A 263,040-nucleotide genomic window follows, 5' to 3' on the forward strand; every position below is an offset into this window, starting at 1 on the left:
GAAAACCTCTACCCGTAGTTAAGTGTCCAGTTTTCAAGGATTTTGCTCCTTTTCCCACTAATGTGCTGGCTTGTTATATTTGTGAGCTAACACTTAATAGGATGAGATTAATAGATAACAGCCCAGTGCCATAAGGAAGACAACCCCACGTTTTAGTTTCCTTTAACGAGTCCTGCCGACTTTTGGTTTTCTCCCAGAACATTCAAAAGGTGTCAACAATTTAAATGACGAGGACAAGAATACTCTGCGACAACAGAATACTTCCCATCAGAAGCCCTGACTCTGACAAAAGGCCTGACCCAGGAGGCTATTTCCTCACCGACCTATCGGGCCCGAGCTCAGCGCCAGTGTCCTTCCAAAGTCGTGCTCCGTGAATAAACAGGCAGCCGGCGAGCATGAAGCAGGAAAAAGCAGATGACAGCAAGTGTGAATACCAGACCATGCCCGAGAGGTGGTGACGCGCGCCTTTAATCCCAGCACTCAGGAGGCAAGACCTCTGAGTTCTAGGCCAGCCTGGTCTACAGAGTGAGTTCCAGGACAGCCAAGGCTATACAGAGAAACCCTGTCTCAAAACAACAAAACAAACAAACAACAATAATAATAATTAATAGATAATAAATAATCAGACCATAAACGGGGCTGTGTTGAGACAGAACTATCCTCCTTTGGTTGTATTACCTTGGTTTGTTTGAGTGTCATTTAAATTGGTTCTCTCCTCTTTCAGGTGTCAAGGTAAGTTCTAAGAGTCTAATAAAGTATCAATGGGTTTGAATAGAAGGAGAGCGGGTGATGGGACGGTTGGTCAATCCCTGTGACCTCACTAGGATTTGCGGAGAACTGCAGCAAGCGCTTAAACCATCACCTGATTCCTAGGAAGTGCGGTATAAACTTACCCGTGTGTGCTTCCCAGTGTGTATAGCTGCTCAAGTTACTTTTCCTTAATTCTCTGGGTGACTATGGAGAAACTGACTCACCCAAGCATCAGCTTACAAGGGCAGAAGGGGCTGTGCATTCGTTCAGGGAAGTAAAAACATACCCATTCTAAATCTATAGCTTAATGCAGAATCAAAAGACCAATGAGCGTGTAGGCCAACAGTAAAAGTTAAGTCCTGGAAATTGCCGCCACATGCACACATAAGCATCAATAATCTAAACATGTTTATGCCGGTGATTGTCAGTCAACTCTCATCTGTATCTCAGTTAACCATCAAATAATGGACTTCCCCACAGTCTTTATCCCCTGCCTCTGCCCACTGTGCGTTCAACATTCAGCATAGACGGTATCCTAACGCAAAGCGCTAGCCAGATTCTCTCGGGATTCATTTCCAGATAGATGCGCACATCTGTACAAACTTGTGCTGGAAAAACCACAAGCTTGCTTTCCTGACACCAGGACATAATTTCATTTCTCCCGGGGAAGAAAATCACGGAGAGCTGAGCACAAAAGCCTTCTCGGGCAAGATCTTCGTGAACACGCCCACAGCGGGAAGAATCTCTCACTTCGTAGTACTTAGCTGTGGTCAGCGGTTGACCACCGGCAATGACATGGACATCCATCCCCATGAGGCCACATAATGACCTATAGAGAAACCTTCTTAAATCACCGTTTAGGACCCAACACCGCAGTTATCTCTTTGACCTTAAGTCTGAGTGGGTTCTGCCTCTCAGCCCCTTGACAGAAGGTAGTGTTTAACACAACACCTGTTGGTTCCTGACATGAACTTTGGGGGCCCTCTAAAGATGACCGTTCCCAGTCTAATTAGAAGGAAAGCCACCTGGGAACTGGGATGGGCTTCGTTCCCCAAAGTGGGGGGGGGGGGTCACACACTGTGTTGCCTGGACAAACAGTATTTCTTATCTCCAATCCTCAAACACTTCCTTCAAGTGACATTTCTGGTCTCCCCTATATTTAAGATGTAAGATTGTCTACTAATCCTCTACTACGATACCAAACAAAATAATATGAGGATTTTTTCTATCCACGATTGTCTTCTACAAGAGCCCTAGGATAACACTGTATACCTGTTCTACATACATTAATTTATAATCTTTTCTACCGTGAAGAGCCTCTGTAAGCGTGAGTGAGATTCTTTGAAAACCTTGACTGTCCCAGGTCACGGTGCCGCTGCGTGTGAAAGAATGTTCCCACCGGTGTCTGCGGATCTCAAGTGTCTCTCAGCATGGCTCTCTAAGAGGTGGAAAAGAGAAAGAAATCACTCGGTTGCAAGGATTACGTTAGTCTCCAAAGACCTAACAAATTCCAAGCCAAGGCTAACAAAGAAAGAAACAGCGGGGGAATGGCTCATCGGTTAATCATTGCTTAGTCGGTAATGGGAAGTCTCTGACTTGGACCCTGTGTGAATTCCGTCAGAGCCCAGGTCAGGATGTGTGCAGAGCAGAAACTGCAGAGCCACAGGCCGCTGCCCTGAAGTACTCAGTGCCCATCTCAACATCCTGGAGAACAAGGATTCTACGACCCTATCCTCCAAAATGCTACTGCGATCATTGGGGGGAAATGGTCCCCATTGAAGAGATAGCAACAACTGAGTATAATGAACCCTGGGCAGACTGGGCAGGGTTTTCGAGAGAGAAGAGGGCTGGTCAGCTTCTACACTAAAGTGTTCTATCCCATTTATAGAAATATTTTTGTACAATAAGGAGTAAGTGTAGCTAGAAATTATAGCATTGTACCACCTCATGCCACCGTTTGAGGGACTTGGTGTGTCCCATATCAGAGAAACAGAAGACATTAGCAAGTAAGATGTCTTTGTTTGGGTTTTATTTTTATTTCTATGCTTTCCTCTCCTCTCCTCTTCTCTCCTCTCCTCTTCTTTCCTCTCCTCTCCTCCCTTCCTATCTCCTTCCCCCTCCTCCTCTCCTCTTCCCTTCATTTCTATTTCTACCCCCTTCCCTTCTCTCTCTCCTGACTCATTCATATTCCTGCTCCATCCCTCCCCTCCCTCTCCTTCCCTCCCTTTCTCTCTGCTTTCCTCCATCCCTCCCCTCCCTTTTCCTCCCTCCCTGTCATATCTCTCTCCCTCCCTCCCTCCCTCCCTCTATTTCCCTCCCCACCCCTCCCCACCCCACACCATAAGAAATACAAGGATAAAAGCATAAATGTAGAGAATTCGTTTTTATTCTCCGGGTTGGTAATTCTTTCCTGCATCTCTTCCCAGAATTGGCACGGGTTGCATAATGGTTTCATTAACAGGCTCTTATTAGATTTCGGGGGTGCCCCACCCAGAATGTGTAACTGGGGTCTGTGTATCTAAACCAATCCACACAAAGGAGTCTGAAGATTAGGAAATTTTTAATGCGATTAATCAATCTTTGACAATGGCAAGTCGTTTATTAGGGCCCAGTTAAGCGATGACGCAAGAGCGTAATTTGTAAATGAGGAGCAACAGGGGCTGATTCACTAGTTTAAGGCTTAAACCCTGCTCTTTACCTGCTTTCCCTCAACGCCGGTGCTCCCTAAAATCGGCCCCGTCATTTAAACAGTTCCACGGTCTCCTTCTGTGTATGTCCATCATGTGGCTCACAGTTCCAGAAATAATTACGACTGATTTCGTCTCTCCTAAACAAGTTTCCCTGTCTCATATAAACCATATTAAACTAAGGCTCCCACCATTCATGAGCATAGTTGATTTTATTAATTGCACTTAAGACTACCAGCTTAAGACCACTACTACCTTTGTTTGGTGAATGAAGCTCCATTCATACAGTTTCTCTTATGCTCTGATACGTTTTGTTTAGCTATAAACTACACACCTTGAGTCATTGAAGCCTGGGCGAGCTCAATTTGTAAACTCCACAGTCTCTGGAAGACAGGCTGACATAGAGTCCAAGGGAGGAGAAAGACTGAAGGCTATGAACAGACAATTCGAAGAAGATAGAAAAATTGCAGTCAGTAGCAATAGGAAAGATGACCAACCAAATATCATCAGAGCTACACAGTGACAATTGCCCACTCACCCGTTTGGTGTGGACACGCAGAAATCAGGATGCCCGTCTTCTCTTGGGATGAGAATAAACAAGAATATTCCTTAACCATCCTAGGTAGCACCTGTGAAGCCGTGCGTGCCAGCCTTGCCCTTTGACCTGCAAGGCCAGGTGTATGTCCCGCTCGAATCAATAAAGATGATTACTGAAGGACATGGACAGGAATGTCCCGAACAACAGTTTGCAACACCCCGAAACTAGAAACCACTGCACCATCTGTTTATAGGAGAAGGGATGTTGTAGTCTGTGCATATAACGGTGTGCTACTCACTAAGGAAACTGAATCAACTCCAACCAAGCACATCATTGCTCTAACCAACAATTCTGAACTTGCTACCTGCTCCCAAGCACATAAACCAATACAAATAATCCTCTCTATTAAAAACCACCGTGCTAAGGATACAAACATAAAGATCATAAAGATTTGGAAGACAGTTTGACACAACATCGATCTAGCCATATAACAAAATAACTGACCGCTCGGGCCCTGTCATCTCCACAGATGTAGGTTATTAACCAGGCTTGCAGTCTCAGACATGGGTTCCCTCCCATGGAGCAAGTCCCAGATACATATATGGTTATTCCTATAACACTATTGCACAGGTGAATAAATCTTGCCCAGCAAGTTGGGGTTTTATGTCTTTGTTTGATTGTTTGTTTATCTCTTTGTGGGCTTATAGGGTTATTACTGGGGCTGGACCATTTATGCCTTTTGTCTCCCCGGAAACCTTACAACACCTGCTGATGTTTTGGAAGCTCTGCAGCTGGGAGGAAACTTGCAGTCCAGCTTCAACTCTGTCTTGCAACAAGGGTATGTAATGCCTTCTCCTCTGGGTCTGGAAGGCAACCAAGAAGACTGACAAGAATCTCTACTGGCTTAGGGGCCTCTGGGGCCACCCTGACAAGCTCCTAAAGAGGTATCCCACACTCAGAACTAAGTTTTGTTTAGTAACATCCTATTTATGGAGGGAGGCCACATTAACTAGTCATGTAAGGTAAGTCCCTTCCAATCTCTCATATGTTTTATTCGGGTTATAAGTATGTCTCTATATAGATTTTTGCGACTGGGTTTCTCTGTGACTTTGGAGATTCTCCTGGCTGGAACTAGCTCTTGCAGACCAGGCTGGGTCTTTGATTTCAGTATGGCGATGTCTCAGAAACTGGGAAATAACCTACGTCAAGACCCAGTATTACCACTTTTGGATACACACACACACATACACACATACACACACACACACACACACACACATATCCAAAGGATACTCAATCATACCACAAGAAAATGTGTTCAATCATGTTCATTATTTGTAATAGCCAGAACCTGGAAACAACCGAGATGCCCTTTACTCAATGAATAGGTAAAGAAAATGTGGTACATTTACATAATGAAGTACTACACAGCTGAAAAAAAGACATCTTAAAATTTTCAGGCAAATGGATGGATCTAGAAAACATCACATTGAGCAAAGTAACCTAGACCCAGAAATACAAATATCATATGTCCTGACTCATAAGTGACTTTTAGACATAAAGCAAAGAAAACCAGCCGACAATTCACAATCCCAGAGCACCTAGACAACAAAGGGGACCCGAAGAGAGACATACATGGATCTAATCTACATGGGAAGTAGAAAAAGACAAGATCTCCTGAGTAAATTGGGAGCGTGGGGAACATGGGAGAGGGCTGAAGGGGAGGGGAGAGGCAGGGAGATCATGGGAAAGGGTTGAAGAGGAGGGGGAGAAAGGGAGGGGAATGAAGAAAAATAATATCGCTCAATAAAACAAAAAAAAAAACAATAAAAATTTTAAAAAGAAATCTCTAGTTATTTCTTTTAATCAGGAAAGCTTCTCTCTGCAGTGAGTAGTTGTGAATTTAGAGATTCATGGCTTCCCTGTATGCCGTGAATACGTGATGGTTGAGGACTTAGCCACGAACAAGACACCTATGTTATTGCTCAGGGAACATTGCAAGAGACAGAATGAGTATTTAAGACTCAGAAGACAGAGTGAAAGGCTGAGAGACACCATTCTCCAAACGTGATGCAGCCATTGCAAATCAAGAACTCACAAGAGCTGCTTCGGCTTCACTGAGCCTAGCAAGACTGTCCCTGACAACGAGCGGTCGTGGAAAGAGGAGGTCCCTGTTCATGGGGCTCAACCCTTTCCTGAGGAACTATTAACTACAGATAGATTCTGGGAGACGGAAGCCACGGTCCTCAGTTGTGTGCTGCTGAACACTACCAGGCTCCAAGAGATAGCTCCAACCCCATAGGAGAACAAAGCGCAAAAGCCAAAGGCCAGGAAGGTGAGGGAAGGGAGACGCAAGCGGGTAAGGGTGATGGCGGTCATTATATATCTCGTCTATGTGTGAAATTGTCAAGGAACAAATTGAATGAATACAATTTGTTTTTCATTCTTCTTCCTCATAAGCTCTTCTGTATGCACTGGTAAATGTTGGCGCTTCCAATGCGCTGTTCCCAACCACTCAGCTCTTCCTGGGATCTCGTCCTGTTCATTGATATTAATTACTACATACGCACTGCTGAATGGCTCCTCCGGGTCTGGTGTCCTCCAAACAGTACAGCTGGGGAAAGGTTTCTTCTCAGATCTCCCTCACACACCTTAAAGCCGTCTGGCATCTTCCCTCAAGAAGCCTCTTCATGTTACTTACTCCTCCTTTCTCATCACCTAGCCACTCAGACCAGGTTCTTCATGTCACCCTGGGCACTGCCCTCTGGCTCAGAGCTACGCCAGCAGGCTATGCAGTCTGTGTTGGTTAAGCAGAATTCCCACTCTCCATCCAACTGACTGTTGTCTCACCCCCTGGACCTCAGCTTCTGCACGTCTCTTCCCTGGCAGTAAGTTCCTTAAACAGCTGAACACGATCCACCTCGTTTGCTTCAAACACAGTGAATCCTCCTCCCTTCGGAGTAAAGTCCAAACTTCCCATCTACCGCTGTCTCATGGGTAAAGCTGGGGTCACATGGCCTGGGGAACTCTGGAGTCCCACTGTCTGCAACGTCCAAGTCTGTTTGCAGAAAGGTAGTCTAATAAATATGTTGTTGACACACAGATCTGGAATGAGTCATACTAACTCAGGACGGGAGATACGCTCAGGAAGCTAGGAACCGAGAGTCCATCACCAGTCCTTGTGCCTGGATCCTCCATGTAAACTTTATCATTATCTTTCTGGAACTATCTGTGTTCTGATCATATCAGTGCATTGGGTCTGACACACATCACCCTGAAGAGAGAAAGAAGGCATGAATCTTTGTCGGCTGTGTGTGCTGTCTTCTTCCTCCTAGTCAACACAAGAAAGTCATTCTACCCCAAGACCTTCATGACAAGGGTCAGAGCATCCTCCCTGAGTGACTGGATGCTTCCTCTCTGGAGGTTTCTGTTGTTTTGTAAAGTAAGCAGGTCTTCCTCCTCAGCATCCTCACCTACCTCCATTCGCTGCACGGACTTTGTGGTCTTTCATGTCCCGTTAAACATTCTGAATGAGGAAGATAAAGATGGATTTTCGTCAGGCTGATAGGATCTCTTTCCCACTCTAACAACTGGCCCTCAGCCCTCTGTTCCCCACTAGGAAAAGTGTCCAGAAGGATGAGTGACGTTGATATTAGAAAAGGTGATGATCTAAGAGCGTTTATCACGGCCTCAAAGAAGACACGTGTGGGCAGTGGGCTTGCATTTCACATGACTGGATCACGATTCGCCATTCACATCTTTCTAAAACGTTGGTAAGATTTGACTTTCTGGTCGTCATTGCTGAATCCCAGAAATTACCTTTGACAAGTGAGTACTTACCAATGGCCAAAGGGATGAGATGGCCTGGTAAGATATTCCATACCCATCATTAAAGGCATGGGGGGAGGAAACTGTGGAACACAAATGCATATATTGATTCCACTTGGGAAGGTTCCAGAAGGCCATGACAGTGGCCATTCTAACAATGCAGGTACATTTGCCTTGTGATGGGATCATCAGATCAACCAGATACAGCAGCACTCTTGACCATAAAGAACGCGAACGAACAGGTTGTGCACTCTGAAAAGGGGAACTCTAAATACTTCTTCCCTTCAACGCTCTGCTCTTTTATCGGCAAGTCAAAACACTTCAAATGGGACTGTGAGCCTACAGTACCTATTTTAATCAAATTGTTGATCTGTAGCTAGGCTCCTTGAATAAATGTTTTTCTGGGATCCTGAGCTTCCTGGAATGGCCATAACCAGCAACACTCGACTAGGGATCTCTGCCAGGCAGGTACTACGACGCACTGGCATCTACCAGTCCCTCGCTCCAAACGACAGGCTCTGAGTGCCCAGAGGCAAAAGCTTGTCTGCTTCGCCAATCCCAGCACCGACACAATGTCTTGAGCATAAGAAGGGTTCACATAAGGCTCGCATGACCCTGAAAAGTATGCCTGCCAGCCGCGTCTTAAAAGCGATTGAGAACGATCCCTAGACACTTAAATTACGCCAACATTCTTATTCTCCCTGATTGCTTTGCAAAGGGCAGGTTTGCAGACGTGGGCCGTCACCAATCAGCTAAGCAGAGAGGACAAGTCATGTCCTCTTGTTGGTGTTTACAGACACTAGATTCACCTAGAGCAGACAATCAGTACAATGAAACCCCAGATGTTACAAAGGAAAAGACAGACGGTGGCACGGAGAGAGAGAGAGAAGGAAGGGAGATAGAGAGGGAGGAAGGGAGGGAAGGAGGGAGGGAGAGAGGGAGGGAGGAAGGGAAGGAAGGAAGGAAGGAAGGAAGGAAGGAAGGAAGGAAGGAAGGAAGGAAAGAGAGGTGAAAACGACATTTCCTCCTTTGTCAGCGTGCGAACACTGGCTCCTTTATTTAGACAGAACAAAGTGCTGACAAGGGCTCTTGTCAGAAGTAAAATGGCTGACTTGGGTAAGGCCCACAAGAAGGCCATTGACTCTCTGTGTTGGAAATACCCCCTCGGCTTCCCTGCACATTGCCAGCAGAAAGGATCTTCACACTTTCTCTTCTACAAGATTCGTGGATGCACAAAGCATCAAATGGGCAAAGACTCCAGCAGGAGCCCCACAGCCACACTTAAAGGCAAGAAGAATTAGTTACTGAGCCAACTCAAGACCAGGAAATATATGGTGGATGGGAGCCCGCTGGCCTTTCGTCCTTGGTGGCTGTCCACATGTTTGATTTTTCTGAGTTGATGTTCACGGCAAATTTGATTTAGTGATTTTATGTACTCTCACCCACTAAAGTGATGCATATTTTAAATCAGCTGTCAGTAACCTTCAAAGAGTCTTCGGAGCACATAAATGAGAGAGACTTAATGAAATGCTATAATATGTATGTGCTGCTCCTAAACAAAGCCATTCCACCAGGTTTTCTTTCCTCTTTGTTTGGAACACAGAATAAGGAATTACCTTCAAATAATCACTTTATGTGTTTTGCCATTAAGTGCTTCTGACCAAGAAAAGATAAAACAGGACTTGGCACCAGGAAAGGGGGCTCCCCTGCTGACTTTCAGATAAACATTTTATGTTCTAAAAAGCCGAGATAGGAATGAGCCCGAGAATAGAAACTGCCCTCGTTTTGATTGATGCGGAAAAAGCTTCCTGAATTTACTATAGGGTCAGCTGGGAGCGTGTGCATGGCCATCCACCCTTGTCTTTGCGGAATAATTGCCTGTAGCAATGCTGTTCTGACTGAGTTCCAGGGAGTCTGTGGATGTTGCCAAGCCAACCTCTGGTCCATACCAGGAAGCTCAAACGAGAATTCAGTACATCCTCAAAGGTCATCTTACCTGCTCCCCAGACCCACCTCCCATCCACGCCTTCCGCTTGCTACCAGCGCCCTGGTTTTTCCTGTTTACAGACCAAAGTGATATTTTCTTTCTAAAAGGCTTTTTAGTCTTAAACACAAAGTTTATAAACAACTCTAGTTTAACTAGAGAATTATTCACTAATTACTATTAAAGCCATAGGCAAAGACCTCCGTTCACTGGGGGCGGGGAGATCCAGGAAGAGAGGACAGGAGGAAAAAGAAAAAAGAATGAATGGAACATGGTAGGCTTAACAGGTGGCATGGGACACGGTTCTACAGCAAGAGGGAGGTCACTTGATGTTTAAGGTGCAAAGACCGCGCAACACATCAAAAGCCAAATAATAACAAACAACACTAAGGAAGTAAGAGATGAGTCGATAGTAGGGGCAATGTGAACCGAGTTCAGCCCTTGCCGTCCTTCACTGAACTCATGAACTGGTGCTGGCGATATTTTGAGTGTATGGTGTCAAACGTCATGCTAAAAAAAAAATGTATTCGTTATTCTGTAGACAGAGGGAAACATCTAGGGATGTCAAATAGTATTAGCGAAGGTAAGGCGAGGTTGAGGCGGTGGTCCCGTGGGTGGGAGGTCTGAGATCACGTGACTATTTTGACACAGGACAAGGAACAAGCCCTAGGTATCAGAGTAAGCCGTGCCAGGCTTTGGTAATCACGCAGCCTCTATGGCAGCGTGGAGAATGTAAGAGACAAATTGGAGCTAGAAACCTCAGTTAAGAAGCCATGACAAATGGAAGAAAAATGTTGGGTTGTTTTTTTTTTTTTTAGTCCTCTCAGTGATAATAAAAAGAAGTCCCCAGGATTATTGCTGACAGCTATTTAAATCACAATACTGTTTTAGAGACTACATAGTAATTTGTGTGAAAAGTGGTCATTCTGAACCGAAAATGATCTTCCGGGAATTATTATAGACTCTCCTAGTCCAATAGACAGTAATTAATAATGAAAACTTGAGGTTTGTTATTCTCACCATGGCTATTTTGAAGTCAGACAGAAACTGACCCAGCAAACCATTTCCATTTGGTATTTTCGGCTACTTTATGCTCATTGTAAACATAACACCCTGGCTGACAAACTGTCAAAGCAGGGTGAAGCTTTAGAACCAGGACACCTGGCAACCGAGAAGAGCTGGGGGCCTGGTCTCCGGCACAGCCGCTTTGGGAGGATGACCTGAAAGGCACCCTGAGCAAGAGATGGTGACCAGCTCTGGGGCTGAACCAGAGGTGATGCAGGGCAGATACAAAGAAAACTTAAAAAGGTGAAATTGTTATAGTAGAGAGAAGCATTGCCATGACATAATGGCCATGACAAGGAAGATTCTAGAATAGCGAGCGGAATGACGTGACGAGCAGAAACGTGGAGCTGAGACAACCGTCGGAGACGTAGAGCATCCAGGGGAGCTGCAGTTGGAGGTGCCAGGAGGCCGTCTGGAAACACAAGCCCAGAAACAGCTGATCTGGAGGTGGAAACGGGGCTGCCCATGACATCATCTAGAAACACATTCGTCACCCCATAGTTAGTGGTAGAATGCACGCCTTGATTAGACATGCTAGACACTGGAGATAGAAATGCAGACTTAACTATCTTCTCAAGAAATCCTCCTCAATCCTCTTGCTAGCTCACTGATAGAAATGTCTTCCTTTGAGGAGGACAGCCACAAAGCATGCAGAGCAAAGAAACGTGACGACAGAGAGGAAAAAGAAAGGGCTGCAAAGACAGAGGGATCCGAAAGCCGAGCAGGGATAGCAGTGCGGACTTGGGAGGATAAGCCGTCCACATGAAGAAAACAGCTCTTATGAAAGGATGGGGTGGAGAAGGGGACAATCTAGACCGACCTCGGGTGGCAGAGGGGCTGTGAAGATGGATAAAGAATCAGCAGGGCAAACAGAAGTCATTCAGTGAAATGTGACAACCCGAAAGATATTCTTTTCATCACGTAATACCTAAAACAGACAGACTGAGGAAGCCTTCCGACCGCCACTTGTAATGAAGAAGGCTGGAATTCCATAGGCGTTGAAGGTGTAGAAGCCCTGGAAACCACAGGGGGTTTGCTTGTGCTTCTTCATGACCATCGCTATGTACTGACTAGAAAGTCTGGGGTGGGATGGGAGGTTCCAGAAAACTTCTCTTGCCCTGGGCGCTCAGGTTGGGGGTAGAGAGTCTCTTGGGAAAGGTAGCGGCTCCATCTGCAGCCTCTACTGCCCTTGCCTAATAAATGCCCCAGCAAGGAATGGGCTCCATGAGTTTTTAAGAGTCCCTGAGAGCCCAGAGTACAAGCGAAACCTCAGCCCAGCTAGGAGACCAGGCCACAAAGCAGAAGAGTGTCCTCTACCCCTGGGAAGAAGGAGAAACCATACTGAACCCAGAAACGTCAAGATCTCATGCAAATGAGGGACAGAAAGACCTGCGACGTCACACAATACGTCAGAGATAAAAGGCAGCCTATCAGCAACATAGGTGGGAAGGTGAGCTCATTGGGGAAGTTCTACTCTTGAGATCCGATGACGCAGGGCCGACTTAATGGAGCAGGGAAGTAAATATCTTAATTAAGGGAGCCATTTTAGGGTTTGCAAGAGACTTGACTCTAGAGGGGTTCCCAGGTCCAAGGAGAGGTCCCCAGATTGTTCCTTGGGCAGCAGAGGAGAGGGTGCCTAAACTGGCCTTGTCCCATAGCCACACTGATGAATATCTTGCATATCACCATAGAACCTTCATCCGACGATGGATGGAGATAGAGACAGAGACCCACATTGGAGCACTGGACTGAGCTCCCAAGGTCCTAATGAGGAGCAGAAGGAGGGAGAATATGAGCATCGAAGTCAAGACCGTGAGGGGTGCGTCCACCCACTGAGACGGTGGGACTGATCTAATGGGAGCTCACCAAGAACAGCTGGACTGGGAGTGATGGAGCATGTGATCAAACTGGATTCTCTGAATGTGGCTGACAATGGGGGCTGACTGAGAAGCCAAGGACAATGGCACTGGGTTTTGATTCCACTGCATGGACTGGCTTTGTGGGAGACTGGTTTGTTTGGATGCTCACCTTTATAGACCTGGATGGAGCGGGGAGGACCTTGGACTTCCCACAGGGCAGGGAACCCTGACTGCTCTTAGGACTAGAGAGAGAGGTGGAGGTGGAAAGGGGGAGGGAAAAGGGAGGCAGGGAGGAGGTGGAAATTTTTAATAAATAATTTTTTAAAAAAAAAGACGGGCACTGGAAAGGAATAATAGGAAACAGTTCATTACCTTGGCCTGAATCAGGCCAGGCAATGAATTAATTATTAACAATCAACAATTATTATCAACCATTAATAGTGATGATAAATTAATAAACTCTAATTAAGTGGTGGTTATAGAGGATTGCTTAATTGATAAACAATTAATTAATTAAGTAGTAATTAAAAGAAGCCCACCACAGAGGGAGGCGCTGAGCACGGAGAGAGACTTGTGGAAGGATAAATTTGTGAAACCTGAGAAAAAGCCAAACAGTGAAGGAAAATGGTTGCGATCCATCCTCAGCTCAACCGCTAGCCCCGCGGAGGAAAAGTGAGACTCAACCACAGACAGGATAGCCAGTCCGCTCTGACAGATAGATGAAATCTTCCCAAGCCAACAACAGAGACTTGACAGGAGAAATTACAAACGCAGTTTTGAGGTGTAAATACTTTTGGACTGTCGCTAGCATCCTGTGCATGTTGGGGATTGCGGACCACCAGACCCTGAATTTCTTGCCGACAGCTTGGTTTCCTCTGCTCTGAGCAGGCTGAGAAGCTAGGTAGCAAGCAGAACCCTGTGAGAGACATCCACAGTCCCCCTGGGGAGGGGAAATAGGCAAGAACTCCTGAGAAAACTGGGAGTGGGGGATGGGTGGGGAAGGGGAGATGGGGAGTGGGGGAGGAGAACAACATGAGGGAACAGGAACAGGGTGGCCAAGAATGACAGAGGGAGAGCCAAGGAAAGAAAGGTCTTGATTGAGGAAGCCAGTATGGGATATCAAGAAACCTGGCAACAGGGAAATTCCCAGGAATCCACAAGCTAAGATGGCCCTAGCTCAGATCCTAGGCAATAGTGGAGAGGGTGCCTGAACTGACCTTACCCTATAATCAGATTGATGAATGTCTTCAGTGTCATTCTAGAACCTTCATCCAGCCACTGATGGAAGCAGATGCAGAGATCCACAGCTAGCACTGGACCAAGTTCCCAGAATCCAGTCAAGGAGAGGAAAGAATAATAATATGAGCAAAGGGGTCAAGACCATGATGGGGATACTCACAGAAACACCTGACCTGAGGTAGGGGGAGCTCACTGATTCCAGACTGACAACGAGGGAACCAGCATAGGACCAAACTAGGCCCTCCAAATGTGGGTGACAGTTGTGTGTCTGGGGCAGTCTGTAGGGCCACTGACAGTGGGACCAGGATTTATCTCTAATGTTTGAACCGGCTTTCTGGAGTCCATTCTCTTTGGAGGGACACCTTGCTCAGCCTGGAGATAGTGGAGAGGGATTTGGTCCTGCCTCAGAGTGATGAGCCAGACTTTGTTGACTCCCTATGGGAAGCCTTATCCTCCATGAATATTGGATGGGGGTAGGAGGGTGTGAAAGGTGGGAGAAACGGGAGGAGGGGAGGGAGATGAAAGTGGGATTGGTATGGAAAATGAGAAAGATTATCTAAAAAGTAAATCATAATAGAAAACAAAAAAAGACTTTATCAAAACTCAAAATTGGAGCTGATGCTATAGCTCAACGGTAGAGTACTGGGCTAGCATGTGTGAAGCCCTACATTCAATCTCAACGCCTGAAAAAAAATTAACTAAAAAATGTTCTACTTAAAATATAAAAGCTAGGCATGCTTGCTCCCAACTGTAATCCCAGTGCCCAGGAAGCCTGAAGCTTGGACTAAAGAACAAGACTGTGAAAATCAAATATATGTGTTAGAAAGGGCATGATACCCTCAACGATTCTGAACATATTTTCAATGAAACTGTAAAGCCACACCCATGGAGGTTACTCCTACATAATAGATATAGGGAAAAAAACTAAAAAAGAAAGAATGTGACCACCAGTAAAATGAATAGCGTTATATTAAATCAGTCATAGCACACGGATTCATGCACAATTGTATATAGAAATCGTTGTAGCATTTCTGTAAACCAGTGAAAAGTGGGCAATCAAGTAAAAACAATAAGGGAAAAGATACTTGGTGGAAAAAGTCAAGGTAAATCTCAGGAAAAAATGAGGAAATTAATAAAACAGTATTTTGATGGGGGAGTGCGTGTCACTCAAAGTCAAGGTTCTAACCTCACATGGAGGCACACCTGTACGCCCAGCACTGGTACTGTGTGCAAGACGGGGTGCAGAGATGGGAAGATTCTGCTGCTAGTCGATTCGAGTCGTGAAAGTTAGAGGGAGGAAGGAGGGAGGGAGAGAGAAGAAAGACCAAGCAAGAGAAGAAGGGAAGAAAGAAAGGAAATAAGGGAAAGAGAAAGAGAGAGAAAGAAAGGAGAGAAGGAGGGAGGGAGGAAGGAAGGAAAGCAGGAAGGAAGGAGAGAGGGAAGAAGGAAAGAAGGAAGGAAGGAGAGAGGGAGGATGAATAGTGGTGATTGAAAGCCCATCTCAATATCACAAAGTCAACTTTTGCACTCCACATGCACATACAGGAAAGAGTGTGTGCCCCCCCCCACACATAATAATAATAATTCTGCTTTTTCCATCAAGGATATATTTATGTTTTTATATTCCATGTTATATGTGTTGAGCACTTGTGATGATTAATGTGGACTCGCCCAATGAACCAAAGGAAACAGGTACAACGTTATGTCTAGGTGTCTGTTGACACGTGACCTCAGATCATCAAATACGTTTATAGCCAGAGGATGCAGGGAGGAGGGCCAGATTCCGACACAGAGAAGTTAAATGGAGAAAAGGACATTGCATTCTTTCTTCTCCTGCTGCTAGGACACTGATACTCCTTCCCTCTGTTTCTCAGCCCTTCAGTATCGAAATGAATGAAAAACCACATCCGCTTCCCTGTTTCTGAGCCATCAGCACGCCAGGGTGCCCAGCTTCAACCAGCCTGATGTACAACTCCTCAGTGACTATTGGCAGACACGTGGGCCGTTTCTTCTAATGAATCTTTCCACATCTGTTCATCACCTACCTACCCAGCTACCATCTATCTGTTACCTATAGATCACCTATTAACCCTGTCTCTCCGGTTGCCTCTACCTTGACAGAGTAGAAACACTAAAATAGTTGCTTCATTTAATGCTCAAAAAGATCTGAACCCGACATGATTTCTTCTAACTGGGTTTGACCAATCCAAGGAACCAATTAACCCATATATTCGTGGGCGTGTGTAAAGCTGGGTTTATTTGCATATCCCCTCCCCCTTCTGGGGGGTAAAGAAGAGGACATGAAAAGATTCTTTTCTGCTTGGAAGGTCTTGTAAGAAGAACTTGTGGGTTTCACACAGAGGTGCCCCGTTCGCAATTACCACACCTAACAATGAACTGGCTGTGCCTGGCTGCTTTAAATTCAGATGAGGAGATTAGCACACAGCTCCAAAGCAGTCCTAGCCCCTTAATCTCTTTTTAAAAATCATTGTTTCCAAAGCGACTCCTTCTGTTTCTCAAGCAAACAGCTGCACACGATAAACAACTTGAGTCATACTGCAGTATAGACGCTCAGTGCGGAGACTGCATCAGTAAAGCTACAGACTTGAAGAGTTCCTTTACAAACAGTTCCTAACGCATAATGCGCAAGCATGTCATGGGAATTCAAGTCTCATCCCATCTCATTCCGACTTCCACTACAGGCATTTCACAACCACGACAGTCCTGCCACCATCTTCCCGTCATATACATTCCTACACCACGTCATCTCTGACTGCTCATCCAAAGTAGAGCATAACAGGTTGGAGAGACGCGATGAAAGTTGAGCATCATTGATACACAATGTCTTAATAAGCTCAAAGGAAGAGAAAGCTCCCTAATAAATCTCTTCTTTGGAATTAGGCAGTCAGAGAAACTAATACCTTCCAAATGAGGCATGTTATCACAGCTGGATTCTTACCCACGGCCACTTTGCGTGTAGTCATGCTGGCTTGGAGCAGCATGAAGTCTTTAGCTTCCTAAGAAGGGTGTGGCAGTCACACGTTTTCTTGTTCATTCGATGACTTCTCAGATTATTTAAAAAGTGTCCTCTATGCTTAGAAGGTGCTGTCGTGAATGGTTGATGCGTATATGGTAACTTACAGGGGATGAGGTAGCTAAGAAATGCAGAAAGTGGGAATCATATCTCAGTTTTAACCTTTAGAGTCCTGGAACACATAAAAATGCCACAAAACCCAACATTCTCTACTTCTGTCAAAGCCTTTCCCTGTCACCAGAGAGTTCTCCTTTTCTCTTTCTTTTCTTATTATTTGTTTGTTTATTGATTTTTTTTAGCTTCTTCTTGGTTTGTTTAGGGTTTTTCATAACTCATTTTTTCTCGCTGTGTGCCTATGTTTAAGGTTGCCTACCAGAGACTTCTCAAGAATTACATTCATCCATGTGGCCATCTGCAAACTGAAAATACCTTGAACCTCTTCATCTTGCTTCATTTATCCATCATATCCTTTGAGAAGTACGCCATTAGACAACCACATAAAATGCAAGTACAATTATTCCAATGATCCAATGGAACTTCAGCTGGCTGGCTAAAAGGCACAGTCTAGGTGCTTAATTAAAATATCACAACCTTTGTTCCAGGTACATTAATAAAGAAGGTGGTCATTCCTTGCATATAAAAAGAAGTGGGGATAGAATAGAGAATCACTTGTGGGAGGGTCAGCGTGAGTTCTGCTGGGTGGAAGTGGGTACTATGGATCTGCGGTGAAGGATGCTCAGGGGAATGACTCACACCAGAAGCTGGGCTGATCTTGATGCATAGGAGAAGCTTGTGGAAGCTCTGGGGGCAAGGCATAGTGGATAATGGGACCAGTAGGGTGGGAAAAGATCCTCTGACATGATCATACTTTACGGGAATTCTGTGGACGTAGTCTGTGTCTTACAGAATGACATTAGAAGACCCCGAGAAAGGAAGTCTTAAAAATATTCACAACTCTGTGAACAGTGTAGCTGTAAGAGTGTAAGATGCAGATAAGAAAGTTGCAAAAGATCATATCCTGGATAGATCCATTTATATAGATGATCTTGGTGTATCTACAACACTGACATAAATTAGTAGGTAGAGTATGGGATGAGAAGTAAGGGTACCAGGAAGAAATTGGGAAGGACCATTAGTAAATGAGGTGAATTTCCATTTGTATTTGTGGGCATTTATTAAGGTTCTTTATAGAAAGAGAACTAATAGACTCTTTCTATATAGTCATACACACACACACACACACACACACACACACATATATATATATATATATATAACATATATATAAGATTTATTAGAATAGTTTATTTATTAGAGGCTTTGGTCTGGGCAGTCCAATAACGGCTTTTTTCTAAAGGAAAGGCCAAACAAGAAACCAGCCGTTGGTTGGTTCATGAGGTTGACTATCCCAGGTGGTTTTCAGTCCATGTTGAAATCCCAAAGAAGGAGGTTCTAACATCAACGAAGGAAACCTCCACAACAGGATCATGAACTCATCCGTGAGAACAAGGGTAAGCAGACAGAAAGCAAAACCTTCTTTCTTCCAAGTCATTGTATGTGGGCTGCCACCAGAAAGTGTGGCCTAGGGTTACTTAGGGTGGGTCTTCCCATCTCAGTGATCCACTTAAGAAACCGTCTAGCAGGTGTGCCCAGCTGTTTGGGTTTTAGTTGATTCCAGATGGATGTAGTCAAGTTAACAACGAAAATCAAGTATTACAAGTTCACTCCTTGTCAACTGGACACACAACCACGTCTACTTACGACATGATTAATTTCCAAATGAAAGCAATATCCAGGTCATAACCTTACATAATATGGCATAATTATCCCACATACAACCGAAAATATTATATATTTTAAAAAAGTTGGCAATGTCCCTTGAGCAATGCTTCGTCTTTTGGGGTCTCATAACTTAAAGGTTATAACTGTAATGGTCTGTCCTGTCCCTTTAAGAAACAAGCCCTGCCCACCCCCTCCCCATCCCTCCACTGCTGAGGTAGGCAGATCTTCCTTCCTGTTTGCAGCCCAACCCACTTTTCCTTCCCCTCCCCCCCCTCTCTCTGCTCTTCTCCCTTCTCCTCTTTCCCCCTTTCCCTTCCATAACCCACTAAATAAATATCAAACCTCACCCTGCATGGCATTCCTATCTGCCTCTGTCTCTCACCCAACACACGGCTTCCTGCCTAGGACCCGCTGACCCTCATGGCCCATGGGCCACTGGGGGCTCCCTGCCTGGGACTGGCTGCCTTCGTGGTCCACCACGGTCTTGTGCCTGCTGTTCACTGCTGCCACTTGGGGCACCATTTTACTTTTATCATTGCATCTCTTGGTTCCTGGACCCTTGAATCCTGGCTATGGGAGAAATCATCCGTACCATATGTAGCTGATTCAAAGCATTTATTACCTCCTGGAAAACTCTTCCCCAACCCTTCAAGCCAGGGAGTGGGCTATTGCTGCTGACAAACCTGATCGTGTTGATTTTTTTTGTAGGAACGTGGAAGATTTTAGGACTTCGGACTAGGAAAGTGATTGAACACTGTAAGCAGAGGTTAACAGACATCCTAATAGGACCTCGGAAGATACTAAGACTGAGAACAATACAGACTATGGACGCCCAGTTTAAGAAGGGAACAATGTTAGCAACTGGGCTAGTGATTGTTCTTGTGAGATTTGGGCAAAAACTGTGGTTGCTTTATGCCTTTGTCATAAGATTTGACCTGAGGCTAAACTGAAAAGTAATGGACTAACTTCTTTGACATAGGAAGTTTCAAGACAGCGTAATATGAACAGCCACAAGGTTGCTAGTAATCATTTTTATGCAGGTCAACACTGAAACAGAGCAAAATACACAGTTTGCAGAGAGGAAGAGCAGCAGGAAATTGAACATCAGCGTCAAGGCTTGTGTTGAAAGAGAGAAGAAAATCAATATAATCTCAATATAAGAGAAGCCTAATCTAAACTGTAGCAAAGAGTGGTTCCCTCAGGACAAAAGCCCCACCCAGCTAAGGCCTGAGGACAAAACCCCTTCCAATTTGTGAAAATAAAAGTCCTGAGGAATCTGCTCCTTAAAAGCCACAATAAATCTAAGCTGCTAGGGATGTTTTTCAAGGATACCAGGCTTCGTGCCAAGTTGGTGGCAGAACTTGGCAGTGTCGGCCACATGGTACTGACTTAAGAATCATGACGGATACAGTAGTGAAAGGAGAAGAGAGTCTTCCTCCGTGGTTACGGAGAACTGCTGAAGCCAAGCACCTGGCAGGGAAGTCCCCATGTGGAGGCCTTGAGGGGCTACTTCCTGAAGCTGGGAAAGTGGAGCCTGGATTGTACTGGAGACCTTAAAATGGTTGAAGTGCCAGAGGTGCGGAACATCTGCCGCAGAGAACTGCACACAGGTTGTGGAAGCAGCCCAAGAGAAAGAGCTACATCACAGGCAGCAAAGCCACGAGGATGGAGACATCCAAGCCCTCGGGTATCAGACGCGGAACTCTAATATTTGGAGTTTGCACTTCAGGTCTTTCTTTGGTCCAGTATTTCTTCCTTATGTCTCCATTCCTCCCTTTTGGAATGATAGTGTATCTTCTGTTCCACCGTGTCTTGAAAGTATCTGATTTGATCTTTAATTTCATGGGGAGTTGCAACTATGAAATTCCTTTAGTCTCAGAAAAGATTTTGAAGTTTGGACTTTGTAACGGTGTGAAGACTGCAAAAGACTACGGGCATTTTTGAGGCTGGACTAAAGGCATTTTGCGTTATTATATGGCCTAAAGCTTATGGGGGGCGGGGAGTGGACTGTGGTGGTTTGAATAAGAATGGCCCCCAGAGACTCGCAGGTTGTCTGAATACTTGGTCACTCCTTGTTTGAGCTGTTTGGGGAAGATTAGGTGATGGGGCCTTGTTGAAGGAGGTGTGTCACTGGGGGTGAGCTTTGGGGTTCCAAAAGGCTAGTGTCACTCCCCTGGGATCTTTGCCTGGTATTTGTGGATCAAGATGTGAGCTCCCAGCTGTACCTGTCACTGTGCTTTCGCTCTGTGCTCTGGAACCAAAGCCCAATTAAACACTTTCCTTTTTTTTAAATTGATTTTTATTGAGCTCTACATTTTTCTCTGCTCCCCTCCATGCCTCTCCCTTCCCCCTCTCACCCTCCCCCAAGGTCCCCGTGCTCCCAGTTTACTCAGAAGATCTTGTCTTTTTCTACTTCCCATGCAGATTAGATCTATATAAGTCTCTCTTAGGGTCCTCGTTGTTTAAGTTCTCTGGGATTGTGAATTGTAGGCTGGCTTTCTTTGCTTAATGTTTAAAAACCACCTATGAGTAAGTGCAATGTGATCATTGTCTTTCTGGGTCTGGGTTACCTTACTCAATATGATGTTTTCTAGCTCCATCCATTTGTTTGCAAATTTCGAGATGTTATTTTTTTCTGCTGTGTATTTTTTTTTCTCCATTGTGTGAATGTACAACATTTTCCTCATCCATTCTTTGATCAAGGGGCATTTAGGTTGTTTCCAGGTTCTGGCTATGACAAACAAAGCTGCTATGAACATAGTTGAGCACATGTCCTTGTGGCACGATTGAGCATCCTGTGGATATATACCCAAAAATGGTATTGCTAGGTCTTGAGGAAGGTGGTTTCTGAATTTTCTGAGAAATCACCACATTAACATCCAAAGGGGTTGTACCAGCTTGCATTCCCACCAGCAATGCAGAAGTGTTCCCTTTATCCCACAACCTCTCCAGCATAAGTTGTCATCAGTGTTTTTGATCTTGCCCATTCTTACAGGTATAAGATGGAATCTCAGAATTTAAACACTTTCTTTTAAAAGTTGCCTTGGTCAATGTATTCTGTCCTAGCAATGGAGAAGTAACTAAGACAGGGTGATAAGAATGATATAAAGTTACTTAAAGTAGTATTATGAGGATTGCAATTCTGGAACTATACTAGAAATTATTAATCAAATACTTTTAATGAGTCAATTGAATCCTAGGTCAATAGCATATTATTAAAGCTGTGAGAACGTGGGATGGAGGGAAGGAGGGTGAGAGACAGAGACAGAAATAAAAACAGACAGACCAGAAATATAAAGAGAAAGAGACGGAGAGAGAGGGAGAGAGAAGGGCCATTCGGAAGTAACTTCTCGTAAACAAACACTCTTGGAGATGGGAGCAGAACCGTTGTTGAATGTCTTCCTGGTTTTCATCATATAGCTTCATGGATGATTTTCAATCTGGTCCCTGCTTTCCATGCTATTTTAGAGAAGCCCCTGCATTAGGATTCTAGGACTGTCCTAGCGAAGCACCCCAGATGGGGTGGCCAACATGTGAGATGAAAAGAGTCAGCAGAACTGACACCTTCTGAGACCTCGCTCCTTGGCTTACAGGTAGCCAACTTCTTCCTGTGTTCCTGCATAATCATACTGACATCTTCTGAGACCTCTGTCTTTGGCCCTTAGATAGCCAACTTCTCCCTGTATTCCTCCATAATAGCGCATTTCTCTGTTTATCCTGATGCCCTCTTCTTATAAGAACATCCAGTATATTAGATCTGGGCCTCTTTCCGATTTAATTGTCTCTTTAAGTCTCCAAAGAGAGTAGTCTTTACTTAACCATAGCTTTATTCCACAGCTTCAGTTGCCCTCAGGTAACCACAGTCTAGAAGTGTCAAGTAAAAAATTCTAGAAATTAAACAGAGAGACTAAGTGCATATAGCTCTCGTTATTATCATGATCATTAATCTCTCACCACATCTAGTTTGCAAATTAAATTTTATTTGTTATCCTATTATTATTAGTTGTCTATTAGTGTCCGAATTATGGTTGCTATTGCTGTGATGGAATACCATGCCCAAAAGCAAGTTGCGGGGGATAGGGTTTACTTGCTTACAATTCCACATCCTAGTACACCAATGAAGGAAGGCAAGACAGGAACTCAAGCCGGCCTGGGACCTAGAGGCAAGAAGCTGAACAGAGGCTCTGGAGGGATGTTGCTTACTAGCTTGCTCTTTATGACTTGGCTAGAGGTTTTCCTGTAGAAGTCAGGACCACCAAGCCAGGGATGGAAAACACCCACGATGGGTTGGGAGCTCCCACATCAATCATTAATTAGAAGAAATGCCCTAAAGGGTTTCACATAGTCCAATCTTACGGGGGGCATTTTCTCAACTGAGACTCCCTCCTCTCTGATGACCTAGCTTGTGTCAAGCTGACACAAAACTGGCCATCACACAGGTATGTGTATGCGTGTGTGCTTGTGTGCACACGTCTGTATGCATACACTGTTAGTGTCAGCAATTTCAGGCATCCATCAGATATCTTAGACACTGAAGACTAGGATTTCAGCATGAATAGTAGGGAATACTCAGCCTAAAGCACCATCTAACTTCTCTTGATAAAGAACTGCTAACTCAGACTGTGTCCGCTCATTCTGGTCCCTAGTAGTTCTTTCTAGATTCTCAGCTAGCAGTAACTGGAGTCATTCACCAACTTCATCCTAGTCATGAGTCTCATACCCCCATCTTTCCTACACATCCTGGAAGACTTTCCCAGCATTTTTAGAATTTGCAAAGTAAATTTCTTCAATCATTCAATATATATTCATTGTCTTTTGCTCTACCATCCCTGAGCTAGACGTGAGGGAAATAAATAGACTTGTGATTTTATTTTGTCTAGTCAGACAGAAGTGATTGGTTGTCATTTGGGGGACTTTTTTTTTTTTTGTAAAACGGGTATCAATTTTGAAGAGAAATTTGAACAATTAGAGCCAGAACTAATGGCTGAACGAGCCAGGCTGTTTCTCCGGGTAGCACAGACCGCTTACTTACTCCTCCCACTACCCATTCCCCTTCTTCTGCCATAAAACCAACACTGCCGGCTGCTTACGTGACTAACCAAAGAAAAGCTATCCCCCAGAGTCCCTTTGGATGACCAAATGTCACATTGCCCGAGAAGTCACTAGAAGAATCACAACACCGGCGACCCGTAGCTGGAAAACGCTGTTCTTAATGTTTCGCATGCTGCACCATTTTAGTATATGACTTAAAGAAAGAAATACATTCTTCACCTAGCTGTCCGGTAGAAAGCGGTCTGCGGCTACTTCGGTGGTCTTACTCCACAGGGGAAGACAGGGATTCAGGCTCATTTCATCTTGCAATTCTTCCCTTGGAAGGACGCGGTTGCTAACCTACTACGCAGCCTTCAATGGTTGTGACAAGTCAAAGCAGGGTTACTATCCAATTATATGCAAAAATCGAGGATACAGAAAAGTTAACTGCCCAAGTGGTAGACTGAACCACCAACACAGGCCTCCATGCCATCCCTCCTGCCAGCCCACATGATTGTCTGCTTCCAAGGAACTGTACTCTCATGCAATGAATGGTTCCTTGTGATTCATAATTCACTTTTTAATACACTAGTTTTGAATAGTTTAGCAAAATAAGCTGTCATCTTCCTTAGGAGACGTTGTATGTATGGTTCCTCTCTGCCTTCGCTACCTCTCCAAGCCGTGCCCCACATTCTGTAATGTCAGACAAAGGTGGAAATGAATGGATTTATACTTGCCCTGAACGCTTTTAATATAGCAATCTCATTGAAGCCGCTGCTTATTGTACTTTCCTTTTGAGATTGTTTTGTTTTTAATAAAAGAATGTTTAATTTTTCCATTATTTTCCGTTATAATTGTTAGCTTGAACGTCTTTCCTATCCATTACTGGCAAAATAGTGTCCATATCTTGCAAAGTTTAATAATTTTTAAAAGCCTTTCATTTTTTATTGTTTGAAAAAATAGTTAAAATTCTGGTCCATTTCTATTGTTGTGTTTTAATGAGAACTATTTTTTTTTAATTTTTTTGTCCCCAAAAATGTATACTTAAGATCAGAATAAATACACAAATCCTTCTTTTCTGCATATATTATGAATGTTTGGCAGACTAACCCAATTGAAATGCTAACACCAATTCAATAGCTAGTGACCGTTATTATGCCAGGGAAATAGTATTGTTCTATGTGGCAAGCTGCTAGAAAGGGCCCGAGAGAAGAAAGGGGCCAGGGACATTGCTATGCGTCTGTCTGTTTAACCTTGATTCAGGCAATAAGAGCATTGTAAGCATTTCTATGGAAGCTCAACCACCCACCATAAAGCCTGGGAAGAAAATAATAAAAAATCCTCATCCACCTCTACAGGCCTCTTAACACCTGCCACCGCGGAGATTCCTGAGGTACCCAGCTCCCGGCTCCCTCCTCACACGCCTATTGTTGCCTATAACAAGGTCCATGAACCACGCTGAAGATGCTACCCACCCTTTAATAACCTGCGCAACCCGAGATTGTGCACAGCTGAGCCAGCAGCCGCTAAGGAAACAGGTTCAGAGAATAGCCATTCACGGAACCGCCACAAGACGCAGCGCGAAGACCAAAGGGCATCAGGAGAACGAAGCCTCAGAGAGCGCGACGCTGGAGAGACCAGAGAAGCTCTTGAGAAAAAAAGAAACTTCAAGAAGACACTTTTACACGGAACTGAGGCAAGTGACCCCGCGTCCCTCCACGGAGGAGGATGCCTGGCTTTAATTAGTGGTCGCTGCGAGAGAATGTATGATGTTGGAGATGAGAAAGCACAGGCAATATCCTGGCGACCCTCTTAAGTATTCTGGAGACCTTGGAGCATCCAACCAAAGAAACAACTTTTAAGAGAGAGAGAGAGAGAGAGAGAGAGAGAGAGAGAGAGAGAGAGAGAGAGAGCTGTAACAGATATCTGAATTGACACAGAGGGAGTTTGTGTGTCTAGGGCAAATTTTATGCTAATCTTTTGAGTTCCATATAAAATTGTTTTTCTAAGGAACTTAGCATAGTTGTTAAGCAATAATAATATGAGAATCACACTTCTATCCAAAAAGTGTGTGCGCCACAGCACAGGCTGGGTGGACGTCAAGGCCAGACTTAACTCCTGTGGCTTTGCAAGTGTCCCACCAAGTTCAAGTGCTAATAATAGTAACTTCTTGGGTTTTTTGCAGTGTGCCAAGTGCTTTGAACAGAAGGTAAGTCTCCTTTATGAAATAATTTCTTAGAGCATTCCACGAAATTTTATAACGATTATATCTGCTCATGAAAACACGTGTTTCTTATAAGCAGTAACATGGACAAATCCAAGGAATATAATTAAAAACACTTCAGCACACAAATATTCAAAAGGGAAACTGATAAAATTTTTGCTAACTTTCTTTTCAGGAATGTCTTAGGTAATTTATTTATACCTTGTCTGGGTCCTGAAAGGCTTTTCAGTAGTTTACAATGAAACACAAGAATAGCAGAGAAAACAAGAACTCTTGAGGAGAAACAAGGCCCCAAAGGGATGCTGAAGTGTCGTATTAAATACACAGAAGACAATAATGTTGGTTCCTGTGGCTGCCTATGTGGACCCAACGGCTCTGTAGCCTTGAAACCGTCAACCAAACATAGAGTTTACTGAGAAGATCATGCTATAGGCGTTGAAGGGTCGCATTTCTCTAACAAAGCCGTTTTCATCCTTATGTTCCTTACCTTGTCTTCAGAGAGCCATTACAAAGGTGGCCATGAGGGACAGCTGCTCCAGCCTGTGACGGGTGTGACCACGTGTCTCAGAAAACTGTTTCTTAGAGGACCCTTCCATATAGGATAGCAGTACCATCCCTCAGTTAAGCCTACACACAAGAACAAAGCTCTTGATTTTAAAAAAAAAAAAAACACAAACCTGTTATACTGGGCATTTGAATTCTTTATAATTCTTCACTATTTTAAACAATGCTGATGATCTGGAGAGAGGGTTCTGCGGTTAAGAACCACCTATAGTTCTTCCAGGGGACCAAGTTCAATCCCCAGCACCCATCAAGCAGCTTACAACTTCCTGTAAGTCCACCTCCAGGCGCTCTGACAACCTCTTCTGGCTTCTGCAGGCACTGAACTGATGTGTGAGTTCACACACAAAAACCCACACACGAACACACGGAATTTGAAACTATAAAGGAGTATCAACTTAATAGTTTTTCTCGGTTTTGCGCTTTAAAATGATCCTGCAAGGTTAAGATCAAAGGGAGAGAAAATGCAGATTGGGCTCCTCCTGGGCACGCCTCCTAAAGCGTGTGGTCCCGTCGTTTTTCTGTTTCAGGTCGCTCTGGTCCGGCTTGCTGAGAGAGGCTTCTCAGCTCTCTGAGTTCGGGCACAAGACCACGCAGAACCCAATTCAGTGCCTGCTATATATAAGAGATGATCAGAACAAGCACTGGCTGAGCAAATGACTCTAGAAACTTCTGCTTGCATCACCATTGTTATGTGAAGATTTGCGTCTGACTTAAAGCGACAAAGGTTCTTCTCCTGACCAAACCCTAGCCAGGTTCCTTGGGACCTTAACCTTGGACCTGAAATCTATCGCCACAGCACAAATGGCTTCACCCATCTTCTTCTGCCCACATTAAATGACTTAAGCAAACACCAGCTTAGTTTCTAAGGGCCCAAGGGCATCTCTAGCAAGACTCCAATTTCCCTTTAAAGTGTCTGCAGGAGAGAATCTAAGGAGACAAAATAACATCCTCTTTGTCCTAGGGACACCAACTGTGGGGGTCATTCCACCTTCTTAGTTCATTTAGTTAAGGGGTTTACAAATGCAAACTTACACACACACACACACACACACACACACTACTGAGCTGCCTGTGTACCTTCGCAACCGAAGAACGTCTTTCTCAAGAACATAAAACCATTCCTTTACACTGTAATCATGAAGAAGGACAAGGCTTCTTTTCCCAGTCTCTGTGGAAGGATAGCATCAGACAATTGATTTAGTCAACTCTGTTAACTGCCCACTCATGGAGGTAGCTGTTGTCACTGCCTCTGCGCTGGCCAACGTCTTGTGATTCTTCTCTCTCCCGACTCTACAGAGTCCATACATATCCCCCAGCCCCCTCTTTCCTCACTTCCTCATTCTCCGACTCTCTGATCACCTCTACAAAAATCCACACTGAGGTTGAGTCCCGTTCACTCCTGACCTATGTCCTAATTCAAAGTGCACTGAGATTGAATGTTTCCCATGGACCTGGCAGACGTCAAGGGAGGGAGGGATAGAAAGCAGGTGGTTTGAATGGGGAAAGGGTGATAATGGAACAGGAAGCGTTAGATGCGGTAATGTATGGGACGGCAGAGTAGAAGACAGGGTACTAAAGGGGACACTGGGCACTGGTGACTTTTGAAGAAGTCATCGCAAAACCTGCTGCTTTAAAAGCTTCCTGAATCATATATACACATGCACATATATATACATATATATGTATATATGATTCATGTGTATGATTATATATACATATATAAAAGGAGTTACCCTATGATGGAAAGACAATTCCTCTTTCATTAACCATGGGCTATCAAATAAAAATCTCAAGGCTAGATATAGGTTGCCCCATTCCAAACTAATAGCCAGTGGAAGCCCAGAAATTTCCCTCCAAAAATGACCGACTGTTGCCACCGCTGTCGGCTACCCTCCAGGACTTGGTGGTAGGTAAGAACTCACTGAAGACACCACATACTTAAGTCATGGGACGTGGAGAAGTCAAACTGGTACCCACCTGGAAGCGCCGTCCCTTCGGGCTAGTTTTCATAGCGCTAGAAGGTTCTGTGCACAGTAGAGGGTCATGGAAGAGGAGATGGAAAAGCTGCCAGAGTCAAGGCAGTGAACATCTAGAGGGAGACAGTGTTTGCTGAATGTCACGGGGACGCTGCACACCTGAACTCCTAGAGGTTATGACTGTATGCCTAAGACCACACAAGAGCAAAGCAACCAAAATCCCAGCACATGATAGGGTAGGAGCTCATGAAGTCCCTCCCTCAACTGAAGAGCTATTGACAAGGGATGCCTGCAGTGAATAGGGGTTCCTGGCCTGGCCCCAGAGAGGCTTCCCACAGCCCTCTAGACAGTCTTACACACATGCACTGACTGGCAACACTAAGTGTACTCGGCGAATTCAGAACAAGAGCATATGAAACTGGGAGGAAACAGAGGTGGGGAAATCGAGGGATCGGAGCGGTTGGAATGGAAGGTATTTGATCACAACACATACCCAGGGTTTTATTTTTTTTCTGGGGGCTGGGGAGGCAAACTCGGTTCCTCCTCTTCCTACCATTTCCCCAGCCTTGCAACAGACATTGTCTGTGGGGTTGGATGTGTGTTTTCAGCATCTACTTGATTATTTATTCTCTATTCATTGGGGCCCCAAAGAATATCATTGATTCCAGTTGTCACAAATTTAACGACCACCCTTTAAAGGGATTTTCATGCTGGCTGGCCCATCATTTTCTGCATCTCGCTCCATGTTTTAATATTCCACAGGCAACCGTCACAACGGATGTCAGAGGAACCAACAGTATGTGGCCCTGGGATGCTGTCCCATGTCCCGTACATTTCCTTTGAAAGTGAACAGCATCACAGAGAACGTGGTAATCTTCAACGTACCAAGACTGAGGCTCAAGGAGAGAAAAATCCCCCCAGATCACCAAACCTGTCAGCCGCCTTACTTGGTTTGAACGATGGACCGACTTCCTATTGGAAGAGTCATGTAGATTACTGGACTCCTTTATAATTCTCACCCCTGGCAAGCACCTACAGTCACAACACAAGTGGCCAGGGTGGGGGAGGGGACCACTTGGACAAAATGATGTGGTTGTTAAAGGTGAGAGGGAAAAGGAGGAGGACAGCTGAGCTAGGGCCAAGCACAGCGCTGAGCAACCTAGAGGCTTCTGAACTCGCCGTTTTCTCCAGAGAGGCTGTGCCTCTTCCCCTAAAATCTCTGGCTCTGGAAGGAAGGCGGCGTACTGCGGGAAGACCAAGGAAATTCAACGTCTCTCGTCTTATTGATTCCTATTTCTTTCGTTCCATCTGTCTCCTTGGCATGAGGTAGGGGTAACGAGCAGCGCGGCGTAAGCCGGCTCTGTCACTCAGAAGATCGGAGCTGACAAACGAGACACGGGCTTGGGAAGGCCTCCGATGAGGGAGAGCGATCCGTGCCAGATGACAGGACTCACAGAGACTTTGACAAAATGTTACAATCAGGAAGCATGGGCTCCAGCTTCCATGGATAATAAGCAGTTTCCTTCCTGGGTGCATGCGCATAGATTTGAATATTTCTGATCAAGTGTTTCTTTCTTTTCTTTTTTTTTTACACATAACAGGAAGTACATCACAGTAAAATATAAAATCAGAGGGGACAGAAGGAGAGTATAATGTAAAAGCGACATCCAAGTTGATATACTACAGAAAACTTGAGTCTCTTGCGTACATAATATGATGGCAGGAGGAAAGAATGCTTTAGAAGTTAAGACTGCAAATCTCTTTTCAAGGGTGCATTTACATAAGAGTTTCAAAACTCCCGCTTGCTATAGGTTCACACTTTCTTAAGAACCCTGTGGCATCCCATCTCTGGTCTATCCTTAAGCGCAGTTTGCGATTTCCATGGGGTCATCTCCCGCCAAAACTCTAAATAGCCACAGAAAACACGGTACTTGTGTCGGAAGGCAGAAGCAGAGGAACAGACCGTCTTGTAACTCCGCTCCATTCAGAGATACAAATGCTCGGTCCTTGCAAAGAGAGCGTCGTGCAGAAGAGGGGCAGAGAAAAGACTAAAATGGAAAAATAAAATAAAATAAACGTAGTTCATCAAAGAAAGCTCTCGTTGTTGGAAGCCACGAGACCCATATATGGTGAGTCTGGAAAGTGAATCTATCCGTTTGCCATTCCGCTGCCCCCAACACCAAAGGAAGCTACTAGCAACAACGAGATGCACAATGCGATTTCCTTGCCTGTTCTCGTCTGGACTTGAAAGCTCCCGTGGGTGGGGGGGGGGGGGGGGAAGACAGATATCAAAACCTGTGGTTCCCTGAAAGCAGGAGGCTGAGTCTTAAATCTACACGTGAAAATCTTGGTAGTAAGACCCTTTCAAACATCGTGATTGGTTGAATTAGAGAGACAGAGAGAGAAACACACACAGTGGGGTGGGGGACTTACCGACCCCTAACTTCTCAGAATGTGACCCTTATTTGGAGAGGGGGTTTTAAGACAGGTGATGACATTAAGAGAGGACCGTTAGGGTGGGTCCTGATCCAGCATGTTCAGCAACGTTATAGAGAGGGAACTTTTGGACACAGAGAAAGTACACACACACACACAGAGGGTGTCATATGAAAAGATACCAGGAGAATGTAGCCATCTATGAACCAAAGGAAGACTGTAACCACTTTCCCATGGTCCTCAGAAGAAGCCAGCTCTGCCAATGTCTCCATGTCAGATTTCAACCTAATAGGGAAGCGATAAGTGTTTGTTGCTCAAGCTAGCCCCTTTGTGGGACTTTTGTAAGACTGTTGTGCTAACTTAATGTGGATGTGTGCGTCAGACAGTGTGAATGCAACTTTGAAATTGTGAGAAAGTCCAAGAGTTTTGAGGCACATGACCCAAAGGGTGTCCTATAATGCCTTGAAGAGAAAGTGTCAAGGAATGAGTGTTAAGGGATCTTTGGAGTACATGGAGGAAAATCGAAGTAGCCAGGTTTCTTCTTCTGCCATTCTGCCCTGTCTTCCCTGCCATTATGGCCCCTAGCCTTCTGAAACAGAGTCACAAACCAACTCTGCCCTCCATTGATTTTAGACACGGCATTTATCTCAGCGCCAGAAAAGGGACCAACACAGGGGCAAGTACTCTGTGTCCAAGATCGTACAGGCGGAGTGGCCAAAGCCAGCAACCAGACCAACTCTTCCTGCTCCTTGAACGACAACCATAGCTAGGACTCTGCCTCCTTCCCATTCCCAGTGTCGTCGATCTGGAGTTGATGCTCTGTCACCCTTTGTATGACTAAAAGAAAGACTGTTTAATCTCTCCTTAAGCTTGGACTTTCTTCCTTTCAACCTCTCCATGTTTCAGCTGATGGAAAATGCATCCGTCTCAAAGTGATTTCTAAGTCAGTGTCTCTCTGTGAATCTCACAGCCTTCAAGACAGCCCAAGTCCCCTTAGCTCGACATTCCACCTGATGCATCACACGCCTGCTTCCTTTTGAATTTTAGCCTGACCTGAAACAAACCAAGTGGCATTTCCTACCACCAGCCTTCATTATTCTTGTTTATATTAGGGAACAAATTGAGCTGGCTTTTAAAAAAGTGTTCTCATGAAAAATTGTGACTTCTTTATTATACGGGAAGGATCCGCGAAAGAGCATGGAGCATCTGAACTTGAAGATATCTTGAGGTCCAGACCAAAGAAAGAGACAAATTTAAAGTTGTACAAGCCAGCGGTGGGAGGGCCATCTATACTTAGAACCTGGTCTGTCGGGGTGGAAAACCTCAAGTGGGTTGTAAATACAGGGTTGATCCTTTGGGGGATTTTTTTCTTGTCTTTGCTGACTCAGCTCCTACAATCAAGAGATCACTGTTGTTCTGTTTTACTTAAGGCAAACTAAATCAACTGATCTCGTGTTTACTCCTGATTTTTGTTTTCCTGACGCTGCTTAGACGCTGTATTGTGCAGTACTCTCCTAGCTTTAGTGACCAGAAATGGGCTGGGATCCTTTTTAAGACATCTACTTCACGTGTGTTTGCTATGAAAATCCAACGTGTGTGTGTGTGTGTGTGTGTGTGCGTGCATGTGTGTGTGTGTGTGTGTGTGTGTGAGTGTGTGTGTGTATTTTTTTAAATTACTTTTAGGAATTTCCTGGACTTCTTGGTTCTCATATCCTGGACTTTTGGATTCTCACATAATTATGATTTGTTCTATTCCCAGAATTCAGTAGGACTCTATAAACACACATCTCTACAAATACAGTGAATGGTTGGGGTGCCACGGTTGTTCTGACATTTTGAACTCTCAGATGCACTAGTGTAAGGCCTCCCTCGATGATTCCTTAGACATGGAAGAAAAGATTGCCCATGTGTCTTTGGAGGATGGCTCGTTTCATGAAAGTCCGTGTATTTGGTGTTTACTTGTGTGTGATGACTTTAAATGGGGGGAGAAGCGGAACAACAGTGATTAAAGGTCTCTGCCCTTGATTGGATAGGTCTTTAAAAGGGTTTTCTCCTGGAGCCACGTAACGTGGGCACCAAGTACTTAGAAGAATAAGTAGAGGACCAGACAGAGCAGACAGCACTACCTCTCCCCTGCCCCAAGGTAGGAGGGAAAAAATAGAGTTGGAAGGGAAGGGAAGGGAAGGGGAGGGAAGAGGAGGAGAAGAGAAGGGAAGGAAGGGAAAGGAATTTATCTGTTTTCCACAAGAAAATTGTTCACACCCATCTATCTACATTACAAGTTTTCAAGCCTAAAGTTCTGGGATTTGACAATTTATCCCCATTTGCAGACACCACTGTATGCACACAGACAGACAGGCAGACAGAAACACACACACACACACACACACACACACACACACACACACACTTTTAGCTTTATATTTAAATTTATAGACGGTCGGGGGAAAGGAGAGGAAAAACATCTTTTTTAAAGAAAAGGAAAGGAAAAAAGAAAGGAAAAAAGAAAGAATTGAAGGAAAGGAGAGAAAGGGAGGAAAGACAGAAAAAGGAAGAAAGAAATAAAGAAAGAAAAATGAAGAAATAAAGAAGAAGAAGAGAGAGAGAGAAAGAAACCCCAGTAGGTTTGATCTGAACAAAATGGTTATTCAAATGGGTCCCGTACTAATTTCACAAAGATGCGTGATAATATCCAACATATGGCTTTAACTATGTTTTTTAATATTAGAAATTGAATGCACATTTTAAGACATAAGTTTTGCTGATACGACGTCGATAATACAGGAGAACTATTTTCCATTTGTTTCTGATTATCCTAAAGACAGCCTGGGGATCATTTACCCATGGTGTAAGAGCACTCCGATAAGTCCCCAGATGTGACAGGCAGGGCATGTGTCAGCTACTGCAGGGAGACTGCGGGAGGGTAGCTTTACCAGAGACCCCCCTCCTATCTGTAACCGCAGAATACAGTCGCTAAGGTCCAGGCGAACTGAAAGAGAAATCCCGTCTTTGTCAACATCCTTACCGGGCGGCTTCTGGAGGTAGACTGGCCCAGAACCCTGGGCGACCAGAAGCAAGTTAGTTAACTCTCTTTGCCTTGGTTTATTCATTTGAAAAATAGGAACGTGCTCACACCGATCGTCTGTTGTTGGGGAAGCAAAAGGCCCGGATGTGGTGCCCTAACAAAGCCCTTAGTCTCTGCTCCCCAGAATCCACAGGCAAGGTTGTCTCCAGTTTTCCCATCAGGCTCTGTTCTGCTTCTCCTGGGACGCTGCAGTCCCTTCCCGTGTCCACACTCTTCCTCTGGTCTCCGTGAAGATGGCCCTCGTCGATCTTCCTAGCTTTGGGATTTCTCTTCCCATGAGTGCCACCTGCCATTTGAGTACAGGTTGGTCTCTTCCACACACCCAGGGTCACAGACAGAGCATGGCTGTGCCTGGCTCACCGCGACAGTGCATCTTCTAAATGCTTCCCACTGGGACTAACTATACCTGTGAATTCAGTGTGTATGTAGGCACGCATGTGTGTGTTTCTTGAGAAGCCAGGAAAAAAAATCTTCCTTTTTAGGTATGCACATCTAAGACAATGAAGAGTGTTGTTTTGTTTTCATTTTAATTTATTTTCACACATGTATACACACAGGCACACTGTCACATATGCGCATGTATGCACTCTTCATATACATCCAGGCACACTTAAACATACGTGCATGTATGCACTCTTCATATAATCCAGGCTCACTGTCACATATGTGCAAGTATGTACTCTTTATATACATCCATGCACTCTGTCACATATGTGCATGTATGCACTCTTTATATACATCCATGCACTCTGTCACATATGTGCATGTATGTACTCTTCATATACATCCAGGCACACTTAAACATACGTGCATGTATGCGCTCTTCATATAATCCAGGCTCACTGTCACATATGTGCAAGTATGTACTCTTCACATACATCCATGTACTCTGTCACATATGTGCATGTATGTATTCTTCATATACATCCAGACACACTTAAACATATGTGCATGTATGCACTCTTCATATAATCCAGGCTCACTGTCACATATGTACAAGTATGTACTCTTCATATACATCCATGCACTCTGTCACATATGTGCATGTATGCACTCTTTATATACATCTATGCACTCTATCACATATGCGCATGTATGCACTCTTCCTATACATCCAGGCACATGTATACACTCTTCTGGCCATCATTTCCTGTCTCTGTTTCCCTCTCTGTCCTTGGGCAAGGGTGGTTAGATTTCCTGCCTTTAGCCTTTCCCATTAATTCTGCCTTTTCACTTACCCCTTCCATCTCTCACCTTGTCTTTCTCTGCTCCGAGTCTGAAATCCTTCTGCCATTTGCCCCTATGCACCATCCACTGTGTTTCCAGTCACGTGGGAATCTCTGTTTGTCCCTCCGTCGGCCGTTTTAGGGATTGTCGTTTCACTAACTTCACCTTTCCCAGAAGTTCTGATAGGGCATTGTGATTTCCCGCTTGGTTTGTCTTTGTGTCTTCACTTCCCTTCATTTCTGACATCTTCCAGATACAGGCGCTTTAGATCACGTTTTTGCTCCTGTAAGATCCCGTCATGACCTGAGTCCCTTGGCTCCATCCTCCTGGAGCTTGGGACCTGCAAGGCTGGTCGTGAGGCGCTGGGAGAGGGACCCGGTCCACCAGCTCTGGGTTTTGAGCTTTCTTCATGGCCTGTAGCTTTGACACCATCCTTCTTCCTCAAAGTCCCGAGTTTCTTAAGGATCCAGACCTGGGAGACTGAACTCCACTCAAACTGTATCCACCCTTGCAGAGCCAACTGGTAGTTGTGGGTGTGTCTCAAGACTGCCATTTTCCATTTAATTTCAAAATTATTTGAGGGGATGAGAGGAGACAAGGACTAAAACAAGCTCTTTTATATTAAAGAAAAAAATTTTTTATATGAAAGCAAAGTTGGAATGAGCAGAGTTAAAGCAACCAATTAGGAGCAATTTCCAATTTTTAAGAGAAAATTACAAATTAAAACGTCTCTGAAGTTCAGTAAGACACCCTGTAAGACACTCAGATTCATATGGGAAAAATTAGCCTCAAAGTTTGATGTGTTCTTTGAAATCCATCATGGCCAGCCTTAAACACCCCCCGGAGAGGACGTGGGGGAGTATTAAGAAGCTGGACTCCAGAACGTGTCATTCTGCCTCTCTCTGCCTCAGTTTCCCTACCTGTAAAAAAGAGCTGCTAATGGCACCTACTTTGTAGAAGGTTAAATGAGACAATACCTGAAAAAAATGTTCAGAACAGTGCCTGGAGCCTGAAAAAGCTACAAATGTGTTTGTCTAGCAAAATCGAGACAGGTAACAAACAGACAAAACCAGGACTTGGGGCATTGCAGGGGAGGCTGAGGTTCTTGTTATTTATAAAAAATACTTTTGCCATCAAAATGAGTTTGTTACCCCCCATTGAAAACAGTTCTTTAGCTGATGTATAAAAGAACTGAGGATATAGGCAGAGCTGGAAGGAAGCAAATTTCTAGTTAGGAAAACAGATGAGAAAAAACTGAGATTCGTCTTTGTTTACTTGGGGCATTTGCTTATTTCTCTGTCTGATGAAGCCTGGCTCTACAGTGAGGCTGGCCTTGAACTCACTCTGTCTCAGAGTGGCCTGAAATTTGTGATCCTCCTGCCTCAACCTCCCAGTGCCAGGATTCCAGGTATATACCACCTCACCTAGCAGAGGAACACGTTTTCATTTTAATATAATTTCAAGGGAATGGGAGAAGAGAAACGGGATTTGTCAAGATAGTGTCATTTTAAATGACCTGAAAGTTGCCGTGGTTTGGAAATTTGCAGACTTGCAAGATGGCTCATTCCCATCTTTTAGGATACTCACAAATCCACACACTGGCTCCATCATTTTCTAACAGAGAGGTATGTGCAAACAAGCCAAAATTTAAAAATGGTATTTTTAAAATGATAAAAAAGATTACCAGCATCTAAACATTGATAGGAATGCCAAAATGAAATGGTTTAGAATGCTTGAGTATAGAGCAAGCATTTATTGGGGCGTTGTGAGGGGCAAGCATATGCATTATCTCACCTGAGTTTCTGGCAAGAAGGGTTATATATTTGAAGGCAGCTGTATCTTTTTTCATCCCCAAAGTCCAGGAAGCAAAGCAACGAAGTACATTTAATTCAAATTAAATCATTGTGACAGTTAATTCTGCTCTCCAACGTGCATGGATCAGGTCAGCTAGGAAAACAGATCCCTGAGTGAGGCTATTTTGTGGAGGGGTTAGCTGAGGGGCGGAGTCTTCAATAGAGTACTTCCCCTGGAGTCTGCAGTAGATAGAGGTCTGTGGGCAAAACTGTGTTCCTCTGCCTGCCTTTGCTCCTCACTGGTGAGGGCCACCGCTCTCTCTCTCTCTCTCTCTCTCTCTCTCTCTCTCTCTCTCTCTCTCTTTCTCTCTCTGCTGCAGCTGTACTCCGCTGACATCAGGACTCAGCTTCTTCAGTCTAGCAACAGGGACCTAAGCCCAGTAACTCTGCAGGAGTCCTCCAGGCCATCAGCACTAGCCCAGGAATGCTGAGGCATCCAGCCTTGTGAAGCCAGCGGGTACCAGGTTCTCAGCCTCACCAGAGTGCAGAAAGCACTTGTTGGACTTCCCAGCCCGTCACAGAAGACTGTCTGATAAATCCCCTTTGTTATATACGCTCCACCTATCGGTTCCATTCTCTAGAGAACCCTGGCCACATTAGTAACTGGGATAAGCCAAATGATCCTGACAGAGGTTCGGGGTAAAAATGGATTCCGCTATGTACAGAGGAGGGACGTTAAACAGGGTGGTAACTAGGAACCTCTGATTAAGTGTCAGTCAACTGTATAATTAATCCAAGCAAAATACTCATGCTGACCCAGGCAGGAAAGAGCAGTGTGGGGTTTTCTATTCTTGACCCACCGTGGAAGCATGAGGTCATCACATCTTTGCCAGCCTTCTGGGCACTTAACGGCATAGAGACTTCAGTTCAAAGATAATCTTTTGGTCCATTTTTTTTTTAAGAACAGCAGAAGCTCATGCATTTGAGAAAGCAGGCAAACGTCCGTGACACAGGCAAAGATGAGGTCAAGCCACCTGCGAATTTGGACTTTCACATCTATCCAATTGCCCAGGTCCTGGCCCTCACCTTCTGTCTTCGCTGCCGGAGAGAGCCAGGGTGTTCTGCCTGCTGGGACACAGGAAACCACTCTCCTGTGTCAAATCTACCATCAATTTTACAGTGGTGCTCTGCCATTAACACACCCCAGGTAGGTAGTTGTCACGACGCATTAGCTCTGAAAGGCGCTGACAGCGTCACCGCAGGCAAGCTCAGGGCGCCGTGCGGGCCAGCACCTGCCACCTGCTCGGGCAGGAGCCACCTCTGTCAAGACCCAGGCTGGCGAGGAGCTTCAGGGATCCCTGGGTGCCCGTTGCCCTCCGTGGACAGCCGGCTGCAGGGCAGCCTGTCGAGTAAAAGCAGGACAGACACCTTTGCCAACCACCTGCCTGCCCCCATATGGTGGCCATTTAAAAACCCGTCACTTTCACAAAGAAACCCTCGAATTATTCATTCATCAAAAGCAGTTTTGACTGGCCCAACTGCCTCGACGCAGCCGACCGATGGTGATTAGCCCAGTCGCGCTCCGTAGGCTTGCTGTTGGGATGTCAGCGAGGAAGACGCTGCCTGCGTCTAGCTAAGCCAGCCAATCGGGCTCCCTCCCTTTTGCACCCTCCGTATTCCAAGAAAGCCATGGTGGAGGAGGAGAGCTTTCAGCCACCCCAGCAACCTGCTTGATCTCACAGACTATGGAAAATGGCGCTGTCCATCCAATCTTGCAGTGAGATAACCTGTTCTCTCATTCTCCCGGTCCAAAGGTAGTATGTTCCCAGGGAAGATGGGGAATCCTTCCAGAAAAGAGAGTGAAACATTGAAAGCAAAACCTGAAGGTTCACTAAATAAATGATGGACAGGGGTCCGTGTCAAAAACTGCCTAATTTTGTTTTATTTTCACAGGACAGTCTAAATGTTTGGCAGGACTTAAATAATAGATACATTCGTATTTTCTTTCTCACTTGTTGTGGTTCTTTCTGGATGCTTGCTCACCTCATACCATACAACCTTCGCGAGAGCAGGGGATGGGACTTGTCGTGACCACGATGCTCAGTGAAAGTTGCGGACAAGCAGAAGCCAAGGAGAAAGAGCGGTGGCCTATGTGGCAAGGAACCGAATGCCTTGTGGCTTTTCCAAATGCCATGCAAAGCTTGTGAGAGGGTGAGCCCAGCGAACGCAAACGGCAGAAACAATACAGCGGCTTCAGAGGCAGTTGGGAACACACTGAAGATTCAGAACACGGGTTCGGATCTCGGCGATGTCTCACTACACAAAGCCTGGTTGTCAGTCCCACACCAAAATTAACTGCAATGAAACTAAACAAATGTTTGTGTGTTTGGACTGTATCTTGGATATCTTGACCATGACAATTCTTACAAAGGAAGACGTTTAAGACACCCTTGTCTGCCACCTTAACTGGGAGAAGGGGGCAGTTTAAAACATGGTTCCTTAGTTTAGGTATAAGAAAATTTCCTTTAGCCCCTTCTTGCTCGGTCAGAAGAACTCGTTTGTTAATATCTGACCTTCATTCCTCCTAATACCTTCTGTACAGAACCGTCAATCAACTTCCCACATCACATACTGTTTCTCATCAAAGCCCCTCCTAAAAGTCCTAAGAAGGCCCCAGTCTACAGGATCGTGAAAAGCATTTCCACTCTTTCCGTGGACTCTTGGCATCTCAGGAACTTCCTGGTGAATGTAGTTACAGCAGCAACTTGTACACTGGTCCAACTATATATTTTTCTTTCCAAGTGAAAAATATAACAATGGGTATAAAACAGCAGCCACAAACATCAGACGAGACTATGAAAAATATCACCATGGCAACACATGGTGAGGCCTGTGGCTGGGGCTGAAACGGGTGCCCTTCACCTTTCCTGAATTTAATAGGCAGGGCATGCTGGAAAGCATGAACTTTGAAAGACTTAGAGTTTAATCTAACTGTTGGCTCGCCCACCTGTAGTTGGTCATGTAAAAATTCGACTATCAAAGTAATGGTGATGGTCAGTGGGAGGTGTGCCCATTTTACAAAGAGACCTAGTTACTCTCCAGTAACACAACCAGCCCATCAATCCTGATCACCTATATAAACTTAAAGGAATTGTGAGGGCAAGAGAGATGATCCAATGGCTAAGTGGGCTTGCTGCTCTTGCAGAGGATCTGGGTTCCCAGCACCCAGATAGAGACTTACAACCATCCACATGGTAAACATTTATACACATAAAATAAATTACAGATTTGAAAGCAGTAAATATTGTTTGTTTTCTACTTAGAGCTATCGTTTAAATGATATAAAAGAATAATAACAACAACAAAATGCCCATCCCATAGAAGTAAGATTTCGAGACATTGAAAAATGAGCTAGCGATTCCTTGTGTTGAGCAGACGTTATGCTATGAGAGATTCACCAAAGCCATGTCATAAATAAATGGCCTGACAGAAGGAATGGATACTAAGGGAAGGGAAACTGCCTTAAATCCTTACAAGTCCTTATGGTCAAATACAAACAGGGAGTTGGGGTATTGTAGTCAAATTGATGGAGACTAGGAAGTGACTCCGACCAGGCAGGATATCACGTACTAACAATGTCACGTGACTGTCACTGCAGCACCAAGAAAGCTCCAGGCTTGTGTACCTGCTGCTGACAGCACCAGGAATGGGGTCTCCTGTGGACAGAGGATCCACTTTGTCCCCCCAGAGGTCAGCTCCAGCTCAGGACCTGGGCTCGGATAAGTGAGTCATTCCTCGGGTTGTAGTTTATACAGGAGAAGCTGAGGCTGTGTTTGTGGGCCTGAAATCCCTAATTCCTGTAACTTTTCTTCCATAAAGTACACACATAATGCTACTGAGATATTTCCAGTCATAAGGTGTCTGGTTTAGTGTGGAAGAGATGCAGCGTTTGGTATTCTGAACCAGAGTGTCGAAATTGATTTACTCTGTTTGAAACTAAACCAAACTCCTAGCGCTTTGGCCAAGGCCCATGTCTGAGAGGCATCGACGAGAGCAGTGGCTTCTCAGAATGACACAGTTTTCAGGACAAGTCAGGGCCACACTGAGAAATCTGTTGGAGGTCGGAGGATGGACCAGACGCCAGGAACTCTGGGCTAGCAATTTGATATGTCACTGCTGTGGGACAACGCTTTTGTAAACCGCAAAGACTTGTCACTTGTGTTGCTTTAGTAAAACTCTGATTGGCCAGTAGCCAGGAAGGAAGTATAGGCGGGGCGACCAGCCCAGGAGAATTCTGGGAAGAGGAAAGGCAGAGACACAGCCGCAAACCAGACACAGCGGAAGCAAGATAAGAATACCTTACTGAGAAAGGTACCAAACCATGTGGCTAAAGATAGACAGGAATTAGAGGTTAATTTTAGTTGTGAGAGGTAGTTAGCAATAAGCCTAAACAATAGATCAATCAGTTTATAATTAGTATAAACCTCTGTGTGTTTATTTGGGACTGAATGGCAGTGGAATAAAAACTCAGGGCAGGACAGAAACTTGTTTATAGATGGTACCCAAATGTTTGGCAAGAATTTCCACATAAAGCCTGAGAAGTTTTGTTTTGTTTTGTTTTGTTTTTGTAAGGATTCAAAACAGAAAAAAAAAACAGAGTCAAGTACAGCTTTTTGGTAGCAGGCATTGTCTCAGATGGGCTCAGTTTGCTAGAGGCAAACAAAGGCACGGCTCCTTTAAGAGAGACTTCCTTGCTCAGCGTTAGTGGTCAAAGCCTCGCGCAGTTCTTTTAAAAGGCTCTGCCACCAAACATTTAAATGGTATTGATGAGCAGTCAGTGACAGGCTTCTTGGTGCTGGCATGAACCTTGTAACTCCACAGAGTTTTGACAATAAACCTGACTCTCACCAGTACAAATGGCTGTAGATAGACGTTTCTGTGCCACCCGGTCCCACAGCTGTTCAGTCCCAAAGAAACACACAGAGGCTTATATTAATTATAAACTGGCCTCTTAGCTCAGGCTTATTACTAACTAGCTCTTACAACTTAAAGTAACCCATAATTCTTATCTATGTTTGGCCATGTGGCTTGACACCTTTTCTCAGTGAGGCATTCTCATCTTGCTTTCTCTGTGTCTGGTTGGCGACTGCGTCTTTGCCTCTCCTCTTTCCAGAAGTCTCCTCATCTGGTCACCCCACTTATAGTTCCTGCCTGGTTGTTGACCAATCAGCGTTTTGTTAAGCCAATAGGAGTGACAAATCTTTACAGGGTGCAAGAGCGTTCTCCCACAGCAACAAAATACATTCTTGAGAGAAGCAACTTAGGGAAGAAAGGGTCCGTCCCGACTCACAGCAAAAGGGAGTCCAAGCAGGAGAAGCACAAGACAGCTAGGGGTACTGCCTCCACAATCAGAGAAGGATCAATGCTGATGTTCTCCCCACTCTCCCCCTTTACAGAGTCCAGGACAACAGCCCATGGAATTGTGCTATTCATTCCCAGGATGGGTCTTTCCACTTCCAACCTGTCATGGACAACCCTGGAGGCTTGTCCAATACGTAATTCTCAAGTTGACTATCTGAAGCCAAGCCTCACAAGCGCCACAGAAAATTGGCTAGCCCTTCAGAATGCCTAGGAGGCCTCGAGTCACGTGTTCACAGCAATTTCATCACCAGGCGAGGAGACTAAAGCCTAGGGGGAAAAATGCAAAACCACAGCCTGAGGATTGGGCTGTCTGCTCACAAAGCCACGCCCTTCACATACCCCAAGGGGAATCAAAGCTGATACTGAACAAAGAAGTACCTGCTATCAGACCATCATGCTTCAAATACCTGAGCAGCAGTGACCATCCCTGAGACCCAGGGAAGGGCATAAAATCATTCTGTCCTTCATTTTCTCACAACAAAATGGGAAGTAATAGCACCATCCAGCCGAACAATGCTACTGGCATTAGCTCTACCTGTGGAATAAGAAAGGATCCAGCCTCCTCTTCTCATGTGCTGACGGCCATCCTTCCCAGCACCACTTCCTGAAGAGACTGTGCTCTTCTTGCTGTGTATTCTTAACCTTAATCTCAAGCATCAGTTGATCACACACGGCTAAGCTTCTATCGGGCTTCCTGTTCCGTCCGGTTAGTCAATGTGTCTATTTTTATACAGATGCCGTTCCGGTTTGATGTCTGAGGCTTTATACTATGTTTTGAGGACAGAAAGTGTGACTTTTCCTGAGTTATTCTTACATAAAATGCTCTGGCGGTTCAGAGGAGCAAGGCTTAGAGCCTCTCTGACCACTCTGTGTCATAGTTTAACAACGACCTACTGAGCTCTAAAAGCCTGTAAGAGAGTGGGTCCGAAGTTACATGTCTACATAAGATCACAGTCACGATAATAGTAACAATACAGAAAGAAACATGGGAAGTGGCAAATGAGTTCCTAGCACAGATCGTGGTGGCCGTTATGAGGGCCACGAGATCCAGATTTGTCGAGTTTCACATATGAAACTCATACAGTTTTTTTGGACCAACTGCATCTCAATAAACTGACTTAATTTTTTAAAAAAAGTGCCACAGGTTGAACAAACAGAGCAACATAAAAAATAAAGCAAAATAAAAGATTTAGTGTCGAAACTTTAGCACTGGGTAGAGTCCCGATGTCCACACTGGTATTTTCCTCCAGCCCCACATGGTAGAAAGAAACCCCGCCCCTGCTCCCAGTTAGTCCAGCAACCAGTTCTCTGAGTTCCTATAAAGGACTCACACCTCTCTCTAAATTCCCTACAGATCACCATGACCAACGGCCAAGTACTTCATCCACGACAGTTGGTCATGAGGCGTCACATAGACTTGCCCACTTGCTTGTGTCCTGATGAATATTTCTCTTGAAAACTCGCGGTTTTTTCACTCTTTTACATGTTCCTCAAGTCCACCTGAAGAGATTTACTGGGGCACACGTGGAAATGATTAATTATTGCATAGATTTAGGAAAAAGTAGTTGGTACCCAAATAAGTTTGACTCATACTTTATCTAACAGTCACGAAAGCAGAGACTGAATTTAGCATCCTCTGTCTATGGGCAACTCTTAGCAGAAGGGAATCAAGTCACTTGGCTAAAGAGTAAGTCCTGTTCTTGGTTTAGTAACAATAGCTACTGTTATTAGCTAGCTGACAATAGGGGTGTATTAGTGTTGGAAAGCTTCTTCTCTTGTATGGGATATAACAGATAAAATACACAGAAATTATATGGAATTATGGAAAATAGGCAATAGGATAAAAAAGTCTCCCTTCTTTCAAGTTAGTTACTATCATTTCTACAGAAAGCAAACAACTTAGACTATTGTCTTCTTTGCAGAGGTTGCCCAAGGGCGAGTAAGACAGTTAATTTCATTAACCAAAATACATAATCTAGAGGTGGACATGCACATATATTTTCTTTGCAGAGTTATATTTTAAACAATAAAAGATATAATACTCTATGCCATTTGCAATTAAGAAGCTTAAACATTCAGCACATAGTGGGAAAGGCACATAGGTTTCTTTGGATGACATGGTCCTCCTTCATTTGTCAGAACTGTATATCAAGCCTTGGAATTATATCATAAATTTCCCAGAATGTGAACTTATTTGGAAATAAATGCTTCATAGAGAGTAATGAGGTAAAGTGAAGTCTTTGGGATGGGCCCTGATTCCACAGACAGAGGGAAGACCACAAACTAGACAGGATTTGAGAGAGGCCTACAAAAGTCAAGAAGTAGACAAGACACAGACTCTAAGGTGAGTAGAGGAAAGATTCCTTACTGGGCTAGAGGGAACACTACCTGCAAACACTCAGTTTCCTGCTAACTTCCAGACTGGGAATGCCAAAGATATCTTCTAACTCTTCCTTCAGGCCTTCCTGAAGAGGGACCCTTCCTAGACAATGTCAACCGTTATACTGGCTAGTAAACAATCCTGTGAGACATTTTTCTTGGTTCATAATTGATGTAGAAAGACCCAGCTCATTGTGAACAGCGTCCCCCTAAATTGGTGACCCTTGGTGCTATAAGAAGTCTGGCTGAACAAGCTAAAAGCAGCAAGCCAGTAAGCAACCCTCCTCCGAGGACTCTGCTTCAATTCCTGCCTCCAGGTTCCTGCCTCGAGTTCCTGCCCTAACTTCCTTCGTGATGGACTGTAAGCTATAAGATGAAGTAAACCCTTTCCTTCCCAAGTTGCCTTTGATGGTGGCATCTAACATAGCAATGGAAAGCAAATTAGGATATTTGGAAATGGGTAAGTTTTCGAGCAGCTTAGCTCCTGGCCTCTGTTTTATTTCTTCGCATAGGGCCCTCTCCCTAGACAGGGGAGGCAGCGGGTCAGTACCCAAGCCCAGCTTCGGCAATTGACTGGAATTTGTCTGCATTGTGATCGTCAGCTCCCTGAGTGGGCCAAGCTCATGAATGCATCGCATATATTACCAAAACGGAATAGCAAAATACAGAGCCATCTGCCACTGTGTGCTTGCTTTAGTGGCAGGGTTATTCATTAGGTGGTCTTGGATCTTCCTTGACTGATTATGAAATAATGCAAGGATAAGATGACATAAAAACAGTATAGTGAAAACGCAGGGAAAGTGTTCAAAGACACAAATTCACGCCTGGTCTATGTCACGCCCGTTTCCCTCCCCTCGGAAGTTCATCGTTTCTTTTCTACCCCAGCTAACCTCTGCCCTGGACCATGCGCTGGGAATCTGCAGTCGTGACTGTCACGGCAATGGTAACAGTCTCTGTTGGGTAGCCACGCTCCCCTGCATCCAATCTCGCGTATCTTTGATCTGAGCTTTAGAATTATCTATTGATTTTCTTGTAGTGGAGAAATTAAATCTGAAGGTGTATCTTGCCAAAAGAGCAGATCATGAACCCCAGTCTCTGACACCAGAGACTCACACTTTTGAACGCTGTGCCCCATGGTTCCACCTGGGGTGTCATTAGGGCAAGAGTAAATACTAGCAAGATATGTTGATGCTCTCTGTTTGGATTGACAGCTCTTGTTCTCACCCAGTCCTTCTTGAGCTCTGTGATACGGCTGACTACCCTACATATACCGAGATTATCAGCAATAATTTCAACAATTAGGAGATAGCGAGACAGCCCAGTGGTTCAAAGAACTGACTACTTCTCCAGAAGACCAGGGTTCAATTCCCAGCACTCACAGAAAGGCTCACAACTGTCTATAACTCAAATGTCAGGGGTCACGACACCCTCTTCTGATCTCCACAGGCACTGCAGGCATTTGGCATACAGACATACAGACGGACAAAGTGCTAAGAGCATAAAATAAAAAGAAGTAAATTTCAAAAAAACATAAAAAGAATTCTTGAAAATGATTGCAAAATTTGTTTGAGATGTTTGTTTTTTCCATTGATTTGGAGCACTTCACTTTTAAACTCTTGGTGAGTCAGTCAGGAGTGATTTCTCTAAGTAATGTGATAATTTATATATACTTAAAGGTACTCAGAGAGTTGAATTTGGCTTCAGGCCAGCTACTGATATTAAACTACTATTTTCCCATGTGATCAAAAGGCTCAAATAACATTCACCACAAATGCACAGCTGTACAACAAAAATTACATTTCCGTTTCTCTTCTGATCCAACAAACCGGGCCAATTTAGGTCTACTAAGCTCCGCCCCACAGAAATGTCATTCCGATCGCTACTCAGACCTCATGAGATACTCTTCAAGTAAGAACAACTTGCCAAAACAATAGGAGCTCAGCCAGGCGGTGGTGGCGCACGCCTTTAATCCCAGCACTCGGGAGGCAGAGGCAGGCAGATCCCTGTGAGTTTGAGACCAGCCTGGTCTACAAGAGCTAGTTCCAGAACAGGCTCCAAAGCTACAGAGAAACGTCTCTAAAAACCAACCAACCAAACAAACAAACAAAAAAAATCATGCTGTTGGATGAGGGCCAGCTCGGAGCTCATGGCAGTTGCTAGATGCCTCACCTGAAGATGAACTCCTGACTTCACGGACGAAGAGGTCGAGGGCCAGAGGACGTCAGAACTCAGAGGATTATGGGGCTCTGCCAGGATTCCAAGAAGGACAATCTGACCCTTAGTTGAGTCACCACCCAGGTGCTCTGTCCGTTCTGTCTCCGTCATAGCCCTGACCTGGGGACAGATGAACGCATCTAGTGACTCAGGCACCGTGTGGAGCCGGTCACCAGTGTCACTTACTCTGCCTGGGGCTTGTTTTGTCAGGTGAGAAAAATGAGGAGAATGTCACCATTAATTACAGCTTTAATTCTGATTAAATCTTCCTGCCTCTCGAGAATCTGATTTTTTTTTTTTTTCAGATTATCTACGACGGTCAAAAACACTACTTGGGTCTCCAAATTCCTTATTTCCATTCACAGAATGGACACGTCCCTTTGAAGCAGACAGTCCCGTTTCATCAGTTACAAGCCTGTATTTGTATAACCATGCTGCTCTGGAGGCTCTGGTCTCATTTTAAAGGGGTGTGTCAAAAAGAACACGTTTGTTTGTCAAGAAGACATCTACTTCAGTATGGCCCATGGTGCAGGTCTTCCATTTGCCCTATCCTTTAAGAAAGATCTACTTTGAAATATGGTTAAAACAAACAAAGAAAGAAAGAAAGAGACTTTCTGAAATTGCCTGATAAAATGGTCTCCATGCCAATCTCAGCAGAAGAAACACGGCTGAGTATTACTTCTTACTGAACTGCTGCTTCAAAACGGCTGGTCAAGGAAGGGAAACATCAGGTCAACAAGAGTGCTCATTGGTAACAGCATACATCAGAGTGACCGTTTTTAATCCTGAATGATTCGGCCTCGGTTTGTAACTTCTTTCATCTTTTCCTTCTCGGGAGTATAAGCCCAGCGCCATGCGGTTGTTTTGTGTCCTTCCTGTTATTTTCCTTACTGCTGTTCAGGGCTCCGAACAACACGAAATGTGCCTTCTTCACACGGAGAGTGAATTCAGTGACAACTCAAGCGCGTAATTCTTCTCTGCGTGGAGGGAGATGCTGGACAGCTGCTCACTATGGCGCACAGACCAGCGCAGCACATGACCACGGGGTAGCTGTGTGTGGTGTGTGGGGACCCGCTGCCTCGCACAGTACAGCTTTATTAGAAGGAAACGACCAAATTCGCTCCCTAAAGCTCTCCTTGTATGTTTGTCTGACTCCTTGAGAATGAAGGACTCTACATTTTTTTTTTCCACGCTGAATCCCCTAACCCCACACAAAGGCTGGCATACCGTAGTCAATACTCAATAAACTATTAAATAAGCCTGCAATTCTCAACCTGTGGGTCACAATCCCTTTGGAGAGTTAAGTGAGTGAACCTTTCATAGAGGTCAAATATCAAATATCCTGCATATCAGATATTTACAATAGAAATCATAATAGTAGAAAATTACAGTTGTGAGGTAGGAATGTAAATAATTTTATGGCGGGGGAGGAGGGTCACCAAAACATGAGGAGTGTGTCAAAGGGTCAGAGTTTTAGGAAGATCGAGAGACCCTGAAATAAATGAAAGACTTCTATTTTTAAATATTCTATCATAAAGTGAATAATCTTTTGCCGTTCCACTCACACTGCAAAGGAAAAGATTAAAATGAGTCTTCCTCTCCTAATCTTCATTAACACTATTTTGTTTTAGGAAGGATCTCTGAGTTGGTACATCCCATCCTGAAAGAATCCCCTAAATCCTTAAAGACTTCGGGTGGGTCTTGAAAACTCAGGAAGTAAACAACACAGAGGCTTCAGGAAGTCCCTGAAACCTACTGGATGCAGACTTCCCCTCCCAAAGCTGATATAAGCAGTGAAGACAGGGAGGAGACACTCTGAGCCAGTTTCCAGGGAGGAAACTTCCTGGAAGAGCCAGACTAGGGGAACTGTCTTCAAGACGCACCAGCTGAGTAACCTGGGAGACATAACCCTCATTCTGGACTTGTGTTTTGTGATAGAACTCCCTGCCATTTCTGCTTCTGTCTGTATGCAACCCCAGTGAAACTCCCTGGTTCAGCAGGTGGGATTTTAGTTGTGTCCTGACTTTGATTGTCACTGTCTTATCTGAAGTGAGGTGTCTGTTCACACCTCCCCAGCCACACTATCATACAACCCCCCAATTTCCAACCCAAATAAGCGACTGCTGCGGTGTCTAGCTTCTTGAATCCCCAAGAGTACACCTAGGCTAGGAAAACTAGTTCTACCTTCAAGCTTCGGTCCTGCACAATTTTCCTCAATGGCCTCCCATTTCTCTCACAACCACTCCACAGAGATTTTCGCCACTGTGCTTAACTGTTGGAACGCCAAACCTCATTTATCACTTATGAGGTAGACACCTTTCTTTGGAAAACATCAATAAGCTTTGTTTTTCTAGAATACTTTTCTATTTACTGGGAAAATGGACAAATAACATCATGTTCCCATGTGGCGTCTTCCTGTGCCTTGGTTCCCCCGTGAGTAACATCTTGTAGTTGTGTAGTGCATTTCTTTAAGTTAATGAACCAACACGATATATAATATGAACTGAAATCTGGTGTTTACATTAGATGTCAATCTTTATATCACACAGCTCTGGAAATTATAGATGCATAATGTCACATTTCCATCACGTCAATGTTTTTATCGTATACAGAGCAGCATCACCAAGCTGAAAAATCTCCTGTCTTTGCCTACTTTTTTTCCCCAGCATTTCTTCCTCTGAACCCCTGGAAAAATACTGATCTTTTCATTCGCTTTATAGTTGTGCCTTTTCCACAGCATCCCTAGTTGGGCTCACACAGGATACAGGATTTTAGTTGAGTTCTTTCATTTAGTAATGTAATTTGGAGCTCTTCCATGGAACTGGAGATATGGCTTAATGGTAGAGCACCTGCCTGGCCTGTGTAGGTCCTGACTTTACCCCCCCAGCACCACAGACATAATGTTTCTCCATGTCTCTTTGTACTTCGATTCCTCATTTCTTGTTCTCACTGAGCACATTACTGCTGCGTGCCTTTACCACCGTTTATTTATTTATTTATTTTGTTTGGCCAGTGGACATCTTTGCTGATTACATGTTTGGGCAGTTATGAATAAAGCTGTTTGTCCTATTGTTGGAATAAAATATAAGACCAAAGCAACTGACGGAAGGAAAAATTTGTCTTGGGGGTATAGTCCATCACGGTGGGGAAGTTATGGAGGTTTGAGGCAGCTGGCCAATGTATCGGGAATCCAAAGAAGCATACAGCAATGAGTACCACTTAGCTCTTGTCTTCATATGGGGTCTCTATTGCTGTGAAGAGTCACCATGACCACAGCAGCTCTTAAAAAGAAAACCATTTAATTGGGGCTGGCTTACAGTGTCAGAGATTTAGTGTGTCATGGTGGGAAGCATGAAGGTAAACATGGTGCTGGGGAGGCAGCAGAGAAGTCTACATCTGGACCAACAGCCATCAGGAAGGGAAAGAGAGGAGGAGACACTGGGCCTGGCTGGTGCATTTGAAATCTTAAAGTTCACCCCCAGCAACCCCCTTCCTCCAACAAGGCCACACCTACTTCAACAAGGCCACACCTACTCCAAGGCCACACCTACTCTAACAAAGCCACTCCTCCTCCAACAAGGCCACGCCTACTCCAAGGCCACACCTACTCCAAGGTCACACCTACTCTAACAAAGCCACTCCTCCTCCAACAAGGCCACGCCCACTCCAACAAGGCCACACCTCCTAATAGTGCCACTCTCTGGTTACTAAGCATTCAAATCTACAGGCCTATCGAGGTCATTCGTATTGAAACTACCTCAGCTCCTTTTTCGCCATTTTTGTTGAGTTCTGGAACTCAACCTCTAGAACAGTGTCACCTACATTGGGATGGGTATTCCCACCTCATTAATCTAGTCTAGACATGCTAAGAGATTTGTTTCTATGGTGATTATGAAATCACATCAAATTGACCATTAAGATTAAGTATTCCAACTGCTATAAAATATGGGTGCCCAAGGTCTGAATATATATATTCAACTCAGTTATGTCAATAGCTATAAGCAAGCATGTGGTAAGATGTCAAGAGCTGCCAACTTAGCTGGGTGTGATGTACATACATGTTATTCCAGTGCTCAGAGAGAAGAGGCAGAGGCTGAGGAGTTCCAAACAGCCTCACATATATCATTAGTTTGAGGTCAGCCTAAGATGGGAGGGCATGATGACATGTCTTTTAACGTCATTCTACCATTGTACATTGTAACTAGCAATGAACAGAGTTCCTGTTGCTCCTCATCTTTGTCAACATTTATTATTGCCAGTGTCTCAGATTTATCCATCCTAATAAGTGAATAATAGCATCCTGCTGTCATGCTAACTTACATTTCCTTAATCACATATGAGGTGGAGTATATTTTCGTCTGTTTGTTAGCTGTCTGTTGTTGTAGGGAAGCTGTTTGTTTGTTCTTGGCTACTCAGTCACAGAATAACCACATAGAATCTGTATTAATTAAATCACTGCTTGGTCCATTAGTTCTAGCTTCTTATTGGCCAACTCTTACATCTTAATTTAACCCATTTCTATTCATCTGTGTATCACCGTGGGGCTGTGGCTTACCAGCAAGGTTCCAGCATGTCTGTTCCTGGCAGCTACATGGCGTCTTACTTGACTCTGCCTTCTTTCTCCCAGCATTCAGTTTAGTTTTCCCTGCCTACCTAAGTTCTGCCTTGCACAGGCTTAAGACAGCTTCTTTATTATCCAGTGGTATTCAGAGCATACAGAGGGGAATCCCACATCGGTCTGTCTTTTCCTACCTATTTCTGATGCATCATCCATTTCTTATTATTGAGGTGTAAGAGCTAGTCTAATGTTTTAAACACTAGTCACTATCGGTCCTGTTTTCTCCAGTTGGAGACTTACCTTCATCTTTCAACAGAGTATATAGTAGAGAAGCTAACACTAAGTCCAACTTGTAAATTGTCCCTTCTTTCATCACCAAATCTAAGGTCTCCTAGATTTTCCTCCTATGTCGTCTTGCAGAAAGAAGTCTTGGTTTGCATTTTATACATAGTTCTTTGATCTACTTAGACTTCATTTCTCAGAAAGCTGAGAGGCCTGTGCCTAGGCTGACTTATGGTTTGTTGTGTCCAATTGTGCCAGCATTACTGGTTGAAATCACCTTCTATTGACTTGGCTTTGGTCTGTTGTTTAACACCAGCTGACTACATGTGTGGACATATTTCTGAGCCCTCTGTCCTGTGTTATTGATCATTGTATCTAGAACCTTCTGCTGCCACCCACACTGTCCACTTTGCTATGTGTGTGTTGTGAATATTGGGGTTGAGGAATAGCAGTCATCTGGCTTTGTTCGTCTCCGGCTCTTACAGGGCTTTTGTTTCCTTCTACATAAATCTGAGAACTTACCTTTTTGTATCTACAAAGTAATTTGCTAGAATTTTGGGTTGGGTCAAATATAATCTGTCGATCTTCTGGGAAGAACTTGGATCTTCACAGTGTCCTCCATATAGCGCATGATAAGTTCCCACTCAATCAGCTCTCATTCCCTGCTCTCGTCAGTTTTACAGTTTTTCCATAAAACGTCTGTTAATAGTTAGTCAATTTTAGCTACAGATTTCACTTTAGAGGATTAAAGCATGATTAGTACCATGTTTTAATGTTCAATTCTAGTTATTTATCATTGTTTGAAAGGTGACTCCTTTCAAACAATGATAAGTGAATCACTGGATCTCCAGAGTTCCAGGATAACCAGAACTGTTACTCAGAGAAGCCTTATCTCTGACTTTTTAAGTTTCTTTTTAATATTTTTTGATTACCTATGGGTGAGCAGGAATGTGAGTGCAGGTGACTACAGAGGCCAGAAGGGGGAGTCGGAGCCCCCAGAGCTGAAAGAACAACACACTAAACCTCTGAGTGGTCTCTTCAGCCCACAATGGACTTTTCAGGAAAAACTTTCAATCCTACAACTTTGCTAGAGCGGTTGAGTCATTCTAGGAGATCAAGATATTGTTGTGCTTGGGGCCATGGGGCCTTATACAACATTATAGTGAACAAAGGAGACTTAATTCTTTTCCCCAAACTCTGTTATTATTGTATTAGTGTCTTACAGTAAATAAATACTAAATTGGATCTGTTGAACATCTTTTCTGCCACTGACACGGCGTGATTTTTTATTAGCCTGTTTATAAGGTAGACTGCAATAATGTATTCAAGTGTTGAGCTATCCTTGCACACTCAGAATAGATCTCAATTAACGCTACATCGCTGGGTTTGATTTGGGTGTATTTTGTGAGTAGTGTTGCATGTATGTTCATCTGAGATACTGGTCTGCTGTTTTCCTCCCCTAAAATATCTGTATCTGATTTTAACCCCAGGCTGACACTGTCCTCAAAGGATGAGATAGAACGTGTTTTCTCTGCTTTTATTTTCTTTAATAAATAAAGGTCAACTCAGACTATCTATTCTTCTGTGAGTTTGAGGAGTCTGTGCCTTTCAAGGAATTGGTCCATCAGGCAGGAGTGGCTCATACCTTTGACTCCAGCACTTGGGAGGCAGAGGCAGGTGGATCTCAGTGAGAAGTGACGATTGTTGGAGACTCCATCTGTGGCCATTCCCAACCTATCTTGTCTTTTCTTGATGTCTTCTACTTTGCTGCGAGTAGGGGAGCGGGAGAGGTGAGGGAAGGAGGAGGAGGAAGGAAAGGGAAGGAGGAAGGGAGGGAGGGCAAGAAAGAGGAGGAAAGAAAATATAGGAAGAGTTTTCCATCTGTGTCTCCCCCACTCATCCACATAACCCTTTCTACAGAATCAATTGACACCAGGAGATCAGCATTCTGGGGTGGCTGCTCATTAGAACTCATTAGGGGCTGAAATCAATTTCCCATCCTTTATATTTCGCTGCCCTGAAATCACCCACCCAGCGTAGCTCTCTGACAATATTGGTTCAATTTAATACCTAATATCTCACTTTTGTACTAGCAGACAAGGATCAATGTCTAAGCCAGTGGGGTAATGGGGGCTTCACAACTGCCTCTTCCCCGAATAAGGTAGAGGAGGCAGGGGTCGCTTTGAAGAATTTACCGATATTGATGGCATACTGCTTCCATCATGCCCAGCTCTGGGCCACAGATAGAATATCACAAAACACAGGGCCGGGAATGTGTAAAACGTAAAGCTACATCCTCTAATTTCTCATGAGGTTGTCCGTAGCATTTAGACCACAGCGTCACTAAATATTGGGTGGGCTGCAAGATGCCCTGCGAGGGCTCTGGTGGGGTGGCCAAGGTGTGGGTGGGCACGGAGACCAAGCACAGGGTGGGCACGGAGGCCAAGGTATGGGGTGGGCACGGAAGGCAAGGCACGGGGTGGGCACTGAGGCCAAGGCACAGGGTGGGCACTGCATTAAAAAAAAAAGGCCCCAGATTTTAATTTCTATCTTCTGGCCTCATTGGTCAGAGTATATAATCTACTCTAATCCCTGATTCATTCCATTCACCTTTTGGGGATTCTGAGCCTTCACTCTCTACGACTCCACCAGCCTCAAGAAGCTCCTTCTGCCCGATACATGAGCTTTAAGCTTGCAGAGTCCTTTCTATTCAGATCCAACTAGGGTAAGCCGATGATAATCTTTAATAGCAATCATAGCGGATGGTAAATTTCTTGAACTACCTCAGGGTTTTAAAAGGTTGACAATCTGGACGCATGCCCCCTTCCTTGCCCCCCCCCCCCCCCGGTATCTACAGCCGTCCCTGACAGGGGAAAAGCTGTCTTAATTTTTAGAAGTACCTCTTTACGACCGTCCGAGAAAGATGGCGGTATAGAGTAACACCATCCGTCATAAACAAATTAGATATTCCCTTATCCCCCAATAAGATCGTATAAGAAACCACCAATTACTGTGAGGATTATCTTCATTTCAACCATCTGGTTCCTCTGACTAGAGAGAGCCTGTGCGCATGAGCCCGAGACATCAGACAGAGAACTGCTGTTATCTTGATGCGTGGCAACATGTGAAAAGAATTGCTTTCCGTGTGGTCAATGCTCATATCACACACACTACAACTTTAGGGCAAAATTCTTGTCTGGGTTCCATATAAATAATTTGACTCCAATATTCGGCTTTCCTTATATGCACATAACTGACGAGACCTTGTAAGACTGACTTAATTTTGCATAAAATTTTTCCAGGCTGACCCAGCATTGAAAACTCATACACTGGGAGAATAAGGAGCTAGTTTGTGATTTCCAGAATGGACACAGACGTGTGATTTGAGTTGTTGGATGACGATGCTGTAGACGGCCCCGAGTGCTGCTCAGGCAGGCCTGAGTTAAGACTGATGCTCAAATGTTTTCCCTACCCTTGGTGAGCCTGCTCCACATCCGGAGAGACAACCTGCCTAGTTTCCCTCACTTTGTCTTCTGCTTTCAGGGCACGGAGTAGGGCAGAACGGGCAAATTGGAACATGAGGGTTGGAGAGAGGAGGAGCGCAGGTTGACAGTCCTGTCTGGATTCTGAGACCACGTGGCATATGCCCTCTCCTCCTCTTCCCCGTATGGTCCTTTTCCAGATTTTATGGGGACAGCGGCCTATTTTGCTGACTTTCTGAGTGCCAGATGCCCCTGGCTGATTGTCTTAAAGCTAAATAGAGCTCTAGAAAGAGACCGTTTGGTTAAATGATGTGTACACCCTCTCTCTCTTCCAAGATAACCACCGCAATACTATACTTTAAAGAAATTAAACAGAGACACCAAAATGTTTTAAGGACCATAAACTTGTTATATATGATAACTTATCATTAATGTGTGCATATGTCAGGGCTGGGGGTGCAGGTTGGTGGCTGGAACACTTGCCTGGCATACTCAAAGCGCTGGCTCTGAGTCCCATCACCACATAAACTGTGTGTGTGTGTGGTGGCGCATACCTGTACCCCCAGCACTTGGGTGGTAGAGGCAGGAGGCTAAGGATGTCGATATTAACCTCAGCTATGTGTATATGTACATGCCTATGTGTGTGCCTCTGTATATATGTTCATGTTCAAATAATTTCCTCTTATTATTCTTTTTAACAAGAGTGTACCCTAAATTATCTAGTCCAAATGAAACCGAATTCAGGCAAGATTTCAGAAACACACTGGGATTAGTTACTCTTTTCGCGGCGGAACTAAAATAACCGAGGGCACACCTTAAAAGACAGGCCTTGGCTTGGCTCACGGTCTCAGAGGGCTCACTCTGGGCTTGAACAGAGAGGCACAACATCAGAGTGTGTGACGGGGAAGATCCCTCACCTCACCAGAATCAGGGCCCAAGGGGAGAGAAGTAGGGATGGAGGCAAAATAGCTTTCTAAGGCACAACTCCAGTGACCTACTTCACCCAAATAGGCTCCACTTACCGATGTTTTCAGAACTTTCATAAATGACACCATCATTGGAGGACCAAGTGTTGGATATTTGAGCCTATGGGAGCTTAATATTCAACTTTTAGCCCTCGGCTCCTGGTCCCCACTGCTCATGACCAAATGTGTTTGTTTAGGCCATCTCCAAGAGTTCTCAAAGTCCGATGGTTCTAACGTTGCTCAGAATTCTCACTTCATCTCGGAGATACAAGTTAAACCGTTAGTCTGTATAAAGGACAGTTAGATACTCCCAAGATATAAGAGTCGGTGGCACAGAGTAACCAACCCTATCCCTGTAGGGAGGAGTATGTGTACAGCAAGGAATGATTGAACCAAAGCGAGACGAAAATGCAGTAGGACAAAGAATAACATCTTCCATGCCTGGCATCTGGGACATTGGTAACATTGTGCAGGCTTGAGCAAAGGCACCCTGGTGGCTCTGTCACCTGCGGGCTGTCAGGGTGAGCCGGGTCAGTTGGACTGGCTCAGGGTGTGCCCCGTCAGTGGTACTCACTCAGGGTGTGTCCTGTCAGTAGGACTCGCTCCGAGTGTGCCAGGTCAGTCAGACTGGCTCAGGGTGTCCCCTGTCAATCGGACTCGCTAGGGGCACGCTGGGTCAGTCGGACTGGCTCAGGGTGTGCCGGGTCAGTCTCGCTCAGGGCACGCCCGGGCAGTTGGACTCTCTCACTCCCTGCATCATGTCTCTGCAGATGACAGGTTTCTCAACTTCCACAACATCCCGAGGGCTCCAGCTGCAGCTCTGCTTTGGCTTCCCTCGAAGGGGCTGTGCTCCTGGAGACTGCCTGATTCTCTGAGATCCTGGTGTGATTACTGTGGGGGACCTACCTGACAGAAACAGCTCTGGCTGCACCAACTCTGTCTGACGCTCAGCAAGAGAAGAATTAAAAGACATGACTTGGTCGCTAACTGTGGCTTTGGCAACGAAACAGTGGGAGCTGACAGAGGTAGAAGAAAATGCTACCCATCCTATTCCATGTTTTAAGACTCTGGTTTTCACAGTGTCTGTTAGCAGTGCAAAGACCGCCGCTCTGCCGCTCCTTCCCACTTAACAACCCGAGTCCTTTCCATGCCCAAAAGAAAGGAACTGAGATCATTTTCTAGCAGAGCAACAATAATAGCGTTTACTGAGTTGTAAGGGGGTATATGCGCAAGAAAAAAAAAACAGTGCTTGTTTGTCAAAACTTCAGACTTAACCGGGTCGTCTTCAAATCGTTCTTGGTTCTAGTTTTTGCTCGCTCTAGCGCCCCTGCCCATGTGACTGGCTGCCATGTTGGACGGCATGGGTATAAAATATTTTCATCACGTCCGGAAAAAAATATAATGGACAGCTCTGCCCTGTATTATTATGAGTTCACTTTTATATGAATTTCAAAATATGCTAAATGGCTCATCTAAAAAAAAAAAAAAAGCCAGCGTCAGAGCACTGGGGAGATGGTTTGCCGTGCAAGCGTGGAGATCTGAGTTCAGATCTCCAGAACCCGTATTTTAGAAATGCACCTGTCATCCCGATTGGGGTGGTAGGAACAAGGCGACTCTTGGGGCTCACGGTCAGCCGGTCTTGCCTCACTGGCGAATTCCAGGCCACAGACAGACCCCGTCTCTAAGAAGGTAGAAGGCATTTCAGAGAGTGACCTCCAAGACTGGCCTCTGGCCTCTGCTCTCACACACGCCACACGGACCTGCCCCTGCCCCACGTGCATGAAATAAAGCAACAATATCAACAATAAAATGGTAAAAAAAAAATCATATCTCTGTACCTAAAGAGCTACATAGTTTGACAAAGCTTGCGTTTTGTAGTGTGCCCCATCCACTTTGCAGAGATCCAGCCTGGGGCTCTGCCTCCTCTGTGGTCTGACAAAGGTTGGTAGTTACTCTTAGAGTCTGTGGATTTCATCCCTTCCTATTCTCTTGATCTAGCCAGAAATGTGTTTTCTTCTGCCTAATCTTCCCTTCAAACAGCCCCTGGCAAACATACAGCCAGAGTCCTCATGACCTTGCTCAGAAAAGAAAGCAATGGATTGTGTTTAGGGAAGGTATTAAGACAATTGACCTCTGCTTCTCGAATGAAAACGGGAGAGAGGGGGGCCGGCCCGGCCCAATCAATGGCATTAATTGGTTATTGGAGCAAACAAACGCCGGCCTATGCTTGTCCACCTCCACGGTTAGGAGACGCTAATGGAGCCCATTAACCATAGCATCGTGGGTTTGAAGCAATTTGGGAGAGGCCGCTCTTTTATTTCCCTGGGTTGGCCTTTTCTATGCACTTGAAGAGGAAACTCCATCCAAAACATCCCCATCATTCCAGAAAGAAAGATCTCAGATTCCCCCAGGACTTGGGAAGTGAGAATGACAGGCAGGCGGTGGGCTTTCGTCTCTAGAGGGAGACAGCTGGAGAAAGGCTCTCTTTGAGGGGCTAGCGGCATCTTGTTCTTTATTCAGCTCCTCTGATGAGGCCTTTCGCTGCGCGTCAGTTTACCCATTGGTAAACGGAGGGGAATAATATAGACTTACCACTCCGTCGTAAATGAATATTGAAGATCTTTGGCTAAAGGGGGCTATGAATATGCAGGAGCCCTGTGAATACAAATCAAGAATTCATGACTTAGTAAAAGCTCAATATGTTGATAAATCTTGAAGTTTTTTTTTCAAATGCTGAGATGTTTCGCTTTTATTCAGAATATATAATAGTCAGGGATTGAGGTTTAGCCAGAGCGGCTTTATGCAAAGGACACATATGTAATCATGTACAGTAAAAGGCTGTGCATCTGGCATGTTGGGGGAAATTGGAGGCACCAGTCAGTCAAAAGTTCTGACTAACAATTTCATCGCTTTTCATATTTCTCGTTTTCTGCCTTGGCCTCTGTGCTAAATGCCTAGGTGGGGGGAGGAGGAGTTGATGGCTTTTTTTTTTTTTTCATTGTTGCCCAAAGTCTACTGCAGCAAAGGTAGAGAGAGCTTGGCCACGCTCCTCACGCAAGGCTCGGAACAGCTAAAGAGAGCACGGCTGTCACACCGTGACAAGAGAGAAACAAGTGCTGATGTGACATACGTGCAACATACGTGCAACATACGTGCAAATAGGCGTGTGCCAGAATACCAACAGAGCTGTTCCCGGCCTGTTCTCACACCAGTACAAAGGACAAGACCTGACTTCCTTTGAGTTGCCTGATTTTCCACTTACGATTGTAGAAACTAATGCACAGTCAAAAGAATCCATACCTCAAATTTTGGACTGTGATCTTTGCCCAGCATAGTTATGTACTCATGATGCTGGCCAGAGGCAGTGAGGTACAGCTCCCAAGGGTCATGTGACCAGCAGGAAACCTCTCCAGTACTCCAAGGGGGTCATCTTGCTATGCTAGAATGTCCAGGAGGCTAAGGAGCATGCGCAGTAGGGGGCACATCAGACAGAAGCAGCACACCAAGTCTGCGCTTTGTGGAGTCTTGGCTTGTCGCTTTACGTGGGCACCTATACCCGCAACAACCTGCAGCGCCTTATGAGATGGTCGGAATACAAACTTCAAGGAAGCCTTTGGATCTCTCTAGAAAGATCGATCCGTCTATGGGAGGAACTTATTGGACTTGATTTTGTAATTATATACTAATAAAAAAAATCCTATATTATCCAACGTTAACTTTCTGGTTAACTTGAGCTTGCCACCTTTTTTTCCTATTTAGAAATACAGAATTAATCCAGTCGTCGCCACTGAGTCTAAATCACAAGCCTCCTAGGGGCAAAGTGTGCCAGCTCAAGACGTAGCGTGCCCATTCCTACGGAGGAACAGTGACTTTCGGTTAGTTTCGGGGCTGGGGCGATAACTCAGCTCAAGGACGTTTGCTCAGATCCCCAGCATTCACATAAAAGCTGGTAACATGTGTGTCATCCTTGGGTTAGGGAAGTGGAGATAGGAGGATCCCCTTTCCTGGCCCCCTGGTCTCACACATCCGGGAGCTTCAGGTTCAGCGAGAATCTCTGTTTCAGAACCTAAAGTGGAGAGAGATGGAGGAAGGCAGCCGACATCGTCCTCTGACCCCTACTGCGTGGGTGAGAGCGTGCACACATGTGTAATGCACACATGTGTAATACACACACGTGTAATGCACACATGCCCACCCCTCTCGCACACATATTTCCTTGTGTAGAATTTCGCTTGGGAGCCACTGAAAGGCTCTGGCAACGGCTGTACCCACAATTTAACAGCAAATTCACTGGTGAGGAATACGTGGCGGGGCTTTCTCGCTGAGAAGCCTAAATGAATCTGGGATTCGGTGCAGGTTCCCCTGGTGGCTGCCTCAAAGGATGGGTTTCAGGGACAGTGGATAGTCCAGCATGGCCTCAGAACAGCTGTTCCAAAGTGTCATCTGTTGTCACCTCTAGGGGTTTACCAGTTTCACTGCTCCCCAACAGGAAGAGGTTGATAAAAGCAAGACATGGACATTTCCAAGCACTTGGTTCAATTTTTCCACCTACACAGGCCATGCTTGGTTATAAGATTATACCCCCGTTTACCAAGGGCATTTGGTCTTCTGCGTGTCGTGATGGTTTTGGATCAGACGGTAGCACAATAGTTTGCATTGCCATTTGAACGTGTTTATTTGCTAGTGTGAAATTGAACAGTCTCTGTTGGCGGTCAAGTCCACCCCTTATGGTTCTGTGACACCCCAGTGTTTAGAAGTGACCGCCACAGACTGTCTTCACGGAGTAGATCTCCCCAGGAGTCAGGTAGTTGAGAGACCTTGTTGTTGGTGTGACTTGGTGTGTACACCCCTGTCCCGAGTTGACTGTAGACTGCACACTTCCCCATTCCCAGAAGAGCAGATCTCTTCATTGCCACTGACCTGAGACTCAGGGTTCCTCCTGGGGGACAGCTTTGGAGATGTGTGATCTCGTACACATAACTGCCTCAACAGCCTGTTAGTTGACTCTCTCACTGCGGAAGTGTTTAAAGCAGGCCACCTGCGGCTCGTCTCTAAGGCACAGAAGAGTCTTGTATGCTTTAGTGGTCCTTCGCCGCCCAAAGCAATGCTTGCCCACAGTAGAATTGGCTACAACATGGGTTTTCCTAGATGAGCAGTTCTCAACCTGTGGGTCACAACCCCCACAGGGGTCAAATGACCCTTTCACAGGGGTCACCTAAAACCAATGGAAAACACAGATACTTGTTGGGGCATTTTATTTGTATTTTAGTAACTACAACTTGCCTAAAAAAGCAAAACGGTCATGCCAGAGGGCTACGCAGGTCATTGCAGGCACCCTGTTCAACCCTCAAAGTTTGACAGCGTAACCGTGGCCCATGCACTGGGAACTACTCCTGCAACTCAAGTGTGAGGGAAAGGTGCTCAATTTACCACCCAGGTAAGGAGGTTCAGGAGGCAAGCAGACCTAACTGCTTCAGGCTAGAAAGGTCTGAGTGACAGATAGAACCCGAATTTGGGCATCGCATGTGTTCGTGATTGTCACAGTGCCGAGCAGAAAGGAAGTATGGTTCAGCGTAAAGGAGAATCAAGGAAGAGACCCAGGGACACCCAGAGGATTTCAGGCTGGAGAGAAGAGGGGATTTGTCCAAGACAGCAAGAGCAGGGTGGGCGGCTACAGGGCTGTTAGTGTCTAAACGTTCTGAAGATTTCAAAAGACTGCCAGGACATTACAGTCATTTTGGTTTTAATTAAGAAGGGAAACCGTATAGCTTCTGAAAGGAACAAAGAGCAAGGAAGGGGGAGAAGAAACGGGGGTGAAGGGAGAAGGAGAAGGGACAGAGGAGAAAGTATGGATGGGTCGATGTCACTGCGAATCAGTTTGGATTCTTTACCGTGGCAGAAATCAGGCACCAGGGTTGTTGTCTTTCCTTTTAAGTCTGAACATCAGGTCTTATCCTAACTCAAAGCTCACCTGAATCCCTAAGTCATTGAGAACATTTGCGTGCTCCCTGATCTCTTTCTCCTTGAAAAAGAAGGAAGAAGGAAGGAAATAGTCTAGCTATTTCTGTAGCTATTTGATTATTAGAACTTGAAACTTAAACAGCCAGTCTGGGTTTATGGATGAGGGAACCGGGGATCTGAAAAGTTACTTTATCAAACCGCAAATTTGGTAAGAGATGGACAGACTGGAGGAACAGCCTCCTCCTGCATTTTTCCATGATCAACTTGAGAGAGATAGGATTTCAAAAAAAAAAAATGTTTCCTTGCTTTTTGCTTCAGGGTGGGCTCTTAGAACTGTTCAGTCAAAGTTGCTACCAAATCTCCCAGGATACATATAGTCTGTACTATAGAGTTATCTTTGTTGATGGATAGTGATAAAATCACAGCTACCTCTTCAGTTTATTACTGCTCTGTACTCTTCCCTGCAATATTAATGGAATAATTTCATAATTATTTCTCCATATGGAATTTCCCAAGCTTTTGTTATCCTTTAAAAAAAAAGTCACAAAATAACTGTTTCAGATTCTTCTGGGATAGGTCAGAAATGCCAGTCAGACAAAACTGTGAAAGTGTGTTAAAAGAAGTGCAATGATCAGCTCGTGTAAGCACAATCACGAGTGTAATGATCAGCTCGTGTAAGCACAATCACGAGTGTAATGATCAGCTCGTGTAAGCACAATCACGAGTGTAATGATCAGCTCGTGTAAGCACAATCACGAGTGTAATGATCAGCTCGTGTAAGCACAATCACGAGTGTAATGATCAGCTCGTGTAAGCACAATCACGAGTGTAATGATCAGCTCGTGTAAGCACAATCACGAGTGTAATGATCAGCTCGTGTAAGCACAATCACGAGTGTAATGATCAGCTCGTGTAAGCACAATCACGAGTGTAATGATCAGCTCGTGTAAGCACAATCACGAGTGTAATGATCAGCTCCTATAAACATAATCACAAGTCACAGTGGCCAATGCCCTGACCCTCTATCACCCAGTCTGGGACAATCGCGGACACTGAACACAGAGGTAGGATGAAACTGGGGAGAAAATGGAAGGTTCTGGAGTCTTGGAGCCCTGGCTTTACTGATATTTACTCCCTTGGAAGGCTCACTTTCCACCTCTCCAACCCCGTCTCTCACTGCATCCGAGCCAGTATAGCAGCCTTGAACGTCCCTCCATCACTCTGAGGACACATTACAGGTTACGGTCCATCACCGAGGGAAGCCAAGACAGGAACTCCTGTCAGGAATATAGAGACAGGAATTGAAACAGGAACCGTAGAGGAATGCTGTTTCAATGGCCTGATTCCGGCTTATGTTCAATTACTCTTCTTAAACAGCCCTGGCCCACGTGCCTAGGGACGCTGCTGCCCACAGTGTGCTAGACCCTCCCACATCAACCAGCAACAAAGAAAACGCTCCGCAAACAAACCCACAAGACAGTACAATCTAGTGGGGACAGTTTCTCAACCAAGGGTCCCTCTTTCCAGATGTGTCGAGTTGACCACCAAGATTTGGTACCATACCACCTTCCATGTATGCCTAGGTGGGCATGCTCTTTATTAAAATCAGGTAGGTTACGGGGAAGGACGTGTGCAAGGAACAAAGAATTATGTCATCCAAGCTGGCCAACCAAACCAGAGAGCCACCTGTGGTTTGGTCAAGCGTCATATGCACCATAAAAAGAAAGCCCCAAACAACAAGGGGGCCTTTACGGACTGTCACTTATGTGGTTTTCTGCCCCTGTTGGCGGTGTATTTCTTTCCAGGCTGTACGATTGCATGGCTTTATATAAAGTTCCCTTGCTACTTTGCAATCCGCGTACACCTTTATTATTTCATTCTTGAATGAGACACCGAGACACTGGTTCAGACCCTGACTACCAGGAACATGTTTCGCATATGCTCATTTCTAGTGAGCTCCGTAGACATGGACGTCTACATCCAGCCATTCTCAGAGTTCCCTGAACAGTAATCTTCGAATGTTATAAGGACGAAAATCTTTTACACTAATTTTGAGACAGGTTTCACTCCATGGCTTAGGCAAGCCTAAAGCATACTGCCTTGGTTTCCAACTGACAGTAATCCTCCTGCCTGTTTAACTGAGCGTAGGGATCACAGGTGTGAGTCATTGTGCCTTGATTGCAGTAATGAACATAAAGGAATTCAGAGATGTCTTGATTCTGCGTTAAAAATCGAGAACGCTGCCTAGGCTTCGTAGATCCTTCCAGACCATTTGAATTGATCACGACATTCCTATCCTCAAGTCTTAAGCGTGTGTCACATATTCTACGGAAGTCTACACGTCACCTTGTTTCACTGGAGTTCCTAAAGGTCCCAAATAAGACGAATTAAGGGGAGTGTTGGAGTAGTATCTGGCAAGCTCTGCTTGTACCACGTATTTCTACAAGCCTTCCAGGTTTCAAACATCGTCCCAACCGTTGGAGCATCCATAATGCAACCGGTTGGGTAAGGTGCATCATTCCTGATTTGGGTTTGGCTCCGGGGGGTAAACCTAGGGCTCTGCCCATGCTAAGTACGTGCTCAGTGTCTGAGCTTCACTCTCAGTCCATCCTTTGGTTTCAGATGATGATAGTAGGTCAAAGACAACTTAACCAATGTTACATCCCTTGGCAATGGTGGTGCCACTGTGGGAACTCAGCTATTTCGATTCCAAACCCCCTTGGGTCTTCAGGGCTTTTCGTTACAAACACCAGCCTGGGAGGTGTGAACTAGCCACAAAGGCTGGCTCTGACTGCCCAGTGGGTAGCCTAGATGGGAGCTGTGAGATGAGGAAGGAATACCCCATGGGCCAGGATCAATTTAGTAGCTTTGTTTCTTTTCTTGACAAGATCTCACGACAGACAAGAACTGACCTTGAACTTGCAACATCCTCTTTTGTCTGCAAATCCTCCTGGGTGCTGGGTTTAAGACGTGTGCTGCCGCTGCCGTGCCTAGCTCTTGCCCTTTATTGTAGTGATGCAGGAAGTCCTTCTGTATGTGTTGATTTTATTGGTTAATGAATAAAGAAACTGCTTTGGCCTATAATAGGGCAGAACAGAGCTAAGGGGGGGGAGGGGGGTGGAGGGAACTAAACTGAATGCTGGGAGAAAGAAGGCAGAGTCAGGCAGAAGCCATGTAGCCCCACCGGAAACAGACACTGGGGACTGAACTTTACCCAGTAAGCCACAGCCATGTGGCAATACACAGATTAATGGAGATGGGCTAGTTTAGGATGTAAGAGCTAGCCAATAAGAAGCTAGAGCTAAGCAGTGATTTAATTAATACAATTTCTGTGTGGTTATTTCTGGAGTCTGGGGCGGGGAAATGAACAAGAGGCTTCCCCCAATATTGTAGAGTGTATTAAAAACAACATGAAAATGCAGGGGGAAAAGTGGATGAATATTCTCAACTTGAACAAAATGTATCATCCTCACCCTAGTTTTCCAACTTTAACCTTTGGAAAGATCCAGAAAGAATGAAAAATTAGAGGAGTCCCAATATATATATATATATCTTGAATAATTCTCTAAATGCCAGAGAAAACAAAACCCACTTTGAAATCAGTTTATTCACCTTCTCCCATCCCACCCCAGGCTAGTTGAAAATACACCACTTGAGGAACCCAAAGGACAAAGGCCTGGGAAAGGCCCCATCAAGCGAGGCCCTTCTTGATATTCTGCGGTCACTTTTTTTCCTTTTAATTACCTATTTTTGTGTGTGAGATTATACCATTGTCCCTTCTCCCTTTCCTCTCTGAAAACCCTCCATATACGTCTCCTGGCTCTTTCAAGTTCACAGCCTCTTTTTTTCATAATTGTTGTTGTTGTTGTGTGTGTGTGTGCGTGCGTGTTCCTCCTCACTGTTGGGCAGTATGCTATCTCTAATTTTGAATACCTTGTTCTAAAGCATGTTTCTCTTTTTTGTAGCTCAGGCTGGCCTCGAACTCATGACGTAGCCACAGAGCTTCTGGTCCTCTTATCTGGATCCCCTGAGCACTAGGATCGTAGGCTTGTTCCACCACACCATATCCAATTTATTTGATGCTAGGACCAAAACTAGGTCTTCAGGGCTACTTTACATCCCTAGTCTTTATCAAATATTTAATAAGCCTTATATTATTATTATTATTATTATTATTATTATTATTATTATTATATAAACGCATCTCTTCTGTTGGCCACATACTGGCACTGTCCTAGGGGGTGGGTAACCCAATGACTAGAACTAGCTGCAAGGCTTGGGGCTCAAGAGGGACACATTTAGCATAGAAACCACAACAGGCTGCTAGATCCATGATGCTGGGATGCCCTGAGAGCTACATGGCCGTCGGATTTGCAGGACATGGCAGAGGAGTGCAGAAAGGACTTCACGATGAGGAACCTAGATAAACCCAAGAAGGGGCATAATTAATAAATGCAGGGGGAGCAGGAGAAAAAAGACCTGAGAAGATTTCCAGGGAGAAGGTGCCTCTTTCTCTTTTGCTTCTCTGTCACCTTCGGCATCCTTTTGGGATGTCGTCTGGGGCAGAAGATTCAGCTGTCTCCCCGAATCCGCTCTTCCTCCTGGAATTAGGGGCCCAGCTAGAAACACCTCCCTCCTGTGGATCCAGACGCGGGGCTTGTGAAGGATCTCCAGTAGGAGTCTACTATTGTTGACCGCTCTCTCTGCCCTGTCTGTGGAACCTGGGCATGATGGCCAGCGCTGTGAGAGTTATTTGGGAACATAAAAAGGAAACAGAGCAACAAGCGTGGGGGGAAACGGAGCTGCATGCTCAAGACGTGAGGATAATCCTGTCAACTCTGCGGAGTCAACTTACCTTAGCTACTTCCTGCATTTGTGAGGTGATAAAGTCTTAGTCGGAGTCCCTAATTTCTCGCCCCAGTCCTCCCTTGTATAGGCAGCCAAGCCTGCCAAAACCGTTCTAGAGCACAGTTCTTGTTTTCTCATGTAACTATAGTTCAGCCCAGGAAGGAGCGGCTCTTTTGGTAGTGTTTTCTTCAAAACAGGAGCAGACAGTACGAGATCTGTCCCCTAGGCAAAGCAGTTCAGTGGACTGCTGGGCAGTTCTCACTTTACAGGTTGGTCTCTGGTGAGCCCCAGCCTCTAAGCAGATGGAAAGAACATAGGATTGGGGAAGCAACTTGTGTTCAAAGTCAAAAAGTCAAGTTATCCCTCCTGTGTTCTCCTTCCTGGTCTCTGTTTCCCCAGACCAGAGCTCATTTACATTTGCACTGAGAATATGGGTCACCCCTCTTTGGACTCTAGTTATTCTTAAAAGCCTTTAAGTTGTCTGCATTTCTGCAAATACCTGGTCTTAACTGACTGTCCTGAAGACGGAGCTACCAGCATGTGGACTGCAAAGCCTCATGGGAAAAGGGAAGAAAGTCCATCTGTCCACCCACCGAAGCAGAGAGGTGGGAGAAGCAGAAAGGCAGGGAAAAAAAAATCAACAGTATCTAAACACCCAAATCACTTTTTAATTGACTTCCTCTGCAGCCAAACACTTGCTCCTTCTCTATTAACTTTAGTCTTTGGAGTAATTTTTTCCGTCGTAAGCACTTTCTAAAAAATCATTTTTTGCACATTTCTCAGATGCATCAATCCTCTGGCATTCCTCTGCGCACACATTATGGTCCTCGAGCTCTAAATAGAAAAGACTTTTATTATGTCCATTAACCATGGACATATGTGCTCCAAAAGTTTCCTGACACGCAGTCATTTGTGGTTTTTTTTAATTATAAACAGAAAATAGTCAGTAGAAAAATAAAGGAGGGAGCCCCTAAATATATCTTTATCCATTCGAATTGTGCTTATGTACGACAAGAAGATGGGAGACATGACTCTCGGGGCTGCCCACGCCAGCGTGGGAGCATGCATGTGTTTATACATGCAGAGGGACACACACAATTCCCATGTGCAATCAAAGCCATGCACTCAACAGAACTCAAGACATCTGCAATTGTGGGTACCGCGGGCGTCCTTCTAAAAGAAGGGTACAGATTTTTCTTAGATTCTCCAGGTCCCGTTCCAGTGAAGAATAAAAATGGGAAGGAAGGGTGACGCCCAGGAAAGCATGTGACCAACAAAGTCGGGTTTATTGAATGCGTTTTATTTTAACAACCAACCAAAAAACTCTAACAGCCTAACAATGCACATAAGTTAAAAATTAATTATCACTTAGTGATAACAAAGATAGTTGATTTACATGGAAAAAAAGAACATTTACAATATCTTAATCCTTATTCACATTATTGATACTGCAATAAAACACAATTTGTTTTTTTTTTCTTCATTTCACAAAAAAAAAAAGGCGGGAAATTGTGCTTTGTCAAGAGGCACTACAAGAGAAGGTTTCTTTTTCCAAATAGATATTATATGACAGATATTGAATAAATAGACATATATGCATTGTAATTCGCAAAGATCTGGCAAGACCACAGGCTAAAATGCCCACAGATTCACTTAGAACCACTGCACACCTGGCAGTGAAATTAAAAAATAAAAGGCAAGACTTAGCATTGAAAAATACCTAATAAATTTTTGGTTGAAGTGTAAAAGATACCAAATGCGGATGCCATCGGTCGATGAACCACCTGTAAGAGCTTGGCAAGAAAAAAAAAAAAAATCGGTGCCTAGGACGTGTACAGGGTGACGTCAGCAACGGTGTCAGAAGACAATTTGGAGGGAGTAACTCGGAGATCGGGAAGCAGCAACTGTGGACTTTTCTGATTAAAGCTGCAGCATCTACAGAAACGGGAAGGGTGGGCCCAGGCCTCAACTGCAAACACAGCCGTCCTTTTGCAAAGACACATGACGCTCTTGTCAAGGTAACCGTTTTTGTTTTTTGAACATCATTATTTGAAAACGTACAGGAAAATGTCCCTTTGAGAACTCCAGAGGTTACTAAGCGGCCAGAGTTAGTTTGTATTGCAACGTGTCTTCTCCCTGTAGAGTGTAAGTTCTGAGTTAATATCTACACATAGAGGTTTTTATTTTTTTTAAACTCCTACCTCTTATACCTTTTCAAATATATAAATAGTATTAACAGTTATATTACAATGTTTGTGTAGTAAACAGAAAATAAATTTCAAAGTGATATTGCATGAGGTCTTTGACAAGGTTGCATGAGGAGTCAACTCAAAAACAAAACAAAACAAGACAAGATCCAACCACGTGGGACCGCTGGGCGGCCATCGCGAGCCTGAAGTAGGTTCCGGAGGCCAGCCCCAAAGCGGGAGGTCCCCGCCGGCCATCGCTGTCAGTGGAACTGGAAGGTAATGCTACTGTTTCTAATAGGAAACTGAAGGAGATCTGGCGAACTGTAGTAGATCGCAGCTTTAACGCTCATTCCACAAGACAGCCCGGTCGGCGTTAGTTCCGCTTTACGTCACGTAAGCGCAATGTGGGGCACGGGGGTGGTGTTATTTCCTTTTCCGAGGACTGGGTGACTCTGCTGAGATCGCTTCACTGACTCTATTGCCTGGAGGTGCAGAGAGGTTCTGGAAAGCAGGTTCCTGTTAGGGCTGCCGTGGCAGGGGGAAAGGCGTGGAGGCAGCGTGTGAGAGCTCAGGGGGGCTGCAGAGGCTTGGCTAAAGTGGATGGGAAGTGTACGGAGAAGAGGAAGGTCCGAAATGGGGAGGAAGAAACACTTGGGGGAGAGGCCGGGTAGAGATTTATTGGAGTGGAAGCCCCTCCAACTGGGCAGAAACGTCTTTCTCTAACTTAACATTACATTGAACTATGTTCTATTTTTTTTAAAACAAAAACAAAAAATCCAGAAACAATAAAAAGGAAAAAAAACCAGTAACAACCAACAATTTAAAATGAACAGGCTTAAAAGTTTTAAAATTTGAAGCCACAAGCAGGTAAATAAACTTCATGATAAAATGTGGCTCATAGCATGAACTCCATAAGTCCCATGTCAAAATGTCATCTTTCGAGACTGCACTGATTAAAGGTCAAGTTTCCTCTGCACGGGACTTGGCTCGGAATGAATTCCACAGAACGCATCTGCTCGCTACAGCGCTGTCGCGCTGGATAACGGAAAGCGGCGGCTCACGTCCTGGAGTCTACGCAAGTGTGCATCACTCTCCCGGAGAAATGTGTACTGCGTCGTTACTAATGGGCCCTGATTCCCTCTGGCTCACTCTCTTGCCTTTCTCTCGCTTCTTTACTTTTTTTTGTTTTTGTTTTGGCAGTGTTATTTTGTTAAATACATACCTCAAAAATTACCCATTAAGCTGCCAGATAGGAAGCCATAGAATTAAAAAAAATATATCAGGGACAAACACACAAAATAAATAGGAATTCAAAAATAGTCACCCCACCCTGAGAGCAGGCCGCAGTTTCTCAAAAAGCCAGAACAACTCACTGTGAAGTGGTATTTTTTTTTTTATACATAAACAAGTCTTTTCTTTAGAACTCATTTCACAGTCTATTCTTTCGGAAAGTTCTCTGTCCCATGCAATTTTTAATATATATATGTAAATATAGAGATATATACATATACATATACACACACTCGTAGCTCCTTCATTTATCTCGTGGGTCTTGCCGTCCTGGAAGTTGCCTGGTGTCTCTTCCATAAGAGCGAGGGGAATGAAGGCGGAGTCTCCCATGACTGGCATCACTACGGCCCAGTCAATGGCCAGAGTTTGACACTTGGTGTCTTTGCCAAGGTGGCACCTGACTCAGAACCACTGAGTTTACTCAGTCTACAGGCGATCCTGTGCGACAGAGGAATGCCATTACGGGTAAGAAAAATAAAACAGACGATAAAAACAAAACCAAATAAAAACAAAGCCAAGAGGATTTTTTTTTTAAAGAAACGAAAACAGAAAAGTCCTTGGACCCATATATTGCTTCGCCTGGTGGAGTTCACATTATCTCTGGTCGGTTTCAGCGGGCGCCGCCTTGCTCTTCTCCGCGTTCTCCTCCTCCCCCTCCACCTTGTACATCTCCTCCGAGCCCTCCTCGCTGTCGTTCTCCTCCGACTCGGTCAGCAGCTCCTCGTCCTTGTACTCCGCCACGTCCACGGCGGAACCCAGGTGCTCCTTCAGCTTCCCGTGATGCTTCACGTGGTACCTCTGGTTCTGGAAGAACTTGATGATCGTGTGCTTGGGGAGATCCAGCTGGGCCGAGAGGGTGTGGATGGCTTCCTGGTCCGGGTAGAGGCCCACGTCGTGGATGAAGCTCTGCAGGATGCCCAGGGCTTCCAGGGAGATCTTGGTGCGAGAGCGGGGTTTTTTGGCGCAACTGTCTTCGGCGGGAGGGGGCGGTGGGGGCGCTTCTTCTCTAGGAGGAGTGCTCTCCTTGGTCGGCTGGGACTGCTGCCGATGGAGGACCTGATGATCAGAAGGGGGAGAACATTAGTGTGACTGGGCCCTTAGGTCTGCGAAGCCACCAAACCTCTGCAGCAGGTGCTGCCTCGCACATGCCGCGCGCACACACACGCCGCGTGCACAGGGCCGCACTTCTATTGGAGTCGCCTGTGAGGAAGTAGAAATCACATATCTACATGTGTGGTTCATGACAGTCATTTGAGCTGGGTAAGGTGGGAAGCCCGGGCGGGGATGTGTCCATGAATCTGTGTTCAGTTTGGGCTACGCTTCAAGTTTGATGCCAGCCTAGACTAGCAAGATCTTGTTTCAAAAACAACAAAAGAGAAAGAAAAAAAAATCAAATGAATTGCATACAGCAGCGTTTAGACAGTAAGGCACTAAGGCATTAAGCCACTTGGCTGAGGTCATCCGGAGCATCGAAGGGCTTGGCTCTGGACCATCTGCACCTCTAACCATATCTGAACAGTACACTCACGACAGAGGCTCCCCAGTTCCATGTTACACTCCTCTGCTTAGCCGGGCAAGCTAGACACGTCTTTCAGCCACCGTCTCAACACGTGGCAGAGAGATCAAGAAAGTGGCCGCTTTAGATGTCAGATGTACGGCGGGCACACAGGACAGGGTTCAGAAGGGAGGATGGACCTTGACAGCAGGGGCCACAGTCACTGCTCCTGCCACTCAAGAACTGAATGAGCTCAGCTGTACCCGCCCAAGACTGGATTTGACCCAGGGGCTCCCGGTCAGCCTATCCATAGCTTGGTGCAAACTGACGGTCCGGGGTCATCATTGCTACTCTTGCCCTTACCACTCTGTGAGACACAGATGGCACATTGGGACAGAAAATACAACCTCTGCAGAATCAGGAAGAACTTTACCTTCTCTTAGTTGTTGCTCTTTAAATATAATTGTTTCAAATAATATACATGAAAATCTCCAAAGTAATTTAAAGATATAACTTCTGTATGCTGTAACTTTTAATTGACTCTGTTAAACACATTTAGATGGGCGCTTTTCTATTGCTATAAGCTAATTAACCCTCTATTTTGAGCTTCCCTCCAAATTTCTCTCTTTTTTTTAAAAAATGTTTAATTGCAAGGTTTACTAGCTTGCTGTTAAATTTCAAATCACTCTTTTTCTTTTGTCACAAATATCCCTCTTTTCTATCTCTACCTACACCACACGTTCATTTAACCATAAAAGAAAACCTTAAGGGGGCGACTGGACTCTGACCCTGCCCGTCATCATCCTCACTGTACGAAACAACTTCCTATCCCAGCACAAACTTATTAATACATCGGTATGTCTACAGAAAGACAGCGATACACGGAGGCTGTCTGAAGACACCTCCTCAGTACCCATCACAGGCTTGGGGCAGGACTTGATGAAGACCTAAAGGGAGAATGTCATTCAGTGAGGAGCCCCGGGCATCACCAGCAGCTGGTCTAAGCTGGCCTGCCTCTGCAGTCATCCCTGCTGAGATGGGTGAGACCTTGTACAGAGCTGAGGCCTGTACTTCCCATCCCCAGAGAGTGCCCGACCTCCTGTACCCTCTCAAGAGCCTCTACAGTAACACATTCACTCAAACAATAACACACATTTATCATTTTCTATTGTTTTATAAAATGTTTTCCCAAATTAGGGTTCCAAATTATCTATTTTCCAGAATCCAAAGAGAATCAAGCCCAAGATATCTATCTATCTATCTATCTATATATCTATATATATATATATATATATATATATATATATAGAGAGAGAGAGAGAGAGAGAGAGAGAGAGAGAGAGAGAGAGAGAGAGAGTTACATTAAAAAAAAACATGGTATCTTCCAATCACCATTCCTCCCGCCACAGGGACTAGCCGCATGGTCCACTATTAGGACCAACATTCACCTCCATCCGAGCAGTTAGAGAGAAAAAAAAAACTGTGGTCTTTGCTCCAGTCCCAGAGGCCTAGGAGGAAAAGCATACTTTCTCACAAATATGAAAACGTCAGCTTTTTTTAAAATGGAGTTGAATGAATAGTAGAGGAGATAAAATATGGGCGCCACAGAAAAGGTTTAAGCCTTTTGGAAGAACTAGCACTAGCTGCCAAAGCCAGCAAAGACGCCACCCATGGGGGCCCACAGTTGTATCAGCTCTCGGGAGGCTTTGAGAATAAGGGTCACAAACTCAAGGCCAGCCTGGGCTACATCATGAGGCTCCCGACTGGAATAAGCGGGTGGCTGGTTGCAGAAAGAAACCGAAAACAAAGGGCTATAAAACAGTGGACTAGCATCCAAAGAGCGCTGACCAATTAAGGGCACTGTTCTTAGCGTTTTCTTTACCACTTTCAACTAAGAGCAAACTCATGTGGTCTGATGTGGTAAGCTGGCATCAGCAAAAAAAAGAAAGTGAGAGTTCTCTTACTCCAAAGTCCTAATTATTCCCGCCAGGGAAAGCGAGGCCGCTTTGCGGGCTCCCACAGCTCTCGGAGGTGGCTTTGATGGCCGGAAGATATGTGCTCAGGGCCCACGACGTGGGCAGCGTGAGCGTGGCAGTTAAGCGAGCCTCTGTGCCAACAGGTGAGGGCGCAGCTTTTGGTGAGGAGGACCGGAATGAGGGACAGAATGTGCTCGGGCAGGCCATGTGCTCAAGCAGGAGTGGTCCCTATTAGGGCCGCTGTGCTAATTGGAAAACAAAAGAGAATTAAAATGCCCCATTTTCTAAATTACGCTCGCCTTCTGTAGTAAAAGTCAGCAGAACGGTTCCATTTAATTGAATAATTAGATTGGTTCTTAAGGGGCTTTCCATTGTGCGCTGAGTAGATTTAAAGAGATTTTTCCAAAACTGTACTTTGAAGTTACTATAATCTTTCTGCATGAGGGCATTTGCTCTCCTTAGGCCCTACCAGTAGGAGTATACTCCCCCTCATTTCTTAGACCACAGCACAGTCACACACATGTACAGAGAAGACAGACATGAAAAACTCAACAACGATGGTAACAGAAAGCACCCATTTGGTTGCAGGCAGCTCTAAGATGGATAACGCAACCCTACAACTCCTCGCGAAGGTGTGATCTGGGCCAGGAACCAACCGGAAACAGACTGCATCGTAGGATGCGCCTTTAAACTGGAAGTCAGGAGAGCAGGGGCATGCCAGGTTGAAAAAAGTTGGATTCTGAGGTACTTCGCCGATCATAGACCAGAAAGATGTTTCTAAGAGAAAATATTAGCACTGAAAATTCCCCATGGAGTGAAACGCAGTTTCTGATCAAGTCAAACAGAAGAGTGGGTTGGTGGGTATGACGGTACAGGCATGCAGTCAGTTACATACCAATGCTAGCATCTTCTAACAGATATGGAAAGAACAGTCAAAAATACAGGTGAGAGATGTGTTTGTTCCCAGATACATACAATCTGACTCAACCTATACACTACTACTTGTGTCCCCGGTTTTTGGGGGCTGACCATTTAACACTGGTATTCTGTTCTCCTAGGGAAGACGCGTTCTCTCTCACTCCCATGCCTTGGTGGCCTTTAGTTCTTTATGTAGGCGTGAGGCCCCAGGAGCTTCCCTTCTTCTGAGTTGGCCTGACAGTGTCATCCTTGTCCTGGCTAGTTGGTAACATCTACTGTCACTTAAAACCTACAATCACACACACACACACACACACACACACACACACACACACACACACACACACACTGTTTAAAGCCAGAAAGAATATAGTGCCCTCTAGAAGGCATGCCATAGGACCTTCAGTCATAAAACCCCCAAACTAGAAAGAAGCAAGTGTCCCCAGTATAAGACGGCATAAAGCAAACTCCCACCACAGAGACGCCGGGCTAACTCTCCCGCCATGGGGAACCACCACAGACTTCCTGTTGGGTGAAAGGAGTCAGAGGAGAAAGACAGATTTCAAGATTCGACTTATGGGAGGGTCATGAAAAAAAAGCAAAGGACACACAGAGTAAGAAAGCCTGCAGCAGCTTCGCACACTGGTCATCCCAGCAGACAGGAGGCAGAGGCAGGCGGCACCTCCACACTCCCAGAAGATACTGGTGGGCAGCCCTGTGCTGACAAAGCAGTGACAACAGGGCGAGATGGAGCCAGGGCTGGAGCGTGGTGTCATTCTATCACCGGGGTGATGCCACACCCTCGAGAGACCTGCGATCATACAATCGACTCTAGCCAAATGCAGAGCTCCAGCCGTAAGGGCTACCGCTGAAAGACAGAAGGGCAAATACCTGTACGCCTGTATGCCAAATCCAAAATACTCAGCTTATAATGTGTTACTGGATCCCCACCAAAGGATCCCAAACAGGAATATTAATATAAAATGGCCAGCAATGTCCTCAGAGGAATAGTATTTACGTTGAACGGATGGCTGCCTTCTTTAGCTAGGGCATTTGCCATACCTAAAAGGAATTGTGTTTGAAACAACTGGCCTTGAGGTGACAGAGAAAAAAGCCCATTCCTTCATCAAATACTTTTGGGGTTATCTGCTAAATGACTGGCCCTATTAATTCAGGTGGGCTTTCAATAAGGAGGTCTAGATCCAGCTATTAAGGGTTGGTAAATAAATAAGGTGTGGGCAGGACACAAATGAATTGGAAGTGCCAACCCTGATGAATTCTTTTTTTACTTATTTTCTGAAAGCTCTCTGGGCGGAAACATGACCCAAGCATACACGGATGGACACGAAGATCACAATGTAGGAAGAAATGCCCTAAATAACGTTGAAAAGGAAGGCCAACTCCTCAATAAAGCCAGAAAGTTCCTTGACCAGTTCCAAAGCAGAGTTACAATACGGACGACGCATGTTGCCTCTCTGCCTCAAAGCTAAAAGCGTGGAAAACAGAAGGAGCTCACGGTACCATGACAAAAGCCGGCCAAGAGAGATAAAGCGCTCCTCTTAAAGCTCTCTGCGCTCAACTAGATTCTGAAGGCCTCAATGAAAACCAGCTGGGAGCCATGTGTAAAATATAATGGTCCTGGCCTGCAGGGAAGGAAGTTAGATCTTGAATGATTAAGTTTAGGAAAGTATATAATTCACTGTATCATTATGGGGGTGAGCTGGATTACGTATAATAAGCCAAGCCTTTGCGGTCGTTTTTATATAGAGAAGATGAGAAATTATTAAGGAGGTGGTGGGAGGGGAATGATGGGAGCATGGGAGCGTGGTAGCCGGTTAAGCAGCTCCCCAGGTGGCCGCGTGTGGCTCTCTAGGGCGAGATGCACCCACAGAAGTGGGGCCTTGCTCAGAGCAGAAAACACAGAAGCAGGCGAAGACGACACGGAGAAAGTACTTTTGTCCATATCCATTTGGTATTAGAGTCAAGATATCTTTTACTCCCTTTGCCCCATCTCCGCCAAGGAAACATGAGCTACTTGGTCAGAAAAGGACAGCATCCCTGCATCAGAAACTCCAAGAGACGTCCATTTACCAATAAGAACAATTGGTTGCAAGGCCTCTGGCATCAACCCACTGACGCATACCCAACAGAAGAATGATTGTATGCTATTATTTTTAACCGTTACTATATATAAAACGTCATGGAATTGAGGTTTCGATAAACTTGGTGGCAAGTTTCCCTCCACCCCCTCAAAACCAGTAGTAGAGACTATTCGTTTTAGCTCAAAAGTTCAGCAGGGAAAACACCTAACGTTGATCATAAAAAAAGGGAGTCGATGATTACTTTTGTAGCTCACCTATTGGGCCGCAGCCTCTGGACTGAGCATCTCACGCCTAGATCCCGGTGGGTGCTCTGAGCCAGTCCCACATCCTCTGGTCTCCACTTCTGGCTTTGCCACTGTCTCTGCTGTGCACCAGTGACTCTCTGCTTGCTATAAATCCCTTTTTAGCAAAGCTACATGGAGTAAATAAAGACTCCGGCACCACGTGTTTGGGATTTGCTTCTGGTACCCATCTGAGCCCAGAATGTTAATGACTTAATAAACATTAATGAACTAATTCTGTGACTATTTCTCTTTTCTCAAAAAAGTTCCAGGACACCTGATAACCCCTAAAATCCAGCTGTGCAGAAGCTTCAAACAGAAATTTTGGGGGTTAATGAAGTTCTGGTTTCAAGTCAGTGCCTACTCCAACAAGTTCCACTGGTTAGTAGCCTTGAAACTCTGAAGCAAGCTATTCTCTGAGCCTCCGTGTTCGACGTCCCAGAAGATCTTTTCTCGCAGTATTAAGAAGAAAAGACTAAGTAAGATCATACGTATGAAGTACCTGGCAGCGATCTGATCATAAATAAAGCGTTTATTATGAGCAGTTTTCATTTCAAAGGGTTTGTTATTTTTATTCACTTTGCGCATATGCATAGTGAAGATGTGCATGTGAATGCAGGTGCCCAGAGAGGGCAGAGGCGACCCCTGGAGCTGGACTTACAGGCAGCTATGCGCTGGCCAGTGTGGGTGCTGGACATCAAATCTGGGTCACCTGGAAGAGCAGTATCTGCTCACAACTGCTGAGTCATCTCTCTAGCTCCAAGCAATTCCCTTTTAAAATGTGAAGAAGACTTTAAGATCAAAACGAAATGCCTCGTGCATTTTTTTCTAGCAATGTGTTTATTATTTTAAAAACATCAATTTCTGTAGCTGGCCCTTTCACCTGAAGGCTACAGATGGACAGGAGACAACATGCTGGTAACTTCTCTTCTTTTATCACAGACTTCACATTCTTACCATGGCACCTGGCACATGGACATTCCCTCTGGAGTGTTTGCCACACAGAATGTAACCTTGGAACCCCATCTGAATCAGTATCTTCCTGTCTCCCACTTACACAAGTCACGTGGACTGTCGGGGCAACAGTCCTCATTAATGGTTCTCAAAGCCATATCCACAGGCCTCTTGCAAAAGCCCTGTGCTGCATTAAGACACCCATGGCGTCAAAACTACCTTGCAGCCAAAAGCTGAGACGTCACTCACGTGTTCCGATGGTGCTGAACTTTCCACCAATGGCATGAAAGCAGAGAGGGGGCAATGTGGCCCGTGGTAGTCAGGGTGGTGACATCAGACTGAACTCACAGCGGCTTCCAGCTCACGTCTGCAAGCGCACCGCTCTGTGTGAGAATCGTCTTGACTGAGCCATGAAACTCTACTCAGTATTAAATCTCAACGCTTGAGCATATATTTCTCTTTAGTGTTCTGTGCAGGGGAATGAGAACGCTGGCAAGAAACTCTTCAGCGACAACGACGTCATATGGTCGTCTTGAAGAAGACTTTGCCCACATTATTCTCAGAAGGGAACGCTTGCATTGGGACTCAGAAGCTCTCTGCCATGGAATACCATGAAGGAACAACTAACAGCGAACCTGTGATGAGTCAGATTCGGATACATAGCTCCTTAAAAATTGAAGTGGGGGGGCTCGGGAAATGGCTTGGTGGGTATACTGTTTGCTGGATAAGTTGAGGACTGAGTTCGGATCCCCAGCGCCCATGTAAAAGCCAGGTGTGGTGGCGCCCAGCAGGAGACCCAGCTGTACTAGGCGAGGGGGCGGGTCCCAGGAGCTTGCCAACCAGCTACTCTAGCAGAAACAGTGGTTTCAGTGAGAAACTCTGTCTCACAAAACTGAAGTAGACCCAGCTTCAGGCCTTTAAATCCCAGCACTTGGAAAGGAGAAGCAGGCAGGTCTCTGTGAGTTCAAGGCCAGCCTGGTCTTGGATGTAGAGAGACTATCTGAGGGGCAGGGAGGTATCCAATGTTAACTAACCTTTCCTTGTGCACACATAAACACAGAATGAAGCTAAACCTGTCGCTTTAAAATAAAGTCTCTGTCAGTCTTTACCTCTGATGGTAAGACTGGACCTTTTAGGTAAAAATTAGAATTTTGAAGAGCGACAGTGAGTTTATCAACATCCTAATACATCAACACCTTCCTCGTGATAATTGGTAGTGGTTTAAAAGGTGCTTTTTAAAAATATATATATAAAGAAGATTCAACATTTATAAGATCTACATAAATGGGCCAACACATATTTTCAAACTCATACATAATGCTACAAAGTTATCAAATGGTAAAAGATCCATTCAAAGTTAAGTGGAGACCAATGAATTAAGTTAAGAAAATGAAATAGTCACCAATATGTTGAGTCAATTCCATTTTGCCAATAACCTTCAAAATACCGTCACTTTCAAAGCCTTGCTAAAGCATCAAAGAATTTCACAATTATCTGTAATGCTTGTTGAAATGTCTCTTGCTAGCCTAATCACACATCTTCCTAAAGCACGATTTTCTTTACCAGACTTCAAACACATACTGCATTAATCGCAGAGGCAATTATGACAACCTAATTGCCTTGCATTAAAATAGACACTGAAATATCTTTAAGTGTATATAAAAGGCTGGTATGTTAGGTTTTAGCAAGGTATTTTCCACAGAACATATCCTTTACATATCTCCATATATCATGTATAATTATTTAACACTCAGCAAACAGTTAGGTCTAAAAATCAATCACTAATAGGGTAATACTGATATACATTATATTATTACTGAGATCATCAGTTACAAAAATGACAACAGATCACAGGGACAAAAACGTTTGAAAACTTCCAAACTATTTGGATCACATTGGAAAGAGAGCCCTGCCCCTCCCTAATGATCGCCAAGCTCTTTGCTAGAAAATTCAAAATAGATGCTACAGTTGGAAGCCTCCTTGCTTGAGTCAAATGATCTAAGGCCCCAGAGCAGGGATGTAGGGAAATTACACGCACTTCGTGATTTGCCTCTTGACTTTATCACTCAGAGACATTTTCACAGGCAAAACATAGTCTTCACAACTCAGCCCTATTTCTAACTTCACATGATGTTACTTGAGTTGGCTCTTACGGCTATAATTTCACAGCCTAACATTATAAAGGCTTCTTTAAAACTATGGTTTAGTTCTGCTATTTTTGGGGGGGGGCGGGGGTTGTTCTACAGTATCCTAAGGTCAAAACTCCGGAAATACGTTATTAAAAAAGCACATCTGTGAGGCGGAAGACAAATTGCGGGCTACAGGTGCTGGATTACATTTTGACTCCAGGCAGGTTTAATATAAGCTGGTTTTCTTTTTACAATTGCGCTTAGCACATACGGCTATAGGAAGGGGATTTAAAAATAAAAAAAATAAGAAAAAAAAACCAGAGCGAAGCTCAATAAAAGAAGACCATGTCAAAAGAAATCAATACGAACGAGCAAAATGATAGGGCATCCGACATGGAAATCCATGTTCAATATCCTCGAGTCTTAGCCAGGGATTCCTGTAATATTGTAACCAAGACACTATGGGAAGGCTGTGTATGTTTTTAATGCAGCTTAATAATTGTTTCTCAAAATAAACACTTGGGTCAAAGATAAAAGCATAACAATGCCATGACACAATAATCCGCTAAAATAAACTCGGGTGCTGGAGGAAGCACGGATCTTAAAAGTAAAGCCTTGGGCTTGTAGCCTTTCCTCTTCGGTAATAAATTGAGAACAACGATACCGACAGCGTGGTATAGCTGGGGGTAAAACAAATATGTTGCAGTTATTAATAATGATTTTAGGAAGGGCCAGAATCTGTGACTACCTAAGAGGGGGTCTAGGGACTACTTCCTTCATGCAGTTGGTGAGCTGATACAGTAAAAGCGGCAGGGTTGAGATGAATAACCATATCTCAGTGAAAAGGCCACCAAGCGTTGAGATTAGGCCAAGACTTCTTCTAGAAGACTCCAGGTTGCATAAAACAGTGGGTTCTATTTTTCAGGTTCTGCCTTGTCCTTGGAGATTCCAGTTTGCAAATAGTTTTTTTTTTTATTCCATTGAGTCAGTGAAGCCTCTTTGATTTGGATTCATTTTGCAAATGCAAATAGGCCTATAGATGCACTTGCTATGCATCCTGTGCCACAGAACGCAAGTTAATATGGATAATTACAATTGGAACAACAATTTTTAAAAACCTGCATTCACCCCAGCCGGGATAGGAGAGTCAACAGGACAGTATGACAAACTGGCATTGTTAAAATGGTTACACTTGATGTAGTTATTGCCATTCAATACATTCTGATGTTGTGGAAAGACAGAGATGTGTTTGTCTATGTCTCTGGCATAGTGATACCAAGAAAAAAAAATCAGAACAAACAGGCAAAGGGGTCTAGAGAGATGAATGGCTCAGGCAGTTAAGGGCACTGGCTCTCCTCTTCTAGAGTAGATGGCTCAGTTCCTCGCACCAATGTGAAGAGTCGCGACTATCTGTACCCAGCTCCAGGGGATCTGAGGCCTCTTTTCCTGACCTCTGCCGGTACCAGGTGTGCACAGGATGCACATATGTACATGGAGGGAAACATCCATACACATAAAGTCAAATAGGGCAGAGAGGATCCTTTTCCCAGTTAGATATAAAGAAGCACAAAGCACGGGCCACACGTGGTATCTAATGGAAGCTCTTTTCCCCTTATCAGCATCATCTGAGATTCAAGTTTGCTCATTGTTTAGGGATACTATAACTAAGGATTCTCCCCTGAACACGGCAAATAGAATCTGACAAGGATTAAGCAAAATGAGATTTTTTAGGATGTTCTAGACCACGACAGTGTATCCTTACACCTAAGAGGAAGACAGACCACTTAGCAGTCTCCGATGCCCACCAAGTGACCTCTTTCCCTTTCTCTCTATTCTCACATACCTCCATCGTGTCTTCTTAGAGGACAGAGCTTGGCCTACACAGTCATGGGAAAAAGAAGCCTGTCTTTTGAAGACCAGGTGCAAGACACAGGCAGTGTTAGTACACTACACAGATCTCACATTTGTGTTAAAACAGGAAAGAGAATCACGGGAATGACTGACAGTTACTCTGTGAACATGGTTGTTAAGTCAACATGTCTTGCTTCACTGGTGTAACTGGGCAAGGGTGGTTTTCGTCCCAGCCCACAGGAGAGAAGTTCTTGGGTTAAAGATAACCAGAGTCACAGACTAGAAGGGTGAAAGGTTAGGATGAGTTGAGTAGCAGGAATTCAAACAGCATTCAAAGAAACAGCCTGGAAACCATAATGTCTCCCGGATGGTCAAAGGCCAAGAGAAAAGCCCGCGCTAAGGTTCCAGGTTAAAACGGTCACCGGAACCCTGAAGCAGTTAATCCAGCTGGCTCAATAATTCTCAAGAAGTCAAAGTGTGATGGGAATGAAAACAACCTCATCCACGCCCGGGATCTGCCAACTCTGAACTCGGGTTTTACTAAATAACGAAACAGCGGTGGCACCGGCCAACGTCAGTGACGTGGTTAAGGCAGAGGGCGTGAATTATCTGAGAAGAGTTCTGAGTGCATTTGGTTCCTTTTTGGGGGGGTAAGGGGCCGAGGTGGGTTATCTATGCGACTGAGGCCTGGGCAGGACCTGGAATGCGCCAGATTTTCTGTATAGTTTTTTTTTTTTTTTTTTTACAGTCCAGCCGCTCTGAAGGCAGCACCATCTGAAAGTTATGGTTACTGAAAGTATTAGATGTTCACCAACAATATATGACCTCAGCATATTTCTGCTTTCTGGATGTAACCACTTAATAACAGGACTCGGGGGAACGGCACTGTGTGGATCAAACACATGAAAGCAGGACCATGCCTTTTATAGAAAGCAAAGGGAAGGCATCTGGCTGTAACCAGCGGCTCCGTTGAGGGACAAAGCTCTAGCACTGCCACACCACCGAGATATCACCGCTTATTAGACTCTGAAGACCGGGCTGAGTAGAGAATCAAATGTTCTGAGCAGGGCTGTTCCTCGGACCATGAGGAAGAGGTCCCTGAGCCAAGATTCCTGGTGGCTTAGTGCTTAAAGGGGGTCCAAAGAGCACTCATCAAACACGGGTTACTTCTCAGCATTCATCTTTCTCATTTCATCAAGGCAGAGCTCCTTGCTTTTTCCTTTCAAAAGAAGAGTATGAGGAGATTAAACAGTGTGGGGTAAGGCTTCCCACAGGTTCATGGGCTGTCAGTTCTGGGGTACCCTTTCTCAATGCTAAACAGCTTCACGATAGGGATATTCACTTTGCCATCCTCCATGTTAATGATTACACTAACTGAAGCTAGTTAAGAGGAGATTCTTGCCTAGCAACTTTGTGCCAGAACACCTAGTGAAAGATGGAGATCTGGAAGGACTGGGCACTCCTACTTGGCCATGAAAAATGAGACAAGAAAGCCAATCTCCTTCTCCCGGAATGGTGACCGGCAAGAAAATCCTCAGTCTCTTAATTCCCTAGGGCAAAGTAACCGGATTAGAGGTTCTTTTTCCCACAAGAAAGACTCTAGTCTCTAAGCTGTGGAGGACTATGCTGTTCCCATGAGGCCAGTAAGTCAGCATCCTTATCTCCTCGAATCCACACAAGTCCACTTTGTCTACCCGCCACGCGGCCTTGGCTCTCTGGAGCCTATTGGCTTACCCCACGCCCCCAGTCATCCCTATAAGCGGCAACTGTCGAGTGATTATACTTTCAAATGCGAATTTGCTTAAGGGTGGATTTAATTGAATAGCTGAGAACTCGGTACAAAACAACTATACTTACAAGTGGCCTTAGTGGGGAATTAATCATTAACACTCAGGATTGGTGTCCCAAGACCAACCCCCATGTTGGCTCCAGCCAAGAGCATAGAGTTCTCAGCGACGGATTCCCTCATCTAGAGTCGACATCTTGCTCTTCCCACGTGCTGAAGGGGATTCCCTCTTAGGGAGCTCTTGGAGGAAGGTCTCCTCTCTCTAGATACTCTTATTGATGTCACTTAGAGCTTTATACCCTCTTGCCTGAATGAGCTCCAGCGTACAGAACATCTTGCCAAAGGCCTTCAGCGGCCTTCAGTCAGGTCAAAGTCTCCTGAGTGGCCAAGAAAACCGTCACCTGACTGTCGTTTGTCCCTCCACCCTATTCTTGCTCCTCAGTCCCTGCCTTGTCGATTATATACCAATCAGACTCCTGCGGGCAGAACCTCCTACTCTTCAGTCTTAGCTTCGTTGTGACTCCCTGGGAAGCTCCTGAGAGAGACCCCGCGTGGTTCCTTTTTGGGATCCTCTGGGTCCTCTCCCCACAGTTTTAGGACATTGACTGACACTGTCTGCTGTGTGGTTTTCTCTGTATTTATCTGCTGTGGTGCAGTCACCTGTTGTTGACTACTAATGACTTCACAGGACAAGGCAGTGCCTTCGGTAAATAGTTGAAACGTAAAATTTATCATAAAAATGCCCAGAGTGCTTCTGTGGCAGGAACTGTCACATTCAATAAACTGAAATTCTTATTAAAATTTAAAAGACATCCAATAGCTTCAAGATAAAAATAATAGGAAGACCACGACCTTAGCGAAAGAGTGTATGCTTCCTCAAGGGAGCTGAATCAGAATAGTTGGGAGTGACTTACCGCATGCATGCAATACTGGATCGCTATCTTTGGTAGTGACTTACTACATGCACGCAATACTACATAGGTATCTATGGTAGTGACTTACTGCATGCACGCAATAATAGATAGCTATCTATGGTAGTGACTTATTGCATGCATGCAATACTAGATCGCTATCTATGGTAGTGACTTACTACATGCACGCAATACTACATAGGTATCTATGGTAGTGACTTACTGCAAGCACGCAATACTAAATAGTTATCTACGATAGTGACTTACTGCGTGTACAAATATTACATAGCTGTCTATGGCTGTAACTTGCTGCATGAACGCAATATTAGATGGCTGTCTATGGTAGTGACTTACTCATGCATGCAATGCTAGATAGCTGGCTATGTCGCACACATCCTTTGATTGGAAGTGACTGACACCCAGGAGACAAACACTTAGGTTGTTACTGTTGTTGGGCACTAAAACTGACATGTTTACTTGCTTTTTTTTGTCTCTCTATCCCTCTTCATACTGCAAAAACATTTGTATTTTCAGCAGATCTCAAAAGGCCTGCAGCAGGCAGCTGCGATGACCAGAAAAGTTGCTGCAGGCAAAACAGCAGGCGGCAGATGAAACCTGGAGAATCCATGGAAGACAGAGAAAGGGAATCTTGGACCCAGAGAGAACCCACGAATGCTTACAAATGTTTCTAATGAAGCCTCTGTGTCCTGGCAGCCTCCTGAGATGGCGCTGGCCCCTGACTTAGATTTAGGAGAATGCTATCTGCCTAGAAGATGCTGTGGAGAAACACCTAGTGTCTTCTTCAAAGCAAATACAAAATGTCAGCGTGGTTTTCCTTAGAGTAGAAATGAATGAAGTTCATCTGAATGAAGAATAAAGAGGAAAAGTAACAGAATCAATCCCAAGTATGTGTATTTTTTTTTTGCCTCCCTTTCACTCGGTCTCTCTAGCTTCAATAGCACAGGCTTCAGAGAGAGCAAATGGTTCAAAGTCAACTCCTTACTGCTTTGCAGCTTATTTATTTTTTATCAAAATCTGAGTTTTTTTTAATATTCAACTGGAGCTAAATAAATAAATCACAGAAGCTAAACATAGAAGGTCTAGAAACCAAATAAGAACCACCTCACATATCCATAGAGACCATAAGGCATTGGGGCGGCATCAAAGAATAACCATAACCTTAAGGTGCCATACCTGCAAGGTGTTGTGCGGTACCTTCACCGAGAAAACAGTTCTTAGCCTCATCAGGGTCTCTACCAGAATTACGATTCCAAATGTCATCAAAATGCTATCATCATATTAACACGCTTGATCATGTGTGACTTCAGGTACCCCAACTTCCTAGTTCTGAGAACAAATTTAGTGAAATATTTTAAAAGTGGAGCTGGCAGAGAGAATGTCGGCCCAGAGCATGGCCAAGAGGCGAGTCAGGTGGCAGCCGCAGGGGAAGCACAATTTACCATGTGTACTCAGCAATGGGCATTAAATAATCATCTCTGAATAAAACCGCACAAATCAATACGGCCCTGTCGCGCTGGACTAAGAACGGCATGGCCTAAAGGAAATCTCTAAGGTCAACCAGCAATTAACTGAAAGGTTTTGATTGAAAATACTATTGACTGCTTTCATATCACACAGCTTCCTGGTTATTATACTTCATGGGCTAAGTAGGTGCCAAGACATTAAATTGTCAATAATCTATTAATACTGGACAGCTACGCCCGCTCTCCCCGAATCTGCGGGCAAATCTACCCAAGCCGAGCGCCTTGTTTAGAACCAGTGCAAATTCCTCAACCCCAGCGTGGACACTGTAACTTCCTTATCCTACCTTAAATGCCTGGAAGTGTCCCTCAGCCTGGGAGAAATACATAGACGCTTATCCCCATGCATTAAACTAACATTCGTTTTCTGAGAGATTGCTGGAGGGACAGAGACTGTGTCCTGGAGCCCGCCTTCCTATCTAAGTCCTATTTAAGAGTTCCTAAAGAGAGCATAATAAACAATTTACAAAGAGAAACGAGAAGTTCTTCAAAAGGAGCCTGACAGCCCTTGTGCCTCTCAGCATCTGGAAAGCAGTCCTATATTGGGGGGGATGAGGGGGCTTTTAATGAACTTAATAGGGAAAAGCACTTTAATTAAATGCTGTCACAGTGGATTGTATTAATGACTGTACACAGAGGAATTTAAAGCCGGCCAAGTTTATTTAGCAAAGAGAAGCCGGGCTTTGAAAGCCTGCGAGTATTTATGCTTCTGCAGTTGGGCGCACGTCTGGAGGACGGAGGCGTCAACTGGGAGCCTTGAGTTATTAGATATGATTTTATTTATTGGGCATTATTAAAGTTTCAATGGCCTCGGGGGAGTCCGTTTCATTTGCAAAGTGAAACACTGTGCCTGATCAGAAGGGGTTAAGGAAAGAGGACGAACTGCCCCCCCTTCCCCGCCCCGTCTTTTTCTGCCCCCTAGAACTTCATTGCAGGTAACGGGGGTCAGCGGAGCAGGAAGGAAGTCCACTTGCCTTTGGGACTGGCTGGTCCAAATTCTCTTCGCCGGAGAGCAGGGGCAAAGAAATCAATGGGCAGTATTTCTCCTCTGGTTCTTTCCCCTATTTTTTAATTATTATTGTTATTATTGTTAATTTTCAGTGACTTCCCCAAACACGATTTATTCTATTAACTACCGCAATAAACTTAAAAAAAAAAAAAAGAACGACCAAAGCTTTTAGAGATCTGCATGAAAATTTGGTTGCCATAAAAACCATGAGGACGGCCACGTTCTGCAAAGGCAGCAGATGTTTGACTTGGGGCACTAGGGAAGCGGGTCTTCTTTGGTGTCTTCCACTTGGAGACCGATCATAGAGCAAACCTATTATTAATGATAGTATTTTTAAAACAAAACAAAGCCAACAACAACAACAAAAGGAAGCCTTAATGCATGAAAGCTGTAAAAGATTGAGAAGCTGGTCCGGCTGGAAACTACTACGTGTGTGTCAAAATGATTTTCTCTACTGGGTGTAAAAGTGTAATTACCCACGATAAGCTGTTCTCCAAGCTGATACTACAAGGGTGAGGGATTTCAAGGAAGCCCATTGGAAGCCGAGGGCTCGCCTTTGGTCTTCCGTCTCTGACACCGCCATGTCTGAGATCGCAAACCACGCTGTGATTTACCACATCCTTGCCGCTATATACACAGCCTTGCAGGCTGACTTTAGACTTTAATTCGAACCATGAGAAAGGGGCTGAGGGGGAAATGTGAGGATGAGAAGGAGAAAGAAGCAAAACCCTAACCCCAGCACCTACTTCCTTTCCAGAACAGAAGAATCATCACAAATGCAGACTTTCAACTTTCTAAATAAATAATCTGATGTCTAATCCCCCCCACACACCCAAGCTATTTATTAATATCAGATGTCTGGTCTGTGTCTCTGTAGCTCTGGAACTTCGAAGGGGACTGTGCATTTCCATCTGGGCCGAGATGCTTCAGAGGAGGCTTTGAAAGGCTTCAAGAGCAGATGAATATGCCATAGAGCAAGAACTGATTACAGACACGTTCTGTATGTGGGCAAGGCAGAGTACCGAGGGCAATGCGTGTTCATGTGGTGCAATGCATTCCTCTGCCCCACTTGGGCAAGCACACAGAGACAGCGGGAGTTCGGGCCACCGCTAGCCCAGTTCCAGCTCTGCTCCAGGAAGGCGGAACGCATAGACCGCCATCTTGCCAATCAAGGAACCCGAAAACTCCTGGCCTGGCTCATCAGTCCATCTGATACCAAGACACATCAAAGAATCGTCAGCTAATAGGACAGGATGGGACGTTTGATTTGGATTATGTTTCACAAGCCAAAGAAGCAGTGAATCCCGCATCTCTTTTCATTCCAAAGGGAATGAGCATGTTAACCACACTCAGCTGTTCACTAATGTAGCCTCCCTCTCATTGGAGGCTTTGGATCCCAAAGTACTCAGATGTAGATTTCTCTCACACATGTATCTTGAAACTGTACCTATGCTGGAAGGCTCAGATGGGCACACCCCACTCCTCCCACTCTCTTTAAGTGTGTGCTATACTTTAAGTATAATAACTGCTCCACCACCCCACCAAAAAAAAAAAAATAGTGTTCAGGAAAGTGTTGTATTGAAAAAATTACCGGGAGTCACGCATGGCGATGCACACATGTAGCCCAGCACCTGGGCGGTAGAGGCAGGGGACACAGACTACAAGGTAAGCCTCAGCTACACGGTGAGCGTGAGGTCAGCCTCAGCTCCATGTGGCCCATCTCACACGACGGGGGGGGGGGGGCCCGACACCCAGTTTGGGTTGTGGATGCTGTGTGTGTATGACCCACGCTCACTGTCATGATTCATTCACTCAACTCACAACAGAAGCAAGAAGGCCTCTCCAGGGCCACAGTGTTTGTCTGCCTGAGTTCTGAGTGCTTTCAGCTTCAGGTGTGCGCGGGACTTTAAAACAAATAGCCTACGCCTCGTTTTGAAGTACACAGTCTGAGCTCAGTTTGTCTTATCTAAAAGAGCATTTGTGCTTGGATAATTTGCTCCCGTTTTCTACGTTTCTGGATGCTTGGAACTGGCAGGCTATGGGCTCCTTGTGTGGCGTGATTCTGCGCAATGAACACAAGTAGAAACGCAGGTAAGACTTTTACACTGCATCAGACAGACACAGAGAAACCCTGAAAATGAGAAATAAGTAAAAACCACTGCTATTTACATCAGCGGCCTCTGAAATCCTGGTTTCTGATGTCACTCGGTTTCAGAAACAATTGACTTTAAAAAAATACATCAACATGGTGTTTGACAAATTTAAATTTGCAGGCAAATGGATGGATCTAGAAAACAACATATTGAGTGAGGTAACCCAGACCCAGAAAGGCAAGTATAATGTACTCACTCAGAAGTGGCTTTTAGACATAAAGCAAAGAAAACCAAGCCTATAATTCACAATCCCAGAGAACCTAGACAACGAAGAGGACCCTAAGAGAGACATACATGGATCTAATCTACACGGGTAGTAGAAAAAGACAAGATCTCCTGAGTGAACTAGGAGCATGGGGACCATGGGAGAGAGTAGAAGGGGAGGGGAGAGGAAGGTAGGGGAGCAGAGAAAAATGTAGAGCTCAATAAAAAATAATAACACTATTAAAAATAAAGGCACGAATGACCAAAAGATTGTATTCTTTTTAAAAGTTGACTGGCATTTATTCAGTTTCGTACTGGTGAGTGTTTAAAGATTGGTTCTTTGGGATTCACAGTCCCAATTGCCTTGCTGGCAAATTCTCAGAGGAAAGCCACTGTGGTGGGCTTCACACTCTCAACGGTGTGCCAACAAGCCTCTCAAGCTTCCCAAAATGTAACAGGCTGGCATAGACTTCCTCCAGGATACCTTGACTCTGCCGTAGAACATGATACTGCATCCCTCCTTTGCCAGGCCACACACTGCTTCCCAACCTTTCTGGAATCCCTCCACTTGACCAGGCTTACATGTCCTTTTCCCAGTACCCACATGATCGGGATGACCCCACACAGCAGACAATTCCACAAAAAGTTGTACCTCGAAAGATGAAGAGCAGTATGGTTTGCAATGAATTTGATCGAGGAACAACTTGTGGGGAAATTGAACCTGTGGCCTTGGGGACTGTTAGCTAAGCCAGTTTGTTCGATCCCCCCATTTCTAGGGTCAAGCCAAGTAATAATAAAATAAATGAAAGTCAGAACTCTGGCTGTGTTCCTTTAATTGGAAGTGAGCTTTTCTATCATTACAAGAGGAACTTCCAGACTTCCATTTAATAAAAATCAGCAGCAGTTTTCAGCCACATTAGATCTCCGTACTAAGCGGAACCAGCTGAGAGGCCACTGGATACCGGCAGGTTTGGCTCTAGAGCTGGCTTTCTCCTGCCGTAGGTCCAATTACAGTCACGAGTAAACCAATGGGGTCAAAGTCAAACGTAAACCATTCGAAGTCTGCTACGTTCTTGCTAATATTCTTTCCCCGATGTACTTTGCTCTCCGCAGAGATGTGGGCTTTCGCTTTATTTTTGTTTTGGTTCTGATACTCATTGAAATGAAATAGACGAAACCAACCAAAGAGACCGTGTTTCCAGTAAAGAGTCCGGAAACCACCCAGCTTGTACCACAACAGTTGACAGAAACGGTACTTGGCTCTTTGTTTTCTTCTTCCATTGGGCCAAACGCTCATTGACACAGAGGATAATTTTTCTTCTTTTCATAAGACACATAGGTTCCAAAAATCATGCATGAACGTCCTAAGGTGTCAACAAGCATGCAGAAAATAGCAAATGTTTGGGAAGTGCTATGACTTGGATCAGGGAACCCCAAAGAGCCCTGTGGTAAAGGTTAGGTACCCAGGGCGACACTAATAGGAAGCAGTAGAACCTGATGGACACAGGGCCTCTTGAGGGATCCTCAGGTCACTGGAGGTGTCTGCTCCAGAGGAGCTGTGGGAAACCCCAGGCTCTCTTTCTGCTTCCTGGTTTATGGAGTAAGAAATGCCCCTCTCAACCTCCCTTTGCTCCTGTGTGTTGCTCCAGAGAGATAGCGTAAGTAATTGGTTCAACTTCTTCTTAGCTGGGAACCAGTAGAACTGTGAGGCAAACTAACCCTTTGGAAATGCACTTCTTTCCTCAAGACCAGTTAATATTTTCCCGTCAGTCCACAAAGAATACCACAGAGCTGTTACAGATGCTTGTTTAACACTGGGCCAAAGATATTCGAGCGCAATCACTGCACGGGCTCCCGGTGCCACGGGCCCAAACCAGCCAAGTTCTTAGTGGTTTCCAAGAAGTTGATGCATCTTTTTTGCATTTTAAGAGTAGAAGCGTGATAGAGGAGGAGAAGGAGCAAGAGAAGAAGGAGAAAGAGAAGAGGAGGAGAAAGAGAAAAGAGGTGGAGGAACCAGCTGGAACTACAAACGGTTTTTCCTCATCCACCATTCCATTTAATTCTTCCGCACAGTAGGTATTCACTCAGAGCAAGAAGGCTTACAGAAACTTCTAGAAACTTCTAAAGGGCTTTGAAGTATAGAAAGGTCAAGAGAAAGCAGACTGATGAGTCTTTCCAACTGTCTCAAAATAATCGTGTGCCAAGCAGACCACGGAGCTCAGATCCCAACTGTGTAACAAGCAGACCACGGAGCTCGGGTCCCAACTGTGTAACAAGCAGACCACGGAGCTCGGGTCACTCTCCGACCATAAGAAAAGCTTGCATTGATACCACTCTCAACTCAGTTCTGAATTCTCTTGAGTAGAAAATGTTTCCTTCATCTTAAAGTTAACAAGAATACCACTCAGAGGACTGGAGAGATGGCTTAGGGGCTAGAAGCACTTGTTGCTTTTTCAGAGGACCTGGGCTTGGTTCCCAGCATCCACATGGTATTTTACAACTGTGTACACTCCAGTTCCGTGGGTTGACAAGTCTTCTAATCTCTAATGGCACTAGGCATGCACGCCAGGCACAGACACACATGCATAGACACACATGCACAGACACACACACATGCAAAATAGTCATATACATAAAATAATTTTTTTCAGAGACTACTCCGAGCAGTAGTGCTCGGAGTTTATGAACATTTCTCAAGTATCTCCAACCAAACACTGAATGATTTAAGTTCCACTGAATCTCAAGATTAGGATGATAATCACTCTCTCCAAAACATCTTCAGCAGTCACTGTAATCTCGGAATTCACAGGGGTGACCTTAGACTTCAGACTCTCCTCTTAACCTGTGTGTTCTCTATGATGAGGCAGTGCCACGGCTTCATGGTCTACTTAGATAAAAAGCCCTTGATGGCTTATAGCTCTTTAAAAGTGTGGGCAGACAAGCATAATGACCCCCTTCATTTGGCTGAATTTGTAAATATTTCAATATTTAAATTGATGGACCAGGTTTGTTGATTCCATCAGGTTCCCAGGATACACTTCCTAAAGTGGGCTATATCTCCCAGTCTGTGTCTACGTCACTTCAGTGGCAATTATCTTCCAGGACACATGACCTTATTTGAGTAATGAGACCTAAACCAAAACTTGTACAATCACCACCCTGTGCCTCAACAGCTGCGATTGGTGGGCACCTTCCCTGAGGGAAAGCCCCTAATGGCAGACTGCCCTGTGTTTCTTCTCTGAAGAGGAAGACCCCTCTCACAACAATCGCCAAGGAGTGAAAAGCACACTGGCAGGGATGAGAAGGGGAAAACATGAAATGGGGTTCTAAACAGTGCTTTTCTATGCAACAGCTCAGTAGAAAGAGGGACTCGGACACGCCACGAACCTCCTAAGGGCCACAGATCCAGTCAAGGCATGCCGGATGAGCCAGGTGGTTGGGCTGGTGCCCTGACACGGAATGAGCCCTCAGAGAAGTCAGTCTGGGTGGTAAAGAATGAATGCAGCCAGGCCAGAGACACAGAAAAAGTGTCTGTGCGGTCAGGGGTAACTTCAGGGCGGAGTGGACATACTTGCTTCTCATCTGTTTTCCATCCAAACTATTTTTAAAAAGACCATTTGATTACGAATCAGCAGATGTGATTCTTTCGCGGAACTATGCAAATCACTCTGGACTCCAGAAGCGACACGGCCCGTCTGCTTGCTTCACACCTCTAAACAGTGTGTGTGTGTGTGTGTGTGTGTGTGTGTGTGTGTGTGTGTGTGTGTTAAGGTAATGTCATTCCTGAGGGGCTCAGTATATTTCAGAGTTGTTACTAGATTCTTTCTGAAGACAGGAAAAGAAATCAAACAAAACAAAACCGACCGACCAAACAATAACAACAATGATGAAAACCTGAAAGCGAAGAGACACCTTTCTGTCTCAGAATGAACCTCTAAACAGGACCTGTACCGCCATCACTGGCCTGAGCCTTGGATTCAGAGAAAGGGGCACAGAGGAAGATGGAGGTCTGTAGGCAATGCGCCCTGGGCACAGGGAAATCCTCCCCTGGGTGGGAAATCCTGCCGCAATCGCTTTTATAAACAAGGAACCTAGAAGGACGCCTGCCTCTCTGAGGGGGTCAATACTTGTTGGATGAAGAAATCAAAATGCAAGAATAAAACAACTGGTCTCTGGAATCCCTCAACAACGTGCACTTTGGAAACAAGTTTACTGGTCAGTTTTCATCGGCTTTCCCAAGAGTTACATTTTGGTCTCCATCCTGGGAAGCAGGAACGAATGCCCTTTCCTCTTCTCAGGTGGAACCACCGTAAGCAGGTCTGGGATAGACCAATGAGCAGTCAGCATCTGCGAGAGCCCTCATTTCAGATTGGGTTATCTTTGCTCGTTTATAGGAGGGAGACAAGGAGGGACTGCGCGCCCACACCTCCCACCTGGTCCCTACCGCAGGCCTCTCTCACCGCTGGGCCATTCACATCTGACCAGCCCGGCTCCCCTCTGTTTGCAACCATTGCCCTCTGTGCCCTAGGGTTGAGAAGGAAAACAATGCAAGCAATCCTCATTATCGCAAAGAAGGAGGGAAGGGCAGAAAGCGGGCAACCCTGAACTGACTTTAACCGATTCCACAGTAATTCCTAGAAGGAAAGATAATATGCTTCATGCTTAGTCTTTCTTTTTAAGTGTATTTTATGTATATGGATATTTTCAGGTGAAGCACATGTTCCAATTATTATAGCAATGAGCCCAGGGTGGGGTTGAACCCACTCTAAAGAAAGCAAATAGCAGATCCAGAGAGAAATTAAGAGTAACTTCTATCAGTATCTATCGCACACTGACAGAACATCAGTGAATAAACAGAAAATGCCAGGAATACTGCAATAAAAAGGGGCTAAGAGCATGGATATACAAAACTTAGTCTCCCTCAATCACTGGTTTCCCAGTACTTATTTGTAAACCTTTACATCTAAAAACAGGTAATAGAGCTCTCGGTATGATTCTATTAAACGTGTGCATCTCAGTTGCAAACCATCTATCCTGATTAAAAAAACAAAAAGAGTCCTGCTTTCCTAAATGGGACTCTAGTTTCCCGGCTAAAGTGTGGCCTGTTTACAGGTTAATCATAAGTAGTCCACCTTTTTCTACATTGCTTTTCTACTTCCCATGATTCCTTAACTGTTCTGACACTTGCCCAACAAGGCTCTTCCAAATGCATTCTAATGCAGTATCCTTCTAACCAAGCTTCGGTGGGACTGGTTGGAAATTCATCCGAGAACGCCTGCCTTCGCAGGGACCAAGTGGACAGTTCAGCGTCTCTTTGAGAGTAACCTGCAGTAGTGAACATGGAGTGAACACAAAAAGCCGACTTGAGAGACCATGAAGGGCAAATCGGGGGGGGGGGGCGCGTTGGAAGAAAAACTTGTGAGTGAAAGAAGCTGGCACGGGGGTTGGGTTGTGCTAAAGATGAGAAGTGGGGGGGGGATCCCTAAGCTGTGCCCGCCTGACACCCCTCCTCCCTCTACACCGCGAATTACACTGTCTTCCACCTAGATTTCCACAAGGTTTCACCTTCTGTTTCTTCTACTGTGTTTCCAAAACCAGCAAATACAGATGTCTATATCTCATAAGAAAAGACTTTAACGAAACATTAGATTTAACCAAAGCGAGCAGGCCTCCTTTCTAAAATGTCTACTGAGAACCAACTGCATCGCAAATGTCCATGCCTCTGACTATAGACCCCAAGGAGCTGCCCTAGCTCTGGCATTTCCCGGGGGAGAGCTTCTTAGCACAGTTAGGGGTGACACCGGTTTCCTAGAACCAAAAGAACTGGTGGCAGAAGAATGCCCAATTTCTCTATACTCCCGAGTAAAATCTTTTTAAAATTAGACATATTGAGATCCTCGCCGGTAACACAGAAATCAGGACTCCTCCTGGGGACTGAGCTTTTTGCACTCACCTGCCCCAGGAAACAGGGCAAGAATTCACCGCCATCCCTTTGGAAACGGGAATGACAGTCAAACAGCAGGTTTTGCATAGGAGCTTGGAATGAATCCAAGGTGGGGGGAAAATCGTAGTAACCTGGTTAGAGAATTTGCAAACATCCTTAACTAATTAATTGGCTTATCTATTTATTTCCCTAGAAGCTGTTCTTTTGGAGGCAAATTCATAAATCAAGATAGTCTCTCCAGTTAGAGAGGGAAGGCGGGATACTCTGCTCAGGGCTGACAGGACCTTAAACCCCAGAAACAGAGTCACATTTCAAGGTGTCTCAGATGCAGCTGATGACCCGGGAAAGGGGCCCTGATCTCAGGTCTGTGACATCACACCAGTCAGTGAGTTATAATTTTCATGGCAAAGAAGAGAGCCCAAGAATCTAAATCTTTGAGCTGAATAATTAAAGATAAAATACATATAAGAAAGCCGTGACCAATACAAGACAGCGGACAGCAGGCTTGCAGGGATTACTGCCCTGAAACCAGTGAAAGTCAGACGCAGAAGGCAGATGGATGTGAATTCAAGTTCTCACTTGGAGCAAGTTACTCGACTTCTTTAAGCCTAATTTCTTACCTTCCCAACTAGATCAAAACCAACCACTCTCTTGGTTTGGTTTTTCACAATGAGTAAAGATGATAAAATTGTAAAATCTCACATTTGGAAAGGCTGGCTTTCAAAAAGACTACTTGCTGCCAGAGAAGAAAGAAGAAGGATGGGGTGAGGAGGAGGAAGAGAGAAAAGTGTGGGGGGGTAAGGAAGAGGGGAGGAGAAGGAACAGGAGAAAGAGGGGGATGGAGATGAGAAGGGGCGGAGGAGAGAAGGGGGAAGGAGGGGAGGAGGAGGCAGAAGTACCACTGTTATTACTAATACCGGATTTCACAGAGGGAAGAATTCAGAACCAGCCGGGAGACACATGGTTCTGTTTCACAGGTATGGCCCCGATGGTGAGTCTCAGAGCAGGGATGCCAACTAAGACACTCCTAACAGGTCACCAAATCTTGTTTGGGGGATGGCCTAACACACTGGCTGTTTGGCAGCGCTCACTTAGACACTGGTAGCATTCTCAAGCTGTTATAATCAAAAATGTTTCCAGACACTATCAAATATCCCATGGAGGGGGGGAGCGGGGACACATCATTGCCCTGGTGGCAAGCCATTGGTGGCTACCGGCAGCAGGAAGGCTATGGCTCAGGAGATGCTAAGAACTCCTTGAACCTCAGGTCAGATAACCAAAGGCTCAGTGACGGTGCACAGCCACCAACAGCAGATCTCATGTTCTTAATCAATGAACAGTATAGAATTTTAAAACCGGCACTTGTTTTAAAAGTACCGAGCTAGCTCCTAAGGCCTGAACTTAGGGAACAGCCCACAGAAACACTCGTGGAAATACACCACAGAAACACTCGTGGAAATACAATAAAACGGTAAACACATGGACTCCCGCCAACACAAACGATCTGACTGATGTCCTCAGTCAGCCCTGCTCAGGGACCAGTTATAGAAGGAGCAACGTCCTTTCTTCTTCAGAGCAGAAGGTGGTGACAGCCAAGCGTGGACGTCAAAGCCACGCGTGTTTTCACCAAGCTGGTGACCCCGGCTTCAGCCGAGGCTCGGTGGCTACTCTGGTTTTCCCAACTGTAAAGTGCAGTTGGTGCTAAGGAACACCGGAATATGACTAGCTTCTGATTCTAAGCTGAGGCTATCCATTTGCTCTAGAGCACAGCGGTTTGCAACCTGTGGGTCTCAACCCCTTTGGTGGTCAAATGACCCCGTCACGGCGGTCACCTAAGGCCATTGGGAAGCACAGATATTTACATTACGATTCACAACAGCAAAATTACCATTATGAATTAGCAACAAAATTAATGTTATAGTTGGAGGCAGCCCACAGCACGAGGAGCTGTATTAAAATAAAAGGCTGCAGCATTAGGAAGGTTGAGAAGCACTGCTCTAGGGTCTTGGGTTGTAATAACCAGGTGGGAGAAGTACTATATTCACAAGAAGTAACTTGGTCTCAACTTGCTGGAGTGAAAAAATGGAATTTATTTCATTTTTTTGCCGTTGTTATAGGATGCTTTCGTTTGGCTTGGTTTGCCTTGTCATGTGCCCTGCCCTCTGATTCACTTACATATTTTGTGTGTATGAGTGCTGGGCTTCCATGCATGTGTGTGCACCATGTGTGTGCCTGGTACCCACGGACAGTTCCAGGATATCCTGGAACTGGAGTCATGGCCGCTATAAACCACCATGCGGATGCTGGGAATCGAACCAGGGTTCTCTCCCAGAACAAGTGCTCTTGACTGAGGAGCCATTTCTGCGGCTTCCTGATCTCACCTCTCACGATCTTCTCTAGGTATCTAGATTTGAGCTAGAGGTATTATGTAGACTGGTTATGTCCCAATGCTTCTCCCAATTATAAACTCGCCAATGAGGTGCAAAACAACAAAAACAATGTTGTTTTTGTCCCTAAAATATCCCCCTCTTCATAAAATGTTAATGGCAGGGATGCTTACTGCCCCTTTATATGCTGCATTGCGGCAGAGGACCACACACTACTGTGAAGCTAGGATTTTTCATCTTCCCAAGATCCAGTGTTCCTTTCCCTTGGGACAATATTACATGTGGATATGGATATATATATATATATATATATATATATATATATATATATATATATATCTTTAGAAAGTGTGTTCAGAGCTGAAGCCAGTTTCTACTCAGCAGGCTTAAAACAAACCCAGGAAACTCATCACAACCTGAAAACTACACATTCCCTGGAGAAATACAAGTTTCCAAAGAGGAGACACATCATTCTTCCACCTGACTAAGTCTTACATGGCCCTAAAGTCAGTGTAGTCTCAACTATGACCTTGACTCATCTCTGGTGGGAAATTCCATCAAAGGTGCACTTATAAGTCAAGATGACCAAACCGTACTGGGTGATGTTCTCAAAGAACTAACAAATGTAGGTGGCGTGTAGGAAAAAAAAAAATCAAAGCTGTAATTAAAGGCACTGTGGCTTTGGCACTGTGGGTACAGAAGTAGAGACGAGCCCACCAGGGTCAGGTGACCTCACTGTGGCAAAGGACCATCACAATGCAGAGTTGACATTGAGAGAGGGGAACGGATGTGTGTATAAACGCACAGCATGTGATGATGTGGACGGAGTGGCATGGTGGGAGTGGGTCCCCATGGAAATGCTGTAGACTTCTTGTGGACCCAGGTGGGTCAAATCTTCCAACTCTTTGAATTTTATATAGACTCTTCCAATTTCTCATCATAGGTTAATGTTTGAAACCTTTATGATTCTAAAAGAAGTATATTTTCAATGCACATAAGACTGTGGACTTTAAACTGTCTGCAAACAACAGGTGAGAAACAGTAGGCTGTGGTCAGAAGGGCGTCTCAGCAAACTCCAGATGCAGAGGGACACAGAGAGCCCTTCTCTGACCCAGGGTATCCCCAGAAGCCAGGTCGGCAGACCAGTCTAGGGAGTGATTATATCCAGAGATCACTGTCTCTGATCTTCATCATTTAAGAAAAACCGAGAATAGTATACCCAATTATCTAATGAAATTAAATGGTACTCTTCCATGACCATGGAGAGGAGACCTCTCTGCATTTTATTATGCTGTATATATGAGAAGCCCCTATCCATCGCTAATTTCATTCATCCTTAATGATTTAGTGATGGCACATTTCCTACCCAATTACACAAAATGCAACATCGCTAAACCAATGGATAGCTTATGGAGGAGTTTCTAAATTCCTAAAGCATGCAAACACACCTGCCTTTCTAACAGCTGTGGTCGACAGAAGGACACAGGTTAAATCTCAGCTCTTAAGTCCAGTGGCCTAGCCCCACGGACGTTGTCTTAGAGGCTTGGTATATCTCAGAACATCCTCTACCCGGCACCGCGGCTGTCAGCTGCATTCGCTAGCCTTTAGAGGATTACCAACTGTTTCCAGTTGTTTCCCTCATTTTTATATTATGATTGTAATAAATAATTAACCCCTGCCTTTGTCTTTCTCTGATGAACGTAAATTCAGAAAAGCAGTGCCCTTTTTGCAGGGAGGCTCAGGTTTTCTAGTAGCGATAGGATCAGGATCACCAGGATGCAAGGCCAATTCAGTGCGGAGGAAGTCACCTCGCATAAATCCCTTAGCTGAGATCTTTACGATATTAATGAACTTTCACAGGGTAAGTGAGTTTATCTTCACAGTTCCGGAAGTCAACACAAATTGGCACAACGTGCTGAGAACCGCCAAGGCTGCTTTTTGCTCACCCAGTAACTACAGCCAGCATGCTCTGGCTTGGACACATGAAACACAAGAGAAGTACTAAATCAACTGAGTTTGCGTCAACTGGTCAACCCCATGGATGCTACACTGCATTTTCTCTCATCTACCTAAACACAGAGCCACACGCATGATCATTTCTGCAAAGGAAGCCAGACGAGTCAGATATGGGAGCAGTTATCAAAGTGAAAGGTTCCTTCCCTATAACAAATGATAGGTCTTCACAGTACTCTACCAAATTTCTTTTCTTAGGCATGATAGCACCTGTCTACAATCCTACCACCTGAGAGGCTGAGGCAGGAGGATCTCAAATTTGAGATTGACTTGGGCTACACAGGGAAACCCTGCCTCCAAAAGCCAACAAACAAACAAACAACAACATAGCAAAAACAAAAACCTGTGAGTGTTTTCACTGTCAAAATGGGCTCCACCTGCCACTACAATCAAGAAGAAAACCTAAAAAAAAAAAATTTTTTTTTCTATTGTATAGAACTAAGATAGATCTTGAATAAAAGTCCATGCAAAGTGACTGGCCTCTGACATAATCATAAGGGGGACTGGTAGTGAGTTTCTCATGGGGATGGATTTCTACGGTTGGTGTGGCTTCTCATCTGACACGATTTCACGGCTACACTTAGTATTCTACAGTACTAAGTGTTATGAAATAACCCTGTGAATGACTAGGAGCTTCTCTGGAAGTATTCGAATCTATTTATTTTCTAAAATAAAGGGTTGGGAAACTATATCAGGCCCTCTTTAATTTGAAGAAATTAAAAATCTCAAAGCCACCGCTCTATGTGACTCAGTATACTGGTCTAATTATCCATAGGGAGGTTCCTTGGTGTTTGGATGAAGCCCCGGCCAGGAAAAGATCAGGACGAGGAGAAAGGAGATGTGCCTTGTGGCTCAGCCTCCCACAGTGAGTGGCTCTGCCATTTATTCCTGCCCACAGCCCTGGGTTCACCGAGAACTTTGCAAGACACTGCCTCAAGAAACCCAAGAGTTACAGCATGACTCTAACCAGAGAAACTGAAAAATCAAAGCCTGAGGGACGGCTTTGGCTGAGATGTCGGTGTTTGACAAAATGTAATTGGGTAGGCCCCTTCACTTCTGGCTGCTCCCCAGACATAGAAGGGTGGAGTAACAGGAAAGGAGACACCCTTCACCATCTCTTCTAGGGCATCTGTGACATAAAGTGTGCATTATCATCATCTGATGTGGGAGTCCCCTCTGTGTGCTGTGATTACCATTAATGAATAAAGAAACTGCTTTGTACCTATAGCAAGGCAGAACTTAGGTAGGCAGGGAAAGCTAGGCTGAATGCTGGGAGGAGGAAGGCAAAGTTAGGAGATACCATGGAGCCGCTGCCAGGGTCAGGCATGCCGAAACTTTGCTGATAAGCCACTGCCACATGGCGATACACAGATTAATGGAGACGGGTTAAATTAAAATGCAAGAGTTAGCCAATAAAAAATTAGAGCTAATGGGCCAAGCAGTGATTTAAATAATACAGTTTCTGTGTGGTTATTTTGGGGCTAAGCTAGCTGGGCTGCCAGGAACCAACAAGCGGCCCTCTTTCTCCAATGATCGTCTGTTCTGTTTTCCACACACCTGTGCACACTCATGCACACTCATTCACTCTGGCCTCAGCTCTTCCTGTCCACATGAAAGCTAAGGCGGAGAGAGGGCTGGAGAGGTCTGCTTTGCTATTGTCAAGATTCCTGCTATTGGGCCACAGGGCCAAACCAATTCATGTGCAAAACTCTACGGACACACAGGTTAACAGTTCCTGAAGGCCTCTGGCTTTAGATCCAGAAAAAAGATAGTAAACTCAGCTACTTCAGAAAGAGACATTTGTTGACCTGATTGGAAAACTAAGCCCCCAAAGTGCTCTATCCAAACAAGATAGACCTGTAGAAGGGGGGGGGGGGTCTTAAAATTCTGAGAATCTCTCATGATTTCTCCTAAGGCTTCAGTCAAAGATAATTCTCAGGTCAAGAGGCTATTTCTTCAACTTTGACTCATCAAATACAACCTAAAGAACTTTGGATCAAAATGTCCTTCAATTTTTCTTTAGCGCACAAACTGATGGGCCAGGGACTCAGGGGATAAAGGTATTTGATGCCAAACCTAATGACCCCAGCTGGATCCTCAGGACCCACATGGAGGAAGGCAAGAACTGATCTCTGCAAGTTGCCCTTCAGTCTCCACGGCGCTGTCACGCGCACACAAACAAATAAAAGTTAAAATGCCACGAAACACGGATGGAGCCGGGATTTAGCATCGGAGAGCTCCAGACTCCCAACCTCAAAGATGCCAGGAGAGCCTTGGCTGTTGGCATTGGCTTGCCCGGTCATTTTCTTCCGGGGTAAGCACGCGCCCAGTTCTCAGGGAAAGGACACCAGTCCTCCGCTCATAGGAGGCAGTCTGCCCCCCTGACCCGGGCAGCTGCAGCCAGCAGGAAGCTCTGCTGGCGCTGGGAAGACACTGACCTGTACGGGCTCGGGCGGGAGCTGGACCACGTGCTGCATGCGTTCGCTGTGGTGATGTCGCGATTCCTCCTCGTAGATCACGTCCCGCTCGTGCTGGGGGAGATTCAGGAAGCGGCGAATGGTGCAGAGATTCTCCCAGAGGGTGCGGTTTTCTGGGCTGGGGTTTTCCTTCCAGCGAAGCAGTTCACAGAGCCATCCCTGGAGAGAAGGGGATCGTGTGAGTTAGAGCTGCCGGGTGCTGAGCGACTGGGTCGGCCTGGACTTCAGATTGACTGCCATCCCTCAAACAACCATGTTTTTAGGTCAGAATTATTTCCACCAACTCTAGTAGTGACTGAAATGGTCCAGCTCTTAAATCTGACCGGTGACCACGCGGATTGTTACGCCAAGTGTTCGAGAGGCTTCACACTTCTTGTTTGGTAAGTCCAGGCTAGCCTCTGTGTAGCCAAGGATGACCTTCAATTCCCGACCCTCTGCCTACCACTGCAAAGTACCAGGATTACAAGCTTGTGCCACAATGGGCTACATCCTAGGCCCAAGAATCTTTATTCAACATTTCTAACACCTTCCTAAAGGGCATATTTTCAATGAGTTTCTATCTTTTTTTTTGTTCTTCAGATACAGGGTTTTTCTGCACAGCCCTGGCTATTCTGGAACTTGCTTGGTAGACCAGGCTGGCTGGCCTTGATCTCTAGAGATTTTCCTGCCTTTGCGTCCCAAATGCTGGGATTAAAGGCATGCGCCATCACTGCCCAGCTCTCAGTGAGTTTCTTCTTTTCTTTTTTTTTTTAATCATTATTTATATTTTCTGTACATTTATATTTTGTCTGCATGTATGTCTGTGTGAGGGTGTTGGATCCCCTGGAACTGGAGTTACAGACCGTTGTGAGCCGCCGTGTGGGTGCTGGGAATTGAACCTGGGTCCCCTCGAAGAGCAGCCAATGCTCTTAACCACTGAGTCATGTCTCCCACCCCATAATGAGTTTCTTAGTAAACACTACAACAGAATCTTCTAGGTGGACACATGGGATTACAGTTACCCACTTTCCTAAAGAGGTAATTTTAATTTTTCAGACATAATTTTTTAGGAATTACCCAACTGGTTGGTGTTTTATTCGATAGAGAGGAAGGATAAACACGCATATATTATGAAATGGCAACAGGAATGGGGAAAATAACGTCTTGGTGTCAACAGCACTGAGTCTTGGGGGGGGGGGGGGTAACCATCCTTCCAATCACCAGCAACCCTGCAGACAGAGACAAGAGCCTCGGCTAGAATAGAAAGCAGAGGTATATCTGCTTCGTCTCTGAGTGCCGCCCTGGGCTCGCCAGCCCTGCACAGCCACACCTGCAGGAAGGTGTGCAGTGGATCAGGACAGCACCTGCAAGGGTCTCGCCCCATCCTTGCCATCCGGATGTTCTCTCTCTCTCTCTCTCTCTCTCTCTCTCTCTCTCTCTCTCTCTTGCCGCTGCACCAGAAAGAAAATGCGATGCAAATGATGGCTTCTATGAAAATAGTACAGAGGCTGTCAACATCGCTCGCTGACTCATGTCAAAATATTTTGCCCGGTAGCTTTCTAACCCATCATCTCCAAGCTACGTCGCTAATTTAAAAAAAAAAAAAAAAAAAAAAAAAAAAAACAAGAACTGTCCCGCATTACTTCTCTCTCTGTGTTTTTTTTTTCCCATAAAAGGTGCATAAACATAACTGACTTTGTGAGAAACAAACCCCAAACCCTCACCATATTCTCCGGCTTCACTTGCAAGCCAGCGCGAGCTCCTGACACGCATCCTAAAAAGCCCATATAATATCATAAGCTGTTGTTTGTCTAACTCTCCGCTGTGTCTTCTGCCTTTCCCCGAAAAGAGGCGAGATTTGATTATCTCCGCTGCACCGGCCAAGACAGCAACACCAGCTGTTCTCTTCCCTTTGTGCAGCCTCCTCCTCGCGGCCTCCATGTTAATAACCTGATCGTTCCATTTTCCCCTTCAACTCCCGGCTGCAGCACCGAGGAGAGACAAAAACCCGGGGCCCGCGTGCAGCAGCTGTAGGCGCTGAACTGTGAAGCCACCAGGGATTTATAAACTAATCTGTAACACAACACTGCCTTGTTTTTACAAGTGAGAGGCCACATTTGCACAGACCCGATCCTTTGCTTGCGATGAACTGGGAGCTGGGGAGAGTTAGAGGGTTAGGAAGAGTGAAAAACCACGCATCTTATCCTTCGCCTGGAAATGTTTTCCCAAGCGGTTTTTTTTCTTTTTTCATGGTCCCTCCCCCCGACTCAAGAGACAGGTAATGGTTAATTTTCAGGTGCCCTGCCCACGAAAAATGAAGATAAATTTTTATCGCTACCGGGAAATAAATTATATTTTAATAAAAATCTCCCAGTCCCAAAGTGTTTTCTCAGGGGTTTCTTCATACAAAGGAAGGAATCCTTGAGATGGAAAATAAACCATCTGTGGCAAAATTAAGGTCCCATTTCTGTGTCTTTTCACAGATCTGAATAAGTATCTAGTGAACTCTTTCGACCGCCTCAAACAGGTATGTTTAACATCCCCCCGGGGGAGGCGATCGCATGGAGATCAGCCACTGAATGGAAAAATCGAAACAAAAACCTACATCTGTTCAAAGATGAAGTTCTGAGCTAGCCAGGCCTTAAGGAAGACAGCACCTGCCGCTCTGCGTGTGTGTGTGTGTGTGTGTGTGTGTGTGTGTGTGTGTGTGTGTGTGTGTCGGGGGGGGGGGGTGAACTGCATTGTGGGAAACCGCGGCGTGGAAGGGGGCAGGTGACAGCTGAGTGACCTCTCCACGTATGACACTCGGAATGTCTCACACGACATCCAGGGCCGCGTTTGATTTATATGCGCTGTGATCATCGGCCCTCATTATGACCACTTAGAACCACACTGTAGGCTTGCTATGGCCCGTGTGCGGTCTGCCATGGCTCTTTCAGGAGTGCGGGTGCTCAATTTGCCCACGGACATGCAAGGTCTTGACCTTGAAGCTATTAGGGAGTGGCTTAGCGACAAATGTGACCATGTGTGCGGACAGAAGCAAACCAAATTAATTCCTGGCACCGGGAAGACGCCAACAAGACCCCCGTTCTTAGGAGAGCAGAGAACTTCCTCAGATCCCGGAAGGGCTGAGCGGGTGGAACATTTAAGGGAACCCGGTTTTGAAGATGGAGCACACTCTGTGGTGTTTAGGGGGTTATTAATCTGGTTTCCCCACAACGTGTTTGCTTGGCTGATCGGATTAAGGGATGGAGCCTTCAACGGCGCACCCCCACCGCAGCAGGCCCCAAGAAATCTGTGATACTTCACAGCCTTGGCCATATTGCACTGTGTGTGCCCAGCTGCTTCAATAATTAGCTTATGAATGTATCAGCTGGTTCTGTGATTTTTATAAATAATAACTAACCCGTGGAGCAAAAAGCTTGTGGAGAGCCTCCTACCCGCCCAAAGTGGTGAGGTGCTTCCTAAACTCAAATCTGCTCTTACAGAATGAGGACATTCCCACTAGCAGGACTCCTGTGATGCCATTTATAAATATTTATTTCTTCTCTGCAATGGCGATGCGTTTGGGGCCAGTTCTCTTCTCGTGGGCCGTGACTTGCAAGCTCGTCCCTTTGGCTCACTGGCTGGCTGTCCATCTGCGTGCCACCCCCCCCACCGCCACCCCGCCAGTCGTGGCCTTTGCCATGCCACCCCTCCACCAGGCCATTCGGACACGGATCTCTGTCTTCTCAGTAGGGCCTCAGATTTGCTTGCCTGGTGGCTAATGACTGTGCAGAGAAGTGCCGGGCTGGTGCAGAGAACGTACCTGTGTAACTGTGAGTGAACCCATCACAGGGGAAATAAATGGTCCCTACGTTAGGATCTTTTTTTCATTTATATAATTTTTGCATGCCATCCAAGAAAGTTTTGCAGTATCGGGCAAAAAGAAAAAAGTGTAAATGTCAAATAAAACAGTGACAGATGACTGTATTCTCTATTGAATAGCACTGTTTCTACCGTGCATGTTCAATGGGAACTCATGAATTATTAATAAACAAATCTCCTTTTTCTGTTAAAAATCTCAAGTAGGTTTTTTTTGTTGTTGTTGCTCGCTGTGTGTTCTGGGGAGCATTCCTGAAGTAGTTTCATTTTGGAAGCACTACCGTGGGCCATGTGATCTCCAGCCCCAGCGGCTCCTGCCTATGTCCCCCTCTGGGACTTCCCTCTTGGGCTGATGGGTGGTTCTGACTGGGGGTGGGCTAGTCCAGTTAGCTTTTCGAGTTGAATAAGCAGAGATTCTGTGGGGTTCAGGGTCTGGGCTCAGCTCAGAATGGCCAACAGCATCCACATTTACAGCCCTGAGACTTGAGGTCTAGGTCCTTGTCCTGTCATGAAGCAACTCGGTGACCTTTGAGGAAGTGGCTGCTCCATTGGAGCTTCTGGGAATTAAAGGGGAACCTTACAAAAATGATTGGGTCCCCTGGTTCTGCTCTCCATGACCTGTTACCTGATCCTGTCACGAGGAGCAGAAAGTAATTAACTGTTGGTGTTTTGAAATACAAGGGAGAAATGACCTTGGCCAATTGACTAATCATTGTGGGAGGAAGTACCAACCGGTCAAGGTCAGCTTTACTAGGGAACTGTACCAACACCATGAACACTGTTTTATGATATGATGCATCACAAAGGGAAGACTGTCATGTGCAAGGTAGTTTTGCCCCCAACGTCATAATCTCAGCTCAATGAGGACAAAGCAGCCACAAATCCAGACCCCGAGAGCTTGAGGCAATGACCAAACAGCAGCCTTCAGAGATGGCATGGCCACCAGAGGAAGGAGCTAGGAGGAGTCACAGGCTAATCAAAACCATCGATTAGCTCTGGGCATTCAAGAGGAAGGCACTGGTAGAAGAACTAAGGCAACAGAGCCAAGTTTTTGATACAGAAATTGCTGATTCCCTGGCTTTCTCAGCTGCACTATTATCAACAATTTCCCTACAGTGATGTACAGTGTCAACATTAAGGAAATCAAATTCAGACAGGGGTGATACGCAACACAATACAATTAGTTCAAAATTGCTATATCTAAAATGAGTTCAAAAGGAGAAGTTAAAAAATTGCAGAGACCATTAGAACTAACTTACAGTGAAAATAGACATGGAGTCCATGTATGTGACTCCAGAGAATTCATTACAGTTGGAACCCAGAGAAGGGGCATCCGATCGAAGACTGGAACATTCAGAGCATAAGCAAATAGTACTCGTTAACATTATATTCCGGCCCTCTCTTCAGCTTCGTAAACAAAGTTTCTTCTGTAGAGAAACCAAGCCTGAGCACCTTCCCTAACCCCGCAGAGGAGGCAACGCTCGTATCCCTAATATCATCTGCTTACAATCCACGCGTCCCTGAGAGCCGCACGCCCATCTAAATTCACAAAGCCAATCCCGATCACGCTGTAAATGTGGTAGGATTCTGTACTACTTGAAGAGATGTCCCTCCGGGTACTTTTGGAAGACGGACAGATCAGTGTCTGCCTTTGGAAAGCAGAGCTGTATTGACGAGGCGCAGGAAGGAAACGCCAGCGGCTCACAGTTTGAGACGGCTGGAGGAGGCGATAATAAGAACCCCGAGTCGCTCCTGTTTGCTCAGTCCCTCAACAGGTCTCCTGGTGACCTAACTCTCCAGGCACAATGAATTGTTCAGTCCCCTGAGACAGGTGTTACATTCGAATTCCCACCTCCATTCTTGGCCATGCTATCCTCCTGACTGTAAGGCTTCCCGTCCAGATCTCTGATCCCTGGAGATATTGTTCTTCAAGGCTCTCAAGACAAGGCTTCACCTAATCTCCCGTGAGGATTTTTTTACTCACTCCAACCTGAGCCCCAAGCGCTCAGCAGACTTATGCGCTATGTGATTAGGGGTGGGTGTGTCTGCTGTACCTTCATCGGAATGGTTGGCCCCTTCCTGACAAAGAACAAGGCCAGGCGTCTTGATCTAGGTGCTTCGGAGCAGAATACTCTTCCTTGCACGTGGCCGATGTTGTGCAGGTGCTAACTGGATTGAAATGGCACTACTGGGCTATATAGAAATTATCACACGGCGACTATTTCACCATCTCAAAGTCAGTTCTCGTTGAAGGGCACCAGTTTCAGGCACGAACCCTAACAGGGCCGATTTGTACATCTCTAATATGAAAACATCCCATCTTGACTCTATAGGCTCTGGGAGCAACTGAAAGTGTTTTTAACTGCTATGTCAGGAAATTTATTCTTCTTTGCTTTCCTGTAACATTTTTTTTCTTTCTATTTAGCAAAGGGTCCTTTGGGGGTGAGGTGACACATGGCAAAGTCAAGAAGGCCATTTAGCCTAGGCACCATATTGAGTTAGTCACATTGGGGACCATGCTAGGAGATCCTCAACCAAACACGCACGGCCTGCAGTGAAGCCCAACCTTCGTCACTTGGGAGTTCTCACTCTGAAAAGGATAGCACACGGTGGTAACCCCAAACCAACCATTTAACCAGCTGCTCCCACAGTTCTGAGTGCTTGGTCTGTATGCATGCACCTGGACGGACTTACTATTACCGCCCATGTGGAGAACAGCTATGCCTATTCCTGGTGTTAGTCACCACAGGCTGAGAATGCTTAAGGGACCACAGAGGTCACTTACAGAACGTTAATAAGGCCCAGCTTGAGTCGCAACTCATGAGGCAAGAATTGAAATGTCATCTCTAAACCTTGGGTGGAAGAAATATGGGAAATGGCGGGCGACCCAGCAGAGTAAAAGCCGTGTGTCCTGTCCATGGTACTGAAATGCCTGTGTCCTGCAGGAAGCGGCAAAGTTTCCCAACATCAAGATACCTGGTCAGGACTCTCACCTTTACCATTCCTTACCTCCTCTTCTTTGCAAGAGCAGCAACAATATTCCAGCATTAGGGAGGCAGAGGGAGATGTGTGGCAAGGCTTAGACCAGCCTGGGATCTGGGCTTATGACTTATTTCCCAGGTATTTTTTCTTAATTACTTTTTAGTGTGTGTGTGTGTGTGTGTGTGTGTGTGTGTGTGTGTGTGTGTATACATGCGTGAAGGTCAGAGGTTGATAAATCATGGGACTTGGTTTTCTCCTTCTACTATGTGGGTCCTGGGGTTCTCAGTGCCCCTACCCCCTGAGCCTCATCGACAGCTCCAAATTTTCCAGTTTCTACATTATCTCTGAATAAATACAAACTGGTACTAAACACAAGCTCGTGGCTTGCTCCGTTCTCCCGCAATAGAAACCAATGCTGCCCCTGGCGAGGGAGGCTGGGTGACCCTGAAGGCAGGGCCTCATCGTGGTGACGACCCTTCTTTCCGATGAACCCCAGCCACTAAACGGGAAGTCCCACCCTTCCGCCCCTCTAGGAACTCTAATGAATGGGAGAATGAGCAAATGAACAGCTCCTCGGAATGACTCAAGCGTCTTGCTGCAGGAACGCAACAGGCCATTTCCCCACCCACATCTCCAATACAGAAAATGTCAGCATATGTAACCGAGAGGAAATGTTTTCTGAGAGTCTTCAGAGGAGATTTCATATTATTAACCACAGACAGTTCGCTTTCTAAGGGAAGCACAGACAGTCCCCAAACAAACTTTTGTCACCATGAGAGGGTTTCTCTTCAGCTGGTTGAGACTCTTCTGAAGTGTGAAATGAGCCAGGCAATATTCTGCTCTTGTTTCCTCGTCGCTGAATTCTCTTTTCATGAATCCAATAAGTGTCGATTAAAATAAATAACCCCCCTAATGATTCAAGATAACCTAATCAAGAAAAGCCGAAATAGATAAGAGGCTAGATACAGGGAAGACCTGTCAAGGGCTTTTGAATCTCTGATGAGGAAGTCATCTGAACCCGAAAAGAAGAAATGTACGGAGCGTTTGGTTACAGTTCAAGGTTAATTGTGTTTTACCTTCCGTCAGGTAAGTGCGAGCGATCTATCCGCTGCTTTTTCTGGTTTCCAAAATTGTATACTAAGTCCTACCCTGAATTTTCCCAGGGACCAATTTCCAGCTTTCTCTGGGCTGCCTAAAGTGGCTCTCTCGCCTTCCTGCAGATGTGTTTACAAAGATTGAGTCTGTAATTGAGAGTAATGAAAATTTTGTTTCAGAACAATTCTTTCACCTCCGCTGTGCAGGGCTCAAATCAAGAGGGGATTACATAAGAGTGTGTTGCCTTTATTGCCACAAATATGGAGGAATATGCTCAATTACACAAGTCTGTGGAGAGTCACTCTGCTGTTGTGTGTAAATGTTTACACACACATGCATATATGGGCACACATAGCCGAAAAGGTCATTCATTCATATATGTGCAAAGGATCAATGTGAAATCTTGTCGTCTCCATTCAAGCTAGAAATATATTAATAGCAAAGTATGCCATACTACAATATCAAACAGAAAATAGCCATAAGACTTCTGGTCCCTTACTTTAGGTCCAAACTGTGGCAGACCTGTTATATTTCACTTTCTGCTAGGCAAACTTCCTCCAGACCTTAGGAAAGCAGAAATGTGTATAAAGGACTGGAAGGTGATACTTCAAGGGGAAAAAAAAAGATGGGTAAAACTTGTGCTAGATCAGGGTAGGGACTACCCGGAGACAAGCTAACAAAAGATGCATGGGTTAGAGGAGTATATGACCGCCGGTGAATATACTACCTCACATGGTGCATCATAGGTCCTTAGTTTGCTTCCTCCTTGCCCTGACCCTATAAAAATAACACAATAAAAGTTTCCATAGCAACATGGCTGGAAACATGCCTAGGCACCCACATTCTTCTCTGGAAGAATCATGGCATATCTCATGTCTTTTCCCACTGGGCTGCTGAGGTTTCAGAGAAGGGCCTGTAAACAGGAAGCCGAATTTGCTTCACATCACTCCTGCAGTCTTCGTTGCTGACATGAGCGCCTAAGTGGTGTGGAACCCGCTCTGGGATGGGCCGTCTCAAAGACCCTAGGATGCAGGCAAAAATACCCTCACCGCTTTAACCTGCTTCTGCTGAGTGTACGCAGCCCAACAGAAGGAGGAGCCTGAGACAGATGAGTCAACTTATCACGGGCATAGCACCCTCTGGCCCGTGTTTCCTAGCTATCCCCATAATGGTACCATAAAATAAGATCCAATCATTTCTCTTAAATGTATACAAAATGGCAACAGTTTGATCACATGCAACATACGCAATGAAGGCTAAGAAACTACACTAATGAAACTAAGGGAAACATCTTATACTTTATAAATTTACTTTCTCACTTGCAAATGTTGCCTTTGTTAGATGAATTATAACATAGTTTCCTAATACCTGCACTACTCAAAGTAATGAAGACATCCCATCTGATAAATTCCATCAATAAATATGATCCCTATCAAAACTCCAGTGGCTGATTCTATGTGGCTCAGTGGCAGAGCACCCCTTTGGCATGCATGAGAGCTCGATGTGTCTCTGGCACCAGGAAACAAACAAACAAACAAACAGACATCAATTACATCCTTTACAGAGACAGAGAAAGAAATTCTAAAATTCATAAGGAACTATAAAAGTCCCCAAAGAGCCAGAGGCATCATACTTCCTGAATTACAAGCCAAGATATATATATATATATATATATATATATATATATATATATATATGTATGTATATCGGTGATGAAGTACCTGCCTGTCACACAGGGCCCTGGGGTTGCCCTCCAGCACCTTCAATCAGTGAATAAACACTTGTTACAAACCTATAGTCGTCAAAGCTGAAGAGTGTTGGTGTGCATGCAAACACATGGGCGGGGGAAGCGAACAGAGGGCCGGGAAGTGACCCAAGCCTGCACAACTGATCTTTAACTAGGAGGGCGGAAGACACAAGCGAGGATACAGCTGCTGGCAGCTTAGTGCACTGAGGACCATAGTTCAAGACTAGCTCTGTACTGAAACCCTCTTAATCATCCAACCCATCAACCACTAGAAAACAGTCTGAGAAAACTAGACTTCCATATCTAAAAGAAAGAAATTGGACTATCACGCCATATGGAAAAATCAGCTCACATTGGTGGTGGTGTGGGAACGAGAAATGGGAAAACCAAACTACAGTTTGTTGAGTTGTTAGTTGAAAACTCAAAACATGTATTCTTTTCGAAATGAATGATGTAGTAATGTAGTTGAAATGTAGTAATGAGGCGTAAAGATCTATATAGAGGATCTATTTAATTCTAGTGCATATGAAGCATGAACACACTATAACCGCTCACATGCAGCATGAACAGACTGTGACCTTCTCACATGCAGCATGAACACACGTGACCCGCTCACATGCAGCATGAATACACGGGAACCCGCACACGTGCAGCATGAACACACTATAACCTGCTCACATGCAGCATGAACACACAGGAACCCGCTCACATGTAGCATGAACACACTATAACCTGCAAACATGCAGCATGAACACACTGTGACCCTCTCACATGCAGCATGAACACACGTGACCCACTCACATGCAGCATGAACACACTGCGACTCTCTCACATGCAGCACAAACACACTGCAACCTGCTCACATGCAGCACGAACATGCTGCAACCCGCTCACATGCAGCATGAACATGCTACAACCCACACACACACACAGCATGAACATGCCACAACCCACTCACATGCAGCATGAACATGCCACAACCCACTCACATGCAGCATGAACACACTAAACTCCTCTCCTCTCTCTGACTTTGGAGGGCTCGCCATTCTGCCTGCTCCTCTGCTCTTGCATGAGGGAGAAGATCTTCCCACCCTCCCTCTGGTTATAGCTGCAGAAGCTCCCAGGCCTAGGGTGTCCAGGACCCCTGGACATCTGCAAACCTGGGTGGACAGGACATCCTACCAGTGACATCCTCTGGGTCCCTGTGGGTTTCCAGTCACCTCCCTTGCTCTGTGCTAGCAGCCCGTGGGACTGATCTTTCTATCACCATCATTGCCGGGACACTGTTGCTCAGCTTCTCTGATACAGAAAGCAAGGGCATCTCTCCAGCGTTTTTGTCCATCACTTTGTTTAATTGAGGAAAGGAGAAACGGGAATTAAGATAAGACCTGTCCCAACCTTCTCCTCACCCAAGCTTACTAGGAAACTTAGGTTTGGGTTATACAAATGGAGAATCACACTTCTCTCAAGAAGACACCAACCTCAAATGATTCTCAGCCCTCTACCAGCTAGCATGCTAAGATGGCAAAGAGCAGGGTAGGGGCCAACGACAGTCTACTAAGCAGACAACTAGAGGACCACGGGAGGAGACAGCCCACTAATTTCTCTCCTCTGAATCTCACTTCGGAGATGACAGCTAATAAGAAGCTCCTGGAAGAAGCAGATGTCAGAGTTCCACAAACCCCAGGATGAGGTGGATGGAGAGGGATGGAGGCCGCTGAGGAGGGAGAGGATCTCCTGGGTCCACTTGTACCCCTGTTGCACATCGGCCTTGTGGTCTTGTGGACACAGAAAATGTCCCACATCCATTTGACTCCCGCTAAGGACCCCTTCACCATGTTTCGGCAGCAGCATTCACTGGCCATTGTTGTATCCTAGCAACTAAACTGACCCGCGGCTGGAAATGAAGAGGACCAGGTAAAGCATGCATGCACGGGTCAGGCTTTCTGCCTGCCTTTATGCGCTTTGACTTTTCTCCCCGGGAAGAGAGGGGCGAGAGTCAGAAGAAGCTGCTTACGAGACCTGACGAGGGTCCACCTGGCCGTGACACAACCTGAGGCAACTCACCCCAGATGAAACACTCAAGGTAAGATTTCCACAGCCAGCTTGTCACCCTGCCACTCCGTCCCGAATGCCTCCCACCCCCGAGCCTTCAAAGAGCAACTTGACCTGCCACCCCTGAACTTTTACTTCCGCAACCTAAAGGGCGGTGTTCACTACAATCCTTAATAACTCATTTCAGCAATTGACACCATGGAGTGAAGAGATCTACTAGATGATTCAGTTCGATTTAGAAGTTAATTTCTAATGAAGGGGAGGATCGCCACCTGTACCTAAACGCCTCTGGTTCTTAAGAGTTCCTAACCAAAGATTTCACTCATTTGACCTGTATATGAGTGGAGAGTCCCAGAGGGCCATTTACCTCCTCAGTTTCCCTGAGAACTCCCAATCCCTCAGAGGGAAAAATGCCAGAAGTCGAGAAGGTCACGGAGGAGAGAAGGAAAGCATCGTTTGTTCTCTTCTCACCACCTATACTGAGGTATGCATGCATTGTGGGGAGCGGATATCTGGCTGACGGTGATATTCACATGGTAAACGTGCATGAAATACGTGAACCACACCATCGGTGGGTCTGCCGTGGGGGGAATGCCGGCGTTTCTCAGGAGATTATCTATTTCTGCTGAGCTGCCTTTGAAGCTTTCTTGTTTGGCAGTCTCGTTATTTTAGAAATATCATGCCTGAAATACTTATTTGGTCAGCTATTTGAAGTACGGTGCTCTGTCCAAAAATCAGAAAGAGACCGTTCTTCTGAAGAGAAAGGAGGAACATCCAAGAGTCTCATCCCTACTTCTGCTCAGTTTTATCCTTTGGAATGTAACTCTCAGGACTGCTTTTCCAGAGTTTATGGAATCAGAACTACCGAATTCTCAGGGAGATCTCAAAACTGCTAACTGCCAGCTGACAAACTCGGCTTTCAATCAGGCCCCTGACTTAACTGGGGGAGGCTGGATGGAGGCCTCACTGATTCCAACAGCCACGGACAGTCCTAGGTCAACAGGAACCTGTGGGCCCGCCAACCAAGCTCCCGGACTCTGGTCTTTGGTTTATCTCGAAAGCCATTTCTAAAAGAAGGACCAGGTGAAAGTACGACATTTGCATCCAGGACGCAAGTAAGGGTCGGGTTTGCAAAATCGATTGTGCAGCTTTTCACACCCACGGTGCACGCGCACATATGTCCCTTATTACCCAGTGGAAAACCGTTAAAGGCACCGTAGTTCTGCCAAGTGGTGCTAGCATTTAACAGCTTCTTCACTTAAGCAGCTCTCATTATAGTGGGCCATGTGCTACAGGGGATTTTATGTGTTCGGCAGTATAGGGAGCTCCAGCGGACTCTCTTTCTGGGCCTGCTCATCCCACGGTTGGACAGACTCTTAGCAAAGTCAGTTCACTAGCTTTGTGGATGGAGGGAGTCGGAGTCATTTGGAAAGCCAAAAGGGAGGTGAACACTTCAATCCTCTTCAAACCCCTTCGGGATTCTCTCACTTATTAAACACTGAAAGTAAGTTACTGAAAAAACTGTAGGTCCAAAAAAAAAAAAAGGTTAACCTGCAAACAATCAGTCTAAATATAACATTTATCATTTTAGGAACAATTTTTATTGAACTTTTCCTTGCTTAATAGGAATGTGACAGCCAGTAACAGTAAGGTAGCACACAGTAGGAACTCGGTACTATAGCACACAGCAGGAACTCAGTACTATAGCACACAGCAGGAACTCGGTACTATAGCACACAGTAGGAACTCAGTACTATAGCACACAGTAGGAACTCCGTATTATAGCACACAGTAGGAACTCGGTACTATAGCACACAGTAGGAACTCGGTACTAAGCACACAGTAGGAGCTTAGTACTATAGCACATGGTAGGAACTCAGTACTATAGCACACAGTAGGGGCTCTATACTATAGCACGTGGTAGGAACTTAGTACTATAGCACATGGTAGGAACTCGGTACTACAGCACATGGTAGGAACTCAGTACTACAGCACACAGTAGGAGCTACAGAACACAGCAGATCTGCTGGGGAGAAGGTAAGGGCCATCTTACCATTTGCATATGTAGGAACGAAAACATCAGCCATGCAAAGCACAGTGGAAATCAAGTTCAAAAAAAACAAAACCAAAGGGCTCTCAGAGTTCCACTGCAGCTAGCCTCCATTTCTGCACCCTGCATGAACTATTTATCTACTGGCTAGAGTAGGGGGCCCTCAAGCAGACCCCACCTCGAACAAGCTAAAGTGGGGTGGCTACGTCAACTGTTGCTGCTCTCAGAGGCAAAGCCGAGCATCTGTGTGCTGCTCCCCTGGGCCTGCGCTCCCCTCCATCCTGTTGCTGAACGCTGTCGCTGGGGAAGCAGCTCTGTCTGCCTGCTGGAAGATTTTAGCACTTTATTCTGGAAGCCCCACATCTGCTTCCTCCTGGAAAAAACAACTGTATTCCACACGCGAACGAAACACCTGACAATGGCCAGGTGTCTCTGGGGCTGGGCAAGAGTAGTGATTAGAGCAAAATCGGCCCTTGCCCTGGTGGGAATAGGAAGGTGACGAGTCCCGGTTAAATGGGGTCTCTAGGAAGGGAGTGGTATGCACAGGCCAAATTGCCTTTAAATTAAAAAATAAATAAATAAAGATCTGCTTCGCAAAAAACATTTTTTTTTCAATGAGTGGAGCAGACTTTGAATGAGGGGGAAATATTTCAACCCTGATTTTTTTTATTATAAAATTGTTATTTATTGAAGAGACTGAAGCCAGGTTCTGGCATTGTATCTGCTCCGAGCAGTTACAGCAAAGCCCTGGGGCAGAAGGCAGAGAATGATGGGCTCCCCGGGGGTTATTACTGGTATTATTATTATAAAAACAGATGTGTTTTTATTGGAGGGGAAGGAGAGCAGTCCCAACCCTCTGTTTTGCTCTTTTTTAAAAAAAAAAATCACTCACCTGACTTTTGTTCGCAGCCACTTTGGCAAACAGGGCTTGAGACACCTTGGCTCTTTTCATCTCTTGTTGGATCTCATCATAAATAGCAGCTGTGATGTTGACGCTGGCGCCGTCCACCTTAATAGGGAGGTCTGCTGTCGGTGTCGACGTTTTGGCCTACCGAGAGACCATGCAAATAGTAATTTAAAAAGTGCTGCATTCAGAGCAACCATCTGTGCAGAAATTATCAGAGGGCTTCAGTCAGCTGATGCCAAACCACATTAGCTACAGAGGGACACTTCCTGTCCATTATTCTAATCAGGTTAATTGTGATTGGAAATAATTGCAATGCATTCCTATAGGACAGACAGAGGCCTGTCAGTGCTTGCCTCCCCTCACAGTATCCTGGAGCCTCGCAGGTAGGAAGGCAGCCCCGGGCACCCAAACATGGCATTGAGCTGCAAGCAAGCGCACACAACGTGCTCACCTTTCTCTTTGTAAAAAAAAAAAAAAAAAAAAAAAAAGTACACCTTATAGCAAGAATCAACTCTTTAAGAAAAAAAACAATGAGTAAATGGGTAGAGGTCTCTAAATAATAAATTATTACTCGATTTAATGCACTCCCGCGAGTACCTCTCGTTCTTTATTAAGGCTTCATGTATGTTATTTGAGCATGTGCGGTTCTCATCATTACCGGCATTATTCTACCCAGACAGTCACCTGATTTCACCTAGGAAATCACTGGAAATGAAACAGAATTTCATTTCATAACACCGGGCTTCGGATGCCTTCCGTCCCCAGTTTTCATTTCCCTTAAACTCATATTGTGGTTTTTATGCGCTCTGCCACGCTCGTTTTAATCCAATGATTTCCCATTAGCCTCAGAGACAAATGAAGGGCAACGCGGAAGGTGTTGGGCTTCCTGGGGTAGGAATACCCTAAAACATCCCAGGCAGCTTGGTCCGGAAGACTGCCAGGGAGGCATCGCTTGCTTGGTCAGATCCTCGGGCTGCCTACCGGGAAGACCCAAGCAGGTTTCTTAACGCTGACAGTCCATCCTTGTGTGCATGGCACTGCTGACTAAGTGGGTCGAAGTTCGGGTTTTACTTTGCCCTCACCCACCCTACAATGCCGCAAGAATGATCACGTTTTTCCCTCCGCTGCTGCCCTCCCCTCGGCTGGCACTGTGCAGGTCTGGTAGAAGACAGCCTGCAGTCGGGATACAGCCGTCCCGTGCAAGGATTGTCCGGGGCCTGGACTTGTTGCTCTGAGTTCCCACAGAGGTTTGGCTCCCCGAGAGAGCACAGCGGCATTGGCCATCTTCCTTTCTTTCCTCCGTCTTCCTCCCATCTTCCCTCCCCACCACATCTTCTCTGCTCGTTACTTCCAAGTCACAGTGTGTGATTTCCGGGCTTCTGTGGGCCAAGCCCTCTAGGAAGACCGGTGATGTCTTTTCTCACGCCAACTCTTGTAAAAATCCAGTGAGTGAGGTATCAGAGCTGAAAGGGCAGAGGTCTTAACTTGGTCTAACAGTCCTGGAACAGTAAGGGAAGGCACCCTGAGTCCATGCAATACAGCACCAGAGACTTGGTGCAACTCTGTTGCTCTGTTTCCACACAGGGCAGGTATCCGCTTCCCGTAACAACTCAGTCTTTGAGTTTCTTCAAGAACTTTCTTCTTCGCAACATCTCTAGCAGACAGGCCATGCTCTCGTCGTTAAGTGAACAGTATTAGATTTATCAACTGTTTGCATTACCTCTGCTAACCTGGCTGCTTACATTGTCACGTGAACACTAAGGGCTAGGACAAAGTGGTGACCGCAGTCTGTGGCCAGTGGAGTCCGGCATCAGGATAACAATATACAGTTCGAATGCTGACTCTACCCTCAACCATGGAACTCAGTTCTAGCAGTCATTTAGCCCATCTGAACCCGCTTTCTCACCGGTCACACAAGAAGAACATCACCACAAAACAGTGGTGGCGGAACTGGTACAGACCGCTCACAGCCCTCGCTGTGCGCTGTGCAGAAGCTGGGTGCGAATGACGGCCACTCTCTTCCTGTGTCGCTTTGTGACCAAGGACACCGAAGAACACTGGCCACTGAAGAAGTGTGAGAAGATACTGGAGGTTTAATTTCGAATCTGAAATGTCTCCGGTGTGTTGTTAAACTGATAATAAAGCGTTGAAGGAGTCTGGAAAATAGTTTGTGCAAAGTTGCCTTTGTGTACGAAGTTGCTGGCTCCAAATAAGGGCTGTCCGGTCCCTACTCTCTTCCATTCTCAAGCAAACGCTCTACAGAGCCTTGGACTTGTTACGTCACTGATGACCTCGCTGAGATTACAGGCAGGTATCGCCATGTGTGGTTTTCTGCGTCACTGTTTGTACAAGGCACCTTTACTGCTGAGATAGGCCAGAAAGAATTTCAAACACATAGGGACATAGGTATGCATGAAATGTTTGAAAGATTCAGACAACTTTCTCTTTCCCAATCTCCAGTCACAAATATAGAATAAAATGGCAATGAAGGTACAATCATGGTCCTAGGATTATACTCCTCAAAAGCATATGTCATATGTACTTTCGGAAATCAAAAAAGCTGTAAAAATTAAATGTTCAACTTCCTGTACTTATCCCTAAGGAAACCTTTATCGAGGAACTTTCAAATTCTGATCCTGATTCAAACAAAGAAAATGTTGTCTGACTTGGGAAGCCATAGTAAGCTGGCCAGGTTCTGGAAGTGATCAGGTCTCTGGAAGACTGCCGAAGATACAATCTCGTTAGAAAAATATTGCAAAGACACTGACAGCAAAGCCAACTGACCTGTGTGGCTTTCCAACAAGTACTGGTGGCCTTGTTCCAGGAGAACGGCCTGGCTGGAGGGACGTGGAGCAGGAAGTATGGCTGCACAGCCCTTAACAGTGGCAAGCGATATTAGTGCAAACTAGCAAGGTCCTAACAATCGTTCACTATTTACTCACTGATATTGAAAGAAAAATAAATTAAAAGGCTTGATTGCACATGTCCAAAGTAAGCGGTCAGAATTTAAGAGTAAGTATGGCTCATGATTTACTAAAACCTGAAGTATCAGTAATGCAATTCAGCAGGGCATGAGGGGGCGGGACCTGTAGTCACAAATCTACTGCAGGATGCAAAAATATAGAGTCAGGTACATGGGGGAATGATGATATACCTGCGAAGGGTCTAATATTCCCACCAGAATACAGTTCTGGTTCTGCATTTCATCAGCTTCTTGGAACTTCTCCGAAAACCAACAAGTAAGAACAAAACTATAGTATCTAAGCAAAGCCACTTTCTATTTTGATGCACTCACTTTTCCGTTTTGCACACAGAGGTATCTACCAATTAACTGTAGGCTTTGAGAACCGTCGGAATCTATACAACCCAGAGAATGGAATGGTTTGACCGTAAGTCAACCAAGTAGGGAAAGTTGAGGGGAAACCGGAAGTAACTGAGAAATGAGTGACTTACATCTGACTTGGAAATGTGCCCTGTCTACCTCATGTTCTGAACACTTTAGAAGTGAGCACACAGGAAGGCCAGACATTCCCAAATCCAACCAAGAGGGGCAAACCGAGGCCTCCGATTGCCAGGACCCATCCCCCCACCCAGCTTTTCCACTGTCTCTAAAAAGTTCTTATTTTAGCAAGGCGTTGGTGGCGCACACCTTTAATCCTAGCACTTGGGAAGCTGAGGCAGGCGGATCTTTGACATCGAGGCCAGCCTGGTCTACGGATCAAGTGCCAGGACAGGCCCCAAAGCTGCACACAGACACATAGAAAGCCTGTCTCGAAAAGCCAAATTGGGGGGGGGGGGTTCTTATTTCTTTTTACTGAGGGGAGGTGTGTGTGTACAGGAGTGTAGGTGCCAAGGAGGCCAGAAGTGTTGGATTCCCCTGGAGCTGGAGTCGACCTTAACTGCTGCCCCATCTCCCCGGCCCTCCGCTTTGTTTTGCTGGACTGCTTATAGCGGCGTTTGAACTGCTGTTTCTTGCCCACAAAACTTTGTCCTCCCCATTGCACTAACCAAGCAATTTAAGGAAAATAAAGTGCTTGTTTTTTTTTTGTTTTTTGTTGGTTTGTTTGTTGGTTTTTCGAGACAGGGTTTCTGTGTTGCTATACAAACACAGCTTCCACCCCACCCCCATCCCTTTCTTCCGAAACTGCAAAGTGGGTAGTAGGTCACCCCACTACTCTTGCCTAGGCCCCTTCCCTGCTCATGGGAAGAGTGGGACATCCCCAAAGGGGAAGGAATAACATACCACAGTATGGGATTACCACATGACAGGGCTACAGGCCATACCCTTTGACCCGTTCCTTGGATTAAGAATCCCTTGAGTCATGTCTCTTGGTTTTCAGGGGAAAACAGAGTATCCATGGCACAAGAGGTTTGTAAGTGACGCGTGGGGCAGGCGGCTCACCTGTGGGGTTCGGGAGGAGCTGGGGCTGCTAGAGGCGGAGGAGACCATGCTCACATTGGGGTTCATGCTCCGTTCCCTCTCATCCTGGTAAATGCGATCGCGCTCCACTTCGGGCAGGTTGAGGAAGTTCTGCATGGCCCTCAGGTTTACAAGCAGAGACTGAGAGGCAGTCCTGGGGTCTTCCTCCTTACGCAGAATCTCTGACAGTAAACCCTGGTAGAGCCGAGGAGAGAAACAGGCAAAGTCACGTCTGCAGGTTTACGGGTGTGGTTCCCGTCTCCCACCCCACCGTCTGGGAACAGGCCTAATTCCTTCAGGCTCGGAAGGGATCTGTGGGAATGTGCTCCCCTTCCGGGGCTGTGCCTTATTTAGGACCTTCTATTCTGCCATCTCATCAGCGCCGCGATAATCCCGCATGAGGCGCCTCCAGCTAGCAAAGGTAGGCGCTCCGGAGGAAATGTGGGGCTGCAATTAGCGCCAGGTGCCTCCTGCAAGTATTTCAGGAGCTGTAAGAACTCTCTCTGCTTGAAACTGGGAACTCTTGGCAGTCCTGCTTGGCTTCACAAATCTGCCAAGTTTGGTAAATTTAGTTCCGACATTTAAACAGCATGGGAGATTTACATCGATTTAAAAAAAATAAAAGTTTGGCTGAATTTATGTATGACTGGCCACTGGTTTCAATAGAGATGTTTCCTATGGCAAGGGGAAAAAAACAGAAAAAGGAAAATAGAAAAATAGAAAGCAAATGGCTGTAATCTGTCAGCTCTGATAATTTTGCACACAATAGTTACACTTGCGCAGGTAACATGAGACACCCCAGACTTCTGTGAGGTAGCTTCTTGGGGAAGCTCTAATCTTACAGTTTAAGTGATGAAAATGCAGTCACGTTAGCTAGGGACCTGAACACGCTCTAAACGCAGTGTGGATAGGCTCCGGCACTTTCTCAATGTGCGACTCAACCAAATTGGGGAGCTCCAAGTGCCGTGTTTCTGTGGACGCAATTGCCAAGGATTTTGCCGATACTCTAGTAACACAGCATGGCCTAAGAGGACAGCGAGAGACAAGGGAGAGCCATACACTTGTGGATTAACTCACAGGGATATCACTACATATTCTCAGCTGACATCCTTTCACGGGGCGCTATGAGACCAGGGTTTAAGACTGCTCCCCCCGGGAAGAGCTAAGACATTAATCCTGTAGCTTTGAACAGACGGGGCAACCCCAAGTCATGAAGCGTCACTTCTATGAACTGCAGCGAAGCCCTGCAGGTGCCAATGATGTTTGCTCTGAGGGAAATCGATACAGATGCAAGAGACACAGCTCACATACAGAACAGCGGTGGATGGGTGGGGAAGAAATATTCTCTGGCTGGTCAGAAATCGGCAGGGTACAGCGGGCATTTTCATATAAACCCGTGTATTGTAATGTAGTGTGGCAAATGTCACTTATAGGAAGGCATATCACGTGGTTACCAACATTTCAAGGAAGCATACTCAGAATTCGAAAGAGCACATAAGGGCTGGCAAGATGCCTGATGATCTCGGTTCAATTCCTGGGGCTTACATGATAGGAGGAGAGAACTACAAGCTATCCTCTGGACCCCACATGTGCACACACACATGCACACACATGTGCACATGCATGCACACACACATGCACACACATGTGCACATGCATGCGCACACACACACACACACACACACACAAATAAACCTAACAATTTTTGACCCACATTAAACAACTATACCACGAGGAACCTACGCTAGCCCTGGACTTGGAGGTCACCCTTACTTTGGTTAAAGGAATCCTTACACTTGGAAGAAGTACACGTGGACACAGCACACACAGCACATAATGTCGTCTGTTGGAGGTCAGCATGTAAATAAGGGTAACATACGCCACACCACGCGAATGTGTACGACTTGGTATGTGGGCATACACATATGTGCTCCAGGAGAGAGCAGGTAGGTGGTGAGTGTAAAAATGCCCGGCAGCTACAATGATGGGAAGGGAATCTGGAGCTCATGGCCTGCCTCGAGAAGAGGAGTGAGGTGCGTGTCTTCCAGGAAAGCGTGACGCAGCCCAGGAATCCATTCCCTTTCTGGAACCAAGAGTCGGTTGTGCCTCGGGTTGCCCTACTTCCCATTTTAAATGAGCAACCTGAAATATATTCATAATGGATTTGCTTCAAAGATTTTTCTGTTTTAAAAGAATCTCTAAATTAATATGAGAAAAGGAAGTGGATTTTTAAATTGCCTCCAGTTTCCAAAGTCGATACGACACTCAGATTGATATCTTCTGATCTCTCCTTCATGATGAGTCACGCACAGAAGGAATGGGTTGGTTTTCTCCCACCTGCCCCGCGCCCGTCCTCCCCCATTCTCCTCTCTCTCTCTCTCTCTCTCTCTCTCTCTCTCTCTCTCTCCAACCTACCTTCAGTATTATAATGAAAGTGCTTTAGGGTCATCATGGAGATACTCGCTATGATTATAATTCAAAATAACTCAAAGGCAGAGTTTGACTTATTCTTCCTCCATGAAGCTATTTTCATGAGTCACACAGTGTACCACAGCGAAGGCTTCTTACATTTGAAAGTGATATCAAAAACCCTGTTCTAGAGCGCCATAACCAAAAACTATGTTTGTAGGTCCCCCAACAACTAAAAAAAAAGTCATTAAAAAGTATGGAGTGTTTTTTGTGGGTTTCTTGCGCAGGATCCTTCTTTTGCATCTGCCACACGTTAGACAAATTCACCCATCTCTCGGGAAGTACAAACAGAGCACCCTGGAGGAGGGCCGCTGCTCAGCATCCCTAATGGAGTCAAAGGTGGGCAGCATTTGGATCTTAAGTGCATGGTGGCATACAGGCTTCTACTGAGTCATTCACCTGAGTGCAGACACAGTCTCAAAGACACAGGCTTGGCCAGGGCCACCTTCCCTTCCTGTGTGGCCACCAGCAAGTTACAGCATTGCTCCAACTCTCACCAGCGTGGCAGTGGTCCCAAAGGACATTCTTTTCACGCAGGACATTCTCGATAAATGTGACTAACTGGAGCACACAAGACCTTTGATGTTTGGTTCTGACGTTGTACACTGGTTATGTGCTCACCTTTAACTACTATAAGCTAAGGTTTTAAAAAGCGTTGTCTAAATTCTGTAGGCATACGTGTGAAATGAATTCATTTAGCTTAAAATCTTCACAGACACACAAACATACACACACACATATACACACACATACACACATACACACACAAAAAATCTACACACACACACACACAAAATCTACAGCCTAACTCCCACATCCACACAAAGCCACCCCACCGCCCGCTAATTATCAAGATGAATAAATGTTTATTATATTGACTCTATCTTGAATGGAACATAAATTAATAATTTATCTCACATCAATATTTCTAAGGCCTCTGCGACTATGTCATCTGGCATTTTAATTATCCAGCAGCCAAACTGGAGGTGTCAGGTGGACATCGCCATCATGCAGCTCAAGGTATAGAAAATGTGGTGTGACACCTGGGCTCTGGAAGGGGTGAAAAAAAAAAGATGCACTCCTATCAATAGGAAGGTCGTGGAAGGAAATTAATAAATTAACCAGGATATTGCTTATTAAAGTTTCATATCAGTAATCATATTAAAACATACTGCCGCTGTTGAGTAAAATGGCCATTAAGTGTTTGCCTCATTGTGGGCAACAGAACCTTCTCCATGGAGAAACAGTTTCCTCAGTGGTATTAGCCTACTTTACACACGACAAAAACATAAAAAAAAAACATGTTGCCTGCCAGGGCACAGGCACAGGTCGACGCAAAGTACCCATGCCTGTCACATGAGTTCTTGGGTTCTAAGTCACCAGAATAAAGAAGTCTAGGCAAAGAGTGTCTCGGAGGGGGTTTGCCCTGGCTCATCAAAGGTGGAGCTTACAAGCCTTTCAGGCCATCGTCAGCTCCAGGAGCATAGACAGGTCTGGGAAGGAGCTCACTAAAATGAAAACAATTCAACGTACAAAGCAACAATTATATCATGCAGTCTGGCTCGCCTGGTAATACAGGCTGTCGTCAAAGATAAAGGGAAGAAGCTGAGGTGATTTTTTTTAAAGTATAAGAAATTCGTGGTCTTACGTTGCCTGTGGTAAAACAGCATTTCTCAGTAGCACCTAGAATGAAGTATACGTTCTGCCGCTGACTCTGTTTCAACACCTCACCAACTGATACAGCGTTTGCTCATGTGTGCAGGCACAAGGCTGATACTCAGGAGGGCGTGGCAAACATTATCACGAGTGACGCGGTCAAGCTTCTACACTAGCCTTGTCACCTTGCCGGGGACAGGTGGCAGAACATCTCAGGTCGGCCTTCAACCCTGTGACATAGCACACATCTGCAAGGACTAGGTTTTAGGACCCCCATAGGGCAGGTCGGGGCTGGCTGTGGGAGGATTCAGGCATCCTGCTGGCCTAGCCCCTGTCACCTGACATCTGTAGTCGCCCTCTCTCCCTCCTGTTGATTTTTAAAGTCACAACAGGCTGGGGCTGGATCTGAACAGATCAGCCTTACGTGTGATTTGCAAGGTTTTGGCACCTTCCTAGAGTTAGGCTACCTTGGTCATAGGAAACCGTAAGCCAGATATCTCCCCTCGGCTGTCTAGGGAACTCCCGAACCCAGTGTGCCTGTCCCAAAGAACAGCAGCTCCACTAAATCCTTTCTCAGTGATGACTTGGTGAAAAGCCCATGGGGAGGAAAAAAAAAAAAAAGAACAAACAGAGAAAAAACCTGCTTGCAAAGAGTTTTCTGCACAGTGGCAGGAAGGGGTTAGGGGAGCACACCGCACACCGTAAAAGGCACTGGCTGGGTGTGCTGGTGCAGGCTTGCACACCAGTGGTCCCAGCAGGGAGAGCCCGTCCTAAGTAAGAACACAGAAGAAAGGCAGACAGAAAGAAAGATGGGGAAGGGAGAGAAGGGGAAGGGAGCAGGGGAGAGGAAAGGAAAGGAAAGAGAAGAGGAAGACACAGGAGAGAAGAGTGGAGAGGAAAGGGAAAGGGTGGGCGAGGACAAACGTCATAAATTCAAAACACAGCAAGCACCATCTTGGTTCAAAATCAGCTGTGGGGCTGGAGGGGGTGAAATTGGATCTAGCTGAAGCTTCAAAGGGAGGTAGCACCTGCGGGGAACCATAATGGTACAGCCAGGGAGGGGAAGGTCTGCGAAAACCCATCTGAAAAAATAAAAAAAAAAAAAAACAAGACCAGGCTTTCTCCAGACAACCAAGGGGAGTCTGCTCTCTCGAGTGGGGAACAAAGCGACAGGAACAAGTGGCAGGAGACCCTCGACCGGCCGTGAAGATGACAACCGCGCACATCGGTGAGATCTGGAGGCACCGGCGTAGGCGCACACCACGCACGCAACAGACAACGCCCCCAAATGAAGCGATATTAGATAATCTGTTCAGCCCTCTCTGTCACCTGCAACAAATTAGGCTTTCAATATGCAAAACATCTTCCTTCCAGAAAAACAAATGATCGTGATGCCACTTAATTGTAATTTAATGAGGCATAATTTATTTTTTAAAGTGATATACACCAGGTGTGTAGGAGGGGGAAGCGGAGGGGCCGAAGCCTGGTGTTTTCTCTAAGAGTCAAACTAGCTGGAGGCCATTTCCATGTCTATGAATTACATACATGGCTGCTCGGGACCGTTGAAACGGGAGACCAAAAAAAAAAAAAAAAAAAAAAAAAAAAAAGCCAAGTTGCGGTGTTCACCGCGTGTTCACTATGTTATTGCAACAGACAGAGGTAACAATCTCAAAAGCAACTCGCTGACCACATAGCAGAGAGTCTGAAAGCTCTGGGCTCCTAGGTGATAAGGGGCAGCTATGAGGCCGTGACATCTGCCCTTCACGTGTGCTGCTGAGCTGTGCACCCGCGAGAAATCCTATAGTCCCCGCGTTTTAGGAACATGCAGACTGACATCGTCAGAGACCATAGCATGCTTTAGTCATTCACAGACTGAAGCTAGACCGAGGAAGGAGAGTCAATTCCACAACGCATCTAATGACAGGCCTTTTCAGATACCAGGGGACATCGCCTTTGAGAACGTACGACTCAAGAAGACATCACGGCGAGTCTGGAAACATGTGCACACAAGGGCACAGTCCTTAAAAGATGTCATGACCAATAGTGAGATTTCAGAAATCCGTAGGCTCACTCCCATTTTCCAGAGGAGGCTCTGCCAGGGACTTGGGCCACTCGTCCACTTGCCCTGGAAGATGACCTGCTTATGACCCCTCCCCTTGAACGCAGAGAGGGAGGGAAGGGCCGCTCTATGTTGCTTATAGTCCACTATTTCTTTAATCAACCTTAACTGTCACACAGTTCTGATGGGTCAGGTAACAAAAGAATATTATTATGACTGTTGTTATTGCTGTTATTATACAACCAGTTATCACTGGTACCCTAAGAAGTCAGGTAAAGTCCGGCTTCTAGTATGATCCCATGTAGCAAACTCATAACGTGTCAGAGATTCCCTAGGAGTTAGAGAGAACACTGGAGCCAGCGGCAGGCCAGTGGATCGTCCTAGCATCCACCATTGAAAAGATGACCTACCCTGAGAAGTTGTTTCATCGTCCTGTTTTCTTCTAGACCCTCCCCAGGCATAGCTCCCTGTTTGCCAATAGAACAGGCTTCCCATCATTGACAACTGTACCGTGATTCTGGCTGCTGAAATTCATTTGTGTAAATGCTGAAAATGTTCACCCCGCCCCCAACTCCCAGGGCTCTGCTAAGCCAGGAAGCCAGAGTACTTAGTCTGATTTGAATAGAATGCAGACTGGGCACAACAACGGCAATCTGATTTTTATTATTAAAAATGATGGGCTAAATCCTCAAAGAAAGTGTCGTTATTGCATTAGTTTAATAACATCTCTCTTTTATTACAATACCTCCTTATTGAAAGAGAGACAGCCTATGAATGTCATATTTTGTAGGACGGGTTAGACGGAACTGAACACCGAAAGGGAATTAATGTACTCTGCAAATAAAAGATGCGTTTACAAAAGTTGACAGTTAAAAGTTAACAGGCCAGAGACGTGACACTCAAGGGACTCAGAGGCTAGGCCTCCTTAGGACTGAGGTGAGCAGGACTAATTTGGTCTCACATCCATACCAACCACCATTTTTCACACTGGCCACTATAAAAACTATCTTTCTCCCATCATAGAAGGTCATGGGGGCTGAGTCTATATATTCTGTGCTTGGCCGTGACCTTTAAGAAAACACTCATCCATGACAGTTCTGGGAGAGTCTCATCTTGGGAGGAGAGTCTACAGCAGGCCCGAGCCAGCCACGTATTTCAAGGATAACTCACGAGACACTCAAGATCATTTTATTCAACCTACCGAGAACAATCACAGAAAATGAGATTTTCCGACACGTAAACTCCACTTATAAGTACATCATCCACCTTCAGCCCGCAGTTTATAAATTAAATACTTGTGTCATGAGAAACCTTCCCAGTGCATTCAACAAGACTTGACCATGGTACCTGATGCTAGGATTAAAGGCGTGCGCCACCACCGCCTGGCCCGTAACTTTCTTTTCCTCAGAAACATGGAAGTAATTTAAAATAATTCTTAAGTGCTGTCATTATGTAATCTTGGGTCACAGTAGTGGATCATAAGGCTGATTTCATAGATCAGAACCAACCTTTATGAAGAACTGGAAATCTATAAATACCAAAGTGGTTCAGTTGCAGAATGAATAAGATTTTATAAGGATCTTTTTTTCTTTTTCATGAAGACTTGGCTTTAGCAATCCATAGAGCTGTGGACAAGCATGATGTATACACACCCATGTGTCTCTCAGCCATGATTTACCAAGTGCTCCAGATGGGCATGGGAATGGCTAAAGAGATTGAAATTGCTTGGACATCTCCAACTGATTTCAAATGGATACAGTTATATTCATGCTACAGCATGTCTGGGTTCGGAGAGTTCGTGCGCTTTATCCGAACAAACACGCATGCAACCCCTAGCCAACTGGTCCTCATTTCAATCAACAGCCAAGGAAGGAAGATTCCCTTGAACATACTGTTTTAATGCTTGTTAACAGAACAGTGATGCAATCCGCAAGTAATGAGAACTAAAACTGGCGCTTCCATTGCCTCAGCGAAATCTTTGCAAACCTGTAAAATCTGATCGATGACTTTAAAGGTTGATGGGAGACTACAACGGAAGCACACAGCAGAAAGACAACAACGGATGCACACAGTAGAAGGACTACAACGGACGCACACAGTAGAAAGACAAATACCAAAGATGAAGATTCTCTGTCTGTGGAAGGCGAGGTCCAGTCCTCGGTTGACAAGGGTGAAAACTGACTTACAAAGTTATCACCAAAAATGAAATGTTCTATTTCCTAGCCATTAAAAAAAAAATCTGAATTGTCTATAATGAATCCAGTGACTAACTTGTGAGGCCACTGGTCAAGGCTAGGAGGAATAGCCACCATGTTGGCTTGCCCTGATTCTCTGTTTTGTGAAAGATGGGGAGAAAAACCAAACCTTCCCCTCTTCTGTTACCTATATGTTCTGTCTCAGGTGGATTCGAGATGGAGGTTGAGTTGTGTAGTTTCCTATTTACCAAGTCGACCTCCCTTTTACGGAAGGCACAGACAAAGCAAGCTCAGAGCCTGTACAAGTTTAATCCTTGAGCTGACCAATCCAGGCCTTTTGGATGAGGTTGCCTAAGAAGCGCTAATTGACAATACCCTTTATATGTACAGAAGGTGTTAAAGGAAGATAGCTATCTAGAGAGCCCCCACCCCCCACCATCCAATAACTCCAAGACACTGCTATCTTGGGACACATTAATATTATTGCAATCTTTCAATCTGAGAATTCAAGCCAGTGATTTTGAAATGAAAGACCTATTTTATGAGGTAAGCAAGACCACCTCCCCCTACTTTATTAATTTAATGTTCTGACATCAAAAGAGGCCATATTACTTACTCCAAAACTCAATAACGGGTTCATGCCTGAGCTGCAACATTTGACATTTACAGCCCACCTTTCAAAAGTGGACTTCCTGTCTCTCACATGGGCCCTTGTTATTTTATAACCAGTTCACTGGACCATGGAGTCAAGACCCTACATTTACATTGTGGTCCTTGACTTGCAAAGAGCTCAGATCTCAACAAGATACCGAGAAATAATCTTGGCTGACACTATGTCCGCTGACAATGAACATGACTATCTTGGAGGTAAAGTTTTATACAAATATAAAACTGTAATGCATAATTAAATTACGCCCATCTCTGACTAACAATATTCGTAAATGAAACAATGAAATTAAAAGGCAATTATTGTCTCCTCCCGAAGTGACTCATACTTAGACTCCCGAGAATCTAAGGGTTTCCTTTAGCCATCTCCTGTCTCATTCCAACTCTGCTGCCTCAAATCCTGATATTTAGCAAGTTCTTAGAAATGTAACCTTAACAGTTTGGGGCATGCAGATATTCCAAACAATGTGTAAACAAAGCTTCAATCAAAATCCACACCATTCCATACAATGGCGTTTGCATGTTCAGCAGCTGGCCTTCCTGCCAAATTTTCTGATACATCATTCAATCTCATTTTCCAATCTGCTGAAAACACTCTCCAGTTGCTGAGTGACTTCATAAATTGTATTTATGACCCTGGTCTTAAGTTCCTTCAAATGATGTAGCTTTGCAGAGTAAACAGTGGATTTTCTTTTCCTGCAAAGTCTTCATAGAGATGATAGATAGATAGATAGATAGATAGATAGATAGATAGATAGATAGATAGATAGATAGATAGATAGATTAAATGTAGTAAAATAAGGGCAGGTTAATAAAATGAGTCCCCACAGATTCAGGATTGTGGGGGTCCTGTTCTCTATCAGATAAGACCAGGGCACATACACCGCTTGGCCAGTGATGCCTCTCTGATAAATACCTGTGTATTTTCACTGAACTGAATTGCAGGACACCGAATCAGACACCCCCTCTTCTGACAGAGCACACTGCTATCACATATCCGGTCTTTTACCAGAAATGTGCGCCCAAGGTTCAGCTCAGCAAGCCTTACCTCGCCCTCTCTGCTCGAGGAGAAAGAAATGGACACGGCTGCATGAGCAACAAACCTGAGCAAAGTCTCACTCCCAAGAGATGCAAACGCCTTATTGCTCGCCCTGTATGTAGTGTCCCTGCACTCTGCGCCAGTGGGAAGGGAAGAGGGGAGAAGGATGAGAGGGTCACCCCCGTTCCCCTTTTCTGGCATTCTCCTGCTCCAGTCACGTGTGGCACACAGCCGTTCCACTGAATTTACCCTAGTTTGGAGCAAAGCTTCCTCTACTTCATTTAACAGATCTGCTCAGACGGAAGGAAGGTCTCAGAGGAGAAGCCATGTTAGGAAATGGGGATTTTTGAACATACGAATATATAGGTCATTGGATTTTCTAAATAAATTAGAGAATAGCTTACCTATTAAGTAAAAGTCACTGTACATATTTAATGAGACATCACTTCTTACAAGTCAGTGGACACCAGTAATATTAAGTCTTAAAACATTGCTATAAGCCTTTTATCCTACATTCGCCTCTGATCCATGTTTTCAAGTCTATACTTTAATCAAGAAAACAGAATGCTTATAATTAGGATTCACAATCCCACATTTAAATAGGCGAAGACACAAATGCAGCAGATCACCAAGTGACCCTACCTCATGTCTACAGACCTAATGAGAGAAAAAGGTGCCAACCTAGGATGAACTCAGGTTCCTGACGTAGGAGAAGACACGTGCGCAGAACCCAAACCTGGACAGAAACGACTGTTCCACAGGTACCGGCTGTGCCTGTGACTGAGCCCCAGAGAGCAGCAGGGCCAAGGGACAAGGCTACTTGATGTGTGTCCCAGCTCAGACTCAGGAGGCTACTTCCCATCCCGGACAACAGCGGTCGGACTAACTCCTAAGGTTTCAAATCCCATTTCTCTCTGGGATCTCATTCCTGCTCATATTCATGGTCTCTCATTCCTAACCCCAACCCCCCACTCTCCAACGCCTGGCTCAATATCCCGGAGTCAGTCTCAATGATGCTATTCTCCATTCAGCGAGTGGAGGACCTACCAGGCTTCGCCTTTCAAATAACAACGATGATGTCTTCGAACACCCAAGCGCGGACACGGTCATGCCAGCCACGTCTGGCACATGGTGGTTGCTTTGTGGGGTGCACGGGCACCATTCTGATGCTGTGCTCTACTCGAGCCTCCGCTTGCATGGCAAGACCAAAGGGCATGGATCATGACCCCAAGACAAAGATTCTGGCCCAAGAGTTTTAGGGATAAAATGCCTCCAAGGGAGAGTGGTGGGGGACAGCGAGAGAAAACAAAACTCAAGCCATGTTGGAGCTGATTATACAGAGAGCTCTGGAGAGCCAGAGAGATCACCTTCACAAGGAGGGAGGCAGTGGGCTGCCACTGTGGTTCCTGCCACACAGTGGCTGAGCTTTCCCATCTCTGTGCCAACACTGAGCAGCCTGAAGGCATGCCTTCGAATGAAGAACCGCACCAGAAGTACAGGCCTGGGTGTGGGGAAACACAATCAAAGCAAGGGCGTTTGCCTACCTCTGCCGTCCTACAGAGGCCACAAGAGAAGGTGCTTAAAGCGGGCAGGTAAGCAAACAGTTAATGGCTGCCAGCTCGGGGTTCTCCTGCGGTCCCTTTGGCTATGAAATAGCACGCCAAGCAGGACTAACTGTGTCTTCCAAAAGACTTGCACAGGTGTGACGCTACTGCATGCCCTGCATTCAGAACCCTAGCAGCGTCATGCCATGCTGGAGAGTCCACGTCCTGGTACTAATGCTATAAATGCGTCATACATAAATACATAAATAGTGACATAAATACGTCATACATAAATATGCAACATCCCTTGTGCAGAAGATGAACTCAACTTGGATACTCTTAGCTAACAGGACATACGTTTTGCTGGTGAACGAGAAGAAAAATGTACAAATAATAACACAAGAGGGTAAAAGAAAACTACCAAGGTTACTTAGTTCCCAAACTAGGAACAAAGCAAGGTGTTACCAGACAGATGTATAAGTAACTCCGAAAGGCTTATGTAGCAGAATTAAAGTGTATTAAAAGCCCGTAGGGGTGGGAGTGGGCAAGGGACAGAGGAAGGCAGCAGAGGAGGACAACAGTGAGAACAGACTGTAGTATTATAACAACATTTGGGGATGGAAATTCCACGATAACACCTATCACTATGTAGTAACTTAAAAAAATAAACTTAAAAACTTCTTGGAAATATAGTCCCTAATGATGTCATTTTGCCTAATCAAACGGCAAATGGATCAGCATCTAAGGTAATGAACCAGTCTCTTTCAATAACATAGAGTTTTCAAGTATAATCCTCCGTCAGCGTGAGGTTTTCATCTGGAAGTCTTAGAAGCAGGCGGACAAGGTTTCCATGTTTACAGTCTTGCTGTAATCACTGATGAGTGATTGCAGGCTATTTTAGTTTCTGCACACCTACACATACACACACACACACACACACACACACACACACACACACACACGTCAAGGCTTCTTGCTAAACCTTCAAACAGACATCCAGGGACACGAGCTGTCATGTGACCCGGCTCTTTTTATTAGAGAGACTAACAGATGATTCCTGGAGGTGCCAGTGAGTTCTGTAAAATACTCAGGCACGTGAGAAGATGCTACCCATCAAGAGCGCCGCTAAGGATGATGTCTCAGATGCCTGTCAGAAAGGAATGGTTCTGGCTCTGTACAGTCAAGAAGTTAACACGCCTTGTAGAAAAGGATCACCGTGTCATTAGCCACTTTTGCCCATGAATTTTACCTGGCAAGCTACTCCGGCACCCAGAAGTGTCTGATTCCACTCAGAAAAGCCTCACCATTTGGAAAACCCATGGCTGATTTCATTGGGTAGGATACACGGGGCCTCCCGCTTAACAATACAGCTGGCAAAACCAGCTGCCCGTTTGTGCCGCTTGTGACTGCAGAACGCAGAGCCGAAACAACCCGCCTTCTGACCTCCCGCGCAAGTTCACACTATGTCACTTTGTCAATACCATCGACCTTGATTAGGCTGGGCTTATGTACAACAGGTTATGATCCCGGAGGGATGAAAAGCTTTCCCAAATTAAAAGCAGGGTTGAAAGAGGAAACACTCCTACATCCCTACGTGGTTTCCATTTGATATCCTCCAGGCTGGCCCGTGAACTCCAGCTCGTGCTGATTAAAAAAAAAAAAGGGAATGTTTCTTTCTGGGTGTAGCCGTCTTACAAATTTAATGGCGGTGGAGGGGGGGGGGATGATAATAAAACGTGTTCTGTGCTTCAATTAGACCTTTTTATAACCTGGCCCTTCGAAGGTGGCAACACCAAAGAAAAATCTTGAATCCCTACACAGGGACATGAAGGATTCCTCAGGAAGGACGCAGCTCCAGGAGTCCGGGGCCTTGACACAGCACACCAGCTCACTGGGTCTCTCTGTGGTTCTGACTCACCGGGAGTCTTCTCTCACGTCTCGCGCTATTTGGGCAGAACATATACTGGATTCCGCTGCGAAAATCCAAAGCAGTACAACTACACTTTCGATTTTATCCTTAGCCAAAGAGAGCTGTGCATGTAACTAGGCAGTAAAATGTTGGCTGGGCATGAAATGTCGGTTCATGCGCACAGATGACAGACTAAAGAGCCGCAGAAGAGAGACGTATCCCTCTACTTCGTATTTCCAGTGATGGGCAACAGATTTTCTCCAGAGGATCGGAGCCTTATACGACTCCAGCCTAGGTAACCATGAACACCTAAGTGCGGCCTGAGTCTTTTAAGTCACAAGAAGATGGATGAAACATGTGTGGGTCTCCCCGAATGCATTTTCCAAGTGATGGGAACAGGCTCCACCATGAATAGAATCTAGAAGGTAGCTATGAGCCAAGGGTGCATGAGATTCAACCTCTGTCCTTCTACATAACAAACACATGAATACAGAACCCCAACAGCCCCGGGGCCTCAGCCAGCAACTGTTCAACCACAATCAATGACTCCATTTCTGGTTCATGTTCCTTTATTTGATCAGAGGTTACAAACCACCTCCCATCTTAAGCTGACTCCTATCAAGCTGCTTCTGGGCTCTTGGCTGCCTTTTTAATGCTTGCTTTTGAAAAAGCAATCTGCTTCTGCACCCCGAGCACCAAGTCACGCCTTAATCCTGGGACGCTGCTCCTGTCCTCACCACTGCAAGGAACCGATTCTCAGAAATCGGAGGAGGACGTCTCCCCACCAACTGACATCAGGCCAAATCCTCGGAAGTAGGGTCAAGCTCTCTTTCTCTGTGCATCTTGACTTTACGCCACATATGAGCCTCCTGGAACCAGTGGTTCCCAACCTTCCTAACGCTGCTGCCCTTGGATACACTTCTTCACGTGTGGTGACCCCCAACCAAACAACTGTTGCTACTTCTTAACTGTAATTTTGCTGCTGGTATGAACTGTAATGTAAATATCCGATATGCAGGAGACCTGACATGGGACCCCATGACCCACAGGTTGAGAACTCTTGTTCTGGCCTCTCTTCCCACTTACTATCTATCATCTCCCTCCCTGTGACTCCATGGCCACCGAAGCATCCTGCTGCCATTTCCTCCATTGGCCTGGTTACTACCTGCATTAGCTACTTTTCTAGTTCTGAGATGAATCTCACGACATGCAAATTAGGGAGGAGCTAAACAGCTTATAAGCCTACCATGGCAGGAAGGGTGTGGGATCTGGCAGGAACCCGAAGATTTACATTTTCAGGGACGCACAGATAAGCAGAGGAAGAAAACAGGAAGCTATCAACCTTCAAACTCCACCCACAATGACGTACTTCCTCCAACAAGACTCCACCTCCTAGTGTTCCCTTGACCTGCTGAACCAGCACAACTTCTTGGGAAACCTGACACCAAGATGGCGTCTGTGAAGCCATCACACCTGCTACCCTTCCTCCCCTAGTTTAAATCCCGGGCTCTGTAACACTTCCAATCTCTTGGTCTATCCCTACCCACTGTTTTCAGTGACAAACTTACAGTTTCAATGTTCACTGCCAGTCTTCCCAAGGAATCTGCCAGTCTTTCAAAGTAAAAACAATCACCCTGGCCTTTCTCAGCCACCCCTGCGGTGTCTCCCCAGCTGTTTCTCATGGCTATACCTTTGCTGGGAGTCACCTGGCTCAAGCTCCAACGCCACCACCCACCACCGCCACCGTTACTGCTTTCCCCTGGATCCGCCCACTAAAACCCTAAGCAAATTCTACTCCCAGCGTGCTTCTTGATGCTACCCTCCTCTCTCCTGCTGCCGGTTTTATTGGGCTCTTCCCACACTCTCCCCAGTCTCTCAGAGCAGTCTCCTAACTGGCCGTCCTAGCCACCTGCCTTAATAAGAGAGGAAACCCAAAGACTTCCTAGGATCTTAGGTTGCTTCTTGGGTCAGGGCACATTCCCACAGAAGACCCGTGGCTTTAAAGTTCAAAACTTGTAGGGGTTCTCACAAGATCTTTCCTGACCTATGATCCCCCACCAGTATCTTTAGTTTTATTATCAACTGCCAACCATTCCCACAGTTTTTGACTCACTATTTTCCTTATGAATTCCGTTAGCTTAAAGACACTCCTTGGTCTTCATTAACCTTCAAGGTCTACTTCCGCCAGGAACCTAAAATTCAAGCTTTCCAGATTTCCGTCCAGGACCCTTTCTGTTTGTCTGCCTCAAGCACAGTAAGGCCTAAGCTGCAGCCTGCTGTGTTCTTGAGGCTTCCTTCCTGCTCCCGCAAATGTCCCTCCAGCCCAGCTCCCCAGACCCCCACTGCTATGGTCTCCTGGGTTACCCTCCACACTTCTGGCTCCCCTTTGCTCACTGCTGAGGCCATCAGTCCCCCAAGGCGAAGCCTTATTTACTGAGGATAAGCGGTCTGCAGAAGGTGCCCCTCAACCCTGAGCCTGTAACATCAGCACCACCTCAGCCCGTGTAAGAAATAAAAGTCTCTAGGTCCTGTCCCACAATTTCCTAAATCAGAAACTCTGGGGTGAGCTCTGAAATCCTGATCTTAACACCACTCCATTCTGATAGACACTCATTACGAAGCACAAACGGGGGAAAATAAGTGTTCTAAATGAGCTTGCTCGGTAAGACAACACACATGTTAAAGGAACTGCTCACCTCTATCATTCAAAATTATAGGCGTGTGCAATTCTTTTGAAACATTAAAAATATAATCTAAATGCTACTGTCTCAAATCTGACTTGCACGTTTCAAAAGCTCTTTAGAAATAGTTTCGTGGTCTTCAGAAACAGATGAAAAAACAGGCTGTTTGAGCATGCATAAATATTATTACAGCTCGTCTCAAATATTCTTTAAATGGTGGTCGTGATGATCACAAAATTCACGACCATGGGTCCATCCAGGGGAACACAGATGGGAAGGACGAGGGCAGAGTGTACACAGACACCCTGCCATTCGGGGATAAGATTCTGGGAGCCAAGCTGGATGGCAGCGTCTCAGGTATTTGGTATATGGCTCTAATTAACTCCTTAAGATCTTGTAGGGATGAGTAGTGACATCACATCATGACAGAAGAATATTATTCAGTCTGGTATGCTCTGAAATTCATATTGTTTCTGTACAGTATGTGGGCCATATATGTATGAGGAATATATGGAAGGCACATGCCATGTGTGTATGAGGTATGTATGAGGGTGTACATGCCATGTGTGTATGAGGCATGTATGAGGTATGCATGCCATGTGTATATGAGTCATGTATGAGGGTACACATGCCATGTATGTATGAGGCATGTATGGGGTGCACATGCATGTGTGTGTGAGGTATGTATGGGGGTACACATGCCATGTGTATATGAGGTATGTATGAGGGTACACATGCCATATGTGTATGAGGTATCTATGAGGGTACACTTGCCATGTGTGTATGAGGCATGTATGGGGTATACATGCATGTATGTATGAGGTATGTACAGGGTGTACATGCATGTGGAGACAAGAAGTGACATTGTGGTCTTCCTTATGGATCTGCTCTGTGTGTGTGTGTGTGTGTGTGTGAGAGAGAGAGAGAGAGAGAGAGAGAGAGAGAGAGAGAGAGGGAGGGAGAGAGAGAGAGAGAGAGAGAGAGTGAGAGAGAGAGGGAGAGAGGGAAAAAGGGAGAGAGAGAGAGAGTATCTTTGCTCACCCTGGAGCTCGTAGATTGGATAGACTTGTTGGCCAGAGATTTCCCCAGCTACCTCTCCTGCACTCGGCTTAAAGATGTGTGCCTCGCCTTAACACAGGTACTAGGGACCTGGACTCAAGTCCTCACGCTGGACAATGAACATCTCCTGAGCCATCTCCTCATCTCCATAACATTCTGAAGACAGTATTAAGACGTGAAGACATGTCACATTTCTTCCTTAACCTGACTCTATTTTTATGTTTTGTTTGCGAGATAGGATTTCTCTGTAGTTTTTGAAGCCTGTCCGGAAACTAGCTCTTGTAGACCAGGTTGACCTGAGACTCGCAGAGATCCTCCTGCCTCTGCCTTCCGAGTGCTGGGATTAAAGGCGCGCGCCACCACCCGGCTCTTTACTCTGATCCTTAATCCCTAGGGGAGAACGGTGTTAACTGTACCTGTGTGCGGTTGAACGCCACTCTGGCGAAGACAGCCTGGGACACGCTGGCCCTCTTCAGCTCGTCTCGGACTTGCTGGTAGATATCGGGAGAGACCTCCACGGAGGAGTTAGTTGGTTCTGGCTTCACTGCTCTGGGGATGGGGGGATGGTTCAGGAACTGCTGGTTGATGGCTTGAGGGTGCTGGTGAGCCAGGAGTCGGCTGACGGCGATCTGTTGGTTGATCAGATGGGCCATGGCGATCTGCTGCCTGACAAGCTGTGGACTGAGCTGGGGTGAGAGGAGCCCGGGGCTCATGATGGGCTGCAAGGCGGGCACTTGGTTGCGTATGGGAGTGCTGTGGTGGATTTGGCTATGAGGAGACTGTTCGTTGGTTTTCCCCAGGGATGCCAGCTGGTTCATATTTGGTAAATGCATTGGACGCTGGCCCAGAACACAATAGTCTGAAAGGTTTTCTCGCTCCACTCTTTCCACTGTTAGGAGATAGAAACAAAAATTCACCATTATTTTCACGGTTAAAATTTATCGCTGATCTATAGAGCACCGAATTGCTGTACATCTGGTACATTTACGATACTGATATTTTTAATACAAGTCGGAAAAACTCCAAAGAATGAATGAGTTAGGTTTAACTTAATCATTATACTAATAGATAATTTTCATAAAAGATGTAAAAATGAAGATCTTGTGAAAAAAACAAAAATAAAAAAGTAAACATTTTCCTAAACTATCCAAGACCAAAAAACAACCAGTCAGTCCAATTCTAGTGTCCCAGACATTTCTAAGCCCTGTGACCGCTCTCCATAAACAACCTTAGCGACAAAACCCCCTACCATTCTAGTCTGCAGTTTGTGGCCAACAGCACAGTTCAGAGTTATGGGGAAAACAGCAAGGGCAAGGTCGCCTGCCGAGCCAGACACCTTCTCATTCTCCGCCGGGCGTGTGCCTGGAATACAGCTTAGTGCCAGAGTGCCTACTGATCATGTGAGCGGTCAATAGGGGTTCGACAGCCCGTGCAGGAGAATGCTGGAGATGTCTGTGGACGTGCCCACCACATACCACATACCCATTATCTCCTCGTTTGCTGTCTTCTTTTGGAAATAGATATTTTAATACTCCCCAGAAAAATCACATCACCTTGACAGGATATTAAATAAGATTCTTTCCTGCTGCCGGTTATCTATCTATCTGTCTGTCTGTCTGTCTGTCTGTCTGTCTGTCTGTCTATCTATCTATCTATCTATCTAGTGCAGAGATTACTAACGCTTTAAAGGACAACCTTGAAAGAGTAAAGGGAGAGACTGCCTCACAGACGCGCAAGTCAAGTGATGGGATCAGTCGTCTGGACAGGGGTGGGGACCACCGCCTTACCTACGCTCTGTGAGGCTGCAGAGATGGCTCTGCAGTTAAGAGAGCTGGCGCTCTTCCCGAAGACCTGGGTTCAGTTCCCCGCACTACTGTACTTTGTTGCCCACAAGAAAGTTTTGTTTGAAGACAACACCCAAGACTGTAACAACTCGGCCATTGCTTCCAGGTGTCACCTTGAAAGTGTGTTTGAAAGCAAATTTCCATGCAGCCTTAGCAAGTAATCCTGACTAATGACTTCAATTATTAGGGATAACTTTGAAAAACCTTCTAAAGAAGTTGGGTGTAGCAGTGCAGACAAAGATTACTGTAAATTCAAGGCTGCCCTGATCTATACAGAAGGTTCCAAGACAGCAATCAATCCCCACCAAAAATCCATTCCAGATAAATTCAACAGGCATTGTTTGAGGTGGTTACATGCTGGAAATCAAAACTATTTACCTGCAGGAAAAACACTCTTTTAAGATTTATTTTTATTATCTTTAATTGTGCATATGTAGGTGGTATGTGGCTGTAAGCTCAGATACACACAGAAGTCAAAGGCAAAGTTCCAAGCAGTCAGCTGCTGGAAACAGAATAAAGGAACTCTGCAAAAATAGGTGTTATTAACCCCTGAGCCATCTCTCTATGCCCAGGAAAAACTTGCACTGGCTGGGAAACAGAGAGATACACGAACAATCTAAAGAAAATCAATCAAAACATGGAAGAAAGTGGGGTTTTCCTCTAAATGAATACCTTCCATAATGTGACTTTAAAATTATTGTGGACGTAAAACAGCACATCAAAATGTAAGTGGGTACTGGCCATTATTAGTCCATGTCCGAAAGCTTTGTGTGCTTCCAGAGTTTCTTGGAGGAAGTAAGGTGACCAGCCAATCTTAGGATCATATTTCTATGTATATGGCATTTTTTTCTTCTTCTAATGAACCAAACTTTTGTTCAGTTTTCCTAGGAATTCCCAAATAAGCCAAAAGTTTATTTCAAATTTCTTTCATGTCTTACTTCATCTTTGAACGTAATTTCATTTGGTCGCCAAGTCACCTTTGCTGCAGAAAGTTCAAGGTAAACAAATTGCTTTAATCTTCTCTGAAGGCAGGCATTTTCCAATCATTGTATTAATTAAACTTTAAAGTACACAACCTTAAGTCTGAACCAGGCAAAGGGCTACGAGCCTTCTGATAAGGTAACCCAATAGGGCTTCCCCTGGCGGGGTAACTACCGCTGCGTCTTTATTGAAAGAGGATGTGAAGAGCAGGAACTAGCTCCAGAGTAAAGCCACACTTCATGGACACAGACTCTTGCTCTCAGGTAAATGTTTGATTCATTGGCTTGATTGTGTTGTTTCCAAATCCAGTCAAAGTCATGATTAATTCGATTTTTAAACCACTTCCTACTACTTAACAAACTTTTATCCCCATTTTCCTACTAAAAACACAGAGAATCACCGTCCTGGAGCCTAATTGTCCAAACTTTTAGCATTTTTCTTTTGTAAAGACTTACTACACTTGAATGAGTTTACTGTTCCATGTTCTATCTACATGATGACTCTAATTTAAAAAAAATTACAGATCTAGTTATGATTATGTATGTAAGTACATGCAAATTACATATAAATATAAGAGATCAATAAAAACCTGTAGGAGTTTGTATGATGAGCCAAAATAGTTAGCGCCCACTGCTTTAAGTTTACACATAATAACATCTACCATTAAGAACCCCCAGATCTGCAGCCACATTTGGTGGGAACACATGCCTTTAATCCCAGCACTTGGGAGGCAGAGGCAGGCAGACCTCTGTGAGTTCAAGGCCAGCCTGATCTGCAGATTGAGTTTCAGGACAGCCAGGACTATGGAGACGAAAACAAAAAAGAATTCCCAGGTCCAGATTCTCATCAATTCTTCTTGACAGGAGCTGTAATTGGCTGCATCTTAGAAAAGTGATCGTATCATTGACCTCATCAACCTAAGGAGGGGCTACATGCATCAGTTCTGGTCCTGGCTAACAGGGGAGGGGCCCCTGGAGAGAAGCTGGAGAGAAAGCCTGCCCAAGGCACGGTCAGGTGTTGTCCTTGACTTTTCTTCTGACTTTTCTGAAAACTACTGATTTTGACCCGACATCTCCTAATTTCATCCGTTGGCAACCAGCTTCATTTCCAAACTACGATAAAGGACAGACAAGGCATTTCTGACAGTTTAATCCTGCCCAGAGGATTACCCTTTTCTTCTTTGTCATTTTACCAAATACTAAAGATATTCCGGTGTTTTTCAGTCCCTGACAGCTTTACCAATAAAATCCAGGCCTTTTACCTCTAAGACCAAAAACGGCGATGTAAGAGTCACTCACTCATCAGCGGTCTGCCCCGCCTGTCAATCAAGGGCATGGGTGCTATTAGTAGTGATGTTCACAAAGTTTTTCTCTTATTTCCAGGGGCTACTCTTTCTTGGAGAAGCGGAAGGAGAGCCGCTTCTTGGGGATGAAACCCTGGGCCTCTTGCACAACAGACAAAGCAGTCTACCAGGGAGCTCTCTCCCCCAGACTTAGCTGCAACTCAAAAAAGCAATGTCAAAATGATAGCCCATGATATGCAAATGCTTAAAGGAAATTAGGCTAGACTCCACCTGGAAATGAAGCCTGGGACATTGCTCTTTCTTTTCCTCTCTTTCCTCCCTCACACTCTCTTCTTTTCTACTTTCCTGCTTCTCTTTTTTCCTTCTTCCCTCCTCTGCTTCTTAACTCCCCTCCCCTTTTCTTTGTAAGTAGGTCTGCATCCTTTTGTTCCTGCCCATTCACTTCAAGTTTGACTTAAACTAAGGGAACACTACTCTCTCAAGACTCAGCACGCCCTTGGGATGCTCAGCCAGAGACTCCATGTGTCCTGTGATGTTCGGCAAAACAGAACTTGCTGAAGAAAGGGAAGGTGGGGAGTGGCCCTGCCTTTGATGGTGAGGATGCATTCACAGAAGACAAAGGCTTCTAAGCCCTGAAGTCAGAGCTGCAGGGACACTCCCAGCGAGCAGTGTGGAAGCCAAGTGCTGAAGGTAAGCATTGGAGGGAAAAGTGGCTGGGAAGTCCGAGGCATGGCCAAGATTTGAACTGTCATACAAGGGACCAAAAGCCTCTGTGTGTCCTGGCTGCAAGAGTTTTCATCATTCTATAGCCTTGGCCTTGGAGGGAGGGTGCCACCAGGGGCCCTCTAGTGTTGGGGTTAGACCTGAGGTCTGCTTGGGTTCCTGAGAGTTCAGAGACTCAGAGACTGCAGGGCAAGGCCAGTGAGAGTCAACTTCATTAAACAGTATTACCAGCCACGGGCATCAGAAACCTCACAAGGCCCTCGGCAAAAATCACATTCTACCAAAGGGCACAGAGAGACACTCGCTTCTGCCGAGGGTATCCTCATCATGAACAAAAGACATTTGTCCCCAGCTACTACTTCATTCCAAGCAACTGGACCATAGCCAGAAACTATTGCCAAGACTTGGCCATCGTATTGTTTTGGTTTGTTTGTTTGTTTGGTTGGTTGGTTGGTTTTTTGAAGAAACTGATTGAGCCTAATATTTAAAAGCTTATAATAAGGGAGACTCCACTTTTAATCGGCTGGGGGATATCAACAAATAGTTTTCAGGCTATATGGCACAGTTGCTTAGAATAAAGTAACACCATAATAAATTTGTGGTAAACATATATAATATATATGTTAAATTATTATAAAATATTTAAGCATGTATTATGCATATATAGAATACATGCATGCAAAAGAGGGGGAAGGAAGAGCATAAAGGCTTATCGGCCAATATTCTGGCACCTGATTCACTTTCTTGAAACTCTAAGTCAAATCTTTCTGGATGTTGGTAACGAGGTGTGGTGTAACGACTGTGAGCAAAGAGTTCACAGCCACGGGCCAGGTTTGCATCCGACCACAGCAATTTGGCAGGTATGTGACCACTTCCCCATGCCTTCGTGTTTCATTGCTAATGTCTCCTACCATGAAGGAAGGCGATGGACACTGAATGAGCTAATGTCTCTCATCAGCTACACACGGCCACGGACGGCCACGGACAGCCACGGATGGCCACAGACGGCCACAGACGGTCACTGACGGCCACATACTTCAGACCTGTGGCTTGGCAGATAGTCGAGTGAGACCCTTCCGTATACATGGCACACAGGAAGATGGTGAGAAATGGCCGTGGGGACTGAACTCTAATGACCTGTAAGCTGTCTAAGTTCAAGGATCATTAACACCGTGTTGTCTCTGCTCTGACACGTCTGTCTGCATACAAGAGGACATCTGTGTAATCTGTGCTCGAATCTGATGCTACTTCCTCCTGCAGTCTTACTAAATCTGGTTGCTGCATTCTGTTTTTCTCTAATCCCCAATAGAAATGCTATCATTTCATTGAACTTTAATTGTATTTTTAACATATATGAGCAATCAGAATTTTTCCTATAGTTTTATATTCATTGACCGTTATATTTTGTTGAAGAAACCCTGATTGAACCTGGTTTTTAAAAGTTATATTCAAGAGGAATATACTGAATAGTATATTTTTTATTGGCTGGGAGACTTCAAGAAATAGAAGATTCCATGGACATAATTCTTTTTTATGAGACTTATTTTTATTTTATGTATGCGTGTTTTGCCTGCATGTATCTCTGTGGGCTACATGCTTGCCTGGGGCCAGAAGAGGACTTTGGATGCCTTGGAACTGAAGTTATAGACCATGTTAGTTACCACGTGGGTGCTGGGAATAGAACCTAGGTCTTCTAGAAAAACAGCCAGTGTTCTTAACTTTTGAGCCATTTGTTCAGCCATGTATCTTATTCATGTCTTAAGAAAACCTTTAGCTTAAAATTCTAGGAGTAAAATTTCAAAGTTCAATATCATTAAGATTTTTTTAAATTTAAATTAATAGTATTTATTACTATTTTTCATAAATAGTAATATTTATAATTACTATAATTATAAATATTTATATATAATATAATATAATATTTATAATTCATAAATAGTAATATTAGTAATAAATAGTAATATTTATTACTATTCAGAAATGTATTCTGAAAGTATACATTTCAGAAAATCCTTGTTTAATTGTGACTGACAGATAAACTTCTTATCCGACATTTTTAACTATGACATTCTAGCCAACGCCTTCTGTCTCCCAAGAGAACCTATTTCTTGTGCTTGCATAACTCTGCCATAGATACCAATTTTGAAAATGTAATTCCTCTACTTTAAAATAACTCACTATCCAATGGGATCATCGACCCCATGACACACACAGAAAGAAGATTCTGCTGCTCAGTTTCTCCAAGCGAGGCTTACACATTCATACACTGAGCCGGGTGTGGTGGAGCCGTGTCCAAGCTCTCAGAAGTGGGAGCAGGAAGCACAAGACATTAAGGTCATGCTCGGGTATACAGCAAAGCCAGCCTGTACGGCAAGAGCGCCCGCCTTTAACACCGGAGTTCATACGCAGTCCTTTGAAGTGGAAGGTGGTAAAACAGTCCGAGGACGCCATGATAAAAACCCCCACAACTCTACGACCAAAGTTATAGGGCTGGCATGAAGGCTAAGCGGGTAAAGGTGTCTGCCACCAAGCCTGACAATCTGAGTTCGATCCTCTGGGTCCACGTGGTGGAAGGAAGGCAACGAATGCCAGCACACTCTTCTCCAACTTCCACATGCACACCCGTGCACACAAAGAGAAATGTAAACTTTTGGAAGAGTAAAAGTCAAAGAAATGCAATACAAGTACATTTAAGTTTTAGTTTTCCACATAAAAAACAATAAATCCACTTTCCTGGCCAATATGCTGCTGTATGCTGTATTTGTTGTCAACCAACAGACAGGAGGAAAGCATCCTGTAGAATCCTTTAAAGTAGTTGGTCAATGGCTTGATTCTTTCTTTCTTTCTTTCTTTCTTTCTTTCTTTCTTTCTTTCTTTCTTCCTTCCTTCCTTTCTTTCTTTCTTTCTTTCTTTCAAACAGAGTAGGAAGGAAATTTAAAATATCCTCATTCACTAAACATGGTGACTTACACCTGCATTGCTAGCGCTCAAGAGGCCGAGGCAGAAGGATCGCCATGAATTTGAGGCCAGCCCTTGAAGGATATTTCAAGGCCAACCTAATACAGTTGCCTTGTGAACTGGCTCTGAAATCTGCCCACAGATACAGTGGGCAGAAAGCAATGAATTGGGTAAAAGGTTTTGCATGGAGAAACTTCCAGAATCTCTGGCCTATGGATTTTTCTTTAAGCCATTAAGATGTTTATGCAAATGTGAACAGATTAGCATGAGTGAGTGCTAATGGATTCCTTAATAAGATAACACTCTGGTATTCCCCAGAACCTTATTTGGACACCCTGGGCAAAAGAATATAAGAGAAAAAACAAACAAAAAACCAGACCCTCTCAATACCTCTTAAAGCCCTCAGAAGCTCTCTGCAAGTGATTTCACAGAGGTGAGACAGACACGGGTTGGTCTTGGGCACTCCTGGTAGGAGTTCTGCCAGCCAAACCAACCATTTCAAGTTGCTATCTAAACCCTGAGTAGAAGACAGAGAGAAGGCAGACAGGATTGCCTTGGTTTCTAAACCTTTACCCCAAGTTCCCTGCTGCATTGCCCCAAACCTCAGGGGTAATATTATGGATAATGACTTTGTTAAAATCACAAGTGAGAAAACTTGTTTAAAGTCAAATAGCTATTCAGATATAGAAAATATTTGGGATTACTCCAAATAACTAGGGCTATTGCTCTAGCATAATTAGAATAAACAAATCATAAGGGCTATAAAAACTAGCTTTTATTATTGTTGCTTTGGTTTTTCTTTCCTTTTTTTTTTTCCCTTAACTTGAAGTGACACACTCATTGCCTGGGTGTTTCACGAGTATTTTTGATGGATTTCTTTTTTTTTTCTTTTAGTTATTATATTTATTGACTTGGAGGCAAGCAGAGCATGCATGTAGAGGTCAGAGGACAACTTATAGCAGCCAGCTCTCTCCTTCTACCTAGTGGATCCCATAGACTCATCTCAGATCGCCAGGTCTGTCAGCAAGCCCTTCATCCACTGAGCCCTCCTGGCCCCCTAACAAATCTCATTTAGAAACAAGATGCGTTAGGCACAGAAGTTTACTTGTCTGTAAAGCCAACGCAACACCTGTGAAGTGTGTTAGGGCCTTGGGTACCAGCAAGTCCTGCCATCTGCATCACGGCTAAGGCCGAATCCATTCTAAACCCTATCGTTCTTTGGTTCCCCACAACGATGTAACCCAGATCAAAACAGCTCTGGCTTACTGAGGAAGCTGAGGGTCAGAAAACTCAAAAGCAGACAGCTGAAAAGTGGCATTTCCAGGCTCCTGGTGCCTGCGGTCTGTAGCTGAAGCTACACCATCCAAGCTGGCACACGCTCATTACTAGACTTAGGGTTAGAAGTAGGGCTAACGAACTTCCTTCTGCAAATCCTGCTTTTGGCGGTACACACTAGTGTGCACACAGGCTTGTGAGAGGTATTTACACGTGTGACTTGGTGGCTAGGTGAACTTCATGAGCCGTGAGGGTCCACATGTGTTCTGCAGAGCCTTCCGAGGTGACACAGCCCGCAAAAGCCGGTCAGTTAAAAAAAAAAAAAAGACGGCGAGACCAATAGCTGAACCAGTTAATCCCTAATGAAAGATTATTCATGCTTTCTCCTTCATTTTAGTAGAGATGAAAATAATTATTAATCAATGATTGTCAGCCAAGAATTGTGCCTGTTCCTAGATGCACAATACCAAATAATTTTAACTTAAGGCAAAGATCCACCTGCATTTATGCTTCTGATACATTACCTACTTGGTGCACACAGGTGGACTTAGAGCCTCCGCCTATGACTGAAAGTGTCAAAGCTCCTTTTAATGTCTACCTTGTCGGTTCCTTAGCTATTCAACTACTCATTGGAGATATAAAACTACATGGCTATAAGGCCCTTGCTTTATTTTTCTTGCAGCCTGAAGAGCTTTGCCCCGATATAAAGGTCCTTAGCTTGGAATCCCGCCTGACCCACGAGGGAGAGAAGCAGCAAGTGCCCTCAGTAAACTGTGTATATAGAAAGTGTTTGGTTGAAACAGCGAACAATAAATTAAATGTGCCGCACACACATGACACGGTAACAAACGCCCTAAGGCCTCAGGCAATCAGAGTGAATTCACATAAGACTGACTTCATGAAGTGGACAATCAGGCCATGATTTTGGTCCTCCCAAAATGGCACTCATTTTGGCTCCTCTCTCTGAGCTGGGATGCATATTAACGGCTCTACTGTCCCCTGAAGTCTTCTGCTGTATGTCGTTCTTTTAAAAATGTAAACATAACAGAAGAAAACAGTGTCCCATGGGCCAATATTGAATATGCCTATCTATGAAGTATTTCTGATTTATTATCTCCTGGTCAATAACTGTAAATAAACGTCAATTTATGATTTGGAAGCCAGTTTCAGGGAACACAACCAACACAAAGGGGTCTCCATCCATCAAATACTAATCCCACACCATCGAAACAACCAACCGGAGAAAAGGAGCTCACTAAATATAATTAAGGAAAATATTTAGGAGTCTGAAAGAGCCAAAGGGAAAAGGCAGGTGGGGGTGGAGTGGAGAGAGGTTATGTCTCTTAGGACTACCAAGTATACAGATTTTTTTTTTCTTTCTCTAAATTTGTTGTAGAGAATTTGTCTCTGGGTTGGGTTGGGAATTCGTTTGCAAGGTCTCTGCCTAAAGCAAGACAGCCAGAGCCAACTTGTTAACTCCCAATAAAATGGCCCCATGAGCAAGGAGTACAAGCCGGGACTGTGATAATGCCATATGCTGGCTTTCCTTGGGTGTATTTTCCACTTATTATCAACTTCCTTTCCCCATATTAAGTTCTATAGAACATACGCGTCTGTTATAAAGCAACTGGGATGTGGATGCCTCTGTTTCTTTGGCAGTGCAAGCTCGCAGGACCCATTAAGCTCCATGGAAAAAGTGACCACTGTCCACTTTACTGCCCACACAGCCCCGCTCTCTCCCCGGTGACACAATTGTCCTGGCTCGAAGCAGTTTGATAACACCAATCATTCCAAATATCCTGTAAGTGTTGATGAAACTGCTTGTATCTGGGGGCGCCTATACTTTTGTGTCTTGTCTTAATTTAGGCTATAATTTTGAAGTACATTCAACCCGTGAGGCAGAAAGAAACCACGTGCAGAAACTCAACATTGCTATTTGGACAGTCTGCCTCTTCCATTTAGCACTCAGTGCATGTTAATTCTTTAATTCAACCTACTGAGAAAAGTTCATCAAGGAGACAATCGTTCCTGATTCAATCTTTCCAAAAGACCGGCCTCCCTGACTGGATGAATCATAAATGTTAGAGGCCATTACTTTTAGGAAAAATAATAAACTGGTTGGAAAAAATTTTCAAAGAGGTATTTTTCTTTGTGCGAACAATTCCCAATTTACAGTTAATAAAGTTGCAATTATCCATTTCTAACTCTTTAGTTCAATAACTAATTAATATGAAAGGAATGGATTATTTGAATAGAGTATTAGCCTCCTAAGCCCATTAGCTATATGAATTAAATGAGCAAAATTATCATCTTTTTCTTTCATTCAACTGAGGGGTTTTAACCTCTCAGTCAGAAATAAGGCTGGCTACAATATAATATCTGCCAAAACAAGACCAAGTGCATGAACTCACATAAGTTAATGTACATTCAATTCTACCTACTAACGCAAAGGTCTTATGCTATAACACCTTATATTTGCTAGTCTGAGGAGAGCGCAAAAACAGATGTGCGCCCACGACCTCCTCCTTTTTCGCTTGCAATGTTTTTTTCAAAGAGCTCGTTTGTCCCAGAAAGATTAGCCTCCACCCGGAACCTGTACTCCAGACAACTGTAGATCAGCTGTTCTCAACCTCTGGGTCTGCACATCGGATCTCCCGAATGTCGGGTATTTACATCATGATTTGTAACAGTAGCAAAGTTACAGTTATTAAACGGCAACGGGATCATTTTATGGTCGGGGGTCCCCACAGCATGAGGAATTGTATTAAAGGGTCGCCGCGATAGGAAGGTTGAGAACCTCTGCTCTAGCTTCATGGGACTTCCTTTTGGGGTTCAGATGAACTCAAGTTCTTGCAAAAGGCAGAATGAAGGTCACATGAGAAGAGCAAGGAGCAGGCTGGAGAGCCGTTTCCCATCAGGCACTTGGACTTCCGTGCTGGGATCTCACAGAGCACTTTGAATTCAAGAGAGGCCCAGACTTTATAGGCAATTACTGCTACCCTTGGTTGCCAAGAGGCTGAAGGTAAACTCTCTCGCTGAAGACGCCATGCACTTCAGACACAAAACAGGAAGGACCTGAGCTGGATTTGCCCTAAAAGCCTTTCTCTGAGAGTGCAGAGAGCGGAAGAAATAGTATTCCCTGGGCAGGAGCCCCCAGACTGATTGTCCAAAACCTAATGGTCAACTCTGAAATCATATACATACAAGTGACTTTATATACACTGAGCATACGTGTTGTGTGTGCGCATGCGTGCACAAGTGTGTGTGCGTGTGCGTGTGTGTGTGTGTGTGGGTGTATAAAATTAAAGAAACAAAGAAAAAGAAGTCATGAATGAGAAAGAACAAGAGTGGATTCATGGGAGGGGTTGAAGAAAGGAAAGAAAAGAATGTAATTATATTTTTATTTCAAACAAAAATGAAAGTATCACTGAAGAAAAACAAGAACGCTCCCTTGGGTCCACCTGAGCTACCTAGTCCCCAAAGTGTCTCCACTAATCATTCTCGGGCTCTTCGCGAGGCCGCTGCCTCTCATTTTGAATGACCCGCTGATATTTCTACCTCCTTAACCAACTCTTATCAACGTATGTATGCACTTTGTTTAATCACCTGCTTGTCTCGCTATGACCGCAATTCTTTGTTTCTTGTAAACATCCTTTCTTTTTGGCCTGGAAGGCCTACATAAGACTCCCTGTGATGGTCCCACCACTAGAATTCCTCCAGGAATATAAGAGAAAAGCTCAAACTAATTTTCAAATGTTAGAATCCATGCTACCCTATTAACTGCTTTGTATAATTTCGAGTTCTGTAGAAGCCAAGAACTCTCCTTTAGATTGTAATTATCTGGGAGAGATGGATGACGGGATGGATGGAAGATGGTGGATAGATAGAAAACTGACAGCTAAGGAAACAGAAACCTGTCTTCTCTTAAACCATATTTTAAATTAATTTAAATAGCAGATAAGTTTCTTTTACTCTATCAACTACGTTATTAAGAACAATTATTTATAGTTCTTTAAACACTTATGAATAAATATATCCAAGCCAAAAATAAGAAGCTGCCAGGATGGCTAAAATGAGCCTCAGGAGATCCGAGGAAAGAACTGACTTAGGCAGGCCAAGCACTCAAAGCGGCCCTCACACACCGTTTCTCTGCTTGTTGACACTTCCAACTGGACTGCCGGGGTGACCAAGACACACACAGAAGTGACGGCCACAGAAGAAATGCTCAAGGTCCTTCTTCCAAAGGCCCCGACCAGCTGGAAATGGTTGTTTGGAGGAGTACTGCTGCTATTCTTACGAATCCAATATTTATATAAAACTCAAAGGACTTGATGCGGCATTACTTTCACAAAGACATAATGTTGGCTTCCTTGTGAGCCACCTTTCCTTAGAACCCAAAGGTGAAAGCAAATTCCTTTCATGACTCAAAAGAATCAGGTAGACAAAAGTAAGTCCCTTTCACCTCATCAGAGCTAAGCAGCAGCAGAGGCAGGGGGACCGAGAGCTGATTAAAGGCATTGTCCTGGCCACCGACAGCACTGTGGCGAAGCAGGTCGGGAGACACTGATTCTCCATTCAGCTCGGAGGCACCGCTTTGTAAATGACACAATCATTTTGGGGTACGGGAGGTGCTTTAAATGTGGTAACATTATATCATTTCGGCTATAATGATCATAATTACTTATTTCTTTTAATCACAACCCACTTAACCGCTTTGGTACAGAGGACTAGTTCAAGGAGTTTCATTTTCATTCAACATCTAATCTTTGTGTTTCCTGAAAGCCTCCCGAGCTTTGTTTACTATCTGCTTTGCCGGCCTGGACGTTTGATCTTGCAAGGGTAGATTAGACAGGGTCAGATAAAATACTGATTACTAGAATAAACCAGACTCAAGGAAGCTAATGCTGGTTTTCGAAATTCCCCCCTTTCTCCCAGCTTCGCAATATTTTTCAAAACAGGCCCAAATAAACAAATACAATTAAGAAAACTAGCAATCAGAATGTTTTGAGCAATGATTAAGAAGAGGAAAGTGACGGGCATGATTTTCAGCCCTAACCAAAATACAGGGTTTGGTTAGGCCCATTCATTCTGGTGGTATTATTCTACGACATAAATAATTTTAAAATAGCCACCAGCATTTGTATGAACTTTGAGTGACCCTTCAATTCTTGAGACATACCAAAGGCTCTGAGATAAATCCCAGGAAAGAGAATTCGTTTTGATTCTCATAAAAGTATTTTGGATAGAGTCATTTGAACTTACTCATCAAGGATCCATTCAAAACTGACGTGAAGGCCTTCCTCACTGTGCCTAGGACTCTGTGAGTGCATGAGAGTGGAGTTGGTGGGCTAGAGAGATGTCTTGGCCATGAAAGACTAGGCTCACAACCAAACATATAAGAGAGAGAGATTGGCCGTGGTACTGCCGACACAACTGCACTTAGCTTCATATAAGTTATGGGATAAGTTCATATCTGGGGTTCTTGCAAAAATAATAAAGTCTAATTCTTTTACAAAAGAACTATGAGAGTGATATCCATGGAATAAATTCCCAACCCTTAAAAACAATTCCACAGCAGCATGGCTGTGTCTGGGTGGCTCCGGGTCATCTCTGCCCATTGCTCATAAAACACCTGAACGCTGAATGGCTTTTCTCCTCCCTTCTGGATAAAGGTACAATGTGTTCCTTACACAGCAGAGTTGAGTGCTCTGGAAAATCTAGCCCAGAAGCAGCTGACAGGGTGAGCTGCCGCCGAATGGCAAGTTCTACAAAGAGGTGCAGACCAACCTAACATGCCACCCACCCACCACCCCCTGCTCCTCAGGAGCCCAAAGTCCTGGGACAAGGTTCATGGTAGGACCTTGAAACCTGAGTATACAAACTTGTCTCTCCATCTCTCTTGAAGTTATGGTGATGTTAACTCAAGGATGTCTCAGCCGACCTTGATTGTCTTTCAGATGAAAGGAAAAAGGTAAACAGAGCAAGGCCGGCTGTGATCACTGGGGGAAATAAAGTCAACACACTAAGCCAAGCCAATTGAGGACTTTACAGAGAGTGAGTGTAAATAGTTTAGATGGAGTAACAACAAACCCAGAAACACACATTAGAATGTTTACTGCCGAATCTCGACAACTCCATTTGTGTATAGTGTTCACGTCTGTTTTTAATGATATCAAATTATCGATTGTTCATTTTTCTCATATTTATTTAAGCATCGACTATAGAATTTGCAATCTGATCTTTTTTTTTTAATCCTTCCAGTAGACTTTTATTTCTGCCAGGTTTGAGTCCTATTCTCCTTTGATCTTTAGAGTATATAATTATTCTACTGTTTATTTATTTCTATGAGGATAGAAAAAAAGAGTTGACCTAGGAGATCCCGATGTGGCAATTTGTAACAGAATCACATAGCTTATGTTTGGAAAGTCATGGTTTTGATTAAGAAGCAACCATTTAGTTCCCACTGTTTTATTAAAACAGACATTAGCAGATAATAGGAAACATATTTAACGACGTCGCCTGCATTTTGCTTAGGACATCAGTAAGTTAGCTGCAGACTTCTGTAGCTAAGGCATGGTGCATGCACACTGGAAACCAGGTGAGGATGGGAAGGGGACGGCAGGGAGGAATGAGCCTCTCTCTCAGACTTCCGCCTTCTCAGGAGGAAGCCGAAGGGCCCGGTCTGCTGGGGCTGCTACCGACTTCCAGACTAGAACATTGTTACTTCTGTTCATCTTGAAAAGGGAAGGTCCCAAGCAGATCTTTGAAACCAAACCATGAGCCTTCCGAGAGAAATGGGTTAAGAGAGGCACTCCCTGCCATATCTATCCTCAGCAAGAAGCCTTTATGGGTTGAGGAGAGCTGAGCCCAACACTGCATCCTGAGGGTAGGAAGTTAACAAAATGAATTCCCTGGTGTTTGTTTTCTGCGTACCTGTCATGTGCTCTCTGTTTTTCCCCCCACGCCCTGGGCTGATGAATCAACACACTTGAACTGTGTACGGCAGCTTGTATTTACTTCACACATACCGTAACCTTCCTTTCTTCCTCCCACTGACACGCACGCGGATCCACACACACACACACACACTTCCCCACAGTGATGGCTAGCGTCTTGAACAACATGTGTACACAGTGAGCCTCCCAGCCCCTTCAGATGTGGAGCCTTGATCTACTGGCCCTGGTCTGCTTTTATTGGCACTTCAAGATTTAACTGTGCATTTACTAACTTGAAAAAACCCAGAGTTTAAAGAACTGAATCACTGAAAGAGCAGACACCGTGAGTGTTCACACACACACATGCACGCCCGCACACGCACACACACATGCACACCCGCACACACACACACATGCACGCCCGCACACACACACACACATGCACGCCCGCACACACACACACATGCACGCCCGCACACACACACACATGCACGCCCGCACACACACACACACATGCACGCCCGCACACACACACACTTGCACGCCCGCACACACACACACATGTACGCCCGCACACACACACACACACACACACCACTGTGGTGGCAACTGGGAAATCACTAGACTGAAGAGTTCCCAGGCTTGCTGAAGCTGAAATCATAGTCTAGCATATAAAAGGACGCACTTGCTCTCTTCCTTTCCCGCCTAGCAGGTAAATGTGATCTAGCAAACGACCTTGAAGCTGAGTGATTCTTTTGATTTTTAGTCACAGTCGATGCGTTCAAGCACCTTAACAATCCGATTTCCAAAGAAGAACTCGGAGGCAGCAGTTGGAGGAAGGAAACCCTTCTGAACCACACAATGGCACCTCAGAATGAGGACTTATTCAGCTCTTCCTACGCAGAAGTGAGTATTTAGTGTTTGAAGACAAACACCCGAACCAGAATCTAAAGGGCTCAAAGAATTTGAGAATATGCTGAAGAGAAATTGATCTTAATTCAGTTTGCGGTACACTTAACCTCTGGATAGCTCGATAGTTTTGCTTTCCTCTAAATTGTGTGTTTACCGTGAAATGCGCTCCCTTTTTCTCCCTCTGAACTGCGCGGCTGCTGCAGCCGAGAGCTCCTTTGCCCAAGGGCAATCTTGTAAGCAAGCTCTCCGCCACTCTCTAGCCAGAAGTATTGCTTCGATGCTATCCTGTCTCCCCGGAGGAAGCCTGCCAATAATAAAGCTGAATTCATCCTTCACATCTACCCACCCACTGAGTCATCATGTGGCCCTCGAAGAGACGACCCCAAGACGGAGAACACCTACACTACAGTCTGACGGGCAATGTCACAGTCAGAGACCGGTGTGGCGCTCCGACAGCAACACCAGTGTCACCAAAAGTACCCCAAATGTCAAAGACCAGTCACGTTCACCTTCATTAGAAAGAACAAAAAGGTTTCTACATTAGCATGCCTGCAAAGGTCAGATAACATTAACATATTTAAAAGGCAAAATGGTCTAAATAGCGTATTTATTATGCAAAAGAGCTGTTTTCAAGGCTACATATAATTTCTTATATATTACGTCTAGTTTTACTACTATTATTACATCACAGCTATTTTAGCCATTTAGGATTGATTCTATATTAATATTGTCTTACTTAGGACTCACAGCTACTAAAGGATCTAGATACTTTCATTTCTAATTTTTAGATGAAGATGTTGAAACCTTGCTGAGATTAAGTGATTTGACCAAGTTCACAAAACTTAGTAAGTTAAAGGCCCAGATCTGAGTTCAAATATGCCAGACCACAGAAAACTTACCTTATTCCTCGGGGTTTGTCTCCAGTAAACAGACTGACACCCTATTTCTAATACAAGCTTGCCTGGTGCTTTGGCGGTCTTTCTGCTTGTTGACCAGGAATCAAATAATAAGTGTTATGTAACTTGGAATAAAGCTTCAAAATAAAATCTAAAGATTTTGGCCTTTATATGGATCATTGGTGAAAACCACGAAGTTGATAGATTACACTAAAACTTTTCCTTGTAGCCCAACGACCACCTTACTTTTAAGGGTTCACTTTTATGACAGAAATGTTGTGACTCTTACCTTCATAAATACTTATGGACGTCTGTATGCATACACACATACATGTGCATATATGACAAACAACAGCTACAATTAACATCCATGTCAAAAAACACTAACAACTTATCGCCCCGAGGATCTACAAATCGGCTTTAAGAACAAGAAACAGAGATTACCTTTAATCTTCTTATACTTTTTATACCATCTCCCAAACTCTTGGCACTTGGTTGCTGACACATTGGCATAGTACGTGCTATTTACAATGGATGAAATCATACTCTGAAAAGAAGGGGGAGACTGGTTAGTTTTCGTAGACATGAATAGCCCCTTTTTTAAAGACACGAAGGGACACATCACAGCCTACTGGTTTTCTTTGTCTCTTAAACGTAAAGCAACAACTCCCCTGCAGACTAAATCATTTAATAACAACCGGGATGGCCTGAGCTCACTGTCCCTCAAGTACACTCGCGCAATAGCAGTGATTTCTTAAAAAAAAAAAAAAAAAAAAAAAAAAGCCAAGCCTCCAGTGCCGTCAAAGATGGAGGAAGCAGGCCCTGCAGACTAAATGCAGAGGGAGGGACTTGCTGAGGCTGCTGAGGCTGCTGAGCCAGAGCACAAGGTGACATCGGCTGCTCCGGCACCCTCAATCCAGATAATGCTTTTCAGATGTCTCTGTTCCTCTTCCAACTGCAGCAAGCTCACATAGCCAAGAATCTGAGAACATCCGTGCTACGCACTGCAGAACAACGTTTAGGGAAATAAGTTAAATTAATATAATTTATAGAAACGTGTGATTATCACTTGTGTGAAAATTCACCCAATGGAAAACTCGACAGTGCTATTTTCGAGCAGGGGGAAAACCGAACCTAACACTCTGGCTGTGTTTCAACCAAAAACGAGGCGAAGCTACAGCCTTCTGAGCGCCCACATTCGTGAGGGTTCCTGCTCTTCCTCCCCTCTCCCCTCAGAGTTGTTGGTCCCTGGGGTTGGAGGGAGCACGGCCTGATGCAGCACTGGGATGTTTCCATTTTAATTGCACATCTTGACTCGAATGTCCTACAGAGAGAGACACCTCTTGGCGGTACGGTATGTCCGGGCCAACTCCTACCTGAACCGTATGTCCATTTTATATCGATTTGATTTCTCGAAATGCTGTGGGTCCGCAAATGAACATGAACACTCAAACGACCGGACCGACCCGCGTGAGGTTTGAGATCATGCCTTTAAGTCTCTCTCATCTGTTCCCCAAAAACGTCATCCCCAGATGAGGAAGAGTTCGGGCCAGCTTAGAACCTCTACTGACATTTCCGTTAAGTGGGGGACATACAGAGGGTGACAATGGTCTTAGCGGGAGGTTCAACTCCAGCGGACAGGACAGACCCTGCGTTTAAAACGTCAGAATCGCTTCCCTGAGGCAGCTGTGGAGGAGGGGGGTCTCTAATCCAACCCCCAGAAACCTCTTTGGCCTCTTCTCCACCGCAGGCGGCTAGCCTCCCCAAGGTGATCACGAAGGGAAGGTGGTGGAGGAAGTGGGGAGCTCCGCACTGAGTCGGACCACAGCACCGAGGACGCAAAAGCCCACCAGCACTAGTGTCTCCTAAGACTTGGAAGGCCTGGCATGCTCCCTCGAGACTCTGCCTCAGCCAGGCCTGCTTTGTATAGCCAGATAGAGCTGTGCAGTACTGGCTGCGCTGGCTCCCTCTCTGGACTGAGATCCATTTGCTCTTCCTAGACAGTGGAACCTTGAGGAGAGTCGCTAGCTGCTATCTCTGCCCCTCCCCCCTTTTCCGTCTTCGTGTCTCACGTAGTTCTGATGTGGGATAGCTGAGTCATCCCACTCTAACACACGAAGGGACCGGGATGAAACTCTGAAATGCCAAACTGAAATGTCACAATAATAGAACGTCTAACGTGAAAGCTACCTAATAAAAGCTGCCTGCCACTGCCACCCTGGGTGTGAACTCCTGAATATGCTTACAGTCTCTTTCTCTTGTCATGAATGTTGTCTTCTGGGAAGGCACAGGACAGACAGCCACAGGAGGAGACAGAGTGGGACTGTCTCTCACAAGCTAGTCTAGGAGGAGGCCAAGGCCTTCCTAGAGCTGACCTTTAACTCTTCCTAGCCCAGAAGGGGAGGCTGCAGCCCAGATCACTCTGAACCCAGACATTCCCTAGCTCCCTAGCTTTCTAGCCTTCCTCTGGACCCTGCTCCAGCTACTCCACTGTGAGCCTCTATGGGGAGGCAGGGAAGAGGTCTCCCGGCCTGTCTTTACCACCGGGAACCAAAACTCTTGCAACTTCACAGAGCAGGAGGCTGGGCACCTAACTCAGTCACGCTCTCTTCCCTAGATGATGCTGAATGCATATCCCTGCTGCTACCAAACATAGAATAGATTTCAATCCTGAACTGAGCAAAGGAATTGCGTAGCAAAAAACAGACCCTCCCTGGCGAATAGAACTTTGAAATAGCAGAGTAACTTCACTGAGTTTGTGGTACGGTTACTACTATGAACTCTCTGCCTAGGGTACACTCAGTAGTTCTACAGGTAAGCTGTTACACACGTGCGACCTTAAAAACACGGGTGGGTACACATCCTGTGGCATTATTCCACTTCCCACATGAACATCTTCTAAACCAACATGAGACAATCGTATTCTCGTGGTTTGAGTCTGAATCATGGGGTCCTGATGAAAAGCCGGGGCAGGTAATGCAAGATCATCCCTACGGCTGGCGGTACCGCCAGTATTCCAGGAATCCCGAGCTCAGCTAGTGATGCACGAAGCAATGGCATCTTAAACCAGGTGAGACAGGTGAAGGTAGAATGGGACGGATATCGATTAAACTCTTCTCCACCTTCCCCCGACTGTACATCTCTCCTTACTGCCCTCCGGGCTGTGTGTGGTCTCACAGTTCTTCTCTTCTGCTTTCTACTCCATTCAGAACGACCCACACAGCTGGAGTCTCCGGACCCCCGTATCTTTTTGGCAAATGGGGAAGAGCTCCGTCAACCTCTTCAACCCGGGATGCAAGTTCACACTGGAATAACTATGTTACTCCAAAGCAGCGTGGGTGAAAATAACCCAGGAGATGTGAGCATCGATATTTCTAACGCTGAAAGTGAACTGTCTTCTTGGGGGCTGGGAGTAGAATGGCTGTGTTTTTACTGCGCGTGCCTGACTTGTCTCGGTAGTGGGTGATGAGCGAGGTGAGATGATAATGGTGCCTTCATAATAGATGCCGGAAGCAGCCCCCATGCCCATTCTACAACTACATAGCCTAAGGCTGTGTACGCAGCCTATGGTTTATAAGTTACATAAACAGCGGTTGTAGGTACACCTGTTTTATGAATAGCACTGTGTGTTTCATAAATCAGAAGGCTGAAAACATCTTTCCAGCTGAGAAACACTTGAAAATTTTCATAATTCTTTATGATGGATGTGAATTTTTAAAGATTCATGTGTGCTATTTTGTAGTCCAATTTAGCCTTACACATGGTTTGCTACCTGTACTTGTAAGTAATTTTTTTAATGAGAGAAAGAGATGCATGCTAAGAACATTGGGATTACAGGTGTGTGTTATCATACCTGATTTTACATGGGTTTGTGGGGAAAGGACTCCACACTTGTATGGCAAGTACTTTTATACACTGAAATATTTTCCCAGCACTGAATCTTTTCCACAAAACAAGTTACTATTTGCTGGGCATGGCAGCACACACTTTTAATCCTAGTGGAGTTCTAGGCCAGCCTGGTCTGCCAAGCCAGTTCCAGGAGAACCAGGGATACACAGTGAGACCTTGTCTCAAAAAAATTAAAAATAAACAAATAAGGTATTTGGAGAATCGAAATATATTGGAATTGTTAAGCTCCTCCCAAACCAACTAGCTGATTTGAAATCACTCTAATCCAAGTGCGAGAGGACTGGACGTAGTCAACGCAATGATGTGCTGGGGAAGGATGCTTAACTCCGCGGGAGACAGCACAGAGAGCAGTGGTCCGGGAAGACAATAGCAGAGCAGAAAACATTGACCTGCCAGAGACACACTTCTGTAACTAAACCTGCCATTCCTGTGTGTTTGCAGCCACACTGGGGCAGATAAACCTACTATACTGCCAGTCCTATAAAAATACAGCACAAACGCCTCTATATTAATGGACAGTGTTCAGCAATGATCACAAACAAGTCTGGTACTGGTTTATGCAAATGCTATATACTGTTCTCCTCTTCCTGTTTTAGAGTGTGCTCTCTTGATCCAGAAATTGGCCGAAAGCTGTAGCCCACGCTACAACTGCAGGGCCTTTACGCCCATCTCACGTCCTGCATCCCTCGATTGCATCCGAAGGCCACACTGAGTGGCTGACCTCCCCGTCTCGGTTTTTGGGAGCACCCTCTGTCCACATGACAATGAAATCATCAGAAGGCTCGTTTCTCAAGATGAATCTCCATCATTAAGGGACACATGGCCAACTATACTTATTTTAGCTAGATTGCCATGGCTAAAAATAAGTTTGCTTCTAGGTACCTGGGATAAATTTTCAACATGCCTTTTTTTTTTTTTTTTTTTTTTTTTTTTTTTTTTTTTTTTTTTTTTTTTAGCTAGCCCAGGCGACAGATGTCACGTCTGATTATAAGTATGGATTAATTTCCAAAGTGAGGGCTTAGAGACTCAAAATGAGAACGCTCATTGGCCAGAGTTAGGGGGTCCTGAGAAGTGCCACAAAAAACTCCCTGCGTGATCTCCTGCTTACACTCCCGGCACCCCCCAGCCCCTGCTCCCCACACTCTTTTCCTTTACTTAAATTTTTAAATTGCATTTGTATTTCTTTACTCAGCGTGTGTGGAGGTGTGTGCATCAGTGAGCACACGGAGGTGAGAGGACCACTTCCGGGGTCCCGTTCTTCCCTCCAGTCATGTGGGCCTTCTGGCTTGGCGGTAGGCACCTTTACCTTCTGGATCATCTCACTGGTCCTCATGGTCTCAAGCATTAGTGGAGGCTGGTGTGGTAGGACCCATGTGGAATCCCAGCACAGAAAATGGGGATATTGAGAAGTTGAAGGCCGCTCTCCTTCACATAGCACATTTGAGGATAGCCTGAGCTACCTGAATTTTGTGTATGGGGTTGAGGGGGATGGGTATAGTGGTACATACCCGCAGTCCCAGCAGCATTAGAACGCAGAGGCAGGAGGACTCTATAAGTTCAAGGCTAGCCTGATCTATCTATAACAAATTCCACACCAGTTGAGGCAAGGCTATGAAGTGAGACCTTGTCTCTAAAACATAATGGACAGATAAGTGGTGACTACTAGTCCCTCGTGGGTGAGTCAAGGAAGTCAGAACTCCAGAAAGGGAAGAGACCTAAAGGCATTCTAAGCGTTCATAGAGGTGGACATGTGACACCCCCTCTCTAATCCCAGGACTCCAGAGGGAAGTCAGGATTATCACCACATATCCTGGGGCAGCCTTGGCTACAGAGAGACTGTGTCTCAAAACAGAAGCAAACCAACAATGGGGAAACAAGAAGAGAAACATCTGTTCTCAGGTCACTCAGGACATATTCGGAAAGACAGGGTCCTCAGTGCCCGCCTTTCTCCCAGACTGAAAGATGAAATGGTCAGGCGGCCTCCACCCCGCTCCTGCTGGCAGGGTGGGGTTGACTTGTGGGAATGGCAATGTGATCCTTAGGGTTGCTGAGGCGGAGATACATAATGTATCTGCTCAGAGAGAACATCTAAAGCCCAGTGGATGACAGCCGTTCTCCTAGTAATTTGCTCCGTGGGAAGAGGACGGTGTCCCCTGCTGCCCTAGGTTCTCTGCAAGGGCACGAGGCAGACAGTGAGTGACCTGCCTCCTCTTTGTTCTCTCTTCACCTTGAAGGTGTGCTGTGGCGTTCTAGGAAGCACACTAAACCCAAGATTATAATGGAACTTCAAGCATACTAAAGGGAAAGGATGATTTGGGAGGCATTCTCTTGTCCTGTAAAATCCGTCCAGCGTCACTGAGTGGCCTTCTACCATCTTCCCCAGCTCCACTGTGTCAGGGTGGAGACTACACAAATCCATAGACAGAAAGGAGAAGTTACCAGTGCCCAGTGAGAAGGAAGAATGGGGAATTATTGCTCAGAGGTTACAGACCCTGTCTGGAGTGACAAATGCTGTAGAGACGGGGGTGACGGCCACACAGCATTGAGAATGGGCCCAATACTGTTCCCCTGCAGATTTAAAAGAGTTGAGAGACTAACTAACCTTCTTTCAGATATTTTAACACATGCACGTACACAACCAAAATTCCATCAAGACACTGTGGACCAGCGGGAGGTGTGTGGCTTTAAAGATGATGTGTCTTCCCTTCCGACTTTCAGGTAACAAGGCTGTCTATACCACCAGCCCTCTTGGTCGTCATAAGACCCATGATGAGCGAAAAGTGGGCAGCTCTGCTAATTTAAATGAACCAAACTCTCAAGACCCAAGGTTTTGTAGTCAAAAACTAAGAGTAAGTAAGACAGCGGAAGTTGTGTGTGTAACACATTCGGACTGCTTTGTAGGGACAGTCTATCTGACTGGCTAGATTCGGTGACTCATGGAGACATCGGGGGACGAGGAAGAGGCTATCCCAATTTAAGCCTGCTTAGAAAGGTGAAATAAAACTTAAATACCCAGACACACAACAACAACCTGTATTTCCCCAGCAGCCTCGCCAGACAGACTAGCTAAATCATGACTTCCTTTAAATACACAGGCTGCAACCCTTGCCTTTTTATGGATTTCTCCACTCCTCTTTTCTGTCTTCAGGGTTTCTTTTGTAAATTATAGGCCACTGGGATGTTCAAGAAAACATATGCTAGCCACCGGAGCCTTTATATAATGTGCAAGTTCCAGCAGGAAAATTAAATATGGCTTAGCTTTGGTTCCTTGGAGCACTTCATCTCCTTACTTTCATGGTTTCTTTTAGTGTATGATCACAAAAAGGGGGTAAGGGGCTTGTCCTTGTTTCAAGTGACACGTTTTTGTGTGGTAACTAAAAACAAAAACAAAAACAAAACCCCCCCTCTACAAATGTCTATACCATAATGATCAACCTCTAACTAACAAACAGGGCAGAGGATTTTCCAGTTACACCAAGACGTAAAGGTTGAGCATAGCGACCCATCTGGCAGAGGAAGTAAAGAGACCGCCGGGAACACTGACTTTGAAACTGAGGTCTGGTACGAGGTCTCAGCCCGTCACTTAACGGGTAGAAGAGGTTTCCACATGAAACTTAAGCGACTCCCCGTGTCATGATGTCCGAGCTACACCGTGGGAAAGTTGATGCTTATGCGTGGCAAGTGTTCCCATACACTCTCACTGACTTAAAGCCATGGAGAAGCTATCTCCGAGATGATGGCTTTTACCCTGAAACCGCAAGCACCCCCCTCTCCACTGGCCCCAGCAGCCAAGCACCCCCCTCTCCACTGGCCCCAGCAGCCAGCAGCCTTGTGTGACTGCAGAGACAGCGCGTAGAAGATGCCCCCGGAGGAGACACTGACCTGGGAGAGAGGGCATTCTTTGGCTAGTGTGCTCTGGTTCATCTCTTTGAGCAGTTCCTTTAAGGCATTGCGGACTGTGGCATGGTTCCATTGCTCCGCAGGCAAGTCTTCCAGCTTCGAACAACTGCGAAACAGAGCGAGAGTTAGCAGCAGGCGACGCTCCGCCGTGGTCCTGGCTGTGGGGGGCACACGGGTCCCATACCAGTGCCACAGTAGGACATTCAGGAGGCTTCCAAGAGAAGGAAGGGGAGCAGGCGTCCCTCCTGCGGTCTTCCTTCTGCAGACTTCAGTAGACCCCAGCAGGGGACCCCCCCCATTCTAACATCCCATGAGATCTGCCACTGTGCTGTTTCTAAACACCTGCTCTTTCGAAGCCCTGGTGAAATGACATAGGGATGGCTTTCCCAGCACAGACTCATTACGGGGCTTCCTAAGGTTAAATGTCAGCACACTCCCATCAACGCCAAAGCACAAAGGCTCGCCTTTCCCAGAAAAATTCAGAGCGGCTACTTTCCCAGTCAAAATAATAATAATAATAATAATAATACACTTTTGGAAAAGACTCTATAGACTTGCTAGAAAAGAATAGAGGTGATGGGTCTCTACTAAAGCAGAAATGCACTTTTAAAAATCTTACACGGAAAGACCCCATTGCTCAGGGCACAACTTGCAGGCACTTTGGAGGGAAAGGGTACGGAGAACCTCTAGATGCTGGGAGGTGCATAGCGTTCTGGATCCCGCTACACATCATGGTCTGCCTTTCATTGTGTGGCCACCCCAGAGGGAAAGAAAGAGACCTCTAAGACCGTGGAAGAAGAAAACTCTCAGCCAGCAGAGAAATTGATTGGATGCGTCAACGCTCACTCCGCCATTGGCTTCTGAGAAAGCCCAGAGAAGCCACGAGAAGAGGGGCCTGTGCAGAACCCTCTTTCCCCTGCCCTAAAGACTTTTAATGATTTATCAAGCAGGCCCTGGGTGACCAATTCACTGCCTCTGACGACAGCATAAACCAACTGGAATGTGGACTATAAAGATGCCCAGGGTGGCACCCCCTGCTCATCCACCCCCCCATTCACCCGCTGTCTGGAAATGAAGGGAGGCAAGCTGATCTCCACAGTGAATCTGAGATCCACACAGGGGCTCTGTGAGGAAGCGGACAGACACTCTGACATACACACCTTTGTAATTGGATCTTCAACGTCACGACGTGATAGACGTCTTGAAGCATGTCGGCCACGGTGGCGTCGGGGGCGTCTGTCACATAGCTGAGCGGGAGGGGGTTCCACCTCCCCAGCTTGATTATTCCTGCACAGGGAAGAGAAACACAATAAACATATATCTGTTATTTATTAAACCCTTCCATAGCGTGTTCAATGTCAAGAAGGTCGTCCAACGGTCAACACTGGACACCCACTCTGAAAGTTTAAGGGCCAGAGCAATGGGGCATTCTTTTCTGGCTGCCAACTGAGTTAGTGAACTATGAGGGGGGAGATACGGCATGGGAAGGATGAGGTTTAGCCAAAGACAATTGATTCTTCTATGTTTTTCTGTGCCTTGAATTACTTAGAAAACCATACGGATATTTCCTTTCTCCAAAGTCTTGTTTCACACTCTAACTGAAGAGTGATGCTAAGCTAAATATACAGATATACAGGATGGCTGATTTCATAGACAAAAAAAAAAGAAATTAAAAAAAAAAGCAGGCTTCACCTAAATATAAGACTTGGTTTTGAATTGAACAAGAAAACTGCTGTGTAGGCTCCACACTCCGTCACACTCTGAGTGTGATGTGACTCCCAGGGGCACACAGCACCAGCAGCCCCCGGAGGAGTGCTCACCTTGCCTTCTGGTCCAAGTGTTGCAGCTCAGAATAGCAAAGATGCCTTCAGCTGCCTCTTGGTTTTTATGCCTGGGTTCTTTTGAGAATGACAATGACACCTTTCCCCTGTGGGCTTCCTGCTGTCTGTGGTTAGCCTGGGTGAAAGACAGGACAAAGCTCCTGGGCTAGCTTGTGCCACAAAGAGAGGTGACCCCAATTGCCAGAAGATTCATGGGTGTCGGGACAGCATGAGGAAATGCTGCTGGCTTATTCACCAGATGGGCCCCTCTGGTCTGGAGCACGCGCGCGGGGCACCGAGAAACTTGATGAGGAAAAATAGAGACACTCATTTCACAAATGACACCAGGCAACAAAATTTTTATTTCCATGCTATGAAAACACTGATGGTCCCCACGGGATGTCAGAAATTGTCACATATAAAAATGTTATGTTTTAGAGATAGAAGAAAAACAGCATTTTTATCTTTCCTTTCGACGACACAGGTGAGTCTAACTACATTGTTCTTTTAAAATATATACATAAAATATATATGTATATATTTTATCATTGAAGAGAGAACACCTGCACCCCCAAATGTACTGTTAAAAGATTCCCAAAATGACTCTGGAGCTGAGAGGCAAAACTCTAAGGGTTGGAAATGACCTTTCTGGTGAGGGCCACGTCCTGTCCAAGACAGAAAGAAATGAACGTGCAATGCCTGACATAATGCTTGAAAACAGGGAAGAAGCAGAACAAAAATATTAAAATGATACACTGTTTCAGTATTAAGACTTAACAATCTGCTCTTGAATATGCTACAGTATAAATAGTGCCTGGACGCGGCCCCAGCTAGGCAGCGCGACTCTCATTCATGGTGCCGTATGTCTCCAGTTCTGGCTCCTAGAGTCATCCTTCCCCTGCCAAGAAAAGCTGTTTTTCATGGGGGATAGCTTCCCTAACGTTTCCTCCCATGACAATGAAAAGTGCACAGCACGCAGCACAGAGGAGATGCGAAATGAGCATCCTTGGCCTGCTGGACAGCCACCCGGGAGAGGGCAGATCTCCCGCCATCCTCCTTTGCTGGCGGACACTGCGTTACATGTCCAACCGCTACCTTTCTAAGAAAATCGTTATGACGATCACCCACAGGTTAAACATAAAGTGATCATACCCTAAAGGCACATTGTTTTAATTACAGGAGAACAGAGGAGAAAACTGATGTCGGTTGTGGTCTGTGATTGACACAGAGAAGGATCTGCCAGTCATTTTGGTTACTGTGACTGGGAAGGTCTCCTGAAGAAAACAAACCCTGCAAACTTCCCAGCACGGTTCTCCGGGACATGTATCCTGCATGCATCCTGCCGTGTATGTGACAGCGGTTCATTCCTTTTTATTTTTAAGGAGAATTCCACAGTGCAGCCAGACACAACCAAATATAGCTGCATGACTTCATTTATATCAAACCCAAGAGAAGCACAACTAATCTACAGGAACAGAAGAGAGACTGAGCCGAGCAGGCAGCAGAATTCCCTGTGAAGGGTTTGCTTGTCTGGGCTAGTGGCTGCATGAGTCTCGATTTGTCAAAATGCATCAAACCACCCTCTTCATATGAATATTTTTATTGTATGTAAATGATGCTTGCCGGGCATGGTAGCAAATGCCTATAATCGCAGTAAGTTCAAAGTCACCCTAGGCTATCCAGTGATTTCGAGGCTAGCCTGCGCTATATAGAAAGACTTTGTCACAGCAAAGCCCCCCATCCCCCATCTCAGTCAGGAAAATGCCTGCTGTGTAAGCCTGGGAACCGAGTTCAGATCCTCAGCACTCACACAAAGGCTGCGCATGGTGGTGTGTACCTGCAACCTAGCACGAGGTCACATGACAGGCCAATGCCTGAAACTGCTGGCTGGCCAGCCTAGTTGGTCAGTGAGACTCACTGCAGACTCAGTGAGGGACCCTGCCTCAGAGAATAAGGTGAGCGATGAAGGAAGACACTCAATGTCTAACTGTGGTCGACAAGTGCACTCGCACATGTGAGCAGATGCGCACAAGCTCCCTCACACATATGCATACACGCACACGCCGAACACACATGTGCAAGACACGCATATACGCATACAAACACACACACACACACACGTACAAAACCTGGATATGGAAGCACACACCTATAACCCCCAAAGAGATGGAGAAATATCAAGAGTCCAAAGCTGGCTGGGCTTCATAGTGAGACTCTGTTTCAAAAACACCAAAACACACAAAAGGTTCTCCAGTATGTAAAAAATAAATCATATTCAACTTCCCTTGGGGGGGTGTGTGCAGGAAGAAATAGACTGAAGACAGATCTCTCCACGGAGGTGAACTCCCTCCCCACCTTGATGAGCCAGCAGGAGACTTGTCTGGGCTGGAACCAGACACACAGGTGCTTCACACCAATGGATACCACCACAGAGAGCATCTGTTCCAAACTGGTTTCTACAGCTTCAAGGGAACCGAGGGTATGCGCTGTTCTCTCGGGCAAGGGAGGCAGGGCACCATTTTCCTTCTCTACACATCTAGGGGCCACAGTATCTCCTCAGCTGTCTCCCTGGGGCAGACAAGCTAGAGCGGCTATCTCGTCAGTGGGCCTTCCCTCCAGCGAGGGTGAGTTACTGCACTAATTCACTCTTTGGGATGGTCTCCTTCCCTGATTTAAAAAAAAAATGACAAAAATATTACTTAGAATAGTAGTCAAATGTTAATTGAGGAAATCAAACTGAGAAGCAGCACACCAAGCAACTGTGAAGGAGAGCGGGCTTCCAGGGAGATTGCTCCTGATCGGCCCTGGCTTCCACCGGCTTCTAATCATGTGACTCTAGCAATTACTTCATCTCTCCACGCCTCAAGCTGCCCATCTGTAAAATGGGATGAAAAAGTACTTCCCGTAAAGTGCAAGCAAAGCCCTTAGGACAGAGTTTCCTAAGGAAAGGCTGGAGAGAAGCATGCACACTTCGGATGGCTCTGAACACCTGCCTCAGTTCCTCCAGCACAGGCTGGCGATTAGCGGCAAGTTGAGAGTCCATCTGTACAGACTGAGATTTGGGGCCAGTTGTTTGGTTTCTCCACATGCCAGCTTTCTTGTCTACAAAATGGGGATGATGACCACACCCACCTTCCGCGCTGCTGCAAGGCTTTCAACACACAGGAATTACCACATCATAACAAATGCTCAAGGTGGGGGGATATCTTTGCACATTTCTGAGTGAGGACATAAGAGGTAAGAGCACCTAAGCAAAGCGACAGGAGATGAATGTCTCCTGGAGGAGGCTGGGTGAGAAGAGAAAACCAGTCCACGGGAGTAAACAATTTCTGCACCAGGTGTGATTGACTACAACCAGCAATGTCATTCTGGCCTTTGGGGTAGGGTCACCAAATCCTGCAAGGGAGACAAGAAAATTGTCCTAGGCCCCCTAGAGACAGTTCCTGATTCGGAGTATTAGGGAAATCTCAATAACCCGAACAGAATCACCGGGTTGCAGATGTTGCCTGTAACACTTCAGTTGACGATTCCTAACTCCAGAGTGTGAACGGAGAAAAATGCTGGGGTCTGGTTATTCTGACAGACAGGCGGACATGTGCACATGTCCAGTCAGGCACCCGGTGGATCTTCAGTACCTGGAGACCCCTTTTCCTGTTCTGAACAGGCATTACACTCTAACTCTACCTAGAGCACTGATTTTCTGTAGCTGCTTCTAGAATCTTGTACGTTCTTCAGCCTCCACTCTAGGACCAGGACAAAGCAGTCATCTAACGGGGTCTTTGCTCAACACAGCTGCATGAGAGAACCCATGCTTGGCTTGTGGGTTTCATCACGTACCAAGTCTTTTTATTTGTTTTGTTTTTGTCTGTTTCTTTGTCCATTTTTGAGCCAGGGTCTGACTACGATATATTCCCGGTTTGCCCAAACTCATGATCCTCCCGCCTCTGCCTCCTGAGTACAAGGATTATAGATGTGAGCCTACCGCACCCAACATCATCAGGTGCTTTCTAGAACCATTTGTTCATCTTCAGAGAGTCATTGTTAAAAGTGGCTTCAAAAATTAGTGGGGACCAGCCGGGACTAGGAACCAGGCTTCATCAGACTGCTAGACACTTCCTACTCAGCCCTGCTGCTCTGAGCATGAGGCCCTGTGCCATTCCCGAGGCCACGACAAGTCCCTTGGGCAGGGCTATGTCCATTCGCTATCATATGTCAATGAGGGCACTAAAGTTTATTCTGAAAGCCAGTAATTAATGAAACCAATGTGCAGACAGAAGACAGAAGAGTCGGTTACACCTGGGAGGTCCCTGCAAGGGGCCACAGCAGACACCAACAGTGTCCCCCAAGTCACCCCACTATTTCCAAGAAATGCAACATCTGCGAACATCCCCGTGTCCAAGACTACTGCAGATGCAGCGCCAAGGTCTCTGAAGCACAAATTAGGGGCCTTTCTTTTGGAGCTGAAATTCATACGGATGCTAACACGATGGAGTCGGGCACAATATAAATGAAACTGTTTGCATCCAGACAAATCTGTTCATTCTGAAATACAGAATGCCAATCCACTCTCTGTATAATGCATTCAGACCAAATAACAAAATGCAATTGTAGGTAAATGTCCCATTAGTGACATAAAATTAAGTTGGGAATGGAAGCAATTTTTGTCTAAAATTAAAAAGATACAACAAAGGAAACCACTTGTTCGGTCTCCCAATGTAATATCCTTTGAGAGTCAAAGGGGTGACGTTTCACAGGGGAGCCACCAACAGCGCTTCTATTGGGTGTCTTCAGTATCTTATCCATTATTGGTCTAAGAGAAACCACATATTCTGCAAAGTCAGAGCACAATTCCTGTCTTTCAAAGGATTAACCTTTAATACATAAAAATCAGAGACTGGGGGATACTGCCAACTAGAACTGAACGGCACAGAATGGAAAATTTGAGGAAGCAGTTAAAATGGCGATATACAGTAATACCAAGGGAACCTCACAAGGCTTGGCATGCAGTACTGGTCATCCATGAAGGGACTGTTTCTCAGGTGTCTCTATGAATCATGAATATGCAAACATAAGCCAATGCATCCTGCATGGAGTTTGAATCAAGACGCTTCTTACTACTCAGCACACAACTAAGTATAACTACGTCCCAAATCAGCCAGGATGATACTTCTGCTCCTGTACCCCCAAATGCAAGAACCGTCGCGTGCCGTGAAGGTTTGCGTCATGTCGTCTGTGAGTACACGGAAGTTCTCACAGCCGACAGTGATGTGGAGGGATCTAGGAGACAGACACATGGAGGGATCTAGGAGACAGGCGCATGCAACTGAGCAAGACAGCAACAGCAGTGTCGCGATGAGGCTCCATGGACAACTCTCTTTATTCCAGGTACGTCCTGACGCTAATCCTAAAACCAAATTGGAAACTCAACCTGAGGGGAAGAAATGAGGCATTAGCTTTAATATCCAAAGGCTGGAGTTTATATATCTCATAACTCCCTGGAAAAGATCGCGGCCAGAGTGTCAATAAAAACTCCGGTCTCAGAATAACTAAGCCTTGGGGGCTTCTGCTTCTCGGTGTTATTTCCCCAAGACGCCAACTGCCGATGAGACCCTCGCACAAGCAGAACTGGTGGCCCTGATTGCATCTGCTTACCCTCCTCCGTGCGACTGTGTCCCCGCACTCCAGCATAGAATTTTCTGTTGTTAGGCTATGCTTTGCTAAAGAAATTAAAAGCTGTCTGTCCTATATCATAAGAACAGAATTATTTACCCATAGACCAGTTCACAGGAAATCGCTATCCAGCGGTACGTATTAATTCAGCCTGTGCTTCTAATCTGTGGCCTGACTGTGGTGTATCATCAGATTGGCGCAGGGAATTGTAGCCACATTGTAGTTAATATCGCTGAGCCTGCGGCGGGATGATACCCAGTAACAACAGAGAGATAGAAGGCAAACAGAAAGCAGAAATGCTTTTCTTCTGCGTGCACAGCGTAGCAGAACCCCAACATAACTTACTGAACCCCTCTTCAACACCTTCCACTTTGAATTTGGAGGCGCTACACATCCCAACTGCTTTGCATTCAAAGGAAAGGACATGGAAACGCAATAGCGTTCTCCAGGAATTCTGCTTTATTTGGCTGCCTTTGGAAGGGACACAAATTGATAAAACCTCTGAACACACTGGCCTGGAAGCCTAGAGTATACTTAATCCTGTATTTATGACAGCACATAAATAAACAGCAAACAAAAACAAACAACTCAACCAGCTCTACAGTTATACACATACACACATACATAGACACATATACATATATGTACATTTATCTAGAAACCAGAATACAATGCACACGTGTTTACATGAATGCAAGCACATGATTTCCATTCCCCACACACGTTTGATCCACTTGCAACAGTCTGAGTATTGCTTGCCAAAGTTTGAATTCAGAAGAACATTAACCTAGGGGCTAGGGAGATAGCTCGGCCACTAAAAGCACGGGCTGCTCTTGCAGAGGAACTGGGTTCAAGTCCCTACATCTACATGGTGGCTCACAACCATCTGTAACTCCAGTTACAGGTGACCCTGTGTCCTCTTCTAGGCTCTGTGGGCAACAGGCACGCATGTAGTCCACATAGGTATATATGCAGGCAAACCACCCATACACATAAGATAATAATTTTGAAAAACAAAAACCAACTGATTTTTAAATCATACCAAGGAAAATTACAAGGAAGATTATTGGTATTTAAAATCCAAAATTAATTTTAGAGCTGTTTCTATAAGTAATAAACAGCATTTCTCAACTTTTTAGAAATAGCCAGCCCCCTTACAGTATAAGAACTGTCTACACACAGACACACACAAACACACATGCATACACACATACACAAACACACACAAACACGCAATACATATACAGTAGCATTTGGTGTCCTGTAATTCTATACATGTTTTAACATTGTGCTACATAAAGATTTTGTCCCATGTAATAGATGCTGCTTCACATTTGGGAAACGTTATGTTACAACTCTGATTTTTATTAGGTTATTTAATATAAGCACTAACTAACTAGGCTAAATTAATAAAGGCCCTGTAGCAGAGTGAAAGAGAGAGGGGAGGGGGAAAAACAGGGTGAACAAAATTATTCCACAAATTAAATAAAACTTTCTGAAGTTGGCATTTTATAAACCTTTATTTAATTTTGAAAATTCCAATTCTCCTGAAAAACAGCCAAAATATCGGCCAGGCCATAAAAAAAAAATATGGTTGGCATTTAGTTATTTATTTCCTAAGAGCGCCGCTTAGAACCGTCACACAGAAGAATAGCGCCAACGGGAGAAGCGCCACAGGAACTTATTTGGGGCCACTTCGAGCGCTGGTTAGGAGTTTTTCATCTGTGATAGATTTTCTTATTATTGTTTCTAGCTTTGACAATTGTCTGAGAGCATTTCAAATTAAAGGACTAATTTTGGCAGGTAACACAAACAGGGACTCTTATTCTTGTCTCCCAATCATTCCTCCTTTTTGGTCTCCACCCCTTCCCTCCTCTCCTTCCCCCTTTCCACTTAGAAATACATGTGAATAAAGGTTTCCTCCCATCCCTATCTTCCTCCAACATCCCGAATAATACAGTGCACAGGGAACGCATGCTCTCTTAGGCTTGTGCTAGGCTCCTACAGCTGTGTCTCAAAGCATACTTAGCTACTGTCCCTGCCTACTCTCGGGTAAGAAATACCCACTAAAGAGCTAAAACTACTACCGCATTGAGCATTTCACATCTTAATTAATTACCCATGATCCTTTCAGAGGGGAGCTAGGGGGCTTTCGTAGAGTTTCCTGAGGGTCTGGCATTGCAGGTAACTCCACCGCCTGACTCTGCAGACTTGGGAAATTTTATTGAGTTCGCGCTATATATTCCAGTTATATATTCCAGAATAATCTTCAGGCACACTCTGTTTCCCGCAATCTCAGTCTACATAATGCCTTATCTAAAGGATGCCATTGTGGTAGCGTGTAAATTATCAAAGGAAAGGAGGCCATAGGAAGGCAAGAAGTACATTCCTGTTATGTGCCTTTTGGTAATTTGACAATAGCCCTGGCTGGCCACAAACTCACAGAGATCCTCCTGCCTCTGCCTCCCGAGTGCTGGGATTAAAGGTGTGCGCCATCATACCTAACCATGCTGTGGACGTTTATCCATGTTCCGACTCGACAGACCTCACAGTCATTCACTAAGTCGTATGAGATGTGAGCACAAACATGGATATGACTTCGGCGAAACTAACGAACGCTTGATGCGGAGTGTTTGCTTCCATTCCCTCTGGAACATTCTAATGGTGTTTCACTCTCCGTGTTCCTGGATACGTGCATGAGATGCACACTGCGCGTCCTATTAAGTCTTACAGTGCACATGATTCACAGGTCTCAGACACTTCACACTTAAGAGCTGTCCGGATAGCTCCTTCGTCTGCATTTCTGGAAATGTCATATTCAAATACTGCGAAGCGAAACGTGAAATGTGCCACCATCATGTCAACGGCTATGGGAGAAGCCGGGGGACCAGTGCAGCAGAGGTAACTCGCTCGGCAGACAAATGCTTCCTGCACTGGAGCAGAGGCAGACTTGCAGTCACAATACACATGGCAATGAATAATGATGATGGCTTATATGAGCCCCATAGAATATTCACGCATGTCAGAAATATGTCACATGAATTGAAGGGCAATTGGAGAAGGAGAAACTGAGATACTGGTCCTGATTATACATGTAATTAGATGTGGCCTTTGAGCCGAATACCTTGTGAGGATCCGGGAGGAAGGGGAAGCGCAGAAACTAACTCTTCTCCCATTGCAAGGATGCTGTTACTCAGGCTGGTCTCCTTAAATGCGTGAGCTCCATGGTCACCCCCAGATCAATCGTGAGCCTCTTTCTGGCCTATGAAACCCAAGCCCTTGGAGAGGATCCTAAGAGAGGCTGTTAGGAAGCCAGGCTTGAGAATCATTGCTTAGGGTTCCTACTTAAAACAAAAACGAAACAAACCAACGGAAACCGCCATGGCCAGTGGACTAAGATCCATCCAGAGAGTCTCAACCAGAGGAGAGTTGAAACCAAACGACTCCCAGATCCCCTTGTTCTTAATTCACCAGCAAATCTGCTTGTTCCCGTCAGCTAGGATGAAACAAGGAAGCGATACTGTAGCTGCAAAACAAGGTGGGTGGGGTTCACTGTCGCTGGGTCTTTCTCCTCCTGAACTTGGCCTTGGCATGAGTTGAATAAGCAATACGGGAGGTTAAGAACGATTTTGTATAGACGAATAAACAGGGTTATGCCAATTTAACTTGTCTTTATAACCCTAGCCCTCCAGCCATGAGGATGCCTGCAATACAACGGATTTCATGCCAACAAGGCCATTCCGCTGAAAGGCAGCAGGGCGGGAGTCGGAGAGGTGACTTTGGCTGTGGCTCTGTATCTTCCGGAGCCCCTGCATGTTTCGCTAGAACGTGGGCATTAAAAGCCAAAGAAAAATCAGACGAAACAAAGAAAGCCCCTGCCTGACTCACAAGATGATGACCACAGCTGAAGAACAAGTCAAACTTCACTGAACGTTATCACATTGGGCTCCCAAGATACGTTAGCAGGTAAAGATGCTTGCTGTCAAATCAGACTTCATCTGATGCCCAGAACCCACACAGCGAAAGGTAAGTGCTGATCCTGTGGGCTGTCCTCTGCCTTCCATGCACATGTGGCATGTACATGTGACATGTGCATGTGACATGTGCATGCACAAGCAAATAAATGCAAAAAAAATTAAGGAAATTACGAAGACCTGTCTGTGCTGGCATTTGTGAATGCTAAGTTAACACAGAAGAAGGAACCACTCAGTTCTTCTGAATGTTTTCGAGGGAGAGTTGCCTTCACTTAAGCAAAATGCTGAATATCCTAAAATGTCACCGGCTAGCACAACAACGTATCTAGCCGGCGGTCTGGTTTGCAAATGTCTTCAAAGGCTCACGGGTGGAAGGCTGAGTTTCCCCATCTGGTAAGGCTCCTGAGAGGTGGCTGGGTTGTGGAAATGCTAACCCCACCAGCCAGGAGCACAGAGCTAAACAGGCTGCCGAGAAGCAGTGCCTAGTTAGAGTTGCTATGTCACTGGGGCGTTCCTTGAAGGCCATAGTTCCATAGCCCACGCTATCTGTTTCCTGGCTACCCTCAGGTGAGCAGCTCTCCTCCTCTGTGATGTTACTGTCTTTTTACAGGCCTGAGAGCAACTGACTGGCTGCCTATGGACTAGACTCTCAGAAAGCCTTAGCCTGAATGAGGTTTTCTTCCATTTAAAGTCAGGTTCTTATGGGCTTTGTCACAGCTGGCTCATGCACTGGAGCTGGCGGTTTATAGATTCCCTCCATCCTGCCGCTGTCACGAGCGCACACAATCGGAGAGGAAGTATCACCCCTCTGCCCCTGCCTAGGATCCTAGAGATCTGCTGCACTTACAGATGCCTTCCAAAAGGCAGAGAAAGGCAGAGAAAGGTCAGGGGCTGAGACCCTCAAGCTGGATCTCACAGGTGATGCCCCGCACTGCAAAAGAGACTCCCCAAGTGTCTTCCTGCCGCTGCAGCTCTGACACGCTAAACCTAAAGGCCTCCCAAGTATACAGGGTCCAACCATGATGGCTTTGATTACTGTCTTTGGAAAGAGGCATTAAGCCTTCACATTTGGCAATATTGAATAAAAACACGACACTGAATTGGTTGGCTTGTCCTTCATTAAAATTCTACTTCGGGGGGAAAAAAATGGCAAGCACCCAACTTTATTTTTCTCAGGAAGGGATCTTTAATTTTTTTCTTTCCTTTAACTTTCTAAGTATAGCAGACAACTTCCACATCAGAATACATGAAGGTCTGCCAGTTGGTGAGCCAAACAATGGCACGTACATCAATCAGCAAAGGGAACATAGTTCAATCAAAAAAAACTAAGTATCATTCGACCAGTTGCACCGCTTACTACACACTATGAGTGGCTGGGGTGGTTTGAACGAAAATGGCCCCCTTAGGGTCACAGGGAGTAACACTCTTAGGACATGTGGTCCTATTAGAGTAGGTGGGGCCTTGTTAGAGGAAGTGAACCACTGGGCTTTGGGGGTTCTGATGCTCCAAGTCAGGTCCAGGGTCACTGATTTCTCAGCTCCTTCTCCAGTGCCATGTCTGCCTGTCCACGGCCATGCTTCCTGCATGACAATAATGGACTAAACCTCTGAACTGCAAGCCAGTCCCAGTTAAATGTTTTTCAGTTGCCGTGATCACGGTTGTCTCTTTACAGCAACAGAAACCCTGGCTAAGCCAGTGACTCTACCTGAATAAGTTGAATTGTGTTCTCTGCTTTAAAACTGCTAGCTAGGTGGTGCTACCCAGGAGAGTCCCTGGCGTTAGCAAAAACAGTAACAGGCATGAGGACACGTATTCTCAGATCTACAGCACTAGACAGGATGAAGTGTTCATATCCCTCCACCAACCGCCTCCGCTCCTCAAAGTCCTCCTTCCTATTGCCTACACGTGAAAATACGTCTGATTTATAAAGCATGGCACAGCTGAGATCAAGGAGCAGAAGTCTCAAAATCATCTCAAAATGACAAGAGGACCCACTTTTGTCCACCAGGGATGTCCGCAGAGATGCTCAGTCCTTCTCTGTGGTGACAGTGTCTAGGAGGGCACCTATGCCCACAGCGGCACGAATACCTCTCTATTGCAGAGTGCCGGAACTGAACAGCAAGGTCTCTCCGCTCCCCCACAAGGGCAGGCTCGGTCTCCTCCCGCAGTGAGGCTTAGTTAGACTTTAAAAAAATCATCTGGCGAGCTGAAGGCGGGAGTGTATGTGGTAACCTCAGCAACGGGCAAACCAAGGCAGGAAAAGCGCTAGCTCAAGATTAGCCTGGGCTACATAGTGAGGCCTGTTCTCAAAAGCCACACAAACATTTAAATATAAAGATTAAATAAATTAAAACAAAAACTAATAGAGAAGGGAAAAGGAAACCTATGTGAGAGCTGACGCTGTAGAAGCCGGCTGGGGAGCCAGGCGAGAGCTAGCGGGTCACATGGAGTTCTTCGTCTCTTTGCTTTAATTCAACCATCCTTAAATACCTAGAATGAAGCCAGGCAGTGTTGGCGCACGCCTTTAATCCCAGCACTCGAGAGGCAGAGGCAGGCGGATCTCTGTGAGTTCGAGGCCAGCCTGGTTTACAGAGTGAGTTCTAGGACAGTCAGAGCTACACAGAGAAACCCCGTCTTGGAAAAGAAAACAAAAAACCAGAATGATGTTCCACCTTTATTCTAATAGCAAACTATGATCAAGCTGCCCACCTCTCAAAGGAAGGAAAACAATAAACCTAATTATATATTTAGTTATTCACACTCCTAACTGTAAAACAAAAGAGGACGCACTTACTCTCACTTCCTACTAGTGTGTGTGTGTGTGTGTGTGTGTGTGTGTGTGTGTGTGCGCGCGCGCGCGCATGCTTTGCTGCTTTAACAAATACACCCCATAAATCACGGAGATGAAAACTCAGGAACTGCCCCCCACCAGCACCCTGCTTTTCCACGTGCCTCATCCTTGTGTGAGAATGGGACCTGCTGGGCCCAAATCTGCCTTCTCCTCATTGTCAGCTACCCAGTGTTCTTTGTCATCCTCATCTTACATTAACCTCTCAAGAAATGGAGCATTTCTTTGGGCTTCTTATGGAATTCTATGTTGCTCCGCAAGAAGGAAGTAGTCAACCAATGCACCCATAACCAAAGCCAAACTGATGGGTACCAGAAACAGGGCGGTCATTAGTGTTTAAGGACTTATATAATATTTCATACGACTCATGGTCAGCTAAATTCATGTAAGTGAAATGCATATGGACATCTCTTTATTAGTCTGTGGTTCTTATACCTGTGGATACATCTCAAAAGCATTCAGTCTACCAGAGACGGCTTTATCTCTCAAGTAGCCATGTTTCTTTGATCCTGACACTCAACAGAGGCAAAAACAAAAATACAAGAACCTTGCACAATGACACTGAAACATGAGTATGTTCTGGGAACTGTGTGGACCAAAATGGTTTGCAAATTTCATTTCCAGTTTCATTTATGCACTACGAAATTACAGAACTTAATTTATATTTCCCAAATAAAGCAAATAAATAAGAAACAAAAGCTTCGCCGTTCTTACCCATCCTACAAAATTACTTAATAACACGACATTTGGTTGGGTTGGAGCCGAATTATAATAATGCTTATAATTAGTCAGAGTGGAATTCTTTCATTCATTCCTAAACCACTTTGTGAACTAAAGTATGTGATGGTTTCATAGTGTATCTGGGACAGAATTGCTTCTCTCTTGGATATCCAAGATCTAGTGCTGTGGGACAATGGCCTGTACCCTGTCAATCGTATTTTAATAAAACGCTGATTGGTCAGTAGCCAGACAGGAAGTATAGGCGGGACAACCAGGCAGGATGTAGAGGCGGGGCAATGAGAACAGGAGAATTCTGAGAATAGGAAAGCTCAGTCTGCAGTTGTTAACCAGACACAGAGGACGCAAGACGTGACTGCCTTGCCAAAAAAGGTACCAAGCCACGTGGCTAACAGACAAGAATAATGGGCTGATATAAGTTATAAGAATTAATTAATAAGAAACCTGAGCTACTGGGCCAATCAGTTTATAATTAATGCAGACCTTTGTGTGATTTCTTTGGGACTTAACAACTGTGGGAACCGGGCAGGACAGGAACCAGGCAGGACAGGAACCTCAATCAACAATCTAGAGTATGTCAAAGGTCTGCTTCTTGCCCCAACCCTATCTCTTTGAATTTCCAGTCTCAGCTTAGTTCATAAAAAAAAACAAACTTTAATCTCTCCCCACAAATTGCAATCTTTTTCAAATTACTTCTGTAAAATACATTGTAACAGAGTCCAAAACACGAGGATAGGGATTCTTGTTGTCTCTACTATCTTTTTGAAAGGTAACGCCTCACCCAGGAATATTAAAAATGGCTGCTGTGATAATCCAAACATTCAACACGCTTGGGTGGCATCCTTAAAAAAAAAAACAACATTCATTCTGGATAAATAAAGGTATTTGTTGTTGCAAATATAAGACTTACGGACATGTTTCATAGAAATAACATTTTTCCTTTGAAATATACAGGAAATGACCTGTCAAACCAGTCACAGCACAGAGTGCTAGCCTCTGGAAACCTCACTGCCCTCAAGGAGAAGCCAAGGATAATAGAGGAAATCGCCGTGTGAGGCCAGTGTGCCTCATACACACGCTAAGAGGGTGCGTTGCTGTGACCTGACCCTCATCTACTAGTGGAAATGTAGTCCCACAAATCCTAAATGTAGTCCCATCTCTGTCCTAAATGGAAGGACCTGATTTCTCAATAATCGGGACCAACTGAGGACTTATTAGGAGTTTGGTAGGTGCCTGAGGGCCGTACCTCATCTACCTGGAGGGAAGCAGATTGCAACCGCCCTCATCTCCTTTTATTTTTAAACTGGTTTTTGAAACAGAGCATGTATAAAACCTCAGAGGCAGGGGAAGTAGATACCAGGGGCACATACGTCCCTTAGTGCCTGGCTTTTCATTCCTTCTGCACCTTCTTAGGGGCCAGGTATCAAGACAAAGACAACCACCAAGTAGTGCCAGGAGAAGGAGTGGGCGGCTATTACAAAGCAAACTGTCCTTCCCTCTAGAGGTTAGGATAAGGAAACAATAATACAGAGTTAAGACGGTTGACGTCTTGATTAGAATCTCGAGCAAGAAAGGCATTATGGGACCTTTTAATAGAAGGGTGATGCTTACATGGCCAAGTAAAAGTCCTAAGGAGCTAGCTGCAGATGGTGACCACCAACCAGTCTCTGAACTTTGACCAATAAACATACGGTTTAGGCTTAGCAAAGTTTGAAACAACAAACATGTGTGTAACCTTGTAAAGTCCTATAGAGATGGCTTCCTGGGATTGGGAGTCATTCCACAATCTCCTGGTATATACAAAAGCTGACAAAATGTCATGTGATCGCACTTATACACCATGGTACATTCAAACATTTTCCCATTGGGTTCATCTTCACAAAAGTTCTGTGACATACGATATCTTCACTTCCTATTAGAATAAATAACTTGCCTAAGGTACAAAGATATTTTCCTGAGACTGAGGTTTGCCTGACTGGGAGCATCAAGGTGGTTGGTCCCCTCTAAAGCATCTTCCTGGCCTCTGAGACAGACCTCACAGAGACTTCCAGGAGGACTAGCACCCTCCCCACACCCCCAAGAACTACTGCCAGTAAGCTCTCATTTCCTAGCCTGCTGGCCTTGAAGTCCTAGCACTAATGTGAACATCTCCGAAAACAGCTGGTGAATGAGCAAATGAACTCAAAGACTACACACTGTTGCCAAGTAACTGCATCCCTGTTGTTCCCCCACTAAGTACCCTCACTAACTCACTGCAGGCAACTACAAGGCAAGAGAGCAGCCTAAGTAGCACACATCACTAGGTACCACGTATCACTAGTACCACGCATCGCTAGGTACCACACATTGCTACGTACCATGTATCACTAGGTACCACGCATCACTAGTACCATGCATCGCTAGGTACCACACATTGCTACGTACCATGTATCACTAGGTACCACGCATCACTAGTACCATGCATCGCTAGGTACCACACATTGCTACGTACCATGTATCACTAGGTACCATGCATCACTAGTACCACGCATCATTAGTACCACGCATCACTAGTACCACGCATCACTAGGTACCACGCATCATTAGTACCACGCATCATTAGTACCACGCAACACTAGTACCACACATCACTAGGTACCATGCATCACTAGTACCATGCATCGCTAGGTACCACACATTGCTACATACCATGTATCACTAGGTACCACGCATCACTAGTACCACGCATCATTAGTACCACGCATCACTAGTACCACGCATCACTAGGTACCACGCATCACTAGGTACCACGCATCATTAGTACCATGCAACACTAGTACCACGCATCATTAGTACCACGCAACACTAGTACCACACATCACTAGGTACCACGCATCACTAGGTACCACGCATCACTAGTACCACGCATCATCACTTAGTACTATATTGCATCAGTGCATGCACACAACATCCCATTCCATCTCCACATTACTCCTACAAAGCAAACAGCCTCAGTTTCCTGGAGGATCAACTGGGAGGAGCAAAGGATTAACCAGCCGATTATGTAGGTAATAAAAATAATAAAAACAAACAACATCACGACTTAAGCATCTCTCTCTGGCCAGTGCTGTGTTAGAATTCAGCATGTACCTCCTGCTATTGGTCATCACTGCAACCAGGAGAGGTGGGCGTCATTTCTCGCAAGAGGGGAAGCAGGGATAAGACGGTGATGCCGATTCAGCCTAACTACTCTCCATTCTCAGGGTTCCAGGACCCCAGAACTCCCAATCTTCCTAATGTAGCATGTTGGGTAAATCTCACTGTCCTGCATATCTGAGGATAGTACTGGAAACAAGAAAAATTGATTGTGCATTGGAAATGTATTGGTGGGTCAGCGGGGATTAAACAATAATACACACGGCAGGCATAAGTAGACCCAAGGACGCAGGCCTAGTTCGGGGGCTCGATTTTGTTACTCTCACAATACCATAAACGTAAAAGGTTTTGTACTATAGAAAATGGTCTCTTCCAAAGGCACTGCCAAACTCTGTCATTCATTTATTCCAACATTCACACGTGTCTGCCCAGGCAATGCAAGGGCAGTGTGGTGGTAAGTGAGACAGCCATGTATGTACCTACACTCATCAGACTTGAAGATCACAAACCAATAAGCAGAGGTCTAATTAAAAATTTAGCAAGTGCTCAGAACAAAAATTAAGAGTATGCCCAGAGAAAGACCAGTCAGGAAGTCAAGGAGAATGGCCCCTAGGGATGAAAAGAAGCCGCCGCCGTACATACAGTAGCCAGAGGCCCTGGCTGAGGGGAGAACTAAGCAGCTGCTGTGGATGGGCATGGGGACAGGGGTGAGCGGTGAGCAGGGGCCCGGGACAGATCACCAGGGACTCTGCAGGGAGAACATGAAAAATCAAAACAGAGGGCGGTGAGGCCGATCAGATGACAGTATTGTTCAACACCGTCCATCTCTGTGGTCACTGTTGCTGCTGTGGGAGTTGAGGGAAAGCAGAAGAGGACCAGGGTAAAGAAGCTGAGACATGGGTAGCATGGGTAAAGTAAGGAGGAATGGTAGAAAAAGGCAGAAAAAAAACCCCAGAAATTATTGACTCTTCCCAGGCTCCTCTGTGGCTACCGAACACTTTGGCACACATTCACAAAAAAAAAAAAAAATACACTGATAAGAATAAATTAGCAATTAAAAAGAGACAGTTTGGAAGGTACTAGCAATATTCTATTTTTCTAGCAGTATGGTACAAACCCAAATGCTTGTTTAAGTATCTATTTTCTAATACTAAACATAGAAATCCCTTGGTGAGCATAGCATACCTCACAATAAAACCTTTGGGTGACCGTTATACCTCAGAATATTCCACTTAGCAGCCTTGTCCCTTTAAGGACGCTTTACAGACCCCCCCCCCATTTGACCTCTAAATCAGGACGGTGCCATCAGCTCACATTCAAATGAGCTGTGTATTTTCGAACTCCAATCTGGAAGGTAGAGACAGGAGGATCAAGAGTTCAAGATCATTCTTAACCAGACAGTTTGAGGCCAGCCAGAGACAGCCCCACCCCCACGCCATGCCATGAAAACCTTAATTCTAAGATAACTGTAATTTTCAAAATCACTAATTAAATGCAGAGTCTGAAATTTGACAACATGACACCTTAGATGTCAATGAAAATCAATCACAAGCGTCAACTAGGAATAGAATCTAGACTTTAAAAGTTATTTTAAACGATTACCCACTACCACCAACTAATTAATCAAAACAGAATGGAATGCAAATGCATAATTTTTTATTAAAAAGTTACTTGTAAAAACTAATTCTGAATAGTGTGATCGTGTACACCAAATGAGATGATTCACTGGTGACACGCGGATACACACAGGCATTCAAAATTCATGCCGTGGAAAACACTAATAAGTGCAAAGATACAGATTGTAGATTTATACACATGCATGCTTGTGTGTGTGGACACAGATATGCACATATGTATAGCAGGAATAACAGCGTGCATATATTGATCGCATGTATACATTATTGACTCTTTGGCGGGAAGGAAAGACACTACGGGCCACTGAGCAGATTTTAACTGCAATAGCCCATCTGGTGAAAGAAGGCGTCCTCGCGCTGTACATGGCGTGGACAGGCCATTCCACTTTGTCCATCACCCCGTCCTGTACCGGACAGATTTTTTTTTTCACAATGGAACTGTGTGACTGTCATCAAACTGCAACACTCCCCTGGACACTAGCAGAGCAACCACGCGCTGCTAAAAATCTATTTGCATTCCGAGCCGCCAGTCCTTTCATGAAGTCTCTTCTGTTTTGAAACGAGAAGGCCTCTGATTGAGAAATTTTTAGCTCGGATTATGAACAGATATGAGGCTAAGCAAGGATATATGGATGATGTCAACAAAGCAAACCACTTGTGGGGTGGATTTGCAGGAAGTCAGCCCTCCTCCTCCTCCTCCTCCTCCTCCTCCTTCTCCTCCTCCTCCTCCTCCTCCTCTTCCTCCTCCTCCTCCTCCTCTTCCTCCTCCTCTTCCTCCTCCTCTTCCTCCTCCTCTTCCTTCTCCTCCTCCTCTGCAGGTCTTCAGTGGACATGCTCACAGCAAGGACAGGGACACTCACCAGAAGGTACTGTCCACAAGGGCCATCAGATCACCCACAGAGAGCAGGTGATGTGAAGATGGGGGAGGGGCAACAGGCTCAAGGGAGGGTCCTCAGGGAGATGTCAAGATGGCCTCTGACCTGCAAGAGCAGCTGGGCTGGGTGTGGAAGGCTCACCTGGCAAAGCAGCAAAGAGGGGAAGGCGAAAGGAGCCATCACCTGGCAAAGCAGCAAAGAGAACTGTGAAGGGGGAAGGAGCCAGGGCTTCCTCAGGGAAGGCACAGCCACGTCACATCTGGAGAGGGGAAATTTTCACCTCCAACCACCATCTGACAGACCAGCCAGCGCCTCCAGCTATGGACAGACCTGCGCTCCTGAGTATAGCCCAGGGCCCCTTGGTGCAGGCCTAAGGAATGACCAAGTCAGCAAGAGAAGACTGGATACAGCGGGCATCTAGAAGCATGTTATTGACATTAGCTGTAGTTAAAGAGTACGCGTTATGTAGAAGAAGGTCTTCGAGTGCACAGGGGCTGAACAGCAGAAAATATAAGATGACGCAGTATAATTTTGTTTGCTACCATGAGAGAAAAAAAGGGGGGTCATTTAAATCAGGGCTTGTTTATTTACCATAGAGATACCCCAAACATAAAAATAAATCTATTTTAAAGTGTTCCTGTTTTACCAATGTGATGTGTCTTTCTGGCCACCCCAAACAAAAATTCATAAAAATCCTTTGAAACGAATTGCTCTGGTAAGTAAAACCACACAGGTCTCAAACAAATGATATTTTGGAAGTGACTTGGCCATCCTTTCTTGTGCTGTCAAAGTCAGACATCACATCAATTAGACTGTCTGCCCATCCTTTTTTTTCCCTTTCCCCTTGTGCCCGGAGAGAAACAGTGATGCTCCCCCACGGCAGAACCGCGTGAGCCTTGTAAAGAGTCCTTCCCAGAAGCCCACATCTCCGTATCTTAATATCATGAAAGCTGGAACCGCAAAATAAAATCTGTTAGCAACTGAAATCTTAATGAGGTTCCACAAAGAAGAGGTTTTGCTGCCACGTCTCAATGCATGGAAACAGTTGACGATTACGAATGCGCGGGCTGAGTGGGGGTTGGCAAGCGCCACGCCACAGAATGTACCCAGAGCTAGGGTTGTCCCGGTTCAAACGAGCCCTTTATTCCTCTACCGGCGCGGGCGAACATCTAACCTGAAATGCCTTTGGCTGAGAGATAGGTGTGAGCCCGTAAAATTATGTCCCTTGACTCCGCATTTACATGGTGACAATCTGTTCTGGCCCACCGAGCAGCCTGTTCTTCGGCAACAAAGAGCTTCGGAAGGGGCCCTGCATAATAGCGGCTTCATCAGAGGGAACAGAAGCCGAGGACAACTGGAGGGTGGGGTGGGTTCTCAAACTTAGGGTCACAGATATCCCCGCTCCCCCACCCACCCACCCCCACAGACACATACAACAGAACCTGTGAAAATAATAATTCCAGGGTCTGCCACCAGGGGACCCAGTACCGGGGTCTCCAGGGACTAGGAATCTGTATTGAAGCAAGCACCCTGAAGCCTGGCAGGCTGCTCAGGGAAAGAGCCTGTGTCCCTGAGGATGTCCCGAAGGACCGGAGGGAGAATGGAAGTGAGGGTGTGCTTGCAAATGGAGGCCCAAAGAATACATCTACATCATTAGGATCATTTCTCTGTTTAATGGAGGGTGCTGTGTTGGGCCTGGTTGGCTGGATTTCTGGTTAAGGGCGGTGGACTGTTTGTTTGTTTGTTTGTTTGTTTGTTTTGCTATTTTGCTCTTCCGGGAAAAGAAAGGCTGTTTCCTGAAAAGCATTGATTCTGAACCTTCACACACACACACACACACACACACACACACACACACACACACACCAACAACCGCAAATTTAGACACACACACACACACCAACAACCGCAAATTTAGACACACACACACACACCAACAACCGCAAATTTAGACACACACACACACACACACACCAACAACCGCAAATTTAGACACACACACACCACACACACACACTCACACACACACACACACACACACACACACACACACCAACAACCGCAAATTTAGAACCCGTCCTTGAGATATTTTAGCACAATTATTCATGGTAAAGAAATCAAACTCCACATGCTTATTTCTAGAGGATATATTCTTAAAAAAGAAAAGAGGGGAAAAAGCGTGCTGGGTAAAATTCCTCGAATCTATTCCTATTGAGAAATTCTAAACACTTAGGCATGTTGGATTACACGGAAATGAAGGAGTCCAAAGTCACTCCTTCTCCTATTCCCTGCACACTGCACGCACGCCCCACCCAAGGCAGGACCTCCATGTTGGCCCTGTAGCAAGCTACAAGGCAAACACTGCAACCTATAGTCTCCTGGCTGTGCTACCGAGAGTCTCATTTCTTTAAGTACAAACTCGATACACTAACAAGGCTTCATTTTCCTAATAAACGGTGAAAAAAATAACCAGAAAAGAATCTGAAAGTCTGAGAATTTCCCACTGTCGAGCATACAATTAAGCAGGGCTTTCGGGGAGCTGAGCACCTCGAAGGCTGGGGCTGCCTGGCGGTCCTCTGTTTCACAGGACTCATTATGGTAGACAGAATGCATAGTGTCACGTAGATACACCATGCCAGTCTCAACCCAGGAGAATACACTTCCTCAGAGATTTGTTGCTTTATTTTTTAGCTGTCTGTTTATGTGGGGGTGGTAGGAGGGTCTGCGATTGAGTGTTAGCATCTGCCGAGGCCAGAGGTATCAAATCCTCTGGCAGCTGGAGTTAAACGTGGTTGTGAGCCTCCTGACAGGGGTGCTGGGAACAGAACTCAGATCCTCAGCAAGCGCAGAATGCGCTTAAGTACAGAGCCATCTTTCTGGCCACAGAAGGACATAAATTATACAAAATCTTAGTCTTAGAAATATAAAGACCTGGTGGATGGTGGTGGCACATGCCTTTAATCCCAGCACTCAGGAGGCAGAGGCAGGTGGATTTCTGTCAGTTGGAGGCCAGCCTGGTCTGGACAGCAAGGGCTACACAGAGAAACCCTGTGGCGGGAGATGGGGAGAAGTAGAAAAGAAATATAAAAATCAGCTCCTTCTAGCGGTTACAGCAATGGGATTCTTAGAGGAGCTGAGTATTTCATAACTTAAAAAAAAAACTATTAAAAAGCTGACTGAAAATGAGTATGATTTCATCGATAGAGCTGTGTCGGGAAGATGGCTTAAAAGTTACAACACCGGGAAAAGACTTGTGAGACCAGAGTTATATGAATGGGCGAGCAATTGCGTGGAAAAATGACAGCAAGAAGAGACCCACCCATTGGCTACGAAGTCATCTCAGGATCGTGAAAGTGAGGACAGCTCTCAGCCCACTGCACTTCCCGTAAGTCAGGTGGCTACCTCACAGGGAGGGGCAGCCTAATACCACCCTTCCTAGCCTTCTGTTTGGTGGCTCTGGAAATCCTCCAGGCCCTTAAATTCCCCAACCTCCCAGGAACTCTGGAAAATGAGGCAGGGAATCTCTACGAATCTTCTAAGGAATGCGCAGGTCCAGAGATCGGGATCCTGAACCCTGAGGACTTTAACAGCTTTGAGTGAAGCCGGGGACAAAGATCTAGAAAGAGACAGAGGAGTTCAGCCTGTGGGAGATGACGTCATGTTAGAAAGAGGCAGAGCCCGGAGCCAAAACCAGCTGTGCGCCTACTCTCTACCTCACCTGCTGGGGCAGAAGCCTCTTGGAGCTTGAAATGCTAGGGTGGCTAAGAGGACCCCAGAGGGGGCACAGGAAGGGCCTTAGAGAAGAATATAGACTACTGGAAATCTAAGTCTCTTGGTTCAAGGACCTGCGTCTCAGTGCAAGTATTTCTAGGGCAACTGACTGTGATATAAACAAATAAATAATGTCACGAAGAAACAGACATTTCCGAGCAGCACAAATTTAACTCAAAGAGCTCGGTCCACAGGTGCCGTGCCAGACCACAGCCGTGTTTTTTCGTCCTGACGAGAGGAGAAACACAGGAAGCTCCTCCACTCAGTGAACCGGGTGGTACAATCCCAGCCCCAGAGCGTGGGCCTGACCTAGCAGCCTCACAGCCCGGAATTTGATCTCATCTGTCGTTCTGACCCTTCACATTTGCCCGTTGTTTGGAGAATGATGCTAATAAGAATTTGTAGCTTTCAGAATGCCAACGGGATGGATGACTTAGTTTAGATTCAAACTTAGCCAGGCCTGCACAGGCCTATAGTCCCAACACAGGGGAGGCAGAGGCAGGAAGGCCAGGATGCTAGGTATTGGCAAGTTTGAGGTAGTCTGGCCTACACAACCCCATCTCAAAATACCAAAAGGAAAGAGAAGAATCTAAAGCAATTAACCAGACAAAGTAAAACCAAAAAAAAAAAAATTAGTTTATTAATTTAAGTTATATTCAATTAAGTGACATATACAAATAACTTTGACCTGACATAAATTCATCTGAAACGATGTGAAAACAAATGGTTTCATATGAGCTACTGTAAACCTCTATACAGAGAATTAATATGTTTCTGGACAGTCAAGACCACAGCCCAGGTAATGAGCCGAGTCAGTGTGGGACAGCCACCACCAGACAGCACAAGATATAAGGGTGACACAGAGTGCCAAGGGACAGAAGAGTGGCCAAACCCATAGAGACCACTGCCGCCCTCTGGGGTCTTAGAGGAGGCGTGGTCATACTTCCAGGGACAGCTAAGTTGCAGAATTAGCAACAATAAACACCAAAGGCAACTTTGTAACAATTAGCCTGTAAAAGAAGCGTGAAACAAATCCTGCAGGTGCCAGACTCCCCAAAGAAGTGAGACACAGGACCCACCCCCAGAAAATCCCTGGGGAGAGCCCAGCAGCGCTACACCAAGGGAGTCAGGGGGAGATTCCTAAATATGGTGGGTGTGGAAAGAAACGATCTTTAATTGTGCTGTGGTGCACATATAATCCCAACAGCCCCTCCGACCGCCCTCCCTTCTGTCCGTATACCTCATTCTATTCATTTTCACAGCAGATCATATTCTACTGCGGGAGTGGGAGGGGGGCTTTGCAGTACATTTATTGATACGAAACAATATAAAAAATGAGAGTTCAAAAGCAGAATTTAGATCATATGTATTCTTTCAACATTCTCCGGAGCAGTTCTAAACTGACACATTTCTGGCGGCTACCTTAATCGGTACCCTGCGGTTCTGCCTACTGGAAGTTCTCAACACCATCCTTGAAAGACCAAGAGTTTCCTATTGTACTGCAAGACCACCTGCAAGAAATACCGAGGACCCTCCGGGGGCTCCTCCTCCAGGAACGGGCACACACTGCTTAGCATTGCTCTGTTTTTAAAGCTTGGTCACAGCAAGGCAATGCCCTTTCTACGGCAGGGGGTAATGTTCAGAAATTTAACTTCAAAAGAGCTCCCAGCTCATCTTCAATGTGTAATGATACTATGGCAAGTCTGGACTTAATTACAAGCTTGTGAGGAATGGGGGCGGGAGGGAGGGAGTCGGTGGGCATGGCTTGCCTCTCCACTGACACCCCCACCTTCACTGACTTCATTTCCTTTGGGTTTGGACACACTCTATAGGCCAGAACCATTAATGGCGGGAGTAAACATGCTAACCATAGAGATTACAAACTGTGTGTGTGTGTGTGTGTATGTGTGTGTGTGTGTGTTCAGCTGTTGAGGCTATTTGAAGAATTTTTCTTTTTAGAGCCCCACAGAAGGAAACCTTTGTTTAAGAAAGCATCTTGAGTGACTGTCTTCCCTTTTTCCCCGCACCCAGAAAGCTAACTAGGACTCCTTGAACTCTGACCTCCAAGGACACTTACTTGCCCAGCTAAACCTAATCCCAGCTCAGAGATCACTAAGGCGATATTTGAGGCAGCTGGGAGGAAGGCTGAACTCCGTGGTGGATTGTGAAGTAGTCATCGTCCTGGGGTGGGGCACTTTTGTGGTATTTGAGTTAAAATGATAAAAGTGAGACAGACTCCACCCACCCGAGTGCAGATAAGCCACACAGTAAGATAGGGCAATGTGCAAGCCCTGAGGCTCAGAATTCCCCAGTATCATCTGTCTGCTTAATCATCTTTACAAATCTCCAATCTAGCTGTGGGATCTCGACCCCCCAAAAGTGTCCCTCCCAGGGCACATTACTGTGACTTTAACGGTGGCCTATTTTAGGCGGCAGTTCCAGTAGAATGAATGCCCCCATTCTTTTAACTGTCTGCTCCGGGTGGTCACTGTTGTTTTTTTTTTTAATGCAATGCATTATATATGAATGACATCATCCGCCTATCATAAAAGAAAGTGTTAAAACCTGTGATGAATTTTCCTACTGTAACTATGCCATTAATAAGTGTAAACATAGATCAAAACATACACTTATGGGCTGGTAAAACATTTATAGTCACCTTTGTACATACGAAAATAAAAAGGGTTGTTTTGGTTGTTGTTGTTCTAGCTTTTTTTGGAAAAAAAAAAAACAACATAAAAGTCCTTTTGTCTTCTTACCTCCAAAGCTCCATTAGTGATCTCAGATGCCTGGAGACTTTTTCTAGTTAAAGAAGCCCAAATAGTAATTGCTAATAAATGGCATTTATGAATCCTGAGTAGTTCCTTTCTTCCTATGATAAAGATCTCACTTGGGCCATATTACTATGTATCAAATTCAAATCATATTGAATCATTTACTCTGCTGCCCCACCTCTCTTCCCCTTCCACTCTCTGAGAGAGCCCCTTAGCACCCTGAAAAAAAATTTCATTTCTGTCTTTGCCATCCCATGCTCACTCAAAACTTAACCCCTTAGATACTAAGGAGAACGGAATATACTACCCAGGGCAGTATGTGCTGATGCACGGCCCTCTGATTCTCTGCTTTTATTTGCAGGGCAGCACAAAGCAAACCAAAGAGGCTGCATTCCTGAAAAATCAACACCGCCCAACTTACTGTCATTTAAAGATTCATTTGTATTATTTTTAGTTGTGTATGTGTGTACATGTGTGTGCGTGTGCACATGTCGTCATGTAGGATGCACATGAGCACATGATCCTGTGGAGGCCAGAGGCATCAATGCCCTGGGAACTGAACCTCCAGGCAGTTGAGAGATGCCTGGCAGGGCTCTGGGGAACTCTTGACGGATGAGCCATATCCCTAGCACCCTAGTTTTTAATGTGAACACCTACCAGGTATTAAACACAGCGCTAAGAACACTGTTTGAATATAATCTTATCCTCACAATGTGCTAAGCATGTATACCATTCTTGTGTGGAGATAAAAGAGATACAATATCACCAAGCAACCAGCACAGGGTCCTCCTAGGAGTTCCTGCCATGCACGGGCACACTGGTGCCCTTGGTAGCTGCTGTGCAGTTAGGCGAGGAGGTGGTAGGTGTGCTCAGCACAGGATAACTCACAGGCTAGGAGAGAACAGAGGTGAGGGGCCGATAAAGACAGTGTGTGGACCTCTGCTCCCAGGACAAATGCCGTACAGAACAGAGAGAGTCACCCAAGGGCCTCTGAGCAGGCAGTGCAGAGGGGGACAAGCCCCTCTCTTCCAGGATGTCAACTTTACTTGATCTTCGATCTTAAGTTTTCCATAGATAGAAGCAAGCATCAGAGAGTGTCTGAGTATGGAGGACAAAACCAACTCTTTATCAGGAGATGACTGCATGATCAACTGTCGCGTATAAATAAATCGTCCCCAGAGTCGCAGGAGCAGGAATCTGTCATGTCCCCCTTCCCTTGCAGCCTGAGTACGCTCGTATGGGTGACCAGAGAAACGCTCCCGCCAAGGAATATTAGGGGGTTGTTTTAATTAAATTAATTTATGAAACACGTTTGCCAGTTTATTAGTCCCACAAAGTAGGGAAAGACAAGTTTTTTAATAAAACGTGTATCTTCCCGTAACCTGCATGCTTAGTTTTATGACTTCCTCATATTTTTTAATCTGAAAGCAGTATTCCAAAGCATGGGTCTCCTCTCGGCATCACACATTGTGGATCTGAAGTCCCCATTTTCCTGTGCATGTGTTCCAAAAAGCCCCAGTTTTATGCAGATCAGACAAACAATGCTCAGAGCCCTGCTTCCCCCGGCCCAAGTCTAAGGGCAGTGCTGGACTCGAAGCCTCGTTTTCCTAATTCATTGCCTAATATTTTTGTGTGTGTGTTAAACAAACCCAGAACTGAGACTAAGCTGGGGTTGTTTTGTCTGAATCCAATCAGGATGTCTTGCTGGCACTCTCTGCTCTCTGCCCCTCTGCTCTCTGGCTTTTTTGATTTCCCACGACAGACACAAACACGCTGTGGCCAATGCCGACCAATATCCACTTTCCCTTCTTCCTTCCCAAAGAATCCTGTTTTTTTTCTGAGATGCATTGTATCAGATGAAAAACTTGATTTCCCAAGCTCCAAAGACCCGAGAGTGCAATAAAAGGCAAAGTCCTCGGGAAGGCCTTCCTCCCAAAACCAGAAGGGGAGGGGGGAAGGGTCCTGTCTTTGGCTCTTCTCTCTTCCCTTTTTCTAAGCCTTTGGAATCTGAACTGGAAGTCTAGACCTGTAATAGCCATTCTGCAATGATACTAAGAAAAGCCAGGGAAGAAGTGAAAGCCTGGGCCTTCGATGATCTCGCCAAGATACTGTTAGCCAGAATTGGTCACCTACCTGAAACAAAACCAAACAAAAAAACAGTAACAATTAAAAAAAAAAAAAAACTTCTCTTTGACTATAACAGTGGACTTTCTGCCTGGTCACTTGTGCGGTTCACTGATTAACACCCCAACCACCTATCAACAGAATCACGTATTTCTCAAACACCATAACTGCACGGATTCAGCACCTTCAGCTTAGCATCCAAGGTTCTTCTCTCTGAGCCCCAAAGGTCCCTCGGTGTATCCATGCACACTAGCCAGACAGAGCTTCCCGCCAACCATTTCCCTTCTTCCTGTCCCTCACAATCTTTCAGCCTTCTCAGTCGGTCCCCTTCATCTCGGTCTGAACCAAGCTTCCTACCCAATGAGGTTTCTCCCTCCTTTAACTCTCAGGGCAGGTCTGCCGGATACACTTCCATTCGACTCTTATGAAAGCCACTGTGCTTACAAACTCTCCCAGACAAGAGGCACCTGGAAATCAGGCCTTGTCACCGTGGCTTCAGGACACCCCCCAAACCACCCCGGCATAATTAGCCACACATGATTAATAACCACTACTGCCCCCCCCCCATGCGGCTCTGAGTGATCCCGGAAGGAGTCCACGCCAACCCTCTAATGACTTACAAGGAGCATGTGTGACAGCAGGGAGCAAGCCAGGCTGCATTTCGGGCTGCTGCATTGTTTTGACACCAGCGCAAGTGATAATGGGCTGTGACTCCGTGTGTCAAAGCGCTCACGCAAGACTCCGGTGCCAGCCCCCACCCCCTGCTGCTGTCACTGCCCCAGCCTGCACAGACCTCTCCTTCTGACTGCCATGTGGCTGCTGATTAGGAAAAAGGCCTACTGGTCGACCTGCTTCCCACGCTCACAACGCGGGACCAGAGCCGCCCGCAGAAGCAGCGTCTGGTGGAGACCCAAACCAAGGGTCCCTCCAGCGTGGAAGCCTTGGCGTGCGAGTCAGCCAGGAATAGGTAGGCAGCATGCTGTGGTAAGAGGAAAACCACAACAGGAGCAGTATTCAAATGTCAGACTACATGCCAGCAGGGACACAGAGAAGGGGACACTGTGCAGACTGAGCAGGACAGACACGGCGAGCAAAGCAACTCAGAAGAGAGCGAGGGCCGCGGTACTCATCCCCGGTAAAAGAACGGCTTTGTTCTCTATCCCGTCAATGGCCTTTGCCTCAAATAAATAAAACCTTAAAATAACAGACACGGGAGTGCAGGTGTGAGGAACGGCCTGTGATTAGTATGTGCAGCAACACCCTAGGCTCGGCCTCCCGGCACCAGAGGAAAATACTACTAATAAAACAAAATGACTGTTACATGCAACTAATAAAAAAAATGGAGGTTAGGTCATAAATATTACTATAAATACCCACCATCAGCCACATGGTCATTAAAGTGCTACCTGGCATTATTCTGACTTCTATGCGTATGATTGGCATGGTACTGTGACAATGGGCATTTATTCCCAATACTGCATGCTAGTTAAAAAAAAAAAATCACTGAGCATAGCCAGGTGTGATGGCGCATGCCTTTAATCTAGTACTCCAGAGGCAGAAGCAGGTGGGTCTCTCTTGAGTTCAAGTCCAGCCTCGTCTATATCGTGAGTTCCAGGACAGGCAGGGCTATGCAGAGAGACCCTGTGTGGTAGTGTGAATGTAAGTGGTCCCCCACAGGGAGTGGTCCTATTAGGAGCTGTGGCTTTTCTGGAGGATGCCGTGACAGTGGAGATGGGCTTTGGGGTCTTTTACGCTCAAGCAATGCCCAGTGACATGAACTGCTTCTGCCGCCCATGGATCGAGACGCCGCACTCTGAGCGCCTTCTCCGGCACCACGCCTGTCTGCGTGCTGCCCTGCCACCGGCCCTCGACTAAACCTCTGAGCTGTACGGCGGCCCCAGTGAAATGCTTTCCTTGTGAGAGTTGCCATGGTATCGGTGTCTCTTCACAGCAATAGAAACCCTAAGACACCCTGTCTTCAATACAAAAACAAAACAAACAACAACAACAAAAAAAAGCAATCACTGAGTTTACACTAAGACAGCATGCAAGGATACCCAGGCTGCCTGCAGTCTTGGAGCTAAGGATTTCCTTGAAGGTAAGGTGTACACGTCACTCAAAATACATTTAAATGAATGAATGAACCCTTCATTCCCCCAGCCCCCTAACACTTCCCCTTCCCCGTCCTCCAGAGACACACAAACTGCTAGGACAGAAACTGGACCTGTGTCCCCTGCATGTCTTGATCCAGGCTGTCTGCTTTGGGAGGCAATACCCAGCTTGTTTTCTGTTATCAAAGGGACCAGGCAGGCCCAACACCGCTCCTTGCTAGTTACCCTCCACGGTGGTGCTATCCTAGCCCCTTGCAACATACGTTGCAACGCCAGCTTGCAACGCCCCTAGCCCCACACTGCCATGACAAGGGGCCTCAGAGTGCAGCAGTGACTGTTCAAGGCCAGAAGAAAATACTCAGATCCAGGACTCAGCAGTAACCACACAGTTCCACTGAACAGAATTCAGGGTGTTTCAGTTACTTCCATATAGGTATGGTTCTTTTATACCAAAACAGATTATTTTTCTCTAAGATCTGGTGCATTACGTTTGACAAGAAATTGAATGATTTTTCTAAGTACAGGATTTTTTTTTTGAAACACTACTTTATAGACAATTCTATGACTGGAGAATTATTAAATAGAGGGCTACTCACTAATAATTATATTTGGCTTTGAGGCGCACCATGCAATTTTTGATACAGATTTACCTTCATAATTATACTTTTCTTAAAGTATTATTAGCTTTCAGTTGATGATGCTACCATTAAAATAAGCACACACTGAAACAGAGTGGGGACCACACATCCGCTGGCTGGCAGGAGACAGGCCTCCTTCAAATGCTGGTTTCCCAAACTTAGTTTTTTTTTTCTTTCAAAGAGGAAAATACTGCTCAAAAAAAAGAAGAGAACAGAAAGAGTTTGAATAGTGAGGATTGGGAAGGAAATAGCGAGACAGAAAGGGACAGAGAAATGAGGAGGGAATTATCAATAAACTGAAATGTAAAGCTATTTTTGAGCACACTGCCATTTGATTTGATTCTCTATCCCTGTATATACTAGCTAGTCGCATTAGACTATAACATAACCAAATAGACCATAACACAAGCTACAACCTTTATTTAGTTAGGCTTTCAGCGGCTTCTTTTGGAGTCATTTGGTACATGAAAAAGACCCCAAATACCATGGCTTGGGTAGTGAAGCAGGCATCTACGAAACTCTGTGGGAGAAAGGATGGAAGGACGGAGCCAGGAGGCAAAGGCGCGGAGCTCAGCTCTCGCAAGATTCACATTTTCCAGGGTACCCAGAGGACGTCATTCACATGATTTGTTTCTGGCTGTCTCCTCTGTTCCACTTGGCCCCAGATTCATCCAAGGCAATCCCACAGGCAGACCCACGTGAGAAGAGAAGACGTGTGTGACTAGCTTAAATGGCTTCCCTGTACTATACATGTATGTGCTGTGCATGTATGTACTATACATGTATGTGTTGTGCATGTATGTACTATACATGTATGTGCCGTGCATGTATTGCTGTACATGTATGTACTATACATGTATTGCTATACATGTAGATAAAGCAAGGGTTCTAGCTCAACGCTCAATGCTCAGCGTCAGCCTACATAAAATATTCCAAGTGCTTTAAAGGGGGAGAGTCAGCAATGGGATACAGGATGATTCTTCCACACCAAACAATGAACAAACACCACTTTTCCCAGTACAGCCGTGGGATGGGATACCGAAAGACTTACAGCATGAGAGGGACCTTGGTGGGTCCCGTGGCCGGTGGGGGACAGGTACCACCAACTAAAAAGACAGAAATGTCCCTATGTCCATGCCTAGTCCTCTTGTATCACAAGGAAACGCATAGAGCAAGAAAATAGTATTGGTAATTCACATCCAGTATCTCAGGTTGAGGTGCTGCATGCACTGAAGCCAAGAAGACAAAAGAAATAAACAGATTTATCTGGCTTCTGTGGTCTGTATAACAATAGCAATCTATTTTGTGGTACACTGTGTGTGTGTGTGCGTGTGATGTATGTGCGCATATGTGTGTATGTCTATGTGTGTATATGCATGTGTATATGTGTATATTGTGTATGTGTGCATGTGCATATGTGTGTATATGTATATGTGTGTGCGCATGCGTGTGCGTGTATATGTGTATATATGTGTGTGCATGTGTGTGTATGTGTATATGTGTGTGTGTGTGTGCATGTATGTAAGTGTGTATGTGTGTGTGTGCGTATGTGTGCATGTGTGTGTGTGTGTCTGTGAACAACAAGGGCAGATGTCTTCCTCAATCACTGTACATCTTGTTTTTTGCTACAGGATCTCTTATAACCCAAAATTCACCAATTTTTCTAGCGTGGCTGACCAACAAACCAGGAATCTTCCTGTCTCCGCTGCTCCAGTGTTAGGATTATGGCCACACTCCAGCACGCCTGGCTCTTTTATACAGCTGCTGGGGCTCGAACCCAGGTCCACATGGTTACACAGCAAACATTTTACTGACTGAGCCAATTGCTAGTCCTAGCAATAACAATCTTTTAAAAAGTGATTTTGTATTATTGTTATCATTATTATTACTGTGGCAAGGCTGTAGGCATGTGTGCGGGCACGCATGCAATGGGCTATGTATGGAGGCCCAAGACCAACCTTTTGGCTCCGTTCTCTCCTTACATGGGTCTGGGGACCAAACCCTTGCTATGGGTCAAGGGCAATGTCAATTGCTTTACATGACTTGTTTCTTTTAGCCAGGCAACTCTACAGAGGGAGAACTGTTCGTATCACTCTGGTTGAATAGATGGAAAAATTGAAGTAGAGTCACAGACTGAAATCACCAAGATTACCGCCAGAGAGTCACACGGTAGGAACATGTGACAGCCATGGCAAGCCCTCTGTCACCACCCCCCACTTCAGTCAGGCCACACTGCCAGCTCCCACGTGATCTCACAGGGTCACAGTGCAGAGCCACCACACTCATTGGGAGCAGATTCTACCAGTTTCTCAGAGACAGGAAACCAGTAAACCAATTGACCATTTGTGTTCACTATACCATAAACTAAAGGTGCTTCAGAACTCATGTGCAATGCTCAATTTATTAGAAACCTTTATTTTCAAATCGCTGGCCTCATTTACTAGGATGGTCACATCATTTTATACTCTCAAAGATAAATAAGAAGGAAGGAAGGTAATAAGGCATCGAATGTGATGCACACGTAGGGAGTGGTGTTTTCCGTGTGTCTGGTCCTGTCATGCAGGATGGTCTAACAGGGGCCATGTGATATTTTCCGTGTGACTGATCCTGTCATGCTCCAGGTGGGTGCAAAAGGGGCCAAGATCTACCACATGGGTCTCTCCCTTTCCTCTTTGACACCCAGATCTGGTCTCAACTCTATCCTGCACATTCATCACCAGCCAGGTGGCTCACAAAAGGGAGGAGTAGCAGCCAGTGCCTCCCCCGACCCCCCGCCCCGCAGACTGCACTGACCACAGCCCACATCAACCGCTCCACAAAGAAGATGTCTCTCTACTTCATCCAGAATCGCTAGTATAGTCCTAGCCTTGTTAACAGCCGGACCCCTTTGAAAATTCAGGATACACAAAGGCCTGCGTCAGCCTGGGGACAGGGGTCCCCTAAAAAGGGCTTGAACTTAGAAGACCTGAACTTGGCATTATCTTCCTCCACCACAGAGAGCTAGAAGACACGCAATGGCTTCAGTCTAACAGGAAGAATTAAAAGATTCTTGCTCACTCTTACTATGGATAAATTCTCCTCCAGAAGAAGTCAGCACATACCTTCCAGGAACTATCCAGAGCATTGAGAGATAACGTCCTATCTGGCACCCCCAAGCCCTTCCCTTGGAAATGGTCCTTTCCCTTCACAGAAGACACCTTACTTCAGAGGAGGAAGCTTACGCCAAAGGTCAATCAGAAAGGCGTATCTGCATGCTAGGACTTCAGAAGTTCAACCTGGGCTTTGCTTGCCAGCGTGTTTTAGAAAAAAATAACTGAGCGTGGCGATAAATCACCTCGAGATGCCCATGCCGAGGCAGCGCCGCCTGGAAACGGCTCGCGTCGTATGGTAACGTGCTCGGCTGCTTCCTCTGCGCAAGCGGCACTTGTAATGAAAACACAGCCATATATCTTGATTTGTCAGAGAACAAATCAGTTTTATCTGTTCATTTTGTGCTTTAGTGTCATAGGTATTTTAGAAAACATAATTTATAATTCTTCATGCAATTATATATGAAATTAAATCATCTCCCTTCTCCAGAAGCGTCAAAATATTTCAGATTAAGTAGAACGCATTCGCAATGTCTTTGAAATTCTCTTCCTTTCTCCCTTCCTCCCATTCTACACCCTGAAGGGAAAAAAAATGAAGAAAGAAAAGAGGAGAGAAATATTTAGCATTTTAATGAGTGGCTGTAGCTAGACGTAAGGCTTGATATCAGTCTTTATGCTCTGGGGGGGAGGGGGAGATTGAAAGTGGGTTCTTACAACGTAGCCCAGGATGGCCTTGCAAATGCAGCTGTCCTCTGGCCTCTGCTTCCTGTGTGCTGGGATTATAAACATGCACCATCATGTGCAACTATTATTAATAGCAATTCACTGTTCCAACAATGCCTTAATCACATCGAGAGGCAGGAAGACTGGGTTGAAAAGTCTGGACATTGGCTGAGCTGCATCTCTGCAGTGGACCCTGGGGCCTGTCGTTTCATCTCCCTCTGTCGCAGTTTTCCCAGCTAGGAGACGGGGATAACTGCACCGCACAAGATTCGTACGCAGCGAATAGACGCGCAGCAAGCTCTGCTTGCTGGCTAACATCCTCACTGGCAACAGTGCCCACACCACTCCCTGTCAAAGGATGAGACAGGTACGAGAGCCCACGGAGCCTGTGTTCTCATGGCCACTCAGAAGGCATCCAACAGGACAGGAGAGGAAAGCACACTGTTAGGGGCGTGGTTCGGTGGAAAGCTGGGTACATTAACAAACTTCCAGACAGTACAGGGGAGTCTCCCTTGAGGAGCCCAAGCTCACACTTGGGGAAGTCTTTCTTCTAAGAGTCTTGGGTGTGTCTGTCTTTCCTTCTGAGTGTCTGTCTTCCTCTTACCCCTGATGTTTAAGCCTATAATAAAATATCTTTATTAAACTCAACTCTGTAGTCAGGGTACCTTATCTAAGATGAAATGACCCAGCCCCCAACGATTCCTCACAATGATGGCCATCACAGCTGGCCCACTCACGCCTTTTACTTGACTTGGCTAAAGGTCGATCTGCCAAGAGTCCAGCAAGCTCGTACGTCACCAGTCACCTCGGAAATGTCCTCAAAAGCCGGAAAGGGGTTTTTATTTTATTTTATTTTAAATCTCAACTGCATTTGTTTATTTTTTAAACTGCATTAATTTAAATTACAAGTAGGTAGATTTAAATATCTCCCAGAGTTAGAAGGGATCAAGAAGCAAATCATACCTTAACCAATGTGACAGAGAAATCTCCAGCCACATATTCTTGATAAAACAACTGTCTTACACCTAAAACACTGACCGGCCCTCGCTAGGTCTATTCAGAAACCTCAACGACACCTCTCGGTCTAGGAGCCAGCAGCACACTCAGAGAGAAAGGACTCCCTTTCCTCCTGCGAGGGCAGCTTCCACAGTGAGCTGGTGACTCCAGAAGCGGGGGGACGTCAACTGGGGGGCAGCCTGTGCTTACAGCTAAGGGCTCTGCCAATGCCAAGATTGAATACACAAAAAGCTATAACCAGGCCCACATCCAATCTGCTGAGACTATAGAGAAGCCAGACCCATGTTAGAACTCCAAAATGCTAAAGAGATCCCAAGCAAGATGTTAAATCTCATCTAGTAGGACCTGAGGTCTGGTAGAAATGGCCTCAAGCAGACTCCAGCAAGCGAGGGAGCATTCTTGACTTGTCTGACAAATTCCCTACCTCCGACCTCCGACCTCCGGCTGTCTTGAGTCACTCCAAACACAAGAAAAGCACTCCCTCTGAGCATCCCCCGCGACACTTTGAGCAAAGCTCCATCCTGGTGCACACAGCAAAACCAGAAGCTAACAGACGAACTGTCATCAGCTATTAATCCCCGGGCCAAGGGACATCTTCACACAGGACTGTCATTGTGGAGCTCGTAAGCACTCAGTCACTGGCCCACACAGCGATGTGTATGTGCCTCTCAGAGAGGAGGAAAAGCCCAACATGCGGGCCACAGCAAGGCGGCTACAGAAACAAAATATGAAACCAATTAACTGGAGTTTCTGGACCGGCACAAAGTTTTTATACCCTTCTTCCATGTTAAAAAAAGAAAAAGAAAAGAAAGGTAAAAAAAAAAAAAAAGGAAAAGAAGCCCTCCAACACATATTTAACTCTTTATTTACCACAAGGCAGGGGTGGAAAGAAAGCAGCCCCAAATGGGGGCCTGGTTTAATAACTGGCCTTCCACCTAATGAGGTGAAGTGGCTTTCTAAGAAACAAGAATATTTTCACTAGATGTTGGAACAAATCTGATGACTCAGCACAGGATGGCCACAGCTCAGCACTCACTCCCCGCTTCTGATGTTAAAGATTGCTCCCGCTTCACAAACACCAGACAGGAAGACAAAAGGAATGAGGGTTTCCCGTTTGCTCTGACGATCAGAGCGTCACAGCTGTGTGACATTGGGAAGAATAGTACAGAAAATGGAATAGGAGCGTGGGGATACCATAAGCTGACAGATGAAATGCTGTACATATAGAAAAAGGACCACGGAGAAGTAACATCATGCCTTCCCTAGCGTTTGCCATGGGAGATATTTTGGTGTCTTTCTACTGTTTCATTGCTCGCTTTTCCATAGTTAATGGACATCAATTTATTATTAGAAAAAGGGATTGTTAAAGCCTAATGCTTTTATACGGTGCTGAGTTATAGACAAAAGGAGGGACAAATAAAACAGGCTTTTATAAAATGCTGTCCAGCCCGGAACCCCAGCTCAGGAGGCTGAGGCAGCAAGTAGCAAGTTTGAGGCCTGCCTGGCAACAGAGAGATCCTATCTCAAAAACAAAACAAAAACAAATGAAGACTAAACAATCTGTAAATATAGTAAAAGCAGGCAGTGGTTGGCACACATTCTCTGGGGCCAGAGCTTTTAAGGTCAAGCGATTCACCCCTTTGAGACTCATGCATCGGCTGCAATGCGGAGAGTACCATACAAACTACAGCGTTACTCTAGGAACTGGAAAAGTTAAGGCAGGGTTAACAGAGTCATAGGAGCCGGTACAGAAGAAGTACTCGATAAATGCCAATTATCGGAAATATACCACTGAGTTTATGACTCAGCAGATAACGATGCTCGCTATACAGTCATGAAGAAGACCCAGGTTCTAATCACCAGCACTTCTGTCCAAAGATGGGCATAGCTCTGCAAGCTGGTGACCTCAGTACTACTGGAGGGCAGGTTAGGGAGCAAAGACAGGAAGGCTGCTGGGGCTTGCAGTGACCAGTCTAGTTCTGGCTTCAATGAGAGACTGAAATACGTGCTATTACCCGACACACGCATGCATATATATACACACACACACACACACACACATATATATATGCCTTATTATTCAAAGTTTCATTTCTCTCATAAGAACTAAACCATAGCTCAACAGCAACTCATTCTAACAACGCAACATTTAGCTGATTTCAAACATGAATTAGTGCACCCGGCTAACAGATTTTGTTTGGAAGAAAGAGAACTTTAATCTTTCTGTTGTTCATAGCGTTTCATTTTTAACCCTTAAAACCACCCTAAAACTTTCGGTTTTGTGCTGGTTAAGCATTTGTCCCCAGAAGCCAAAGCCTTCGCACCAGATGGGGCGCCTAAGGGGCTCCTCTAACCTTCTACTACGCAGTGAACTGAGTATCTTCCCAACGTGGAACACAGGACAGGATGTGTCTGATGGAGCAAACCTTTGTGTATAACTGCTAATAAGAATTAATTAAGGGATAGCATGAAGAGACAGTATGCAGGAGAACCACAGACTCAAGGTACGCCCTTCCAACTCTCCACTAACCTGAAATGGTGCTCAGAAAGCAAAAGGTCTAAAAACGTGTGTCTTTCCAAATACCGCTGCCATGTCTCTTCCCATGCAGGTTAGGTGAAACCAGCCCCCCTTGAAGTGAAGTCTCTCCACCCCCTTACAAGATACCCTCCCAAGACACAGACACTCTGAATTGCTATTCATCATCTACACTCTGGAGCACACAGTCTCCAAACCGGAAGCTGGCCAACCTGGTCAAGCCTTGAGCAGGGACGGACTTCCCACTTAACTGAGCTTTCTTGCTGCTGGGCGTGTTTAACGGAGAGTACCAGGCTTCTGTGGCGAACCCAACAAGGGCACACAGGTCGGGAATGTGCTATAAGCGTTCCACAGCCCACTCTCTGATTCACAAAACCAACATAAGGAATATGTCAGAAGCAGCTCTCTGCCAAGCTGGAGCTGGAAGCTGGAAGCTGGCACTGTCTGATTTGCATAGAGGTCGCAGCAACTTTTCTGTAAGAATGTAAGAAGCCTACAGACCGCCAGTTCTGTGTTGACTGATACCTCATCAAACCAAGCAGAGGGAAGCCTGCGCGCTTCCTCATGTTGACATAAATAGTTTCGCCAATTCCAGTTTCTCGGGGAAGAAATGTCACACGTCCTAAAACCCCAACGTCAGACCCACTAGAATTCTCCCAGCTACTATCAAAAACACGCTGCAGTGCCCAGTGTCAGATGCCCCTGCCATCCCCTATGCTCTCTCTGGCACCAGATGAAACCCAATCAATGTGCCCATGTGTGACCAAGCGGCCAGCTCAACGCTCACTCTTCACCCCTGCCCTACAAAGCCACCGGTTAGCTTTTCCCCTGTCACCCTTCAGAGTTGCCCAAAGCAAGGGACAGGCCACAGCCTTCTGATGCTGCACGGATGAGTGAGCACAGGCAGAACCAAGGTCCCATAAGACTACAGAAATGTCCAGAACTGTTGGATAAAGTCTAGATGTAAGACATGGAATGAGAGGCCTCATAATGGTGGAGCCTCACCCTTTCAGAGAATTACCCGGAATTGTGGGCTTTAAACGTGACAACCATTTCCCAAAAGCGAAGAAGAGATATGGAGGAAGGTTTTTTGTTTTTTTTTTTTTTTTTTTTTACTATTTTAAGATTACAAAATCCAACACGAATATCAAAATACAGTTTACTTAGTTGTGAATGATGACATAAAAGCAAAGACTGGGACCAATATGGGTGGGCAACGTTGAAGGATTTGCCTAGGCGAAGACAGCATAGGATAATATCTGTAAGTTTATTAATAAAGATGAGCTCCTTAATGGAACCCATCTACAAACAGAACAGGAACGCAGCAAGTGACCAACCTCGTAGTTAAAAATCACAGTCGCGAAGGTTCCCATCAGCATTTGGAACCCCTTCTGGTAGCACTCACAGCCAAATATACTCATGAGACATGGGAAAGTATGCAATAAGAAGTACATGGTATGCAAAATTACAAAGGAGCAATAAACGGAGCCAGTCAATCATTTAAAATTTATAAATAAAAGCTGTCTGTCTTGGAGGGTCAACCTGCTCCACCTGGATCACCCGATTCATTCCACACAAACCCCAAAGTACAGAAGTCGGCCGCTCAGCCCCTCTTGGTCACGGATCTCCCTGCTATGCAGCCAAGTTAGCCTTAAACTACAATCCTGCATGAGCTTCCTCAGTAACAGGATCGCAAGCACTGGGCTACCACACATGGCTGGATATTTTAAATATTAAAAATATGTATCCAGTGAGAAATGGCGAGATCAGAGAGAATTTGAGATCACCTTGCATTTTCTGCCCTCGGTAGCATGCTATAGGAACAGGGTTTTATGTGTTCCAGGCTGGCCTTGATCTTTACATAGCAGGATGACCCTGGATTTCTGAACCTTCCACCTCAACCTTCCAAGGGCTGGGATTGCAGGTGTATGCCACCACTCCCACCTGTGGTAGCGCATGTGCTGAGTTTCATGCATGGTGAGCAAACACTCAACCAAATGAGCTACATCCCTAGCACCCCACCCCCATGATCCGCTAAGATGCTAGGCATCCCAAGCGTTGACTAGGGAGTCTCGTCCTCTTCGAATTCACATGGAGACAATACTTTTATCATGAGCCATGACTACATATTTGCATATTCAAAATGGCACATCCTATGACAAAATAAACAGGGATGGAAAAGCGATAAACATTTATATTAGATATTTAATCTTAACTATACATTGGACAAGGACATAGATAATAGTACTTTCCTCTTGGTATTTAGCTCCAGGGAGTGTTTTGGGTTTTGGCATGTGAACACAGAGCTGCATACATGTGTGAGAACTCGATGTGACGCAGCAGGGGAGGCCAGCATGGCAGGAAGGGCCTGTTAAAAACATGCGCCATCCCAGCCAATGGTCTACACTTTAGCCCATCTGCATCCCAAGAGGCTGAGGAAGGGTGATGGCAATCTGGGGGACATTTTCCTGCTATTTTAGGGACAGCTTTTTTTTTTTAAGAAGCTCATTTATTAAAAGTTTGCTCCAAGGCCTAAAATTTCTACATCTAGGCCATTTTCAATATGTCCTTACGGGAGAGTGGGGCAGTCAAAAATCTCACAAGCCTGAGAGCTTAATTAAAGAGGCAAAAGTAGGGAGAGCAAATAAATAAATAAATAAATAAATAAAGCCAAGAAAGAAGCTGGGGAAACGAGATAGGAGAGAGAGTGCTCTAAACACTTCAATAGGGAAAATATCAAACCTCAAAGCATGGAGACCTTTCGGCTCCAAGCCACATGTCTTTTAATTCTTCCTCAGAAAACGTGTGAATTTCCAAACCCTTCTCTGAAGTTTGGACTGAGCTCACTAACTGTTCCCATGAAGAAATTTTAGGGTCAGGGCTTCCATAAAACTTAGAAGAAGACAAAAAAAACTCAGAAAAAAAAAAAAAACAAAACAAAACAAAAAAAAAGCAAAACCAAAAAAACCCACTCGGAATAGAGACACCAAATAAAATCAAATAAAATGTCTAGGATGTCTAATGTGAGTGGATAGAAAAGCCCATGTAATAAAAAGGACTGGGTTGAAATATCAACCATTTATCATTTATAGATGTCCATGACTCCTGACTTGAATAACTCAGCACAGGCTGATGAACAGAGAATCTAACTACATTCCACTTCGGACCGTAACATAACAGCTAGATCATGAATGAAAACCAACTTCATGTCACACTAGAGAAAAAAAAAATACTTTGTGGATAATATTTAGTAAAATACAAAACTCAAAAGACATGCTGGAGGCCAGTGGGATGGCCCAGGGGGTAAAAACGCCTTCAACCAAGTCAGATGACCTGAGTTCGAGCCCCAGAACCCACAAGGTGGAAGGAGAGAATCACAAGGGGAAGCTGACCTCTGACCTTCACCCATTCACTCTGGCAGGCACACACATAAACATCACAGGGATAAAAATTAAAATTAAATAAAACAAAACCTGTTCTCAGAAATTTCGTAAAACGTACCGGACTGAGGGTCTCACACTGTACTTTGTGTTGTAGCTGCTTGTGAGGGGAGGGTGGGTTTCAGATCTACACACTGAAGAAAGCAAGCTAGCGCTCCAGGGACGTACACATTTCTCTGGTTAGGGTGTCTATCCTTTCTACTGACTGCTAGTAACAGAGTGTCAGCCACAGGCCAGCGTACTCGGAAGAAATGGGGGCCTGAAACAGGAAGAACTCGCCATGTTGAGAGCCAAAGTTCAAGAGAAAGATCCTGAAAACAACATTAAGAGCTAGCAAAGGAAGGATTTTCTCTTGGGAAGCAACAATTCCCTGGGACCCTTAATGCCTGTGGCCCCCCTTGCCAACTACTTCCAGCAACAGACAGACAACAAGGAATTCTTGTACATATTTTAGGAGTTCACTAACCACCAACTAAGCACCAATATAGAGGTAAATTAAAATAATATTATATTAATAAAATAAATACATTTAATTTAAAATAAGTAAATTAGAACCAAACTAATAAATAAATCGTATATATGTTTATGCACTATCAATCTTACAAAGACATATATCTGAGCTCAGAAGGTTAAAATCCACTAAGGAGTTCTACACACTTAATTTTTTTATGTATAATTAAATCACAAAATGTAAGCTCATGGAAAAGAGCATTATTCCCCCCCCCCTTGACTTTAAAAAGCTGAAACAGTACTCCCTCAGGACAACCTTGTGACAGGCCTTAGAGAGGAGCCCATCACTGGGTGTGGTGGCCCATCCCTTTAATTCTAGTACTAGGGTGAAGGGCGGGCCTCTGAGTTCAAGGTTAGTCAGCCTACTCTACAGAGTGAGTTCCAGGACAGACAAGGCAATAGAGACCAAACCCTGTCTCAAAAAAACAACTAAAACAATAAATAAATAAATGAATGAATAAATATGCAAACAAACAAATGAATATGAAATAAGGATTTAATTAGTAGGTAGTTCAGAATTGCTAAGAAACAAGCTTTATTTTCATATTAAGCTCCAACCCGACCTTACGGAATTCTTTATTTGTCATGCCCTTTATTTAGTTTTAGAAGGCTGTGGGGTGTGGTGGTAACATTTATAATCCCAGAACTCAGGAAGCTGGGACACTCGGGCTACCTAGGGTTCAAGGCTAGCCTGGAATACAGAGCAAGACCCGGTCTAAAGAAAACAAAATCAAAAACAATTCTGGTGTCTGGATGCTTGTTCATGTTTAATAAAGTCTGTCTCCATTGCTCTGCAAAAGTAGCTCCACATGTTTGTCAAGGAAACAAAAACTACCCATGAATTAGTATAGTCAAATAGATAATTATCGTGTATCTGGGAAGCACACTGTCTAAAAGGGGCCTCTGGCAAGGTGTGAGGATTAGATATTAGGGGGAAGTAGCCCCCAGCCCAACTCTGAAACAGCAGAGGGTTAGTTTCCTCCGAGAGCACCTCTGGAGTGAGGCACTCCGACCCTGCTGGCAGTCCCTCACCTATCTGCCTGGAACCCAGAGAAAGCAACTCCCCACTCTTCCTTTGCCTCGATTTCCCCGTCTGTAAAGTGGGAAGCACTCAGGAACTACCTTCAACAGGCTGTTGTGCTGATTAAATGAACCAGGACAGGCAGATCTCTCAGCACAGAGTCTGAGGGAATTCAACTGCTCCAAGCACCATCATGCTGAGAAATGGCTTTGCCCCATTCCCAGAGGCCCAGACAGCTGGCCGGGTCTTTTCTAATCTCCCAGTGGAAAGAGAACAGAGGGGGGCGGCACTCACTGTCCAACTTGTGTGTCCACACACAGAGACATGACAGGAGCAAAGGAACAACTTAACAAGACACAGGAACATCGAAATAACAGCTTCCCACTTATTCAGAGAATTGGAGGAGGACATAGAGTTTTGTACTTGACTTCTGTTCTCATTAGAGGGAAAAGAAATCCTGCCTAATCCGGTACCACACCCTGCTCCAGTCAGATAATGTGCTTCGTTCGTCTTTCTTCTCTGAACATATGCGAAACTTTGGAAAACTGAGGCTACTTGGCACCATACTTCGGTCACATAACATTGACTAAATACATTTCTCTATGCCATTAAAAATGTTTTTCAGATGACTTCCCAAGTGCAATTATTGCGACATAAATGAGAAATAACGATTAATTAGTGCGCCCTTTCTTAAACCTACAGTTTTCACAGCAAAAATAACCCACCAAGGAGGACTTTGGCTTCCTTATCGCTTGGTGTGTTTGTTTTTAAATATAATCTACCAGCCAAAAATAAAATTTGGAAGTGGGAGAGGTAGCTCAGCAGTTAGGAGCATTTGTTCCTCTAACATGCGACTGGGGTTCAGAGCCCAGAACCCACATGATGCTTTTATAACCACTCATGGCCCCAACTCCAAGGGATCTGATGCCTCTTCTGACCTCTACAGGTACCAAGCATGCACACAGTGCATGTACATGCATGCAGGCAAAACACTCACATGCATAAGATAAATTGTTAATTAAATTCATTTGGAAGCTCACTGAGGGAAGAGTGTTACAGAGAGAATGACCATTTGCAAATTAAGCCAGTTACACACAGGGTGACATCATCTGGCCATAGCAGGTGTCTCCTCCCAAAGCTGGCAAGTATGACCAGTACCTGAAGAGCCCTTGGAGAGTGTGGGAGCTGCTTGGATGTTACGGAAAGCCTCGTGGGACAAAGTTGAAAGGTTGGAAAGAGAATGATGATGTTAAGGTGGGGGAAAGGGGATTCTGATGAACCCCACACAGCAGCGGCTTCCTAGAGTCCTCTCTTCCCATAACCTAAGGCCTCTGATGTGGAGTGATGGGCTCCCAGTCTAGAACACAGTACAGACGTCAGTTTCTGGCGCATGCACCATAGCGGGTTCAGATGAACCCTGCGTCTCGCTGAGAGTCACACAGTAAGTGGTGTGTGTGTGTTGGTAAATGAAGAGCCTAAGTCAGCTAGATACATAGTTCCTGTGATTTACGATCGTGTCTGCTGCCTTTGTCTCCGGTGCCAGTATCCACCATGTAAATAAATATCTTGTGAACATGGGGAGGGGAGCCCGTGCACTCTGGTTCAGTAGGATTCCTGTTTTCCTTTGGAAGCACATAAGTAAAAATCTTTGCGGCTCACCTGGGAGGGAATGCTCTCTCAGTAAAAGAAATTGACAATCTCATGCTTACAGAAGCATGGGGACAGCCCTGATTGGGACTGGATGGGCACACCCCTGACGACTGAGACTTGAACATCATGGCGAAACCACACCGCAGACATATTGAGTCTTTCACAGGCATCTAAACTGCTTCTCTAGGTCGATCACCGAGAAGCTTCTCTGGCCATGTCAAAATGAAAAATCATGTCTCAAGAGCCACCCAATATCCCTGTGGCCTAAGTCTCCCTCATACCACAGGCACAGGGGGGCAGAACCCAGGGTCCCAGGACAGAACCTACCTGGGAAGAACTATAAAAAAATGGAAAAATCAGAACATAACGAAAGAAAGAAAGCAAAAACGACACATATAAACCTTCTGCCTAAGGCACAGATATCACGTCCTCCGCTGCACTGACTGAGCTGTTTGTCTGACTCATGAGTCACCTAATAAGTAGGTCATTTAATAAGTAGACAGCAAGCCGCATGCTCCCCATCACCTGAATGACAACCAAGACCTAATCCATCCATTCAGAGGAATGGAGGGTCCTGTTTTTCCATTTTTTCCAAACAGATTTTCTAATCATCTAAGTGGCAAGAAAGATCTAATTATATTGCAAGGTTTCCCACTTTTCCATAACAGGGGTATTTAACCTTCTAGTCACCAGAACGACAAGGAGGTACTAATAACATCTTTTCAAAATATGAGCGATTGTGTGTTTTTCCATCTATTCAAAACAGGTCACCAGCTTAAGAAAAAAACAAACCCACTCTGATTTTTTTTTTTTACGTCTGTGGGGTGTATAATGAAAAACCTTATCCCTCCAACATAAAGTATTGATCTAGACAGCATTTTTGATGAGGTGATTCAACATAAAAAAAACATAACAAGTAGTTTTTTTTTAACTTTAGTCTTCAAACACTTTAGCAAGCAAATAATTCTTTTGGGCCCGTCCCCTTTCTCAGGGCTCTGCGGCAGACAATAGTCACTGTTTGCACAGCTCACCTTGGTGAGCAAGACTCTCAGTCAGTCCACATCACTGGAAGCCAGCGGGGCTCCCTGGGGTACACCTCCTGAGGGTCCTCTCCCTCGGCATGTGCCAAGAATCAAATCTTGGCCACTTAGTGCTCCGTGTTCCACACGTGAGCTCACGATGCACCGAGCAGCTACGCTAACGGAGACAGATAGCCCTGTCAGACGGGAAGCTGGCGTGCCAGGATGCGAGCAGTGGGGTACAAGGACCTTTACATCCAAAGAAAAATATCCCCCCCCCGCAGTGGCACAAAAGTTTGTGGGCCACAGGGAGAAGGTTTTCATTTCATTCGGGCACATCCCGTGAAAGAAAAGCAGTGGTGGCCAAATCCTGAACCCCTCACACGAGAAAGGAAGCTGTCCAGGAAGGGAGACGGGCACCCTGCATCACGCTGCTCTGAGGGCAGGGGACGCTGCAGTAGCTGCTGGCGCTGTGCCAAGCCTGGCCAAGTGCAGGATGCGAATTGTGCTGAGATGCCCAGGACCAGTATGTGGGGAACACTAGCTCACCCGGGAAGACATTCTTGACTGTCCTGAGAGACCTAATCTGTAATTTAAACAAAGTCTACTGAAAACAAACAAAAACAAAAATCACTAATGTGCCTATAGAATGAGCTTGGAAGTCTGGGTCCAGTGTTCTCAACTTCTGCATTTGTAACTCTATAAACACTTGATTCCCCTCCCGCCTCCTAGCCCCTTTATCAGAACCATTGAAGTCAACTGATCTCTCTTAAGAAGTGAAGTCAGATATAGCAAGAATTCTTGGGACCTTCAGGGAGGTTAAGTAAACATGGTAAGATAAGAAATTAGCATAGAAAGTGAGACCAGCGTGTTATAAATGTCTCGCCTTTATCTATAAACATTATCATAAACTATTTAGTCACTTCATCTGAAAAACAAGGGTAAGAATTCTACTGGCTCAGGCTGTTTCCCATTATTCAAAGTTTGAGGAATACTGTAATTATTTGTTTTGCTGAGGCTTCAGCATAGGAGAACAATGGACTAAGCTTTGAAAAGAAAAAAAAAAGGGAAACTCGCATAAGCTCCCCGGTATTACCAATACAATTACGCAACTTTAGTAGTTAATTAAATAGGTAAAAGGAGTGATTACAGAGAAAGTGATTTTTTTTTTTAATGAATGGACCACATCAAAACTGTAGGACAGTTTTCAAAAGGCACAAAAGACCAAGATGCGCCTGCCTTTCTGTTTAATTAAAACCTGATGGCAAACTGCAGAAACCATGGGCCCAAGGCAGCAGATAAATAAATTTCATATGCTTATAAATCATATAATATTAAAGTTCGGAGAAGTCAGCGGTCAAAGACCTCAGCACTGGCCCCAAGAACCCCAACTTGCTGACGTAGCGAAAATAACCAGAATTATGAATGCAAAAAACACCATGAGGATTGCTTTGAAATACAAGTCGATTAGGGCGGCTTTCGAGGCGCTGGCCAAATACTTCACAGAACAAGACAACAAGATTCTGCAGGATTTCCGCTGCCTGCTGTCAGATGTGGCATCTGACAGCTAGCCATTTTGTAGGCCTCGTTTCGAGGAAGCTATTCTTCTTCCTCAGATCACACAGGAAGCTAGGGAGGAAAGAGAGCGGAATGGATACCTTGGGCCTGAGCCGCGGAGCTGTGGGAATATCCCAGGGCCAGGAGCGCGGTCTCCACCAGCTGGCTGAAAAGCACGTCTTTCCGCACCAAGACGAACTCGGCGTGTTCTTCTCTGTTGTCATATTCCAGAGAGCCGTCCAACTGCTCCACCACACAGAAGACAGGAATCATCAAACCTGGGAGGACAAAAATCCAACAGCAGAACACGGATGTTACAAGACAGTCGGGGCCACCAGGAGGATCAGGGCAAGACCGTTCTAAAAGCTAAGTCAGCTAGGACGGGAACAGCGTGGGGTGGACAGGTCTGATTGTTTCGGGTCCCCTGTAAGCCTGCGGGTGAGGGGAGTGGTTGTCTCTATGACAGAGCCATTGTAGCAGCATTGCTGGGTGCTGGGGCTGAAGATCTCTGCTTCTAGTGATTAAGAGGCAGGCAGTCTACACCAACTGGAGGTGTCTTAGCACATGGCCCAGGGCGAGGGGACCCTAGGACCTTTAATGTTTACTGTTATTATTTCACTACCTAACACTTGTATTTTCAGGTCTGCCCTGCTTTTGTCTGGAATTTTATTTTAAAGCTGCCTACAGCACCCAACAGGAGGCGTGTTAGACCTCCAGGCCTGAGATGCTCGTGCCTGTATACAGGAAAGTCGTGAAGAATTCAAAAGAATTCCTCTTCTAGGCTTTCTCTTTTTTAATCTCAGTAAACAACCCACCAAGTGAGCCTGAAAAGACACAGCTCGGGAACATCCCAGCTAATGTTTAACTAATAGAAAACATACAGCCAAACGCAAACTTCACCTCCTCGGAATTATTTTATGCACGGGCACAAGCCACCCCTGGGAAGAGTACTTTTCAGTGTTTGCAAAGAAGAAAGCATAAACTATCCTAGAGAATAAAGCAAAGTCGTCTATTTGGAAATCTGTTGAAATCTGTTGTCACTGAAATATTTCTCTGCTTCGTATCAAAGTGTGAAAAGCTTAAAACTGTTTAATTCACCAACCGTTTTGTAGACCTTATTTTTTAAGGGGGAAAAAAACCCACACAGGCATGTAAATCTAAACATAGCCAAAACAGAAGAAGATCAAAGATTCACCAATGTACGAGTAATAGACACGGACTCTGCCCCGTGTAATTCACACAAATCAGGACATTGTGGAACGAGGGTCTGCTCTGGGTCTCCGTGCACAAAACACACAAAAGTTCTGAAGGCTACATGAGCAGGCAGAGGGAGGGCTGGAGGCTGTGCTGGTCCTGGGACAGGCACCCCAAGAGAACAAGACCTCTGTAATATGACTGGGAATGCGCCCCATGTTCAGAATGCATAGAAAGCTTCTAGAAGCCTTCCCTGCTCTGACCCTAGGTGCCTCCTACTTCACTGTGACCTGGCAAAGCCGAGAGGAGAGGCAGACACTGCAGACTCCCGGCCCATAGATCTAGGTTTTTGTTCTAAAGATAAATACAATGGCATGACTAGTTCCCATGTGCTAATTATTATTATTAAAGATAATAAGTATTGGGTACAATTATTAAATATCATTATTAACAATAATCATACACATTAAGAATCGTTATCACTAAAGTTCCGGGTAATTATTATTAAGCCCGCACAGTGGCCAAACGTGTCTCACCACACCACGCTCAGGACAGCTCTTGACTCGGGCATGATTCCCCACAGCAAATGCACCGTGCTTAATAGAGCCTCGTGGAAAATCAAGGGAGCAGGGAGGGAGCCCAAGTTTTCGGGAAAGAAGATGATTCAGCATGCTGCTTCATCAAGGGCTGCTTTCCTTAGTTACCAGCACTGGTTCCTCGAGTATTTACGATTTTATTTATGTTTTCATGGGAAGCTATTCCCAAATCCGTCTGCACACACGCAATCAATGGTACAGACTAGAGATCCTCCGCATCATCTTTCCACCGTTCATCTGGACAATAGGTATTCATTGCACCTACTACGTGCCAGGTACCTAACCCACCGCTCCACAGAGATAGTAAGAAAGAGTCACCTATGGCTTCTGCCCACACTGCAGTGGGAGGCATTGTAAAACCTTCCTAAGCAGGCATAATGGCATTTTACACAGCCCATCCAGAAGAGCCCTTCCCGGCACGGAGAGCCCCATTTAGACCTTTTAACTCTTGCATACTGGCATGTGATCTTTGTCAGAGGAAGCAGGCTCATTTCTCCTGCTGGTGCTTTAAGCATAAGCACACACACAGCCGCGTAGCCAGTGGGGCCATAAGCGGCTTCGCCACTAAGACCTGTGTGTACATAAGTTTCAGTGCTGAAAAACCATGTGCGGTTCCTAATGTCAACATCCGAGTGCCACAGATAAGGCCTGTCAATGAGTCGGACTTCTCCGTAAGCCAGCGTTCGCCCATGGCTAAAGTCAGCACAAGACTGGCTGAGAAGATCCCATTAATGTCACAGTAGCAGTGCAGCCCGTTTATACGGACAGAATATTACATAAAATCCCGGGGATCTATAATATGTAAGAGGCTTCTGCTTTATAACTGTCAAGAGGGGAACCGTTTCCTAAGCGTTTTAGCTCAACGACTGTAGGGAGGAACTGTTAACTAGCCTAACAGCAGTGATTTCTTCTAGGCAGTCTCCTTCTGAGTATCTATCACCTACGGAGAAAAATAACATGGCTCCGTGGAGAAAGGGCTTGTGGCAAGAAGGAGCCAGAGCTCAGATGCCCAGCGCGGTATAAAAGCTGGAGACAGTGGCATGCGTGTCTGGAACGGCTGCACTGGGGGGCCGTGAAACAGGGGGTTGCCCAGGCTCGCTAGCCGGCCAGCTTGGTCAGTGTGGCAAACGGCAGGATCTGTAGGATACCCTGCCTCAAAAAAAAAAAAAAAAAAAAACAGGCAGAAAATGATAGAGGAAGAAGACACCCATCAGCTTCAAACCTACACACACACACACACACACACACACATACACACACTACACACACACATACACACACACACATACACACACATACACACATACACACACACAATACACACACACACATACACACACATATACACACACACATACACACACACATACACACACACACACACAATATCATAATAGGCTGCACTTCATTGCTATAAAATGAACCTTTTTGCTAGTGCTTGATCGATTTAACAATTACAGTTTTATACTAAAGTTCGGCTCTTACTAAAAAGGGGCACAAGAAACGGGTACAACACCTAATGACAATGGCAACAGCAGTGAGGAAAGCTAAATAGTATAATTGAGATGAACATTAAGGCACGGGGCTAAAGAGCCATCGAAAACAGGCCATCCCTGAGGGAAGCCAGCCATAAAAGGATGGATAGAGATGAGGACCCCAAAGAAGTAATCACTCAGCTGGTCCCACTACGGCTCCCAAGCAAACGAAGATTAAAAAATAAAAAAGAAAAGGAAAAAAAAAAAGACAGGTAGTTTTTTTAGTTCAAAAATAGTTCAAAAATAAATTTCACAGTGGGAAGAATAAATAAAATAAGTTCAATAAAAAGCCAAGAGCATAAAACTCAACGGAGTTACAGGTTATAAATGGCCACAGAGAAAGGAAAAATACAAGGAGCCCTCTGGCCCTGGCCCTGCGTCTGAGCTTATGGCATTATTTTTCTTTTATTGTAGCACAAACCCATTTCCAGATGATCAAGTGGAGAACTTTGGACCTTTTGATCATAAGCCTTGTTAAGCCTTTTACAATTGCGGGAGGTAGGCAGGGAGTTTAGCGTGGGGACAGGCACTTGGGCCCCGGCCCATTCACTAAAAACTCCAGACTAGCTCAGGTAAGTGGGAGAGAAGCCCTCCTCTCTCACCTCGGACACGAAACATGGCTCTCTCCACTGGGGAAACGCTGCTTCCCCATTGTCGTTGGTGATGACACTGGGACGGCCATTTTCACGGGGCATCATGCAGGCTGCAGTGACAGCCTCTGCCCCGCCACTGTGCAGGTAGCCAGGCGGGGAGATGGCTAAATGCTGAGAAGCCCTGAGGTGGCCCTTGATTCAAATCCTGCCACTGTGACTCTTCTCACTGTCAATGACTGTTCTTATCTGGAGCTCTCCAAGACCCAAATTCTCCCAGCTAAAACGGAAATGAATGTGTGTGTGTGTGTGTGTGTGTGTGTGTGTGCATACGCGAGCGCAATACATCTAGGTCATCTAAGATGCAATTCTCAAACACACTACCTACACTTCTTTTTAATATATGAGTATTGATGTCATTTTATGGGGGGACACAATCATTTCTTTGACACTTTTCAATGAGCAATGCTCATGACACTAAAAAGTATGTCTTCAAATAAAAATGACAGCAATAGTGACTGAGCAGAGCCTATGACTAAATGACCTAATGAAACTAATAATCTCTAGATGACTTATTATATGACCAAGAATAACTGACAGCATTCAACATGGCCCCCATAGCAAAAAGTCCAGGCCTGGTGGCTCTTCCTCAGTGGAGACACGCGGTAAGTATAAAATACACTCAATTGTAACGACTTAATGCCAAGAAAGCAACAGAGGTCATTGCGTTGTAAAATATTTTAGGAAATCAATTCCATGTAGAAATAGTATTCGAATAAACTGAATAAAATACAGTTAAAATTAATGGTATCTGCTTCTTTAGCTTGCTTTAAGTGGGGCCGTCAGCAATCATAGAAGCACCTTGTATTATATTTCTGACACTCAAGGCTGCTGCGAGCAGTCAGCCAAACACCAACACACACAATGGCTTCTCCCACCCAGGGCAAAACCAACACAAACCAATATGAAGGCAAGCATGTGATTGTGCTGAGCATTTCTTGCCCCGCCCACCTTAGGTGAGGATCTTTCCCTGGGCTTCTAGATCTTAGGTGACCTCAGAACAAAAGTCATTCTCTCCTGTCGGCAGGCACTTGATTCCTGACACTGTAAATTCTATGCCCTCACTAAGGCTAGGCCACCTCCTTTTCCATTCATGATCTTCAAGGGGTGTGCTACCACAATGGCCCAGGCAAAATGAGAGGAGCCAGCATAATCTCCAAATCTTAGTGTTTAGCCTCAGCGGGGAGAGATGAAAGCCAGGCCAACAACGCGGGATCCTCTGCCACCTGCACTCAGGATGGAATCCGTCCACTGATCACCTTCTACTGCCTGGCCTATCATGTAGCCTAGCTAGCACGGGTACCTTTCCTTTTTCCTCAGAGTTCTCACAGGAAAGGGTGATTATTGACCTCCTCGAATCAATTAAGAGTCTGTAATGATCAGAAAAAGACACAGCCAAGGAAGACTAGATCAACTCAGCCTATCTAAATCCCACATTCTGATGCTATTCCGAATGCCACCCACAGAAATCTGACACTTTGTCCTTTTAGCCAACTCCCTACACCCCTGAGCGGCCTGTGCTGTTGGTTTGGTAAGTTTTTTGAGGACTCCCATTCGTGGGGACCATGTCAGGCCTGAAACAGTGTCCAAAAGGAACCTCTGTTCCTCAGGTATTACTAACCTGGAGGGAAAAAGACTCAAGGCCAAGGGACAGACCCCACCCTCCCTCCCTGCCCCTTTGTCTTCTGAGTCCACCCACATTCTTGGAACGGCCCACTGAATGACAGCAGCTAGTCCCAGGTGATAGCAGGATTTTCTGCCCCCTCGGGGCTCCTAGGGCCCACCCATGTCAGGAAAGAAGGCGGTCACATGACCGCTCCTTGTCCGGGGGCCTTCAGGCTGTCCGGTCCTATTGCCTGAGAAGGTTCCAGGACTAACTGAAGATTACAAAGGCTGTGGACAGAGCCGCTCAGATCTGTTCTTTACATAAACTGAAGCAAATACCTCAACAGCTTCTATAATAAATAAATCCTAGACGAAGCCCTAGAAAGATGGAAGCAATTTCCAAAGTGGACTTAATATAGGGCTTTCCAAGGCTGGGGAGAAAGGAAGGGCCATCTTTTTCCTGTTACAATTTACTAGAAAATTGAAAGGATTTACTTGTATAATCCTCTCTCTCTCTCTCTCTCTCTCTCTCTCTCTCTCTCTCACACACACACACACACACAGAGAGAGAGAGAGAGAGAGAGAGAGAGAGAGAAAACAGGAGTAACAAAGCAACACCCTATCCTTTTCTTCCTACCCTAAAACAAACAGCAAAATTTGAGGGCCAAGAATCACAACCAGAAACAGAAAACCATACTAGAGTTATCTTTTACCTTCTGGTTGGGCCCACAGACAAAACTTCAAAATTAACCAAATATGTCTCTCCCGTAGTACCTCGCCCTGGCCCTGCTGTGTCCTTTCCTCCTCTCTCAGGTAGGACTTTCTGAGGTTAAGGCAGCCACATTCCAAACCCAGCTGCCTGCTCCCTCGGGGGATGACGTGGAAATTTTCTAGATTAGTGGATAAAAAACTGTGACACTTTAGGAGTGGGGATGTAGCTCAGGGGTAGAACACTTAGCAAGCCTGTGCTGGGCCTATAGTTCATTCAACATTTGTTTCAAAAACTCCAAGTTTTGCTATGAATGGCCGTAGTGTCTTCATCCCCTCCACTCCACGCCCGTGCTTCTCCTGACAAGCCAGTGTAAGAAAGCATTCCTCATCCTTTTGTAAACCCCAGGCAGATGCTCACACAAACTGAAAATGGCTGCCGCAGCACTGTCTATACACACTCTACGACTGACAGGAACGTCCCTGTGCATGACGTGACCAGAACGTCACGTTTCCTTCCGAATAAGCCTAATAGAGGAAAATGTCGGATAGTGTTCAAAAAACAGTGATAAATTTTTCATTGGTTGTAGGGGTAAAGGAGGAGTATCATTTGGGAGCCAGGGAGTCACCCAAGGCTTCAGGGCTCAGCCTGGGGCCTTCAAGGCTCCCTGGTGGTGTCCCGGGACCCAGCATTTCTTCCTTTCCTGACCTTGGGGCTGTTGGGTTCAACCGTCCCTCACACAGAAGTGGAGAGCAGCAAATTCTAGAAGGTCCCCAGAGGGAGGGTTCCTGTCAGCTCTGCAGAAGCAGCCCAAGGCGAAGAACGCCATAAACACAACAGTCTGATTTCCTCTCCACCATGACTCATGGTTGGACAACCCGGCAGTAAAGTTTCAACAATAAAACCTCTGAATGGGTCTCCCACCCTCACCATTTGGGAGCACAAAAGGTTAAGAATGATTATCAGGCAATAGTTGGTTCTCAGAATTATTTGTGGTAAAAATCAGATACTTTTCCAACCCCTGAAGCTGACCCTGATCTTAGGAATTAGTGCAAAAGTAAACCAGGGGTGGGTGGGTGGGTGGGTGTGGCGTGTGACCGCTGGCTCCTCCAGGGTTCGGTGTGAGCCTCGCCAAGGCTGGGTGGAGCACCAGCTGTGGTAGCCCTACCAGGTATCCCCTTCCAGGCTGGTCCTCAGGGTTAGCCATCACCACTCCACCTGAAGGAGGTCGGCAGAATCAAGGGTAAATGTCTCACTAATGCTTAACCTCACAGAAATTCAGGGGCAGGATCAAGTCAGAAGGCAGTCTGAAACCCAGACTTCACAGACACACAGAGGCCGCCACGGTAACTAACTTACCTAGATAACAAGCAATGACTTACACCTGGGAAGGCCACTATGGCCGGGCAGCAACACCTGGCCTGCAGCCAGCTCATGGAGAGGACCCCCTTTAGCCAAATCTCCACTCTACCGCACCCCATCTCAAGCTTGACCTACGGTGTGCTTGAAACAAACAGCAGATTCAATTTAACAAAACGCTAACTGCATTTAGACATTAATCACCTCTATTAAAAAGCAGTGTAAACTGTGCTCCCCCCCCCCGCCCCAGCCCCAGATTTCCCAGCTGTCAAACTGTCAGCCTCTCTGTGGACCTCCTGCCCTGTAGCGAGCATCAGAAGATCTGGGAATGCTTTCTAGGAAAAGGAAAGACACAAGTGGATTCAGGAGCTGGCTTTCCCTCGGGCAGAGGAAGCAGGCCAGACCACAAGGTCACGCATGTCCTCAAGTGGGCACAGGTTGCTGGAATATGAACACAGCGCATTGTGGTTGATCCTGTGTGGCTCTCAGCCTGGCACACACACCATGCACCATGTCCCAGGCATGGAGAGGCCGTGGGTCAGCAATCCCACCAGGCCCCACCCTTGGTAGGACTGCGGCATCTTCTTTAACTTTGGACGTCACAGAAAAGGTCAAGCCCGTGGCATAATGCCTCAAGACACATGATTCAAAATGGAAAACTTAAAAGTTCTTTTTCACCCTTGTGAAAACGTGCCCATCAAAAGATTCACGGGGTGTTAAAGGGGGTAATGGCATATTTCCATATCGTCAGGATTCGTGTCTTCTGTCAAAATGAAATTTTAGCTGGCAGGTAGGTTTCTAAGAGGGTAGGCTTTCAGACATGCTCACAAGGACAGGCATTTACCTCTGCCCCTTCCCAGGGCATGGATGTGCAAAAGTTACTTGCTAAAATCAAAAGAAAGGAAACAATAGAATCTGTACTTATACTGTGTGCCTCATTACTTTGTGTTTTGAGCTCTGCCCAAATATTATTTTATCTAATTCAAACATTTATTTTTTAAAAAAATCTTTGATTAATTTGCCAGTGTAGTGTGTTCAGGAGAGGTTAACTGTGCTGAGGTTTTCTGGCCAGGAATTAATAAAGGAATCAAGTACTCGTACTGAAGACAAGACTACCTATATTTCTAGTGGGAATATTTCACAGCACACGCTTGTTTCCTTTGGAGAGTGTAACTCAAAAAAAATTATTAAAAATTGAGATCAACACTGGTGCAAAGCCTCACAGGAAATCACGAGTGTGGAAAGATTCTTATCAAATAAAAACTGAAAAGCAAAGTTTTTATATTAAGAAAAAAAAGAAACGGTTTCCCCCTCATAAAAAAAAAATCTTACTATGTCTAGGGTTCAAATAGTAAAACACTGATGAATATTTAACAGAAGTGCAAACTAAATCATCACTATGAAATAAATGGATGCAGACTCTGGAGAGTGGACCCTCGGTGGACCAGCATCCCCTTCCCCACACCCTGACTCTCATCTCTATCAAATGCCTACGGAGGGGGGAAAGGGACCGACACAGCCAGAGAAAGGAGGAAACCAGAGCCACAAAGTCAGAATCAAAGTGTGCATCCTTCGGTCTCTCAAGAGACAATGAGCTCTTCGGCCTACAACACAGAGGATATTATTACTATGACTTCAATGGAGCTAACAAAGCCAGGGAAGCGGGGTCTGGTGGAATACTCCCCAGACACGATATTTTAAGTATTCATGTACCTGTGTGATGGACAGCAGTTATTTAATAGAAACAGAAGACTAGTATTTTTCCCCCTCTGGGATTCTAAGACACATTCTTTATAACCTAGAAATTATGTAAGTCACTGCCTATGACACCCACTGGATTCTCATTGCTTTGTTTTTCTAAGATAGGGCTTCGTTCCCCAGCCCTGGATACTCTGGGACTCACTAGGTAGACCAGGCTACCTCGTGTGATTCTCCTGTCTCTGCCTCTCGTGTGCTAGGACTACAAACGAACCATCACATCCCGATTGAAAATACACTTTTCGTCCTTGCTGTGGTCGGTCACAGGCTGCCACCCAGCCAAAGGAAGAATGCAACTCTGTATTTTTAAATTAAATGTCTCTAAAGTCTAAGATGACTTGACTCCCGAATTAAAAGTGAGATGCCCTTGCCCTAAATACAATATAAAATCCGGCCTTCCTCCAAGCAAAGAGCCCAGGACCATTTTGGTAGCAGTTTTAAACTGGGGGGATTCCAGGGACGTACATCTCAACTTCAAAAAGATTTCGCCTCCCCTAGATTACTAGATTTATAGGTTCTTTCATTTCTGAAGTCATTGCTAAGCCTTACGCTGACTTTTAGCGTGCTGTAACTCAAGGCTAGAGTTTCCATGGCTCTAAAGTCACAAGAATAACATAAAAAAGCCAGCAGACAGGCCCAGCATTAAGGACGTGAGGATCCTGTGTGGGGTTAGTTCACAAGCATAGGTGCGGGGTTTGTGGGTGGCTTAGAGCTGAGCTAGGGGAGGGAGCAAGTATTCCGGCTCAGGATCAGGGCTGCCGGATCTGGGTCGGAAGATGGGTGGAAATTCACATAGCACATAGCAGGTCCCAGGAGGGCAAGTCCATCTCTTTGTTAACAGAAGGACAGACAGATTCGTTTTCAAGCCCAAGTCTGTGTTTATTACACATAAGTCTGGCTGTGAGGAAGGTGGCTTCTTAAGCCACTACTATCAGCGAAGCAGAGAGCCCCATCTCAGAAGCCTCCCTTGGTAAAGAAGAATCGTCTCCCTCAACCTTGCTTTCAAGATATACATCAATCTTCAATATAATTATGTTTGACAGAAGAGAAGCTCTTGGCAGTTAGCTTGTTTACAATAAATGCCTACTTTGGGTACGTGGGCTGTATTTCAGCCTTACAAATATCAAACACAAACCTACAACGGTCCCATTATGAGGCCGAGAATTATTTCGCTATAAATCTTTTTATTGGAGAGCCCAGGGGTTTACTGTGAAGCTTGTTTCCCCACTAACTGCTGGCACTGTGAGAAGAGAGAGGTATTGATACCTGACCCTCTGCTAATTGCAATCCCACGCTTTTCCATCAGACAGTTTACGGTCGCCCTGAATGTTCAGGTTGACTCCAGTTTCCCATAGAGGCAAAAATCACAATACTAACGATCTCACCAAAGGTGCATCGTTCCCGGGGGATCTTTTTCTCCCCAGATCTCTTGGGAGCTAATGATCACTGGCAGCCTTTCCACAGTAAGCTCCAGTTTGGGGTGGAGAATATAAGTTAACCATAAAAATGTGCTCAAGGCACAAACCTGCTCTGTGACTGAGCCTATAAATGGAGTTAGTCTTGCTGAAAATTATAAAGACATTCGTTCGAGAGGGGCAGGGGAAAAAAATCAGAATCACCTTATTTATCCTTGAAAACTGACTTTACCTGGGTCTTCGAAATGGAACAACTTCCTACCCCAAGAGAAATCTTTTCTCCTTGGGCTCCCACGGCAAGGGGCTCTGAGTCTCCAGATACCTTACTGCCAAATCTATGAAACAGAAACTTCTCTGAAGGGGCCTTGGGACCTCAGTACGGCCAGCAGCCCTGCACACCCCGGCTCAGCCCACCTTTGTCACCGGAGGGCCTGCTCTGCCATGAACCACACCCACCTTCACTGACACTCTGGGAACCTGCTGGCTGTCAGGTCAAGAGAAGCCAGGTCCTTTCATTCCCTGTTCGAGCACAGCATTAACACAGAGAAAAGGCCATCTTGAGAATTTAGTGGAAGTGTATTTCCCAGAGATTGGAGACTTCAGTCATTTCAGACAGAGAGTCAAATTTCTTTTCTTTCCATCAACATCAGAATTGCAGGTAACATTCTAAACCGGTAGTCAGTGTCCAGAACGTTGGCAATTTTAAGGACAGGTGAGGAAGAGAGAAGAACAATGTTTCCATCCTATTATCATGTATCTTTCCTGTTATTACCTAGTGCAACAGTTCACCATGTGAACTGATAGAAACTTGTTAACCTAAAAAAGAGTCGTTCCTTTAAAAAAAAATAAGTAAATAAAGACACCCCCTAAAACCCTTGACTACTTCATTGCTGTTGGCTCCGGAGAAGAGGGGGAACCTGGAGAAGGTGGCTTGTTTGAAAGAAATGCCACCTTTTATTGTACAGCAAAAATTCCCTCCCAGGCGAAAAGATACTATGCCAAGTTCCACCCAGAATTAATATTTAGGCTCGAACTGTAAAGTCCAGAAAAGAGAGAGAGAAAAAAAAAAAAACCACTCCTAGTCACTTAACGCTCAGAACTGCTAGGTTCTGTGACTATAAAACGGAAAAAAACCCTTGGCTGACACCAACTATTTTAATGAAGGTGCTATTAACTAAACACTCTACACTGCATTCGACTGTAAACTTTTATAGATTGTTCGATATAAATTCCCCCCTGAAGGGGATGCTCCCCGGGATGGACCAGGGTTTCTGGACCCCACACACCAGGCTGTACCACCAATCTTCATCCTTCATGTTGCAGTCCCAGAAAGATCTGATCAAGTAACGACCTCAAGAAAATGTTCAACAACTCATCAAAAAAATTAGTCCCTCCTAAGTGTGTCAACTGAGCGCGAGCTTGGGCCATAACTGTGCTAGGGGCTTCAGAGTTTGCATTCTGGGCTTGGCCACGAGAGGCTGCCGACCCTACTGACACTGTCATCACCAGGTTTGCAGGAACTGTTAGGTTTCCCAGGGGCAAACCCAACCCCAGAGAGAAAACTTAGCTGCTTGGCGGCTGTGTGCTGGTATTCCCTCAGAGGGGTTCCAAGTGTGGGCTGGGGGTGGGGGAAGACAAGTGGTTATATGTAATAGTTCACAGTACTGAGAAAGAAAGCCGGGACTCTGTGTTCAAGTGACAGCCCACGCCACCTGAGGGACAGCGGGTAAGGTGAAGACAAGGAGGTGCAGGCTCCCCCATGTTTGGGGAGAAGAAAGACAGCTGTGGGTGGGCCTCAACCTTCTCCTCAGCTTCAACTCTGGAGAACTTCGGGAGGAGGAGCTCGGAGGACTTTTCCTAGCTCTTGCTGACATAGGACAAGTTGTCATCTCTGTGGACATCCAGCTCCACAGGTTAAAAGAGGGTCCCTGGCACCTCGGGTAGAAATCAAAAAAACGTCATAACGTCATATCCTTAGGCCAAGTGCACGCTTGTGGTGCCTGGGCGGACTCCCAAGGGCTTTTCTGGGGACGTCCCAGGGAAGGCAGACCCCGACTAATAAACCCCACAGAGGAGAAGCAGTGTGGTCGACCCTGCCTCGTCGACCAGCCTAAGACTTTGTACACTCTGCGACAGGTCCACCTCATTTTTCTTAATGATGTTTTTATTATTCCTCCACTCAATTAAAGTAGAAATGGATATTGCATCTTCTGACTGTATAATTGTTATTGTAATCTGTTTCCGATCACTGCTTGGAAATGGGTCCAAGACAACATAAAGTCTCTACTGCCTCAGAAGACAGGCCATTTTCTTTTACTACAACACTTAAAGAGACATTTATCATGTGCCTCTGTTACTATCTTCAGATTATGACAAAAGAAAGTTTCTTTCTATTAACCCAAAAAAAAAATAATGTTTCAAAACACAGCCATTTTAAGAGTTTTATATGAATGCATTTTTCTAATAAGCTATCAGCAGTATCAATTTTGGCTTTCTTTGTACGTGTAAATACTATAGCAGTGAAATGTTTAATTTTCATGCTGACGTAATCAGAAAAATATCAAAATATGGCTTCTCTTTTACTGTAAGCCTTTGGTCATTTCTCTAGAGCCGTGTGGTTCTCTCCGCAAAGAAGAGATTTTCTTATGTAGAATAAAATGATTAGTTGGGACAGGACTGATATACTTGTCTTCCAGTTCTGTGCCAGAGCCAAGCAGGGACCTTCTGAAGGAAGGAAGAGAGGAACAACACTCCAGAAGTGTGCTGGAGCCCCAGCTATTCCCGAGAATGCCTGCAAACTGCATGCCTGACTTCAGGGTTTTAGAAAACACTCTCTTATCTGGAATCCACTCTCGCCCCTATCTGTACAAGGTTTCAAGCAAACAAAGGCAGGCGCGGAGCCCCGTGGAGCCGTGAACCCACGAGTGGGCATCAAACACGGCTGGAAAATGTGTCCGCTTTGATGAACGGCCGCTGGTGGTGCTAGCTGCTTCCTTTATTTTTTCTTTAATCTTTCTTCTCATGTTAATACCACAGCTTACTAGCCAGCTGTGCCAGGGCAGAGCTCTGTTGTGATAACAAGGCAACGAGCTAAGAGGAGAAGTCATTTTGCCTCATACAGTAAGTAACAGTATCAGAAACAAGTGAAATTGAAAAACAGGTTTCCGGGGGTGGGGGGTGCTTATTTTCTTAACACACAGGACCAACAGCTAACGCATAGGTCTGCCGAGCGCTGACATGTCTTCCTGACAGCTGTATGTCAGGGTTTAAATTGCCAACACCTTCATTAGCTTACTTTTTAGTTGGATTTGCTCTGCTTTGCTGATTTTTGCATTTTGATGCATCTCTCCACCTGGTAATTATAACGCCCACTAGATCTGCCTTCTCACTGTTATCATTATTTTAGGCGAGCAAAACCTGGTGGATTTCGTCATGGGATCTTCACATACATCTACCATCATCACACTCCGTCCTCCTTCTGGGACTTTCTGATTTGGGTTTTGGAGGCCTAGATATTAATTTTAAAACACACGCCATGAATTCAGTGACCCGTCACTGCCGCGTCTAAAATACACTTATATGTTTACAGCTTCTCGTCTCGCTTTTGTTAATCTGCAGTTAAGTAAAGCTTCACCAATATCAGTAAGAGACAAAATAGATGACATCTATTGATAGTTTTTGCGTCATCTAATTATACTTATCAGTTTTTAATCATTTGCAATTAATCAATAAAACAATTCTGTTCATTGAAAATTATATATATACATATATATATGTGTGTATACATATATATATGTATATATATATATATATAGAGAGAGAGAGATTATGTTCCATGATTTTGAAAACTTTTACCACGGAATATTCTGTTGTGTCTGAGCACTGTTGAGATCCACAGCCTTGCTGTGTGGCCCAGACTCAACATTCGGCCCAGGTGACTCTCAAATGCTTCAGCCTCTCGAGGGCTGGTATTGCAGGCACAAGCCACCATGCCCAATGCCACAGAAGACGTCTACAGACACACCAGGGTAAGCCAGACTCATGGACTGCATCTCCACATAAGGGAGAAAACAGACATTCGGTGGCTTGGCAGCGATAAAGAAGGAAGGTTTCTTTGGAAACTGGTGAACAGGGCTACGTAGAAGTTCCACCTGTGCCTTAAAAACAAAACAAAACAAAACTCTGGCCGTCCCCAGCTGACTTCTGTTCTAGCGCGCCTCTCAACCGCACTCAGGCATCTACTTTGTCTTTGGAGACACCACCCGCTTCATCCCTGAGAGGCAAGAGGACGCATCCTTTGTGTTTAAAGATCTGCTTCTGATACTCAGACACTTTTGAAACCTCTCCTCCACTGCGAAATAAAAGAAATCCACAGCTCACCTAGCCGGCTCGTTAAATTAACTCTGAGGAGGCCTGGTGCCTCGGCGTGGGGAAAGATCCACGCAATCAAAGACAAGAGGGGAATCACTCCTTTTCAAACTGCCATCAAGAAAATAAGGAAACGAAAAGGCAAACTCTTCTCCATTTTTTTTTTCAGCTCAGCATAAAGGTCTCCTACTTGAAACCATTTTCAGTTACCCCCCCCTCTTTTTTTTTTCAAAAAAATAATGAGTTAAAATGTATGGGTTCGGTCCAACATTTCACTGCTGTTCCTGTTCTTGGGGAGCAGGGGGTAGGACATGCTGCCAAAGTTTCTGAGCTGAGAGTTTGGGCTGCTAATTTCCCGTTCACAAAATCTAAATTCTCCTTATGCATCTCTTACCACTCATGAAATAATATGAAACAGGATTATATCACTGCAAATTGAGACATTTTTATCAAAATAAAGAGTGGTGATGCCAGCATTTCACTTGTCACTTACCGCTTGTCTCTTCTCCCTGACAAACTGTTACACATACAGCCTTTGTCAAGCGCTCTGTCTTTAAATATGTTTCAAAATGCCATTGTACCTCAGCGTCAGCATAAAGAACATAGTAAAAGTTACTACGTTGCTGCACATTTCTTATGGAGTTGCTTTGCAGCCTACTTATTAAATAAAAATATGCAGCTATCTTGGTGATGGGCATGCTTCCTGCCGCGAAGCATCCCGAAATGAAACAAGCTGGGGACCCATATACCAAATGTGGACTCATTCGTCCTCGTGGTAAGAACCTGTATCAACTTTATCTCCACAGACACCAAAATACAACTCTCAAATGATAGCCATCTCCAAAGAAAACGGTACAATATGGAGCATATCTAACTCTGTTGGTGGAGCATACTTCTTAAGTATTCGCATAAACTCTTTGTTCAGTGATTTCTGATTTCGCAGAAAAAAAGAGAGGAGGGAGGAAGCGGAAGCAGCAGCAGCAATCGTAACAGTGTTTCAAATCACCAAAGGGAAGCCACCAAGTCTCAGGGCTGTCTTGCCAGGGGTACCCCAAAAATCCCCATAGTCTTTGCCTGAAATAACTGATTGACTTGTCCTTAAAACTACCCAAATTCATAATCTCAGCTATCTTATCAATGACCATTAATCTATTTGCTCTCCCCATGGAGAAAGAGGAATTAAAAAAAAAGAAAAAGGGGTCAATACAGGAAGGAAAGATATTGAGGATGCACAGACTAACCCTGCTGGCCACAACCTCCAGGAAATGATGGTATGGCTTATTTTCTGCACCAGTTCAAAGACAGGCTTAGGAGACATCTCTGCAGTTTGAACACCACATTCACAGAGACACACAGACACGCACACACACACACACATGCACACACACACGCATGCGCACACACGAACACCACACACGCACACATACGCACACACTAACACCACACACGCACATGCACACACACATGCATGCGCACACACTGACACCACACACACACACGCACATACACACACGCACGCACATGCACACACACGCATGCGCACACACTAACACCACACACGCACACATACACACACGTGCGCACAGAGCACACCACTGCAGCACATCTTCACTATATAATATAATGGTCAGGGGGTTTCTGCTGATGGAACACGAAACTTCCAAAATTACTTGAAACACCAAATTACACTCAGGACTCTGAGGGGCGGATACCCTATGTTCTGTTTAATGTGTATGTTCCATGGCATAGATTTTTTTTTTAACCAAGTATGTCTTTATTTTAATAACAGGCCAAGGGCTAAAAGCACTTTAGGGAAGAGCGATTCTTCTCCCTCAGCAGAACTACAGAGGGCATGTTAGACTGTGAAGTGACCCTAGAGCCTAAGTTCACGCTCTTCTGAAAAGACCTTAAACCTTTCCATCTAAAACGGTGATAGTGGTGTAGCTAGGCAAGGGAAGCCTCTCTTAAAGCCCTGAGTCCTCCCTCCGAACATATGCTCCAACTGCCAGTGTACCTTATGGCATTCGTCCTTGGAAACAGAGCTCTCTCTCCGTGTCCCAGTGTTGACAATTCTATTTCTAAGTATCTTATACATCTCAATATTATATAAATATCTGTGCTCTTTCCCATCGGCACGTCTTTCAAAAGAGTGAAATGACTGCTCCTCTCCAGCTGATAGCGTGTCTGCACCTGACCTGACACACGTTGCCTGGGCTCTTCGTCGGAAAGGCAAGGCTGCCCATGTAGACGACTGAGCTAAATGTTGCCGTAGGAGATGATGCTCGGCTCCCAATGAGGTCCTGCCTAGCAATCTCGCTCCCATTTGCGTCTGCTCCAATGCATCAAGTGTGCACTACATAATGAAGCCTTCCCCTGACAACAAGGCGGCTATGGGCTTCAGAGGGTCTGGAAGCAAGGCCAGCATCTACTGCAGGCAGGTTTGCTGTATCAGGTGACCTCAGCCAGCAATCCTCCAATAAAATTCAGCTATTTTTTTTAAAGTAAAATGTTCCTTAAAAATAAACAAATTTTTCCCAGAAGGAGCAGATATCTCAATAAGACATTCCCAATGTTTAAATCCCACCCCCCCCCAAAAAAAACTAGAACACTTACGACCCCCTTTTTAAAAAAAACATTAAAAAATCATAGGAAAAAGAAAAATACCAAAAAGATTTCTGATGTTTAATGCCTCCCATCAGCAAATACACCATCTGGTATAGCCAAGTGCTGTTCATTCAGTTTAAATAAAGCTGTCTGGAAGTTCTTCTTGAAGCCAAACCCTAAAAAGTGAAAATGCTCGTGCTAACAATGAGCGGGGACACAGCCACTTCTGCCATTACAGCAGAACCGGCCTGGAAAAGGACAGAGGCCTGGCCTCCTCTACAAACTTCCCGGGGCCCACTTTCATTCTGGGTTGTAGGTCCCCTGGCCGGGGGAGGCGTTCCACACAGCGGAACTGTTTGCGGGGGTCATCTGGTCCTCGGTTAATTCATCTTTAATCCTCTCCTTCTTTTCTGAGTCTTCAAATAGACCTATAAGTTTTAATCAACAATTGCGCAAATATAAATGTCCCCACCATTAATCATCCTTTCCCCCACCCTTATGGAGTGAATTACTAGCTGAGAGGGACGCCAGTTCTAGTAAGTGAATGTCACCCAGCAAGGATATAAAGCTGTCAACACCACAGGGCTCTTGCCTGTCTAAACTCTCTCTCAGCCTTCATATGTTTTTTAAAGAGATATTAGCCTTTTTTTTTTCCCTGAGGACCTTCTACTAAAGCTGACTGTCAGATACAGCTGGGCACTTGCATCTACACACATGCCTTGACAAACACAACATAAATATGGAGCAGAAATATCCTAGGGGGTACGGAGAAGACAAAGCAAAAACTGGTGGAGTTGTTAATGGGTGTCTACGGCTGGCCACAGTGTAAACAAGGATCCGGGTTAGCCTAAGTGTCTTCTCAGAAGATGACTCGAGAGACTCTGAAGGAACACACACACCGCTGCTGCTGGTCAAACCTACGAGAATGTTCAGTTCCCACCTTTTTATGAATTATCGAAGTCTCGTCAAAAATCCCAACAAGCTCTCACTCCTTCGGAAGGAGGACAGCAACAGAACTGTGTCCTGCAGCCAACGAAAACCATGTCTCTCTCCCTGCCTGCATATCTAAACCGGTGGGGTAAATTGCTTTTACTGAGCAACCAATTAACATAATGATTTCCCCCATTTCTGGGAGAACGGTTTTCAGGAAGAACTCAAGAAAAGCAGGCATGCGCCCCCAAGGACTGAGCTCTGAGAGCCTGTGTCCATTCTCGTGGCCTGGAAAGAGGGCAACAGACCCCAAAATGATAACAGATGACTCAGCTATAAATATTTTTGTGGTTATCTGTGTTTGCTTTATGAGGAAAATTCAACAAAAGAGGTAGGATGGTAGAAATACGTTCTACTTTACATTTATCCTACGTTAAAAGGGAAAAGCTTCTAACTAGAAATATAATTTGAACATCTCTTAAATTTAGGATGCACATTCTCAAAACGCTTGACTTTCAGGCAGCGCATGATGGAGATTGCGTGATATCTACATGATTGGAGGTTATAGAGAGATAAAACTGGTAATATCTTAGAATACATGTGGAAACTATCAGCTGGAGCTCACAAAATAATTAACGCTCAATCAAAACCTTCTCAGTGCAAAATTTCATATTTTAAGTTGTTATATTTTGAATGTCTCTAAATTAGTTGATTTCCAAAGAATCTATACTGCTATAGAGAACTGAGTGTTCTTTAAGAGCATATTTAAAAGTTCACCATATACAAAGACACCATATACATGCTTACTATTAAGTACTGCAAACGCTGTTTATTGAAGTAAAATGTCATCTCACTTTCAGCGTGGAGGCCTCTAATAGGATTTTCACTATTTCTAAATTAAATAGAGCCTCCAAGGTGGTGACTGGAGATGTTGATTGAAATAAATCTATTATTCTTCATAAAGGCAGTAAATTTTAGTGTGTATCCAATTTAGAGCCCATAGTCAAATGCAAGTATAATTTCAGAAAATTTGCAAAAGAAGTATTATTCCACACTAAAGGTACCCTGGTCAGCAGACGGAAGCAGTTTCTTTCAAGGTGTCCAATATGACACGAAGGAAACTTTGTAGAAGGGCAGCACAATTTCTAACAGTTACATTCCAAACTGTGGAGGGACCTCAGAGAGCTCAGAGTGGGCAGTGAGGTAACAGAAAGAGACAGAAATGTTAGGTCCAAGATTTTTCTGACATAAAAGGAGACTTTCAGAATACACTTTCTCCAAGGATTTCCAAAGCTGTTTTCACCAGACATTAGCAACACGTACAGCATCCCACGCTTGGTTCCTGCCATATCTGTGATGCTTTCCTCTTCATAGTATGCATATAGGTAAATATACATACAGCAAGGTTAAAGTCATTGCTCCTGTCTTAGGACAAGGCACTAAAAACCCCACGTTTGAAAAGTGAGCCACACAATAATCAGGGTGTTTCTCTCTCTCTCTCTCTCTCTCTCTCTCTCTCTCTCTCTTTCTCTCTCTCTCTCTTTCTCCTTCCCTTCCTTCCCTTCTTCCCTCCTTTTTTGTCAAATTGAAAGCATATTTTCATATCTCTAGATGGACAGTACAGAAACCAATTCATGTTTTCAAAACTTCAAAAATTGAGAAGGCTCCTTCTCAAGAGAAATGGCCGATTTAAAGATTTAAGGCGAGCCATCCTTAACGTCTACCACAAAGAAAAACAGTAAAATAATTAAAAACAGAGAAGTGCCATCTTATTAGGAACATGGAGATGTTTCCAGCTAAGTATTTACTCCAAAATTCAATGAACACCGCAGACAGAGGTGGGACCTTATCACCAAACTTTACCATAAATTTGTATCATTTTATGCTGGTCAACATAAAGAAGTATATTAAACACGTTGCTGCTGAAAAAGTCTAGGGTAAAGGGGAATCTTGGGCATAATAAAATTAAAGGAATGATTTATCCCAAACAAAAAAGTCTGAATGGCATGTAAAATTGTACATTTCATGTTTAAGAGACAGCTAATTGACTGGCCTGCAACCCAGAAAAGAGTTTAGTACTGAAATTTTTCTCTGACCTTATTTTCTAAGATTACTCTACTAACCAGTTTTAAAGAAAGTATTTGCAGAAGTAATGAAAACATCAAAAGACTGTCTTTAAGTAATATTTAAATCTTGGGTGGGGAAGCAGCAGGCAGCAAATGAAGGTGCTTGCTATTTTTCGACCAATTCTCTAAATCCTAACAAAGTTAAAAAAAAACGCCTGCGTCTAAACTCTGCAGGCAACTTTGGCATCAAATCCGCTAAGAACATGGATTCGCGGTGATTCTTCCTTTTTCCATAGAACTTTATTTGTCCCTCAGCCCCGTCCCGGCTACAGAAAAAAACCACCAAAACCATCGCCTCTGTTCCAGCCTGATCCTCCCTCTCTGCCCCACTAAAATCAAGGAATAGCAGCAGCTCCAGCCCTAGAACAGTTCCGAGGCACGGCAAAGGAGTTAAACACGCAAGAGCTCTCTAGGAAAATCTAGAAACAGTTAGCTGGCTGTGACACAGACCTGCCAACACCTCGGCACACGGTGGCAAAGTGCCCAAAAAATGCCACCCTCTGGGTAAACCACTTTCTTCTTACAACTCGAGATGAAGCTACTACCAGTTGCAGAGAGGCGACCAGGGCATTATTTGGCAACCTGGATTTGACTTCCTGTAATCCTACACCGAAAGAGCGCCTAATCAACCTGAACCCTGACACCCAGGCCATTATCACTGGGCCTCCGGCTGCGCGCACCTCCCAGCTCCGGGCTGTTACCTCCCACGGCCTTGGCCACGGCGCCGTTGGGCCTCCCGCGGGCTCCCATGGGGCTGCCGTTCTGCTCCAGCCGGGCCACCTTCACCGGGGGAGGCCCCTTGACGTCGGGGCTGCCGCTCCTTCGGTCGGGGCTGTCCCGCAGACACGGGCTCTCGCTCCGCCGCTCCATGCTGCTCCGATTTGGAGACAAAGTTCCCACAGGCAGGTCGCAATAAAACGCGCAGGGACCTAGGGAGGGGGCGGAGGGGAGGGAAGGGGGAGGGAAAAAAAAAAGAGGGAAAACCGCTCACACACGTGATAGACGATCAGGCCAGTGGCAGAGCGCTGCATCGCAGCCACACAAACTTCCTCCCACGCTTCATAAGGGTCCCGCAGGGTCCCGGGGTAGCGGGTCCCAACCTTAACACTGGAGGCCCAGAAGCTGCCCAGGACTTGAGGTACTGAGACCTGTTTGGCCGCAGGTCCCAAGAGTTAGTCCTCGGTGTCGTGGACAGAGTCGGAGGAGCTCACAGCACTTAGCAATGCTCCCCCATTCATAGCGGCCAGCTGGCCTTAGCCCTTCTCTGATGGAGAGCCCCCCACCCTTTCCACGGGGTGGGGGTCGGGGTTTCGAAATGAGAGTACTTCAGAGCAGGAGGTCCCCACCCGGCCTGGGAGGGAGCCAGGACAGACACGGATCCTTAAGCAAATTAATTGCTTGATAAATGTGCTATGAATGGCCAGGCAGGAGCCAAAAGACTTGATCAATGGATCCCTGGACTCCCCGCTTTTTACCTTTTGGATCAAGTACACTTGTGTACACACACGTGCAGACACACACACCTCTGCACAAAAATATTAACTATAATTCCACGGGAACGAGCATCCCAAACACTTCGAGGTTTTTGGAGGCTCTCCTCCATCGCAAGATTACAATTATTATTATTACGGAGCATTCTTATCTTCATCTGTTCCCGAGTGCTTTTGTAAAAAGCCAATAAGCAGAAAACATAAAAGAAAGAAATCTAGAATCTTGGGTGCAGGAGCAGCCCTCATTAACCCTAATTTCTAAATCTGGGAAGTTTTCCTCGGGGTCCCTAAGCGGGCAACGCTCCACGCAGTTCCCCCGCAGTCTTGAATTTTGGAGGAGTGACCCGGAAGAAGGGAAAAACACCTGATGAACCGGCGCCCGAAATGTCACTGACACCCGCGAGAGGAACCCCCCTAATACACCTGGGGCGCTCGGAAGCCTCCAGGGAGCTTTGAACGCGGGAGAAGCCTAGCCGCCGCGGGTGGAAGAGGCGAGGTGGGGGGTGACCGAGTGGGGAAAGGAAGGAGGCAAGAGAGGTAGGGAGTGCGCGGCCGGGTAGCGAGAGAGGCTCCCGTCGCACCTCCCAGCTTCGCCAAGGAGCGTGAGAGCCGGAGCCGGGGACTACCGGGGACAGCCGGGGAACGGAGCGCTCCCCAGGCTTCTCGAACTCCGGGCGCCGCGCGCGGGAGCCCTAGCCCACCGTACTTACTGCTCACGGTCTGTCTGAAACTTGGCTGGCTGGGGCTCTGTCCATGGAGCAAAAGTAGAGAATCCAGGGTGGAAAGTTTCTGGTGATCTGCAGGGTTGTGTTAGTCTTCCTTTCTCTTTTCCTCCTTCCCCTTTCCTTTTCCTCTTCCCCGGGTCCTAGTGTTTAAGGTCCTGGGTCAGGGTGTCTTCTGTTCGGAGATGGTTGTTATGATGATGGGGGGTGGGGGGGAGGATGAGGGAGGAGGAGGAGAGGGGAAGGAGGACTCCTCCTAAGGGGCACCCGAGCGAGCGGGGGAGGGGACGGCGGGGGAGGGGGGGGAGAGAGGGGGCTGAATGAGCCTTTCACACCTTCGGGAAGGAGACCGGTTCTGGAGAGAAAGGGCTGAGGACTGAGAGGCTGCCGGGGCTTGCCGGCTCCTACCCGCCCCGCCGCTAGCTCGAGAGGAGGCGCGGCCGGAGCCGCGGGGACCGTGCCACCAAGAGCGGAGGAGGCGCGGAGACCCCGGACCGCGCTCCAGAGAAAACGCCGCGACCGCCCAAGCTGTCACCTCCAACCTCTCCCCTCGCGGCCGCCTCTGCCAGAAGCCAGAGCCGGACTCACTGACAAGCCGCAGAGAGAGACACACTGAGAGGGAGATGATTATTAGTTGCGTTGAGTCATCAGGCAAAGTGAGTCCTTTTGGGTTGTCCTCGGTTTCCGATTTCTCCCCCTCCCCCTTTCGGTCCCCAGATCTAGCGCCTTCAAAATAATAATTTGGGGTGGGGGTAGGGGAAGTCTCTGGGTTATTTCGGGATGGGAATGGGGGGGGACGGATCTAAACCCAAGCCAGACTGGTCCACCGCAATGAAGGAGGGGAGTGGGGGGCGGGGAGGAGGGCTGGGGAGGTTGCGGGGGGAGGGGGGCCCCGCCTGGCAGGAAATTAAACATCAATCAATCAATCGCTGTGAGCTCCGCGACCCAACGAGCCGGGCTGCGGAGGAGGCATAGGGATAGGCAAGAGGGTGGGAGGCAGGGAGAAAGGAGGAGGAAGGGGAGAGTCGGCGGTGGGAGCGGGGTGGCAAGGACCTCCTGCACCGGGCGACGAAGGACGGATGGCTGAGGACTGAGTGCGGCGCGAGGCGGTAGCTACCGCCGGCGGATGGGTGCGTCCGGGCGCTGACGAACGCCAGGGCCCAGGGTCTGGTCCTCCTCCTTGTGGCAAGTCCTGGGAGCAGCCGCCTCGCCCAGCCCCGAGGCGCACTCGTCCCGGCGCGCAGGCTGCGGCGACTAGGCAGGCGCTCGGTGTCGCGGCTCGCCGCAGAGGCGCAGACTGGCGCGCGGGAGGCGGCGGCGGCAGCAGCCTCGTCTCCGGGGCTCTGCTAACTGCGCCGCCGAGTACTTTCGACTTTGGAGAGATAGGAGGGCGATCGCCTCCCCCACCCACCGCCTCCGCCCACCACCCACCGCCTCCGCCCCTCGGAGCAACTTTTCTCGGTGCGGGCGAGCTCCCCATCAGCTCCGTGCCGACCGGTCCGGCCCGCTGCGCTCCCGGCCGCGCGTGGGGAAGGCCGCTTGTCCCTCTCGGATCGGGCGCAGCCGCGGGTCCGAAACAATAGCCCGGGTGTCCCGAACGCCCGGAGTGAGCCACCGCCCGCCGGGCCGTGGGTGGCACCGGAGAGAGGGTCGCTCGTTCGCTCACTCGCACGTACGCTCGCTCGGTGGGCGCAGGGCGGGACGCATCCCTGCCACTCTCGCCACGCCGGCGACGTTGCTTGCGAGCGGCACAGCTTGGGCCGCCCGGGAAGCCCGGGAGTCGGTGCCGGGCCGGGGCGCTGAGGCTGCAAGCCCTCGGTTGGCGGCATTGGGGTCTCCCGAAGACCACCGAATGCGGAAGCGAGCGGAGCCGAGCCGCGGGGGACCCAGCCTGTCCCCTCCCCACGAGCGAGGCCGCGCCGACGCGCCCCTAGCCGGTCCCTCTAGGGCTTAGGAGGCTGCAAACTTTTGCCGACTCCCGCGGCCCCGGCCTCCCTGCTCCCGCCGCGGGGCTCTTTTAAGGTGGCGCGCGCACGGTCCGCCCGGACCCGGCTCGCGGCCGCGCTTTTGTCTCGGCCGCCCGGCTGGGGCGCGGACCTCCTTAAGAATAAGCACGTGGGCAGGGGCCGCGGCCCCGGCTTGGTGCCCGCAGCGTCGGGGGCGCCCTCAGCCGCGGGGGACCTCCGGGTAGGGAAATAGCAATCAGTCCTCTCCGGCCTCGGGGCCCGAGGAGCCCCGGGAAGCGGCGGCGCCTCCCGGCCCTGCTGGGCACCGGGCTCCCTCCTGGTACCCAGGACCCCACAGACTCCGCTTTCCCCGGTTGCCAGAGCCATTAGTCCCCCTTAAGAAGCGTCGACTGTACGGCGGCGCCAGAGGGCCAAACTAAATTCGGTTTCGGGAAACGCGCTCGGGGCGAGCCTCGAAATCCCGGCCTTGAGCTGGGCCGGTGGAGGTGGCTTCTGCGGACAGAGCAGGAGACCTCGGCGGCTGTCCAGTCGCTTTGTCACCTCCTTCCCCCCACCCCCAACACCCCAGGGTCCCAAGCTCACGGTCAGCGAGGACTGAGGGTTTCTGAAAGCCAAAGGGTCCCCAAAACGAAACCTGTCCCTGGCCTAGATCTGGGTGCCCACAACTCGGTGAGCCCCACTCCGAGGAGCCGCCCACCAACTTCAGCAGAAGCCCCAGGCGACTGGGGAGCTGAGCCAAGCAGAGAGGGAGGCCAGCAGGGTAGCAATCCTCCGCGGAGTCACCGCAGTTTTAGGAAGGCTTTTTCTTCGCCCTGTTTTTTTCTCCCCCCCCCCCCCCGGAAAATTCCGAACCCCACCAACCAGCCCAGCCAAAGGGGCTAGAGAAAACTCGAAGCCCGTCAGAGCAAAGTGGCTGGAGTAAATCAGCCCCGTGAAGGTAGCTAAAGGGGTTTTGGAAGCAAAGAAAGAAACTGTAAGTTTGATCGACAAGCTTAAAAAAAAATTTAAAAATCTGTAATAGCATGTCGAAATGAGAAAGGGGAGTTTCAAAAAGTTAACTATCACGGTCAAACTTAGCCCGTTTTTAAGATGAGAATTGCGTATATCTTATTTATATATTAACAACAATAAGTTCCCCATTTCCTTTCTTACCTTGATGTTAGAAGTGCAGAATCCACCTCCGACCCAATGACCACGAACTAAGAAGAATTGATGATATTAGGACTTCAATACTCCTGGAAAAAAATGCAAATCGTTTAGTGGGGATCTTTTTTGTCTGATTCGTCAGTATTATTATATCTGATGATGCGAATGGTTGGAACGCTTCTACCCTAAGTCATTAATGAGCTATTTTATAAAAACCACAGTCGGAAAAATCTTCCTTTGCGTTTTCCTAAGGCTCACTTCGCTAACCTCACAGGCTCCTGTCAACAGCGTGATTATGGACTTCAGCTACTACACACTCTTATATGGCAGTATTGTTAATCAGTTAATATTTTATAAAGTGTAAATATTTTATTATGCTTTGAATGGAACTATTGATTCTAAATTATTAAAAACCCCCTAGAAATTCTACTTAAATAAACCATACAATTAAGTACAATTAAATGTGCATTGTGGCTAGATTCTACACCCTTTCAAACTCATTATTTCTCTTGTCTATTTTTGATAATGAAAAGAAAATCTACCATTTGGAACAAAAATGTCTAAGTTATTTAGAATTACATTTTAAAAAAATAAACAAGTTACATTTAATATACATAAAAATGTCAAATTCGATGACATTACCAAAATTGAACTTTGGATGTTGGCAGACTTATTTTTAGTAGAGCATTTTTCAAATTCTCTCGTTTCACAAAAGGAAAATTCTAGAAAGTTTCGCCAAGTGTGCCCAGTGTGAATTTTCCCATTAGTTTCGTTCCGAATAAAGGCCTTTTCTATTTCAAGTTACACATGCTTTGCCCAGCCCAGCTTTGTCACTGGCCTCATTTCAACTAATTATTTCAAACACTTCTAATTTCTTCAATAAGGTATATTTTAAAGAACTCTTTGAAACCTTTTGTTACAATTTTCATTTTAAAAACAGTAAATAAATATGTTTGATGATGAGTCAAAAAAATTGCTTGGTTTCATTTTGTATTCCCCATGACGGTTTAGCTCCAAACATTTTTTTGAAACAAGTCACCCTTTTAAAAAATGGTATAAGTGCGTTCGTCTTTTTAAATTAATAATCCAAAACTCCCGCCCCTCTAAGCACACACCCGGTTAGGAAGCAGTTTCCCCCCCATGCTCAGAATGCGAAGTTGGGGGCAGGGTATGCTTCCACAGTTTGCTTCTGACCTACATTTTTTTTTTTGAGGGGGATCCACAGAGACTTTTCTATGGTGCTTCTAGCCCTAATTTTTCCCCTTATGTTATGTAGCCAAAGGTCGCCTCTTTCACAACCACCCCGTTATTTTTATCTATTTTTCTAAAGCAACAGCAACAACAAAAGCAATGGGACTTCCTAGGCTCGGATTTAAGGCTCATAGCTTTTCTTTCTTCCCAGGCCTAAGTCCTCTTACGGCCTGCACTTTTAATGACGACGTTGCTTGATTCCTCTGAGGTTTTGGCTTGACGGGCACTCAGCCCAGGTCAACCTTCGGTGGTGTTCTGGCTATGGGCCACCTAGGCCCGACTCCCTGGTAGGACGTGTAGACTGCCAGCTCCCTGCACTTCGGCTTTCAGGCTGTGGGGCCCTAAAGGCCCGGCATTCCCTCTCGGCCTCTTTGGCTCTCAAGTTTGGTCACCAGGCAAAGAAGCCTTTCCAGAGGCGCGCTTCCTCTTTCAGAGCACTGAAAGTTTGTTCTGGTTTTTTTTTTCCTTTCCACCCTAGGACACTCATTTAAACCTTCCTGGAAATGGCCACCTTTAAAAAGCCTTCGCTGGCGGGCCACGGGCTTCTAGGAACCAAAAACATGCCAAATGTTTCTCCAGGAGAGATAGGGTTTAGCGCGGTGGGAGGGGGGAATCATTCATTTCTTTCCAAGGATGCCCATGTCATGTCTGGAGACAATTTCCGCCTCGGTCTGTCCGTGGAAAGTTAGGCGACCACTGCGTTTAGATGTCAAATCCAGGGAGTCGAGTGGACAAGGGATCGGGGTTCCGGGGGCAAGGACGAGCCCCGGAAAGAAAGCCAGGTTCACTAGGGTGCCTTAAGCCCCTTCTCAGACTACCCTGGGGACTGCCCGGAGTGCAGGGCCAGGGGACACTTACTTCGTTATCACCCGGCTTCCTCGTTGGCATCAGAGCCCAAGAGATCAACCCACGCCGGGCAGAGATTTATAAAAAGGGCTCTGTAGGGGCCTAGGTGTGGGCGATGCGGTGGGATTCTCCCAAGGACCTCAGAGGAACTAGCCACTGAGGCCTGGTCCGAGGTGAGACTGGCCGGAGGACGCCACGTCTCGGGAAAGGGTGGTGGGCCACTAGTCCATGGGAGCCGAGCTGCCAAAGTGTCTAGGAGTTGGAGTTCAGGGCAACCCACTGCGCCAAAGCCCAAGGGACCGAGAGTCTCCAGGGTGGCTCGGTGAACTGTGGCTGGGAATCTCTTTGGCTTCCTGACTGAGGTCCTAGGTGACAGAGATGAGCGTCTGGTGTGGGTTCTGCTTCCTAGAAGGTGGGTGACTGGTTTAAGAGCTAGGAGAGTCCTTGGGCGAGGGTTCGATGTCAGGTTCGCGGTCACCAGATGGGTGGGAAGAGTCCTGGAAAGGCTGCGGCCACCTCTGGCGAGGCAGGACGATTCCCCTCCACGCCAGGGCTCCCGGGGGATCCGACGTTCTTTTTCCGTGTCTTAAAAGGTGGTTTTTCCTTCCGCAGCAGCGCAGGGAGAAAACGACCGCCCCGCTAACGTAATCTCAGTGTAGAACTCTACTATAAATGACGAAAATTAACAAAGCAGGAGGAGGGAGAAAAGGCCAAAGGAACCGCCGCGGCCTCTCGTCCCCATCTTGGGGCTGCGCGGACTGCGCTATTTTCCTTTGGGAAACACCAACGGAGGCCGAGGAATCCCGGCCCAAAGCGGAGAACTAGAGGCCAAGGCTAGTTGTCAAGGGTCCCTCCACCTCGAAGACCGGGTCACTGCCAGGGGTCCCCGCCCAGAGTGAAGGCGACGTCTCCCTACAGCGCCACCGCGTGGGCTGCGCAGCGCCGAGAATCCTCAGGTTAATGAGGCGCGGAGCGGGTGCGGTCCCCGGGCTGGGGAACCATCAGACCACCCAACCCCAAGATGCGACCGGACCGGCATGCAAAACCTCCCTGCCTGCAGTTGTCCCCAACCTCTGGTAATGAACACTACACCTAAAAACAAAAACAAAACAAACAAACAAAAAACCAAATAAATCTCAAGGCATATCATTAAACCTTCCTTCCTATCTCCTGGCCGACCGACCGGCGCTATCCCTGGCCCAGGGCTGGAGAGCTCAGGCCTTTGGATGCCAGGCGACCCTAGATTGAGCCGTCGCCGGAGCACTCTGGGACTCGGGCCCGGTCTAAGCTTGAGGCGCCCAGAAAAACGGATCCAGCTAGCAGGCAACGTCCTAGGCACTTATTGGGACCACGGATAAGCCGCGCAGTCGGTGTATCCTGTTAGGGGATGTGGAGAGCATCCATGGTTAGGGCTTTCGCTTTTCCCAGGGTTGCAGGAAGCCCCCCAGACACCCGCTTAGCCCTTTAAGACTTGACGTCCGGACTAAAGTCCAGGTGGCTGAGACGCCACCATCCTCCCGGGGACTCAGTCCTCTTCCTCCACCCGCGGTGTATTGAGAAGGGCAAGCCCGGCAGAGCTGGCCATCACCTGGCACCTTTCTGAAGTTACATCAAGACGTGAGACCTCCATGGATTGCTTCGAGGACTTTGCTAGGAAGGTTTTTTTGTGTGTGGTTGTTGTTGTCTTCATAAATTCAATTCCCTAGCCACCCGCTCAGGCTCAGTTACACACGTACACACACACACACACACACACACACACACACACACACACACACAGTGGAACTGACTACTGAAAGCAATAGCTCACCCAAAAAAATGGGTGCCCACCCCAATTATAAGAGAAGCGTGCCCCGGACGCAGGAACTGGCGGGTGCCACGCCGGCCCAGATCCGGGTCTTGGGGACCAGTGGTGACCAGCGCCACCCAAGAGATAGACCTTTGCAGTCGGGAGGGCTGAATTGAGGCACCCCGTGACCACTTGGCCTGCTTTCCCACAGCCTCCACAGCGGTGGTGACTGATTCGTTTCTGAAGCCTGGTACCCGTGACCATCCGGCCGTGCCAAGCCCGGCACCCCTAGTCAAGTGGCTCACCTCAGCAATCAGCGCTTGCTTTCGCCCCTCTGGCCCCGTCCCTAGTGGGAAGTGATAGGGTCAGCGCGGCGCCGACGTTGGCTGCTCACCTCCAGGAGCCAAGGAAGGTGCCCTAGGAGCCGCAGGTCCAGCCCCGGGCTGATTTAAATAACTAATAACCTCGGAGAAATTTTACGAGGGGGAACTTTTCCTGTTAGTATCAATAAAGCTTAGTAATTGGGCTTGTTGGTTACCTAAGCGTTTCTCTCTCTCTCTCTCTCTCTCTCTCTCTCTCTCTCTCTCTCTCTCTCTCTCTCTCTCTCTCTCTCTCTTTCTCCTCCCCGTTTTCAAAAAAACGGGCGACTACGTTTGGTGTGTGTAGCTGTGAGTGTGGAAAAGTTGTTTGTTCTCAAAGCCCTCTGCGTACAGAACAAACAGGATCGCGCGCGGCAGAGGAGCGTTTTGGAAGGTGGACGGTGGTTATTTCGGAAGAGAAATATAGAAGAGGGGGAAGGGTCCTAAAGACTTTTCCATTTTATGTGATGTGGGAAAACTGCACGGTTTCCCTTTTAACTAATTTTAACTGCATTCGGACTCGTAGGTTTTAGTGAGAACTTGGTTTTAGCCGAAATTCTATGGCATTACACAATTTAAATTTTATTTTTACTTCTAACCGTTTCAAGCATGTTTTCCCAAGAGTAGATATTTTCCGTCTATGAATTGAACCTTGATTTTTTTTAAAGTAGAGATTTTTTTTCCATATACAAGAATTGCTTATAGCCAGTTAACTAGTATCTTTGGGGTTGTATCCACCTATACAAAAATCTTGGAAACTAAACACAATCTAAGAGCGGTTTTCACCTAGCATGTGGGTCTTGATTGTTTTGTTTTTCTTCTTTTTCACGCGGAGGTTAAAAACGGATTTTTTTTTAAAAAAAAAAAACAACTTAGAAATGTGTTGTGCTAAAATTTACCTGAAGTTAAATTCACCCTCAGGGACAGCATAGTTACTGTCTACAGATGCCAGCCTAAGGAAATGAAGAGCCCATTACTGGGCTCAGATACTAAAGTAGGCAGAGAAAAGAAGTATTGTACAAGTTTTCCAGGGGCAATGGGCTCGCTCCTGAAGTTACCAGAAGCATACCCAAACCTGTGCGTATGTATCTCTTGCGTTTTCACTGTATTAAGGATTTTTTTTGTTGTTCCGCAGTTAGCTAGGAAATTGACAGACTTTCTTGTTCCAGTGGTTTTAGGCTGGGAGACCTGAAGTCTTTGGAGGGTTGTCCTGGCTGGCCACGTAACTTGCAGAGAGGTGAGGTTATTCAGAGATAGATCCACCCCTTTGCACGTTCCACGGGGAAAAGAGGCACCCCGCTGACCTTGGCAGATTTTATCCTCCGTACCCAGAGGCCAGCAACACCAACACCGGGTCCTCGGCCCTTCTCACCCTATTGAAGATTTCCCCAGCCACTGATGCCCAGCTCCAGCCAACACCAGCGCACCCTGAAACTCTAGTGACCGACCACGCACCTCTTCTCCCGGCTCTCAGAGAGGGTTAGTGGCAAACAGCTTGCCCTTCCATCCACCGCCAACTGGCACCACCTTCCTTGGTCTCATCTTCTCAAGCACCCACTATGGGTGGGGGTGTTCAGGGCGCTCTCTGTGAGTTATCTTTGTTCTCCACAGTGGTCACGTTGAGGAAGGAGATACACCCCCCCCCCCAGTGTCGTTTGGATTTGAGGGCATAGCAAGTTAAGAAGAGAAGAAAAGTTCAGGGCCCACCTAACCTAAGGCCTCTGTGGTCGGCACCTCGGTCTCTTGAACCAGAGTGCCTTCCTGCCTTCCCCCTGTTGGTTCCGTCCTCGGGATTTGGGTCCAGGCTCACTGCAGTGGGAATCCTGGCTGTCCCTCAAAACTCCCTGCTATCCTGAGTTTTTGTTTCAGTTCATCTGTTTTCTGGGGAAGCAGAAAATCCACGTTTGTTCTTTTTCTGGTTTTGCCTCGTGTGTGTGTGTGTGTGTGTGTGTGTGTTTGTTTAAAAGCGCACCCCTCAAGCCAGGTCTTTGCCAGACCCTCTGCCATCTCCCCAAATTCTCTGTGCAAGAGCAAGGAATGATTTGTCTGTTTACAGCAGGTTTAATTAAGACAGTTATGCGCCGTGAACTCTTTAAGCGCCAATCAATGCACTCTGATTCGGAAAGTCAAATAGAATCACATCCGACACTTGCAGCGCCACTGGCTGCCCAGGCTCTTGAGAACTTTGGCTGTCTTCCTACACCACCTCACTGGACCTGGGAGGATTCCCTGAAGGACAAGCTGCTCTTTGACTTCCAAGGAACCTCAAGTCAGGATTTCAGGCCAGATCAAAGTCTTCCGGGTTAGGAGCAGGAAGGGCTAAATGCTCAGAGCGCTCCTGGTGGCTGATGGCTAAGGAGCTGGTACCGGACTTGGGGAGGGAGGGGACAGATGCGACTTTTTCAAATGTTGGATAGCTCTTCCTCCCAAGGCTCCTGTCCTCCTCACCGGGGGCAGGCCTCTCTACGATCCCTAAGATATGCCTTCCCTCCTTTCAATTCTTAGGTGCTCCGCTCCAACCCTGGCAGGCTTTCTATTTGTCACTGAAAATACCCAGAAACTGGAATGCAACACTTTTAGGGTGGCGGTCATGCACGCATACGTTCTCCGTCTTTCCTTTTCCACCTGAAGTCTTCTGTTCTCCTCAAAAGGAAAGGGGACGGTCAGGGGAAGAGCTGTGCTAACTCCCTCCCCCTCCCCCCCAAGTTGGTCCCAGGAGCCTGGGTGTGCAGTTGGATAGATTTCGTTGTAAGCAGTGTGCAGTGAATCCTCCTCTGGTGTTCCTCTCCGACCTACTTCCAGCCTCCTGACCAACAACCAACTCCTTGTCACCTTGAACTTCCAGACCCATCCTTCGCAAAGTCCCAGCTCCGCCATCAGCTTCCGGGTATCGTCAGGCGAGAGACGCCTGATTGCCAGCACTTTTAAAATCTAGGAAGAGTATTTACCACCCTCACCCCTAACCCCGCTCCAGGGAGAGGACAGGAGCATGAAACACTGGGGCTGTTGCCATGTAGTTCATGTAAGAAGAAATCTGGGGAGACTTGACCAAAAGCAGTGGGCAATGGCCCCTTTGACCGTGGCTGAGACCCCGGCAGGGTCCATTTTGGCAGGCTGAAGGAGCATCCCCTCCTGGGGTACGGCCAAGGCCTCTTCCAACCAAGTTAGTTACTGGGGCAAAAAAGGCTGTTTTTTTTTCTTTCCCCACCCCCGACTTCATTCTATTTCTGTTTAAAGCCAACCTTGGAACTAGAAAGCTGCTGCTACCAGAGTGGCCAATGAGTCTCCTTCCCGCACACTTCTCACTTCGGAATAGGGAGCGTGCACAGTAGGGTTAGCGGTGGGAGAGCCAGGTGGCAGGGCCTTTACTTCGAGACCCAGACACTTGGCGACTGCGTACTTCATGCTTAGGGGCTGAAAGTGAAGGGGCCAGCCACATCTGGAGCAGTCTTCATCCTGGGCCCCTACCTCTAAGCTGAGTCAGCTAGGGAGAGCGCTCTGTGACTGGATATAAGAATGAACTCCTTGGTGCTAGCTCAAAGAAGCAAATCTTAGTTAATTGTATTGTGGGCAGATGCTGGCGAGCGCCTCTCCCCCCCCCTCCCGCCCCGCCCCCAAGGCCCGCCTCTGGGCAGGATTGAGGTGGTGGGGCAGCGCTGCAGCCCCCCTGCCCTTCAGGCCCAGCTCCGGCCCTGGCAATCTCTGTACTTTGTCATCGCGCCCGAGTATTTGACATTCGCAATTATCTGCAAATACCCTGATCGGTTTGTATATGAAACACTTTTTTTCTTGCCTTAAGGTTGGAATCTGGTAAATTTCAGACAAGTGGTTGGCGGGGGAGGGGTGACCTTAGAGACCGAGGGGACCTAGCCGGTGAACGCGGTTTGGCGGAGGTGGGCGTCGGGAACCGACAGGTTTGTGTGACGGCCACGATTCCCTCAGCATCGCCACTAATAAAGGCCTATCCGATACTAGAAAGGGCCCAGGCCAGAAACCTGGACTCCGTTTTTGAAAGAACATCCCGATCTCCAGAAAGAGCGAGGCTGCTGTGGCCAGGGTGATCCTGCCACGGAAAAACCTCCGGATTTATTCATCTTGAGACCCGAAAAGGGCACTGCCAAACCTGGTAGTCACCACGAAGGGTCGCTCACCAGTTCTGGATCCCGTGACCAAATTTACGTGCTCAAAGAGCCGTCCCAGAGAGCCCGGTGCTTGGAGTTCTCGCTCTGACCTTACCAGGTCCTGGGGGAAGTAAGCCATGATCTAGTTTCCAAGAGTCGGATACCCCTCTGACTCGCCTCTTGTTTCCGGATCCCCGAGGGTCCTAAATCCAGAAATGGTAGCCCCTAGATCGCTCCACTCACCGCTCATCACTCCTGTGTCTCACTTTCGGGGCTACCTGTTCATAACAGGGAGGGAGAAGGAAGGTGGAAAAGGGACTGGAAAGGTGATAGAGACGGGAGGGAGAGGAGAGAGACTGGAGGGGAGGGGGTCGTTCAGGCCTAAAGAAACATTCCAACTCAGAAACCCGTTTCTGGACCGGGTCGGAATCCTAGGGCCTTGAGCCCTGAGATGCGGAGACCACCAGACTGACTCCAGCGACCCACTTAGCTGACCGCTGCTGCCAGACGGGGCATCTTGTTCGCCAGTAAGCAGAGCTCCTCAGAGACCCGCACATCAGCACCCTGGAAAAACACTTTACAAAAGCCCTTCCCCATGCTGTTATTTCGGGCCCCCCTTCAGATGACCAAGTTAGTCTCCTCTCGCACCAATGACCCTCCCTCCCCACCAAGTTTGTGGAGTCGTTGGCTTAGAGAAAGGTGTGTTTGGCTGGGGTGGGGGGGCGGGCGAGCAGCCCTGACAGAGACCGGAGAGGCAGGAAGTTTAGGAAATGCCACATTGTGAGCGTTTTCTGAAAAGTCGGAGGAGGCTGGCTGAAGAGGATTCCCTCCTCTTCGCTAGAGAGACCTTCAAACCTGGCCTGCAGGCGCCGTCCGCCCGGCAGAAACCTGAAGTGAGGCTGGACGGGCACGGAGTCTCCACGTCTGAGCTCAGCCTCTTAGCGTAATAAAGCGCGGGTGGCTCGAAATGGCCTTCGCAGTTTTCGGTGGCGCCCTTGACCCACGAGTCACCTACACGGGGAAAGGCTAAGTGGCAACTTAATTCACTGGTCTCAGGAAAACAGCTAGTGACACCCAGCGTGCCCGCCCTTCCTTCTTTGGAGTCTGACCCCTGGTTTGAGCCCCAGCCCCACCATCAGGTCCTCTAGCTAGGCCCTGCCTCTTGGAGAGCATCGTGGGGTCCTGAGCCCACGGATTGTGGCCTCGGCAGGGTCGGGAGAGAACCGGTGAGACTCACTGCGCTGTGTGTGGGGTGGCCTGGTCTACGCCCGAAGCGAGTGCAGGATACTCAGAGACGGAACAAACCTTTGCTCTTTATTTTCCACCACCTCATTTTGTAAGGTGTGTGACAGCCATAGTCTATTAGCGCATTCCCCAGAAAATGCCCCATGAGCTGGGTTAGCTTGCTTATTCGACTAACTCGGCAGTCTGCTCCCCATTCACCCTGAGTAACCCGGGCAGCTCGCCCTTGGGCACGCCTGATGACTGCTTTGACCCAGCAGAGCGCGCCCTACACTAACCTGAATTCAGAGCTAACCTTTGTGGGAGCTAAGGCATTGCTGCACCCCAACATGAGCTGGCGTCCCGGCCTCTTGCTAACACCCTTCTTCTTTGAAACTAATCAGAACCATAGTTTTTCTGCCCTAAATGACTTGGTTTTGGAGACAGGAGAAGGGAGAGAAATGCCTAAGACCAGGGGCAGGGACAGGGGCTCGGGCCTCCTCAGCTCACTTGACTCTTTGGCTTCCAGGATCTCATTTAAAAGGATGCAGAAGCCCTGGAAACTGAGAATTCACCGAGTCCAGGTCCCCGCAGGGGCATCCGGGTTGAGGTGATTCCAAGCAGGGAAAGAGGGCTCCGTATAACAGGCAAATCGGCTCTTTGCAGTGTGGCCCAGACTTTGTAGCAACTTAAGGAAAGCCTCCTCCGAACTCCTGCGGCAGGGAGACACCTTCCTACAGGCCATTCACACCTTGATCAGCACCCAGGATCTTCCTTAGGCCTAGCCACTTTCCACGTGCCGCCGCGGCCCCTAGCGTTAGAGGGCGAGCAGTGGACACTGATTAGCACGGTTTACAGAGCCAACCGGTGCTTCTCCTGTTATTTGCAGCTAATTGCTTGTGCTGGGAAATGCTGCTTGCCCGGGAGGCCCGGTGCTTGGCGGGGGGGGGGGGGGGGGGGGGGGGGGGGGGCGGAGGGGGCGCACAGGCGGACCACAGTTTCTAAGCCCACCCTCGAAGTCAAGGTGCTCAGCAGGCAGCTGTGTCTGCTGGGTCCCGGCCTAGGGTCACCTGGCTTGCCAGAGTCTACCTGGTACACCTTTTGCTGGTAGCTTCCTTCAGCTCCCTGAGCCTGGAGCAGAGAGGGGAACCCAGTGCCCAGATGGCTGTTCATTTCCGGTTGTTGCAGCGCGAAGACACAAAAGAGCCAGCATAGCTGAGTGTGTTAGTGGGTGAGGAGGTTGCTTATGTTCAGACGCAGATATATTGCATTTTTCCCTGCACCCTGCACATGCATGCATAAATACTGTGGCGGAGTCTTGGTGCCACAGATTTTTAAGCTTTGTTTTAAATATTTTATGCCATCTCAATCTCTTTCCTTTCTATTCCTCAAGCTGTTTCCAGGAGCTTTATGTAACCTCGGTACGAATCGGAGCGCCAAGATCTGCAGGCTTTGCCTCAAGAATATCACCATCAGAGCCCCTCCCCTGACCCCAAGGGTTTCACGGAGGCTTTGGATGTTGTCAAGGTGTGGCTACTGTTTTAAGAATGGCATTAAAGAGGATCAATGGCGCGGAGTAGGGGGCTGGGATAAGGCAAAGTTCTGTGATGGGTGTGTATGCAAACCGTCCTGATGAAACCCACTATTCTGTATGCTAACTAAACGTTTGAATAAAGGAAGAAAGACAGTACAAATCCAGGGCCAAGTGCAAAACAATAATCCATAAATCCCCTGTGCCCAGTGTGGCCGTGATGGTGTTGTACCTGCACTTACTCCCTGGTCGGTATTCTCTCTCACACACACAGCTAGCCTCTTTAGGAACACCAGTGGGGTCCTCCCCGGGGAACACACCAGCAACAGCAGGGGAGGTGCTCTCCCAATGCTAGGGCATCAAAGCCACTTCACAAAGGATACAAAAGCAGAGGTTTTCACACTCAGAAGCAAGCTTAAAGATCATCTGGTCTACCCAGCACAGTGGGACAGCAAAGAGCTTCTCTCCAGGAAGAGCCCAGCCTGGAGCTCCCCTCCATAGCCCTGGGTCTAACAGGGCTGTGGTGGCAGGGTGCCTTATCCCTGCGAGATAATTTAGGTTCCACATAGTTTCGTAAGGCATAGTATTTAATGCTATCATTTGTATTTTTTATATGACACTTCTATCATTATTGTACTAAATCCTATAAATAAAAGGCAAGTGACATTGTCACCCTCTCTAGTTCCCTTCTTCTTATTTTTTTTATGTAATGCCAACACAACTACTACTATTGATGATTTCCCTCCATCATTCTTATTTGTATTCTTGTTCATGAAGGCAGAGACACATTAGGAATGGAAACGTCTGTGTCTTTTTCCGTAACCGATGTCTGATCTTTAGCAAATGGGGCTGTGATGTCATGGAAATGGATATCGGACAAGGTACCCATTGATTTATTGACTCCCCTTCTTCAAAGTCCTTAGAGAACTGAGGAGGAGAAGGAAAAAAAGCACGGGTTGGCTGAGAGAGGCAATACTCACTGTGACCCCACACAAATTGGTGACACGCTCAACAATGCAGAAGTATTGTTTGCTGAACTTCCTAAAGGGATGCCATTGAAACCACGCAGCTTGTCCACCTATCTTTCCCCAACCCAGTCATCTCACTTGTCCATCAAATCTCAGCCTCTCAGATGTCAGAGCCTGCTAGATTTCCAGTCGGACTGCAAGGCTCGAAGCAGGAGGCTAAGAGAAAGCTGGCAGGGAGCAGGATGGGATGCGCTTCCTTTGTTGCTTCCTGGCATGCAAGCCCATACATGCTGCTGGGGATTCCAGAAGCTGCACAGTAGCCCTGAATAACATGAAATAAATGTGAGGCTGATCTCAAAAGGGCTTCCTGTGGTCCAAAGGCTGATGGGACATCTCAGTGGGGACAGGAAAGCTTCGGACAATCTACACCTATCATTCCAGCATATCAGTCAAGAAACAACTCCAGGTCCTGGGCATCTGACACCCTCTTCTGGACACCCACAACCATGTAGTGTACACTCACACAGATATATACACACACACCACACACATGCACACACACACACAAATATTGTGTGCAGCCAACAGGACCTCTGCCTTGGAACCCTCTCCTGGAACCTAGCAAAGCTGAAAATAGACCCCTATCTATTTATCTGAGTGTAAGACATAATAATCATTAACCTAATGATTCCCCCTCTTATATTTAAATGAGGAATTAAACATTAACTCTACCATAGTTAGCAGGATGTCATAGAAATAGGCACAGAGCCACAGAAATCTGGGCTTAATAGATGGAACTTCTTAGCATACAGTTCCTAAAGTATGGTAGTCTATTGTCATGGAGTAGAGAATGAGAGGCTTAGGCTGCCCTTTGGTTTCTTCTCCTGCTGAGGGACGGGGTGTCCTATTGCCTGGGGTATCTTTCCCACAGCAAGACCAAATGCAGAAACCAAGAGCATCCACAGGCCCACAACCTCCAGGACTGCCTCAAAGGCCCAGCTCTCCAGGTTTCAGCTGGGGCAGAAGTGGCCGCAGTGACAGCAAAAGATGCTTTTGCTTCTCTCCTTGAATTCTTCTTTTCTGACCAGTTCTGAGTCTACCCTCTGAGTTGGGTCTTGATCCACTGGGCCCACCGCTGCTTTGGATGAAGGCCCAGCTTATTCAGTGGGACACCTAATGGGAGCCACCGGACTCACCCTTGGTCTGGCTTTCTATTTGGTTCACCCTTGTGTCCCGTTTGAGCTCTGCCCAAATATTTCTATCGCTTTAAAATACTCGGACAATCAAACCGCGATGACCTGGCCTTGTGTTGCCTCCGACAAACCTAACACAAATCAATGGCTTTCTCCCAATCAATACTCTTGTGCAGCCTCAGAGAAGACTTCAAGTTGAGGCCCGGGCACTGGGGGTGATTTAAGCTGCAATGAAATCACCATAGTTGCAGCAGGCATCAACTCTCGCTCTTGCCCTCTCGACCTCAGAGTGCATTTTGTTTTTGTTTTGTTTTGTTCTACTGTGGATATTGTCCAAAATGGAAGTAGGTGGCTGCAGCTGACAGTCTTCACACTGAGTTCAAAGGAGTTCAGGTTGCTGGTGACATCAAGGCCTTGGATGTGGGGGTCACTGATCTGCTCCTAGGTAGCAAACCCTGGGCTACCAGTCAACTTGTTTTATTGTTTAGCTGTTTTATGCCTTAAGGAATCCTGAGAGGGTGGGAACAAACCGCCCCAAATGGCACTGAGGATTTTGCTTGTTTCATCTCATGGAGCCCTCACAAGGATACTGTAAGGAAACTTCTGTCTCCTGCACTTTGCCTTCAAAAGTGAGTTCAGAGAGGTCTATAATTAACAGAAAGTCACACAGTGTGAATGGGGAATGGGAGTTGATCAGAATGAGAGCCACCTGCTCTTTCTCTCTGTCAGGTTCTGGCACGAGGGCAGCAAGGACAGGCAATAGATGATTAGGCCCCACTTAGTGACGGTGACCAGCTGCTGCGAGCCAGGGAATAACTCAAGTACATTAAGAAACAAAATGCAACCTCCCTCTCGAGTTTGCAGTAAGCACAACTATCAGGGGACGCCATCCTGACTGACCACACAGAAGACAGACAATAAACAAACAAACAAACAAACAAGCAAACAAACAGAAGAGAGAGTAAGTAGATATTTTACATCCAGTGCGCACGGGCACAGTTCATGTTTTGCAACATTGGTTGTCAAAGAGCTGCATGCACAAACGGAGGTTTTCCAGCAGGTGAGGGGGGGCTGCTTCTTGGAGACAGGAGGGCACCCCCAGTGCTGCTGAAAATGAGGCAGATGAACAGAGCCTCACAGCCACGGAGGAGGGAGTCTGGGGACGACAGAGAAGCGCAGCCTCCTAAGGATACAAGCTCAACCCAGCGGAGCAGGTACTTGTGACAGGTGACAGGTTCAGAGAGCTGCTGGCGGGTGAGCTAGGCAAGCTGATATTTTCCGAGGCCACCCAGCCAACTTGCTGTGGACACCTCAGGCCTCCGTAGCCCCGGAGTTCATGACCCTCATGCCTGGGGACGCCTTCTGGAAATATCTGTAGGGAGGAAGACACACACTAACTCATCTGTAGATGCTGTGAATGAAGGGCTCAAAACAAAGCCAACAGGTGACCTATTATGTGTTTAGAACTCTGCCGGGGGTTTTCAGGGTTCTCTGCTTGTCCTTGAAGAACTGGGAACTCACTGAGAAGACAAGATGGACCCAGGCAGGCAGTTGGCAACAGCTTATTTGCCAAGGTATAGGACAAAGGCGTGCCACCAAAGTGACAGAGAAGCTGAGGAACTGAAGGGACCCAAGGTTATAAACTGACTTGATCTGGAAGGTAGCCGAGACTCAGTTAGACTTGGCTTGTTCCAGTGATGTCTGTCTCACAGCCTTCGAATAAAATGATCACACCCTGGATTCCATGGTGGGGGTGGAATCTAATTCCCGAAAGTTATTTTCTGATATCTACACACAAGTACGTGTGTGCGCATGTACACACGCGCACACACACACACACGTACACACACATATATACATGTGTACACACACATGCACACACACAAAGCTGGGTTCTGATAGTGTCACTTGTTGGATGACTTTTTTTATACACAAGCTTCTCACTGCTATTATACCTCACTCAACACACCAACCTTCAACCGAGGAAACATTTTATTCCCATATTACAATCGAGAAAACAAGTTTTTAAAGGAAAGATAAATAGTTCATTAAATATCATAGAACGAATATTTGCCGGAGCTTCCATTTGTGCCAGATGTGATTCTGTAGCCAAGATTTTGCTTTTATTTTCTCTTTTCTGACACTGGGGTCATACCTGGAGTCTCATGCACACATGCTCAGCAAGTATGTGGCCACTGGCCACGTCCCCAGCCCTTATGTTTACTTCCCCTAGTTTATAAATATGTGCAACATATATTATATTATATTATATTATATTATATTATATTATATTATATTATATTATATTATATTATATATACTACACACAGAGATATGCCCTTTGGGAGTTTTGTATAACATTTCGATCATTTTCATGCCCCTTATCTCCTCCGAAGTCCGTCCCTCCTCCCAGACCTACCAAACTTTGTGTTCCTTCTTTTTCTTTCCTTTTTTTCCACACTCATCGAATCAAACTTACACTATCCATATATTCTTCTTATTATTATATAATAATATCCATATATTGTTATCCACTGGAGTTTGGCTGACGTAACAGGGGCTACACTCTCAGAGAAAACTGACTTTCCCTCCTCCTGCAGCTACCCATGCTGGTATCTCACGCCCAGCTCCGCCCCTCCACACTGTGATTGGTACTGTCTTGAGATTGCACAGGTCTGGTGCACAGGGTCACAGCTGCTGAACACTCACACATGCAATTGCCTCGCAGTCTCCAAAATACACCATTTCTTTACCGCCACCTACCAGGTCTGGCTCACACACACTTTCTGCTCCCTCTTTGAGATGGGGTCTCACTAGGTGGCGGACACTGACCTTGACTTTACTCTCCCCCCCTCAGGTAAGCTTCGAACCTGTGATCTTCCTGCTTCAGCCTCCTGAGATTAAGGCCCAGATGAGGTAATATTCTTGACCATCTGGTTAGGGCTGCCTTTTAGTTCTTAAGTCAGTAAGTACCACTGATTTGACCATTGACCACAGTCATTTCTGAATCCTGTTTTCCTTATAGAATTCTCTCCTGAGTCACCTGTAACTCCGTCACTCTGTTGGAAAAGGGAATTTACATTGGGTTGTGCAATTGCTTGCTACGCTCTAGATGACAAGTAGCTGAACCTACTTCACCATCACGCGTGTGCCAACGGACATGACGATCTCCAAACACATGCAAGCGTGGCCAAGACCAGGTCCTGTCTCATGCTTCTCACTTATTCTTGGCTGACCCCTGAAGACTAACAGCCTTAAAGAGGAAAAGGGAGAAACTTGCTTCGGATTCTCTAACACTTCCAGACCACCTCCCACTACCGTCTTCACCATCATTATCACCAACCACGACAGAAAACCCTCCGGATCTAACTGTGCCGTTCTGGGCAGCTCAGGTAGTCTTTGAACTCAATGGGTAGCTCAGGTTGCTCTGAAAGTTGCAGCATCCTCCTGCCTCAGCTTCCCAGACTGCTGGGCTTACAGCAGTACCTCGGTTTCTATACCTATTCCTTTGCAAGGTTTCCCCACCCCCACCAATGGCCCATTTTTTGAAAAGCTGACAGCATTAGCTCTGCCTTCCCCTGGAGTTGGCCCCCAGGACTCTCTGTTGGAGTCTGTCACTCAGAGCCTTCCAGGGCTCCCAAGGAGGCCTCTGAAGGGGTTCAGGAGAGACAAGGACTTCAAAGGCATTCCCACAGAATGGGAAGCAAGGATCCAAGGGCCTTTCCCGGATTCCCAGATGGCATCTTTCCAAATGTTGAAGTATGTGACCCTTCCTTTCCTAATCTTTAAGGGGTCAGTTTTGTTCGAATTGGGGAAGCTGTAAACCTCTCACCAGCAGGTCCCCTCTCTGCGCCCCTCTGTGTCCAAGGAAAAGACACCAAAGACAAGAAGCCGACCTATCTAATCAGTTCCCCCCCCCCCCAATCCACGTCCAGTTCTGTCAGTTAAACAGCTTTCAAATGCTGGTCAAGGCAACTTTTTTTTTCTTTCGGTTTCTTAGCTATAACATATGGATGAAAAAAAAAATCTATACATGCCTCACCCGCCTTGCAAGATGTTGTGACAATTAAAAGTGGCAATCTGTTGAAAAGGGCACGGAAAACTGTAAACTATTATGCAAAATGCAGTTATTCCTGAGCGACACCAGTATCGGTGTCGATCTTCCGTCAGCCCAGGAAAACAATAAAACACGCTCTGACGCGTGAAACGTATTGCCCAAAAAAAAGAAATTGTGTGTGCATGAGACAAGATTTCAAGGAGCCCAGTCTGGTCTCAAACCCACTGCATAGCCCAAGCTGGCCTTGAACTCCCGAGCCTCCTGTCTCCCCCCTCTGTTGTCCCCAAGTGCTTAGCATTACAGGCATCCATCCATCACCATGCTGAGTTTGATATTTCTGCGCCGACGGAATACTAGAATTAGTGGCCGTCTTCAGCCTACTGAAGCATCAGATTCACATCAAGCACCTTGCGAGTGTACAAAGTAGATTCCACACATGGGATCAGAAAGGAAAGAGTTACTTACTCGGATGTGAATCCCAAACCAGAGCCGTGAATATAAGCCCTCACCCCGCTCCGGTTCTGTAGGGCCGGAGGTCAGAGAAGAAAATCCATCAGGGGTCAATGGGTTTTGTGTTCTCAGACAGGGGGTCCTGGTACTGACAGGCCATGTGATAAGGCTGGGCTTTTCCCCAGGTGGGTCTCATTCCTTAGCACCTCTGTCCATTCATTGGACTTCAGCGCCCTCTAGGGTGGGGTCTCTCTTCTAAGTCCTATCAGCTATTGCTGTCCAATATACATATGCCACCTATGTAAACTCAGATTTGGAGGGACCGACCACCTTTTAAAAACAGGTAAGTGCCGGAGATGTCGCTGTTGGGAGTGTGCTTGCCTGTCGTGCCCTAAATCCTGGGTTTAATCCCAAGTACCTCATAAACCAGGTGCGGTGGCACATACCTGCAATTCTGGCAAACCAGGGATCGGAAACATTTGCAAACTCACCAATTCAAAGTCGTTCTGGGACACTTAACGAATGAGACCATCCTTGAATACATGAGACCTTGTCTCAAAAATGAAAAAAAAATAGAGGGTAATAAATAAATAAATAAATAAACAAACAAAATTATTATGTACTTTATTTATTCTATAAGCAATTGATATGAAAGCTGCCAACAAAGTAAGTCTCTTGTCTTTCTTTCTCGTTCCCACACCTACTCTTTGGGGGAAAAAAAGGATGCATTTTATATTTTCAGCAGTCTGGGCTAGTCAGATTCCAGAGTTGGAGAGCCTCGTGTGGCCAGTGGCTGCTAGATTCGACAGCGTGGCACAAAAATGAGTCACCCCTGTTCGCCAGCCTTTATCCACAAAGCCGACTTTCCCAGGCTCCAGAAGCACCAGTTACACGATCTGATAGAATCCGCCTGTCCTCAGCGGTCACAAGAGACGTGCCCTCTTTCACAGTCATTGTACACTGTGCACACTCACGCTGGCATACTCGGCACATACAACGCTTCTTCCCCACTTTGAGTAACCGACGTACCGACAGTTGCCAGCTTACTGGGCCCTGACTAGTGATTTATTTACATGATCACGGTGCAAGGATGATGGGTGTTAGTAGAAACCATATCTCACATGGGGAACTGTCCACTTGCCTCAGGCCAGAGACACACCATCCAGTTCTGAAGCTGGGCAGCCACGGGGAGCTGAGCTAACAGCCAACTGTGCAGTCACAAGGAAAAACCATATTTACCAAGGGGGCACTAAGTTGTGAAGTCGGTTGGTTGTGAATACTGAATGAATTTTTACAAAAGGTTCTAATTGTTTTCAAAACTCACTCTCTCTCTCTCTCTCTCTCTCTCTGTGTGTGTGTGTGTGTGTGTGTGTGAGCAGAGAGAGGTGCAGAGGGGGTGCCTGTACCCTGGTAGGCCAGAGGTGCCCAATCTCCTGAGAGCTGAAATTACACCTAGCTTGGGTGCTGAGAACTGAATTCGGGTCCTCGGCAAGAACAAAATGTACGTAGGCACTTAGCCATCTCTCCGGCCCCATAAATGCATTTTTGAACGGTCCTTTTCTTCTAATACTTAAGAAACTATTTGTTATTTCTGTGTTTGATGTATATGGGTGTTTTGTCGGCCTGCACATCCACATATCAGAAAAGGGCATTGGATCCCCTGGGACTACAGTGACAGATGGTTGTGAACCACCATGTGGGTACTGGGAATCAGACTTGAGACCTCCAAAAGAGCAGTCAATTTCTCTTAACAGCCGATTCGTCTTTCCAGCTCCCCTACATGCAGTTTTGATGGGTCGTTTTCAACTTCAGGTTCTTCAACCCTGCTGCCTGTTGAGAAGCAACCACACCTAAGTGGGAACAGTGGTTTAAACCCCACAATGTGTAACTGACCTCAGTTTCATGTCAAGTTGAAGGCAGGCGGTGGCTGGTGAACTGGATAGATGGGAAACCCTTGCCAGAATCCTCAGGTCAGAGGGGTGAGCCCCTAGCTCCTTCTTCCCGAGTAGGGACAAGTCTTTCCAATGAGTGAAGGATGGAGTTAGTGCAGGCAACCACCTCAGACCCTTAATTCACGGAGCATGAAGTGTCATGCACTGTGCTCTGCCGGGCATGGGAGCCCTAAAGCTGCAACCCAGGACTTCCTTACCTTCATATGGCCAATGTCACAACTGGCAAGCTTATATAATCTCAGTCACGAGTGAAAGACCTTTGAGGTTTCCTTCTTGCCACACAGCCTTATTTCAGGTAGGCAGACATAGTCTTATTTCACATAAGCATTGGGGACATTTCAGACACTGAAACCCACGGGTGACTCTGTTTCTGCTTGTGATGATTTGCTGACTATATGTGGTAGGGGCTCTCTAGGGTGACAACCACAATTCTGCCTCTATTGCCTGACCGAGGAGAAAATTGTGGTCTTCAGATCTTGATCTTGAATACACACACACACACACATACACACATATGTGTGTGTGTGTGTGTGTGTGTATCTATATATATCTAATTTTTCTGTGTGTGTGGTGAAGTATTTTTTTATGGAAGAAGAGTGGGAAGTGGTCAAATTAGGGGTGTAGGCAGAGCCCCAAGTCGGACAAAGAGAAGACCACCAACACTGCTCACACAGGGGAGGCTGCAAGGCTTCGTGGCCCCAATGGCCAAGGGCACAGCTGCCCTCTTAGGAATGCACTCAGGCTCTGAGCCCACGCAAGCTTCCAAATGCCATAGGTGATGTGGTAAACTGCAAAACCATCAGCCTAGACATATGAAAAACTAACAAGCCTTAGCCAGGTCAACCCATAAAGCATCCCACACAGTTCTCATTACAGAGAGACACAGTGACCTGGCCCGGGTTCTGGAATATTCTCCAGAGAATGACAATCTTCTCTGAAAAAGAGAATTATGTTGCCACGTTGAAGCCAACATATCACAGAGATGCTTACCGATCCATATTTACCATAGCACTCACTGTTCACAACAGCTGAGCTGTGGAACCAACTTTGGTGTTGCAGAACAATGGATTTTAAAGTGGGTGTGTGCACACAATAGGAGGATTCCATCACAAGGAAGAAGTGGGGTGTGTGCACACAATGGAAGATTTCTTCACAAGGAAGAAGGAAGTTCTATAGTTTCCACAAAAATAGATTCAACTGGAAAGACTCATACTAAGAAAATAAAGTCAGTCTCAGAAAGACAAATATCATCTTTCTTCTCGTACATGGCTCCAGATTTCAATGATCCACGTATGGATATCTGACGTCCCATAGGGGACCCGGGGAGGTGAGAAAGGGAGGAGGAGTGGGGGATGAGGAGGAGAATGTTCGATGTACAACGTAATATTTACATGAAAAAGTTTCGATGCAACCCTAGGGCACAATGTTCAAACAGCACACAATGAGGATCTTTTAGAGTTATGAATGAGTGAACCCGTGTTGATTAGGCTCCCGTTTATGCCGCAGTGATGATTCAACCCAAAGCACTGCTGTAATGTGGTACGAAGCATAAAGAATAGCAAGCATTACCTCCCTGCCGCAATGAAGTCCTGGAGGTAAACAAGGAACTGCTCCCTCCTGCCTTTTGTTTTGTTTTGTTTTTCCAGACAGGGTTTACTCCGTAGCTTTGGTGCCTGTCCTAGAACTAGCTCTTGTAGACCAGGCTGGCCTCGAACTCACAGAGATCCGCCTGCCTCTGCCTCCCGAGTGCTGGGATTAAAGGTGTGCGTCACCATCCCCTGGCCCATCCTGTCTCCTCCTCTCTCCCCATACAATTTGCCCTGTTTCCATTCTGTCCTGCTTCCCTGCAACTCTGGAAGGGCAGACAGTGGCTGGTGAGTTGGATAGATGGAAATCCCTTGCCAAGTTTCTTCCTCATGTTCTCCACCTGCCAAGGGTAATTCTCCTCTCAATACTGCACCCTGCTGGGCAAAAGAGTCAGGTCCTCCACTTGGGTTCTAGTGAAATTGGGCTCCCTGCAAGAACAGACAGAATTCTCCTCAGACGCTCCAGCTTCTAATTATTTTCTAGGTCAATGTCCCTTGATTGTGAGAACGAAAACCCAAGAAGTTAAAATTGCTCCCTAAACTGAGATAGCAGAGCGGCTCAGAAAAAGACTTTTAAAGATCCAGGGCTCCTTAAAAGTGAAACATTGTGACCAGTGAACCTCTTATCAGCGTTGTTGGCTTAGTGCTGTGCCATAGGACTTGATAAAGGGTCTGGGAGTGGAGAGAACGTTCAGCAGATAGGGGTGTGTACTGAGTCCACAGAGAATCCTAGTCTGTGGTACACCCTCTTCTGGACTCCAGGGGCATGCACACACATGTAGCATACGCTTACATAAAGACACATTCTTATAAATAAAAATTAGCAATTAAACATAAATAATAAACACTGACTTTAGCAGTTTGTCCTCGAGAACTGAAGTAAACCAATTTTCATATCTCAAAGTTTTGGAGAGACTCTCAAAGAGCTTTAAAAGCCTGAAGATTGCCCTTGTGACCAGGTTACATACGCCTTCCTTCCTTGGATCCAGCACAACAGAGGGATTGCCACACATATTGCTGGGTCGATAGTCACTAGGGCATGGATCCTGTTAGGAAATCACTAACTTTTCAGTGGCAGACATCTTCATGAGGAGGACTAGCCCTTAGAAGCATCTAATGAGATACAAGAGGAAACTCACAGCCTGTGGCGAAATTCAAAGAGAAAGCAAGATCTACCCACTCATGGCCTCACCTACGGTACTGCAGAGAAACATGCATGACACATACAAAAGCGGGGAAACAAAGATGCCCACCCTAGAAACTCAGAAACACCCGAGTACCCCTCAGAGGATAGCGGATAGTTGAACAGAAGACATATCTATGTCATTGTCTTTCAGTCACAATAAAAGATTTGCGTGTATGGAAGTGAAAATCTGTGAAGAAAGACTGTGGGATGGAATAAGCGTTGGGGGAAATTATTTCCAAGTGTGTGACTTTTGTTTATGCCGCATATGTGTAACTCCGTGAAGCTGTGATTCTTTGTCTGAAACACCTGATGGTCTAATAAAGTGCTGAACGGCCAATAAATGAGTCAGGGGCAAAGAGGCAGGGCTGACAGGCAGGAAGGAGAAATCTGGACGAGAAGGAGGAGCAACAAGAGAAGAAGGAGGGGAGGACACCGGGGTCAGCTACCCACTACACAACAAGCCACAGAGAAGGAGCGAAAGCAAGATGTACAGAAAGAAAGGAAAAAGCCCCGAGGCCAAAGGTAGTGGGGAGGATTTAAGAAAAGCTGGCAAGAAATTAGTGAAGCTAAGGCTGGGCATTCCTAACTAAGAATAAGTTTCAGTGTGTGATTTATTTGGGAGCTGGGTAGTGGGCCCCCCAAAAAGCTCAAAGAGTAAAGAGTAAAAACAGCCAACAACATATAAGTTTCAAAATAATAAGAGCCCAAGTTAATCACATAAAAAACCATATGTTGTTTTATATGAAAATATCATACATATTCTATAAACATATATTAAACACACGGGTAATTGCACAGAATAAAGAATTGAAGAGAAGCAATTTTTCTTTAATTTTTTTTTGAGACAA

At 45.8% G+C, this 263,040-nt stretch overlaps 1 protein-coding gene and 1 long non-coding RNA gene across 6 annotated transcripts; one reads left to right on the plus strand and one right to left on the minus strand.

Annotated features, from left to right (window-relative positions):
- Positions 1–68,491: 68,491 nt before the first annotated feature.
- Positions 68,492–239,771, minus strand: Satb2 (SATB homeobox 2). 5 transcript variants are annotated; one of them, XM_087902398.1, is made up of 12 exons: positions 239,689–239,771; positions 236,558–236,712; positions 235,038–235,286; positions 213,610–213,786; positions 165,995–166,121; positions 164,817–164,940; positions 157,470–157,572; positions 139,615–140,087; positions 121,904–122,116; positions 117,487–117,642; positions 102,784–102,981; positions 68,492–71,747 (listed from the first exon to the last, which is right to left on the minus strand). In XM_087902398.1, the coding sequence occupies exons 3-12, from the start codon at positions 235,225–235,227 to the stop codon at positions 71,286–71,288; spliced, it is 2,223 nt and encodes a 740-aa protein (XP_087758524.1). In that variant the 5' UTR covers positions 235,228–235,286; positions 236,558–236,712; positions 239,689–239,771; the 3' UTR covers positions 68,492–71,285. The 5 variants fall into 5 exon arrangements, with proteins under 5 accessions (XP_087758524.1, XP_087758525.1, XP_087758523.1 ...); XM_087902399.1 differs by having other exon boundaries at positions 235,059–235,286; positions 236,558–236,744; positions 239,689–239,769; XM_087902397.1 differs by having other exon boundaries at positions 236,558–236,744; positions 239,689–239,769.
- Positions 83,822–85,993, plus strand: LOC146889404 (uncharacterized). Its single transcript, XR_015000133.2, has 2 exons — positions 83,822–84,040; positions 85,629–85,993. It is a non-coding gene; the product is annotated as an uncharacterized LOC146889404 (long non-coding RNA).
- Positions 239,772–263,040: the final 23,269 nt, after the last annotated feature.

This window comes from Myodes glareolus, chromosome 27 (genome assembly GCF_982192425.1).
Source record: "Myodes glareolus chromosome 27, mMyoGla1.1, whole genome shotgun sequence".
Taxonomy (NCBI): Eukaryota; Metazoa; Chordata; class Mammalia; order Rodentia; family Cricetidae; genus Myodes; species Myodes glareolus.

Excerpts from the sequence above, each read along its gene's own strand:
- Satb2 (XM_085684232.2), bottom strand. The coding sequence starts at position 235,227 with ATGGAGCGGCGGAGCGAGAGCCCGTGTCTGCGGGACAGCCCCGACCGA. Across the intron at positions 140,088-157,469 it reads AAAGTATAAGAAGATTAAAG|TGGAAAGAGTGGAGCGAGAA; the intron begins GTAATCTCTGTT and ends ATCTCCTAACAG. Across the intron at positions 71,748-102,783 it reads TCCCGCCCGAGCCCGTACAG|GTCCTCCATCGGCAGCAGTC; the intron begins GTCAGTGTCTTC and ends TCTGATCATCAG.